This window comes from Rhinopithecus roxellana, chromosome 10, assembly GCF_007565055.1.
Source record: "Rhinopithecus roxellana isolate Shanxi Qingling chromosome 10, ASM756505v1, whole genome shotgun sequence".
Lineage (NCBI taxonomy): Eukaryota > Metazoa > Chordata > Mammalia > Primates > Cercopithecidae > Rhinopithecus > Rhinopithecus roxellana.
In genome coordinates, this window is record NC_044558.1 from 85,566,143 (window position 1) to 85,796,951 (window position 230,809).

The 230,809-nt window shown below is 46.0% G+C and overlaps 2 protein-coding genes, 1 non-coding gene and 1 pseudogene across 5 annotated transcripts; 1 reads left to right on the top strand and 3 right to left on the bottom strand.

Moving 5' to 3' along the window:
- Positions 1-347: 347 nt before the first annotated feature.
- RAB35 (RAB35, member RAS oncogene family) lies at positions 348-23,419 on the top strand. Of its 2 annotated transcripts, XM_030938855.1 has the most exons (6): positions 348-591; positions 9,420-9,470; positions 13,936-14,059; positions 19,366-19,490; positions 19,587-19,711; positions 21,133-23,419. In XM_030938855.1, the coding sequence occupies exons 1-6, from the start codon at positions 540-542 to the stop codon at positions 21,259-21,261; spliced, it is 606 nt and encodes a 201-aa protein (XP_030794715.1). In that variant the 5' UTR covers positions 348-539; the 3' UTR covers positions 21,262-23,419. The 2 variants fall into 2 exon arrangements, with proteins under 2 accessions (XP_030794715.1, XP_030794716.1); XM_030938856.1 differs by lacking the exon at positions 19,587-19,711 and having other exon boundaries at positions 21,133-21,236.
- A 592-nt stretch (positions 23,420-24,011) lies between these two features.
- BICDL1 (BICD family like cargo adaptor 1) lies at positions 24,012-135,614 on the bottom strand. 2 transcript variants are annotated; one of them, XM_010368278.2, is made up of 10 exons: positions 134,512-135,614; positions 126,089-126,304; positions 58,257-58,373; positions 54,888-55,034; positions 47,554-47,733; positions 46,635-46,853; positions 45,103-45,246; positions 38,013-38,143; positions 28,730-28,850; positions 24,012-25,489 (listed from the first exon to the last, which is right to left on the bottom strand). In XM_010368278.2, exons 1-10 carry the CDS (start codon positions 134,941-134,943, stop codon positions 25,328-25,330), a joined length of 1,869 nt encoding a protein of 622 aa, XP_010366580.1. In that variant the 5' UTR covers positions 134,944-135,614; the 3' UTR covers positions 24,012-25,327. The 2 variants fall into 2 exon arrangements, with proteins under 2 accessions (XP_010366580.1, XP_010366581.1); XM_010368279.2 differs by lacking the exon at positions 45,103-45,246 and having other exon boundaries at positions 134,512-135,061.
- Positions 71,540-71,641, bottom strand: LOC115900218. The gene has a single exon (XR_004059885.1). It is a non-coding gene; the product is annotated as a small nucleolar RNA U13 (small nucleolar RNA).
- Positions 135,615-165,531: 29,917 nt separating the features above from the next.
- Positions 165,532-173,817, bottom strand: LOC115900051 (annotated as a pseudogene).
- Positions 173,818-230,809: the final 56,992 nt, after the last annotated feature.

A 230,809-nucleotide genomic window follows, 5' to 3' on the forward strand; every position in this document is an offset into this window, starting at 1 on the left:
CGCGCGAGCACCGCCCCACGGTCACGGCGTGCCTGTCATTTCCTCTTCGTAGGGCGTGCGGGTCTCGAAGATGAGGGAGCGAGAACGTCCACGACCGGGCTTCTCCGGCACCTTGGGCTTCTTTCAGCTGGGACTCGACAACAGCACGGCTCCGCAAGCTCTCAGCGCCGAGGGCAGCGGCGGCGAAGCTCCCGGAGGAGACGCGAGGAAGACGGGCCCGCGCTCGCCAAGACTCCGTCAGGGCGCGTGCGCGGGGCGCGTGCGCGGCGAGGGCGCGGCTGGCTCGGGCTGCGGCTGCGCAAGGCGGTGCCAGACGCTGCGCCTGCGCAGTGGTGGGGCGGGGCGGGAAGGAGGGAGGTGGTGGTAGCAGCGGCGGCTGCTGAGGAGGAGGAGGAGGGGGAGCGGAGGGAGGTGTTTCTGTCAGTTCCGGCTGTTTGTTCGGGAAGTGGATCCACCGCTGCCGGAGCAGCCCGGAGGGAGCTGCGGATCGCGAGGCCAGTACCGACCCCGCCCGCCCTCGCGCACCACCCCCGCCCGCCATGGCCCGGGACTACGACCACCTCTTCAAGCTGCTCATCATCGGCGACAGCGGTGAGGGCCGCAGCGGCCGGAGGCGGCGCGGGCCCTGCCGGGCGCGGCCCGCGGGGGCCTCGGGGTGGCGGGCGGGCGGGGAGGTGCCGGCCCGCGCGGGGTGGGCGGGCGGGGCAGCCCGGCGGTCTGGGCCCCAGGGGTGCGCCGAGGGGCTCCGGGCAGCGCCGAGGGGAGGTTGGGGCGGAGGGGCGGAGGGGCCGAGCGCGCCGGGTCCAGTCATCGCGCCTGCCCGTGCCTCACGTGTGACCTTGGTCAAGTCGCGCGATCGCTGGAGTTGGAGAGACGTGGGTTCGAGTCTCAGCACTACCACCTGCCGCGCGCTGACCTTGGGCAAGTTGCTTCGGCGTCCTGAGCCTCAGTTCTCTCATCTGAGAAGTGGGGACGTGCCTTGCTGGGTGGTGTGAGGATTCGATGGGATAAAGTAGGAAAAGTGCTTAGCGCCCTACTCGGTCAAGTAAGCTCTAAGTAAATGTTCACAATTGTCATTATCATCAGTATCCTTTGTAAGCGTCAGTTTCTTCCCGTCTAAAATGAGGACGTTCTCAGAACCTGCCTCATGGGATTGTCGTGAGTTTTAAATGAGGTAAGTCGGATAAAGGGCTTTGCACAGGGCCTGGCACATTCCCGCTGAATTATTATATCTCTGCATGGTTCAGTTTCCTCATCTGCAAAATGGAATGATAGTTGGATCTGCCTTATGGAGTTGAGGTATTAAGTGAGATTGTGCAGTGTGGCGCACAGCTCCTGGCACATAGTGAGTTGTCTCTGTTTGCTGTTACACTACTATATACAGAGGGGTCCTGGGGATGGAACAGCCAAAATTATAAAAGTGCTTTGGACACACACACACACTCACACACTGCTTGAGGGCTCCTAGCCCTGATCACTGCTCTAGCTCCAGTGCCTAGAACAGTGCCTGGCACCCAGTAAGTGCTTAAGACATATTTGCAGAATGAATGAATGAATATTAAGTGTGCTTCGAAAAGGTAGACTGGTTTCTGGGAAAATATGGAGGGTTTTAGAGCTGTTTGGAGTGTGGCAGGTGAGCAGGTTTATGGAGTGACCAAGAGGTCAGGGAGGCAGGCCCCAGAAGGTTTATGGGAGCGAAGCTGAGATGCTGGGGTTATATGATGTTCATGAAAGAGTCTTGGGAGCATGCTCAGTTTGTAGACCAGACCTGAGCTGAGTGTGGGGAGGATGTCTTGTGATTGGAAGCAGAGGCCAGGCTCATGGTAGAGCCCATGGACTGTTAAGGAAAGGGGATCAAATCAAGTGAGCGGTGAGACTTGGGATGTAGGAGTGTTGGATAGCAATGTCAGAGCAGGGTCAGGGAAGTGGGTGGTTTTGGCCTCACTTGCAAAGCTGGATGGAGATGTGGTTGGTGGTTTGGATCAGGTGAAGGATGACTGAGGTTTCCGTGGTTGCTGGAGGAGGGGAGAGGTAAGGGGGAAAGTTGGGGGCTAACCAGGGAGATAGAAGATTAACTGAGGTTGGGGAAAGAGGTAGAAAGGTGGAGGACTGATTGGTTATGGTTTGAATGAAAGGAAATCAGGCAAACTGTGGAATGTTCTCTTGGAGATGGCCTTTGGCATTCTTCAGGGTCTTGAGGCTTCTTCCTTTACATGATTTCCTTACAGCGCTGGCCTGGGTTCTGAGGGACTGGCACTGGGGCCATTTCTGTCTTTTTGGAGTGACAGTCAGCCTGCCGTGGTCAGGAGCCTTTATCCCTCTGCAAGACGTCTTGGACCTCTGCGTTGATACCCAACTGTGAAAAGCCTAAACTCAGCAGGAAGATGCAGCTTTTTGGCTCTTCTCCTCTATAAAGCCCAGGGGATGGGTCTGGCCCGCTTTCTCACAGTACTTTTTTTGTGAGGAATGGATTTTTCTCTCCAAAGTCAGGTGTGGGAGAAGACTCATTGGGTCGAGACTGATGTGGTCTAGCTCCTAGGTCAGCCATGTAGTGTAGGTTGTGCAGTGGAGATAGACACTGTGCTCTTTGATTTCTCCCGACATTGAGATACTCAAAGCTGGGAGATGGTAGCCATGGAAGTCCAGACTAAGGTTTGGCAGCTGAGCACAGAGACTGACATCACACACTCCTGAACTGGGCTCCTTCTGTGAATGCCTCCTTAAGATATATCGAACGATTTCACAGACGCTTATTCTCACCCGCGGCCTGTGTGGTTTGTCAAATAAGGAAACTAAGGCTTAAGGCCCGGCATGGTGGTTCACTCCTGTAATCCCAGCACTTTGGGAGGCTGAGGCCGGCGGATCACCTGAAGTCAGGAGTTTGAGAACAACTTGGGCAACATGATGAAACCTCGTCTCTACCAAAAATACAAAAGTAGTGGGGCATGGTGGAATGTGCCTGTAATCCCAGCTACTTGGGAGACTGAGGTGGGAGAATCACTTGAACCTGGTAGGCAGAAGTTGCAGTGAACCAAGATCGCACCATTGTACTCCAGCCTGGGCGACAAAAATGAAACTCTCTCTTTAAAAAAAGGAAACTGAGGCTCAGAGGAGGTGACTTACTTGCCCCAAATCACACAACTCAGCAGGGGCAAAGCTGGGAGCTACTGCACCTCAGTGCTAATACATGTGCGAGCAGCTTGTTTCAGGGCTGGCAAACAATAGGCCCTCCATGAATGCTGGTTTCTTCATAAATCTAGAGTTCTGCCCACTCTGCACATTGTGGGTGCTTCTGCAATGGATTCCCTCGACCTCTGCATCCCTTCGTTATGCCGGAGGTTCTGTATTTTCTTTACTTTTCTCTTTTTTTTTTTGAGATGGAGTCTCGCTTTGTCACCCAGGCTAGAGTAGAGACCGGGTTTCACCGTGTTAGTCAGGATAGTCTCGATCTCCTGACCTCGTGATCCGCCCGCCTCAGCCTCCCAAAGTGCTGGGATTACAGACGTGAGCCACCGCGCCCGGCCAGTTCTGTATTTTCTATACTTTGCCTTACACTCTATGACACTGGCTTTGATTTGTAACAGCATTTCGTCTGCATCCCTCAGGCCAGCCATCCTCATTAGGAGATGGAGTTAGCCCTTCACTTGACAGATGAGTAAACTGAGACTCAGAGAGAGGGTGTGACTTGCGTGAGGTTATACAGTGAGGTAGTTGCTGAGGCAGGATTAAAATTGAGAACATGGCTGGGGACAGTAGCTCATCCCAGTGCTTTGGGAGGATGAGGTGGGAGGAACTCTTGAACTCAAGACCATAGTGAGAACAACATAGCGATAGTGAGACCCCATGTCTTTTTTTTTTTTTTTTTTTTTTTTTTTTGAGACGGAGTCTCGCTCTGTGGCCCAGGCTGGAGTGCAGTGGCCGGATCTCAGCTCCCTACAAGCTCTGCCTCCTGGGTTTACGCCATTCTCCTGCCTCAGCCTCCCAAGTAGCTGGGACAACAGGTGCCCGCCACCTCGCCCGGCTAGTTTTTTTGTATTTTTTAGTAGAGACGGGGTTTCACCGTGTTAGCCAGGATGGTCTCGATCTCCTGACCTCGTGATCCGCCCGTCTCGGCCTCCCAAAGTGCTGGGATTACAGGCTTGAGCCACCGCACCTGGCATGAGACCCCATCTCTTAAAAAAAAAAAAAAAATCAGTTGGGCATGGTGGTGCATGTCTATAGTCCCAGCTACATGGGAGGCTGAGACAGGAAGATTGTTTTAACCCAGGAGTTCAAAGTTACAGGGAGTTAGGATCACACAGCTGCACTCCAGCCTGGGTGACAGAGTGAGACACTGTCTCAAAAAAAAAAAAAAAAAAAAAAAAGTCCAGGCATGGTGGTTCACACCTGTAATCCCAGCACTTTTTTTTTTTTCTTTTTTTGATTCGGAGTCTCGCTCTGTGGCCCAAGCTGGAGTGCAGTGGCCGGATCTCAGCTCACTGCAAGCTCCACCTCCTGGGTTTACGCCATTCTCCTGCCTCAGCCTACCGAGTAGCTGGGACTACAGGCGCCCGCCCCCTCGCCCGGCTAGTTTTTTGTATTTTTTAGCAGAGACGGGGTTTCACCGGGTTAGCCAGGATGGTCTCAATCTCCTGACCTTGTGATCCGCCCGTCTCGGCCTCCCAAAGTGCTGGGATTACAGGCTTGAGCCACCGCGCCCGGCCTATCCCAGCACATTGGGAGGCCAACGTGGAGGATCGCTTGAGGCCAGGAGTCTGAGACCATCCTGGGCAACACGGGGAGGCCTTATCTCAACAAAAAATAAGAAAATTAGCAGGGCATGGTGATGCACGCCTGTGATCTCAGCTACTTGGGAGGCTGAGGTGGGAGGATCTCTTGAGTCTGGGAGGTTGAGACTGCAGTGAGCTGTGATCATGCTGCTGCACTTTAGCCTGAGCAACAGAGCAAGTCCCTGTTTCAAAAAAAATAAAGAACACTTCACTGAAAGGTCTAGGGCTCTTCAAGAGGTGGAACTGAAGCCGGCAGGAGTGAGGGGCCAGAACCCATGCAGGAGCAGGGGGAAGGGAAGACGTGTGTGTGGCTTGCGTGGTGGGGACCAGACAGCAGCCAGGGGTAAAAGACTGGGCGCAGTGGCTCGCTTCTATAATCCCAGCACTTTGGGAGGCCGAGGCAGGCAGATTACTTGAGGTCAGGAGCTCGAGACCAGCTTGGCCAATGTGGTGAAACCCTGTCTCTACTAACAATACAAAAAATTAGCTGGGCGTGATGGCGGGCGCGTGGAATCCCAGCTACTCGGGAGGCTGAGGCAGGAGAATCGCTTGAATCTGGGAGGTAGAGGTTGCAGCCAAGATCGTGCCACTGTACTCCAGCCTGGGCGACAGAGTGAGACTCCATCTCAAAAAAAAAAAGAAAAAGAATGACAGGCCGGACTGGTTGGGGTCACACTGATGTGGCCCTTGGGCAGCCTCATGATGGCTATGGTGAAGGTTGACAGGTGCCCTCTGCCTCTGCCCTGACACTGGTGGTGTGGGGTAATGGCTGCAGCTTGTATTTCCGAGAAAGCCTCTTTCAGGAATATTTAGGAGGTAGCATTTCTTGGGATGGGTTTCTGTTCCTCTCAAAGGGAGAGCAGTGTGAGAGGTTGATGTCAGGTCCAAAGCAGCAGATAATGTGGTGATGGTTGTGGTCTTTCTGCAGCCTAGTGGCTTTTTTTTTTTTGAGATGGAGTCTGGCTCTGTTGCCCATACTGGAGTGCAGTGGCTGGATCTCAGTTCACTGACACCTCCGCCTCCTGGGTTCAAGCAGTTCTCCTGCGTCAGCCTCCTGAGTAGCTGGGATTACAGGCGTGCGCCACCACACCTGGCTAATTTTTGTATTTTTAGTAGTGATGGAGTTTCATCATATTAGTCAGGCTGGTCTGGAACTCCTGACCTCGTGATCTGCCTGCCTCGGCCTCCCAATTTTTTTTCCTTTTTTTTTTGAGACAGAGTCTCACTCTGACACCAGTCTGGAGTGCAGTGGCGCTATCTCGGCTCACTGCAACCTCCGCCTCCTGGGTTCAAGCAATTCTCCTGCCTCAGCCTCCCGAGTAGCTGGGACTACAGGTGCATGCCACCACCCCCGGCTAATTTTTGTATTTTTAGTAGAGATGGGGTGTTCACCATGTTGGCCAGGATGGTCTCGATCTCTTGACCTCGTGATCGGCCAACCTCGGCCTCCCAAAGTGCTGGGATTACAGGCGTGAGCCACTGCACCTGGCCAACCTGGTGGCTTTTAACTGCCCTGCTGAGACACCTGGGGACAGTGTGTGGGGACCTGGAGAGGCCAAGCTGGAGGGGATACTGCTGTGTCGTTGCAGAGAGAGCTGTTTTAGACATGGGATTTGGGTAAAGCTTGGATGAAGAAAAGGATTCTGCTGCCCTGCAGAAGTTTGGAAACCCCTGCTTAGGCGCCTGCTGTGTTGCAGTGGTAGCGCTAGATAGCAGAGCTATCAGTGTGGCGGGCGTTTGTTTAGGCAGAAATTCATTAAGCAGTGTTTGGTTGGCACCTACTAAGTGCTGGGCCTGGCTCACAGCACTGTGAATGCACAGGGTGGGTGAGGAGAGGGCTCTGTCCTAGAGAAACTCTCAGATTCAAGCTTTTAGCTGAGTAAGCTGGACCCAGAAGGCTCCAGGAGGAAGCAGAGGAGGCGGTGAGGCCAGTGGGGTGCTGGTGTTGGGCACAGTGCCGTGAAGGACCCAGCCGGGGACTCGGGCTCTCCTTGGGCTCAGCAGGAAGCCTCACTGCGGAGCAAGGAGGAAGTGGCCCTGAGCATGAGTGCTGCAGGCCCGGGGCTGAGCAGCATCTGCCTGCCCAGGAGAGCCTCACCCTGGCCTGTCTTTAGGAAAGTAAGACTCAGGCTTACTCAGTGAAACAAGTTCTTCTGGGCATCCCGGGGCAGCTCCCTCACCAGGAGAAGCTCCCAGAAAGGGATCTTTAGAGGATTTCCCAGAGAGGACGCTGGGGTTAGACTTAGGGAAATATAGCTGCAACAGTGGTTTGCCACTTTGATTACTTGGCAGAGTGGGGGTGGAGGCAGTGCCCTTCTTGAGAATCTATTAAAAGTTGTGGGGCCAAATGCAGTGGCTCAGGCCTGTTGGCCCAGCACCTTGGGAGGCGGAAGCAGGCAGATTGCTTGAGGCCAGGAGTTTGAGACCAGCCTGGGCAACGTAGTGAGAGACCATCTCTACAAAAAATGTGTAAAAAGTTTGCTGCGTGTGGCGGCGCGCGCCTGTAGTCCTAGGTACTTGGAGATGTCAAGGTTAGAGTGAATTACGATCACACAACTGCACTCCAGCCTGAGAAACAGAGTAAGACCCTGCCTCTCAAAAAAAAAAAAAAAATGCTGTGGGTTTCTCCCACGAATATACACCTTGGCTCAAATCTGCACTTTGTGTCAGGGGGTTTCATAGCTGTTATGGCATTTTCATTAAAAATCTAACAGGAGTGAGATGTAGGAGCCCCCGCAGGTCATTTTTCCCCCTCCTGAACCAGATGCAAGGCTCCCAGCAGTGTGTGCTGGGAGGAGTGTTACTACTCTGGAGGATTCTGGCCTGGATGCGGATCTCAGCTTTCTGGCTGCTTGCAGAGGCACTTAGGCCGGCCACTCTGGGCCTGGGCTTCCTCATCTCAAGAGATGTGGCCAGAATTATCACCAAAGAGGCATCCAAGGGCTCACCACACACATAGCCCGATGCCTGTGAATTCTTTGTGGTCAGTTAACCTGGCTGGCCTCAGGGGTACTGAAGATTGGGGACAGGATAGGAGGACACGGAACAGGTGCACTTGGCAGGCTGAAAGCACTGTGAGTTGAAGTCAAGGGGAGAGGTCCGGGCACCATGGCTCATGCCTGTAATCCCAGCACTTCAGGAGGCCCAGGCGAGAGGGTTGCTTGAGGCCAGAAGTTTGAGACCAACTTGGGCAACATAGCAAGACCTCGTCTCTACAAAAGTTAAAAAAAAAATAAGCCTGGGCAACATAGCAAGACTCTGCCCCTACTAAAAATAAAAAAAATTAGCTGGGCATGGTGGTGTGCATATGTGGTCCCAGCTACTCAGGAGGCTGAGGCTGGAGGATCACTTGAGCCTAGGAGTTGGAGGCTGCAGGGAGACATGATTGCACCATCGCACTCCAGCCTGAGTGACTGAATGAAACCCCATTTCTTTACCAAAAAAAGTGGGGGAGGCCAGATGTGTATCTGTTTGTGCTCTAAGTAGCCAGGAGCTGCTGTGGCTGGTGCATGGTCTGAGCACATGTGGGCTGCTGTGCTGATGGATATAAGACAGACCCTCCACTCCACCAGCCCTCACCCCAGCCCTGGCGGTGGGGACATCAGCCAGAAAGATGGTGGCCATTAAGTTCTAGCTATGTGGGCCTTGGTTTCCTCACCTGCAAGCTAGCACTGATGATCTCAAGGGTGCTTTCATGCTCCACAGCTCTGCATTTTGGGCGGCTCCCTAACTGATGTGCCCTAACATGCTGTGCACTTTTCTAGGGACTGTGTTGTAGACGGACTTGGGGGCTGTTTCGTGTGGTTGACCTTCATTCTGCTTTGTCGTCTAGCATCTCCCTTTGGGCCAGCCCTCAGCCCAGGACCTGGGCACCAGTCCCTTTCTCATTTTTCCCTCAGGGGATTTGGGAACAGCTTGTCTTACACAAGGACGAAGGAAAAGGTCAGGGATCCAGTGGAAGAGATGTTCTTGGTGTGCGGCCGCTCAGGGAGGTGGAAAGAGCATTGAGAAGTGAGCTGGGTCCCACTAAGCTTCTTAAGAATTGGTACTGAGGTCTCTACTAAAAAATACAAAAAACTAGCCGGGCGAGGTGGCGGGCGCCTGTAGTCCCAGCTACTCAGGAGGCTGAGGCAGGAGAATGACGTATACCCGGGAGGCGGAGCTTGCAGTGAGCTGAGATCCGGCCACTGCACTCCAGCCTGGGCGAGAGAGCAAGACTCTATCTCAAAAAAAAAAAAAAAAGGACGGGCGCGGTGGCTCAAGCCTGTAATCGCAGCACGTTGGGAGGCCGAGACGGGCGGATCACGAGGTCAGGAGATTGAGACCATCCTGGCTAACACGGTGAAACCCCGTCTCTACTAAAAATACAAAAAAACTAGCCGGGCGAGGTGGCGGGCGCCTGTAGTCCCAGCTACTCCGGAGGCTGAGGCAGGAGAATGGCGTAAACCCAGGAGGCGGAGCTTGCAGTGAGCTGAGATCCGGCCACTGCACTCCAGCCCGGGCGACGGAGCAAGACTCCGTCTCAAAAAAAAAAAAAAAAAAGAAAAAAAAAAAGAATTGGTACTGAGGCATCCTCTCCCGGAAGAAGGGCCGGGGCTGGAGGGAGGGGACCCACCTGCCCCCCTCATCACAGTGCTTTCTCTCTTGCAGGTGTGGGCAAGAGTAGTTTACTGTTGCGTTTTGCAGACAACACTTTCTCAGGTGAGTCCTCCCCTGCAGTGCTGCTGGGGTGTCGTTTTTGTTTGTTTGTTGACATCCCCTCCCTGGCACTGGAACACAGTTGCCTCTGCCTGATGTTGGGAACTGTCTCATTCTGGTTGCCAGAGGAGGGAAGAAGATGGAGGGGGGCTTAGGACCTTGTGGCACTTCTGTCAGAAGCCTCTGTGGTCTGTCGAATGCACCTGCTCACCAAAACCCTTTGGCTGGGCCATGATTTTCCCACCCAGGGTCCAAACAGGAAGATTCCCATAACAGCATCTATGGTGCCACCCAGGATACAGTCTCTTCTCCTGCCCCCTGTGCCTCCCTGGCAGCCTGTGGTCAGCGTGTGTCTTTCCGATTTCTGTCTGCGCTCCACATGTAGCCTTTGTGGCTCATTTGAGTGTGGTGGGGCTTTCTGTGCTTCGATGCACCACATGGTGCACTGACGCTGCTCTTACTTCGTGCCTGGCTTCTGGTTGTGTTTTCAGTGATGGTTAGCTACTTGGGATATAGGCGATACTTATTCTTTTTTTTTTTTTTTTTTTTTTTTCTGAGATGGAGTCACGCTCTGTCACCCAGGCTGGAGTGCAATGGTGCGATTTCAGCTCACTGCAACCTCCACCTCCTGGGTTCAAACAATTCTCCTGTCTCAGCCTCCCGAGTAGTTGGGACTACAGGTGCCCGCCACCACACCTGGCTAATTTTTGTATTTTTAATAGAGATGGGATTTCACCATGTTGGTCAGGCTGGTCTCGAATGCCTGACCTCAGGTGATCCACCCACCTCGGCCTCCCAAAGTGCTGGGCTTACAGGCGTGAGCCACTGCGCCCGGCTGATATTTATTGTGCACTTCTGTAGAAGTGGGGTTACTGGCTTACAGGGTGTATGCACTGAGAATTTTCACAGGTACTGCCAAACTGCTTTTCAAAGAAGCTGAAGTCATTTAATCCACAGTCCCACCGAAGGGTGGAAAGTGCCCCTTGTCAACCCTGATCAATGCTGGATCTTAGTAGCTGTCTTCATTCTTGCTGAGCTGATAGGCAAAAAGGGCTAACTTGTTTATATTTGTATTTCCCTAATCACTGGTAAGATTGAACACATTTTTGTTTGTGAAATACATCGGTTCAGCTGGGCGTGGTGGCTCACGCCTGTAATCCCAGCACTTTGGGAGGCCGAGGCGGGTGGATCATGAGGTCAGGAGTTCGAGACCAGCCTGACCAACATGGTGAAACCCCATCTCTACTAAAAATACAAAAATTAGCTGGGCGTGGTGGTACACGCCTGTAATCATAGCGACTCGGGAGGCTGAGGCAGGAGAGTTGCTTGAACCTGGGAGGGGGGGGTTGCAGTGAGCTGAGATTGTGCCACTGCACTCCAAGCTGAGTGACAGAGCGAGACTCCATCTCAAAAAACAAACAAAAAAATCAGGTTCATTACAGATGAACCTTTGGGTGGAGTTGGCATCTCTGATTATCTTGTGGAGAATTCCCTCTGACATGGCTGGGCTGCCTTTAGAAAGTGATTCCATTGGCCGGGTGCGGTGGCTCACGCCTATAATCCCAGCACTTTGGGAGCCTGAGCCGGGTGGATCACGAGGTCAGGAGATTGAGACCATCCTGGCCAATATGGTGAAACTCTGTCTTTACTAAAAATTAAAAAAAAGAAATTAGCCAGGCGTGGTGGTGCGTGCCTGTAGTCCCAGCTGCTCAGGAGGCTGAGGCAGGAGAATCTCTTGAACCAGGGAGTCGGAGGTTTCAGTGAGCCGAGATCGTGCCACAGCATTCCAGCCTGGCGACAGAGCGAGACTCCGTATAAAAAATAAAAAAAAAAAAAAAAAAAAGAAAGTGATTCCATAGCTGATGTCTGTCTTGGTGGAGAAGTGGGTTTTGCCCCCTTTGTTTCCTTGATACTGGCCCTGCAGTCTCACTGTCGGTGTGGTGTTGGAAGGAGATGGCTTCTCTGTGTGACCTTGAGCCAGTTCATGTGTAAAGTAGAAATCATAATGGGCCTTTCCCCATGGGGTTGTTATAGGATTACCTGAGATAGTACAGGTTGCAGTGCCTTGTACTAAGTGTTCAATAAATACCAGCTATTTGTTGCGACTGGCTGTTAACCTTCTGTTCAAGAATGATAGCTGATTAACAGCCTCTAATTGTGTTGAAAAATGTTCATTTTCCTCCGTAATGGCCCCCTCCCTTCCCATCCCAATCAGTGTTCAATGCTTGGACTACTCATTGTTGTAATCTCTTCCCACCTTTCCATTTCTACTACCAGCATCTCAGTTTACTGTTGGTTCTACCTGGAAGCATTACGGCAACCCCTACCCACCCTGAACAGCTCATGTGTGTGTCTGGCAGGGTCTTTTCTCTGTTTAAAAACTTCAGTGGCCCCTCTTACCTGCACAGAGTTTACAGTAAAATTTCTTCACTTGGACAGTGTTGACTCTTTGGGCACTGTGATTTTTTTTTTTGAGACGGAGTCTCGCTCTGTCGCCCAGGCTAGAGTACAGTGGCGTGATCTCGGCTCACTGCAAGCTCCGCCTCCCAGGTTCACGCCATTCTCCTGCCTCAGCCTCCCGAGTAGCTGGGACTATAGGCGCCCACCACCTCGCCCGGCTAGTTTTTTGTATTTTTAATAGAGACGGAGTTTCACCGTGTTAGCCAGGATGGTCTCGATCTCCTGACCTCGTGATCCGCCCGCCTCGGCCTCCCGAAGTGCTCGGATTACAGGCGTGAGCCACCGCACCCGGCCTGGGCCCTGTGATTTTTGTTGTGGGGCTATCCTGCGTGTTGAAGGATATTGAGCAGCATCCTTGGCCTCCACCCACTAAATGCCAGCAACACTTCCCCTCCTCCTGCTATGACAACTAAAAATGCCTCCAGACATTGCTGAGTGTCCTTTGGAGGGACAGTCATTCCGGCTGAGGACCACTGAGGACCACTGTGCTCGTAGTCTGTTTTCAGTTCACCTTTCTGGCTTCCTCCTACCCCCTGGTCATTCTTTTGTTCTTTGGCTTGCTGGTTCGTTAGCCACCAGCTGTTTCTGGAGAGCCTAACTGTGCTAGGCGGTGGGCCGCACTCCTTGGCATTCCCCTGGCTGGAAGAGCCTGGGTGCCAGCTGGTTTTCTGAATGTGTTCTGGTTGCATGTTGTCCTCAGCTATTTGCTTTTGAGTGGGATGTTGTTCCCCCACCTAATCTCAGCCTTTGAAGTCTTACCTGTTCTTCAGCTAGGCCCAGATGTGACGTCCTCCCTGAAGCCTGCCTTGTTCCCCACCCCACCTTGGAATTTGACCTTTCCTACGCCCTTGCCACATTTCACATAATTGTGTGTGTGTGTGTGTGTGTGTGTGTGTGTGTGTGTGTCTCCTGCACTGTTACAGTGTAAGCCCCAAATGGAGTGATAAGCTGTGTTCTTCCTAGTGTCAGGCTTTGGAAGACTGGACTGGACAATTACACCAGCTAGAAATTCTCCTCAAATCCATCTTTCAGACCAGGCGCAGTGGCTTGTGCCTGTAATCCCAGCACTTTGAGAGGCTGAGACAGGTGGATCACTTGAGGTCAGGAGTTCGAGACCAGCCTGGGCAACATGGTGAAACCCCACCTCTACTAAAAATACAAAAATTAGCTGGGCGTGGTGGCGTGTGCCTGTAACCCCAGCTACTCGGCAGGCTGAGGTGGGAGGATCATCAGACCCTGGGGAGGGCTAAGGGTGCAATCCCACTTCACTCCAGCCTGGGTGACAGAATGAGATGCTGTCCCCACCCCCCAAAAAAAACCATGTTTCCCACAGATGCTGCAAGAGAGCCATTTAAAATGCAGGAGCTCATGCCCCTGATCAAAACCGTTTGGTGCCTCCCCAGCACACATGAGAGAAAGTCCATGTTCTTGGAAGTGGCACACGGGTCCAAGATCTGGCCTCACCACATTCTGCCTGCCTTGGGCCGTGGGCTTGCGCTCACGTGACCACCCCCCACCCACGGCTGTTTTTGCTACTATCTCCCCTGCCTAGAGCAGTGGTTTTCGGACTGCAGCTCATGACTTATTTGTGTGTTTTGAAGTGAATTTTGAGGGCCCTAAAATTTTTTTGAATTGAAAAGAAAAACCCAGAGTGCCCGTAGTTCTACCATTCTCAGACACAGCTGGTGTGTCCCCACCTAGCCACTCTAAAGGAGCCTGTCCTGCTCCCACCAGTCCCATCCCATGTTATTTCCTATGTGTCACTATTCACTCTTGGAAATTGTCCCTTTTGTTTGTTTCCTTGCATCCTGTCTCCCTCCTTCACTTGTGTGTGGAGGGACCTTGTGAACAAGGATGTTCAGGGCTGTGTCCCTGGGACCTAGAATGTGCCAGGCACATGTAATGAGTTGGGAGAGTGGGGGAGCCTGGGGGTGCGTTGTGTGCAGTGTGGGGCTCGGGGCCTGGGAGGATACCTCGTCGGGCCTGGTTAACTGCCCTGTGTGTGCAGGCAGCTACATCACCACGATCGGAGTGGATTTCAAGATCCGGACCGTGGAGATCAATGGGGAGAAGGTGAAGCTGCAGATCTGGGACACAGCGGGGCAGGAGCGCTTCCGCACCATCACCTCCACGTGAGTCCGCCCGCCCAGTCCCACCCAACCCGCGCCACTGACGTGTGCCCACCCCCTCCCACCCAACACCTATCACTGACCTATGCCCGCCCACTCCCACCCAACCCGCGCCACTGACGTGTGCCCGCCCCCTCCCACCCAACACCTATCACTGACCTATGCCCGCCCACTCCCACCCAACCTGCATCACTGACCTGTGCCTGCCCACTCCCACCCCACCCGCGCCACTGACCTGTGCCCGCCCACTCCCACCCCACCCGCGCCACTGACCTGTGCCCGCCCACTCCCACCCAACCCGCATCACTGACCAGTGCCCGCCCCCTCCCACCCAACCCACGCCACTGACCTGTGCCCGCCCCCTCCCACCGAACCCGCGCCACTCCCACCCAACCCACGCCACTGACCTGTGCCCGCCCACTCCCACCCCACCCACGCCACTGACCTGTGCCCGCCCACTCCCACCCCACCCGCGCCACTGACCTGTGCCCGCCCACTCCCACCCAACCCGCATCACTGACCAGTGCCCGCCCCCTCCCACCCAACCCATGCCACTGACCTGTGCCCGCCCCCTCCCACCGAACCCACGCCACTCCCACCCAACCCACGCCACTGACCTGTGCCTGCCCACTCCCACCCAACCTGCACCACTGACCTGTGGCCGCCCACTCCCACCCAACCCAGATCACTGACCTGTGGACACGGTTGAGTGACTGGTGCCTGCATGGTGGAAATGTCACTGAGGGTCCCTGAGGCTGTCGGGAAGTGAGCCTGTTGTTGGCTGTAGTAGATGGCGTTTGGTTGCACCCTTCCCGGTCCTGAAGGTGTGAGGGGAATGCTGTAGGGGGAGTCGCTGAGCACCCTGGCTGGAGTCTGGCCGGATGGCCGGACAGTGGCCATGTTCTGTTTCCTTGGAGAGTCAGCTGACCCTCCAGCCCACTGCGCCGTCACCTTACAGAGGGAGCAGAATAGCGTTTGCCTCACTAGGGGGTTGCAAAGTGCCCTGCCCGCCCAGGACTTAGTCACTGACAGTTCCTCTTGGTAGGTGTCAGTTATGGCAGCTGGAGTTGTCCTGTGCAGGCTCCTGTCACCCACCCTGATACCTTGGAGGTGATGCTGTCCAGAGAGGAACACTGGTGCATGTCAGCAGGCCCTCCCTCCCCTTAAAGCTGTTCCTGGGAAATCCGGCCACCCACCAGTTGCCCGCCGTTGTGGCTAAGCTACAGGCCAGGGGAAAGCTGGGCTCCAGCGCAGACAGGCAGTGTCCTTCGGAGCAGCTCCTGGTTACTGGGTTGTTAGTGGAGCAGGTTTTGGGAAAGCGGGGTCTGAAGGGACCGATTTGGAGCTGTTGGACTGTGTGTCCTTAGGCAAGTTGCCGAAGCTCTCTGCGCTCGTTTCCTGGAGGGACTGCCTCTGGGACTGGCTTCCATGTGGAGGGTGCCGGGTGCCCTGCCGCAGCCGTCAGCGTGTGTGGCCGGGGTTTGGTGTCTGGCAGCTCCGTGTGCTCGGTGCTGCTGTCATCCCATTTGACAGAGGGTGCCCTGGAGGGGTCCCTCCCAGCGGCCGAGCCTGTGCTCCACACAGTAGCCTGTGAAGAGTGAGGGGCGGCTGTCTGGCTCCACAGACACCTCCTCGGCTCTCTCGAGCAGCTCTTCTGGAAGTGACCTCAGGAAGGCGAATGAGGAAGTCCCGGCCAGCGGTCCCCTCCCTCCCCACAGCATGAAAGCTGGGTACTCCCCAGGCTGGCTGCCCACCCTGTACCCCTCGGCATCTCCCGAGGGTGGGAAGTGTGGGGTGCAGCACCCCATGGGTGGCTGGGAGTGTGGGGGAGAGCAGGGCTGCTGGAGAAGGGACAGGTGCACTGGGCAAGCAGCTCCTGGGGCTGGAGTCGAGGCGGAGGGCTTGTCACTGGGGTCACCCTATGCTGAGCGCATTTGTGCTGCGGCCCGTGATGCCCCGAATCCCTGGGACCTCCCAGTCCTGGGGTCGCCCGGGTGTGGTGCTGTGTGTTGACTATTGATGAGTCCGGTGAGCGAGGGCTCTGTGGCCTGCCTGTCTTGGCAGCTGCCAGTGAGAACCTGCAGAGGACGCTGGGGCAGGGCTGGCATCCGTGCTTTGGGCAGCGCAGACCCAGGCGAGACAAGCCCTCATGCTCTGGCCAGGGCTGGTCTGGGTGCCGACCTCTCGCATCCTTGCTCTGGGTTGGGCCTGTCGCTAGGATTTCAGCTGCTTCATTTCGGTTAATCCCGGTACAGATACCTGTGACTATCTCCATTTTATGGACAGGAAAACAGGCCCAGGGAGGAAGAAGCCTCCTAACTCAGGGGCGGGGGTTGGTGGCACTCAGGGTTGGCCCTGAGGCTGCCGAGGCTCTGCACCAGCTGGGCAGGTGGTACCCCTGCTTTCCCGCCCCATCCTGTGCCTTCAAACCAGGTGGAGGTCAGGGCAGCAGAGGTTTGGAGGCCCGTGGCCATGAGGAATGAAACCCTGGGCAGGGCAGGGGGGCCGGGGGGGTCCGAGGCTCTTTCAGCAGGAGGAGCCACAGCCCCTCCCTGCCCTACGCAGTCAGCTGCTTTCCAGGCTGGGCAGGGCGCGAAGAGGGTGAACTGGTTCCTCCATCTGTGGGGAGGCGGGGAGGAGTCACTCGGCTTCTTGGGAGCAACATGGGTTTTTCCCAGGGGTCTTGGGAAGGGGCAGCCTGTGGGCAGCTGCTGGGCCCCAGATGAAGTCCCACCTGTCTGGGGAAGCAGAGAGGTAGCTCTATCTTGGAGTCCCGCTCGGGCCCTCATGAGGCAGGAGGCCCAGCAGGGCGCACTGAGGGGCCCGTGGAAGTCTCGACGCCCTTTAATGGTCACTGGCAAAGAAGGAAGGAGTTTTGGGGAGATGAGGAGTTTTCAGGAATGGGGCAGTCAGGATGCAGTAGCGTGACTTTTTCCAATGCAGGGCATTCAAAGAGAAACCGAAACCGCATCCTGTTAGCCTGGCGAGAAAGAGCCCTGTGGTCACCCCCTCTTGAGTTCTTGCTCTCAGAAGCTGAGGTTTGCCGGCCCTGAGAGGTGCGGGTGGGGTGGAGGGGAGGGGAGAAGTGGCAAGGCAGGCAAGGCCCTGGCATTGGGCCTGGGAGTCAGCCCTGAGCGCCAGGACTTCCAGCTGGCCGCCGCACTCAGCCTTACGTCCTCGCTGGTCACATGGCCAACCTGAGGTCTGCTGGATCAGGTGGCTGCGGAGATTAATAAGGTCATGGATCCCAAGCCCCCAGCTCTGTGCCTGGCCTAGAGCAGAGTCCCCATGAGTGAAGGCGATTCCTGGTGGCCATGGGAAGCCTCGGTGCTCTGGTTCCTCCTCACCAGAGCTCTGAGCCCCTGACTTCATCCCCAAATTCTCTGCTTTTACATAAAGCCCCTGTCCTGGGCCCCAGATGAAGTGGAGGCATCCAGGGAGCCGCGGGAACTCTGTGCCGGGGCCATGGTTGTAGGCGTTTCTTGGCATCTCTGATCATCTTCAGCAAAGGAGAGTGCAGAGCCATCCACTCCTTGGGCTTCAGTCGCCTGTTCCTGTGGCTCTGGCGCGCCCTCACTCTGGAAGGCGTCTGACACGCCGTGCTGTGTGCTGACCCGGCGCTCTCAGCAGCAGCTGCCAAGGCCAGAGCTAGTTCTTGGGCTCAGTGCCAAGACAGCTACCCCAAAGCCAAGGAGCGATGCTGCCCTGGAAGCAAAACTGTGGGCACAATGAAGCCCTGGGAAGAGATCCCAGCGGTCGTGTTGAGGGTGGAGCAAGGATGGGGCAGGGGCAGGGGCAGGGGCAGGTTGGGCTTTGCCCCAGGCCTGGGCAGGAGCTCCTCCAGCTCCACAGCCTCAGGGAAGATGCTCAGGGCTGCCCCCAAGCTGCCTCTGGGTTTCCTTCCACCACCTCTGTCTGGGACCACAGATTGTCCTTGAAGGCATATTGATGATGCTGAAGAACTGATACCGACTGTTTACTGCTCCCCGCCCCTGGGGGAATGCTTAGCTCCTTTCTCCCTCGTGACCGCCCCAGCTAAGGACCAGCCACCTGCGCGCCGTAATTGTTGAAGCTGCGAAGTGTGGCAGGGTGAATGCAGGCGCCCTCCGTAATTGTTGAAGCTGCGAGGTGTGGCAGGGTGAATGCAGGCGCCCTCTAGCCTTTCAGAGATGGAGCCAGGGGTGGGCTTTTGTCCTTGGATCAGGCCTCAGATGTGAAGCATTGGCCGGAGAGCTGCTGGGCAGGTGGACAGGAACGGAGCCGCAGCCACCAGCCTGGCCACCTCATTCTTGCTCAGCCTGTGCTGACTTGGGCTGTTCCTGAACTGGGGCTTGGGCTGTCCCCATGAACCTCATGGGGGTGGAGGTAATTAGGGCTGGGGCAGGTGGCAGCCAGAAGACCTGGAGGAAGCAGCCTGTCCACTCATGGTTTGTCTGTGTGGTGTCCTGAGGAGCCCTGGGGTGGAGGTCCCTGTGGCTTTGGGGAGAGGGGACAGAGGGACAGCTCTGGCTGATTGCACAGTGTGGGGTGGGGCTGCTGCCTGGCCTCTGGCTCTGTGACAGCTCTCGGGGAAGTGGAGAGGCGGAGGCTGTGGTCCCCTCCTCCCCCGGGGATTGATGTCCTCCTGTGCCATTGGGATGAATGGGGCCCTGGGGTCTGGAGAGGAGAATTGGGCGTCCCCTTCCTTCTGGTCTTCCTGGCTAACCCTGGGCTCTGCATGTTTGGGTGATGGCTTTGCTGGACACCTCTCCCTAGCCATCCCTGGATGCTTGTGTGGCTTCCACACTTTTCCTGCCACCTGCACAGATAAGCCAAGAGTAGCAGGAAGGGAGGGGCCTACCTGCCCCGGGGGAGGGACACAGACTTCGCCAGGGCATCATGATGGTGTGGCTTCTTGGAAAGGCGTTCCTCTAAAACAGGTTTGAGGAGAAAAGATTTTTTTTGAATGTTCAAAGACAGTGATAACATGATGTCAAATACAAAAACTGCCTGAGTTCCCAAAATAAAGCAAGAACTTCAAAGATGTTTCAAGCCCGTAGCAGACTCTCAGCAGCACGAGGGGACTCCTCAGACCTGCTCTGCTGCCCAGGGGCTGGTCCTCCCGCCCTCCTGGTGCTCCAGGGAGGCAGGGGGAGCTAGTGCTGCCGCAGTGGCCTCTCCTGCTGGCCTGGCGTGGCTCGGGCGTCTGCCGAGGCCAAGTGAGAGTCCCTCACCTTTTCCAGTCACTGCCCTAATGGGGGCAGGCGGGTTCTGGCAAGGGGGCGACTCCTGCCGGGGTTGACATGCTGCTGCACACTCTGGCCCTGCAGGTATTATCGGGGGACCCACGGGGTCATTGTGGTTTACGACGTTACCAGTGCCGAGTCATTCGTCAACGTCAAGCGGTGGCTTCACGAAATCAACCAGAACTGTGATGATGTGTGCCGAATATTAGGTGAGGCTGCACCCAGGGCTGGGGTGAGGGTGGGGTGGGGGAGGGGGCAGCCGGCTCCGCCCCTCAGGGCGGCACTGACTCTGCCTTGCTTTGAAGTGGGTAATAAGAATGACGACCCTGAGCGGAAGGTGGTGGAGACAGAAGATGCCTACAAATTTGCCGGGCAGATGGGCATCCAGTTGTTTGAGACCAGCGCCAAGGAGAATGTCAACGTGGAAGAGGTGAGGCCCTGGGCCACTGGCTCTGCCACACACCTGTGACCGTCTTCTCCCTGCTGCTGACCTGCTTGAGGCATCTAAATGACCGAAAGAAAATGTCATAGAAACTGCCATTTATTGAGTGCCTACTGTGTGCCAGGCCCTTTAACGATCTTAGTTGATAGCACAACAGTCCTCTGAGGTAGGTACAATTATTCCCACATTTCAAATAGGGAAACTGAGGCTCCAAGTGTTGAAGTCACTCAAGGACCACCACCCAGCTAGTCAGAGACTGAGTGAGCCTCTGTCCCACAGCAGAGGCAAGCATAGCCTCCACTCCAGTCCTCTGCCTCGTTGGCCACCATGTGGTGTGTGGAGCCCAGAGGCCTGTGGGAAGTTGAGGATCCCACTGCTTCAGGGCAAATGGACCACACAGTGGCAGGGAGCACAGGCTCCTTTGTAAGTCAGGCTGGTGTCCTGATGCTGGCCTATCCACCTGGCCCTGTGGGCAAGGCTGGTATGACCTTGGGCGGTGACTTCACTCATGCCATGAGGTGGCGTGGAGCGGGCAGACCGCGGGTCACCTATGTCCATGAACAGCAGGGGCACTTTCATCTGTCGTGTCATGAGACTCCAGCTGGGCCAGGCGTGGTGGCGCACGCCTGTAATCCCAGCACTTTGGGAGGCCTAAGTGGGTGGATCACGAGGTCAGGAGATCGAGGCCATCCTGGCTAACACAGTGAAACCCCATGTCTACTAAAAATACAAAATAATTAGCCGGGCATCTGTAGTCCCAGCTACTTGGGAGGCTGAGGCAGAAGAATGCTGTGAACCAGGGAGGCGGAGTTTGCAGTGAGCCAAGATTGCGCTATTGCACTCCAGCCTGGGCGACAGAGCGAGACTCTGTCTCAAAAAAAAAAAAAAAGATTCCAGCTGAAGGAAAGGGGTTGGTCTCTCTATATAAAAGAAGGACTGGAAAACCCCTGTGAGTTTGACTTCCCCAAGTCCACACAGCTCACGGGCCTCTGATGGTGTTCCTTTTTTCAGACTTACTTATTTGTTGAGTCAGTGTCCTAACTGCCATCCAGGTTGGGGTACAGTGGTGTGTTCACAGCCCACTGTAGTCTTGATCTCCTGGGCTCAAGTGATCTTCCACCTCAGCCTCTCAAGTAGCTGGGACTACAGTGTGCACCACCACTCCTGGCTAATTTTTGTATTTTTTTGTAGAGGTGGGGTTTTAGCAATGCTGTTCCTTTTTGATCTTTAAATAAAATAATTCACCACCTCCTTCTGGAATAGGCTTTGGAGACATACATGCCAAAAATTCCAGGTAGAAAGACCCAGGTAGAAACAGCTGGCCCCGGAAGGCGGGGAGGCGGCCATGCAGGCCAGCAGGGGCCTCCTGGCCAGGTCTGAGGCTGGCCCTTCCCCTCTCCTCTCCACAGATGTTCAACTGCATCACGGAGCTGGTCCTCCGAGCAAAGAAAGACAACCTGGCAAAACAGCAGCAGCAACAACAGAACGATGTGGTGAAGCTCACGAAGAATAGTAAACGAAAGAAACGCTGCTGCTAATGGCGCCCAGTCCACTGCAGAGACTGCACTGCGCTCCCTCCCCCAGCCCGAGGCCCGTGGAGGTTCCTCGGGGGACAGTCTCAGTTTCGTGCCGTTATTTAAAGAATTCTCTCCATGTTTTTGTATCGGGAGGTGCCATCGGCACTTCCTCCCCCGCCCTCGAGTGCCAAGAAGGTGTTGGACCAGCCCACCCTTCCCTATTGGTGCCCCCTTCTCCCCGGCCAAGGCACCTGGACCTGGCGAGGACGCTGCCCGCCGAGCGGACTGATTCGCAGAGTCTGTACATAGTGTATATTGCTCTATCCGGCCGCACACCACGTCCTGCTCTGGCTTTTGCCTCCTTGGTGCCAGCCTGCTGCAACGGACTCTTCCCCGCGCCCCTCCCCAGCCCATCTTACTGCAAGCACCGTCCTGTGGAGACGGTGTCACGTTCTAGCTGCGTCTTCGGCCAGCCTGTGCCAGTGGAGTGGGCTCCACGTTGCTCATTCTCTCCGACAGGCTGTCAGCTTCTGTCCCCGGCACGCAGGGTCTTGGCCCCTTCTCCGGGGCCTGCGCCAGCTCCCTTCCCTCCCTGTTCTGTGCCCACAGCCATTCTGGGAGCTGGGGAACCCGGTCTCGACGCAGGCCCTGCAGTTCCACAGAGGTGGCCAGTCTTGCCCTTTGGCCAGCAGATTTCTTGTCCTGCCTTTTAGATGCCTCTGAGCTCCAAACCCAGGGGAGCCATGGCTTCTCATTTCTATCAACAGTTTTCAGTTCCAACAGAAAGGTCGGGGTAGGTTCGTGCAGAGATGGGGCTGGCAGGGGGGCTATGGGAGCATTATTTTAACAGATCAAGAAAATGAAGCCAAATCAAGTGAATTAAATTCCTCACAATTACTTTCTTTCCCTGAGGTTTGATTGGCACAGCAGCAAAAGTTGAGGCCAGCCCACTTTGTGTCCACTGTTTTTAGAAAAAAATGAATGGCTTCCTGCCATTGTGGGGCTGGGCTCTTTGGCTTTTCTTGGTGGGAACGGAGAAGGGGCCTCCCACCCTTGTCCGAGTTGCCTCCCACTGGAGGTCAGGAGTCTATGCTGCAGCCTCAGGCACCTGTGGGGAGTGCATGCCTGGGGCCTCTGGGCTGGGACCGTGGACAGGCCTTGGTCACTGTCCTAACCTTTGTCAGGACAAAGGTAGCAAGAGGATTTCCTGGTGGGTGGGAAGGAATGGCTGGGGCGGCCAGTTTTGACACGCCTCAGTCCCCTGGAGAAAAACCAGGGTCGATCATCTGCGCTTGATGACTGCTCCCCTGCCCCCAGCCCGGACACCTCATTCCCCTCCCCCTACAGGGATCAAGTGACCTGGGAAGAACTGAGTTCAACACCAGGATGTGTTTCCTTAGATTTCCTTTCCTAGGCGATTTCCAGGGAGAGCCCTGATTGGACAATCACATCACAGATCACACTGCAGTTTCTGTGTTAGCACTGTGGATGGATTTTTAATCAATAAAAACGGGGTTTCTTCTCACCCGTCTCTCCACTTGCCCAAACTGCCAAAGGCCGGTGGTTCTGGGACAGGCCTTCCCTTTGGAGCCACAGGATGGGGTGGGGGAGCCCCGTGGGCCTGGGAAGGAAGGTGCTGTGGAGGGGGCTGCAGGGCTGACCAGCAGGCAGCCTCATCTGGTCGGTGGGGGCAGCAGGAGCAGAAGCAGGGTCTCTGTCCTTGGGACTGTCCTGGTTGGCCATGGGCCCTGTGAGGATGCACGGTGCTTGGGGCTCCTGTGCCGTTGGGTGGGGGGCATGCTGGCCTCTGAGCGATCAGGTGAGGCCAGCAAGGGTGTGCTTGCAAATTCAAGCAATAAGGGGGGGGGGGAGCTCCCTGGGAGCTTCCAGCCCAGGCTAGAAGCCCCCATGGCTTCTGGCAGCTGGACATCAGCCCCAGGTGTTGGGGTGATTTTGGTCATGACAGTGTGCCTGTCCCACTGTTACACGCATGAATGGGGGGTTATGGGGTGGGGGTGGGGACTCAGGGCTGGACCGATGTCCTAGTGGACCTGATGTGAAATTCCTGTCAAACAAACACCACTTTTAAATGGTTTGCTAGGAGTATTTCTGTATTGAAAGTTTCTAATTATGCTTTTTAAAAAAATACTAAAAATAAAGGTTCAAGCTGCCAAATTTTCTTCCAGGATCTGTTTGCTCTCCCTCCTGCGATGTGCTGAGTGGGCTTGGCTTCTTCCCACTCACTGTGTCCAGCTCGTCCCTGTTCTTGGCCTAAGCCTTGCACAGGAGCCTGTCGAGGCCCTGGGACACTTCCAGAAGCCAGGTCCATTTTCTCCATGAACAGGTGGTCCAGGGTTGAGTTCCCCCCTAGTTGGACTGGGAGCACATGTGGTAAGATGCCAGGGGAAGCTCCATGTTTATCCTCCACATGCCCGGAAGGATGCAGTGGAAGCCTCTGCCTGGAGTGGTTTCTTTCTGGCTTGAAGTTTCTGCGAAGCTTTAGGCCCTGCTGACCTGGGAAGCAGCGCTGGCAGGCCTGCCTTGCGGATGGCACGCTGCAGCACTGGCAGGGGGCAGTGCCAGGCGGGAGGGGCAGGGCAGGATGCCCTTCCTGGCCAAATCCCTTGGTTAAGTACCAGCATCTGCGGTGGCCCAGGTGCAGGAGAACCACTATTGCTACCTCTCCAGCAGCAGCCAGTGGTGAGTCTGATATGTCAGTGGCATTCAGACCAAACCCGCCCCCGCAAAGACCCAGAGACCGAGGCAGGAAGCTCTGTAGAAATTCATTTTATTCTTATTCGGACTATTTTCAAAAGAAGCAGTGGTGTGCTGTTTTTCTAAAAATATGCCTTTATAATTTTTATATATGTATATTATAAAATCCATACATGTATTTACATGATTGCTACATACAAAATTACAGCACTGTGGTATGTACACATCTACAGGTACATTCTTGCCGCGCATCCCTGCTGTGCTTTCCCCATGTGAGGGAGACTGAATCAGTTGTGAGCAGCTGAGGGCTGGCCCGCCGCGGAGCCTCTGAGTTGGGGCCTGGGTGGAGGAGGTGGGGCGGCTGCAGAGGCAGGAGCAGCAGCTGCTACAGGTTTCTCCTGCAGGCCAGCAGGCATCTGGAGGCTTCCAGCAGCTTCCGCGTCTCCTCCACCCTGTGGTGCCTGTGCTGCCCTCAAGGTGGGGTGGCTGACCAGACCCCTCTGGTGCCATTCTGTGGCCTGGGCTTGTTTGGCTGGGCCAAAAAGATACGTATGTGAGGAGTGGAGGAGGGAACTGTGGGAGGAGGAGACCCCATCCAGCCCCAGCCCTGAGCCAGGGGAAAGGGCTGGATGGCTAAAGCCTGCAGATGACTGGTGACAACATTCCGCCTGGCCTGGCCCTGCTAAGGGGCAGAGACTGGAGGCTGGGAGGGACAGCAGTGGCGACCGGGGGACAGGGCCTTCTTCCTCCCTGGGGCTCGGGTGGCCTCAGCTGAGCTTGGGTAAGCGCCGGCTCTTAGACCTTGCGGCCAGAGGCTTGGCCTCCTGCCAGCCGAGGTGCATGCACGCAGGGGAGGGGCTGCCATCTCCCCTTCGACCCTGGGCCAGGGGCTGGGGAAGGAATGGAGGCTTAGGCCTGGCCCACTGCCCCAACAGGACTAGGTCCCCGGGGCTCGGGCCTCCTGAGGCATGCAGAGAAGGGCCTCCATTCCTTCTGTTCCCTATTTGCTAAAATCGAGGAGGCAGCAGTGCCTGGGGGTGGGCTGCGATCTGTTAGGAGTGAGCTGCAAAGCCCAACACCAAGGGGCCCCTCTGGGAGGTGGCCTAACCCTGCTCAAGCAGGGGATCCTGGAGAAGCCCAGGCGTGGGCTTGGCCAGGTGGTGGGCCGAGGGAAGCCTTCAGTGGCTCAGGCAGGCCCCCACCTCTAGGTCTCCATTCTCACCAGTGAAAGGGAGCAGGCCCTCCCAGACCCATGGGCCCCAGCATGAGGGGTAGGGCAGCTGCTGAGGTGCGAGCCGCAGGAGGCCTCGCCAGCACTGCCTTTCCAGCTGCCTCCAGTCCACCCATCTTTGGTGGCCTCACTCCTCCCAACTTAAATTTTCCTGAAGAATGAGAAGAGTCGTTTGCCTTCAGCGGTGCTGGGCTCATCCCCCCGCCCAGCGCTGTGGCCCCTGCAGAGGGCAGCAGCCGGCTGGCTCCGTTCCTTCAGGTGGGTGTCCATCAGCTGCCGGTCAATGACCCTGTGCATGTCATCCTGCAGAGGGGAGGGGACAGTGGCCAGGACTGAGTAGCTGCTCTCACCTAGCCCTGGGGGTGGACAGGGAGGTGGCAACGTCAGACAGATGAGAGATGAGGATGTGATGAGAGGCTGCAGCTAGGACTGCCCTGACCAAGAAAGCAGTGAGCGTGGGCAAGACACCAGGCGCACGCAGGAGCCGCATGGCACCTCCAGCCTCCTCAGGCTCGGGCTGGGGTCTCCTCAACAGTGTTACCCTGCTGGCCTGCCTCGGTCCTCAGCTGATGGCTTGGGTGGTCTGTCCCTGCCGTCTTCACACTAGCACTCCACCTGCTCTGACCAGGCCTCACAGCTCTTGCCTCCCATGTCCTGTGGGCCTGGCTGGTGCCTCCGGTATGGCTTGCCACCCCCAGCCCCAGCAGGCCCTAGGGCCACCTCGGCTTACCAGCTGCCCAGCCAGTGGCCTGGCCTCGGGGGTTCCTCCTGCCTTCTCCAATCATTCCAGCCTGAGTTGCTGATGCCCGGGCACCAACAGCAGCCCCACGTGAAAAGGATGCTCTGGGTGCTGCCCTAGACCCCACTGCTGAGGCTCCCATCTGCGCCAGAGGCCAGGGGCCGCACAGTCTTCAGGGGCTGTCCCGCACCAAATCAGGCCCATTTCTTCAGCCTCCTCACTGGGGCGGGGCCGTCCCCAACTCGAATTCGTTCATGTGGCCCAGAAAATGGCCCCCCACAGCCCGCCCCGCCATGTTTTACAGAGCAGCAGCCTCTCCCATAGAGGAGCCTGCAGACAGGGCAGCTTCACTCTGGTGGCCAGACTCTGACCCTGGGTAAGACTCCATTTGACGAAAGAGTTCTGCCACTAAAAAAGTTTGAAAACTCCTGCTTTAGAAATATGAGCAGCTGGCCGGGCGCAGTGACTCACGCCTGTAATCCCAGCACTTTGAGAGGCCGAGGCGGGTGGATCACGAGGTCAGGAGATTGAGACCATCCTGGCTAACACGGTGAAACCCCATCTCTACTAAAAATACAAAAAATTGGCCGGGCGTGGTGGCGGGTGCCTGTAATCCCAGCTACTCAGAAGGCTGAGGCAGGAGAATGGCGTAAACCCGGGAGGCGGAGCTTGCAGTGAGCCGAGATCGCACCACTGCACTCCAGCCTGGGCAACAGAGCGAGACTCTGTTTCAAAAAGAAAAAAAAAAAAAGAAATATGAGCAGCCTGTGTAATCACTATCATCCGTAAACATAACACACGTCTGCTCAATTCCTCCATGACTTGAACCTGGCAGCCTCTGCGGCATCCTGGTAAGACCCCAAGCTTTTCTGGCTAAACCCTAGAGTGAGTCAACCTGTGGTGTCCAAGCACAGGACAGGTGAGGTCTGCGTTCAGGGCAGGCTCCCTGTGGCTGGGGCAGATGACCTCTTTGGTTCCAAGCAGCCACTCATGAGACGAGGGCATGAAGCTGGGCTGGCCAGGCCCCTCCACCTGAGCAGCTTGTCCACTCCGCCTCCCTCCCACCCGTGGGTGTCATTCTAGTATCTCTGCAAGTTTCAGCCTGAAACGAAGGGGCCTGAAACGAAGGGGCCTGAAATGAAGGGGCCTTCCTGAGTCATTATGGCGTTGCAGTGAGTGTGGACCCCTCAGGCTCTCCGGCTCAGGGCCGCTCTCCAGCCTCCCCATCCTCTCAACCCTGCCCTTCAGACTCAGCTTGTTCCTGGTCTTCTCCTTGCCCTTGTCTTCTTCTATTCTCTTCCAACCCCTTTCCTGCTTGCCCCTCAGAGCTGACACCATGCCAGGTATTTGCCAACACACGGTCCCTACTTATCAGGTTCCAGCGTATGGTCCTTAGCACGGTGCCCTGCAGTCACGATGCGCTTGGTAAAATCTACGTTAAATCCAACGTGGGAATGCTAAAGGGCCTTTCAAAAACCAACCTTTCAAAGCTGCCAGTGTTTTGTTTGGCACACTGAAAACTGCATTATTTCACTTTAAACAATCAGGTCTATCCAGGTCGCCCTTTAGAGTTTCCCAGACACATGCTGCTCATCATTCCATGCCTGCTGGTCCCTCAGTGGACGGAACAGCCATCTATGAGAAGATGGCACCAGCCGTCAACACTGGGCCCCACGCTGCCGAGGAGCTCACTGGACGCGCCTGTGATGGAGGAGGGAGCTGGGACTCGAGGGCATGTCACACTGCACAGAGATGACGCCAGGCTCCAGCACACAGAACACAGTAGGCCATGAGGGGAGGCGGTGGGGCGGCACAGCGATGGCAGGGCGAGAGGGTGGATGGGGTGCAGGGCTCAGGCTCACCTCAAAGGCAGGAGGGGTGTACAACTAAAGCTGTTGATACGGGAACTGAGAAAGGCCACTAGATCAGAAACCAAAGGAGCCAGATAGTAAAAAGCCCTGAGGAAGCAAACTGTAGCCGGGAGAGAAGAGAGAGAACGGCGGTCAGCCAGGGCGCGGCCAGCTGGCTGCTGTGCAGGAGCTGAGGAGCCAGGGACGGGCACCCTGCGGTGGGGCCAGTGCTCTGGCTGCCAGCCCCATGGGGCCCTGGGAGGAATGGTCACCAAGAACCTGCCCTCCACGGGGGGCTTACCTTGTAAAGCCACAGACGGCTTTTCATCTGTCTGGATGAGAATTCTTGGGGAGAAATATTAATGTTTATACCCATATCCTAAAACTGTGCTACCTAAACCTCACCAACAAAACCCAGCCAGCCACAGCCCGGCCCAGTGAGGAGCCATGCTGGACCGTGCAAACAGTGGGCCTAGAGAGGGGCCACTGATCCCTCTTCCCCAGGGCCTGCACCAGCACAGTGCTCTTTGGAAAAAGGAGGCTGCCCCTTGAGAAGGGGAAGGGCGGCAGCTGCTGGCTGCAGGAGGGTTGCTGAGCCGCATCCAGCTGTGAATTTTCATGCAATTATATTGAGCTTCCTGGGCTCCCATGTTAACCAGCTGTTTCTTTCCAGCTTAAAGCCCAGACAACCAGCTGAAAGGGGAGCCCCACTCCAAGTCTGGAGATCACTACATCTCCAGACAGCAGCAGCCTGGGCACTGTCGCTCAAGAGCATCCTTAAGTGTTCTTCCCCAAGGACTCAGGGACATGAGCTCTGGATCTTGCCAGGTGAAGACTGGGATGCGCTGCTCACCCAGTCACATGGGACCCTGCAGTGACAAACTCCTTACTCTGCCTGGCTCAGAGATGCCTCTCGGAGTCTCCTCTCGCCCTGGATCTCAGTCTCTGGTTTACCTGCCAAGCTTCCAGCTGCTGCGAGAGGTTCAGTTTCTGTTGAATAGCATCCAGCAACTGGCTGTTCAGAGACATCATATCCATCCTGCACTTGGCGAGTTCCAGCTCCACAGCGTTCTTCCTGAGAAGAGACAAGCCAGGGTGAACATGCACACCTTGTGCCAGAGGCATCTGGGTCTTTACTTGGGGCACCTGGAGTCCACAGGATGAGGAAACAGGCTCTGATCCTGAACTCACAACAAACAGCAGCTGCAACAATAACTATGATGCTGCCTGTAGAGGGCTAGTTTGCAACATGTTTTCACATATATTCTCTCAGTTTTCATAACCAACCTGTAGGTAAAAGGAGTATTTGTCATCCCCACCTCACAGATAAAGAAACAGAAGTTGAGGGTGGGCGTGGTGGCTCACGCCTGTAATCCCAGCACTTTGGGAGGCCGAGGTGGGTGGATCACCTGAGGTCGAGGGTTTGAGACCAGCCTGACCAATATGGAGAAACCCTGTCTCTACTAAAAATACAAAATTAGCCGGGCATGGTGGCACATGTCTGCACTCCCAGGTACTCAGGCTGAGGCAGGAGAATTGCTTGAACCCAGGAGGAGGAGGTTGCAGTGAGCCGAGATCGCGCCATTGCACTCCAGCCTGGGCAAAAAGAGCAAAGCTCCGTCACATACACACACACAAAAGCACACACACAAGTACACACACAAATAGAAGTTGAAAAAGCACAATACTAAAATGAGGACTGGAACCCAGAGGGATCAAAGGCCTCACCCAGCATAAAGGAGCTACTCATCCTTCCCCAAAATGGCCCATTCCCCACTGGAAGACAGGAACCTTGTCCTGCTGGTATAGAAGGGATTCCTTGTAGTTAGCAACCTCCCTTAGGGGAACTGTCCTGAAGATACAGAGGTGTGCGAAGGTAGCCACACAGTGGTGATCATCACAGCTTAGCTAATCAGAGTAGCCAAGCGGTCATAAATGATATAATGGAATACAGTCACCAGTAAAAACCATAATGTGTGGCCGGGCGTGGTGGCTCACGCCTGTAATCCCAGCACTTTGGGAGGCCGAGGTGGAAGGATTACCTGAGATAAAGAGTTCGAGATCAGCCTGGCCAGCATGGCAAAACCCCATCTCTGCTAAAAATACAAAAATTAGCTGGGTGTGGTGGCAGGTGCCTGTAATCCCAGCTACTCAGGAGGCTGAGGCAGGAGAATCGCTTGAACCTGGGAGGCGGAGGTTGCAGTGAGCCAAGATCACGCCACTGCACGCCAGCCTGGGCAACAGAGCAAGACTCTGTCTCAAAAAAAATAAAAACAACAAAAGCCCACAAAAAAACCATGAGGTAGAATATTGACAGTTCATAACATATTGCTGAGTGGAAAAGCACCAGAAAACGGGATCTAGTATTACACTAGTTTTGTAAAACAAAAACTGCCTGTGTCCACTGGGTGCAGTGGCTCACGTCTCTAATCCCAGCACTTTGGGAGACCAAGGTGGGCGGATCACTTGAGGTCGGGAGTTTGAGACCAGCCTGATCAACATGGAGAAACCCTGCCTCTACTAAAAATGCAAAAATTAGCCGGGTGTGGTGACTCATGCCTGTAATCCCAGCTACTCCGGAGGCTGAGGCAGGAGAATCACTTGAATCCGGGAGGCGGAGGTTGCAGTGAGCTGAGATAGTGCCATTGCACTATCTTGTTGCCAGCTTGGGCAACAAGAGCGAAACTCTGTCTCAAAACAAAACAAAACAAAAAACTGCCGGTGCGTTTAATGGATATGCACAAAAATGTCTAGCTGGTTATCGCTGGGTGATTACTGATGGGTAACTCCTCTGACATAATTTTGCATTTTTTATTATCACATTTGTGTTTCACGTATTACTTTGTTCACCTTTCCCAACATTCCTAAATCACAGCTGTTCAATGCAAAAGAAAATTAATTTTTTTCGAGGGCAGGGGAACGGGAATAAAGGCAGAAGGACCTCTGCAGAGGCAGCCCTGGTTGCCCAACTGCAGAAACGTGTATTATTTAGCCCTTGCCTTCATTAATCGCTCCCTCAAGGACTCGAAACAGCAAAGCTAACAAAAGCGTGCTCCTTGTACAGGGCCAGCGACTAATGTGCAGGGCTCAAGGGCAGCTAGAGGATCCGCCTGCAGGGGCCGCCTAGTTCGAGCTTCACAACACCGACTGCACTAACCGAAGTGCGGCCGGAAAAAGGAACAGGTGGATCCCACTCGCAAAGTGCTCAGGCCACTGCTGGGACCAGCACTTCTTCTTTGGCTTCAGGTCTACCGAGCAATTAGTCACCTGTGCCGACACCGCAAAGGGCGCCCCGCCCGCCTGCCCGCCTTCCCTAGAGAAACCGCTCCAGACAGCTCAGCCACCGCGTCAGCCCCGCCCACTGCGACAGCGATAGGACCCGAGCCCCGTCCAATGGATGCTAAGGACTCAGATGCCAAAGGCTGCCTCCGTCACACCCACTGCTATTGGCTGGCAGCAAGCAGCGGAACTCCTCACGCGGCGTCGGTTGCCATGGACACCCGTCCAGCAACGTCAGAACCCCTGGTGCCGCACGGCAGCCGCTGCCTCCTGAGCTTTCGGCGTCCCCCGGCAGGTGGCGCCCAGAGCAGCGGGAGCCCCAGGAATGTGCTGACTAACGCTGCCGCCGAGGGGCAGAGGGGCCCAGGGCTACAGCGGCGGCGCAGCGCCGGGCATGGTGGGGTTCCCTTCCTTCCCAAAAAGGCCCTGAGGCAGGGTCTGTCTGGACGACCTCCAATCCTGGCCACACGCTGCACCCTTGGGACATTTGCTCACCAAGGAATAAGTGCTCGTCATTCATGGGAAACCCCAGACCAGGATCAACACATTAATCGCATTTTAAAAATAGGAATATTTCCAAGGGCTCGAATAATTCCTTTTTCTAAATGAAGCCACCAGTAGCTGAGCTGTTTTGTAAAGCAGATCGCTAGCGCAAGATTTGTTTGGGTTTTAGTGAAGGCCTTTCACCTGCAAGGAGATAAAAAAATTGCTACTTAATTTTCCTGAAACTCATTTATTGTACAGGAGAAGGTGCACCTTAAGGTTTCTGCAGCCCAGTGACGAGAAGGAAGTTATTTTTCTTAGGGATTCTCACCCCTCACTACACATTAAAATCAACGGGGAAAGAAGTGGGCCCCAACTGACCCCACCCAGTGATTTCAACTGTATTTTTCTGGTGAGGTTCCTGGTGTCTCAGAGCTTACCAGATGATTGTAATGTGTGGCCAGGATGGAGAATCAGAGATAATGTATATGGAAGAAGTATCTGGTAAAACTAAGGTCCTATACAAATGGGGGGTGTGGTTTCCTCTTTAAATGATTCCTTAGGCTTGTTGTCTCAATTCTTGTGTAACACAAATTCATTTCTAAGGTACAGGAAAAGAACTGTCCTCCCTGAGTAACCTAACTGCCCAGCCAGCCCTGTTCTATAGGAGTCCAGGAAGGACAGGACCCTTGCTCTAGAGTTCTCCCTACTGGTGGAATCTTTCCAGAGGGGAGGATTTGCAAGTCTAATCAGACTCCTGGATAGTAACTGGGCCTCCTTTGAAAGCAGGCAAGGGCATACATTTCAAGGTTTCATGTAGATTTGCTCACCCAGGTGGCAGAGCTAGGTTTTACTTTTTTTTTTAAAGGGAGGAAGACTGGACAACTTGCTGCTTCTCTCCTGCACCCTGACACTTTGTTTGTATCCCCCACCTTCCATCCCACCTTCCATGCTGATGACAGAATATGATCTTAATGTTCAGCTTCTTGTCTGAGAGAAGGTAACCAACCTATGTGTACTTCTATCTTCATTCTGCCTTTTGTTTTGTTTTGTTTTGAGGCAGGATCTTGCTCTGTCATCCATGCTGGAGTGCAGTGGCATGATCACAGCTCACTGCAGCCTCAACCTTCTGGGCTCAAGTGATCCTCCCACCTCAGCCTCTTGAGTATGTGGGACTCCAAGAGTATACCACCACACTCAGCTAATTTTTTTATTTGTATTTTTGGTAGAGACAGGGTCTCGCTATGCTGCTCAGGCTGGTCTTGAACCCCTAGGCTCAAGCAATCCTCCCATCTTGGCCTCCCAAAGTGCTAGGATTACAGGCGCCTTGCCTGGCCTCCTTCTGCTTTTGATTTCTAATGGACTTCCACGATTAGCATCTTCATTTTACCATTTTATTCCATCACATAATTTCACTGTTATTCATAAAGGTATGCTGCCTTCTCTATCACAGTTACTTTTTTTTTGAGGCAGTGCCTCACCACTCTGTCACCCAAGCTGGAGGGCAGTGGCAATCTTGGCTCACTGCAACCTCCGTCTCCTGAATTTGTGATCCTCCAACCTCCAACCTGGCTTTTTTTTTTTTTTTTTTGGTAGAGATGGGGTTTCACCATGTTGGCCAGGTTGGTCTCGGACGCCTGACCTCAAGTGATCCACCTGCCTCAGCCTCCCAAAGTGCTGGGATTGCAGGCCTGAGCTGCCGCACCCCAGCCTTATCACAGTTTACTTAAGTATCCATTAACTAAATATAGTGGAAATCCAAGCAGCAAAGATATATCCTTATGTGGCCTTCACCAAGAACAATTTCTAAAATGAACTACAAACTGACAAACACCACGACATGAGGTTCTGACCAGAAAGAAAAGGGGACCCAAAAGTAAAACAGAAATGGAGATAATGAAAATGATGAAAGATAACAGAAGGGAGGGGAAAGTGTGTGTGGAAATGAGAAGGTTAGAGTATGAGTAATTTTTTTTTTTGAGACAGAGCCCCATTCTGTTGCCCAGGCTGGAGTGCAATGGCGTGATCTTGGCTCACTACAACCTCCGCCTCCGGGTTCAAGTGATTCTCCTGCCTCAGCCTCCCAAGTAGCTGGGATTACAGGCGCCCGCCACCATGCTCGGCTAATTGTTGTAGTTTTAGTAGAGACGGGGTATCATTATGTTGGCCAGGCTGGCCTCAAACTCCTGACCTTTGGTGATCTGCCTGCCTCGGCCTCCCATAGTGCTGGGATTTCAGGTGTGAGCCACTGCAACCGGCCTGAGTATGAGGAATTTTAAAGTCAGAAGTGAAAATGTGTGTCATACTATATTTTTACAAAGGCATATAGTATCTTATTTACAAATTGTTTCCAAGGAGCTCATTTTAGCTTCCCAACAAGTAGCAGTGTAGCAGAGGGAAAAGGGTGTCAGGAAGATGGGAATCAGAAGACCTGAGGTGGAGGCTCATGAGTCACTGCTGGCTATGGCCCTGGCAAAGTATTTCTTAGTTTCCTCATCTGTAAAATTGGGATTAAAAATTTTTACTTCTTACTGTGGCTGGGAGGATTAAAGAATATAAGTGTTGGCCGGGCGCGGTGGCTCAAGCCTGTAATCCCAGCACTTTGGGAGGCCGAGACGGGCGGATCACGAGGTCAGGAGATCGAGACCATCCTGGCTAACACTGTGAAACCCCGTCTCTACTAAAAAAAATACAAAAAAACTAGCCGGGTGAGGTGGCGGGCGCCTGTAGTCCCAGCTACTCGGGAGGCTGAGGCAGGAGAATGGCGTAAACCCAGGAGGCGGAGCTTGCAGTGAGCTGAGATCCGGCCACTGCACTCCAGCCCGGGCGACAGAGCGAGACTCCGTCTCAAAAAAAAAAAAAAAAGAAAAAAAAAAAAAAAAGAATATAAGTGTTGGCCGGGTGCTGTGGCTCATGCCTGTAATCCCAGCACTTTGGGAGGCCAGGGCGGGTGGTTCACAAGGTCAGGAGATCGAGACCATCCTGGCTAACATGGTGAAACCCCATCTCTACTAAAAATACAAAAAATTAGCTGGGCATGGTGGCACATGCCTGTAGTCCCAGCTACTCGGGAGGCTGAGGCAGGAGAATCGCTTGAACCTGGGAGGCAGAGTTTGCAGTGAGCCGAGATTATGCCATTGCCCTCCAGCCTGGGTGACTGAGTGAGACTCCATCTCAAAAAAAAAAATAAATAAATAAATAAAATAAAAATTCTTTGTAAACTATAAAGTGATGTATAAATATTACTATTGGCTGGGCACAGTGGCTCACGCCTGTAATCCCAGCACTTTGGGAGGCTGAGGCAGGTGGATCACTTGAGGTCAGGAGTTTGAGACCAGCCTGACCAACATAGTGAAACCCTGTCTCTACTATTACAAAAATTAGCCAAGCATGGCGGCGGGCGCATGTAATCCCAGCTACTTGGGAGGCTGAGGCAGGAGAATCACTCGAACCTGGGAGGTGGAGGTTGCAGTGAGCTGAGGTCGTGCCACTGCTCTTCAGCCTAGGCGACAGAGCAAGACTCCATCTCAAAAAAAATAAACAAAATAAAGAAATATTACTATTAATATGTTGTAAATGAGCCCAAAGTAGATACATTTTTGGTAACTATCTCCTCACACTCCTTGAACAGGGTGGGGCTTGGCACGCTGACTCATGCTTATAATCTCAGCACTTTGGGCAGATCCCTGGAGTCCATGAGTTCAAGACTAGCCTAAGCAACAGGGTAAAACTTCGTCTCTACAAAAAACAAAAACAAAAACTAGCCAGGTGTGGTGGTGTGCACCTGTAGTCCCAGCTACTCGGGAGACTAAGAGATGACAGCATTGCTCCAGCCCAGGAGGTCAAGGATGCAGTGAGCTGTGACTGGGCCACTATACTCTAGCCTGGGTGGCAGAGTAAGACCCTGTCTCAAAAAAATAAATACATAAAAAGTAATTCACAGGGGGATGGGAGATATGTAAATATGTTTGTTTGCAAAGATTCTGAATGTAAGAGAATGCATTTATGAAGAAAATGTGGCCAGGCCGGGCGTGGTGGCTCATGTCTATAATCCTAACACTTTGAGAGGCCAAGGTGGGCAGATCACTTGAGGCCAGGAGTTCGAGAGTAGCCTGGCCAACATGGTGAAACCCCATCTCTACTAAAAATACAAAAATTAGCCAGGCATGGTGGTGTGTGCCTGTAATCCCAGCTACTTGGGAGGCTGAGGCACGAGAATAGCTTGAACCCAAGAGGCGGAGGTTGCAGTGAGCTGTGAGCATGGGTGACAGAGTGAGACTTTCTCTCAAAAAAATAAAGTAAAATAAAAGAAATGCAGCTGGGCACAGTAGCTCACACCTATAATCTCAGCATTTTGGGAGGCTAAGGTGGGTGGATCACTTGAACCTGGGAGTTCAAGACCAGCCTGGGTAACATGGTAAAAACCCGTATCTACAAAAAAATACAAAAATTAGCCCAGCATGGTGACACAGCTACTTGGGAGGCTGAGGAGGGAAGATCACTTGAGCCCAGGAGGTGGAAGCTGCAGTGAGTTATGATGGTGTCACTGCACTCCAGCCTGGGTGACAGAGACCCTGTCTCAAACAAACAAAAAAACACAAAACATTTTTAAAAAGGCCTAGTTGGCTGGGCACAGTGGCTCACGCCTGTAATCCCAGGACTTTGGGAGCCTGAGGTAGAAGGATTGCTTGAGCCCAGGAGTTCAAGACCAGCCCCCGGCAACATGGCAAAGCCCTGTCTCTAACAAAAATACAAAAAATTAGCCAAGCGTGGTAGTGTGTACCTGAGGTCCCAGCTACTCGGGAGGCTGAGGTAGGAGGATCGCTTGAGACCAGGATGGGGAGGCTGCAGTGAGCCAAGATCATGCCACTACACTCCAGCCTGGGTGACAGAGTGAGACCCTGTCTCAAAAAAAAAAAAAAAAAGACCTAGTTTATTGGAAATATGAGGGACAGAGGAAAATGCTAAATGATGCTATGGTATGCAATCAAACCCAGAATGCAGCAAATCTATGGGACAAATGATCCAGTTTCTTTTTTTTTCTTTTTTTTTCTTTTTTTGAGACGGAGTCTCGCTCTGTCACCCAGGCTGGAGTGCTGTGGCCGGATCTCAGCTCACTGCAAGCTCCGCCTCCCGGGTTCACGCCATTCTCCTGCCTCAGCCTCCCGGGTAGCTGGGACTACAGGCGCCGCCACCTCGCCCAGCTAGTTTTTTGTAGTTTTTAGTAGAGACGGGGTTTCACTAGCCAGGATGGTTTCGATCTCCTGACCTCGTGATCCGCCCGTCTTGGCCTCCCAAAGTGCTGGGATTACAGGCTTGAGCCACCGCGCCCGGCAAATGATCCAGTTTCTTCAACAAATAAATATAATATGAAAAAGAAAAAAGAGGAGATGTTACAGACTTCTGGGACACATCAGTTAAATGGAATATGTAAGGCTTTGGACTCTGACTCTAAATCAGTTATAAAAAGATATTTATGGGCCAACTGGGGAAATTCCAACATCAACTGGATACTGATGTTATTAAGAATTATTTTTTTCAAGTGTGATCACTGTATTGTGGTTTTTTTTTTTTTTTAAGTCTTTGTGGTAGAGATGTATACTGAAGTGTTTATGGAGGAGATGACACTATGTCTTGTGATTTAACATAATCCAACAGGGAGGTGGAGGAAAGTGGGTGAAAATATAGATGAAATAACACTGACCATATGCTGATTAGTATTGAGGCTGAGAGATGAAGTCGTCTTACATCTTCTATTTTTGTGTTTGCTTAAAAATGTCCATAATAAAAAAATAGAAACAAAAAACAAAAAAACTAAAAAAAACAAAGGTGAGGTAGACATATACATACGATAAAACTGGAGGCCAGGCGTGGTGGCTCACGCCTGTAATCCCAGCACTTTGGGAGGCCAAGGTGGGTGATCACCTGAGGTCAGGAGTTTGAGACCAGCCTGGCCAATATGGTGAAACCCTGTCTCTACTAAAAATACAAAAATTAGCTGGGCATGGTGACAGGCACCTGTAATCCCAGCTACTTAGGAGGCTGACAGGAGAACTGCTTGAACCCAGAGGCAGAGGTTGCAGTGAGCCAAGATGGTGCCATTGCACTCCAGCCTGGACAAGAAGGGCGAAACTCCTTCTCAAAAAAAAAAAAAAAGGAAAGTTCTTTAAGATATAAGTGCAAAAGAAGGCAAGACATGTTGAGTATCATCCTATTGATGTCTAAAAACACCTAACAACTACATTGCCTATATACCTACATATGCATAAGAAAAAGAAGTGCAAAAAATGCACACCTAACTTTCAATACTAGCATGTGTCTGGGCAGGAGAATGGGAATGGGGGTGGGGGTGGGTAGTGGGGAAACTCTAACTTTTACTTTTGTATTCTTTTGTATAATTTAAAAAATTGAGCCTTTGCTCAATTCTATATACTCAACTTTATCTTAAGAATAAAGTGAAGCCATCCCTACTCACTTTGCAATGGCCTCGTCACGGTCCTTGATGGCCTTCTGAAGCTGCTCCTTTGGCTCCTTGTCCTCAGATGTGACTCTGAGTCGGTCTCTCTCCTCTTTTAGGGCAGTCATCTCCACACTCAGCAGTGTCACCTAACAGGAGAATGAACATGGTATCACTGCTGCTATCCTGGGTGGTTTTCCCTCCAAGAGGGAAAAAGGAACAAAGAGACCCCAGGCAGACCCAGGGTACATGTGTGGGGGTGCAGCTGGTAGCATTCCACTGCCATCCTGCTCCAAGGAAGGGCCTGTCTCTCTTGAAGAAAGGGTACCACATCACATGCTAGGTTTCAGCTCCGCAGCAAGGGAGCTGTGGGAGTTCAGCCCTGGGCCTGCAGCTGTAGGCCAGATCCCCTTTGCACTCAGCACAGCATACGACCTCCTCCATCTCCAGGCACTCCAGGTAACAAGTGAACGAAGACCATAAGTCATCATGACACACATTTTTTAGGGTAGGGAATCCCGTTTCCTTTCCCACCATCTCTCACTCAACATGGATGCTGCTATCAACAGAGCCCTGGATGGTTCCAAAGCTGGAGACCCTGCTCCCCCGTGACAGCCCTTGGCACAGCCCAACTCTCTTTTGTTCTTCCTCATTCAGCTCTCCAGGTGAAAGCCACAGGGAACTTAGACACCTAAGTGACATTATCATCTTTCACCTCAAACCTGTTACCTTTTCTGTGGCTCATGCTTCAGCAAAGGGCACCACCGCCTTCTCAGGTCCTCGTGCCCCAGCTGGGAGTCAACCTTTGACAGTGAGACACCCCTCCAGTGGCTCTGTCAGGGACCACAGCTTACCCTGCTCCACAGTATGGTAACCCTGTGTACACCATGATCTATGTGATGGCAGGAAGCATGTCACATTCATCTGTGCATCCCAGAGCCTGGCTGTGTAGGGTGCTTAATCCCAAAGCAGTAGACAATTGTCATTTTTTGGCTAGTCATCATCCAAAATCTCTTCCCATTTTGGGGGCACTCCTGGTTGTGTGAGACTCTGGTGTGACACAAGGCTCGACCTCCAACTAAAGAAGCCAACAGGTGATAGACATTTCCTTTCCCAGGCAGCCTGGGCACAGGCCTGTGACCAAACTTGCCAGTTACAACCCCTTCCAGGGACTGCAGCTCTGAGCACACCAAAGCCCCAGGCGAGTGGGGAATTAGTGACAAAGGTGGCAGTTTGTTTCTATTGTCCCTTTTCTCATGGCCCTTTCTTGTTTTGGAGCCGAGTTCTCCCACTTTCCTGTTGATTCTCTAAGCTATCAGGTCTAATACATTCTCTTTCGGCTAACATTAAGCGGAGTACATCTTTTGCTGTTTGCAACTAGAAACCCTGCCTGGTAGAGCTTTCAATAAATATTTATTGGAAAATTGAATAATGAAAGGGTGGGAGCCCCTTCTTCTCAGTTGGTAAGATCAGACGTGAGTCAGGATGCCTAACCCTGCCTTCATGTTAAATATGACACATACTTTGACATTTTTCCAAGGGAGGATCCATCCATACAGGTCTGCCTCCCTCCCACAAGGGGACAGATGCCACCTTTCAGTATACTCCTCTGTTCTTTAAGTCCCAGGTCTAATGCTCTTCAGCTAGAATGAAACTGAGCAAAGGCCCCAGGTGTAAGGCTGAAGATCAAGCTTCCCTTGATCTTGAAGTGTCTGAAAATCAATACACTTCAGACATTCCCCAGAATGAGACGGCAGAGCTGCCAGCCCCTGGGGTAGCAGCCACTCTGGAGGAATTCAGAGGACACTCAACAGTGAAGAGGGATAGAAGGACAATTTGTTGCCACCATTAAGCAATGGGTTTTATACTCTGCACAGTCTGGCAGGAAACATCAGGGCCAGATGCTCCGTACTGAGAACAGCCCAAAGCAGCAGCTTTCCTGGTAGGGACAGCTGGGTGAGGAGGGCGGAATTCACGGGGAAGAACAGGCTGGAGCACCTGCGGCTACCCAGCACACATATGCATCCAGCCCTGAGGCAGACAAGGCACCAGGGCAGAGCCCAGCCTCCCCCTATTTAGCAGCAGGCTCTGCAGCCTGGTAGGCCAGGACTCAATACCCACAAAGCACCTAGTAGAGACAGCCAGACTTCCTCTTAGACCAAATGAGCCCTCACATGGCTTTGGGCCAGCTGTGGGCCAGTCAGACGTTCTTACCTGTAAGGGACAGGTTAAAACTACATGCTAGGCAGGAAAAGCCAACATTTAATATGCTCCAAATAAAACTCCAGAAGAACTTTTTACTTTGGCCCAAAAAACCTGGTCGAGTTACAGCCTACCAGACATGTGCCTTAGGAGAGGTGACAAGGCACTTGGCGTCTTTGAGCTATACATACTTTTCATAAAAAGCAGGAATAAAAACAGCTATTTCTCACCACTAAGTTGTCGTTGAGGATTATGAGATAAATGATATCAAGGGCTCAATGCAGTGCCTGGTGTATGGTTGTAAGCTCTACTCTCTCCTCCCTCCTGCAAGATGGGACCTAATCACTGCTGTTGTGATAATTGATCTGGCTTGTTTATACAAATACTTAGGTTACATCCACCCCCAAATCCACTTTTCCCAAATAAGGTGGGTGTCCCCGCAATTAAATAGCAAAGAAAACATTCAAATGTCAGATATTGAGGGCTTAATTTGCTCTTTTGTTCAACAACATCTGAGTGCTTATTCTCAGCAAGGCACTGTGCTAGATGCTTTAGGAGAGGACACAGCTAGATCAGACATTGAGCTCATCCTCCTGGGGTCTAGGGTTTGACTGAGAAGATGAGATGTGAGCAGGGTAACTGTGACAAGACAGAGCCAGGGGTGCTCCATGAGGAAGGAAATCAAGAGGGTTTCAGGAGGAAGTGACGCTAGATTGGGAACTTGAAGGCTGAATAGCATGGAGATATGAGTAGGTGGGAGGGAAGGCCTTCTGGGCACAGAGAAAGCTGGGGAGAAGGCCCAGATGTGGGTAGCATGGGGTGCGTGTGCCACCTCCCTTTATATCCTATGTGCAGTTCTGCTAAAGCAAAGGGGGCAAGAGGGAAACCAGAGGGACGGAGGCTGTGCAATAGGAATGCAGCCAGACTGCACAGCCACAAGGGGTCAAGGCTTCCTGCCATTTGATAATGGGAACCCACCCAGAACTTGTAAGGGGCGTCCCACTTTCAAGTCACGCTTCAGGAAGATCAATCCAAAGCATGTGAAGGTGGGCGGGCTGGGGGGAGGCAGATAAATTGGGAAGTGGTGGCCACAGCCAGGGTGTGAAAGGATGCAGGTCTTGAAATAGGGCAGAGCCTAAGAGGATGGAGGATGGAGGAGAGGGCCATGCTGAGATTTCCGAGGAGAGGCACCCAGATTTGGCGAGTGAAGCCCACAGGCTCCCGGCACTCTCTGAATGAATGTTCATGCCCTTTCTGGAGTAACAAGTGTGCACTCGAGTCAAGCATGAAGGATCCAATCAACAGAAATGGGATGCTTCTGACTGAGCCTCCTGCCACCTAGGTGACAGGCCTGAGAACTGGCTGAGGGCCTCACCGATAATGTGTTCATATTCTACAGACTAATCGCAGAAGACCCCCCTGCATCCTAGCAGCTGCTCCACGCATACCAGAGGTGAGGGCTGGGCCACATGGGGAACAGAGAAGGAGGCAGCTCCTTGCCACTGATGCGGGCAGGGTAGGAGGGGGCACAACACCATATGAAGGACTTTGTTCCTTAAGAACAGTAACAGGTGCCAGCAAGTCTTCAGGTCTGGCTATGGATTTTGCTTCTAAAAAATAATTACCAGTCAAATTAAACCACTTTCCTTTATTTAAAAGTTTGGGGGCCGGGCGCGGTGGCTCAAGCCTGTAATCCCAGCACTTTGGGAGGCCGAGACGGGCGGATCACGAGGTTAGGAGATCGAGACCATCCTGGCTAACACGGTGAAACCCCGTCTCTACTAAAAATACAAAAAAACTAGCCGGGCGAGGTGGCGGGCGCCTGTAGTCCCAGCTACTCCGGAGGCTGAGGCAGGAGAATGGCGTAAACCCGGGAGGCGGAGCTTGCAGTGAGCTGAGATCCAGCCACTGCACTCCAGCCTGGGTGACAGAGCAAGACTCCGTCTCAAAAAAAAAAAAAAAAAAAAAAAAAAGTTTGGGTAGGCTTCCAGCCCCCACACCTTTGACCTTTGGCCTAGTTTTCAAGAGAGAAAAGAACACTCTCAGGTAACAGGCTCAGAGACTGGGTCAGCCATCAGATGAGGTTTGAGCCCAGTCCAGGAGCTGAGTGCTAGAACCTCGGTCCCACCTAACTACATCTGGGTCCTGCCCCCAAAAGGGCTCAGAGATGGCTCTGACTGTCCTCATGGCACTGTGGGGTCCTGGAGAGCAGGGGCCCTGCACATCCATCTGTTGCCTCTCAGTATCTAGTGCAGCACTAGGCGTATAGTGGGTGTCAGTGGATGCTGAACCCACCTTGCATGCAGAACGCCATGCCTGCTGTGATGGCTGCAATTTCTGCAGTCATTCTGGGACTCAGTCTGCACCCTACCCCTGCCCTGGGAGGCCAGTGTTACTTCCCATGAGGTGGCTTTGCTAGGTTCAGTGCGGCTGAGAGGTTTTCTGCTTTGACTGAGCATTTGGGAGGAGACGGCCTACAGGAGAAGCCCAATTCTATACCCCGTGTGGGATGTGAGTACAACCTTCCACTTGGTGAACCATTTGAAAGAGAATCCATAGGAACTGGCCTAAACCATTATCAGCTGAACTTCTAAAAAATTTCCACGTGGAAATGGGTTCCTAAATATTCTACAATAGAATCTTGGCAACCTACAATTTGCTTATGTTTCTGAATAAAATAACGCCCCCCCGCATCCACCGTGGAGTTCTAGTTTTACATTTCTGAGAAACAAAACAACAAAACAGTTAGTATTAAAGAACTCATAAACAGAAGCACCCTATGGAAATTTAAATAGGCTTTAAAATAAACAAAACTTTTATTAATCCAAAGACCTTACAGATCCAACGTTCTCCTGCATTTTATTTTTCCAGTTTAGAAGATCTGTCTCTGAGGCCGGGCGCGGTGGCTCAAGCCTGTAATCCCAGCACTTTGGGAGGCCAAGGCGGGCGGATCACAAGGTCAGGAGATCGAGACCATCCTGGCTAACACGGTGAAACCCCGTCTCTACTAAAAAATACAAAAAACTAGCCGGGCGAGGTGGCGGGCGCCTGTAGTCCTAGCTACTCGGGAGGCTGAGGCAGGAGAATGGCGTGAACCCGGGAGGCGGAGCTTGCAGTGAGCTGAGATCTGGCCAGTGCACTCCAGCGTGGGTGACAGAGCGAGACTCCGTCTCAAAAAAAAAAAAAAAAAAAAAAAAAGGAAGATCTGTCTCTGAGTCTGAAGCACTCTCTGGCCAAATTACCTGCTGAAGAACTTAGGTTTCAGGCGGGCGAATGTCTGTGGCTGCCTAACCCAAGTCTCCAGCGTTTGGCTGCAAGCAAGCCACAGCTTTACGAGACAGAGTCTCACTCTCTCATCCAGGCTTGAGCACGATCTCGGCTCATTGCAACCTCTGCCTCCTGGGTTCAAGCAATTCTCCTGCCTCAGCCTCCCGAGTAGCTGGGATTATAGGCGTGTGCCATCACACTGGGCTACTTTTCCTATTTTTAGTAGAGACAGGGTTTCGCCATGTCGGCCAGGCTGGTCTCGAACTCCCGATCTCAAGTGATCAACCTGCCTTGGCCTCCCAAAGTGCTGGGATGACAGGTGTGAGCCACCGTGCCTGGCCAAGCCACAGACTGAAATGGCATCTTTGTGTCCTTGTTATCTGGTCACTCACAGAAGGAAGAGGACAGTAGATGGCTGGAGGTGGGTCTCCCGATATTTTTCAAGAAAATATTAGGAAGACTAATGGGATGACCCCCAAAAAAGGGGAGTTTCTTTCTATAAAGATATTTCAAATGTAGGAAATACTGACTGGGGCCGCATGTGGTGGCTCACACCTGTAATCCCAGCACTTGGAGAGTCCAAGATGAGTGGTTCTCTTCAGCCCAGGAGTTCGAGACCAGCCTAGGCAACACGGCGTACCCTCATCTCTACAAAAAAATGAGTTGGGCATGGTGGCATACACCTGTAGTCCCAGCTACTTGGGCAGCTGAGGTGGAAGGATTGCTTGAGCCTAGAAGTCAAGGCTGCAATGAGCTGTGACTGCGCCACTCCAGCCTGGGCGACAGAATGAAACCCTGTCCCAAAAAGAAAAAAAAAAAAAAAAAAAAAAAAAGAGGAAATACTGACTGAAGTGAAAGGCAGACTTAAATTCCATCTCAAAGAAACCTCATACAGCAGCAAGGAATGAACAGCTTTGAGCCAGGGAAGGAGAGGGGCAGGAGCAAGGTTTAGATGCTACTTGTTTGGTGCGACCCCAGCCCCTACTCCCAAGCAGTACAGAACCTCTACACATGACCACAGTCAACAGGAAGAGTCTTCATTTATCTCCTAGGATAGATTTTAGAAGCTCCGTTTTGAGTGGAGCTGCCTATAAGTCCTTTAAAGTTTCTCAGATCAGAATATAAATGTCTTTCTTCAGCGTTCTCTAGAAAGATGAAATCATGATCAAATGAGAAAGGAACAGCAAGGGTAGCAGTAAGTTCTTCTAAAGCTGAAGAACAGGCTGAGAGAAGTGATGGCACTTACAAAAGGGAACTGGACGGTAAAGATCAATTGTTCCTTGGTTTGCAAACTTCCCTGCCCAGCAGCTGCTGGAAAAGCACCCATAAGTAGCCTAGGGGCTGTCAGCATCTACCAGTCAGATTAACTTTGGCTCTGTATAAGGCAGAGTGTCACTGAAGGAAATGGAGGACCAGCTGTTCTTATCCTTGCCAATTTTACTTCGGGCTAAACTAAAGGACTGGGTTCTTCTCTTGAAGACACTCAGTTTACCTCAACTTCAGGTCACCATTCCCTGATGATTTGACGAAGGGGAGCCACTTCTCATACAGAAATGGGAGAGAGAAACTCACAAGGGTCCCAAGAGAGCCAGGGGCAGGTGCACATGCCCTGCACTGGACTGAAGGTGGGGGTGCTCACCTGACTGTGGAGTCGCTGCAGCTCTTCTAGGCTTTGCCTCAGTTTACCCCTCTCTCCCTCCATGAGCTCCCTTAGGGCTCTCGAGTCCTCACTGGTCTGCCTTATCTGTTCTTCTAAGGAGTCATCATCAAGTCTCCGGGAGCTCTGACAGCAAAAGAAAGACAGCCACAGATATGGTAAGGGTACAGAAGAGATGGGGAGGCAGGAGAGAGATGGTTAGTCGGGGGAGAGAAGGAGAGGAGAAACGGGGGAGAGTGGAGGAATGATGTGGTGAAAGATAGTGGGGAAGATGGAGGGAAGGAGAAAAAGGAGGAGAGAAGAGACAAAAGGTGCAAGGAAGAAGGGGTCAAGAAGAGAGATTGCTCAATTTCAACCTGCAAGCAGATGTTCCCTTTTGTTTCAGGCTTGAGGGAAAGGAAGCAGTGTGGCGGGAATAGCACACCACATTCTGACAGCTCTCTTCTCCCACAATGACCTGGCCTCATATTACAATACCGCCCACAAATCAATACAGCATGGTCAGACAGAACAGCTGCCCTTCATATTACTTTACCCAATACAGGTAGAAAGACACAACTTTTCTGTAGGAGGATGAAACGTGAGGAGAAATAATAGCCCAAAAGCTGGGAGTGTGAGCGGAGGGGAAGTCAGGGAGAAATGTGTCATGAAGCTGGAAGAAATGCCAGACTGCCCAGGATGCCCATGGGAACAGTCCTCTCCTCCACAGGTGGCCACATTTGGGATTTTAAAAGGCCCTTAGAGCTGATCTTCCCAACTTCCTGTGCTCACTTACATTCTTTTGGCGGAAGTTTCAGATCTTTTACTTTTGCCAATTCACAGCTAACCCTACCACTAGGACCAAAGGGCTACAGAATAGCAACTTACAGTTCTAACTTAGATACAAACTTCATATGCAAAGTTTCCAAAGAAAGCCCTTAAACTGGAAGCCGCCATTGTCTGTACATCACTACCTGGAGAAAAAGGCTCCATGTGTACCTGGTGTGTGTGCAGGAAGCTGACTTTGGAGTCCTGGCATTTGGCCCCTCTGCCTCATCACGGCTGTAGTTGGTGTTCTCAAATAAGGGTTCATGGCCAGGCGCGGTGACTCATGCCTGCAATCCCAGCACTTTAGGAGGCTGAGATGGGTGTATCACTTGAGGTCAAGAGTCAAAACTAGCCTGGCCAACATGGTAAAACCCTGTCTCTACTAAAACTACAAAAATTAGCTGGGTGTGGTTGATGGTGCATGCCTGTAATCCCAGTTACTCAGGAAGCTGAGGCACGAGAATCACTTGAACCTGGGAGGCAGAGGTTGCAATGAGCCGAGATTGTGCCACTGCACTCCAGCCGGGGTATCAGAGCGAGACTGTCTCAAAAACAAAATCCAAAAAAATCAATAAGGGCTCAGAAGAATTCTTGCGGATATTTTATAGGGTTCCAGTTCCAGGGCTGACCTCACCCTATGCACTGGGTTCTAACCCCGCACTAGCCAGCTCCTGTGGGGTAAGGACCATCTCAGACTGGCCTCTTACCGTGGGCTCCATGCCATCCACAATGCTCTGTATCAGTCTCTTGAGCTCATTGAGGGCAGTGCGCAAGCTGCCGGCTGGCACATCCTTGGCGGATGAGGTTTCTGAAGACTCGTCCATGGAGGAGTCCGTGGAGACAGCTGAGTCAGCACTGTCATTGCCTCGAAGGTGTGAGCACAGGTAGCGAACCTGGCAGTAGGCTTCCCAGAGCTGCAGTCTCAGCTGTTCCACAGAGAATTACTATTCATTACAGACTCTAGAGAAGACTGCTACCCGGCCATCTTTTTCTAGCATCTAAACCCAAAATACTGATACCCAAGACACCAGTTCTAGAGAAAGGGTTTTTTGTTTTTTTTTTGTTTTTTTTTTTTTAAACTCATTGGTCCCAAGAAATAATACTTATTCTGAACCAAGTACATCTATACAGACTCCAAATTCTTATTCTCCCTGTTCTCTAGCTTCTTCCATTTGCAATATAAAGCACTTCTTTATGTAATCAGTTACGGAGTCAGAAACCAATCAGGGGACTGAATGGTTCTGGGTATTATGAAAAGTGCGAAAAGAAACCAATTAGATGGAGAAGATGGATCATGACTGCTCTGGAACTCTGTCAATATAACAGGTATGGAGCTGATGGCACAAGCATTTCCTAAGAGGAACTGGGGTGACAATGAGTGGGAATTGGCTGTGCCTATGATACTCTGTCCTCTAGCATTTCTGCTCAATGCCTTAATGGATAAGGTGGGTGGAAAATGGAGGGCCAGGGACATGCTCCATCAGGGCCTGCTTCACGATACTCTAGCCAGCAGGCCAAGGCACAGGGGCACAGCCTTGCCAGGATGGCAGCTGAGTGGTAGGGAGGAGGACCGGCCCTGAGCAACCCCAGGTAGCCTCGCCTGTGGGGTGACAGGCAGGTCAGCACCTGCTCTCGCTCTTGCTCCAGCTCCTCAGCCTCCATGCTCTGCTCGATCTCTGACAGGAGGGATGTGCTGGTGGCGGCAGAGCTCTGCAGACTCCTCTCCTCAGTGAGTTCTTCCACCTTCACCTGCAGCTGTCGGCAGGAGAGACGCACCTCCTGAAGCTCCAGGTGGCTTTGGTGCAGCTTTCAAAGAAAGAGCAAATGGTTTGAGGTTTATGAAACACAAAACCAAGGCAAACTGACCCCTCAACCTGATCATGCTCTGGGTCCAACCACCAATTTACAGAAAAATAAAAAGGAGAGAGGAACATGTTAAACTACATCATGAGACACACTCAGCAAAATACAGATCTAGAAAATTCTGACCGGGCACAGTGGCTCACGCCTGTAATCCTAGCACTTTGGGAGGCCAAGGCGGGCAGATCACCTATGATCAGGAGTATGAGACCAGCCTGGCCAACATGAGGAAACCCTGCCTCTACTAAAAATACAAAAATTAACTGGGTGTGGTGGCGGGCGCCTGAAATCCCAGCTACTTGGGGAATGAGGCAGGAGAATCACTTGAACCCAGGAGGCGGAGGTTGCAATGAGCCGAGATCACGCCACTGCACTCCAGCCTGGGTGACAGTGTGAGACTCTATCTCCAAAAAAAAAAAACAAAGAAGAAAAAGAAAAAAGAAAATTCTATAGGACAAACAACTCCATTTCGTTAAGAAAAACATTGCAAGGGGAAAAAAAGATAGAGGAGGAACACAGAAATAAAAAAAGACTTGAGTTATACCAACCAGGCCGGGCGTGGTGGCTCACGCCTGTAACACCAGCAGTTTGGAAGGCCAAAGCGGGCAGATCATCTGAGATCAGGAGTTCAAGACCAGCCTGGCCAACATGGTGAAATCTGTCTCTATTAAAATACAAAAATTAGCTGGGCATGGCGGCGGGCGCCTGTAATCCCAGCTACTCAGGAGGCTGAGGCAGGAGAATCACTTGAACCCAGGAGGCAGAGGTTACAGTGAGCCGAGATCACCCCATTGCACTCCAGCCTGGGCGACAAGAATGAAACTCCGTCTCAAAAAAAAAAAGAGTTATACCAACCAATCGCACTGTGTAGGCCCATTTTAATTTGTATCTTGATTCAAACAAAAATGTGAAAAAATTATGACATTTATAAGACAAGTGAAAATCTGAACACTCACTGGGCATTTTATGATATTAAGAAAATATGCGATTTTTTTGGTATAATAGTACTGGAGTTACATTTTTTAAAGTTCTTTTAGAGGTTAGTACTTTTTATTTCCAGATGAACTTATTAAAATCTGAGATTTACTTCAAAATAATGTGAGAGAAAAGGAAATGGATGTTATGAAGATGGGGCAGCACTGGGCAGGGACTGGTGGTTTTCAGAGCTGGGCTTCATTACACTGTGCCACTGTGGAATGTTTGAAATCCTTTGCAATAAAAAATCAAACACACACAGGCACACAAAGTGAGATACCATTAGAGTCTCACCAAGATGGTTAACATAAATAATACAAATAATATCAAGTGTTGATGAAGATGTGGGGCAATGCTGGTGGGAGTAGAAAATGTACGAATACTTTGGAAAATTGGCAGTTTCTAATAAAATTAAATATAATCTATATTCTATGATCCAGCAATTCCACTTTCAGCTGTAGATACAACAAAAACGAAATGTGCACAACAGACACACACAGGATGTTCAAATAACCACAAATGGGAAACAATCCAAATGCCAATAAAAATAGAAAAAGTAAATTGTGGTATGTTCACATGTTGGAATACTACACAGCAATGAAAGAATATACTACTACCATATGCCACAACATGGTTAAATTTCATAGACATAATGTTAAACAAAAGCCAGACATAAAAAGTATACATGAGTCTATTTATAAAATGTTCCCAAACTTCACTGAGGTAGAAAAAAGTTGGAGTAGAGGTTTGCTTTTGAGGAAGTGGCAAGTATTCTTTTTAGGGTGCTGATCGTGGTCTGTATCTTGATCTCCATGGTGGTTACACAGGTATGTATTTGTAAAAATTAATTGGGCTGTCCCCTTAAGATTTGTGTGCTTTACTATATATATATTTTTTCATTAAAAAAAAATTAAGGGGAAAAAGAGTAGCTTGGAAAGGAGCCGGAGGTGGAAACAGGAGTAGCATCTGGATAGTAATACCAAGAGTTTCTACCCCAACCCCACCATTAGAGGCAAGGCCCTAGGCTGGCCCCTCGCTTCCACATCAGGTAGTTGAGCCACAGGTGAAAAGTGACTTTCCTAAAACCCTCGTGAAGCAGAACTGGTCTGATGACTCCCAGTCCAGGGGTCTTTCCGGTTTCCACATACCTCATTTGTTCCAGAGAGACATTAACAGATGAGATAGTAACTTATTTTGAAGATTTCTAAGGGAGGAAGTCCCACAGCTTCAGTTCTAACTCTCATGGGCAGAAATGTCCACAGTTTTGCCATGTCTAACATCAGTCCTTCATCCTGCACGTTCACCTGTTTGTTCTCTCTCAGTCCTTTTCTGAAGACTGAAAAGAGCTAATTACTTGGGAGACATTCCTCTTCAATAGCTTTCCAAATAGCTCTATTCTGCAAGCCAAATATTATATATATTATATGTCCTTTAGACTTTTCCCAGCCTCTCTCTCTTGATTTTTAAATGATCTCAGAGATTTTCACATAAGCCTCTATTTTTAGAGCTAGCAGAGCCACAGAGATCAATGAGTCCAACTACGTCAGGATAAAACTGAAGCTTAGAAAAGGGGAATGGTGCCAGTGGTAGAGAGGAGATAGCAGCACAGGGGTCAGGAATTGTGGGCAGTACTCTTTCCTTCTCTCTCCATGCTGCGACTTCACTCCTTCCACCCCACTGCATTCTCCATGGCCCCTTTCTGTGTGGAGTTCACAACAGGGCACAACTCTCTGGGGAGGTCACTACTGCTGAATATAAGGGGACGACCCGACCACAACTGCTAAATGCTATTTTTTGAGTCTCTGTCGCCCAGGCTGGAGTGCAGTGGCGTGATCTTGGCTCACTGCAACCTCTGCGCCCTGGGTTCAAGCAATTCTCCTGCCTCAGCCTCCCTAGTGCGCTGGGACCACAGGCATGCGCCACCACATCCAGCTAAATTTTGTATTTTTAGTAGAGATGGGGTTTCACTATATTGGCCAGGCTAGTCTCGAACTCCTGACCTCAAGTGATCTGCCCATCTTGGCTTCCCAAAGTGCTGGGATTATAGGCGTGAACCACCACGCTCGGCCTAAATGCTATCTTCTCATCTGTGCACTCCATCACTAACCTGCTTTTAATACAGCAGACCCTAATTGCGGAATTGTCATCAGTTTGCTAGCAGCTAGGAACATGGCCACATGCCACATGCCACATCTGCCCAGAAGCAATGTTTCCCACTCTTCATATCTGTGGACTGCAATGCCCCACTCCAGGTCCTTAGAAGACTTTCAGGAAGTGGTGGTGGGAGGGGAGAACTTCCTGGGATTTAAATTAAGCTAATTTATTCTGTTATAAAACAGCATTTCTGGGGTCACCTCTGTTCCATTAAAAAGAAAGCAGACACTGCACTGGTCTTTTCCAGACTTGTGGCTGAGTTGGCTTGTGGCTCCTGCAGAAGTGCAGACTGGGGTGGCTAGCAGCCACTTAGAGCTCTACAGTTCTCATGAAGGGAGAAAGCTGCCTTGCAGAGCCTTTGGCCAATCACTTAGGCGCCCCGGGAGCCTCACCTCCACCATCAGCACTTGGAAATGATTGACTAACGGCACCAGTGATCTGGAATAGCCCTAACGAGGAAGGGTTTGGAGCCTGGCTGCCCAGAGAATGAAGAAAGGATTGGCAAGCCTGCTCTGCATAGTTCTGGCGGATCAGCAATACCTGCTGGTCCAGTGGGAACTTCTCCAACCCGTTTTGAGGAGACTCAGAAAGAAAAACATCAGGGTTACAGGAAAAAATGAGACATTCCTAGGAAGCATTTGGCACAATTACAAATGGCATATTAAATTGGCAAAGTGCTTCATAATAATTATTATTATTATTTTTTTTTTTTGAGACGGAGTCTCGCTGTGTCACCCAGGCTGGAGTACAGTGGCCAGATCTCAGCTCACTGCAAGCTCCGTCTCCCGGGTTGACGCCATTCTCCTGCCTCAGCCTCCCAAGTAGCTGGGACTACAGGCGCCGCCAACTCACCCGGCTAGTTTTTTTTTTTTTGTATTTTCTAGTAGAGACGGGGTTTCGCCGTGTTAGCTAGGTTGGTCTCGATCTCCTGACCTCGCGATCCACCCGTCTCGGCCTCCCAAAGTGCTGGGATTACAGGCTTGAGCCACTGCGCCCGGCCCATAATTATTTTTTTAGACAACTCCACACACATCACAGCAGGAGGAAGTTAGGCATAGACAAGTACAAGTTCTTACGTACTGGACAAAATTAGTTCAATTACTCATGCACACTCAAAGGTGCTTAATTAATGATAACAGCAAGGGAACAAAAGACCAGGAGAGGTATGCACTCTCCAGTCAACAACTGATTCACCAATTGGATAGACACAAGAAGAAAAACCAAACCAAACAAGGGAAGAGTCTATTACATTTAAGAGGCCTTTAAAATAAGAAACATCATTCTTTATATGACAAAGGTGACACTAAGTATACTTGTATGTATGAATGAGAATGACACCAAGTGCTTTGTGTTTGTATAGTACACTATATTTACGCTCATCTGAGGGAACTGGGATGCTGTGATGTTACGTGATTTGCCTAATGGTACACAATCAGCATTAGAGCAAGGTCTAGGCTCCAGGTCACCTGCTTCCTGGGTTGCCCCACAGTGAGCAGGGCCTGTGCTCTGCTGACGGAATCCACCCAGTCGCTGGGACTAGGCCCTGCACACATCTGCAAGATGCCCAGCTCAGTATAAGAAGTAAGGGCAGTGAAGTGGCCCTTAGTAAGATGCCCAGCTCAGTATAAGAAGTAAGGGCAGTGAAGTGGCCCTTAGAGGGACAAACAGATTTCCTTTACTGGATAGTAAGAGTTTGGCAAAATACTTGATATATACTCAGTGCTCAATGAGTAATAATTTTTATGCTTATTCTCAGGTCTGAAAAAACTCAGAGTTGGATTTGATCAGTTGTTTAAAAATCTGTTTTTGACAGCAGGACCCCAATTACATGGTGAAAGAGATCAAAAGGGGGCTCCTCTGATTGTGACAGGCCTGTTGCCTTGCCTGCTCAGCCATCCCTCACCCTTGTCTGAGGATTTAAAATCAAGGGATTAAGTACATTCCAAGGCCACTAGCTTTACATTTTACAAGTATGGTTTAGGGTCATTCAGCTGCTACCTGAGTAAGCTGGATTTTTTATTTCTGTATCAGTACAGGCCATTTTAGCAACAAAAAGGACTTTCTGGAGGACACTAGTAATTAGTGGCAACTTGAGAGTTTCACATGAACTGAAGGACTATAATGATAAATTGTTAGGGAAGATGAGAATTCAGCCCGTAAATGCAGATTTTCCAAATCAACTGAGTACTGCCTGACTTGCTGCAGGTCCTTAGGTGAATGACACCTTCTCAGTTTTGAAGTTCAACAGGAAGACAGTGGATGTGCACATGGTGAGCAAGTGCATGTGGCATGATGGGATTCTCGCTGCTAGAGAATGTACAGCCCACAGTGCTGGTCAGGCCTCTGATGGCCTACTAGTCCTTCCTCTTTCCCCCTACCTAGGGCCCTAATTTTTGATTTGAAATAAGGACTTTTCACTGTAAATTCATGCTGAACTGAAAGTTTCTTTTAGGCAAGGGCCATTTTTCTCTTTCTCCATACTTATATTCCTTCTCCTCCCATACTGTATCTCAGCAACCCTCAGGAAAGCAGCCTGATACAGTAATAAATGCTGGTCAGGAACTGACTTTCGGAGGCGAGTGATACCAGGAAGTTATTACTGAGCTACAGGTAAAGCAGATGAGAGGGTTCCAGTCTTGATTCTACCAAAGACTCACTACATGACTTTGGATAAACGATTCAGTTTTTCTCAATTTCAGCTTTATGATGTATGCTAAAAGCACCCTGTATGCCAAAGAGGCACACAAATGTTCACTGCTATTATCATCATCAACCTTGAAAAATCATCAACCTTGAAAAATCAGCAAACTCTTTTCCATCTTGAAAACTTCTGTAAGGCTTTAGCCAGCACCATTTTCTACTCAACATTTACTGAGGCACTACTATCAATATATGAAAAGTTACTAGCTGAAGATACTAAAAACATGGAGAGAGAAAAGCCATTCATTTTCTCTCAAAGAGGTTCATCACTCAGGTGTCAGCTTAGCTGATGGTGTCAGGGACAAGTAATCTTAGCCCAAGACACTATATTTCCTTATCCCATACCCCAAGGCTTTCAAACAGCCTACCTATGAGCCCAGTGGGACCTTCTGTGGCCTAGCCTTTGGGCGGAGACCCATCTGGTGCTTGAGCACACCTGGATGACCACCTCTGCACAAACATCAGTGTTGCAATGTAGTGCACTCCCTGGCATTAACAGAGAATGCCAAAGGGAAGCAACGCACTCCGAGTTTCTGACCCCAGTCCTCCTAGGCCAGCCCAGCAAAGCATCTTGGTAGCAGATGCTGTACTCTATTTCTGGGAAGACTGGAGTGATGATATCTTTTTGTTTTGGGAGTTGTTTCTTGTCAAGCGTGAGCTTGGGGATTCAGCTGAGGCCCGGTAGCAGTTCCCAAATAAGAACAAATATGGCCATGAAGCAATTTCCTTCAGGAAGGAAAAAAAGAAACTGATTAGGTTCACAAAGGGTTCAGTCTATGCCTTTTCTGGCAACCGGCAGAAGCAGAATATAAATCTTGCTGTGTTCAGTGGGCAGCTTTGGGTTTCTGCTCCATGCCAACCAACTAAACCCATGAGCTTGGGAAGACAGCAGCAGAGAGCATTATGAGCTGAGTTAGAGAGTCACAGGCTCCCTCTGAAACCTTTTAGCAGATTTCACAAATGCTAGGAGGCCAGAATAGCACTCCTGGTGTTCCAGCCAATGTTAACCCAGAGAGAACTCTGTGAAACTGCTCCATGGGCCAGTGGCTCAGAACACATTGGAGAAATGATCTGTGGGTAGCGGTGCACTTCCTTTAGGCAGAGTCAGAAGAGTCAAGTTGGTGAATGCCCCAGGCCCCACAGTGAGACCTAGGCATCATCCACTCCTGGCTTACCCCAGCAGTAATGCTGGCCTCCCAGCCTTTTCTTTTTGGCTAAGTGCTCCTTTTATCTGGCTCTAGTCCTGCAGGACAGCTTCTCTACCCCAGTACCTGTAGGTCCTTGTCATGGCCCTGCCTCTCCAGGATTAGCACCCGGTCCTGTAGCTCCTCCACGGTCCCTTGGAGCAGGTCATTTTCCTCTAAAGTAGCGCTGAGACGATGCTCCAGCTCCCGTTTCCGATCTGACAGCATCTTGATCTGAAAGGGTTGGAGAGCCACAGGGGTGGTGTGGAGTTACACCCAGGCTGACAAGTAGGAACTAGGGACTAGCCCCAAAACATGAAGGCAAGTATCTTTCAGTGTTCTGCCCAATGTCACAGTACCCCCATCTCTGAGAGAATAACTATGAAACCCTAAGCTGAAGAGAAAACCCCTCCCCTCTAGAAACCTGTCTGGGAAGGGGTGGGAGTTGATCTCTGGGGAAGCTAGAATGTGGGATGCCAGGCAGAGGAAGGGAAGGCTAGCGCTCTGGAAATTCCAGAGATAAGATAAAAAAGGGCTCCACCTTGCCTGCTCTCAACTTTACCCCATCCTTACAACTGGCAGGAGGAGTGGAACCTAACCTGCTGCACTGCTTCTCCTCCTCAAGTCATGAGCACAAGAAAATGCCCAGGAAATCCTCTGGAGCGCCATGTTTTCACACCCCAGGATTCCTCTCTGTCTTCCTTTCCCCGCTCCTGGCTCCACTGGCACTAGAGGTCAGACCCAGTGCCTTGAGTTAAGGGAAGAGCTCCCAGGGTACAAAAAGCAAAGTAGTGCCTGCATCAGCCTATGTCCTGGGACGGAGCAGGACACAGATACAAGTGAATGCTGACTTTACTCAGAGTAACTTTTACCTGAGGGAGTCATTCGTGAAGAGGTGCAAATTCTTTTCATGAAACAGGTTGATATGTTTGTATACACTGAATACCTAGTCAGTCTCCACATACGTAAATCTTTTAGGAAGGTCTGTCTAATCTCTTCAGTGTCAGTGAGAAAACAGAGGCAAAGAGGAAAGAAATGCCAAGTCTCCTCTGGCCTCATGGTTTGTAGGGTGAGAAGCTGAGCCAGTGCTCCCAAGGCCAGGGATTCTTCACTCAAAAAACCACCACCCTGGCTCAGGGGCTCCAGAAAACCTTGCCAATTGGATCTGACTCTCAGGGGACCTTCTGAAATCCTGGAGGTCCTCGTGGATCCTCCCATTTATTTAGCAGTGCCCTGCTGGACTGATTCTCAGCCAGCTTCTTGCTTGTAAATATTTTCTTGACATGGTTAAAATATTCTCCAGGCTCTCCATTCCAGCTTTGATAATAATTCCTTAAGGCTTTTGGTTGGGCAAGTTTTGGGGACCAATCTTAGAACTTTTCCAGGGGAAATCCTGAAATGAATGTCTAGCTTGTTTCAAGTCCTATGAGATACAATTTTCCCTTTACTTTTTAGCTGTTCTCACTCTCCGAACTAGAATTCTGCTCGCAGGGCACAGATCTTCTCTGGCCACCAATCCAATTAGATAGGATGTTGTCCTGGAGAAACAAAGTATGTGGCCTTTGTCCAGAGAGATCAGGTATCTGGCCAAACAAAGAAATATTGTCTCTCAAGTGTGCACCTGGGTAGGGGACCAAAAGGAGCAAGCCCCTTTTGTGAATGGGTCCACTATTTCCTACACTGAAGCAAAGTCACCCATGTGAAGAGAATTCTTACTCTAGTTGATTTTCATTTAAATGCCCTCTGACCTTTAAATTTTCCTTCCCATGAATCATCTTTGTTTCCCAAGTTTCAGTCAGTGAAGTGATGGGGTAATAAGATTCGGATACACAACTGACCCTAAAAAACCTTAGTTCGGAGTGGCCGGGCGTGGTGGCTCATGCCTGTAATCCCAACACTTTGGGAGGCCGAGGCGGGAGGATCACAAGGTCAGGAGACCAAGACCATCCTGGCTAACACCGTGAAACCCCGTCTCTACCAAACATACAAAAAAAAAAAAATTAACCGGGCGTGGTGGCAGGCGCCTGTAGTCCCAGTTATTCGGGAGGCTGAGGCAGGAGAATGGCATGAACCTGGGAGGCGGAGCTTGCAGTGAGCCAAGATCTTGCCACTGCACTTCAGCCTGGGAGACAAAGCAAGACTCCATCTCAAAAAAAAAAAAACAACAACAAAAAAAAAAACAAACAAAACATACGCACTTAGTTTGGAGCTACACAAAGTAACTTACTTAAAACAAACAATTTTCATAGCTTGCCTTTTAAAGGTAGCAGTATTCACGGACAAAGCAGGGAATCAGCATTAGGCCACCAACTCCCCTATACACCCTGAAACTTGTGAACAAATCTGGCAATAAACATTCCTGGGGATGACCCGGTTCATGAGGGTCTAGAAAAAGTGAACGCATCGGGGAAAGAGGAAGACAGAAAACTTGAAGGAGTCAGAGGCTGGCAGAGGCAGGTGAATGGCAAGTCATGCACACAAATGGTCACATACAGGCATGCCAAACCCCACTGGAACAAACTCTACTTACTTCAAGGACCTGCTGCTCAATACCAGTAGGCATTCCATGGGAAAGGGGGAAGGAAGGGAATGGGAGGCAGGAGAAAAGAGAAGATATTGACAGACTTTAGGAAAAACATCCTCAGGTCATTTACCAAGCAGGGGAGCAGGCTATCTGGGTTTCTCTGGCCTGACCATGATGGCTGATCGCTTCATCACAGTGGAAAGTTACTTGTTCAACCTAGCTCTAGACTGTCCTTCAAACTCTGACTTAGCAAAGGGGCTGCTGTCCAGATACTTGGCTAAAGGGTCCTCAAAAGCAGACCAGGTGGAAGCCTCCCCGGGGGGCAGGCCTGGTTTGGGCTGGTGATAAGATCTTTACCCTCTCTTCACCTTCCACAACCAGATTCTCACAGTATTGTTCCCCTGCCGATACTTTCTTTTTCCCCTCATCCTGGCCCTCACGTTCTGGCCTCTCCTATGGTTTCAATAACATCACTGTCTTCCAGGTATCATACAAAGTGCCTTGTATACATTAACCCATAATATCCTTGCAAAAACCTGTCAAGTAGAAACTTCTATTTCTCTCATTTTGCAGATGAGAATAACAGCAGACCTTAGTAAGACGGACTGAACTGGGCCTAAATGGAATAGAGAAAGGCGAGATGTCCTTTCCCACCTTCTATTTGGGATTGGCAAGGATATTTTTAGAGAGATCAACATATTCAGTAAAATGTAGGTCATCTGTGATTTCAATACACCCGACAGTAACTCTGAGCAACTTCATTTTTCCAGACAACAGCCTACCCAGAGAAACACAGATCAAATGTTCCCCATTTAGGTTCGCACAGAAATGTCTTTCTGTAGAGATTTTAGTCCCTTTTACATAGAGCAGTTTTTTGTCTCCCAGTGAGAAAAGCATTCCACCTTCCAGCACTGCTGTGTGGGGAGGCTCACCTCAGCCTGAAGACTCTCCAGCCGGATGATGTGCTGGTTGGTTGACGAGTTTTTCTCCCGAAAGTCTTCTCTGAGGGCGTGGACCTGCATGGAGAGTTGTCTCTCAACTTCTGATGCCTGAAACAGAGGAGACCTGCAGAGCTGATTCAGAGGTTATGCAAAGAAGTCTGTTAAGATGTCTGTCTTTCATTTATCAAGCATCTCTTTGCACTTTCCATTCTATAAGGAGCACTAGATGAGATGCTGGTTTCCCACGCACCATTCATTTGTTCTCTAGTGCTAAAACAGGACAAACTCCCACCCCCACCTCCACCATTAATGACTCTGTCTAGGTCCAAGACCACTTGACTGATCAGAAGAAACAGCCCTAGGAAATAGTATGCTCTCAAATGTTAGTTATCATTATTACTCTACATATAGAAGAAACTCAGCAAATATCTACTAAATTGAAAGTCTGAATATTTTACATGAAAGAATAAGATGGTTATACCTACTGCCTTAGAAATTCCTTCATTTCTCCCATCAATTTCCTCAAGTGGGCTCAGTCAAATCACACGCATCTGCATTTCTCTCCTCTACTTAACATGGGCACTATTTGAAATTGCTTGTCATACCTGTTAAGATTTTTGCCACTCATTCCTCAAGGACATTTTTGCAACTTTCAATTCTTTGGGGAGTGCCAGCAGAGGTGCCTATTTCCCACCTCAATCCATTTATGATCTAATGCTAAAATATATTAGATCATAATCATAACATAACACCAAAATACCATTTGGTGTTGTAGGAGGCTAACTTGGTAACAAAAATTCCAGCCCTCCTCCTGAGGGTCCCAGCCCAGACCCTGCTGAGGGAGCCCTGCTTACTGCCCTGTGGAGAGGAGAGCCATGGGACAAATTAAGTAACTGCCTCAATGCTTTTTTGAGGCCAAATGGGGTCAGTAAGCTTTATGGGTTCTTGGGAGAGATCACCATGTGCTGGAACGGCCAGGAAAGACTTTCCAAGGAGGTGGGACGGTAATAATGTTGAAATGGTAGACTAGCTGTTCAATGAGGCTCTCATAGTAATGGTTACATGTTCAATAGTTCTTTTTATCTTCAAGTACTCTATAGTCAATTGTCCATCTTTTTTATTTTTGGTTCCACATATTCAACAAATGTTACCTCACTGGACTACAGAGCCACAGAAGATTCTTAACCTACTCACTATTTTTAAAACAATTACAAAACACAGAACAAAATAAAATAAAACCATACTTTAGCTGATTTTCATTTAAATACCCTCTAACCTTTAAATTTTCCTTCCTATGAATCATCTTTGTTTCCCAAGTTTCAGTCAGTGAAGTAATGAGCTAATAAGATTCTGATATACAACTGACTCCTTAAAAAACTTAGAAGTTCAGAGCTGCATGAAGTAACTTACTTGAAATGAACAATTTCATAGCTTGGCTTTATGATGCAAGGAATCAGCATTAGGCCGCCAACTCCCTCACCCCACCCTACACACCCTGAAACCTGTGAACAATTCTGGCAATAAACATTCCTGGGAATGTTTCCCCTATATTATTTCTCCTTCATATTCTAAATTTAACTTCAGATACCCACTAGGCTGTTTTAGACTTCTCAATCACTCAGAAACACAATGAGTCATTCACTCTTGCCGAAGAATCACATTAGTAATATTTACTGAGTACATGCTATGTGTCAAGAACTGTGCTAAATGCTTTCAATGCATTATCTTGATTGTTACCCCTAATTTACTAACAAGGAAATTGGCTCAGGAAAGTGAAGGAACTTGCCCAATGTCTCAGTGACAGAATCAGGATGGTAAAAACCTTGGGCTGGGCTGGGTACGCTGGCTCATGCGTGTAATCCCAGCACTTTGGGAGGCTGAGGTGGGCGGACTGCTTGAGCCCAGGAGCTTGAGACCAGCCTAGCCAACATGGTGAAACCCAGTCTCTAGAAAAAAATACAAAAATTAGCCAGGCATGGTGGCATGTGCCTGTAGTCCCAGCTACTTGGGAGGCTGAGGTGGGAGGATCACCTGAGCCCAGGGAAGTCGAGGCTACAGTGAGCCATGATTGTGCCACCACTGCACTACAGCCTGGGCAACAGAGTTTGAAAGCCTGTCTCAAAAACAAATAAATAGGCTGGACAGGGTGGCTCATATCTATACTCCTAGCACTTTGGGAGCCTGAGGCGCCCGGATCACCTGAGGGCAGGAGTTCGAGACCAGCCAGGCCAATGTGGCAAAACCCCATCTCTACTAAAAATACAAAAATTAGGCCGGGCATGGTGGCTCATACCTATAATCCCAACACTTTAGGAGGCCAAGGTGGGCGGATCACAAGGTCAGGAGTTCAAGACCAGCTTGGCCAACATGGTGAAACCCCGTGTCTACCAAAAGTACAAAAATCAGCTGGGCATCGTGGTGTGTGCCTGTAATCCCAGCTACTCGGGAGGCTAAGGCAGGAGAATTGCTTGAACTGGGACACGGGAGGTGGAGGTTGCAGTGAGTTGAGATTGTACCACTTACACTCCAGTCCGGGCTACAGAGCGAGACTCAATCTCAAAAAACAAACAAACAAACAAAAAAATTAACCAGGTATGGTGGTGCGTGCCTATAGTCCCAGCTATTGGGAGGCTGAGGCAGGAGAATCGCTTGAACTTTGGAGGCAGAAGTTGCAGTGAGCCAAGATCACACCACTGCACTCCAGCCTGGGCGACAGAGTGAGACTGTATCTCAGAAAGAAAAAAACTTAAAAAAAAATTAAATAAAAAACCAACTTTGGCTGTCTTACCCTCAAATTAGTACTGTAATACTATCTTCTTGTATTTTGAAATAGTTTTTCATATTTATTCTCACTACTAAAACCAAACTTTACACAAGTCCAATTTAGCAAGGCTTTTCTTCTTTCCTTTTTTTTTTTTTTTTTTTTTTAATGCTAGGCATTTCATTTCAGACTCTTAAAATTTCTTCTAAGGCCAGCTGCAGTGGCTCACGCCTGTAATCCTGGCACTTTGGGAGGCCGAGGCGGGTGGATCACCTGAGGTCAGGAGTTTGAGACCAGCCTGTCCAACACGGTGAAACCCCACCTCTACTAAAAATACAAAAAACTAGCCAGGTGAGGTGGCGGGCGCCTGTAGTGCCAACTACTGGGGAGGCTGAGGCAGGAGAATGGCGTAAACCCGGGAGGCAGAGCTTGCAGGGAGCAGAGATCCGGCCACTGCACTCCAGCCTGGGCAACAGAGCGAGACTCCGTCTCAAACAACAACAACAACAAAAATTAGCCGGGCGTGCTGGTGGGTGCCAGTGGTCCCAGCTACTTGTTAGGCTGAGGTAGGAGAATTGCTTAAACCCAGGAGGGGGAGATTGCAGTGAGCCGAGATCACGCCACTGCACTCCAGCCTGGGCGACAGGGCAAGACTCTTGTCTCAAAAATAAAATAAAATAAAATACAATAAGGTAAGATAAAATAAATAAAATCTTCTAACAGAAGGTAGGGCCCATCAGGAAACCATATGCTGTAGTTTGAGTGCCTGTACTGAATTCAGTTGACTGTTGAGATTTCAAACATACTTAGATTTGCAGAGCACTGGGTAATTCAGGTAGCTGATCTTATTCTTAGCATCACCACTTTGACATGAATCACTCAACAATGAAGTTACAGAGATGCACCGAGGGCTGCAAATCTAGTCCAGCTGGTATGAAATGCTCCTGCAGACTATCTCCTCTCAAAGCGATCTTCTTAGAAATAGAAATTTGTCTCTTCCTACCAGAAAGTTAAACTCTAGAGCCTGAGCTGTTAAGCACTAAGCTATAACATTCCCTTTAAATGTCTGACTCCTCAACTATGCCTAGGGATATGCACAGCAAAAGCTTTTAACCTCCATTTCTCATCTGAATTTACAATAACCTTAAGGCTATTGTAGAAGCAGGAATCACTGGCCTCCCTTTGCAGGCAGGGAGATAGAGGCTCCAAGGGTGTGTATTGCACTGGCCTTTGGCCACCACACCACAGCCACCTCCCAGCCAGGGGGGCGCCAATCAATTGCCTGTGATGGTAATGGAGGGGATGGATCAATCTGAGTTATAAACCCACCCTTTGCAAGGGGCTAATGCACCTTCCAAAGTAAATTATTTTCTTCTTTTTCAGAGACAGAATCTGGTTCACACCTTGGACTTGACTAACACAATGAATATTAGCTATTTCTGCACATAAATGAAATAATAACCCTTTAAGTTTATATGTAACTCTTATGTTCTAAATGCTTTCTGGAAGTTAAATGCTAAATAAGGAAGCCTTAGCTCTGGAATGAATTTCAGAGGTTCTTTGAAGAACCTTTGAAGAAGTGGGAGAGTTAGCTAGGGTAACTAACAGCAGTCTCTCTGAAGGGATACACTGTGCTCCTGAGAGGAGGGATATTGTGGAAAGATAAAAAATTGAGTCAAATGGGCCAGGCGCTGTGTAATCCCAGCACTTGAGAGGCCAAGGTGGGAGGATCGCTTGAGCTCAAGAGTTCGAGACCATCCTGGAGAATATGGTGAAACCCTGTCTCTACAAACTTCAAACTCCTAGTAGTACTTGTCCATGAAACTTCTCTGTAATAATTGGGAACCTGTCATCCATGATAATGTCCTCTAAATACACAACCACAGCATCAAATTCTGCGTCAGAGGTGGAGGAGGAGAGCCCGAAGCTCTCTTCCTCTAAGGCATCCATTGCTGTTACCGTTTCCACCTGTGTGGGTGAGAGGACCACTGGGCTCCTATCCAAGCCAGGGCTTGGCGCAGGGCCCAGCCTCCCCTCTGCTCTGTAGAGCCCTAACCTGCATTAAGGGCAGGCGGTTGGCTGGGAGGAGGCATTGCTGCTCAGGCCACAGACTGCTCACTCACTGCCCAGCAAGGTCACTGCTTATGCTCGAGGCCTGGCTGCAGGCTCCCCAGCTGCAACCACTCGCCTGTCAGGTCCCCACATCTATCTAGGACACTCTGCCCAAATCTTTCTTTCTCTCGCTCTCTCTCTTTCTTTTTTTTTCTTTGAGACGGAGTCTCACTCTGTCACCCAGGCTGGAGTGCAGTAGTGTGATCTCGGCTAACAGCAACCTCCACCTCCCAGGTTCAAGCGATTCTCCTGTCTCAGCCTCCTGAGTAGCTGGGATTACAAGCGCACTACCACGCCCAGCTAATTTTTGTATTTTCAGTAGAGATGGGGTTTCACCATGTTGGTCAGGCTGGTCTCAAACTTCTGACCTCGTGATCCGCCCGCCTTGGCCTCCCAAAGTGCTAGGCTTACAGGTGTGAGCCACTGCTCCCGGCCTCAATTCATTCTTATAGCAGAAAATGGCAGACACAAGTCTTACAGTTCACTTATCAAAATGATGAGTTTTGGCTACCATGCCTAACTAAGCAGCCAGTAATTAGTTGTGGCAAAAAACATTTGAAATCAGGTGAATATAAACTAGATGGCAAGACTTCAGTTGAAGCATTTTTCTTTCCATAGAAAAACTCAGGTTTTTTTCTATGATAAAAGTTACAAATGTTCAGAGTAAAAACAAAAAAAAAGTAAAGAAAACTGAAGAATTAAAATGATAAAATCTCTACTTACTCCTAGTATTACTGCCACCCACCAGAGGTAATCACTATTAGATCTTTCTTGGGAGTCCTTCTAGAAATTTTCTATTCATATATATGTATCTATGTAGATCTACCTTATTCTTTTTAATGGTTATCTAGTATTTATATCATAACTTAACTAGTCCCTACTGATGAGCATTTTGAGTGTCCCAATTTTTTTTGGCTATTATAAACATTGCTCCAAAAAATATCTTTGTTCACCCATCTTTGTGCTTGTGGGTAATTTTCCATAAGTGGAATCACTGGGTAAAATAATATGCACATTCACTCTGAACAAGGTATTGCAAAACAGTCATCTAAAAAGGTTGCATCAATTTATATCTCTATCAACAGTACAAATACACCTGATGCCTGTTTCTCAATACTCTGCCACCTTTGGGTATTATGAAATGTTTTAATCTTTAGATACTTCTTTTTTGTTTGTAGATACTTATTTCTAATATCCTCAAAAACTTAAGTCTCTTTTACCTTCACTGAATACAGATTGCATGATGAAACAAGACATTTGAAAAATATCTCTAGTTCTGTTACAGAATACTAAAAATTTTAACGCACATTCCCCAAACTATCTGAAATAAACTCTTTATAATTTGCTTGGGCTACTATTATTTAATGAATCCTCAAGTTGGCAAAACAAAGTAACAGTGTGTTCCTTTCCCTGTTGGTCAGAGTACCATCTAGGAAGATTACTTCCTCCCCACTGAGCAAAGCTGTTCCATCATTACTTTGGTTATGGACATGATTAATAACATATGAACATTTCCCCAAACTAGAACTTTTAGATTAAGCTTGTTTAAACTTGCCAAAGCAGAACTGTTCACTATACACTTTCTTGTTAAATGGAGGGAAAGAAATTGCACTAGTTACACATGAGTATCCATTTTACTTATTTGTTGAAAGGAAACAAATGAACTAATAAACTTAGAAATTATCATAGGAAAGATCTACTATTTTCATATTCTGCCTGAATAATTGAGTTTTACCTTAAGAGAGAAATTCTCAAACTTTCTTCTGCCAGGGCATGATGGATAATGAGCACCTTTTGGGGTGGCAGTGACAGTGACAATAAGGATGATGACATTTATTTTAAAATTTAAATGTAACAAAATCCCACGGCAGAATATGGGTATTTTTAAAATGCTGCTAGCATTTTATTTTTTCCCCAATCTTTCTACATATGTGTGTGTGTACAATTACTTACAATCCTACTGTTATAATTTTTTACTTAGCATTATATCAACAGCATTTCTACATTATTATTATTATTTGAGATGAAGTCTTGCTCTGCTGCCAAGACTGGAGAGTAGTAGTGCGATCTTGGCTCACTGCAACCTCTGCCTCCTGTGTTCAAGTGATTCTCCTGCCTCAGCCTTCCGAGTAGCTGGGACCACAGGTGTGCACTACCATGCCTGGCTAATTTTTTTGCATTTTTAGTAGAGAAGGAGTTTCGCCATGTTGGCCAGGCTGGTCTCGAACACCTGATCTCAAGTGATCCACCCGCCTCAGCCTCCCAAAGTGTTGGAATTAGGCATGAGCCACCATGCCCAGCCTATTATTATTAATCCTCATTTTATGTGGCTGTAATATTCCATCAAGTATTTCCTTTACCATTCCCTTTATTATTAGGCACATGGGATTTCTCCATATTTTGCAATTATAATGCATCAATGAAGACATGTCACTAGCATAGTGGTAGAAGAACTTACCTGAGTAGAAGTAGACTGGATAAGCTTACTATGTCAGCAAGGTAGATTAATACTCTTCAGAAAAGAAAACCTGGCCAGGTGGCTCATGCCTGTAATCCCAGCACCAATGTGGGAGGCTGAGGTGGGCGGATCACTTGAGGTCAGGAGTTCCAGACCACCCTGGCCAACATGGCAAAACTCTATCTCTACTAAAAATGCAATAAAATCAGCCAGGGGTGGTGGTGCACACCTGTGGTCCCAGCTCAGCTACTCGGGAGGCTGAGGCAGGAGAATCGCTTGAACCTGGAAGGTGGAGGTTGCAGTGAGTTGAGATCATACCACTGCACTCCAGCCTGGGCGACAGAGCAAGACTCTGTCTCAAAAAAAAAAAAAAAAAACGAAAGTTACGATTTTTTTGGGATTATAGGTGCCCACCACCAAGCCTGGCTAATTTTTTTTTGTATTTTTAGTAGAGACAGGGTTTCACCATGTTAATCAGGCTGGTTTCAAACTCCTGACCTCAGATGATCCGCCCACCTCGGCCTCCCAAAGTGCTGGGATTACAGAGGTGAGCCACTGTGCCTGGCCTTACAATGTTTTATATACACAAATGAGGAGTCTGATAAACATACATGCGTTTATGAGCATACATATACTTATTCCCTAGCTCTGTCCTCTGAGAGCACCTAAATACAATGACACTCTATTAGCAATACACACATAGCGCTCAAATCTTGCTTTCCAAATACCATTCTCTAATAAATGAATGAAGGCTCCTTGGAGAAAAGGCTAGTTTCAGGGTTGGGGCAGGAAAAATACAGGATGAGCCTAGAACATCTCATGGTACTGGAAAGTAAGAAAGTGCTCAAAAAATGATGGTGGCACATGAAAAAATGATGGTTGACATAGTAGTCAATCTGAAGGAGCTCCTAATGGCTAAGGCAAGGACCATTTAATCAATAAACAAATAATGACAGTAATGGACTATAACACATAGGATAAATATTCATGAGTCTACACTGATAAACAATTCAATCAACAAACGGGGGGAAAGGGCTCTTCTCCCTTACAGAATAAAGAAGAAATGATGAAAACAGAAGGCGCAGTAGCTCACGCTCTAATCCCAGCACTTTGGGAGGCCGAGGCGGGTGGATCACCTGAGGTCAGGAGTTCGAGACCAGCCTGACCAATATGGAGAAACCCTGTCTCCACTAAAAATACAAAATTAGCTGGGCGTGGTGGTGCATGCATGTAATCCCAGCTACTCGGGAGGCTGAGGCAGGAGAATCGCTTCGCTTGAACCCAGGAGGCAGAGGTTGAGGTTAGCCGAGATTGCACCATTGCGCTCTAGCCTGGGCAACAAGAGCGAAACTCCACCTTAAAAAAAAGAAATGAAAATCAGGTTGGCTGCGGTAGCTCATGCCTGTAATCCCAGCACTTTGGGAGGCCAAGGTGGGTGGATCATTTGAGGTCAGGAGTTTGAGACTAGCCTGTCCAACATGGTGAAACCCCACCTCTACTAAAAACAGAAAAATTAGCCAGGCATGGTGGCGGGCACCTGTAGTCTGTAGTGCCCAGCTACTCAGGAGGCTGAAGCAGGAAAATCACTTGAACCTAGGAGATGGAGGTTGCAGTGAGCCAAGATTGTGCCCTGCACTCCAGCCTGGGTGACAGAGCGAGACTGTCTCAAAAAAAAAGAAAATCATTAGGCAAGCATCACAGTAATTGCTGCAGGCAAGACTAGAGAATGAATGCTAAAATTTGTGGGCAAAAGTTTCACGAGAAGCAGGATATTTTCATATCCTCAAAGTATCTCTCCATAAGATTGATTTACTAATTACAAAGGGAAAAATCATTTATCGTGGGGAGCCTGGCAAACACTACCTTAACGAAGCAGTCAACATCACATGTCCTCCACATGATGTACTGAGAAGGGCCCAACTGTACTCCTGTGCTATTCTCGGCAAGACTGAAAAACCTCAATCTAATTATGACAAAACATTAGACAAACCCAAATGAATGACTTTGTACCAAATAATTGATCAGTAGTCTTCAAAAGTACCAATTTCAAGAGAAACAAAGACTATTCAGAATGAACTCTCATCGATTAAAACGAAAGAGAGAGAGAGAAAGAGAGAAAGAAAGAAAAAGAAAGAAAGAAAAAGGAAGGAAGGAAGGGAGAGAGAGAGAAAGAAAAAAAAAGTAAAGAAAGCGAGAAAAAGCAAGAAAGAGAGAGAAGGGAAGGGGAGGGGAGGGGAAAGAAAAACAAGGTATGCCTGTAATCCCAGCACTTTGGGAGGCCAAGGTGGGCAGATCACAAGCTCAGGAGTTCAAGACCAGCCTGGCCAACATAGTGAAACCCCGTCTCTACTAAAAATACAAAAAAAATTAGCTGGGTGTGGTGGCAGGCTACTGTAGTCCCAGCTACTTGGGAGGCTGAGGCAGGAGAATCGCATGAACCCAGGAGGTAGAGGTTGCAGTGAGCCGAGATCGTGCCACTGCACTCCAGCCTGGGCAACACAGTGAGACTCTGTCTCAACAACAACAACAACAACAAAAAACCCAACAACAACAAAGACTGAGAAACTGGCAGAGATTGGAGGAGAAAAAAGAAACATGACAACTAAGTGCAACATGGAAGCCTGAACTGGATTCTAGAGCAGAAAAAGAACATTTGTGGGAAAACTGACAAAATTCCAATAGGTATGTAGATTAGTTAATAGTAGTGTCTCAATATTAATTTCCTGGTTTTGATAACTGCATTATGATTACAAAAGATGTTAACATTAGGGGGAGCTGGATAAAGGGTATTTGAGAATCCGTATGATTTTTGTAGCTTCTTTTTAAGTCTAACTTTTTAAAATCCCAGACTAGTTGTGCCCTCAAGACACTTAACAGAAGAAAACGCAAATCCTCTTTGGAGGATGGTACCTTCAATTTAAAGATCAAATAATCTCCATAAATAGTTTTCTAATAAAAACAAGATTACAGTAAAAAAAATAAAAACATGTACCCATGGAAACAAGGACTCATTAGGAAGTACTGGTAGAAACAGATTCATAAAAACTTCAGATCCTGATATTATCAGATACAGATTTTAAGACAATGCTGCTATGTTTAGAGAAATAAAATATTAAAAATATCTCCAGGGGGCTGGGCTCAGTGGCTCACGCCTGTAATCCCAGCACTTTGGGAGGCTGAGGCAGGCAGATCACGAGTCAGGAGTTCGAGACCAGCCTTGCCAACATGGTGAAACCCTGTCTCTACTAAAAATACAAAAATTAGCTGGGTGCAGTGGTGCACGTCTGCAATCCCAACTACTTGGGAAGCTGAGGCAGGAGAACTGCTTGAACCTGGGAGGTGGAGGTTGCAGTGAGCTGAGATCACGCCATTGAACTCCAGCTCTGGGCAACAGAGCAAGACTCTGTCTCAGGGGAAAAGAAAAAAAATCTCCAGGGAAGAGGAAAATGTAAAATACAATCTTCTCAGATTTGGAAAAGATCCAAGATATCTAGAAATACAAAATACTAACTTAAAATTAAAAACCCAGGCCAGGTGCAGTGGCTCATGCCTGTAATCCCAGCACTTTGGGAGGCCAAGGTGGGAAGATCACTTGAGGCCAGGAGTTCAAGACTAGCCTAGGCAACATTGAAAAACTCTGTCTCTAATAAAAATAAAAAAATTAGCTGCACGTGGTAGCACACAACTGTTAATCCCAGCTACTTGGGAGGCTGAAGCACGAGAATTGCTTGAATCTGGGAGGCAGAGGTTGCAGTGAGCCAAAATCATGCCACTGCACTCCAGCCTGGGCAACAGAGTAAGACTGTCTCAAGCAAAAACAAAAACAAAAAACGTCACAAAACCCAATGGGTAGTATCAAAATTAAAGACTTCTAAGCATTAGAAGACATCATTAAGAAAATAGATCTAGGCCAGGCGAGGTGGCTCACACCTGTAATTCTAGCACTTTGGGAGGCCGAGGCAGGTGGATCATGAGGTCAGGAGATCGAGACCATCCTGGCTAACACAGTGAAACCCTGTCTCTACTAAAAAACACAAAAAAATTAGCCAGGCGTGGGAGCGGGCGCCTGTAGTCCCAGCTATTCAGGAGGCTGAGGCAGGAGAATGGCGTGAACCCGGGAAGTGGAGCGTGCAGTGAGCTGTGATCACGCCACTGCACTCCAGCCTGGGCGACAGAGAGAGACTCCGTCTCAAAAAACAAAAGAAAAGAAAAGAAAATAGATCTCTAAAGCTCAGACTGGGAGAAAATGTTTATAACACATATATCTGACTTGTATTCAGAATATATAAAAACCTCTAACTCAATAAAAAGACAATTTTTTAAACGAGCAAAACATTTGAACAGATACGCCAAAGACAAAAATAAATGAATGGCCAACAGGCAAATGAAGAAGTGCTCCACATCACTAGCGACCAGGGAAATGGAAATTAAAACCGCAATGAGATACTACATACTCACAAGAAGGCTACAATTAAAAAGAACAACAACACAAAAGACTGGGAATGTCAACAACTGGAATTCCCACACACTGTTGGTGGGAGTGTAAAATGGCATAACCTACTTTGGAGGAATAAAAAGCTTTGCAGTTTCTTCTTAACCTAATGGACAGAGTTTAAGAACACATGTGACAACTGAAGAGAAAATTACCAAATTAGAAGACCAAATTAGAAGGAACTATCTACACTACAATACAGAGACAAAGATGGAAAAGAGAAGCACTATGTTAGTATAGTCCCCGTAAGTTTAAACTGCAGTTCCAGAAAGGACAGAGTGAATGTGACTGAGGCAATACTTGATGAGGTAATGGCTGATAATCTCCTAACAATGAAAGACACCAATTGACAAACTCAAGATGCCCAATGAACCCAAAGCAGAAGAAATAAAAAGAAGTCCACACCTAGATGCATCATAAAGAAACTGCAGAATGCCAAAGACTAAGTAAGATGATCTTAGAAGATAAAAGATGACCTTTCCAGAGAAAACACTTGGTTCCCCTAATGACCACGAAAAGGGCCCATATTAGCAGATCGCTTTAAAATAAAAAGACACACATAAAAATGTAATATGAAAAGATATTTTCTCGGTGAAATCTTTTAGTAGTTCCCTATCACAAACAGGCACAAAAAGCCTTCCAAGCACAGTCCCCTGCCAACCTTCTATCTCCTGTAACTCTGTTCCCTTCATCCTTGTTCTTTCCCTAGGCATGCTTCTTCCCTATTTTTCACAGGACTAACTCTGTCTTTCTAGACTTAGCTATAGCATCATTTCTTCCCAGAAGCTTTCTGTGCTCCTAGGCATTCCAGAGTGACCCTCCTTTGCGTTCTCATAGCACCCCAGGCAAACTCTAGCAGAGGACATATTACATTTTATGAGTTATCTTCTTATGAGTCCTTCACCTCATTTGAAGCTTTTTAAGGATAGTGACAGTGTCTAATTCATTTTTGCACTCCCAGTAGCTAGTCCAGTGCCTGGCCAAGAAATGCCTGAACTGAACTGAACGAAGGATCTTTCAAGGCTGAAACAAACTGTCCTTAAGAAATAAAAGTTTAAATGTACAGTAGGTAGCTACAGAATGAAAATAAGAAAAAAAAATCCAAGAAACTAGAGTAGACACACAGACCCCAAATTTAAAATAAATGTCAACAAAAGTTTAATAAGCCTTTCGGTGTGGCTGGATTTATCCTAGGTACTGGGGATGAAACAGAGAAGACAGATCTGGTACCATCTTAGATTTCAAGAATGTCAGAGCTGGACCTAAATAAAAGAAAATTAGTTATCTGAACTCCTTCATTATACAGATGAAGAAACTGAGGCCCAGAGGAGATGCCTTGGTCACAGAGCGAGTGAGGGATAGGTAACCAAATGAGATACCAACTTAGGGAGAAAGGGAAAAAATGGAAAAGCAAATCACAGGAAACAAGAACCTGTAATTTTTTCTTCCCACATCAGACAGGTAATGTGCTGACATTATAATAAGGTTTGAAGAAGGCACACCTCAAACAAGTGTGAAAGCCCAATCATTATGTTTATGAACTACAAAAATATCAAGGACCTGTAATTCTAACAGCAATGCACTTGACAGTGAAAGGCTAAAGAAGGAGAAGAAACTACAACAAAACTTAGGCTGAGCAGAATCCAGATGTTTGCAAATACGTATTTACAGGAAAACATTTTCTTTTCCTGTTCTCTCATCCTAGGCTTCAATTAGTTTGAAACTTATTTTATTATTTTAATTTCTCACCTGCTAGACTTTGAGCTCAAGCATCCAGGACATTTACTTAGCACATCATTGGTACTCAATGCATATTTGGAGAGTAAATGATTAACTTTTTTTTATTAGAATAAGTCCATTTTCCTTTTGAGTTCTATCTTCATTTAAAAAAAACAGGTCATCTTCTTTAGACTGTTCACAGTACTACTTTGCTACCAAACACATAAACAACAATTTGCTCAGCTGAAAAATTTGAGATTTTAACAAAACAATGCTTTGCATTGTTCAAGCTTATGTTATTTTTGTGTTTAACAAGTATCTGTTTTCTGAACAACCCAAAATTTGAAGCCCGAGAAGGCAGACATTTGCCATGTAGCCCACACTGAGTTCCTGGGTTCCTGCACCTTTATGCTGCTATGTGAGAATGGCTGTGACTGTGGGCATCTGCTGTGCTACCTTACTAATACTACCTTAGTCCAGACATGAGATGCAGGCACATGAAACCCACCCTGTGCCCAAGATGTGTGTACACGTATGTTCACTGAAGCAATGCTTCTGACTGAAAAACTGGAGGCAATCTAAATGTTCACTGTTAGCAGACTGGATTACAAACATTATGGTGTATCAGTGCAATGAAAATGCTATACACATTTACCCCAACATGGAAGGACTTCAACAATGTAATGTTAAGTAAAAAAAAAAAGCACATTTGCTCCCACTTACATGCTATTACGTGCTTATATTTATTTAGGTGTATACATGCATAGAAGAATGCTTATAAGGCTATTCATCAAAATGTAATCAGTAATATCACCTCTGGGGGATAAGATTCCTAGGAATTTTTACTTTGGATAAGTTACTTTTAAAATAATAGTTATTATTATAAATAATATTTTAAAATTACTGTTTAAATAATGTTTGAGGCCAGGTGCTCACGCCTATAATCCCAGCACTTTGGGAGGCCGAGGTGGGAGGATTGCCTGAGGTCAGGAGTTCAAGATCAGCCTGGCCAACATGGTGAAACCCCATCTCTGCCAAAAACACAAAAATTAGCCAGGCATGGTGACACATGCCTATAATCCCAGCTACTCAGGAGGCTGAGGCAGGAGAATCACCTGAACCATGCAGTGGAGGTTGCAGTGAGCCGAGATCACACCACTGCACTCCAGCCTGGGTGACAGAGCAAGACCCTGTCTCAAAAAAAGAAAGAAAATAAAGAAAAGAAAGAAAGAAAGAAAAGGAAGAAAAGAAAGAAAAACATCCCCAAAAAACTAAAAAACAAACAAACAAACAAAAATAATGTTTGAATATTCTACTGAAGTACGTATTATCTTTTTTTTTTTTTTTTCTTTCTGAGATAGGGTTGCACCCTGTCACCAGGCTGGACTGTGCAGTGGCGTGATCATGGCTCACTGCAGTCTTGATCTCCCAGGTCTCAGGTGGTCCTCCCCTCTCAGGCCCACAAGCAGCTGGGACTACAGGCACATGCCACCACACTTGGCTAATTTTTGTTTTTTGGTTTTTTTTTGGTAGAGACGGGCTGGTCTCAAACTCCTGGGCTCAAGCAATCTGCCACCTCAGCCTCCCAAAGTGTTGGGATTATAGGCATGAGCCACCACGCGCAGCCTATCTCATTTTTTGATGCAAAATATTTCTTTATTTTTCCATCAGACTACTGATTCATTTGGTATGCTTTTGAAAAGCTGGAGGTTGTATTATCTTAATAATTAGAAGAAATAGAGCCTAAGAGTTCAAGGCTATGGCAAGCTATTATCGTGCCTGCAAATAGCTACCGTACTCCAGCCTGGGTGACACAGTGAGACCTCCGCCTCTTCAAAAAAGGCAAATTCATAAGACATCAACATCTAGGGAGAAAGGCGAAAGAAAAAAAATTGTGTTGGTAACATCAAACAAAGATCAGGAATTTCGGTAATAATGAGGCTGGAGAGAGTGATATAATAATCATAACAAATTTCAGAAAGTGTAAGCTTAGAAAGATTGAGGGAGGAAAGGAGTCATTTGCTTTTTTTTTTTTTTTTAAAGGCCTTCAATTTTGAAAATGTACAAAGTTTCATGTCCCTGTGAGAGAGATAAAGCATAAGACAAAATCTTCATTTTTTTTTTTGAGACAGAGTCTCGCTCTGTCGCCCAGGATGGAGTGCAGTGGTGCAATCTCGGCTCACTGCAAGCTCCGCTTTCCGGATTCACACCATTCTCCTGCCTCAGCCTCCCCAGTAGCTGGGACTACAGGTGCCCGCCTCTGTGCCCAGCTAATTTTTTGTATTTTTAGTAGAGACAGGGTTTCACTGTGGTCTCGATCTCCTGATCTCATGATCCGCCCGCCTCGGCCTCCCAAAGTGTTGGGATTACAGGCGTGAGCCACCGCACCTGGCCCGAGAGTGATAGAATAATCAAAACAAATTTCACAAAGTGTAAGCTTAGAAAGATTGGGGGAGGAAAGGAGTCATTTGCTTTTTAAAAAAATTTTTAAAAGACCTTCAATTTTGAACATGTACAGTTTCATGTCCCTGTGAGAGATATAAAACATGAGACACAATCTTCATTCTTAAGTAGCTGAAGATGAGATGAACCCTTATGAAGCAGCCAATATAAAGCACAGAATAAATATTTGTATAAACTGGTAGGTGATTTGAGAAGTACACAAATAAGGCAAAAATATAGTAATTATTTTAAGGGAAGAATAAACAAAGCACATAGCTGTACGACCTTCAAAAAATTACCTAACCACTCTATACCTCAGTTTCCTCATCTGAAAGATGGTGATTTAAAAAAACTACCTTTCAAGTTATGCTAGCATTAAAATGCAATAATATATATGAAATGTTTAGCACAGGTTAACTATGTAATACACTACAGCTAATAATTATTTATGATAAAGTGAAAATTCCAAATAGAATATTGGCTTTAGCTCAAAGGAAAACATGCAATTTGAGAGTTGAAACTTCAGAGATAATCTGGTTCAAAGCCCTAACTTTGCAGGTGATGAAACTGAGGCATGGGTCAACAAAGTTCGACCTGTAAAGATACAATTTGCATGAAGGTCCCTGCCCAAGATCACAGAACTTGTTAGCTCCTGACTCCCATTTCAGTTTCTTTCTTTTTTTTTTTTTTTTTTTGAGAAGGAGTCTCGCTCTGTCACCCAGGCTGGAGTGCAGTGGCCAGATCTCAGCTCACTGCAAACTCCGCCTCCCGGGTTTACGCCATTCTCCTGCCTCAGCCTCCCGAGTAGCTGGGACTACAGGCGCCCGCCACCTCGCCCGGCTAGTTTTTTGTATTTTTTTTAGTAGAGATGGGGTTTCACCGGGTTAGCCAGGATGGTCTTGATCTCCTGACCTCGTGATCCGCCCGCCTCGGCCTCCCAAAGTGCTGGGATTACAGGCTTGAGCCACCGCGCCCGGCCCCATTTCAGTTTCATTTCATTTCATTATCCCTTTTTAAGTCAAAAACAAATGGTCACATATTGGATGATTTCCAGGGATGACAAAAACTCATCCCCTGGAATGAGGAAGGTCTGATGCCCTAACAATGTCATTAATCATGTGAGGGAATGCCTGATAAAGTCAATGTTTTCCTGGTCATACTGTTTACAGGAGGCATGTATACAAGCTACTATGTGACATTTAGATGGTATACACCCACTAGATAGGGCCATGTTTAACTGTGTTTTATTTGAACTAATGTCTAAATTAGAGCACAATGAAAGTTTTGTTATGATCCTTTCGGTCACTATCAGAAACGTAATCCCCCAGCATCAAAGACCAGCAACTCCAGCAGCAACAACTTTAATTGAAAAAGAAAAAAGGACAAATGTTAATACTGCTTTTGTTTCTGGAAGAGGACTGTTATTCAATGTCAGATCCCCACTGCTGGTTAATAAAAACATTTCAGAAGTCAGAATAGATCTTCTAATTTTCTTTTTAAATGTTCTATGAGGACTCATAATAAAACAGGTCCCAGATAGTCCCAATACACTACACTGTACTCGCAATTGGAGCTTTTCATTCAGTCTTTATTTTTTCTTTTCTTTTTTTTTTTGAGATGGAGTCTCACTCTGCCGCCCAGGCTGGAGTGCAGTGGCCGGATCTCAGCTCACTGCAAGCTCCGCCTCCCGGGTTTACGCCTTTCTCCTGCCTCAGCCTCCCGAGTAGCTGGGACTACAGGCGTCCACCACCTCGCCCGGCTAGTTTTTTGTATTTTTTAGTAAAGACAGGGTTTCACTGTGTTAGCCAGGATGGTCTCGATCTCCTGACCTCGTGATCCGCCTGTCTTGGCTTCCCAAAGTGCTGGGATTACAGGCTTGAGCCACCACACCTGGCCCAGTCTCTCTTTTTCTTAACCAAAATGACACTATTCCCTGCGTTAACTTGATGGTCTGGCACTTTGCACTAATTCCAACATGGATGGAACACTACTATGCTTTGAACTGGGGATACAGAAACAAAGAAGGCATAGTTCTTGTGGAAAACTCAAGGTCTAAAAAGAACATAGTCTCTTCTCTATCAGTTACTGTACTGTGTGACCACAGGCAACCTGCTTAATTCTCTGTGTCTTAGGTTCTTCCCTTACATTTAGGAGAAAGTAGTACCTACCTCCCAAGGTTGTATGACTGAAATAAATATATATAAAGTGCTTGGAACAGTGCCTGGTACACAGTAGGCAGTACATGTGTTAGCTGTTGCCATTACTGTATTCACCTTCATCATTATTGTAAGCCAGCTCTAATAACCTGAAAGATCAACTCTGACTTTAGAGCTGATGTTTAAGTCACTGGCACAGAAAAGTCTAACAGATTAAATGTAAATAAGAGCAGACCTTGAAGAGCCTGAAGACAGAGCTTAAGAAAATCTGGCACAGGGACTGATGGAGGATGGAGAGAAGGACACCCCCAACAGAGGCAGAGCTGTAGGGAATTTAGGCACTTGCTTTCATCCATGAATGGTAGTTAGTAACAGAGAGGACTTAAAAGGTCTTGCAGCTAAATGGGGAGAGTGGATATGAAAATGCAGCCAAGCTAAAATAATTACCACCCAGCTAAACTGAGGCACTGCATAGTTCCTAAGAACATGTCCACCTTGGAAGAGGCTTCGGTTTCTTCAAGGGTGGAAATACTATGACTATCTTGGGCTTCCTGGAATGTGAAATGTTTATACTTTCAAAAGGAGATTTCATGAAAATGTTTGGAAAAGAAATTGAGAACCTTCTTGTAATAAACAGGAAGGCTAGGGGAAGATGGGCAGTTGGAATGACATTCTACTCAACAAACTTTAACTTAGAACAGGGATAGAAATAGATGGGGTGTACCCTGAGGAGCCCTTCACTGGAGACAAGTGATGACACAGGGACATATTCAGCATTCTCTCAGGAAAGAGCAGTCATGTCTAATCCTAATAAAGAAAGAAAACTCTAGTTTTTTTTTTTTTTTTTTTTTTTTTTTTGAGGCGGAGTCTCGCTCTGTCGCCTGGACTGGAGTGCAGTGGCCAGATCTCAGCTCACTGCAAGCTCCGCCTCCCGGGTTTACGCCATTCTCCTGCCTCAGCCTCCCGAGTAGCTGGGACTACAGGCGCCCGCCACCTCGCCCGGCTAGTTTTTGTATTTTTAGTAGAGACGGGGTTTCACTGTGTTAGCCAGGATGGTCTCGATCTCCTGACCTCGTGATCCGCCCGTCTCGGCCTCCCAAAGTGCTGGGATTACAGGCTTGAGCCACTGCGCCCGGCCTCTAGTATTTTTAATACTTCCCCGCTACACCCCCCGCCATCACCCGTTTTGGTCACATGGCTCACCAGGAGACTTCTTAGACCTAAAAAGAAGGTTACAAAGTTAAAATGTTCTTGTTTGGAACTGGAGAGGGTTAGAGAAAAACTGTTTTCCAAACTGGTGGTCACTTTCTTCTTCCCACTACCATAAAAACAAGACTATTAATCAAACTATGGCTTTTTCTTCCCTGAACATGCCTCTTTGACTTTGTTCATGATATATCCCCTTTTGGAATGACTTTCCTCAAATTTTCACCTGATAAATTCTTAACCTTAACAGCCCAGTTCAGACATAACTTCTATATCGCCATTGTAAGATCCCAGAGTAAAATGACTACATTATTTGCAGTGCTGCAATACTCTTATTAGAGAACTTATCATACACTCTGTTTAGTTGTCTGTTTTCTCTTAGACTGGAAAGGATTTAAGGGCAGAAATTATATCTCCTATTTATCTTTGTTTCCCTAATAAAGTACATGGCACATGGCAGGTATTCAAATGCATACTGTATGAGACAAAATCTGAACACCTTAAGTGAGGGCTTCTTGCAAAAGTCAAGCTATGACTGTAGAAAATAGAAGTGGGATTAACTTTAAGCCCACAAGTGCCTCTTTAGCAAGGTTCCACCAGGATCACCAGAGAATTAATGAGATAATTCCCTTTGATTTACATAGCCCATCCCTAGGAAAGGGCACTATTTCCTCCTATAGGTCATCTCCATGGCTCAAGTAGATTTACTTAGCCTGTGATGTAAATTACACATGACTGATCCATGGATTTGCTGCTCGGTGTTTCTACCTATACCTCACCCTGCTTTTGCATGTGGAATCTTTTAATACTCAGAACCCAGGACTATTTTCTCTGTTCCCTTTATAAACCTCACTAAAGTCTTTTCTTTTATAAAGTCATTCCCATTTGATAAAGAGATGGATTTGAAATTCTTTTTTTTTGGAGCTTATCATTAAATAGGCACGCCCCAAAAAACGTGTACATGGGAGTAGGCTATAAATTTAGACTTCTTTCATCCCGGAAGAGAAGCTTTTCTTCTGTTAGTCTGGGTTGAATTCAACAAACTAAACCCAAGGAAAAGGAAGATGAGTATTTTTTAGCATTTTCTAGGTCCAAGCACTGCTCTAGGTAACATACATATGCTACTTAATTTTATCCTAACAATGCTGCAGGATAAAGAAACTGAAGCTAGGCCGGGCGCAGTGGCTCAAGCCTGTAATCCCAGCACTTTGGGAGGCCGAGACGGACGGATCACGAGGTCAGGAGATCGAGACCACCCTGGCTAACACGGTGAAACCCCGTCTCTACTAAAAAATACAAAAAACTAGCCGGGCGAGGTGGCAGGCGCCTGTAGTCCCAGCTACTCGGGAGGCTGAGGCAGGAGAATGGCGTGAACCCGGGAGGCGGAGCTTGCAGTGAGCTGAGATCAGGCCACTGCACTCCAGCCTGGGCGACAGAGCGAGACTCCGTCTCAAAAAAAAGTAAAAAAGAAACTGAAGCTAGCCCATAATTGAGGTCACTTAGCTAGTAAATGATGGAGCTAGAATTCAAATGTAGGTCTGATCCCAAAGCCAATGAGAGTGCTACTATACCACCACACCCAAGAGAAAACACAGCTCTTTTGTCCACTTCTGGTTAGGTTTAGCAGAAAAATAGACACCAGGTTGGTACTTCTTCCTGAATGCTTTGAGATCTCGTTTGTAATTTATCTCCAGCCCTCAGCCCTGACCACTCTTCTGACTTAGGTTCTTCGTCTTTTTTTTTTTTTTTTTTTTTAGGTGGAGTCTCGCTCTGTCGCACAGGCTGGAGTGCAGTGGCATAATCTCGGCTCACTGCAACTTCTGCCTTCCGGGTTCAAACAATTCTCCTTCCTCAGCATCCTGAGTAGCTGGGGTTACAGGAACCCGCCACTAAACGCAGCTAATTTTTGTATTTTTAGTAGAGACAGGGTTTCATCATGTTGGCCAGACTGGTCTCAAACTCCTGACCTCAGATGACCTGCCTGCCTTGGCCTCCCAAAGTCCTGGGATTACAGACGTGAGAGACCGCGCCTGGCCTGACTTAGGTTCTTAGTATCTAACTGCCTACTTACCACATCCACTTGAAACACTAATGTGCGTCACACTCACCATGTCCAAACCTGAACTCCTGATTCGAGGGCCTCCACCCAAACATGCTCCTCCTTGACTCTTCCCTTCTCAGGAGATGGCAACTTCATTCTTAGGAGTTTTGGTCCCCAAACAGGAATCATCTTTGATTTTCCCCTCACAACCCACACCCAACCCAGCCACATATCCTGTGGACTCTACTGCTGAAATATACCTCAGAGGACTATTATGAGTATGAGATGAGCTGATATTTATAAAGCCACTGGAACAGTGCCCGGCATATAATAGATGCTATATGATATTTATTAAAATTAATATCCAGGATGTTAGCATTTCCCCCCACCTCCACTCTCCCACCCCAGTCCCAGCCAGCATCGCCACCCACGAAGACTACTGACTGTGCAGCCACCTACTTGGTCTCCCTGCTCCTACCCTTGCCCTCCTACAGCCTACTTTTTGCAGCAGAGCAATCCTCAGAAACCCAAGTCAGACTGTGTCATTGCTACCCTCTAGAAGCTTTCTTACTCAGAATAAAATATAATAAAGTCCTTACCATGACTTCTAAGATTCTACAGGATTCCTCCCTGCATCCCAATCTTATCTCAGATCTCCTCTTTTCTCTGCTGCATTCTCTTTGTTCCACTCACACTGGCCTCCTTGCTGCCCTCAGACCTGCTGAGCAGCCTCTTATTTCAAAATCTGTGCATATGATTCCCCTCTGCCTGGAACATGGTTTCCTCAGGCATTCATGAGGCCTGTTCCTGCACTCCACTTGGGTCTCTTCTCAAATGTCATCTTATCAGAGAGGCCTCCTTTGTTCGCCCTAACACTGCCTGTGCCGACCTCCATTCCTTTCCCCTGTTTAATTTTTCTCTGTAGCACTTATTACACCTGACAGATAGTTCTTTGTTAATCCAGCTATTGCCCCTCCCTCTGCCCTTGATGTAAGTTCCAAAAGGTCTGGGCCTTTGTTTTGTTTGTTGCCATAACCCCAGTACTCGGAAGTGGGCCAGGCACATAGCAGACAAATTTGAATACAGGGAAAACATGTCTATATTAACTCATTTTTGGCCTAAGGTTGTCTGTAACAGGGAACAAAACAAAGTCTGTAAAACCCCCATATTACATAATGAGTTCAGGTTTCAGTGGTAAAATTTAAATATTCAGAATTTTATCTTTCAATCTTCCCTTTAGAGTAAAACTGACAGAAGAGGAATCATGTTGATTTTTGGCCCTTGTCTCTAACTATTACCAACAGTTACAAATTCTACATAATTAGACATAAAACCTTTCTCCTCTCTCTCAGTTTTACCTCATTTGTTATGTCCACTTTATACAAACTACTCAACAAGAATTCAAGCATAATGCTATTTCCTTACAGAAAAAATTCATGGCAAGATTTTTTCTTAAAAGTATTTCCTGCTGGCTGGGAGCGGTGGCTCACACCTGTAATCTCAGCACTTTAGGAGGGTGAGGCAGGTGGATGACTTGAGGTCAGGAGTTTGAGACCAGCCTGCCCAACATGGCAAAACCCCGCCTCTACTAAAAATACAAAAATTAGGCCAGGCGCGGTGGCTCAAGCCTGTAATCCCAGCACGTTGGGAGGCCGAGATGGGCGGATCACGAGGTCAGGAGATGGAGACCATCCTGGCTAACACGGTGAAACCCCATCTCTACTAAAAAATACAAAAAACTAGCCGGGCGAGGTGGCGGGCGCCTGTAGTCCCAGCTACTTGGGAGGCTGAGGCAGGAAAATGGCATAAACCCGGGAGGCGGAGCTTGCAGTGAGCTGAGATCCGGTCACTGCACTCCAGCCTGGGTGACAGAGCGAGACTCCGTCTCAAAAAAAAAAAAAAATACAAAAATTAGCCAAGTGTGGTGCACATGCCTGTAATCTAAGCTACTTGTGAGGCTGCAGCACAAGAACTGCTTGAAACTGCGAGAGAGGTTGAAGTGAGCCGGGACCATGCCACTGCACTCCAGCCTGAGCGACAGAGTGAGACTGTCTCAAAAAAAAAAAAAAAAAAAAAGCATTTCCTATTAAATGTTACAACATGGAAATATGGGGCCAGGTGTGGTGGCTCACACCTGTAATCCCAGCACTTTGAGAGGCTGAGGCAGGCAGATGGCTTGAGCTCAGGAGTTCAAGACCAGCCTTGGCAACATGGTAAAACTCTGTCTCTACAAGAAATACAAAAAAATTAGCTGGGTGTAGTAGTATATGCCTGTAGTCTCAGCTACTCAGGAGGCTGAGGTAGGAGGACGGCTTGAGCCTGGGAGGTGAAGGTTGCAGTGAGCCAAGATGACACCACTGCACTGCAGCCTGGGCGATAGAGCCAGATCCTGTCTCAAAAAAAAAAAAAAAAAAAAAGGAAAAGAAAAAGGCCAGGCCCGGTGGCTCACACTTGTTAATCCCAGCACTTTGGGAGGCCAAGGTGGGGGGATCACCTGATGTCAGGAGTTCAAGACCAGCCTGACCAACATGGTGAAACCCTGTCTCTACAAAATACAAAAATTAGCCGGGCGTGGTGGTGCCTATAATCCCAGCTATTCGAGAGGCTGAGGCAGGAGAATGGCTTGAACCCAGGAGGCGGAGGCTGCAGTGAGCAGAGATTACACCACGGCACTCCAGTGTGGGTGACAGAGCGAGACTCTGTCTCAGAAGAAAAAAAAAAGAAAAGAAAAGAAAGAAAAAGAAATATGGAATAGCAGAGTTTAGATTTTGGATATAGCAGCTAGGTAGTCTGGTAATGTCCCAGTGGGACATTCTACCAGTAAAATTGGGTATTTGTTGATGAAAATGCTTCTTACATTCTGCGTTACTATAAGGTTCTGGATTGGCTGATGGTTGCCATGGAAAGAGTTGTAATGCTAATATGGATTAGCCCCATAGGGTTTTACCACTGGTTACAGAATTATTTTTTGTGAAGTCACTGAAAAGGTAACTGGTATGTGGGGCTAAAAAATTGGTGACACTCCCTGAAAGTGGGGGAGGATAGAAGAGCCCAAACTCCTCCTCCAGGCCAGAATCTGTCCATTCCTTATCCTTATAATACCTACAGTTAGATAAACTAAGTTCTAGAGCCTCTTTAAATCTTACATCCTCCATGAAGCCTTTTTTTTTTTTTGGAAACTCGCTCTGTCACCCAGGCTGGAGTGCAGTGGCACGATCTTGGCTCATTGCAACCTCCGCCTCCTGGGTTCAAGCAATTCTCCTGCTTCAGCCTCCTGAGTAGCTGGGATTACAGGCATGCACCACCACACTGGCTAATTTTTGTATTTTTAGTAGAGACAGGGTTTCACCATGTTGGTCAGGCTGGACTTGAACTCCTGACCTCATGATCCACCCACCTTGGCGTCCGAAAGTGCTGGGATTACAGGCGTGAGCCACTGCGCTCAGCCCATGAAGCCTTTTCTAATAAACTCCAGCTCTCAGTTCTTGTTTTCTTTTTTCTTTTTTTTTTGAGATGGAGTCTCACTCTGTTGCCCAGACGGGAGTGCAGTGGCACTATCTTGGCTCATTGCAACCTCCTCCTCCCAAGTTCAAGCGATTCTCCTGCCTTAGCCTCACGAGTAGCTGGGACTATAGGCGTGTGCCACCATGCCTGGCTAATTTTTGTATTTTTAGTAGAGCCAGGGTTTCACCGTGTTGGCCAGGTTGCTCTCAAACTCCCGACCTTAGGTGATCCGCCCACCTCTGCCTCCCAAAGTGCTGGGTTTACAGGCATGAGCCACCGCGCCCAGCCTTGTTTTCATCTTCTAATTCATATTTTCTAAAAGTAGCCTTCATATATTTTAAGAATCTAATGACAGTCTCTTGCATGGTTCTCTAGATGCAAGTGGAATTAACAACTGTACTGAGTACCCACCCTGAGCCAGGCACCAATGCCAATTGGTGTCACATGAACTATTTCATTCAATCCTCAAAACAATCCCTGTTGGACAGGTATTATTAACCTACTCTTTAGATGAGGAAACTGAACTTCAAAGAGGTTGTGACTTTCCCAATACAGTAAGTTATCTCCCTAAAATAAACCTTAATGCTAGCATTAAACTGCAGACTCCTCAAAGGAAAGGGTCGCTCAACTTCTACAACCTCTCCAGCATTCAGAAAAGTCTTGGCTCACAACAGTCAATCAACCAAAACATGATTTAAAGAAAAAAAATCAACATAATGATTTAAAGAAAACCAACAATGAAAAAAAATTCACTACATTTAATGTGAGCAGGTGGGATAGGAGAGACTTTTTAAAAAGGAAATCAAATGTATTAAGAAACTTCTAACAATGCTCACGTACTGTTTTGAAAAAAAAATTACAAACACTTATATAAAGCTCTAACTATGAACACACGTTTGGTCACAATCAACTGTGAGATGTGTTATAAGTCATTTCTTATTACTGATAAAGTAATACAATAAATCCTTTACTTCAAAAAATATCACTAAGAACAAATTCAAAATGCTCATTATGTTTTCTCAGGCGGAAGGGAAAAGGTGTAGTTATGGCTAGCCCTTTGGGCAAACTGAAAGCAACAGAAGCATTTGAGCATGTGTCTTGATGGAAAATAGGTTAGGAACCACTGATTTAGGAGTAAGTAGTGGGACAGAGATCACCTATTTTTGGACTCCATTCCCAACTGCTGCTGGCTCATTGGATGGACATGAGCAATGCATGAAGAAATCTGGCCTCTGTCTACTCAGGGCTTCAAAAGCATGGGACAAACCACCCACTGCCAGGTCGCCTTTCCGGGGCAATTAGACACTGCTTAATGTTCTGAGCAGGCATCTGTTTTCTTGTTTCTCCAGGATAGTGAGGGAGCAAGAGTAGTTTGCTACTTCTGGAAACTGCCAAGTGAATTGGCTTGTGGAAATGAAACCAGCAGACTTTGAAGCTGATTAACTCAGTTGCCTACTTCTGAGAAGGAAGGAAGGTCAAAGGACGAGTCTGTTAAAACAAACTCTTATTTTTAAAAAGTAGGAAATGTATTATGTAGACAAGGTTACAAAGAGTGTCTTTACGATTTTAAACAAATATAGTTGCTTCTAAGTGATCATCAACGTCTCAGGAAGAGTTAGGAGATTAAAAGTATATTCCATTTGCTCAGCTATTAAATACATAAAAAAATCTATTTCCTACTTCTCCAAGGTGTTGGAAATCGATTAATGTCTGTGGAAGCTTTCAAGTATAAAGTTCTCCCTCACTGCTGAGCACTATTCTATTTAAACTCCTCTCTGCTTGCTTACTGTCAGTCAACTTCTTATGTCTATCTGGGATGCCAGGATGGAGAATATTAATGAACTGTACTCAATCTTACAAGCCTGAAAATTCTCAGGAGCAGGAAAGCTTAAAAAGACAGAAATGAAAATGTGAAACCTCCAGACCAAGGTTTATTTAAATGCCAGAAAAATCATTTCAAGCTAAAAAGAACCAGTTCCAAATAACCTGTCTCCTCAGATCCCTAGGTGAGAGAGAAGGTGCTTTAGAAATCAAAATGAACATTTATTAATAAACCTAACATACCAGAGAAGAGCACAAACACAACAAAGGCAATAATTCCAAATAATGCTGTACCCATTTCATTCAACATATGATTACTGAACACCTACCACAGGCAAGACAACATGTTAGGCACTGAGTAACTTGTAGCACTGCATTCAAGCAGGACATGAAACCCAAGTGAAACAAATTAGGCGTCACACTTGCTAATGTAAAAGCAACAACACAGAAACACATATATTAAAACACTCAACTGATAGAACTTAAGTTCTGGAAAGTGAATCCTCAAAGCATACTGAATTAATTCCTTCATTATAGATTTGATTTTGGTAAACTTTGATATATGTCTGTGCAATAAGATTCATCAATAGTTGTTTGTTTGTTCTGTTTTTTGAGACAGAGTCTTGCTCTGTCACCCAGGCTGGAGTGCAGTGGCATGATCTCGGCTCACTGCAACCTCCGCCTCCTGGATTCAAGTGATTCTTCTGTCTCAGCCTCCTGAGTAGCTGAGACTACAGGCACACACCACCACACCCGGCCACTTTTTGTATTTTTAGTAGAGATGGGGTTTCACCATGTTGTCCAGGATGGTCTTAAAATCCTGACCTCAGGTGATCCCCCCATCTCAGTCTTCCAGAGTGCTGGGATTACAGGCATGAGCCACTGTGCCTGGCCTAAGATTCACCAATAGGTTTAAGCTTTCCAGCCAATCAGCCATAATCACTACCTAAACCCAAAAGAACAGGCTTTAGACCAGATGAAAGAAATACAATTTCAGAAAAAATTTAAAGAAGTCTAAACAAGTCTAACACTCCCAGTACAAGGAAATGGCTTACTGATTCTATAGCTTGTTTCCACAGACTGAACAAAGTATAGCTGGTTTACACTGCAGCAGAAAGAATTAAACTAGAATAAAGGCTATCCCATGGATAACTGAGTAAATTCATAGAAGTCTTGAAATCACCTTCCATGGTTACACCTTCTGATCCATTAATTTTATTGCTAGGAATCTATCCTTAGAAAATAATTGGAGAAGCTGTCAGAGATATATGTACCCAACAATTCCCTAGGTGTATATCCCATAGTAATGTGTGCTTATTTGCACCAGACTGTATGTCCAAGACTGTTTATAGCAGCATTATTTGTTAATAGCTAAAACCTATACACCATCACCAGTGAAACAATCTGTTAATATTCATAGAATGAAATATCATACACCAAAGCAAAAGAATTTACTAAGCTACATGCATAAACATAAATTGTAAAAACTAAATGTTAAGTGAAAGAAGACACAAAATAATTCACAATATATGATTCCATTTATATAAAATTCCAGAAAGGCAAAACAAAATGGTATTATTTATGAACATATACTTAGCAGGTAAAACTCACTATAAAGCAAAGGAAAGGAATGATTACTATAAAAGTCAGGTTAGTGGGGGGGAAGAAGAGGTTGTGCTTACGGAGGGGAAATAAGAGTTGTGCTGGCAACACTATTTCTTAACCTGGGTGGTGGTTACACAGGTTTTTCTTTTATTATAACATTTCATTAATATGTATGTTTATGTTTTATACTCCTCTGTATAGAGCATGATTTTTTGAAAAAAATTTCTTAAAAAAAGATTTTGACACAAGGGCATTTCTCAGAGCTCCATTTACAGTAAGTAGTTTAGCAGGGGGTTTAAGAGCAGGGTTTTAGAGTCAGCTGCCTTTGATGTGAATCCCAGTTCAGCCACTTGTTCACTATACGTGGTGACCTTAGGTGATAAATTTAGCATCTCTGAGCTTCATTTTTCTCATTTCAAAGAAATAAGATAAGGCTACATATCACATACGGTTAACATGCGATCGAATGACAGAAAGTGGTGTCTTGCACAATGCTTGGTACACAATAAGTAGTCAATACTTTTTCTCTATTTATTTATTTATTGAGATAGAGTCTCACTCTGTTACCTAGGCTGGAGTGCGGTGGCACAATCTCGGCTCACTGCAACCTCCACCTCCCGGGTTCCAGCAATTCTCCTGCCTCAGCCTCCCGAGTAGCTGGAATTACAGGCACGTACCACCACACCCGGCTAATTTTTGTATTTTTAGTAGAGACGGGGTTTTGCCATGTCGGCCAGGCTGGTCTTGAACTCCTGACCTCAAGTGATCCACCTGCTTTGGCCTTCCAAAGTGCTGGGATTACAGGCCTGAGCCACCATGCCCAGCTTCTCCTTTTATTCTTACTCTGGAGCAACAATTACAGAAACAATCTAACTTTTAAGTATCTTTTTGTGCATAACACAGTTATACTAAGAGCTATGGGGGAAAAATACACAGCAAGTGGAGCTAAGACAGACAATCATAAAAAATAAAAATTTAAAGGTTATATAAAACAGAGACTGGAAGTGGCAGGGGTGCACTGCTGCTGGCCTTGAGGAGGCAATCAGCTGTGTTGTGAACTGCCTATGGACAGGGTCAATGTCTAGGCGCCACAGGCCTCAGTCCCATAGCAACAAGAAATGGGATTTGGCCAACACCCTGAATGAGCTTACAAGAGGACACTAAGCTCCAGATGAGAACCTGTCCTGGCCAATACCTTGAATGCAGAATTGTGAGACCCTGAGCAAAGAACTCAGTTAAGCCATGCTAACTCCTGATCCTTGGCAGTGGTGAGATAATAATTAGCTGACCCCTGCATCCCTCGAAAGAAACCGGCACGTGAAGCCAAATCCCAGTAAGGGAATTTCTGGGATGATCTTACATCCCAAACAGGGTCATAAAGTCACATGTCCATAAAATCCCTCTCCAGGGATTAACTGCTCAAGACCAGATGCCTCTGTTCAAGCTCAGTGCCCCACTCCAAGGAAGGAGACCCACTTGCTAGACAGCCGCTCTCAAACCCCTCTGTGTTAATTTTGGTATCATAATTTTAGTTATAAAAATAGTCCAGTTACGCCTTCTTGAGTTACACTCAAGTAACCTTGATTGTATTTTGCATGTTCCTAAATCTGTACTCATTAAAAGACAATTCTTAGTTTGTTACTTCTACAGATAGCAGATCTGATCCATATTTGCAGCCTTCCTAATTTCATTCGTAGGGATAAAGTATCTTTTTTTTTTTTTTTTTTTTTTTTTCTTTTGAGACGGAGTCTCGCTCAGTCGCCCAGGCTAGAGTGCAGTGGCCGCTCTTGGCTCACTGCAAGCTGCGCTTCCCGGGTTCACGCCATTCTCCTGCCTCAGGCTCCCAAGTAGCTGGGACTACAGGTGCCCGCTGTCACGCCCGGCTAATTTTTTGCATTTTTAGTAGAGACGGGGTTTCACCGTGTTAGCCAGGATGGTCTCGATCTCCTGACCTCGTGATCCTCCCACCTCGGCCTCCCAAAGTGCTGGGATTACAGGCGTGAGCCACCGCGCCCAGCTGGGATAAAGTATCATTTCTTTTTTTTTTTTTTTTTTTTTTTTTTTTTTTTTTTTTTTTTTTTGAGGCAGAGTCTCGCTCTGTCGCCCGGACTGGAGTGCAGTGGCCAGATCTCAGCTCACTGCAAGCTCCGCCTCCCGGGTTTACGCCATTCTCCTGCCTCAGCCTCCCGAGTAGCTGGGACTACAGGCGCCAGCCACCTCGCCCGGCTAGTTTTTGTATTTTTAGTAGAGACGGGGTTTCACCGTGTTAGCCAGGATGGCCTCGATCTCCTGACCTCGAGATCCGCCTGTCTCGGCCTCCCAAAGTGCTGGGATTACAGGCTTGAGCCACCGCGCCCGGCCTAAAGTATCATTTCTATTAGTCTATAACTAATACTAGTCCATGTTCCAAAATGAGAACGGCAAGTTTATGAACCAAAAACCATGTTGTAAAGTTACTTGTGAAAACCTTCATCAAAATGCTCAATGACTATAAAAGATGAGAAATTACATGCCTGTATCTGGCTGTGTTGAAATAAGTATCTTTCAAAAGCCAATGCCTGAACACTCCATAGATCACTTTTCTTGTCAACGGGGAGAAAAAACTGAGTAAGGAGGATCTCACATCACCACCACAGTCCAGGGGTCTCAGCACTGGTGACAGAGGGATGCCAGCTATGTGTCATCTGATGTAATACATCAGAAGTGCACATCTTCTAGCCAAAAATGTTTGACCTAAATCTATCAAGCTTTTATATGTATAGTCTCCAGTTAATAGGAAATATCAGGGAATAGAAGAAGGAGCTAAACGTCATTATGAGGAAGCAACCAGGTAAATTTAAAAGCAAGAACTCTCGGCCAGCTGCGGTGGCTCACGCCTGTAATCCCTGCACTTTGGGAGGCCGAGGTGAGCGGATCATGAGGTCAGAAGCAGGAGATGGAGACCATCCTGGCTAACACAGTGAAACCCCGTTTCTACTAAAAATATAAAAACAAAATTAGCCGGGAGTGGAGGCGGGTACCTGTAGTCCCAGCTACTTGGCAGGCTGAGGCGGGAGAATGGCGTGAACCCGGGAGGTGGAGTTTGCAGTGAGCCAAGATTGCCAGTGCACTCCAGCCTGGGCGACAGAGCAAGACTCCGTCTCCCCCACCCCCACCAAAACAAGCAAGAACTCTCCACAGGAAAACTGGCCCAGTTTCTTCAACATGTCATTGGCATAAAAAAGGAAAAGGATTATAATAAAATAAATAACACTTAAAGGACCAGGCATAATGCACCAGACATAGAACACAGTCCTGGTTTGGGTCTTGATATGTGAACCAGCTGTAAAGGACATCTTTTGAGGTTCACTGGGGAAATTTCAATTTGACTTGGAATTACAATAACGAAAAATTACTGAAGCGGAAAGGTGTAGATCACTGATCTAAAAAGCAGGTTACAAAGTAATACATGCAGCATATTATATGATTTTGGCTTAAAAAAATTATAGGCCAGGCGTGGTGGCTCACGCCTGTAATCTCAGCACTTTGGGAGGCCAAGGCCAGTGAATCACGAGGTCAGGAGATCAAGACCATCCTGGCTAACACGGTGAAACCCTATCTCTACTAAAAATACAAAAAATTAGCTGGCATGGTGGCGCCCACCTATAGTCCCAGCTACTTGGGAGGCTGAGGCAGGAGAATCACTTGAACCTGGTGGGCGGTGGTTGCAGTAAGGCAAGATCGCACCACTGACTCCAGTCCGGGCGACAGAGCGAGACTCTGCCTCAAAAAAAAAAAAAAAAAAAAAAAAAAAAATTATAGACATATTTAGGTATACCTAGAAGAAGGTCCCTAAAGATTTGTACTAGGCTATTTTCAGTAGCAATCTCTGGAAGGTGGAAATACGGTGTTTTAAAATTATTTGGCTTGCCTCTATTTTTAATTTTTCTTCAGTGCACATGTACCGCTTTTGTAATAAAAGGTTAAAAATAAGTTAAATAAAACAAAATCTCCCAAGGCAGTGCCATATAAATGATAGTGACTTCAGAAAGTGAAAGAATGGTGAGGAAAGCCTCCATAGAATTAATTCATCAGATGGTCTTAGAAAATGGGACAGGCAGAAACTGTCAATTCTTTAACCCACCAGTCAGCCTAAAAGTGACAGGGCTGTGACAACTTGGCTAGGCCATAAGATACTTAGGCCAAAAACCAAAAATTAAAAAAAAAAATCTCCCTTTACATCCTAGCTAGCTGCTCCTTGTTTCTATCATTCTTCAGGACCCCAAAGCTACCCAATTCATCACCACCAGGAGAGGAGCACCAACTTATTCTGGACTCATTTTCTCAAAAACATTCTTTCTTTCTGACTTCTGAGAATGGAATGTTCTAACACAGGTATGTGTGAGGTCCTGTATACACATAATGGGGTGAAGGGAAGATACAGTAGGAAGTATATTCTTTTTGAAATAGGGTCTCACTCTATCGCCTAGGCTGGAGTGCAGTAGTGTGATCATAGCTCACTGCAGCCTCAGACTCCTGGGCTCAAGCAATCTTCCCACACCTAAGCCTCCCAAGTAGCTGGGACTACAGGCACACGCCACCATGCCTGGCTAATTTTTTTTGTTTGTAGAGACAGGGTCTCATTATATTGCCCAAGCTGGTCTCAAACTCCTGGGCCTAACTGATCCTCCTGCCTCGACCTTCTGAAGGCTGGGATTACAGGTGTGAGCCAATACAGCCAGCCAGGAATTTTCTTTTGAGATTGTCAAGACAGCAGACATAAAAATGGCCTTTTCGAATTACACAGGGATGTACCACTCTCATGAATATGCAGACTCTAGTCCTGATCTTGTTTTTTGATCTGATTAAGCCATTTATGCATTCAACAGACATTTGCTAAGTACCTATCAAGTGCTTGGTGCACAAAGAGCAACACACACAAAAAGGAAACTGAAGTATGTAGGAATAAAGTACACTGACTGATACCTTCAACTTACTTTGAAACAATTAAAAAATAAGATGAAGTGATTGAAGAATACAGATGGATAGATGTGTGATAAAAATAATAAAGTAACATGTTAATTATAAAATACAGGTGATAGGTATATGGTGCTCCTTGAATGGTTCTTTCAACTTTTCCATAGGCTTGAAAAATGTTTTAATAAAGTGTTGGGGAAAAATATGTATACCTTGGTGCTTTCCTATAGCTGGTGGTCAGTTCTCAATAAATGTTGGTTGAATTTATGAAAACCAAAACAGGTTAAACACAGTAGGTTCTAAACTCATATCTGGAAACATGTTCTATAAGAGAAATTTTAAATTTGGTCAAATCCAAGGTTTTTGATCCTCTGAGGCCAAAACTCATGCCTTGAGGCAAACTTGTTATTTGTCATGCCCAGGCTGTGCTCTTCACTCAGTTACTGTTGAAAGTAGCAAAGACAAAAATAGCCCAGGGGTAGAAAAGTAACTTGAAGTATTATAAGGAAGAAAAATAAAGTGAATATGAGATGTGCATATTTCTATAAAAGAAACACTCATTAGCATATAGCTCTAGGCAACTACTTTAGTGATGTGGGTCATCCTGCACTTGCAATCTGAAGCCCAGGGTTCCAGACAACACCAGTCTTGCTACCTATCAATCATGTCATGTGACCTTGGACAAGTCATTTAGAGGTTCCTCTTTTGTAAAGCAGGAGACAATATAAGCCTTTCTACTTCCCGGGGTTCTAATCAAGGAAATGCACATTTTGTAAATCTTAAAGCACAATACAAATGTTAGGTATCTTCATCAACCTGTTAGCTTCAAGTGATGCAAGCCTGTCTCACTTTCCAAAATACACCCATCTCTTCAGGAAAATAGAGCAGATAGTCATTATTAGGCTCTTTCTTGGGTTGAATGAAGGGTTGACCTTTCCTCTAAATAATGGGGCTACATTAATAATCTACACCTCTCCTCATTTCCAGATCAATCCACTTGTCATATAGCTATTATTTCCAGGAGTATGTTCTGCCCCAACAGTTGTTTACTAAATATAGTTACTAATACAGTATTGTTTACTTGAAATTTGCTTACAGACGATTTTAAGTGTCCTCACCACTCACTCACAAAAATGGTAACTAAGTGTGGTGATAGATGTGTTAATTAGATTGTGGTAATCATTTTGCAATGCATACATCTATCAGCTCACCACGTTGTGCACTGAATTATTCAATTTTTGCCAGTTATCCTTCAATAAAACTGAAAGAAAAAATACTACTTTAAAAGAAGGTTGATGGGTATTAGCAACAAAAAACAAAATTCTGGGCCAGGCAAGGTGGCTCACTCCTGTAATTCCAGCACATTGGGAGGCCAAGGCGGGCAGATCACCTGAGGTCAGGAGTTTAAGGCCTGCCTGGCCAATGTGGCGAAACCCCATCTATACTAAAAACACAAAAATTAGCCAGGTATGGTGACGGATGCCTGTAATCCCAGCTACTTGGGAGGCTGAGGCAGGATAATTACTTGAACTGGCAGGTGGAGGTTGCAGTGAGATCGCAAAACTGTACTCCAGCCTGGGCCACAAAGCAAGACTCTGTCTCAAAAATAATAATAATAATTCTGGGGTCAAAAAAATTTGGGAAACACTGGGTTAAACAGATTTCCTTACTACTAAAACTTACAAAAGCTTTCCATGTACTAATATATACTGCAAATCTTCAAGAGATCAATTTATTTGACCATAAGACATTTTTAATTCTGAGATATACTTCTTGACATTGATACTATTAAAGAAAACTGCTGTAAATACTTTGGAAAATTCTAAATAGATCTACATTTCAATTCAGGGTCCATGAATGGCAACCAAGTTAAAAATAAAAAAGAACACTAAGTTATAATAATCAGGAAGTCACAGACTGTGTTCTATAGAATGAAGCTGAAGGGTCTTTGTCCTATTGAGGGGGAAAAAATGGTGTTAACCTTTCGGTAAAATTATAGCCCTACAATTCAGGGCACAGAGCACAATACCACCCTGGGGTTGCATAGTACATTCTGTTCATACCTGTGGAGATCTCAACACGTCTTCCCTTGTATTACTTAGAACAGGGTACACTTTGGGCCTCTAGCCACATGCGTTAGAAGCCATGAGTCTAAAGGCCCTGCACCTTCAAGCTCAGGGCCTGCTTTTGCTCAGCAGGCAACGTTAGAGGCTTCTCACTGACTTCTTGGATCACCACCACCTCAATGATCATTGTTACCTGCCTGCTTTTTTCTAAGTTAGCTGCCCTCCAATCTGACTCCTTGCTTACCTATAACTTAAGGGATCTGTAGATTCTGCCTAAATAGCTAGCTTTCTGGCCAGTCTTAACTCTTTGTGGCCTATTTCATAAAATAATACATTTTCTTGGTTTTTTCTTTTTTGTTTAGAGACAGGGTCTCACTATGTTGTCCAAGCTAGACTTGAACTCCTGGGGTCCAGTCAGAAGCTCCTGTAGCCTCAGCCTTACAAGTAGCTGGGACTACAAGTGTACAACACCACACTCAGCTATTTTCTCGCTAATTTTCAATATCTCTTATTTTATTTATTATTATTATTATTATTGAGTCTAAGTCTCACTCTGTTGGCCAGGCTGGAGTGTGCAGTGGGCGATGTTGTCTCACTGCAACCTCCACCTCCCAGGTTCAAGTGATTCTCCTGCCTCAGCCTCCAGAGTGGCTGGGATTACAGGCACCTGCCACCACGCCTGGCTAATATTTTGTATTTTTAGTAGATACAAGGTTTCAGCATGTTGGCCAGGCTGGTCTCACACTCCTGACCTCAAGTGATCTGCCTGCCTTGGCCTCCTAAGGTGCTGGGATTACAGGCGTGAGCCACCGTGCCCAGCCAATATCTATCTTTTTTTTGGAAACCAGTTCTTGGATACGTGATTGACAATGGGCCTTTGTAAAGCCCAATGAAAGAGAAAAGCCTAAGAAGTAGAGAACAAAACAAAATTAGAGATACTTTCTTACGAATTAAAACTCGAGTGAAAATGAAACTTGAAGATCTACCAAACCAGTGTTTCTAATAAAGTGTGTAGTCCCAGATCATGACAGAGCTACATTCCAATTCTAGATCCCTGATTAAATTGGTAGTCATAACCCTGATGATCAGACATTGTGAGAAAAACAAAGGCATTTAATAGTTAGCTTTCAAAATAGCCAATTTCCCAATGAATTCTGAATCATTAACGGCATAAGGGTATGGTAATGCAGAGTGAGATTAATACCCACCATTACCTCAATTAAAACTCTGCCTTAAAAAACCCATTTAGGACCATGACAGTCAACGTTGTGGTGCCTCTGGACTGAATCTTCTTATTGTTGGCCTATCTTGTACTGCACCATCATTGCAAATTAAGAGTAAACAGACCTGTTAATTAGGAATGATGGTGTTAAGTGATGTTAGCCTCTGTCTTAAGATGAAAATAGCTAACCTAGTTCTGTGGGGACCAAACATACTTTGGATGCTTACTACACTATACCCAAGAGAAAATTCTAGTACATAAATTGTTCTACAAGAAAAGTCATATTTTCATCATCACCTGCAGAGTGCAAATGGGATTTTTAAAGATCTCAAAGAAATGTGAGGAAAAACAGACATGATAGAACACAAGAAAGTGACAACAGTATGAGTTTGCACAGGACCTGGATGATCAACTTTGGGCAAATCACAGCCTCTCTGGGTCTCGGTTTCCTAACCTGTAAAACTGGGATAACAACACCTAATTCAATCTCCTTACCTGTAAAAGGGTAATAATATCTAATACCAACATTGTCAGTCTCAAATGAGATTAAATATATGAAAATAAAAATGTTATTATTCCTAACCATTTTCAAGGTAAAGTGGTACCTCAAGAGGAATAGGGTGAGATTCAACTTTATTTCACAAAGGGATGTGAAATTACACCATTATTCCCGGCTGGGCGTGGTGGCTCACATCTGTAATCCCAGCACTTTGGGAGGCCAAGGCAGGCAGATCACGAGGTCAGGAGTTCAAGACCAGCCTTGCCAACAAAGTGAAACCCAATCTCTACTAAAAATACAAAAAATTTGCCGGGTGTGGTAGTGTGTGCCTGTAATCCTAGTTACTCGGGAGGCTGAGGCAGGAGAATCACATGAACCCAGGAGGCAGAGGTTGCAGTGAGCCGAGATTGCGCCATTGCACTCCAGTCTGGGTGACAGTGCAAGAACCCACCTCAAAAAAAAAAAAAAAAAAAAAGAAAGAAAGAAAAGAAAATAAATTACATCATTATTCTCGTTCTCATTTCAGGTACTGGAATACCCAATAATTCATATTCTTTCTATGATCCCAGTTTTCCCATGAAATTCCCACTTCAGTTTAATACCAACTCTAATTCAGTTGAATGTGGTGGTGGGGTAAACCAACTTCCTATACTGCCAAGTCTTTGTCATGCCACAGCACCGAGTCCTCACAGTAATGCTGAGCAGATTAGTGGAACACATCCACAGACGCAGTAAAGACAGCAAAAAAGATGGCTGACAAGCTAAAGCCTATTACACTGCAGCAGAAAACTCCTGCTCACAACCCATGCCAATAAGTGCTGGGAAGCTGCATCAGGCAATGGTCCTTCCTGCCACAGAAAACCCATAGAACCCTCCGAGCTGAAGCAGTCCTTCGCCTCCATTATTAGTGTATTTCCTTGTTATAGGTGCTTTAAATAAATCTTCTGTAGTTTTTATCCTTTTCCCTCAATAGTGATTAGCTTCTGTTGGTCTAGACTTGGCAAAGCCTTCTGTTTCATTTTACCTTCCATGTTCTTATCTACCCAGCTTCTCATCCACTGCTCTAAATGACAATATTATTTTTTTAGAACTTCACTTAAAAACTTTTGTTAGGAAGAAAACTTAAGCCTACAGGAAAGTAAATATTATACTATACAAAAGACTGTATGTCCATCACCTAAAAGTGTTAATGTTAACATTTTCCTCCATTTGCTTTGTAAATTTTTTCTAAAGTATTTTAAAATAAATCACAGACATTAGGATAATCTTCTCTATAAATGCATACTTATATGTATTTCCATGTAAATCATAATAAATTGAAGAACTGCACCTGTTGATTTCTACAAAAAATACTTCAATATGAAACTCTAAATAAATAAATGTGGGCTGGGCACCGTGGCTCACATCTGTAATTCCAGCACTTTGGGAGGCCAAGGTGGGTGGATTGCTTGAGGTCAGGAGTTCGAGACCAGCGTGGCCAACATGGCGAAACCCCATCTCTAATAAAAATACAAAAATTAGCTGAGCGTACTGGTGCACACCTGTAATCCCAGCTACTCAGGATGCTGAGGCAAGAGAATCGCTTGAACCCTGGAGGTGGAGGTTGCAGTGAGCTGAGGCTGAGCCACTGCACTCTAGCCTAGGTGACAGAGTAAAACTCTGTCTCAAAAAAAAAAAAAAGTGGTAAAAGGGCTGTGGTATATATAGAAATACATACCACAATACTATTAATATTTCACATACAAAAATGAAAAATAATTCCTTAATATCTGATACCCCAGTGAAGATTAAAATTCCAACTATACTATACCTCATTTTGAAAATAGCTTTACTGATGTATAATTGATACATGGTAACCTGTACATATTTAAAGTATACAGTCTGGAGTGAAGGTGATCGGCAGTCAATGCTATGCAGTAGGGAGTCTGAGTGCCAGTGAGAAAAGGAAGCCTTCAGAGTATAGGGTCATGTGGAAGCCCCGCGGGACAGGTTGAGCGAGCTGACGAGAGAACAAGGGTACAAACACTGCATAGGGACCATGTTCTGGGGCAGGCTCCATGGGGTGTCCTCATACCCACAACTCTGACCCCCTGGTCTACACCAGAAACAAGAGCTTCTGTCTCCTACATTGTCCCTCCAGTTCCCTGTACTAAGAAAGTATAATATCACACACGCTTTAAAGAAGGACTCGGCTAGGTGCGGTGGCTCACGCCTGTAATCCCAGCATTTTGGGAGGCTGAGGTGGCAAGATCATTTGAGGTCAGGAGTTCAAGAGCAGTCTGGTCAACGTGGTGAAAACCCATTTTTACAAAAAAAAAAAAAGGCCAGGCGTGGTATACATGCCTGTCAATTGCTTGAACCTGGGAGGCAGAGGTTGCAGTGAGCCAAGTTCGTGCCACTGCACTCCACCCTGGCCAATGGAGTGAGACTCTGTTAAAAAAAGAGGACTTACTGTATTTGAGAGTGCATACTGAAGGGTACACTGGACGGTGAGAAGCAGTAAACTTAGATAAATCACACAGTGTAGTTTTCTTCATGTTTCTTGTGTTTGGCATTCAATGAACTTGGATCTGTGGGTTTACACATATCTTTGTATAATTTTCAGCCATTATTTGTTCAAAAGTTGTTTCACAGCTCATTGCTAGATGTTTTTTTCTTTTCTGTGTTTCACTGTGGATAATTTCTATCACTATGTCCTCAAATTCATGAAATCTTTTCTCTTGTAATGTCTAATCTGCTATTAATGACATTTAGTGTATTTTTCATCTCAGACATTGTCATTTTCATTTCTAGAAGTTCGATTTAGGTCTGTGTTTTTTGTTTTGTTTTGTTTTGAGATGGAGTCTCGCTCTGTTGCCCCGGCTGGAGTGCAGTGGTGCAATCTCAGCTCACTGCAACCTTTCCATCCCAGGTTCAAGTGATTATCCTGTCTTAGTCTCCTGATTAGCTGGGATTACAGGCATGCACCACCATGCCCAGCTAATTTTTGTATTTTTAAGCAGAGATAGGGTTTCACCATGTTGTCCAGGCTTATCTCGAATGCCTGACCTCAGGTGATCCGCCTGCCTTGGCCACCCAAAGTGCTGGGATTACAGATGTGAGCCACCGCGCCTGGCCTTAGGTCTGTGTTTTATATCTTCCGTGTTTCTACTTAAGTTTTGAACACACAAAGTACAGTTATAAGAACTCTCCTGATGTTCTTCTATGCTAAGTCTAACGTGTGTCAGCTCTGCATCAATTTCAACAGATTGATTATTCTCTTTATTACAGACCATATTTTCCTGCCTCTTTGCATACCTGGGAATCTTTGTTTTTTTTGTTTGTTTGTTTTTCTATATGGAATTTCACTCTGTCACCCAGGCTGGAGTGCAGTGGTACGATCTCAGCTCACTGCAACCTCTGCCTCCCAGACTCAAGTGATTCTCCTACCTCAGCCTCCCGAGTAGCTGGGATTACAAGTGCCTGCTCAGCACGCTAATTTTTTGTATTTTTAGTAGAGACGGGGTTCACCATGTTGGCCAGGCTGGTCTTGAACTCCTGACCTCAAGTTATCCACCCAGCTTGGACTCCCAAAGTGCTGGGATTACAGACATAAGCCACTGTGTTGGGCCCATACTTGAGAATCTTTGATTGGACGTCAGACATTGTGAATTTTACCTCGTTAGGTGCTAAATATTTTTGTGTTCCCATAGCCCTTTTTGATCTTTTTTATGGGATACAATTAAATTACCTGGATATAGTTTGATCCTTTGGAATCCTGATTTTAAGATTTGTTAGGTAGGCCCAGAGAAGTATTGTTTAGACTCAAGCTTGCCCAACCCGTGGCCCACAGGCTTTGTACAGCCCAGGATGGCTTTGAAAGTGGTCCAACACAAATTCATAAACTTTCTTAAAACATTTTGAGGCCGGGCGCGGTGGCTCAAGCCTGTAATCCCAGCACTCTGGGAGGCCGAGACGGGCGGATCACAAGGTCAGGAGATCGAGACCATCCTGGCTAACCCGGTGAAACCCCGTCTCTACTAAAAAAATATAAAAAACTAGCCGGGCGAGGTGGCGGGCGCTTGTAGTCCCAGCTACTCGGGAGGCTGAGGCAGGAGAATGGCGTAAACCTGGGAGGCGGAGCTTGCAGTGAGCTGAGATCCGGCCACTGGACTCCAGCCTGGGCGACAGAGCGAGACTCCGTCTCAAAAAAAAAAAAAAAAAAAAAAAAAAAAAAAAAAAAAAAACATTTTGAGATGGCCGGGCGTGGTGGCTCAAGCATGTAATCCCAGCACTTTGGGAGGCCGAGACGGGCGGATCATGAGGTCAGGAGATCAAGACCATCCTGGCTAACACAGTGAAACCCTGTCTACTAAAAAAATACAAAAAACTAGCCGGGCGAAGTGGCGGGTGCCTGTAGTCCCAGCTACTCGGGGGGCTGAGGCAGGAGAACGGCATAAACCCGGGAGGCGGAGCTTGCAGTGAGCTGAGATCCGGCCACTGCACTCCAGCCTGGGCGACAGAGCAAGACTCTGTCTCAAAAAAAAAAAAACAAAAAACAACAAAAAAAAACTTTTGAGATTTTTTTGCAATTTATTTTTTAGTTTTTATTTTTACTTTTTTAGCTCATCAGCTGTTAAGTGTATTTTATATGTGGTCCTAGACAATTCTTCTTTTGATGTGGCCCAGGGAAGTCAAAAGATTGGATACCCCTGGTCCTGAGCTAATTATTCACTACTACTAAGGCAACACCTTCCCAAGTACTGGCCGGTAGTAACAAGCACTGTTCCAACTACTGTCTGAGCAGGGGACCCATTCCTTCAAATCCCCAATCCCACACACTTTTATGTTGATGGGTCTCTGATGAATACTCAAGAGACCTGCAGATCTCCGGGGTTCTTTCTGTATATCCCTCTTCTTTCTGCTACTCCCTCCTATGAACTGTAGCTTCACTGGTCTCACTGGATTCACAGTACCATGTCAACGTAGAGAGTTCACCAGGCTCTGCTTCACTTTCTGCTTCTGGTGCTATAGCTTTGAAAGTAAAGGCAGTCTCGGGGCAATTGTAGGCCTCACCTCTTTTGTTTCCCCATTTCTCAGGGATCACTGTCCTGCATTACCTGATATCCAGCGTCTTGAAAACACTGTTTCATATAGTTTGTGTATGTTTTTGTAAGTGGGAAAGTGAACCTGGTCTCTGTTATTCCAGCTTCACTGGAAGCAGAAGGCACCAATATACCTTCTAAAGCTAATTTGTTTAAACTAAGATCCACACATTGCATTTGCTTTTTATGCCTCTTAAGTCTCCTTTAATATATATATAATATATATATATAAATATATGCAATACATATATATAATATATAAAATATATACATATATATATTTTTTTTTTTAAGAGACAAGGTCTCACTATGTTGCCTAGGGTGGTCTTGAACTCCTGAGCTCAAGCAATCCTCCTGCTTCAGCATCCCAAAGTGCAGAGATTACAGGCATGAGCCACTGTGCCCAGGCTCTTTTAATCTTTAACAAATTTCCATCCCATATATTTCTGCTTTTCTACGAAGCTGAATAGACCTAGCTAGTTTTCCTACAGGTTGTCCACCTTCTGGATTTATCTGATGTGGCTTCCTCATTAAGTCAATTAACTTGTTCCTCCAACCCAGAGGCTGACAAACTTTCTGTAAAGAGCCAGAAAGCAAAACTGTGGTTTTTGTGAGCCACATACTACCTCTATCATATACTCTTCTTTGGTTTTTGGCTTTTTGTTTTTTGTAAAAGTCCTTTATTTTATTTTATTTTAATTTTTTTGAGACAGAGTCTCGCTCTGTCGCCCAGGCTGGAGTGCAGTGGTGCAATCTCGGTTCACTGCAACCTCTACCTCCCGGGCTCAAGCAAATCTCCTGCCTCAGCCTCCCAAGTAGCTGGGATTACAGGCATGCGCCACCATGCCTAGTTAATTTTAGTATTTTCAGTGGGGACAGGGTTTTACCACATTAGCTAGGTTGGTCTCCAATTGGAGACCTGACCTCAGGTGATCTGCCCACCTCAGCCTCCCAAAGTGCTGGGGCTACAGGCATGAGCCACCACGCCCAGCCGATTCTCTCCTTTTTTTTTTTTGAGACCGAGTCTCATTCTGTTGCCTAGGCTGGAGTGCAGTGGTGCAATCTTGGCTCACTGCAACCTCTGCCTTCTGGGTTCAAGCAATTCTCCTGCCTCAGCCTCCCTAGCAGCTGGGACTACAGGTGTGTGCCACCACACCCGGCTAATTTTTGTATTTTTAGTAGAGATGGGGTTTCACCATGTTACCCAGGCTGGTCTCCAACTCCTGACCTCAGGCAATCCACCCCCCTTGGCCTCCCAAAGTGCTGGGATTACAGGTGTGAGCCACCGTGCCCCGCCTATTCTTTTTTTTTTTTTTTTTTTTTGAGATGGAGTCTTTCTCTGTCGCCCAGGCTGGAGTGCTCTGGTGCCATCTCTGCTCACTGCAACCTCTGACTTCTGGGTTCAAGCAATTCTTATGCTTCACCCTCCCAAGTAGCTGGGACTACAGGCTCACGCCACCACACCTGGCTAATATTTTGTATTTTTAGTAGAGACAGGATTTTGCCATATTGACCTGGCTGGTTTCAAACTCCTGACCTCAGGTGATCCGCCTGCCTTGGCCTCCCAAAGTGTTGGGATTACAGGTGTGAGACACCATGAGACCAGTGGGTTTTTTTGTAAAAGTCCTTTAGAAATGTAAAAACCATTCTTGGCTCAAGGGCCAAAGATGGCCAAATCCAGCACAAGGCCTATCTAAAGCCTTTAATAGATCCAGGTGAAATAATTTTCACAAGAACACAGCATAGATGAGTTGTTTACTTCATACTGCCTGGTTGTCCCCACCATTCATGATGCCAAGATGGAGCACTACGTTAAGGTAAACCCCTCCCATTGTAAAGCTGTGTCTCTCCTTGTAATCATCGAATGATCTGTGGGATATGTCCAGTTCTCCATCTACTCTTCACCTAATAGTTTTACCATCTGTAGATGATTTTTGCCTGAATCAGTTATTTTATTAGGAGTTGAAATGGTTATTCTCCAATTGTATCATTACTTCTATAAATATGAGCAGGCATTCTTATGTAAAGAAGATCATACCCTCATCACCCAGAGTTATTTGGTTACCTTAAAAAAAAAGGTTGCTCCTGGAAAAATGCTTAATTTTTTCTTTTTATCAATATTTAGAGTAAGGAGTTAATGTTTAAGTAATTTTTAGTGCTGACAACTGTGGGGGAAGCTTTCTCCTTTCTGAGTATTATTATAATATAGCAGACTCTGGAGTTTTATATATTCATGTGTTTAAACCAATTGCAGCCAATTCTCCAACTGTCCCACCTTTGGCCAATTAAGAGTCCCTTCCAACTGGCTTCTCTGTCCTTTTGACACAACTCCATTAGTTCGTCTGTTTTAAACTGCGGTATAATTATTCCATTAGATTTTAATAGTGTTCCTATTTCTGGCACAAGACAATGTGTCAGGCTCGCCCTATCAAGTTCCTGTTTCAGACCTGGAATTAGTCATTTCTCCAGGGAGTCCTGGTTATTTAGAAATTAAAATATGGGCACTGGGGGTGCTCATTACTACTAGTATTTCATTGCTTCTAAGTCCTTTGAGAAATGAACTAAGAAACAAAAGATACATGAACAGCACTTCTTTTTTTTTTTTTTTTTTTTTTTTTTTTTTTTTTTTTTTTTTTTTGAGGCGGAGTCTCGCTCTGTCGCCCAGACTGGAGTGCAGTGGCGCAATCTCGGCTCACTGCAAGCTCCGCCTCCCGGGTTCACGCCATTCTCCTGCCTCAGCCTCCTGAGTAGCTGGGACTACAGGCGCCCGCCACCTCGCCCGGCTAGTTTTTTCTATTTTTAGTAGAGACGGGGTTTCACCATGTTAGCCAGGATGGTCTCGATCTCCTGACCTCGTGATCCGCCCGTCTCGGCCTCCCAAAGTGCTGGGATTACAGGCTTGAGCCACCGCGCCCGGCCTAAACAGCACTTCTATATTCTGATACTGGTTTGCCTATACATCCTAACCTCTTTTGATCTCTCTCTCATTGCTTGCCTGGTTCTTCTTCTGGTTTGAGGAGGAGCTGCTCCTCAAACCCATTCCCTTGCTTACATCATACTTGCTATAATTACTGAAGCCTCTCTTGCTAAACACTAAGGTGCTACTATTTTTGTTCTTGGGTTGTATGATATTGCATGACTTTGACCATGAATTTCAGTAGACAAAAATGAATGGATCTCGCCATTAAAATAATGTGTCTGCCAGTTGCAGTGGTGGACACCTGTAGTTCCAACTACTTGGGAGGCTGAGGCAGGGGCATCTGTTGAGCCCAGGAGTGCCAAGTCAGCCTGGGCAACACAGAGAAACTCCCAGACTCCATCTCAAAAAAAACAAACTAACAAAAAACAATGTGTAGCAAGATTTACTTGCTGAGCACTAATGATATAATGCCACATCTCTGTTATTTACCTATGAAATCAGCAAAATTTTTAAAAAATATTAAATTTTCTGTTTTCTGAATCATCAAACTTTATAACCTTCTGCACACAGGGCACTATTATAGGCACTAGAGATATAAATGACTCTAAAACACAATCTCTAACTTCATAGTCCTTTCAGCTTTAATGCCCAGGTGATGAGACACAATATGAGTTACAGTAGAGTCAGAGGATAAAAAGAAATATAAAGATAAATAAATGAGTAACAGTACAAATGCAGTTGCAATTCACTAAGCCAGATAAAGACTTTTTTTTTTTTTTTTTTTTTTTTTAAGAGACAGAGTCTCACTATGTTGCCCAGGTTGGAGTGCAGTGGTTTTACATAGGCACAATCACACTACTAATCAGCACGCAAGTTTTGAGCTGCTCTGTTTCCAACCTGGGCTGGTTCACTACACCTTAAGCAAGCTGGTGGTCCCCCACTCCCGAGAGGTCACTATATTAAGGCCATGGACACAAGACATAAGACTTTTTTATTTTTTATTTTTATTTTTTTTTTCTGAGACAAAGTCTTGCTCTGTCGCCAGGCTGGAGTGCAATGGTGCAATCTCAGTTCACTGCAACCTCTGCCTCCCGGGTTCAAGCAATTCCCCTGCCTCAGCCTCCCAAGTAGCTGGGATTACAGGCATGTGCCACCATGCCCAGCTAATTTTTTGTATTTTTAGTAGAGAAGGGGTTTCACTATGTTGGCCAAGAAGGTCTCGATCTCCTGACCTCGTGATCCGCCTGCCTCAGCCTCCCAAAGTGCTGGGATTACACGCATGAGCCACCGCGCCCGGCCAACACAAGACTTCATATGTAGTCTACAACCCTAACAACCCTGTAAGGTGTATAGTATGATTTTTTTTTTTTTTTAACAATGCCTATTTTCCAGATGAGGAAAATGTGCCACTGCAAACTTTCTGAACCACAACCAACACAACCAGTAATCAACAGAGCCAAAATAAACCCAGGTTCATCTAGTGTCAAAACCTGCATCCATTTTACTATAGCATGCAGCCTCCTAGAAAGAGTGATGGATGAAATATAGCCTGACTTCAAGATTTAAAGTTTTTGCTTTCATTCCATACAATCTCTTTCTCAGACAGTGACTGTGCTACTTAGGTGGAAGACAGGCTTACCAGAAAGGTTCCTCCAGTGCCTTGCAACTCTCAGATTTTAATAGGGAATCTGAGAGAGTCTATTTTGTTCAATTTCCTTACCGATGAAGGAATTAACTTGTTAACATTGGCTACTAATACTAAATTAGGCAAGAAGAGCTGTCTCCAATCCTGGTTTCACATTAGAATGGTAATTCTCATCTTTGCCTACACATTATAATCACCTGTTTTTAAAAATCTCAATGCCCAGATCACATCCCAGAGCAGTTAAGTCAAATCTCTGAGGGTGGGACCCAGACATCAGTATCCAGAGCAAAAGCTGCCCAGGTGATTCTAATATGCAATCAGGGATGAGAATTACAGCTTTAGAATACAGGATTAGCATTTACTAAATGACTGTGACAGATTGCTGGTGGGGAGGAGAAGGTTCCTATCCAAAAAGATGAAACCAAAGGAAAGGAGTAGATATAAACAGCAATCTGAAGTCAGCAAGAATCAAGCATGGAAACAGGTGTTTGCAAGTATCCATACAGTCCCCATTTCAAAAAAGTTTGCAAAAAGCAGACTACTATTAATTTCACCTAATTTAGGTTAAGTTAGAATTCTCAGCTGTTGGTTCCACGGCCTATACTCTATTAAATCACAGAGCTTTCTACTAATACTAGCTGCCACTAAATGAGCAACTACTATGGGGTCAAATCTTGACATATTTTCTTTTTCTTTTTTTTTCAGGCAGGGTCTCACTCTGTCACCCAGGCTGGAGTACAGCAGTGGCGTAATCATAGCCTACTGCAACCTTGAACTCCTGGGCTCAAGTGATCCTCTTGCCTCAGTCACCCAAGTAGCTACAACTACAGGCCTGTGCCACCATGCCCAGCTTATTTTTTAAAAAATTTTTGTAGAGACAGGTCTTGCTATGTTGCCCAGGCTGTTCTCAGACTCCTGGGCTCAAGCAGTCTTCCTGCCTTGGGATATATTTTCATTTAGTCTTCAAACAACTTTACGAGGCAGGTCTCCTTTTTACAGATGATGCATAAAAAGACACAAAATAACTTATATTTATTTCTAAACAAGTCATCTGGACCAGTGGCTCCCAACTTATAAACCATGAATCCTTTGGGGACACTGAGTTGCTTTAACAGCATTGCCTGTATCCTGAACATATCATGTTAATACATGGTGTTGTGATTCTAGAATATAAATCCTTTTAGAAGTATTACTCAATCCCTGTGACATTTTATTAATCTGCTGATATTAAAACATCTAGGCCGGGCACGGTGGCTCACACCTGTAATCCCAGCACTTTGGGAGGCCGAGGCGGGCAGATCACAAGGTCAGGAGATCTAGACCATCCTGGCTAGCATAGAGAAACCCCGTCTCTACTAAAAATACAAAAAATTAGCCAGGTGAGGTGGCATGTGCCTGTAGTCCCAGCTACTTGGGAGGCTGAGGCAGGAGAATGGCGTGAACCCGGGAGGCAGAGCTTGCACTGAGCCGAGATTGCGCCACTGCACTCCAGACTGGGAGAGAGAGCAAGAGTCCGTCTCAAAAAAAAAATTTTTTTTTTAAATCTATGACCACGTGAAGGTCTACAATTTTTTTTTTTAAACATAATAAAAAGGAGTCCTCTTGTGGAGAAACTGGAACCCTCATGCATTATTGGTAGGAATATAAACTGGTACAAGATTATTTGAAAATGTTTGGCAGTTTCTTAAGAAGTTACAGAGAGGCCAGGTGTGGTGGTTCATACCTGTAATCCCAGCACTTTGGGAGGCTAAGATGGGCAAATTGCTTGAGCCCAGGAGTTCAAGGCCAGCCTGGGCAACAGGGCAAAACTGTTTCTACAAAAAATACAAAAATGAGCTGGGCATGGTGGTGCATGCCTGTAGTCCCAGCTACTTGGGAGGCTATGGTGGGAGAATCACCAGAGCAGTGAGTCATGATCACACCACTGTACTTCAGCATGGGCGACAGAGTGAGACCCTGTCTCAAAAAACAAAAAACAAAACAAACAAAAAAAAGTTACAGACATACCACATAGCAATTCCACTCCTAAATATCTACCCAAAAGAAATGAAAGTGTAAGTCCAAAGACTTGTACGTGAATGTTCCTAACAGCACTATTCATAATAGTTGAAAATTAGAAATAATCCAAATCTCCATTAACTGGTTATGGATAAACAAAATGCAGTACATTCACACAATGGAATACTAAAAAAGGAACTATGATGTGCTATAACATAAGTGAACCTCACAAACGTGATGCTAAGTGAAAGAAGCCAGACACAAAAATTATACGTTGCCTATCTACATGAAATATCCAGAAAAGGAAAATCAAAAGAAAGAAAAAACAGACAAAGCAGATCAGTGTTTTCCTGGGGCTGCAGGTGGGGACAGGAGTTAAGACTGAATGCAGAAAGATACGAGGGAAATTTTTGGGGTAGCAAAAATGTTCTAAAATTGGGTTATGGTGATGGTTGCACAACTCCATACATATGCTAAAAATTGAATTATACATTTACAGTGGGTGAATTGATAACCTGTAAATTATACTTCAATAAGGCTGTTTCAAAATATTGTAGAAGGTCATTGGATTAGGTTTTTAAAAGGGGGTTCCTTACACTAAAAGACTGGGAACCAGTGATCTGGACAATGGAAAAGGAATTCAGCAAGAGCAAGTATATATTAAGAGAAGTGAAATAATTCTCTGGGTGAGTTAAACCTTTTAGTAAATGGTTAAGTTTGCTATACATTTGAATCACAGAACTAAGTAACACATGCTTAGCTGGCTTGTGAATCTAGTTCTAACACATACGAAGTTTCCAGATAAGGTGCTCAGCCCTGTGGGGGAGGTACCCTGAGTGCATAGTCCTTGACTCAACGGAGTCAAATACGTGAATTAACTCTAGGAGATGACAGAATGTAAATGACAAGAAGACAGGTACTAAAGCACTCTAGTTGGTAAATAGGAGAGATCAAAGTTGGTGGGAGAAGAACTGCAAAGTTCTCATGAAGGAAGTGGCAACTGAGCCTGGCCTTCAGGACTGGGGGAAATTCCAACAGGTGGTACAAGTAGAAAGCAAGAGAGACAGGGCTGGAAATGTGTGCTAGGTCCAGAAGGTACAGGGCTTTGAATGCCATACCCTTTCTTCACTATTTCTTATGCCAAGGGGGTCCCCTAAAGGCAGTAAGTAAGAGCTCTTTAGAGCTTCCAAGGAGGAAGGCATCTGACAATGGGAAAAAATGGAGGAGCAGAGCTTAAAGGCGGGGAGATGTTTCAGGTTATTGCATAAAGTTAAGAAAGCAACAAGGCAAGTAGCAGTGAGAAGGGAAAGGAAGGGGCAGACTCTTCAATTCTCCGGTCCTGGGGCAAGGGAGGGAAGATGCATCTTGAATTACCTGTTCTCTCCTGAGGGCTTCAGCTTTGTCACTTTCCCTGACTCTCACGAGACTTGTCTGTCTCTCCCACTGACAGTTAAAAGTCCAAAACCTATAACTTTAGCAGGCTGTATTTTCAGAAGACATGTTTTCACTCATTTTTTTTTTTTTCAAACAAAGGATTCTTTTTGGTAAATAAATTCCTTTCATTTTAGGGAAGTACCATGACATACAAATAATGTATTTTATTTTTAATTATTTTTTAGAGATGGGGTTCTCACCATGTTGCCCAGGGTGGTCTCGAACTTCTGGGATCAATCCTCCCACCTTGGCCTCCCAAGTGTTGAGATTACAGGTGTAAGCCACCACGCCCAGCCAAGAATGGTTTGCTCTTTTTTTTTTTTTTTTGAGATGGAGTCTCACTCTGTGGCAGGCTGTAGTGCAGTGACGCAATCTCAGCTCACTGCAACCTCTGCCTCCGAGATTCAAGCCATTCTCTTGCCTCAGCCTCCCGAGTAGCTGGGATTAAAGGCACGCGCCACCACACCTGGCTAATTTTCGTATTTTCAGTAAAGATAGGGTTTCACCACGTTGGCCAGGATGGTCTTGATCTCTTGACTTTGTGATCCACCTGGCTTAGCCTCCCAAAGTGCTGGGATCACAGGCGTGAGCCACTGCACTGGTGCAAAAATGGTTTTTTAATTCAAATTCTGCTAGTTTTCAAAACGGATGTTACTTTTGAAAGATGCCTCAATCCAAGGCACATTAAATTTTAATTTGGTTTTTGAGGAGTAATTCAAATACTAAGTAGAATGCAAGGCTTCGAGTTTAACTGGTAGGTAGGCTCTATGTAGGGCTCCTTTTAAATACTGAAGTTCCTCTTTAATAATAGCTGTCTGTCTGCTAGGTTTTTAAGTAAACAGACTGCATAAAACAAAACACAATTGTTTAAGTAAGCAGAATCACTTTGCAAAGATTTTTACACCTTGTTTTTCACAAAGTTTTTTATAACACGCTTTTACCTAAACCACAGTTTTACTGGCTGTGACTTTAGATGAGTCACATCCTCTTACAGCCTTAGTGCTTTCTTCAACTGTGAGATCAAAGGGTCACACTAGACAACAGCTAAATAAATAACATGGGTTAACCTTGCCCTTCAACAACTGTAATATGCAGGGGTTTGCACCATCTTAAAACACTATGCTAGAAATCTAAAGTCTAATTAGTTATTACCTACATTTCAGTCTACAGAACAAATCAATGAGACTTCTCTGGATCCCTGCCATGTGATGGCACTAAGTGTTCTTGGGGATAAAAACTGGTTCAAGGCTGGATACAGTGGCTCCATCCCAACACTATAATCCCAGCACTTTGGGAGGCCAAGGCAGGTGGATCACTTGAGGCCAGGGGTTCGAGACCAGCCTGACCAACATGGCAAAACCCTGTCTCTACTAAAAATACAAAAATTAGCTGGGTGTGATGGCGTGTGCCTATAATCCCAGCTACTCGGGAGGCTGAGGCAGAAGAATCACCTGAACCTGGAAGGCGGAGGTTGCAGTGAGCCGAGACGTGCCACCACACTCCAGCCTGGGCGACAGAGTGAGAATCTGTCTCAAAACACACACACACACACACAACTGGTTAAAGACACAGTCCCTGCAATTCATGGTGTCTAAAACCTAGCAGAAAAAGAAATATAATCATGTGACATTAAATGACAATAAAATTTAGACCACAGGCTTTATAATTTTTTTTTTCTTTTTTTTTTAAATGGAGTCTTGCTCTATCCCCCAGGCTGGAGTGCAGTGGCGTGATCTTGGCTCACTGCAACCTCTGCCTCCCAGATTCAAACGATTCTCCTGCCTCAGCCTCCTGAGTAGCTGGGACTACAGGCATCTGCCACCAGACCCACCTAATTTTGTTTGTACTTTTAGTAGAGACGGGGTTTTGCCATGTTGGCCAGGCTGGTCTTGAACTCCTGACCTTAGGTGATCCACCCGCCTCGGCCTCCCAAAGTGCTGGGATTACAGGCGTGAGCCACCGTGACCGGCCCACAGGCTTTATAATTTAGATAAATTAAGAGTTTGACAAAAAGCATTCCCAAATGTTCCTACCATTGAAGGCAATGTCAAGGATAATGATATTCCATGTATAGCCTACCCTATAGGAGGTGGGATGCTGGTCTGTGTAGGGAATGAGCTGGACACAGTATAGCAGGTCTTATATTCATATTTTATAACCTGTTAGTTCCATTTCTGCAGAATAACAATGGAATAACGGCTTTCCCCTTCCCTTCCCTTCCCTTCCCTTTAAAAAAGAAAAATACATAATGGAATAAAGGTTCTGAGTGGGGGACTGTTTGAGGGATTCACCTCATGTCCTTAACTGACACATGAGAACACATAGAATACATAGAATTGGTATCTAGTACTTAGATCTTATCATCAATGTAAAGAGAAAGACATATGCCAAAACATCTCTGACATCATAGTTACATCTTGCCTGCCCTCCGAGCCTGACCAGAACAGTGTCATAGGAGGAGGAATAACTGGGTATCCATGGCAACATCATTAGACTGGGACAATGTGAAAAGCTGTAACCTAGCAATTGATAACGAGAGGTGTGTATAGGGGGAATTCTTACAGTTCTGCAAATGACAAACATGCAGCACTGAATGCAAATAATCACACGAGGGCAATGCGGAAAATCTGACTTATTCGTGGAGAATTACAAAATGTCAACCTCATAAAACCTTAGTACTATGATGTATAACTTTAAACAGGAAAAGCACATAAACACCTCCTCACTCCCCACACCGTCAGTCGTGTGCAGGGAAAGTACCTTATGTGTCATGACTGGAATGGAAAATACATTTTGTTGTGGCACCAATCATCTCAACCTCTATTTCTCATTACACAGAGGAGTAAATTTGGGTGAGAGGAGAAGCCGCCCCCAGTCCCAGAGAAGGATGAATATGTTCTGCATGCAAAGAAGGCAGCATTACAAAACTACCAGACATGATATACCACATCATGTGAGAATATCTCCCTAATAATTTTCTTTCCAACAGAGATCGCATATGTACATGTGGACATTTAGAGAGTGAAGGAATCATCTCGTTCAGTCTCCGTGTTTTACTGATAAACTGAAACCCAGAGTGAGGATTTATTCAAGGTCAGAATAATGACCTTGTGACAGAATAGTGACAGAACATGGGCTAGAACCTAGGTCTTCTGTTTTCCAGGCCAATTTGTTCCATTAAAACACAATGCTATTTTTCCTCATGTTTAAACAGAAATGCTGATTGGACTTTATGGGAATGAGAAAAAAACCTCTATTATGTAAAGCCATTGAGAGCTTAGGGTTTATGTATTATAACAGTTAATGTTATTCTACCTAATATAACCATGAAAGGGTCTATCCCACCCTAAGGCAATCCCTGAAAAAGATACCAACTTTCTTTATTTTGGGGATTCTGGATCAAGTTATAACTTCAAAGGAATTTACCCAACTCTGTGATTATCAAAGATATTACTTGAGTACAAAAAGACCAAACAGCCTCTCTATTTGGGATAGAATGGTGAATGTGTACCAAAAAAAGGTGATACTGTTACTTATAACTGCCTTGGAATTCTACCTAGTTAGAATTGGAAGGATCTTAAAATCAGCCACTCTGATCGCTTCAGAAAATTGAAGCTCAGAAAAGGAGAGTCCAGGACTCTTTCTACTGACTCCATTATGGCTGACACTGGCTAGTTGTTCACCAACCCATTTCTTCTCCTCCCTGGGCACAAAGCTGGTCTACATTTCCCAGGTTTTCTTGTAACTGAGTATGGCCATGTGACTGAGCTCTGACCAGAAAATCAGCAGAAAAAACAGGCACCATTTCCAGGCATGGCCCACAGAAATCTTCCAGGTTCTTTTCTTTCTGCTAGGACCTTAGAAATCACCTGTTGAAAACAGTCGAGTCACAAGATGGAAGATGGCTGGAGGAGAACTGAATCACTGCCTGAATTGCGAGCCACTGACCATTCATGAATACCAGCTTTTAACTCTGGTTAGGCTATTTGGTGATTGATCTGTCACAACAACTTCAGTATTAATGAATAAAACTGTAACTAGGGTTAGTCTTCCACAAATAATGAATACCACACCCTTTTTTCTTAATCAGTATAATACCATTTATCACCAAAGGGATGGCTTATTTTACTTGTTGAGTCAGTAACAGCCCCACTGGAAGCAGCAGAGGACTGGGACCGCAGACCTGGGCAAATCACTTAACTTCCCTGGGGCTCAGCTTCCTTAACTAGTTGTAGATTAATGACTGCATATCATTTTTCCATAAACACAGATTAAAAAACCACTTTTTCCCTCAAATAAAATATTAAACAGAACTTCAATACATAAAACATTAAAATGCTCAGGTTGAAGTGAAAATGGGGAAGGGGACAGGAATCCACCAGATTAACCATTCCTTCAGCTCTTCCTTGCATCTATTCCCTGAGGCACCTCTTAGAGACCTATGGCTCCTCAGAATATAGTTTGAGAAAAGCTGATTTACACCAATGGTTTTCCAAATTATATGGGATTTTTCTGTTGGCACCCACAGCCCTTTTCCATATGAAATCTTATATGAAGCCTCAATAAACAGAACAGATAAACAGAACAGATAATCTTTTATTAAGTATTTTATAAATGTAAATGTATAAAATTCATAAACTCAAGAACAATTAGACCTTTTCAAAATAATTTGAAATTGGAGGACAAGGATGATGGTGGCAATCTTACTCAGTATTGATGTATTTATGAATTTAGTTGATTTTAAATATTGAAAACAAATTGTTTTATTCACCCAGTGAAGCAGTTACAAATGCAACCAGTTTTACTCAGTCCACCTTACAACTGCATAATACTCTTTAGTTAATAGAAGTGGCATGGGGGCTGCAGGCTGGCATCTCCACACATTCAGGTAAAGCTGGCAGCACAGGCTGAGGCACTGGTGGTCTTGCGTGTGTTCTATATAACCTCTATCTCAAGAGGGTCCATGATGACTCTTTTGGTAATGGTTGTTTGGAGTGTTACAAATTTTAGAAACACATTTAAATTTGCAGAATCCCTGAAGAGCAAACATTTCACAAACCACTGGTCCAGATAAACCAGAAGTTCTCTTTTAGCTCTAAAACACATATAATAGCACTGGACTATTGGCCCAGACGCCAATGAAGAGAAATGGAGAAGATGCTATCAGTGTCAAAACATTACTTGCTTTTCTGTTGACGGTTCATTCACTGGATACAGATATTTTGTTTTTCAAAGCAACAATACTTAGGAACCAGAACTATGGGCTAACCAGCGTAAGGAACAAAAGAGTGTAGAGTATGCTGCCAACTTTTTGTCTGCCTGTCAACTCCAACCTTCCTACCATCTGCAACCTTCCTACCATTTGCCAAGGACAAAATTTGGGGGCCCCACCTCACATCAGGCAAGGATAGCTCATTAAACTCTGTTTTTATCTCTCCTACACAATATACCAGGCTGTCTACAGGGATTAAGTGAATCCAGATTTCAAGGTAAAAAGAAAGAATGACTGCCACATTAAGCCAAATCTAGAAGCATTAAAAAGATCTACCCCTACAGTAATTAATCCGAATCTTGGGCCTTACAACCTCCAAAATTTAGGCCCAATATACTAGAACTTTAGGCGTTCCTCTTTTGAAAAAGAAAACCAGAACTAGATACTTGTAGCCCACACAACCAACCTGAAGACTCTTGAATAAGGCATGGCTCTTGGTAAATAACTAAGAACAGGCTCAGCCGGGCACAGTGGCTCATGCCTATAATCCCAGCACTTTGGGAGGCCGAGGAGGGTGGATCACGAAGTCAGAAGATCGAGACCATCCTGGCCAACATGGTGAAACCCCATCTCTACTAAAAATACAAAAATTAGGCCGGGCGCGGTGGCTCAAGCCTGTAATTCCAGCACTTTGGGAGGCTGAGACGGGTGGATCACGAGGTCAGGAGATCGAGGCTAACACGGTGAAACCCCGTCTCTACTAAAAAAAAAAATACAAAAAGCTAGCCGGGCGAGGTGGCGGGCGCCTGTAGTCCCAGCTACTCGGGAGGCTGAGGCAGGAGAATGGCGTGAACCCGGGAGGCGGAGCTTGCAGTGAGCTGAGATCCAGCCACTGCACTCCAGCCTGGGCGATAGAGCGAGACTTCGTCTCAAAAAAAAAAAAAAAAAAAAAAAAAAAAAAAAAAAAAAAATACAAAAATTAGCTGGGTATGATGGCGTGTGCCTGTAATTCCAGCTACTCAGGAGGCTGAGGCACGAGAATTACTTGGACCCAGGAGGTGGAGGTTTCAGTGAGCCGAGATTGCACCACTGCACTCCAGCCTGGCAACAGAGGAGCAAGACTCCATCTCAAAAAAAAAAAAAAAAAAAAAAGAACAAGCTCAACTAATCAATACCAAGAATCTACCAAAAAAAGAACCCCTATGCTAGAAGAATAAGCAATTACCACCCTAATGTGTTTAACCTACTAATTAGCAACAGTACAATCTGGAAATGCTGAAAAATCTGTCTTCACAGAAGAGAGTTCCTATGTAAAAGGCCCTTTTCTGTTTTAGCTGAAGTGGTCCTCTCAACATACCATTTTTAATCCTACTAGTACATCCTGAATACAACAAACATTGCTAAAACTGAATTCCAAACCTTTGGATTCATTTTACCTAGTGATGTAAAAGGCATCCAAAACAATACCACCCAGCAAATATCAACCAAAAAATCAACCAAATCAATGAGATAGAAATACATACAAAGTGGTTTTTATATCTGATTGACTACCCATCCTGGAAAATGTACAAAAAGCCAATCCTCACGCCAGTGGTTAACAGGTAACCTTTGCAAGGCCTTGAGCAAGTGTCACCAAACTTCTGTCTGACCCTCAGTTTCCTTATCTGCCAAATAAAGAGTAATTATTGGCTGGGCACAGTGGCTCACACCTATAATCCCAGCCTTTTGGGAGGTCGAGGCAGGCGGATCACTTGAGCCCAGGAGTTCAAGACCAGCCCGGGCAGCATGGTGAAAGTCATCTCTACAAAAAGTATAAAAAATTAGCCAAGCTAATTGTGTGTGTGTGTGTGTGTGTGTGTGTGTGTGGTGGCGTACAGCCGTAGTCCCAGCCACCTGGGAGGCTGAGGTGGGAGAATCACCTGAGCCCAGGAGGTCAAGGCTACAGTGAGCCACGACGGTGCTGCTGCACTCCAGCCTGGACAACAGTGTGAGACCCTGTCTCAAAAAAAAGAAAGAAAGAAAGAAAAGAAAGAAAAGAAAGAAAAGAAAGAAAAGAAAAGAAAAGAAAAGAAAGAAAGAAAGAAAGAAAGAAAGAAAGAAAGAAAGAAAGAAAGAAAGAAAGAAAGAAAGAAAGAAAGAAGAAAGAGTAATTATCTTGACTTCCATCATAGGCGGGAATGGGATCAGAAGAGGTCACATATGAGAACATCCTTTGGAAATTTAAATTGCTGTTATTTGGTTGAGATATTATCTTGTTTTCATAACCTCTTTCAAGAATAGGATGACTAAAAATTGCCAGCTTCTGTAAACGAAGCAGACTTTTTAAGAAAAAAACAAACAATACAGCCCCCACCTCAAAAGAAACAAAAGCCCATTCAGCAATTAAAACTTCTGATGCACAGCTGTTGCTCACCGTAAAGTGTCCTAGAAACAAAAATGGTTCTGCATCACTCAACAGAGGCAGAGTGGCGGTGACACTTATGGACACTGTCTTTAACTTCAAGAAAGGAACCTGGGAGAAATTTGCTTCAAGAAGTGTACCAGACGCAGAGTTGCTAATCCAAAATGAGCTGTTTAAAGAACAAAGATCTGTTTACCCTTCAGAGGAAAATTAGTCTTTTCAGAGAAGATTAGTTTCAGCTAGTATGCAAACTGTATTCTTTGTGTGTGGATAAGGCATTAGAGGCTGACTGAGGACAACAGCTCCAAACAGGCAGGAAACAGAAAAAGCACCTGTTTGCATTAACTTCCTCCTACACATCTCACCTCACAGACATGAACTCAGAAGGTGGTTCTTCTAGGAGCTGAGTGTGTGTACGTGGGGTGGGTGGGGGACACTCCTGTCTGAATTAAGCTTCTGTCACTATGAATGAGGAAATTCTTGGTGACAACCTCACAAAAGGTACTAGAACAGAGTCTCAGGTCCTGAGAGACCTCAGAAGGCTGCAGAAATTTAACTCAGTATTTCACCTCAATACAACAGAATTCTCATTTGTTCTACTTATGTGAAACTAATATGGATATGTAAAGGGCATCTCAACCTTAATCATCCACACAGTCTAAGATGAATTATTTGACTTTAAATTCCAACCTATCCCTCTTTCCTTCCTCTAGCCTTTGGTCTCTCAAGTTAATGATGCCACTATTCCTCCAGCAGCTCAAGACAAAAACCTAGGAGTCACGTTTGATTATTTTTTCTTTAACCTTCCTTCCCACAACCATTTATTCCATTAGTAAGTCTTGTTGGTTCTACCTTCAAAACATATATCCAACCTAACCTGTTTCAACACTTCCATAATCAAAACTACTATCAATTCTACCTGGGGAGTCACTTCTTCATCTATCTGTATCCCTCCACCCTCAGTCCAATAATCCATCCTCCTAGAGTAACTAGAGTAACCTTTTAAAAGTTGTTATCAATCAGGTCATGATGCTCCCCTGCCAAAAACATATCACTGGCTTCCCAGCACACTGAATAAAACCCCTGGTAGCTGGCAAGGTCCTATGGAAATCTGGCTGCTGATTACCTCTCTGATCTCATCTCCTAACCCCTCCCAAGCTGACCACACCCCAGTCATAGCAGCCTTCTTTCCACTGTTCCTAGGCTTTTACATGTTTTTTTTGCCGGGAATACTCTTTTGCTCCTTTTTATTCTGCTCAAACTTCACCTCCCCAAAGGTTCCTTCCTGAGAATCCTATCAAATATTGAGTTGTCTCTACAGCTACCACTTTCTTCTCCTTTCCTGGTTTTATTTTATTCATAGTACTATCACTAGCTGATTTGTCTGTTTACATATTTCCTTCTTCACTGTCAACCTCCTGCATTATTTTCAGACAGGGAATTCACCTTGTTCACTGTAGTATCACTGTTACTCAGAACAGTGACTTCACATATAGTAGGTGCACATTATAAGTATTTGTTGAAATGAATTAATGATTTTTAAAATTGTGAAATATAACATATATAAAGATAAATACATAAAACAAATATATCTTGCTTAACAAATAATTATAAAGCAAACACCCACATAATTCCCACCAAGGTCAAGAAACAGAACACTGCCAGCTTTCCAGAAGCCTCCTCTCCAGGCACCATTCCATGATGACAGGTATCCTCCCTCTCAAACACACACATTCCCCAGGTAACCATTATCTTGACTTTTGTGATGATAATTACCTCAGTTTTCTTTATAGTTGTACTACATATGCATACAGAATGACAGGTTTTGCACTCTTGATGAAGGTAGATATGAGGAGAGTATAGACTATAAAAACATTCTCAGAGCGATGATAGTATCTAATAAAACTTTAAATGTACATACCCTTTGACCTAGCCATCCTGTTTGTAGCAATCTATCCTAGAAAAATGTTAAGAGTGCAAAAATATATGAACAAGGATGTTCACTGCAGCAGTGTTTCTAACACTAAATCACTATAACCAACACATATGCCCATCAATAACACAGCTGTTACATTAGCCATGGTACCTCCATATGTGCTATATGGAATACTATATACAACCATTTTAAATGCTTAAAAAAAAAAGTCCAAGATATAGTAAGTGAAAAAAAAATTTTAAAAACCATTTTGTTTAAAATGAAAGCAAAAACAGCTGGACGTGGTGGCTCACACCTGTAATGCCAGTACTTTGGGAGGCCAAGGCGGGAGGATTACCTCTTGAAGCCAGGAGTTTGAGACCAGTCTGCCAACATGGCAAAATCCCATCTCTACTAAAAACACAGAAATCAGCCAGGCATGGTGACACTCGCCTATAATCCCAGCTACTTGGGAGGCTGAGACACAAGAATCATTTAAACCCAGGAGGCGGAGGTTGCAGTGAGCCGAGATTGTGCCACTACACCCCAGCTACTGCACTCTGGAAGACAGAGCAAGACTCTGTCTCAAAAACAAACAAAAAGAAAGCAAAATAAGTAGAAAAGTTATGTACAACGTGTGTGTGTGTATCACATATGAAAAAATACAAAAAAAAAAAACTAACACCAAACCGTGGCTAGTATTTTATTCGGAAGAGGATCATGGGAGATTTTCACTGTTTACACTGAACATTTCGCTATTGTCTCAATATTATTTCCCAGTGAACATGAATTCTTTTTGCCATCAGAAAACATAATAAACATTTTTTAAATTTAAAACTCTATAGGCCGGGTATGGTGGCTCATGCTTGTAATCCCAGCACTTTTTGAGGCCAAGGTGGGCAGATCACCTGAGGTCAGGAGTTTGAGACTAGCCTGGCCAACATGGTGAAATCTCATCTCTACTAAAAATACCAAAAGTTAGCTGGATGTAGTGGCGGGCGCCTGTAATGCCAGCTACTCAGGAGGCTGAGACAGGAGAATCCCTTGAACCTGGGAGGCTGAGGCTGCAGTGAGCTGAGATCGTGCCGTTGCACTCCAGCCTGGGCAACAAGAGTGAAAATCCGTCTCGAAAACAAACAAACAAACAAATCTATAAAACTTAAACTTAGGATAGAGGCAAAACTAGAATTTCTGAATATCTGCTAAGGAATATTCAGTAAAGCTAAGTTCCTTAAGAAGCCGACCCTATCCTAGCCAGATAAATCAAAGTTCATAAAAAGAACACCCCATTGGGAACCAATCTTTCATAAACATAGATTTCAAACTTCCTGGCTTCACCTAACTATAATCGATCTTTGTTTCTTTATTTCAGTCTCTCCTTCATCAATCTTTAGACCATTTCTCCAGGTATCTCTTGGTCTAATCCCTTCTAGTTTAAAGTACAGGCTTTGGATTCTCCTGGCCTTGGACCTAGGCCTAACTTCCTGTTGAATGCTCTTTATCACCCTCCCTATCTCAGTGACTCTATAGTAGAAACCCATCTTGGTTTCATTCAGCCTTTGAAACAGCCCCTTTTATACACTGCTACCAATACAGCTTCTCCTTTTGGGTATTAGGTAGTAATACCCAAAGCCATAGTGACAAGGCACATGACCCCAATTCTGGATGTGAGAAATTGGGGAGAGGTTTGTTAGAGACACTTGTAGCACTGTGATGAGAGGAAAGGGATAAATGGAGGGGGCTCTGGGAAAACAAATGCAAAAAGGATATAACACAATACCTAAATAAATAATAAAAGAAAAAAATAATTATTTCAAGGTGAATTCTCAAGAGTTTCACTCTTGAAGAAGCCATCAGGGCTGCACAGCGAGCAATCATATATCCTACATGAGGCTCTGCTCAGAAGCAATCACCATTCAGCTTTCCAAAAGAGAACCTCTGGCTCCCTCCTTCTCCATACTACAGACCATTTGGAGCATGAGAACAGATGAGATGACACAGAGTTGGAGACAGGGAGTTCTTTTGTCCAGTGTACGCTCCCAGGAAGGACAGGAAAGCCATAGTGACACCTAAACACAAATAATGGCCACGAGACAAGAATTTTTTGTAAAAGCTGAAAGGCTCATTTCCATACCCATCAGCAGAGTCAGAGAACTACAGAACCAGTCTCTCTGTAACTGACCAACCTGCAGACCATGGAGAAGCACAGTGCAATGCAAAAGGACCTGCAGACTTGAAATCAATGCACAAAAGCTCTGTCCATTCTCATATGTAGTCACACTTCTCAATTCATTGAAGACTGGCTTTTTATGCAATTCCAGGAGTATCTATGATAATAATATTAGGTCTCTAGGCAACTGAGTCACCATTAGCTATGGGTTGCCTGTCAAAGCACTGACATCCATGGCATCTTTGACAACTGGTTTTCAAACAGCATACACACAGCCTAAGACTGAGTGTGAAAGTCAGGAGTGCACTTCTACAGGCTGAAGTGGAGGGGTAGTGTATTCTTGACGGTTCCTTATTGGGTATTTTACATAATCATTTAACAACAACCACAAAACCCAACCATCTTTTTTTGAATGCCCACTCTGCTAGATACCTGTTTATAACAATAAACAAGACAGATGGAGTCCCTGTTCTCATAGAGTTTTACAATCTAACAATATTCATCAAAGAATGCTGTTCCCTTGGCTCTTCCACAGCTGGCTCCTCACCCGTGGGGTCTCATCTCAGATACTGTCTCCCCACAGAAGCCTTCCCTACCGACTTTTTTTTTTTTTTTTTTTTTAAGATGTGGTCTTGCTCTGTTGCCCAGGCTGAAGTGCGGAGGAGCAATCTCGGCTCACTGCAGCCTTGGCCTCCCAGGTTCCAGCGATTCTCCTGCCTCAGACTCCCGGGTAGCTGGGGATTACAGGCTCACGATACCATGCCCGACTAATTTGTGTATTTTTAATAGAGACAGGATTTTACCATGTTGGCCAGGCTGGTCTCGAATGCCTGACTTCAGGTGATCCGCCCACCTTGGCCTCTCAAAGTGCTAGGATTACAGGCGTGAGCCACCATGCCCTGCCCCCTACCGACTCTTTCTAAGGTAGAAAAAGCTCCCTGCTTTCTAGTCAGTCTCCATCAAATCACCCTTCATACTACCTAATGCAATCTGCATCTTGTGGATTGTTCAGTTATTTATACATCTTCTCCTACTAGCTTCGTAAAACAGAGGACTTGTGTTCTCCACTGTATTCCCAATGCCTTGACCAATAAATATTTGCTGAATGTTGAATTAAAGAAGATCTAAAAGAATAATAAAGGCTTTCATATTTTACTCTAAGGAATAGAATGCAGGTTAGTCATTAGAGGAGGGTAATGAGAGAGGTGGATTGGGACTTTCTTAAAGAATAAAATTAAGGGTTCTAAGTATCTTCCCATGAACCATGGCAGCTCTTAGTCATATGGCCAAAGGCTTATGTATCTTTGGTATATAAATATGTTATTAAGTGTATGGAATCCCCAAGAAAATTGACACTACTGTGAACACCTCCCACAGACAGCACTGATTAAGATCCAAGAGTTGTATCTGTTGGTAAGAAAACCCCAACACGGCCGGGCGCGGTGGCTCAAGCCTGTAATCCCAGCACTTTGGGAGGCCGAGACGGGCGGATCATGAGGTCAGGAGATCGAGACCATCCTGGCTAATACGGTGAAACCCCGTCTCTACTAAAAAATACAAAAAAAAACTAGCCGGGCGACGAGGTGGGCGCCTGTAGTCCCAGCTACTCGGGAGGCTGAGACAGGAGAATGGCGTGAACCCGGGAGGCGGAGCTTGCAGTGAGCTGAGATCCGGCCACTGCACTCCAGCCTGGGCGGCAGAGCAAGACTCCGTCTCAAAAAAAAAAAAAAAAAAAAAGAAAACCCCAACACATTTCTTATGGGTTGAATTATGTTCCCCTTCTCCTATCCATATACTGAAGTTCAAACCCCAGTACCTCAGAATGTGACCTTATTTAGAGACAGGGTCTTTACATAGGTAATCAAATTAAAATGAGGTCATTAGGGTGGGTCTAATGCAATATGGCTGGCGTCCTTATAAGGTTAGGAGAAATGAGTGACTGCTATGGGTACAGGGTTTCTTTTGGGGAGGGTGACATGTGCTCTAATTAGATAATGGTGATGGTGGTACAGCTCTGTAAATAACTAAAAACTATGTAATTATATGCTTTTAAAAGTTTTTTTTTAAGAGACAAGGTCTCACTCTGTCACTCAGGCTGCAGTGCAGTGTGGTGTGATCATAGCTCATTGCAGCTGCAAATTCCCAAGCTCAGGCAATCAGCTAGGACTACAGACAGGCACGCACCACTACACATGGAGAATTAAACATTTTTTTTTGTAGAGACAGGGTCTTACTGTATAGTTCGGGCTAGTCTCAAGCTCCTGGCCTCAAGTGATCCTCCTGCCTCAACCTCCTGAAGTGCTGGGATTATAGACATGAGCCACTGTGCTAAGTCCCAAATTGTACCCTTTTAAAGGGTAAACTCTATGGTATGTGAATTATATCTCAATAAAGCTGTTTTTTTTTTTTTTTTTTTTTTTTTTTTTTTTTTTTTTTGAGACGGAGTCTAGCTGTCGCCCAGGCTGGAGTGCAGTGGCGCGATCTCGGCTCACTGCAAGCTCCGCCTCCTGGGTTTACGCCATTCTTCTGCCTCAGCCTCCCGAGTAGCTGGGACTACAGGCGCCCGCCATCTCGCCCAGCTAGTTTTTTTTGTTTTTTTAGTAGAGACGGGGGTTTCACCATGTAGACCAGGATGGTCTCGATCTCCTGACCTCGTGATCCACCCATCTCGGCCTCCCAAAGTGCTGGGATTACAGGCTTGAGCCACCGCGCCCGGCCAATAAAGCTGTTATTAATAAAGAGAAGAGCAGCCTTGGAGGCCAACGAAGCCAATGAGATGTATGTAAACTCTGGATGAAGGTATCAAAGAAATACTGTACTACATTTTAGACATTATACATTTCATATTTATAAAAACACACTATAAACACTACAAGAAAAGTATAGCCTTCTACTACCTCTGTTGATTATGTTGTCCTAGGAGAATCTTAATTCACTTCAAAATATTTAACTCCTCTAGTTCCTGGATACTCAGTTAATAAAACGCTATCTAAACTTGCTGCTGATGGAAACCCCAGGGGCTGGTCCTGCTTGAAAAAAGGGAAAAAGCTGTAAAACTCAACAAGGGCCCATATTCAAGGCCAGAGAGAATAACAAAAATCTAGATTTAGTAGAAATGTGATCCTCCTACATTCTTTTAGGAGCAGCTTATCAGGATTTTCTAAAAAACATTAGGCAAAGTGAACAAATTATAAAGACACTGCTTTAGTAAAATAACCAACAACACTGAAACAAATCCTTACCTTCATACGCTGTTTAACATAAACACATTATCTCATTTTTCATTTCAACAGTACTTGTATTAGGCATAAATTTTTACACCCATTTTAAAGAAAAGGAAACTGAGGCACAAAGTCACCCCGTTAATGAGTACCAGAGTCAGATTCAAAGCTCTATGAGCTTTTGCTATGTCACACTGAGATCTGCTTTTTCCCTTCATCTCTCTTGGTCACCTGTCTTTCACAGCACTGAGTCTGCTTTAGCTCATGTTATTTTGTAACATGAACTTAGCCCCCAAGAAATCTTAAATTCCCATTTAATTTTTCTGGTTTGTGGCATTCATTCTATAAGTCTCCATAAGAAACACTCAAAGTATGTATTAAATGTTTTTGAACAAATAAATCAGTCTAGCCAGGCCTCTCTGGTTGAATCTTTTATGAATAATGAAAGAAAATAGTCAAAAACATAAACATTTTTACAAGGAGAGAGATTCCGTTCCCAGTTGCTGAAAAAAGGTTTTAGAACTGAATCAGAAATCCTGTTACTGAGCTGGCTCTGTGAAGTGACTTCCTGAACTATCCAACTCCTACTTCTCAGACAAGTAAACAGTGACTGGATTCTCCAGATGGGAAACCTGCAGGCAAGATCTTTAGCTCTATCTATTGCCTGAATCCTCACCTCTCACAAACATTCTGGTATTTCCCTGCAACTATTTTCCTAATTACTAAGCATCATTTTCCGTCTTTCTCCCTCTCCTCTACCTTTCCTTCTTCTCCTCCCTTCCCTACTGGTGGAATTTACTTCCCATATTCTTGTGAGACATGCTTTTTCACTGGCCTCAGAATAACTACAGGAAGCAACTACAACACAAACTAGTGAAATAACTTCATATAGCATCACCCATCGAATTAGTGGAAGATCCAGGAATTTATGAAATGCTGCCCTATTTACACTTTTCCCTAAGACCAAAGCACCAAACACTAACCATGCAGACACGGCACTGCTCCCATGAGAACATCAGCGCTGAGGGATGATATCAGAGAAGTTCTTTTTTCTCTGGTAACTGAAGAGTTGGTTGTTTTATTTTCAATATACAAGAAGGGCTGACGTACAATAGTAAATCCAAGTCTTAATTTTCTAAAATAGGTGGATTTATAGACCAAGGTATTAATAACATTCCTGCATTTGTTTAAAAGGTATGTTCTATATTTAAATTAGATTTCCATCTATTTTGCCTCAACCTCCTTCCTTGAAATTATTTTACAGCCTTGACTTTGGTTAATACTTTCATGACACCACCTTAGAAAGGTACAAATAAAGAATGTTTACTAAATGTGGAAATAAAACAAATTTTCAATACAGATACACATTTCTTTTCATATTTAAACAATACAAAAAATGTACATTCACAAATGCAACATCAATAAAACTCAATTGCTCTAGAAATTTTCCCTAAGCTTAAAAAGTTTAAAGACAGTACCTTTTAATATTTTAACTAAACATAATTTTGCCAGTGATAGACTTTCTGTAGGTAAAGTAATCATGAACTTTCAGAGCTATAAAAATGTCAGAAGTCATTAAGCACAACCCCTTCATTTTAAAAATGAGAAAACTCCCAAGTTAAGTGATTGTTGAAGCGTGTTAACCACAAGCATGCATCTTGGCTCCTGACCCTTAGTTCAGTAACACCAAAGTTCTTGTAGACAGAAATACTGAACTTTGTTAAAAACAAAGGCATACGGCCGGGCGCGGTGGCTCAAGCCTGTAATCCCAGCACTTTGGGAGGCCGAGGCGGGTGGATCACGAGGTCAGGAGATCGAGACCCTCCTGGCTAACATGGTGAAACCCCGTCTCTACTAAAAATACAAAAAACTAGCCGGGCGAGGTGGCGGGCGCCTGTAGTCCCAGCTACTCGGAGGCTGAGGCGGGAGAATGGCGGGAACCCGGGAGGCGGAGCTTGCAGTGAGCCGAGATCGCGCCACTGCACTCCAGCCTGGACGACACAGCGAAACTCCGTCTCAAAAAAAAAAAAAAAAAAAAAAAAAAACAAAGGCATACAAAATTAGAATTGCTCTTATCATCTATATGACTGACATTACACAGAAGCTCTATTTCAACTTTTTGTTTTTTTCCAGACAGGCTCTCACTCTGTCGCCCAGGCTGGAGGGCAGTGGCATGACTGACCACAGCTCACTGCAGCCTTGACCTCCTGGGCTCAAGCGATCCCCCCACCTCAGCTTCCCAAGTAGCTGGGACCACAGGCAGGTGCCACCATGCCTGGCTAATTTTTAAAAAACTTTTGTAGAGATGAGGTCTCCTTATGTTGCCCAAATTGGTCTAAAGTGCTTCTCCCGCCTCGGCCTCCCAAAGCGCTGGGGTCACGGGCATGAGCCTTCATGCCCGACCTATTTCAACTTTTAGTATTTTACATCTTAAATTCTTTTTTTTTTTTTTTGAGGCGGAGTCTCGCTCTGTCGCCCGGACTGGAGTGCAGTGGCCAGATCTCAGCTCACTGCAAACTCCGCCTCCTGGGTTTACGCCATTCTCCTGCCTCAGCCTCCCGAGTAGCTGGGACCACAGGCGCCCGCCACCTCGCCCGGCTAGTTTTTGTATTTTTAGTAGAGACGGGGTTTCACCGTGTTAGCCAGGATGGTCTCGATCTCCTGACCTCGTGATCCGCCCGTCTCGGCCTCCCAAAGTGCTGGGATTACAGGCTTGAGCCACCGCGCCCGGCCGACATCTTAAATTCTTAATTTGTGACTCACCCTGCTGAGCTGATCCAATAGCCTTTGGTTCTGTTCCGACAGTTCCTGGACAGCCCGTGTTTTTTCTCGATCTGCTTCCCGCAGATGAACCTGCTGCCTCTCCAACTCATCCTGCAGCTGCTTCACATCGCTCTCCAGCTCTGACACTCGGCCTTCCCACTCCCCTTCTCGGTTCTCAAATCGTCTTCTCAATTCATGTTTCTCTTGTTCTAAGTGCTGGGTGAAAAGTAAAGAGGATTTAAACACTGATAAAAATTCCACAGCCTTTTATTTTTTCTCTCCACGCTCTCCTAACTTCTTTTTCCGAGTAAGTCAACACAATAAAACACCCTACCACGTAGGACAAGTTGCCCAATTCACAGCTACAAAAATATTCCTTCTTCCACATCAGGGAAGAAGCTGGCTTCACAAAGAGAACGCCATTCTTACTGAAAATACTTAGAGTTATTATGTTTATTCTTATCCTCAGGCATGAGGTTCTAGACTAGGGAGTTCACTTGAAATTTGCCAGTCATCTAATCAATTGGTGAACTATACATTTAAACAACTAAAAATGAGTCCCATAACTAAAATCCTTTTTGATTTTTTTGAGGTGGAGTCTTGCTCTGTCCTCCAGGCTGGAGTGCAATGGTGAGATCTTGGCTCGCTGCAACCTCTGCCTCTCAGGTTCAAGCAATTCTCCTGCCTCAGCCTATTAAGCAGATGGAATTACAGGAACGCACCATGACACCAGGATACTTTTTGTATTTTTAGTAGAAATGGGGTTTTACAATGTTGCTCAGGTTGGTCTCCATTTCTTGACCTGGTGATCCCCCCGGCCCGGCCTCCCAAAGTGCTGGGATTACAGGTGTGAGCCACCGCGCCCCGCACCTTCCCTACTTTTTATAAGGAGGCTTTCTATTATCCATGGCACAATACCAGGCTCTTACTATCACAGAATTTTTCAGAGATGGAAAGAACTCCAGGTATCTTTTCAATTAACCATCTCTTCTTACAAATGAAGCAACAGAAGAGGTTAAGTGACAATCTCAAGGTCAGTACTAGTAAATGGCAAAGCAGCGATTGTCTGTCAGTTGACTCTGGTTCTCCAAGTCACAGCTCAATAAATATGTGCTGCTATATAAAGTAATGTAATTCAAAATCATTAGGGCAAGTTCAGGTTCAGGGCTACCTTAAATCATGGCCCATTAAGCCTTGCATATTTATTTCTGGTACATTCATTCATTCTTGAGCACCTACTATGGGCCAAGCACTGTCCTAGGGACATTTTTTTTTTTTTTTTTTGAGACGGAGTCTCGCTCTGTAGCCCAGGCTGGAGTGCAGTGGTGCGATCTCCGTTCACTGCAAGCTCCGCCGCCTCCCAGGTTCATGCCATTCTCCTGCCTCAACCTCCCTAGAAGCTGGGATTACAGGTGCCCACCACCACGCCCGGCTAAATTTTTTGTATTTTTAGTAGAGACGGGGTTTCACCGTATTCGCCAGGATGGTCTCGATCTCCTGACCTCGTGATCCGCCCGCCTCGGCCTCCCAAAGTGCTGGGATTACAGGCGTGAGCCACCATGCCCGGCCCCTAGGGACATTCTAATAAGCAAAACAGACATGATCCTTGCCTGTATACAGTTTTCATTCTAGTGGGAGAGACTGATAAAACAAATTGCATATGAAAGATGGTATGCAGGAAAAGTACATATGGTCTAATGTAGCAGCTCAATAAAACAAGTTTCCTTTGGATTGAGGGAAATAAAAACATCTTTTTGTGGCCAGGCGCAGTGGCTCACGCCTGTAGTCCCAGCACTTTGGGAGGCTGAGGCGGGCGGATCATGAGGTCACAGGATCGAGACCATCCTCGCTAACACGGTGAAACCTCATCTCCACTAAAAATACAAAAACCGAAATTAGCCAGGCTTGGTGGCAGGCACCTGTAGTCCCAGCAACTCAGGAGGCTGAGGCGGGAGAATGGCATGAACCTGGGAAGCAGAGCTTGCAGTGAGCCGAGATCGCACCACTGCACTCTAGCCTGGGCAACAGAGCGAGACTCTATCTCAAAAAAAACAAAAAAACAAAAAAAACTTTTTGTTTCTGAGATAAATATGCATGCCTCTGAAAAGAGTATGTTCTCCTACTTAAAAAGCACAGTACGTACAACAGCCAAATCTATACTTCAAAGACTCTAGGAAATCTAAGTGAAAGTAATGGTCCTGAACTTCTGGTGCTCTCAGAAACATTCTCGTGTAACTATTCAAAATACACCCTGGACCCCAATTCCTGAGATTGTGATTCAATAAATAATAGACTGAAGTCTAAGGCATCTATGCATGTGTGTGTGTGTATATCTGTATATGTATATATACTGAGTTCTACAGGAAATTCTGACACACTGAAGGTTGACATCAAGCACTGAGATTGTTTGAATGAGCTAAAATGCACATATGAATCTTCTCTTTCAGACTACTCAGTCATCTCCTTATCTTGAGAGGCTATACTCTCACTCTACTGAAGTTCTCACCATTCAAAATATCTTTCAGAATGCTTCTTTTGGAAAGCCGTAAGGGACAGCTTATAGTCATGCAAGAAAATAAGTTCCATTACTTCACATCTGGGGTGTGTCTAAAAAATGATATTAGCCTCCTTCATCCTGCCATTTTATTCTCCTTACTTTGTTGAGTAACTTTTGAATCATTCTGAAAGTCATTAACCCCAAAAAGATGAAAATTTACCATGACTGAGAGCAGTCAAAAGACTGTGCCAAAAGATAAAAACAGCAATGGAAAAGTAACATTCTGAGCACACTGGCAAAGGCAGTTTTCACCGAAAACTCCCAAGTTGACAACTTTAAGGGGACAACTCATTTGGAAATAGCCACTCGAATGTACCTGTTGAAAAAGACACATTATATTTTATACAGTCTGTTTGGAGCAATGTGGGAAAAGAAATGACAAGGGAGGGCCTTCTCATCAGTATGAGAATTTTTTGCTCTATGCATCCCTTGTAGTGCTTAACTTCCAAAAATGAGAATGTTTTAGTCACTGTAGAAACTTCAGCAAGATGGAATGCAGGAACAAATGCTAATTGCAATCCTAAAATTGTGATACTTGGTTTTATTCAATTTTTTCAAAATGAAAAAGATTGAGCAGAAGGCAATGGCAAGAACTCAGTAATCACAGTGTTACTGAGAGGCCAGATAAATTAGGCTTGTGTTCTAAAAGAACAGAGTGATTTAAAAATATTCAGCAAACAGCTGTTAGTGAAGAGCCCAACCAAGCAACTAAAACAATCCAATCCACTTGGGGGCAGGGCTGAGGACAGGTGGTGCTGATCAGTCTATTCAGTCCTTGTATTTCTTTGGACATGAGACAAACTTCCTATTTCGTGTTTCCCAATCCTGTGAAAATTCCAGGCTTTCCTATTAACAAACATACAGAATTTACCACTTTATACAGAATTTAGCATCTGCCCCGAGAAAAGTTTCTCCTAGAATTATATTTTCAATTAAGTGCTAAATTAACCAGAAAACTCTAGGGAGACTGTCAGGAAGTGTGAAGGTCAAGTTCTGCTTATGCTCTCCTTCGTTTCTCAGGGTTATATAGTATTTTAGAAAGTTCATATCAAAATTGTCAAGGTTATCAAAAATAAGGTTAGGAAACTTCCAGTTACAGCTAAGAGGAGCCTAAAGTGACACAAAAACTAAATGTAATATGGTATCCTGGAACAGAAAAAGGTATTAGATAAATGCTAAGATAATCTGAATAAATTGAAGACTTTAGTTAGTAGTCACATGAGTACTGGTTCAATAATCATGGCAAATGTACCATACTATTGTAAGATGTTAATAAGAGGAGGCTGGGTGCAGGGTATATGCAAACTCTCTGTACTATCTCTCCAGCTCTTCTGGAAACCTAAAACCATTTTAAAAAATAGTCTATGGCTGGGCGCAGTGGCTCATGCCTGTAATCCCAGCACTTTGGGAGGCCCAGGTGGGCGGATCATGAGCTCAGGAGTTTAAGACCAGTCTGACCAATATGGTGAAACCCTGTCTCTACCAAAAATACAACAATTAGCCAGGCATGGTGCACACCTATAGTCCCAGCTACTCGGGAGGCTGAGGCAGAAGAATCGCTTGAACCCGGGAGGCAGAGGTTGCAGTGAGCCAAGATGGTGCCACTGCACTCCAGCCTGGGCAACAGAGTGAGACTCTGTCTCAAAAAAAAAAAAAAAAAAAGTCTATTTAAAACTAAAATAATCCCACCACCCAAAATTAAGATCATTAGTCTACATAAAACAGGTCTTTACAGAAATGGATTTCTGCAAAAAAAAAAAAAAAGTGACAATATGCTCAGAAGTCCAGTGCATGGTTCTGAAAAGTACTGTTCTTTAAAGGTCCAAGTACTGAATGCAAATCAGAACCCCTGGGTTTTCTTCCCTAAAACTAGTGACTCCCATTATGTATTCATTTTCATCTTTTGTTTTTCCTTTAAAAAAAAATAGTACTGGACTAATGAGAATTGGCCTGGCTTAGGGAAGGAGGAGGAAAATATAACTGAGGGAAGAGGACAATCTCTGCAGTAAAGGGATAATCCACTCAGCCATGATGGAAAAAAGGAAGATCCTGTACATTAACAACAAATATTTAATTCCTGAAGAAAAAAAGTATATAAATACAAGTTACTGTCTTACTTCATATTCTAGGGAAAAAGCTAAGGACATGACTGGATATATAAGTTTTAAAAGCAAAAGAGCTAATTATAGATGAAAAGAAAAGAAATTTTTAAAAATGCCTTCAGAATGTTAAGCATCTGGGCTGTGTGCAGTGGCTCCCGCCTGTAATCCCAGCACTTTGGGAGGCTGAGGTGGGAGGATCACTTGAGGTCGGAGGATCACCTGAGGTCAGGAGTTCAAGAGCAGCCTGGCAAACATGGTGAAACCCCATCTCTAAAAATTACAAAAATTAGCCATGCCTGATTGTGGGTGGGTGTAATCCCAGCTACTTGGGAGCCTGAGGTGGGAGAATCGCTTGAATCCGGGAGGCAGAGGTTGCAGTGAGCTGAGATCATGCTATTGCACTCCAGCATGGACAACAGAGCAAGACTCTGTCTCAAAGGAAAAAAAAAAAGAACTTTAAGCATCTGATTCAGTGAATGAGTAATAAAATACAGTCAACTCAAGAGCGGAAAAAAGTGCCCAAACCTTACAGATTTTCCAATTAACCTGAATTTTCATTTAAACCCCAAGAGGCATATAACTAAAAAACTTCTATGTTAACCTTTAAACCACTGAAGACTTTAAATATTAATAGTATGGCTTTAATGACACAAAAGTGTAACATCAAGTACTTTAACGTTTGAAACGAAAAAAAACAAAATCTTGGGCTTAGCACACAGAACCAGAGAGGTATTTAATCTTAACTAATGAATAGGTAGAAAAGATCTTGAAAATGCCTTGTTTGTCCCAAAATTAGAAACGTGCCAGCCGGGCAGGGTGGCTCACGCCTGTAATCCCAGCACTCTGGGAAGCCGAGGCAGGCAGATCACGAGGTCAGGAGATCGAGACCATCTTGGCTAACACAGTGAAACCCCGTCTCTACTAAAAATACAAAAAAAAAAAAAATTGCCAGGCGTGGTAGTGGGCGCCTGTAGTCCCAGCTGCATGGGAGGCTGAAGCAGGAGAATGGCATGAACCTGGGAGGCGTAGCTTGCAGTGAGCCAAGATGGCGCCATTGCATTCCAGTCTGGGCATCAAAGCGAGACTCCATCTCAAAAAAAAAAAAGAGAAAGGTGCCGATTTTGTAGTAGTGGAGAAGATGGGACTAAAATAAAACCAGTCTCATTTTCAATAGTGAAAGTGGCATTCTCTCAGTCCACTCACATGTTTCTCTTTCAAACCACCCTGTAAGAAAAAGTGTTTTGAGTCCAAATGTCTGACAGTTCGTGGAATATTATAAACGCTTTTTTCTGGTCAAGTTCTCTCATGAATAAATGTGTCTTAAAGTATTGGTTTTATACTCCCAAGTGTTTGATTTAATTGAAAATACACTCCAGGCTCAATGGTTCAATCCTGTAATCCCACCATTTTGGAAGGCCAGGGTAAGAGGACTGCTTGAGCCCTCTAGTTTGAGACCAGCCTGGGCAACATAGTGAGGCCCCATCTCTAGGAAACATTTTTACAAAATTAGCCAGGCGTGTAGTATGCGCCTGTAGTCCCAGCTACTTAGGAGGCTGAGTGGGAGGGTCACTTGAGGGTGCAGTAAGCCATGACCAGCCTGGGGGATACAGTGAGATCTTGTCTAAAACAAAAAAAAAAGAAAGAGAAAGCAAAAGGTACAAAGTACAGTAGTTTGCACTAAATGTTAGAAAGTACTTTGTCTAAACAGACATTCTAAAACTTAGGTTGTTCACAAAATGTACTGTGGGGAAAACTAAACTGGAGGTGTCAAATAAAACAGTACTCTGTAAACCAGGTCTGTCACTCACATTAATACTAGAAGAATTAACAAGCAACTAAAGGTACTCTCTTAGTATCTTTAAGGTACATTTTTAAAACTTAAAAATTTTTTGTAATTGTCAAACATACCTAGAAGAAAGAATATAACTGACTCCCCTCATCACTGAGTTTTAACAATGATCAATATTTAGCCTTTAAGTATACGTTAAGTATATGTTAGTGACATTCACATTGTTGTGTGACTATCTCCAGAACTTAAAATTGAACTTTTAAAACTAGAGTTCATATGCTGACCTGCAGAGGAATGAAGATTTTAAAAAATAGTTTGAGTTTTAAACTAGTGTTGTCCATTAAGTAAATAATAAAATGTCAAAGACAATTTATTCTTTTACGATACAATTTTTTTTTGGTTACAATTCTGAAATCTTTGCCCTTGTTGAAGAAAGGTATAAAGGGTCCACATGGAACCCAGGATGTATGTAATTGTACACTCAGGATTACTATGAGATCTGGCACTAATCAAACTGATATGGTGTTCCTTTCAAGTTAGCTGTCCCTTCAATCAAGTCCTTCCCAGAAGAAATTTCAAATCGCAAGTATAAATCTCTGTAGTTGCGCTTCTTTACAAAGTCATATAATTGAATCTCTTTATAAAAAAAAAAAAGAAGGCTTTTTATTTCTAGACCTCTACTTCAAGTGAAAATTAAACAATTCAATTCATTAGGCTGCTTTTTGGCAGTCTAAATATAGGTTTCACAAACGACTTTTCAGAGACGTATCTCAGGAGTTCATCGACTGGCAGACCTAGTTAACAGGCCAACCAAACTACAGGGCACTCACAGGTTTCCTTTTTATATCCTGGATTTACTTTTATGTCTCTGGACTACAGGCATACTTAAATCTTATTATAGAATATTTCTGAATTTACATTCTGACTGTTCAACCAGTAGCAGTGATATGGAACCTGATTAGGGTCAATTTCAAACCTCATTCAGGTCTGTAGTATTCTCTTGCTGTAATAAGAATGAAAAGAGCTGGTTGCAACTAAACTAGGTAACAATAATAGTAAATGCACAGGCAGAAAAGGTAAGTCACAGGTGACTCCCTCTCCCCACCCCCTGCCCCTTTTTTGGCAATCTAATTTTTAGAAATGCTGGCATTCTGTACTGCATTCAAGGCCCTTTTCTAGTTAAGGGCAAGAAAACAAACAACTCTGAAAGACTGGCCCAGGGAATTGGCAGAAATATTACAGATACCTTAAGAGGTATTTTATAACAGAAGTTAAAGTAATATGGTTCTCATAGGTTGCATTTAGTCATTCAACTGCAAGCCTGAGACCCAGAACACAGAAAAGTACTGTTCAAATACACATAAATACTGAGGCCCAAATTAAATCCACTACCAGCGGTCACATGTTGAGCCCTGGCTCGCCTGATTTCTGCAATGGAACCACAATTCCTAATCCCTGAGCATCTGAAGGCTATATAAAGCTCCTTTAGGGGCACTTGTTTCCCACAACTCTGAGCTGCCAGGAAGTTAAGACAAGGGCATCTAGAAGCCTTAACGCCCAAACTGGAAAGCTTTAGGCTAACACCCTGATTAGAGATTAACTACTCTGAAAACCTGGAGCATATTTTAAATGCTTCCCGACTTTCTCATTTCTCTGTATGCAGACACCACCTCAGTGCTGTATAAATTAGTCATACTGTAAGCTCTATTTTAGATGCTGGATACAGTACGTATATAGAACGGCCCACAGCGGCTGAAGCCATGCATGGACCCATTTGCTGTGAGCAGGGTGGGGAAGTCAACTGGGTTCAATGAAATCTGATAATCCTCCATCCTCCCTCCCCCATTCATTCCAGATTTTCTGCGAGGTAGGATGAGCAACGAAGTGGGGGTGAGTGGCTCCCAAAACTGCCCAGGGCCGGGCGCGTGCCTGGGCGTCCCCTGCTCCCCACCCATCCCGGGCGGGAGGTCCTCACCTCAAGCTTGTCTGTCAGCTCCTTATGCATCTGCTCGTACTGCCGGCTCATGTCCTGGTTCCTCTCGAGCAGCGCCTTGCCCAGCCGGGCCGCCAACACCAGATCCTTCTCCTTCTGCCGGATCACCGACAGCAGCTCGGGGTCCTGGGAGGGCGGCGGCTGCGGTCCGGCCCCTTCGGCCAGAGACCCAGGCTCGGCCTGAGGGTGTTCCCCAGGGTCGGACGGCCGCTCCTCGGCCGCCAGCAGCGCCAGCTCCTCCTCTAACGCCAGTTCTAGCTCCCCGGAGCCCCCGGGGAAGGAGATGAGGGCGGCGGCGGCAGCGGGACTCTGGACTTCGTCCCGGGCCGCGGCGGGCAGCTCCATGCAGCAGGCGCTGTCCGGCTCGGCGGGTGCTGAAGCGCGGCCGGCCAAGCCCAGGCAGAAGGCGGACATGGCCCGCGCGCGCGGAGCCCGCAGCGGTGCGGCCCGGCCGGCGCGCGCCAGGCTGCAGGGGGGAGGGGCCCCGCCGCACCGCCCCGCGCCCCGCGCCTCGCCTCGCGCCGCGGCACGCGCCCCCCGGGTCCCCGCGAGCCCTGGGCGCGGCGCGCGCCGGCCCAACCCTCCCCCGCGCCGGCGGCACGCGCCCCCTCCCCCGCCCCCGGGCTCAGCTGCTCACGCGCGCGCGGGAGGAGGGGATGGGGATGGGGGTGGAGGTGGAGGTGGTGATGGGAACGGGAAGGCTGGGGAAGGGAAGACTCAGGAACGGAGGCTGAGGGGCGGCGAAGCGGGGCGGGGAAGGAAGCGAGGAGGAACGCCGCCGCCGGGTTCTCAGCCGCCCTGTTGCCGCTGCCGCTGCCGCTGCTGCTGCTGCCGCCGCCGGCCGGGCAGCGCCTCACGGGGCGGGCTGCGCTCCGCAGTCGCCGCGACGCTCGCTGCTACTGCTGCTGCTGTTGCCGGCGGCCGCTCTCTGCAGCCGCGCTCCATGACCCTCGGCTCGGCGGCAGCCCCAGCAGCAGCGGCGGCGACGGCGGCTGCTGCTGCAGGGGCCGAGGCGGCGGCTCCACATCGCGCGCCGTGCAACCCGGCGAGCTCTTTCCTGCCTTCCCCGGCTCCTCCCGGCTCACCGGGCCGGCAGCGCCCCGCCCCGGGCTTCCGGCCGCGTCCCCTCGCCCCGCCCCTTGCCGCCGCCTGACGCGCTAGGGCACCTGTTCGCCCCGCCCGCGCGGGATTCGCCGGCTCGCGGGTCTCCTCAGCGACGCCCAGGTGACGCCGGCGGCCTTAACCCCTGCGCTGCCTCACGCCCTGCGGGTGGCTGCGCGCGCCGCCTACGGGGCGGCTGGCGCATCTCTAACGGTCCTGGCCGCCTCACCGGCGCGGGCACGCCCCCAGCCTGGTACCCACTTCGGGACGCGGTTCCGCCCTCAGCCTTGCTCACAACACGGGTGTGGCCACGCCCCCAGCTCTTATACCTCGGGGTGTGGCCTCGCGCCCGGCCTCGCTCCCACCTCAGAAGGAGCGCGGCCCCGCCCACCGCCTGCTGCTCACCTCCGGGCGTGGCCCCATCTCCAGCTACTTGGAAGACAGGGCGCGCCTCGGAGTCCTGTCGCCACCTGTCTGGTGGTCTCTGGGTCAAAGGGGACTGAGGACATTCCTCCAAGACTGGTGGCCCGGCCGCGAGAAAGACATGCCGTCACGAAATTTAGGTCTGGGCCCCCAGGAGAACTAAGCAGTCAGGAGAGGGAGCCCTAGAGAGCAGTAGGAGGAGGGAGGACTTCGGAAACCCGGCATCTTCATGCTGATGACTCAGGGATATGAAGGACCAGATGCTTCGCAGATCAGCAGCCCGGAGAGAAAGGGTTTCTACGGAGAAATAACGGAAAAAAACTGCTCACAGATGGGAATACGAAGCAAAGAATCTCCCTAATAATAACTGCCGTTTATTCGGCACTCATTGTGTGCCATGTCCTGTGTTAAGTGTTTGATAGTCATTATTTTAGATAATCCTCATAAGAACCTTATAAAATCAGTACTGCCGCTTGTCATTTTAACAGAGAAGGAAATTAAAACCTGAGAGATGGCATCGTCTGCCCAGGTCATTACAATTGGTAGAGTCAGGATTGAGATCTAGCCAGGCCGACTTCAGGGATCACGTGAATCATTATTCTTTATTTTCTTCACATAGAAGCAGTCTTGAGGAAGCTAAATGGTCTTTTGTGACCAAGATGGATTGGGTGGATGTGGAAGGAACGCTTTCTCAATGATTAAAGGAAGGTTTGGAGAGCCTATTGGGTGACTTCCACTCATTCCTTGGCGTTGACCTCGTTGGTGGTGCTTCGTGTCGCCTATTTCCAGAAACAATCCCATCTAAAGCTAGAATTCGTCCCTACTGCTTCCTTTTCCTGTTGGACAGACAACCCATTTTTTACTTGGATCATGCCTTTCTTCTTTTCATCCCGGTGAGATGGAAATTTCAGGCCATCAAAAGGCTGAAATGGGTCAAATAGTTTCTCACGGTTTTTATTGCTTATTAAATTCAGAGCCTAAACAATATTGAAGTTTTAACATCGTTACCCTTAGACAGAAGGCCAGAATCTGAAAAGCTCCTGGGCCTCAGGGCTGGCATTGTTCACTTGTTGACTGGGAAGGAGACAGACAGTTGAGGGGTTCCCACATCAATCTCAGAGCTAAATTTCTGCAGTTGACCATGGTATCATTCCAGTAAGGAAATGTTCTAACACTTTTTATTATGACCTCCCACCTTGAGCTGGAATTGTGGGCCGGAGGTGAGATCCAATTGCCATTCCCTTTTGTCTTATTTGAATCACAGAAGGACAAATTTCTCCCTCATCTGTCTGGAGACACATCAGGAACAAACAGGGCCAGGCTCTGTGACTCATGCCTGTAATCTCAGCACTTTGGGAGGCTGAGGCAGGAGGATTGCTTGAGCCCAGGAGTTCAAGACCAGCTTGGGCAATGTAGAAAGTAAAAAGTTTCCTCCTCAAAGTTTCCCTTCTTGTTAAAGAATAAATAATAAGTGTTTGAAATAACAGTTTCTTTTAAAGACTAACTTCCTTCAAGCCACCTTACTTCATGCTAATAACTCTTTGTTTAGCCCTTTCCTATGTAGCTGTTAGATCTAAGGGAATGAGTACATTCTATGTCCGTGTACTTTAACCAAGATGTATGTGCTGGACGTGCTCACAGGCATGTCCCAGCTTGCAGCTTATGCCCCTTCCTTATTTGGGAATGTTACTACTTTTCTAAGCCTTTTCATAAATAATTTTCTCTTTTCCTTTGTTCTCCATTGCTTTTACCTATTTAGAAAAGTTTTAAGTTGTTAGCCTATCAGGTTCAGTTTAAATCGTAAGGTCTGGCTGCAGCCAATGGAGAGAAGACATAGTAACAGGGTCAAACTGTGTAAGGGATAAAAATTGCTTCCTTCCTTTATTCAGGTGTGCTCTCGCCGTTGTTCCATCTGTGAGGAGCACCCTTTCTGCAGAAAGTAAAATTGTCTTGCGGAGAAAACTTTTTGTCTAAATGCTGATTTTTCCATGCAGTACGGAGGAACAAGCATTCTGTTTCTAAATAAACATTTTACTTATAACAGGCAACATGGCAAGATCCTGTCTCTCCACTGGCTGGGTGGCTCATGCCTATAACCCCAGCACTTTGGGAGGCCAAAGTGGGAGGATTGTGTAAGCCCAGGAGTTTGAGACCAGCCTGGACAACATGGCCAAAACCCCATCTCTACAAAAAATACAAAAAAATTAGCCAGGCCTGGTGGTGTATGCCTATAGTCCCAGCTACGCAGGAGGCTGAGATGGGAGGATCGGTTGAGCCTGGGAGATCAAGGGTGCAGTGAGCCCTGATCACACTATTACACTCCAGCCTGGGTGACAGAGCAATAACTTGTCAAAAAAAAAAAAAAAAAAAGCAATGTTTCAGTTCTTTTTCCTTAATGTAGACATGCAGCCTATCTTTCAAAAAAGGACTCTGTTTGCCTTCTTGAGCCCAGTGGTCCTGATCTATTCCACTTATCTGTTACTGTGAAAATGAACTGTTACAATATTAACTCCAGCTTCTGAGTTTCCTCCCTAACAATGTTCCATTACTGAACCTTACTAGGAAATGATCACTTCTTACAGTAGGTTTGGCTCTAAGTACTATTTTCCTGGGAGAACCAGCCCAACTTTGCAGAACTATTTAAAATAGTGGTTCTTAAACTGTTTGGTCTCAGAATCTCATTACACTCTTGGGCCAGGCACGGTGGCTCATGCTTGTAATCCCAGCACTTTGGGAGGCTGAGGCAGGCAGATCACTTGAGATCAGGAGTTCAAGACCAGCCTGGCCAACATGGCAAAACCCTGTCTCTACTACAAATACAAAAATTAGCCGGGCATGGTGGCATGTGCCTGTAGTCCCAGCTACTCAGGAGACTGAGGCAGGAGAATGGCGTGAACCCGGGAGGCAGAGCTTACAGTGAACCAGGATCGCACCACTGCACTCCAGCCTGGGTGACAGAGTGAGACTCCATCTCCAAAAAAATTTTTTTTAAATAATTCATTTTAAATATTTATAATAAACCTATTATATGTAACTATAATGAATTTTTATGAACAGTAACTATATGGTCCTAAATGTAAAAAAAACTAGTGAGAAGAATGGCATTATTCTTCATTTTTGTAAACCTCTATAATGTGTGGCTTAACAGTAGAAAAGTGAATTCTTATATTTGGATATATCTATAATGTATGATATTTTGAAATATATGAAGAAAATTTGGACTCACAAAGATATATGGTTGGGAAAAGGAGGAATATTTTAGTAGCCTTTTCATATCATTTTGGATATTTTTCTTTGATATTACACCAAAACTTGACAAGTTATACTTTCCCCTTTCCCTCCCTTCCTTCCTTTCTCTCTCTCTCTCTCTCTCTCTCTCTCTCTCTCTTTCTTTCTTTCTGACAGAGTCTTACTCTGTTGCCCAGGCAGGAGTGACTGCAATGGCATGATCTTGGCTCACTGCAACCTTCACCTCCCAGGTCCAAGTGATTCTCCTGCCTCAGCCTCCCGAGTAGCTGGGACTATAGGCATGCACCCCCACACTTGGCTAATTTTTGTATTTTTAGTAGAGACGGGGTTTCACTATGTTGGCCAGGCTGGTCTTGAACTCCTGACCTCAGGTGGTCCACTCACCTCAGCCTCCCAAAGTGCTGGGATTACAGGCGTGAGCCACCGTGCCCGGCCAACAAGTTGCAGTTTCTTAAAGGTTAGTTGCAATGTAAAATCTAAAACCATGTCAAGGAAATCCCATTGATCTATTTTTCACTTTGAATGGATTTTTTACATATGTATGATTGATTGTATTTTCATTTGGAAAATGTCTGAGTTATTCAGATCTTACAAATATTGTCACATGTCATTACACAATATCAGCCTAATCACATTCATTAATATCACCACCATTGATCTCATCATGAAAGTCTTTTAAGTATTGAGAAGCTATAAAGCTTGAGTTTTTTCATTAGTAACAAATATTTTCCGTTGTTTTCCTTGAAGTAACAGACATCATTAATTCTTGAGAAAATGTCTGCCAAATACCCAAATCTGAATACTACAGTTTGTGTCATTCATTCAAGTAAAAACAGTGTTCTGTGAAAAATGTGGCTAGTTAATTCCCAACTCAAACGGAGGAATAAGTGCTTCACCTCAAGATAACTGTCATACTTCAGTACACAGCAGAAGTGCTTAATGGGTACTTCCCATTTCATCACACGAAATATTAAAAAGAGGTATACTCAAGGGTCTGGACTTAATAGAAGTACTGCTTCGTCAGGGACATTGGTTAATGAAACTAGCTTCTGTTTTTTCTATGAACACATGAAAGTGAAGACTACTGTGTGTGCCAGCACAGCTGGGTAACACTGCCCTGACTCATGCTAAGGTATCAGTGGTGTTACCTACCATTGCTTTTGCACTATCAGTGCAAATGTCAACATAATTGCAAACGAAAATAGTATTAGACAATTAGCATTATTATGAAATTCGTTTGTTATTGTTAATAACATTAGAATAGCCGGGCACGGTGGCTCAAGCCTGTAATCCCAGCACTTTGGGAGGCCGAGACGGGCGGATCACAAGGTCAGGAGATCGAGACCATCCTGGCTAATACAGTGAAACCCCGTCTCTACTAAAGAATACAAAAAACTAGCCGGGCGACGAGGCGGGCGCCTGTAGTCCCAGCTACTTGGGAGGCTGAGGCAGGAGAATGGCGTGAACCCGGGAGGCGGAGCTTGCAGTGAGCTGAGATCCGGCCACTGCACTCCAGCCCGGGCGACAGAGCCAGACTCCGTCTCAAAAAAAAAAAAAAAAAACAAAAAAAAAAAAAAAAAAAAAAACAAACAAAAAAAAAAACATTAGAATATAATCGTTACACTTATTATAAAAATAGTTATTTTCTCGGTAGCCCTCTGAAAGACTCTAGGACCTTTAGGCACTGGGGCACCACACTCTGGGAACTGCTGATTCAACTCCATTAGGTCAGCCTTGAGGTAACAGAATGAATATATACCTGCCTACATGGAAATTAGCGCCAGGATTTAAAACTCATTAAAGCCAAGTTAGGAAAACAGACTTCTAAGAAGGTTATTAAATTTATTATTATTCATGCTAGGACAATAGCAGCTAAAATACATTTAGCACTGTGCTCCTTAAATCCGTTATGTAACACTATCTCATTTAATCCTCACAAGAACTCTGTAATGGTAATGTGTTACACCAATATATACTAATACATGATACTATGATGCTGGTGTTTTAGACCTATCTGTCTGTAACGGACTTGCTCTTAGTTACTCTGCTGCACTTCACATTTTATCACTTACGTATTCCTTTAAAATATATTTTCATTATTGTTAGTTTTAGTACCTGGATAGTCCTGGTAAAGTTGAGGATGACCACAGTTTACATACTTAACATACTATGGGTGAATTTCCACATAAGTGCTATTACATCACTAAGGGCAAAACATGACATTTTTCCTTCTTAGAGATCCTGATATTTACAAATATGATAACACTCATCTGATTTACCCAAGTTGTTTACTTTTATTAACATCTTGGTCTGTGAAAACTGGAAAGTGTAAAAGACAAAACATGTCCCGAAAATTTGTTTTTGTAAAGCCAAGTGTTGAAGAAACATGAGGAGCTGGCAAAATGTGTGGTAAAGCAGTTCTATGCTTGGTATTTTCATTTAGCTATGATGTGTATGTGTGTGTGTGTTTGTGCACTAGGAGATCACGTGTGTTTTAAGTTGTATATTTTGTCTATGAACTAGTCATGGAAACATACAAGTCTTGAAAATTCATAAAATGTTACCCAAAGCACTTTATATTTTTCAGAGAGGAGTGATCTCAACATTTTGCAAAATGTGGTGTGTATACCCCTAGTGGTTCTGCAGTTGGTTTTTAGGGGAAAATATTAACATCAGTGGCTGGTGCTCACTGGTATCAGTCTTCAGCAGAGACCCTGCCCTGCCTGGTGTCGGGAAGTTCCTTCTCTGCTACTCAGAAGGTCAATAGAAGCCTCATCTTGTCCCTACATGGATACACTCTGTGAGTTCCCAACTTCCTCTCCTCCAACTTCTATCCTTTCCTACCAACATCCCTGCCCAACTTTTCCCTTCCAGGTGAGAACTCCCCTCTCCCAAGGATTTGCCTAATACCCCAGGTCTAGCTGCCCTGTTACCTCAGCCAGTTATTCTCTAATAACTGTCATTTCCAGCCCCTGACCCATTTTTCCTCCCTTCTGATTCAGCATCTTCAGTCTTTCCCCTTAATGATCATGAAGCAGACTTCCTGGGCTGCATCTAGTTCTGCTGCTTAGGAGTTAGATGACTTTGGACCTCTATGCCTCAGTTTCTTCATTTATAAAGTGGGGATAAAGGTAGTACTTACCTGATAAGGTTGGTCTTAAGACAGAAAGATTTCAGATACGTACAGCTCTTAAAAATGAAGCCTGACAGGCCAGGTGTGGTGGCTCACTCCTGTAATCCCAACACTTTGAGAGGCCGAGGTGAGCGAATTGCTTGAGCCCAGGAGTTCAAGACCAGCCTGGGTAACATGACAAAACTCTGTCTCTACAAAAAAATAAAAATAAAATTAGCCAGGCATGGTGGTGTGTGCCTTTCATCTCAGCTACTGGAGAGCCTGAGGTGGGAGGATCACCTGAGCCCAGGAGGTTGAGGCTTTAGTGAGCTGTGCGCCACTGCACTCCAGCCTGGGTGACAGAGCAAGACCCTGTCTCGAAGAAGAAGAAGAAGGAGAAGAAGGAGAAGAGGAAGAGGAAGAGGAAAGAAGAAGAAGTAATACTTACCTAGTAAGGTCAGTCTTAAGACAAAAAGATTTCAGATATGTAAAGCTTTTACAATGGAGCCTGGCAGGCCAGGTGCAGTGGCTCACTCCTGTAATTTCAGGAAAGTGTAAAAACAAAACAAAACAAAACAAAACATTAGAATATAATCGTTACACTTATTATAAAAATAGTTATTTTCTCGGTAGCCCTCTGAAAGACTCTAGGACCTTTAGGCACTGGGGCACCACACTCTGGGAACTGCTGATTCAACTCCATTAGGTCAGCCTTGAGGTAACAGAATGAATATATACCTGCCTACATGGAAATTAGCGCCAGGATTTAAAACTCATTAAAGCCAAGTTAGGAAAACAGACTTCTAAGAAGGTTATTAAATTTATTATTATTTGGGATATTATTATTTGGGAGGCTGAGGCTGGAAGATCACTTGAGGCCAGGAGTTTGAGACCATCTTGGGCAACACAGAGAGATCCTCTGTCTCCCACCTGTAGTCTTAGCTACTCCTGAGGCTGAGGCATGGAGTTTGAGGATGCAGCGAGGCAGTGAGCTACAATCGTGCCTCTGCACTCCAGCCTGGGTCACAGACTGAGACCCTGTCTCTAAAACAAACAAAGAAACAAACAATCTGGACTTTCTGAATTAGATCTGTCATTAACCAGCTGTGCAGCTATGTACAATTGAACAAGGCATTTAATGTGCCTAGCCTTTGACTTCCTTATCTGTATGGTACAAAGTTGGCCTGGTAATCACCCCACTATGCTCTAAACCAGTAGTTCTCAATTGGGGGTGATTTTTTTTTTTTTTTTTAAGATGGCATCTCGGCCGGGCACGGTGGCTCAAGCCTGTAATCCCAGCACTTTGGGAGGCCGAGACGGGTGGATCACGAGGTCAGGAGATCGAGACCATCCTGGCTAACACGGTGAAACCCCGTCTCTACTAAAAAAAAACTACAAAAAACTAGCCGGGCGAGGTGGCGGCGCCTGTAGTCCCAGCTACCCGGGAGGCTGAGGCAGGAGAATGGCGTGAACCCGGGAGGCGGAGCTTGCAGTGAGCTGAGATCCGGCCACAGCACTCCAGCCTGGGTGACAGAGCGAGACTCCTTCTCAAAAAAAAAAAAAAAAAAAAAAAAAAAGATGGCATCTCACTCTGTCACCCAGGCTGGAGTGCAGTGGCATGATCTCAGCTCACTGCAACCTCCAGCTCCTGGGTTCAAGCGATTCTCCTGCCTCAGCCTCTCGAGTAGCTGGGATTACAGGTACGTGCCACCATGCCCAGCTCATTTTTGTATTTTTAGTAGAGACAAGGTTTCACCATGTTGGCTAAGCTGTTCTCGAACTCCTGACCTCACGTGATCAGCCTGCCTCGACTTCCCAGAGTGCTGGGATTACAAACATGAGCCACTGTGCATGGTCTGAGGGTGATTTTGACCTCCTCCTAATACCCTAGAGATATTGGGCAATGTCTGGAGACTTTTGGGGTTGTCATAACTGGGAGGAAGGAGGTGTTATTGGCATCTAATGGATGGAGACTAGAGATGCTGCCAAACATCTTTTAATGTCCAGGACAGCCTGTGTGGCCCCAAATGTCAATAGTGCAGAGTTGAGAAACCCTAGTTTAAAATGACAGGCTTTGGGACAGGCGCAGTGACTTATGCTTGTAATCCCAGCACTTTGGGAGGCTGAGGTGGGCAGATCACTTAAGGTCAGGAGTTTGAGACCAGCCTGGCCAACATGAAGAAACCTCATCTCTACTAAAAATACAGAAATTAGCCGGCATGGTGTGTGCACCTGCAGTCTTAGCTACTTGGGAGGCCGAGGCAGGAGAATCATCTGAACCCGGTAGGCAGAAGTTGGCAGTGAGCCACAATTGGGCCACTGCACTCCAACTTCAGTGACAGAGACTCTGTCTCAAAATAAAAAAAGAAAAAGAAAAAGAAAGACAGAATGACAGGCTTCGGCTGGGCATGGTGGCTCACGCCTGTAATCCTAGCACTTTGGGAGGTCGAGGTGGGTGGATCACTTAAGCCCAGGAGTTTAAGACCAGCCTGGGCAACGTGGCAAAACCTCGTCTCTACAGAAAATCCAAAAATTAGTCTAGCACAGTGGCTCGTGCCTATAGTCTCAGCTACTAGGGAGGCTGAGGTAGGAGGATCACATGAGTACGGGGAGGTTGATGCTGAAGTGAGCTGTGATGACGCTACTGCACTTTAGCCTGGATGACAGAGCAAGACCCTGTCTCAAACAAACAAACAAATAAATAAATAAAATAAAATGACAGGCTTTTACAACTTAACCATGAGGTTTGTTGCCTGAGAAAGATATAAATGGGCTACACACATGATGGGCTATGATGTGAGTCCAAGGGTGCTTTGGCTGCTTTTAGGGATTCTCTTCTGGAAAACCAGACCATAACACAGCCATACCACTTAGGCAAATCAATAACCAAAAAGTTCCTCTGCTTTGAGGCGATTGCTCCCAACATTGACTAAATTGCTTTCTACTCTCCCCTGCCCTCTTATAATGAATTGGCTGTCGCCGTTGCCCAAACTCATCAGAAAATGACTGCTTTATGCTCAGGTTGGCTATTTTTGGTTCTTCCAGTGCCCACATCTAGAAAGATTTGTGGTTTCATTTTCTATGTGCTCATATTTTCCTGCTTCTTTTCAATGATCTTGGCTTTAGAACACATTGTTGATGTGTTTTGCTACATGTATCATTCATCTCGAGCTATTTTAAAACATTTCCTAGTTTTATTTCATCTCAAGAATTTGCCAAACATTTGTTATATCTTGCTCCTTCCACATTACATTCTGGTTTAATCTGTTGGCAGGCAAGTTATTTATACCTATTGATACTGCTCATACTAACACTGTTTCTTAAGTGAATTTCCTCCCATTAGTGTTCTTTGTCAATTTCAGAGTAAACTGATTATGGACATTGTATCTCATCCAGTTTCCAAGATAACTAAACACTTTTGCTGGTGGGTAGGTAAAATGTCCTGTGAATCTGTTTTTCCATGGTTTTGTTAGCATTGCTACTGCTACCCTTCTAACTTTATGTAAAAAGCCTCTATGGGTGTCTTGGTGCCTTCCTATAATCAGAGGAATTGTCATCTTCTAAAGGGTCAAAATTTAATTGCATGTCCTAGAAAATGTAGCTATGTTTGTGTGGGAGGCACATGTGTAGGTGTGGGATATATATGCATATTAAGTGTTCTGTAAAGATAGTTGGTGTAATGGAACTATCTTAATAGTTAATTTTCCCATTAAGTAATGTATATATATATATACATTTTTTTTTTTCCTTTTTTCTTTTTTTTTGAGATGGAGTCTCGCTCTTATTGCCCAGGCTGGAGGGCAGTGGCACGATCTCGGCTCGCTGCAACCTCTGCCTCCTGGGTTCAAGCGATTCTCCTGCCTCAGCCTCACAAGTAGCTGGGACTACAGGTGTGCGCCACCACGCCTGGCTAATTTTTTGTATTTTTAATAGAGACAAGGTTTCACCATGTTGGCCAGGATGGTCTTGATCTCCTGACCTCTTGATCTGCCTGCCTCAGCCTCCCAAAGTGCTGGGATTACAGGTGTGAGCCACTGTGCGTGGCCTATACTTGTATTTTTTAGAGACAGGGTCTTGCTTGTTGCCCAGGCTGGAGTGTAGTGGCATAATCATAGCTCACTGCAGCTGTGAACTCCTCAGCTCAACCAGTCCTCCTGCCTTAGCCTTCCAAGTAACTGAAACTGCAGGCATGTGCCACCATGCCCAATTAATTTTAAAATATTTTTTGTAGAGATAGGGTCTCGCTATGTTGACCAGGCAGGTCCCAAACGACTGGCTTCAAGCAATCTTCCCACTTTGGCCTCCCAAAGTGCTGGGATTATAGGCATGAGCTGCCACACCCAGCCAGCAAAATAATTATTTAAAGTTTCTAAACTATAAAGAAATATATTGAATTATATAGTTACCAAGGCAGTTGACCAGTATTTATTGAGACACCATTGAAGGTTGGTGGGTTTGGTGTTATTATATCATTATATGAGAATTTCAAGATTTTAGAAAATTTTAGAAAACATGCTGGGCATGGTGGCTCATGCCTATAATCCCAGCACTTTGGGAGGCCAAGGTGGGCAGATCACCTGAGGTCAGGAGCTCAAGACCAGCCTGGTCAATGTGGTGAAACCTGTCTTTACAAAAAAACACAAAAATTAGCCAAGTGTGGTGGCTCAGGACTGTAGTCCCAGCTACTCGGGAGACTGAGGCAGGAGAATCACTTGAGCCTGGGAGGCAGAGGTTGCATTGATCCGAGATCGCACCACTGCACTCCTGCCTGGGTGACAGAGCGAGTCTCTATCAAAAAAAAAAAAAATTTAGAAAATACTATTTCTCATCCTCAAGGAGTATTCCATCAGTGTTTGTGTAAGAGTGTGGGCCGAGTGCAGTGGCTCACGCCTGAGCGTGACTCTGTCTCAAAAAAAAAAAAAAAAAAAAAAAGAGTATGGGCAAAATGGACATGGCCTCACCAAGGCATATCCATAATTCACACAATAGGAAATTTAATATAGTGGTTAAGAACATGGTTTCTAGAGTAAGCTCTGGTTTCAAGTCAAGGCTCCTTCAGTTACTAGCCAAAATAACCCTAGGAAAGTTAGTTAACCTTTCTATGCACTATGTAAGTAAATAATTTTTTCGCTAGTGAGTCTTAAGGCCCAGCACAGTTCCTAACATATAATAGGAACTTGATACTTTTTTTTGAGATAGAGTCTTACTCTGACATCCAGGCTGGAGTGCAATGGCGCAATCATTGTTTACTGCAACCTCTGCCTACCAGGCTCAAGCCATGCTCCCACCTCAGCCCTCCTGAGTAGCTGGTACTAGAGGCAGGCACCATCACACCCAGCTAGTTTTTGTATTTTTTGTAGAGGTGGGGTTCACCATGTTGTCCAGGCTGGTAGGAACTTGATACATTTTTATGATGAATTAATAATGTGTCTAAAGCACTTAGTACATTGCTAAGACACAGTCAGAGGTTACTCAATAAGATGTTAAAGACAAAAAACCAACAATGGTTTTTTTATTACAATGATTTGTATTAACCTCTATACTCATACAGAACATTTATCACATAGAGGCTATTATGTGATAAGTTGGACATTGTATGGGGGAAACAAATATGTGTACACTGTGATCCTTACCCTCAAAATGTTTATGATTTAGTAAAGAATAGAAAACATAAACCAGAATTAGCTGGCCATGGTGGTACACACCTGTAGTTCTAGCTACTTGGAGGCTGAGGCAGGAGGATCACTTGAGCCTGGGAGGCAAAGGCTGCAATGAGCCGAGATCACACCACTGCACTCCAGAATGAGACCCTGTCTCAAAAAGAAAAAAGAACAATAAAAAACAAACAAACAAACAAACAAAAACATAAACAGGGCCGGGGGCAATGGTTCATGCTTGAAATCCCAGCACTTTGGGAGACTGAGGCAGGAGGATTGCTTGAGCCCAGGAGTTCAAGACCAGTGTGGGCAAGATGGCAAAATCGCGTATCTTATTTATTTATTTATCTGTTTGTTTATTTTTTGAGAGAGTCTTACTCTGTCACCCAGGCTGCAGTGCAATGGTGCAATCTTGGCTCACTTCAAACTCTATTTCCCACGTTCAAGCTATTCTCTTGCCTCAACCTCCTAAGTAGCTTGGATTACAGGTGCATGCCACTACGCCTGACTAATTTTTGTATCTTTAGTAGAGATGGGGTTTCACTATGTTGGCCAGGCTTGTCTTGAACTCCTGACCTCAAGTAATCCACCCGCCTTGGCCTTCCAAAGTGCTGGGATTACAGGCATGAGCCGCCACACCCAGCCTGTGAAACCCTGTCTCTCCAAAAATACAAAATTAGTTGGGCATGGTGGCATGTACCTGTAGTCTCAGCTATACAGGAGGCTGAGATGAGAGGACTGCTTGAGCCCAGGAGATGGAGGCTGCTGTGAGCTGAGATCTTGCCACTGCATTTCAGCCTGGAAGACAGAGTGAGACCCTTCCTCTAAATAAATAAATAAATTAATTAATTAATTCAGAGAAGGGAGATAGTGCTAGATACAATGGGGAGCCACTGGACATGCTGAAACTGTGAGGAAATCTGAATAAATCTGTACTTCAGGAAGACTAACCTGGCACTGGTGTGAAAGATAGATTCAAGGTGAGAGTCAGGAGTCAGGGAGAACAATCACAACACTGCTGGAAGAATCTAGATGGAAATTCTGATGAAAATGGAAAAAAGAGGTCAGTGATGTTATAAACAAGAGAAATAATTGCAAAATTTGGAGTCTGATTGGTCATTACACAGTGAGAGTGAAGAAAAAGGAGGATTCAGAGATGCCTCTGAGGTTACGAATGTGGACAACAAACAGAATGATGATGTTTTGCCAGAAACAGGAAAACTGGAAAAATAGCGAGAATTAGATAATTAGGAACTTTGATTTGGCTATGGCCAAGGACCTCTCACCTATATAGGGAAATAAGGCAAGCGTGAAATCAATATACACAGCAATGATGAGAGTGAGCTGTTCAGATAGACGCGGTGGCTCATGCCTGTAATCCCAGTACTTTGAGAAGCTGAGGTGGGAGGATCATTTGAGCCCAGGAGGTTGAGGCTGCAGTGAGCAGAGATTGTACCACTGCACTCCTGCCTGGGTGACAGAATGAGACCCTGCCTCAACAAAACAAAACAAAACAAAACAAAACAAACAAAAAAAGAGTGAGTTGATGTCAAATGTATCAGTGGGATTGAAAATGTAAAGTTCTTCCTCATCTAGCAGAAAGCATCCTAGAGAAAGCTACAGTTGACACAAGAGAAGAAATGAGAATACTTGACAGGAGGAGGAAGATCGTCCCCTGTGTTTGGAAAACCACTGGGGTAGGTCTGGCAGTGGAACAGGGAAATAAACAGGGTTCCGTGCCTGTGGGTCAAGTGACCATTTCCCCATTTTCCTCAACCCCCATCTACAGCAAAGTACATAGGACTCCTCTTCCTGACAGCCAATTTCTCCCACCCACTCCCTATCTAATAAAGGAAGGGATTATGGAAAGAAGCAGGCCTTCCTGATGGGTTTAGAAAATAATTGCATAGAACAAAGCTATATGCGTGTTTTATTATGCATTTGCATTTACAGAAAATCAAAACTTTGAGAAGGCTTATATTCAAGAAGGCATATGAAATCACCCAATTAAAAGAAAGATGGCAAAGACTCAAAAACTGATTATAGAATTTAATTTAAGAAAAATCAGGAAATACATCAAAGGTATAAATCTGCATTTCCCTGGGGTCTCAATTTAGTGATTCAGCTTCTTTTTAGTAAGTGGGTCAGAAAACTGCTAATCCTGTAATGATTTTGTTCAACTGCACCCAGCTGGTAGATGTATTTCTTGCAAATCTAAAAAAAAACCAAGTACATTAAAATGGTCAAAGTTAATATCAACCCAATATCCGATTGCTTTGTTTATCAACCATGAAACTTGATTGAAAGTCTGTTCTTTTAATTGGCAAATAGTAACAATGTTGTTTGTAGAGTATTTTTGAGATGCTATGTTCCATGTTGCAGATTTCTATGGTATAGGTGATACAATGACACCATATAATAGGAAGTCTCAGGCAGGGCGTGGTGGCTGATGCCTGTAATCCCAGCACTTTGAGAGGTCGAGGCTGGTAGATCACAAGGTCAGGAGTTTGAGACTGGCCTGGCCAATATGGTGAAACCCCATCTCTACTAAAAATACAAAAATTAGCTGAGCGTGGTGGCGCACACCTGTAGTCCCTAGTCCCAGCTGCTTGGGAGACTGAGGAAGGAGAATCGCTTGAACCCAGGAGGCAGAGGTTGCAGTGAGCCGAGATCACGCCACTGCACTCCAGCCTGGGTGACAGAGCAAACTCTGCCTCAAAAAAAAAAAAAAAAAAAAAAAAGGGGAGTCTCAGATTGGATGAAATTCAACAGGACAAACCAGTTGCACTACAATATGAGGGCAAATATAGGAGCTGATGTATTGGCCTTGCGAAAACAGCTCAGGATTAAAAACAAAAAACAAAAGGCATAAGTCAACATAGAGAAGCTTTTTTTTTTTCTTTTCCGGAGATGGGTCTTGCTCCAGGCTGGAGTGCAGTGGCCTGAACTCGGCTCACTGCAGCCTCTGCCTCCCAGGTTCAGGGATTCTCCTGTCTCAGACTCCCGAGTAGCTGGGATTACAGGCACGCACCACTATGCCCTGCTAATTTTTTTGTATTTTTGGTAGAGATGGGGTTTCACCACGTTGGCCAGGCTGGTCTCGAATTCCTGACCTCGTGATCTGCCTGCCTCAAACTCCCAAAGTACTGGAATTACAGGTGTGAGCCACCGTACCCAGCCTTTTTTTTTTTTTCCCCGTTCTTTCTTTCTCTTCCTTCCTTCTGACCTTTTTTTACCCCTTCCCTTCCCTCCCTCCCTCCCTTCCTTCCCTCCCTCCTTCCCTCTCTCCCTTCCTCCCTTCCTTCCTTCCTTCCTGTTTTTTTGTTTTGTTTTGTTTTGTTTTTTTGAAATGGAGTCTCACTCTGTTGCCCAGGCTGGAGTGCAATGGCACGATCTCGGCTCACTACAACCTCTGCCTCCCGAGTTCAAGCAATTCTCCTGCCTCAGCCTCCTGAGTAGCTGGGATTACAGGTGCCTGCCACCATGCCCGGCTAATTTTTTTTGTATTTTTAGTAGAGACAGGGTTTCACCAGGTTGATCAGGCTGGTCTCGAACACCTGACCTCGTGATCCGCCTGCCTTGGCCTTCCAAAGTGTTGGGATTACAGGCGTGAGCCACTGTGCCTGGCCCCTGTTTTTGTTTTTGAGATGAAGTCTCATTGTGTCACCCAGGCTGGAGTGCAGTGGCACAATCTCGACTGACTGAAGCCTCTGCCTCCTGGGTTCAAGCGATTCTCCTGCCTCAGCCTCCCGGGTAGCTGGGACTATAGGCATGCGCCACCATACCCAGCTAATTTTTGCATTTAAAATTACCCCAGTGATGGGGTTTCACCATGCTGGCCAGGCTTGGTCTTGAACTCCTGAACTCAAGTGATCCACCTGCCTCAGCCTCCCAAAGTGTTGGGATTACAGGCATTAGCCACCGCACCTGGCCCCATCTTTTTTTTGTTTGTTTGTTTGTTTGTTTGAGACGGAGTCTGGCTCTGTCGCCGGGGCTGGAGTGCAGTGGCCGGATCTCAGCTCACTGCAAGCTCCGCCTCCCGGGTTCCCACCATTCTCCTGCCTCAGCCTCCGGAGTAGCTGGGACTACAGGCGCCCGCCACCTCGCCCGGCTAGATTTTTGTATTTTTTTAGTAGAGACAGGGTTTCACCGTGTTAGTCAGGATGGTGTCGATCTCCTGACCTTGTGATCCGCCCGTCTCGGCCTCCCAAAGTGCTGGGATTACAGGCTTGAGCCACCGCGCCCGGCCACCTGGCCCCATCTTAACCATTTTTAAGTGTAGTTAATTAGTTAGGAATATTCACATTGTTGTGCTACTGTCACCAAAATTCATACACAGAACTCTTTTCATACTGCAAAACTGAAATTCTGGCCGGGCGCAGTGACTCACGCCTGTAAACCCAGCACTTTGGGAGGCTGAGGCGGTCGGATCATCTGAGGTCAGGAGTTCGTGACCAGCCTGGTCAACGTGGTGAAACCCAGTTTCCACTAAAAGTACAAAAATTAGCCGGGCATGGTGGTGTGTGCCTATAGTCTCAGCTACTTGGGAGTCTGAGGCAGGAGAAGCACCTGAACCTGGGAGGCAGAGGTTACATTGAGCTGAGATCCCTCCATTGCACTTCTGCCTGGGTGACAAGAGTGAAACTCCATCAAGAAAGAAAGGAAGGAAGGAAGGGAGGGAGGGAGGGAGGGAGGGAGGGAAAGGAAGAAAGAAAGAAACCTGAAATTCTGTCCCCATTAAACAATAACTCCCCTTTTCCCTTTCCCTCCAGCCCTGACAACTGTCATTCTACTTTCTGTCTCTAGGAATTTGACTCTAGGTACTTCATGTAAGTGGAATTATACAGTATTTGCCCTTTTGTGACTGGCTTATTTCAATTAGCATAATGTCCTAGAGGTTCAACTGTATTGCAGCATATGTCAGAATTTCCTTCTTTTTTAAGACTGAATAGTATTCCATTGTATGTATGTGTCATAGTGTATCAGTTTGTCTGTGGATGATCACTTGGGTTGCTTCTACATTTTTTTTTTTTTTTTTTTTTGAGACGAAGTCTCACTCTGTCTCCCAGGCTGGAGTGCAATGGCACAATCTTGGCTCACTGCAACCTCTACCTCCTGGGTTCAAGCAATTCTCCTGCCTCAGCCTCCTGAGTAGCTGGGATTACAGGTGCCCTGTCTAATTTTTTTGTATTTTTATAGAGACGGGGTTTCACTATGTTGGGCAGGCTGGTCTCAAACTCCTGACCTCGTGATCCACCTTCCTCAGCCTCCCAAAGTGCTGGGATTGCAAGCGTGAGCCACCGCGCCGAGCCCCAAAATCAGATTTTTAAGACTTTCAGACCATGGCCAGGCACATAACAAGTACTATATAAATGTTGAATGTTGTTATTGATGAAAAATTCTCCAAGGTACGATTACCTTATGAAATCTCTTAATAGGCAAAGTCTAACCTCATAGAGCACATAGGCAAGCTTCTTTTCTGTTGAAATCTGCATAATTCTTGTGTGTGTGTGTGTGTGTGTGTGTGTGTGTGTGTGTGTGTGTGTGTGTGTGGAGGGGGACTGACAGGGGCTCATTATGTAGCACAGGGTGGCCTCAAACTCCTGGACTCAAGCAGTCCTCCTACCTCAGGCTCCCAAGTATCTGGGAGTATGGGCACACCATCATGCCCAGCTTGCACAACTTTTTTTTTTCTTCTTTCAGGCAAGGTCTCACTCTGTTGCCCAGGCTGAAGTGCAGTGGCACAAACACGGCTCACTGCAGCCTCAACCTCCTGGACTCAAGCAATTCTCCTGTCTTGGCCTCCCAAATTGCTGGGATTTATAGGCATAAGCCACTGTGCCCAGCCCCAGCGTGCATAACTCTTATTCTCAAAGTATAAATAAAATTGTGAAGGATTCATCTGGGCATGGTGGCTCATGCCTGTAATCCCAACACTTTGGGAGGCTGAGGCAGGTGGATCACCTGAGGTTAGGAGTTCGAGACCAGCCTGGCCAACATGGCGAAACCCCATCTCTACTAAAAATACAAAAATTAGCTGGGTGTGGTGGTGCGCACCTGTAGTCCCAGCTACAAGATTGCAGTGAGCCGAGATCGTGTCAACGTACTCCAGCCTGGGTGACAGAGCTAGACTCTGTCTCAAAAAAAAAACAAAAAAAATTATGAGCGATTTATTTTGGTTGTCTTCTCACCTCTTCTTTTGCTGCCTCTTTCCCTGCTTCCAAGCACCCCACACCCTCCAGATTTTCTACTATGGTGAGATAAATCACCCCCAATCCCAGGCAGTACCTTAAGATCCGGGCTTCCCACAACCCAGTAGAGTTACTGTTTGAGAAATGTATGATGTCAGTAAAGATATTTATGATGTCAATATGAGAAATTTATTGATGTCAATGCAGTCATTACTGATGATGGCTGTGGATTACATATGCGTATGTTTTGACCTTCCTGGAAATTTATTGTCAACATCCAAAGCAAAGCTCTCAAGTTGTAGAATTTAATTGAGAGAAGCCAATAGGGACAAAACTTTTAGGTCATACGAGGCCTGTTTGTTGTCACTTTGTCTATTGTTTTCTCTACTGTCCCTTTTAAGAATTCTGGGCCGCTGGGCGCGGTGGCTCACACCTGTAATCCCAGCACATTGGGAGGCCGAGGCAGGTGGATCACCTGAGGTTGGGAGTTCGAGACCAGCCTGATCAACATGGAGAAACTCCATCTCTACTAAAAATACAAAATTAGCTGGGCGTGGTGACGCATGCCTGTAATTCTAGCTACTCAGGAGGCTGAGGCAGGAGAATTGCTTGAACCTGGGAGGCGGAGGTTGAGGTGAGCCAAGATCGCACCATTGCACTCCAGCCTGGGGGACAAGAGCAGAACTCCGTTTCCCCTCCAGCCCCCCCCAAAAAAGAATTCTGGGCCAAGGCTGAGCATGGTGGCTCACGCCTATAACCCCAACACTTTGGGAGGCCAAGGAGAGTGGATCACCTGAGGTCAGGAGTTCAAGACCAGCCTGGCCAACATGGTGAAACCCCCTCTCTACTAAAAATACAAAAATCAGCTGGGCATGGTGGTGTACGCCTGTAATCCCAACTACTCAGGAGGCTGAGGCAGGAGAATCACTTGAACCCAGCAGGCAGAGGTTGCAGTGAGCTGAGATCTCGCCACTGCACTCCAACCTGGTAGACAGAGGGAGACTCCAGCTCAAAAAAAAAAAAAAAAATTATAAGCCCATGACAGAGAATTTTATGCCATTTTCAGGAGTTTGGGTGAGACTGGGGAAATTCTGGGGCTAAATTAGGGGCTCAGGCATGGGTGATAACCACTATATAAGGTATTTCAGGGCTTAGGGGGGCAGAAATAATAACGTGAAATAAAACTGATCAAAGCCTGGGACAGGCACTGAGTGTTTCTTCTGGAGCAAAATTCGGCTTAGCCCAGGGGAACTGAAGCAGGGAGCTGGACTAGTTGCCATTTAGTTTGTTACTTTCTAATTATGTGTTAATACATACACCAAAACTAGCCAATGGTTCAGAGACTCAAAATATGGCTAAAAATTGCTAAATGGAATTTACAAAGAAAATGTGAGTGAATAGGATTATCTAACCTGAGAGAAGTAATAACATACTCTGCTATTTTACAGAAGGTGGTGATCAATTACTCTTTTTTTTTTTTTTTTTTTTTGAGATGAAGTCTCACTCTGTCGCCCAAGCTGGAATGCAGTGGCCCAAGCTCGGCTCACTGCAACCACCACCTCCTGGCTTCAAGCAATTTCTAGCTAATTTTTTGTATTTTTAGTAGAGACAGGGTTTCACCATGTTGACCAGGCTGGTCTTGAACTACTGGGTTCAAGCGATCCACCTACTTTGGCATCCCAGAGTGCTGGGATTACAGACATGAGCCACTGTGGCCAGCCCAGGCACCAGAATTATTTACTGACTTTACAGGCTCTGGGCTGCTTTTAAAAATTGGGGTGGTAGGCTAGAATGTGGTTTAAATACGATGGTTTGGGTGTGGTTCTGATGAACATCCAGATTTGAATGAATGATACACAAATGAGCTTATCATTCTATTATAATTAACCATAAAAGCAGAATTTAATCTGTGATAACTTAAGCTCATCTGCTATATTGGTAATTTATGTCAACCTGTACTAACAATATTTACAGAAAGTTCTTGCCTTTAATTTAACACTTAGGTTATTATGGTAACTGGGCTTCTTTGAGATGTCTAAAAATAAATCTGGATGGTTTGTTTCAGTGAGAGGAAGTTTTGAAAGTGAAAAGTGAAGGATACAATTTTATATCAAAGACAGCTGCAACTTCCATGATAAAAATTACTTTTCTTTTTATACAAATGGAATTTGACTTAAAGGCTAAGATTAAGTCTCCAGGACTCAAGCTAGGTTGTGGAATCTCATTAGACTCTTGTGTTCCAAATTTGGTATGACCACAAACTGTTACTATAGGAAACCAACCTTTGACAATTTCCTAAGGAAGGAAGGAGTTTTTGTTTTGTTTTTTGTTTGTTTGTTTGTTTTGAGACAGGGTCTCACTCTGTCGCCCAACCTGTAGTACAGTGGTGAGGTCAAAGTCCACTGCGGCCTCAACCTCCCGGGCTCAAGTGATCCTCCCACCTCAGCTTCCTGAGTAGCTGGGGCTACAGGTGCGAGGGGAAGCCTTTCTGTTTTGAAGCTACCTGGAGAAGAGTGAAGAGTACATGACTTGTATAGGCCCGGGCTGCCAACCTCACTTGCTTTTCGTTCACTTTTCCCCTGAAGTTCTCCATGACTGGCACCCACTTTTGGGTGGTTGCAAATACAGGAATCAAAGGAGAAAGAGCAGAAAGATTCAATGAGGAAATTGTTTGAGTAGGATGTCAAATCAGCAGCAACCGTCTCTGTAAGCTAGGAAGCTTTTACAAGATCAGAAACTCAGAAACCTAAATTTTTCAACCTGGCTTTTTTTTTTTTTTCCTTGCTTTCGGTTATTTCATTTGTTTACTGGAATAGCTTCTTTTGAAAACGACAGATGATCTCATTTTTGCTAAAGGGAATGTTTTATGTTGTCCATGTTTAGGCCAATGTTGAAAGGGAGAACTGTGGAGAAAGTCAGAGATGAACTGGGTTTGTTTCTGTTTTATTATTATTTGCCAATTTCTTTTTCTTATTGAATTGAACCTCAGGCAAATCATCTAAGGTATAGAACCCTGATACAATACAGAACAGGTACAGCAGCACACACAATTGCTCTCACAAAATTGGATGTCCCAAGAAGATAACTTTACCAAAGTTGGTATCCTACAGCTCACTAAAAATTGAAACCTAACAATGTAACCTTTAGGGTTGACTGATCTTTTCAGAACACATTCTTGAGAGGTCCAGCATAGTCATCTAGTATCATTACAAATGCTGGTTAAAAATTAATCTTTTACCAGCCTCAGTAACATGGCAAAACTGTCTCTACAAAAAAATAGAAAAAATTAGCCAGGCATGCTAGTATGTGCCTGTAGTTCCAGCTACTTTGGGTACTGAGGTGGGAGGACTGCTTGAGCCCAGGAGGTTGAGGCTGCAGTGAGCTGTGTTCGTGCCACTGCACTGTAGCCTGGGTGGCAAAGTGAGACCCTGTCTCACAAAACAAATTTATTTTTTAGCTGGCTGGCTAAAAAAGCTGGTGGTTCGTTGTTGTAATCCCAGCTACTCGGGAGGCTGGGGCAGGAGGATCACTTGAGGCCAGGAGTTTGAGACCATCCTGGGCAACATAATTAGACTCCTCATCTAAAAAAAAAACCAAAAAAAAGGGTGAAAAATAATTATCCCAGAGAACTGCCATGCGCCTGAGGCTGAGGCAGGAGGATTGCACCACCGCACCCTAGCCTGGATGATAGAGTGAGACCCTGTCTTTAAAAAAAAAAAAAAAGAGTCTTTTGCGGTATGAAGATCTTTCTGTTATTTATTTTTTAGGCTTCTTCCCAACTACCCATGGTACAATTCTGCAATTTTAGGAAGCATGAAGACGATTTTGCCATTAATGTATTCAGTATCAATTATCCACTCGCACACAGCTCTGTGTGGGTGAATTTCCGAGTTAAGAATTTCCTTAAGAAAGTGAATTCTAAGGTTTTAAGTTTACTTTGATCACTTTCCCATTACAGCTGGCTACCTGCAGTGAAGTAAAGCTCAAAAGACCTGATGCCTCTTTCAACTTTTGGTTTGAGTCATGCCGATTAGGTTTAACTTTAACAAAAAAGAGAAGAAATAAACCCTGACGTGTATGTGTTCTTCCAAATTTAAAGATCCTAGACCAGAAGCCTGAGTTATTTTTTAAAAATTCATAAGGAGCACACTTTTCATTTTTTTGCTATTTGAAATCTGAGGCTGGCTGGGTGCAGTGGCTCATGCCTGTAATCCCAACACTTTGGGAGGCCAAGGCAAGTGGATTGCTTGAGGTCAGGAGTTCAAAACCAGCCTGGCCAACATGGCAAAACCCCATCTCTACTAAAAATACAAAAATTAGCCAGCTGTGGTGGCATGGGCCTGTAGTCCCGGCTACTTGGCAGGTTGAGGCAGGAGAATCACTTGAAGCCGGGAGGCGGAGGTTGCAGTGACTGGAGATCACGCCACTGCACTCCAGCCTGGGCAACAGAGCAAGACTCTGTCTCAAAATAATAATAATCATAATAATAATAATAATAAAGAAAAGAAAAGAAAAAATCTAAGGCATTGCTTAGCCTAAGTCTACAACCAGGCAACAAAATGATGTACTATTAGATTCTTGGCAAAATGTTCTTAACTCTGCCCAACCTCCCCACCCAGTGTTTTTCTCTCCTTTGCAAGCTCCTGCTTTTCCCTCATCACTCCAAAGATACCCTCATTGGCTTCAGTATGATTTAGTGAGCTAGTCTGTCTCTTTTAATATCTGTTTTTTTTTTTTTTTTTGAGATGGAGTCTCACTCTGTCACCAGGCTGGAGTGCAGTGGGACGATCTCGGCTCATTGTAACCTCCAACTCCCAGGTTCAAGTGATTCTCTTGCCTCAGCCTCCCAAGTAACTGAGATTACAGGCATGCGCCACCATGCCAGGCTAATTTTTGTATTTTTAGTAGAGATGTGGTTTCACCATATTGACCACAATGATCTCGACCTCCTGACCTCGTGATCTGCCCGCCTCGGCCTCCCACAGTGCTGGGATTGCAGGCATGAGCCACCAAGGCAGGCCTTTATTTATTTGTTTGTTTATTTTGAGACAGGGTCTTGCTGTGTTGCCTAGGTTGGAGTGCAGTGGTGCAATCTCAGCTTATTGCAGCTTGAACCTCCTGTGCTCAAGCAATCCTCCCACTTCAGACTTTCAAGTAGCTGAGACTACAGGCTTATGCCAAAACACCCAGCTATTTTTTGTATTTTTTTGTAGAGATGGGGTTTCACTGTGTTGCCCAGACCCACCTTGAACTTCTGGGCTGAAGTGATACACCAGTCTTGGCCTCCCAAAGTGCTGGGATTACAGGTGTGAGCCACTGTACCCGGCCTAATGTCTCATTTAATGAGCCTGTCTCTTAGCCTTATTTTCTTTCATCATAAAGGCTGTTTCTCAAAGTTCTGTTTGTGATTAACTAACCTTGGGAGTTGGGATAACAAAAGGTGAAGCAGGTTGCAGCAGCATGTGGAAAATTTCCTTTACGGGTGGTTTCTTTTTCTTTGGTGGATAAAACAGAAACTATTGGATGGCATATGTTGGCTCAAAATTAATCATGAACCAGGTTTTATATTGATCAACCTGACCCAACCAGAGTGTTCGCTTTTTTTGTAGAGACACAGTCTTGTTATATTGTCCAGGCTGGCTTCGAACTCCTGGCCTTAAGTGATCCTATTGCCTCAGCCTCCCAAATTGCTGGGATTACAGGTGTGAGCCACTGCGCCTGGCCCAGAGTGTTCTGATTTATCAGACTTGCCTCTCTATGGAAACAGTAGACAGTTCATCCTCACCTCTATCTGGGCCTAAAATAAATTAAGCCAATGAGAGATAAACCCATCTTGGATAGAAACATTGTCGAAACAGGAATATCCAAAGGAGTTGAAAGCAGGAACTCGAAGAGATATGTATTCATGTTCATAGCAGCATTATTCACAGTAGCTGAAAGGTGGAAAATTTTAACAAGCTATAATATGGATGAAACTTCATGTCGTTATGGTGAGGAAATAAGCCATTCTCAAAAATATTACTACAGTAGGATTCCACTTACATGAGGTATGAAGAGTGGTCAAAATCATAGAGACAGAAAGTAGAATGGCAGTTGCCAGACTCTGGGGGAAGGGAGATTGGGGGGTTCTTGTTAATGGGCGTGGAGTTTCAGATTTGCAAGATGAAAGCACTCTGAAGGCTTGTTTCATAGCAATGTGAATTCACATAATACCACTGAACCGTACACTTACGAATGGCTAAGATGGGCTGGGCATGGTGGCTCACATCTGTAATCCTAGCACTTTGGGAGGTCAAGGTGGAAGGATTGCTTGAGCCCAGGAGTTCAGGACCAGCCTGAGCAACATAGTGAGACCCTATCTCTACAAAACATACAAAAATTACCCGGGCGTGGTGGCTTGTGCCTGTAGTCCCAGCTACTTGGGAGGCTGAAGTGGGAGAACTGCTTGAGCCCAGGCGATTGAGGCTGCAGTGAGCTGTGATTGTACCACTTCACTGCAGCCTGGGCAATAGGGGGAGACCCTGTCTCAAAAAAGTAAATAAGGCTGGGTGCTGTGGCTCACGCCTATAATCCCAGCACTTTGGAAGGCCAAGGCAGTTGGATCACTTGAGGTCAGGAGTTTGAGACCAGCCTGGCCAACATGGTGAAACTCCGTTTGGTGAAATCCCAGCTACTTGGGAGGCTGAGGCAGGAGAATCACTTGAACCTGGGAGGCAGAGATTGCAGTGAACTGAGATCATGCCACTGCACCCCAGCCTGGGTGACAGAGCAAGACCCTATCTCAAAAAAAAGTAAATACATTTTTAAAAAATGACTAAGATGGTACATTCTATGTTATGTGTATTTTACCACAATAAAAAAGAAATCTGGAAAGAGGAGTTAGTGAGGGACAACTGCGATAAGGAGCTGGAGAGGCAAAGAAAGACAAGAATTGAGTCGTGGACGTGGACGGAATTTATTGTGGTTGGCGCCACTCCAATCTCCCCTTTAGGACTGAAGGACTTTTGCCCTAGCCTCTGGGAATGCTGCTGGCAGATGCCACAGTTGCCAGTCTCAGCTGTCAGCTCTTTCTGGAAATTGCCCTTGGCTGAAGAAAGGTATCACACCTAGCATCACATTCAATCTCCCATGGCAGCCTGTATTCGAGGAGAGGCTGAGGCAGAGATAATCAAAGCCTGGTCCTCTTGTCCCAGCGGAGACAACTCTGACAGATGAGCACAGCTTCAAAGCTCCCTGTGGTGTCAGCTGAAATCTAGTTGTGATATATCCCAACTTCTCTTTCTGTCCAATCCTGCTTCCTTCACTTCCCCCACAGATGTTGATGCTGAGAATGCTCCCTAAAAAGTGTCCTGCTTGTTAAGTTGTGGAGATGAGAGTTTGAATCATGTCACCAGCTAAGACACTAAATCCAGCAAAGGTAGTAGCTGAGGCTTGGGGAGGCATCTAGAATGGGTAGTAGAGGAAAGAGAGAATAAATGTGAATTGCAACCGTGAGACCAATCGCAGTGGCAAAGGCTGTGGTTCATCCCAGTAATCTTTGTCTGAGTTCTTCCTTAGGAAGAGGGGCCCATAGCTGGGCGTGGTGGCTCACATCTGTAATCCCAGCACTTAGGGAGGCTGAGGCAGGTGGATCACTTGAGATCAGGAGTTCAAGACCAGCCTGGCCAACATGGTGAAACCCCATCTCTACTAAAAACACAAAAATTAGCCAGGCATGGTGGCACACACCTATAGTCTCAGCTACTCAGGAGGCTGAGGCAGGAGAATCGCTTGAACCCGGGAGGCAGAGGTTGCAGTGAGCTGAGATTGTGCTACTGCACTCCAGCCCAGGTGACACAGCGAGACTCCATCTCAAAAAAAAAAAAAAAAAAAAAAGAGGAAGAAGGGCCCACCAGACCCATGGAAGGGAGGGGCTGGTCCCTGAAAGTATATGGAGGCCTGGATCTGTGCATAGCAAGAGGTGGACTCTGGTAGACACAGACATATGCTACTCAAATCCTTTAAGGAAGAACTTGCCACCCAGCTGTGGGGAGTGTGGTCAGGAGATGGCCTCCAGCTGGCAGTTCCTTTAGGGTCAGCTTCATTTAAGGTTAGGCCCTTCCTAGGGCAGCCTGCATCTGGGCTGAAGGATAAGGGCATATAAAGAGATGGCTAGGCTGTGCGCAGTGGCTCATGCCTGTAATCCCAGCATTTTGGGAGGCCAAGGTGGGAAGATTGCTTGAGCCCAGGAGTTCAGAACCAGCCTTGGCAACATAATGATATCCTGTCACTACAAAAAATTTTAAAAATTAGCCAAGCGTGGAGGTGCACGCCTTAGTCCTAGCTACTCAAGAGGCTGAGATGGGAGGATTGCTTGAACCCCAGAGTTCAAGGCTGCAGTGATCTGTGATTGTGCCACTGCACGCCAGCCTAGGCAACAGAGTGAAACCTTGTCTCAGGGAAAAAAAAAAAAAATGTTTAAAAAAATAAAAAGAGAGAGATGGCTATCTTGCCCCAGGAGTTTCCTGCTGGGTTGACCAATACTCTGTTAGGCTTGCATTGCAGACTGACTTCTGCCTTTTTCCAGTCTTTAAACACCTTGTCCCCTAAACTCCTTCTCAGTGTCTGTGTCCAGAGACCCCAACCTGCAACACAGGACAGATACTTTTGTTGGTATATATATATTTTTGATTTTGTTTTATTTTGTTTTGCATTAACATCTGAGCAAACCAAGTTGGTATTCTTTTTTTTTTTTTTTTTTTTTTTTTTTTGAGGTGGAGTCTCGCTCTGTCGCCCGGACTGGAGTGCAGTGGCCAGATCTCAGCTCACTGCAAACTCCGCCTCCCGGGTTTACGCCATTCTCCTGCCTCAGCCTCCCGAGTAGCTGGGACTACAGGCGCCCGCCACCTCGCCCGGCTAGTTTTTGTATTTTTAGTAGAGACGGGGTTTCACCGTGTTAGCCAGGATGGTCTCGATCTCCTGACCTCGTGATCCGCCCGTCTCGGCCTCCCAAAGTGCTGGGATTACAGGCTTGAGCCACCGCGCCCGGCCGGTATTCTTTTTTCTTTCTTTCTTTTTTTTTTTTTTTTGAGATGGAGTCTCACTCTGTCGCCCAAGCTGGAGTGCAGTGGTGTGCTCTTGGCTCACTGCAATCTCTGCCTCCCGGGTTCTAGCAATTCTCCTGCCTCAGCCTCCCGAGTAGCTGGGATTACAGGCACACGCCGCCACGCCTGGCTAATTTTTTGTATTTTAGTAGAGATGGGGTTTCACCATGTTGCCTAGGCTGGTCTCAAACTCCTGAACTCAGGCGATCCATCCGCCTTGGCCTCCCAAAGCAAGTTGGTATTCTTAACCTATCTCATTGTCTATCACATTGTAGGAGTTCAATAAATGTTGAATAAATAAATCAAATTCAAAAATATTTATTGAGTAACCACTACGTAAAAGGTCATATGCTGGTTAAACAAAAAGAGTAAGACATTCACACACACTGGGGTCTGTTGTGGGGTGGGGTGAGCGGGGAGGGGTAGCATTAGGAGAAATACCTAATGTAAATGATGAGTCAGTGGGTCCAGCACACCAACATGGCACATGTATACATATGTAACAAACCTGCATGTTGTGCATATGTACCCTAGAACTTAAAGTATAATAATAATAAAAAAAAGAATTAGACATTCTATCTCCAATGGATCTGACTGTCTGACACCCTCACAGCTTGCAATGTGGGCCCATGAACAAAGTGGCCATGATGGGAGGGATGGAGACCATGTGTGGATCCAACAACATGGGTTCACCAAGGATGCTTCAGGTTTGCCGTTGCTAAGTATCCAACTGTTGGCAGGAGGGATCAATATGGCACCAATCTTCAGAGAGATCAGCATGGCCACCAGGTGGTAGGTCCAGGACATCTGTCTGCTCCTCTCACTTTGGAGAATTAGAAATTTATCCTTTTAAGCTTTAAACTGATCCCTTAAGCAGGTTTGCCTCCCCTTTCCAAGTGTCTCTACTGGCACCAGCATCTGGTGGTCTGCAGATGTCATATAGTGGCATACTATCTATATTAGTCTGTTCTCACACTGCTAATAAAACCATACCCAAGACTGGGTAATTTATAAAGGAAAGAGGTTTAATGGACTCACAGTTCCATATGGCTGGGAAGGCCTCACAATCATGATGGAAGGCAAAGGAGGAGCAAAGTCACGTCTTACATGGTGGCAGGCAACAGAGAAAATGTGCAGGGGAACTTCCATTTATAAAACTATCAGATCAGCCAGGCGCAGTGGCTCATGCCTGTAATCACAGCACTTTGGGAGGCTGAGGTGGACAGATCACCTGACGTCAGGAGATCCAGACTATCCTGACCAACATGGAGAAACCCTTAGCCGGGTGTGGTCGTGTGTGCCTGTAATCCCAGCTACTCTGGAGACTGAGGCAGGAGAATCACTTGAACCTGGGAGGCAGAGGTTGCAGTGAGCTGAGATCTTGCTGCTGCACTCCAGACTGGATGACACAGCAAGATTCTGTCTCAAAAAAAAAAAAAAAAAAAAAAGAAAAGAAAAGAAAAAGAAAAAAATCTGGGCACAGTGGCTCATGCCTGGAATCCCAGCACTTTGGGAGGCTGAAGCAGGCGGATCACCTGAGGTCAGGAGTTCGAGACCAGCCTGACCAATATGGAGAAACCCTGTCTCTACAAAAAATACCAAAAAACAAAAAAAATTAGCCGGGCGTGGTGGCACATACCTATAATCCCAGCTACTTGGGAGGCTGAGGCAGGAGAATCACTTGAACCCAGGAGGCAGAGGTTGCAGTGAGCCGAGATCGCACCATCGCACTCCATCCTTGGCAACAAGAGTGAAACTCTGTCTCAAAAATAAAAATGAAAATAAAAACAAACAAAACCATCATATCTCATGAGACTTATTCACTACTATGAGAACAGTATGTGGGAAACTGCCCTCATGATTCAATTATTTCCACCTGCCCCTGCCCTTGACACTTGGGGATTATTACAATTCAAAGTGAGATCTGGGTGGGGACACAGCCAAACCATATCACTATCATACACAATCTTGGGAACCAAGAGACTCCTTTTACAGCAAAGAAAGTGTGGTGTGACATGATAATGGGCCTATGGCCATGGGCTTCACTGATCTTACCATGTACCTATCATTCAGAAATAACTGGTCTGATAGAAGAATGGGATGGCCTGTTATATTAACTGTATGTTTCCATTTTTTTTTTTTTACAAGAGCACAAATCCACTTTTATTTATTTAATTTTCATTAGTTTAAATACTTGAAGGGTACAGCATCACATGGACTCCGTGTCCAGTGGCCTTAGCAGGAAGATTGCTTTGGAATTTGGCACGAACCATGCCACTGTTTCCAAAGGTCTGAGTTATCTTTCCCCAGATTACTCTGGTTTGGTTAGTTTGCCACCAGGAGTCACTGTGTTATTCTTTGCTTTGTATAAATAAGCAGATCTCTTGCCCAAACAGAATTCAGTTTCATCTTGGGCGTAAACATCTTCAGTTTTAAGGAGAGCTGTGTGCTCCCTTTGGTTCCGGAGACCCCGCTTATAGCCAGCAAAAAGGGCCTTAGGACCACAGCCTTCTTAGACATATTTGCCTTTTAGAAGTCCTGTTCCCAGGCAGGGCACAGTGGCTTATGCCTGTAACCCCAGCACTTTGGGAGGCTGAGGTGGGCAGATCACTTGAGGTCAGGAGTTTGAGACCAGCCTGACCAATATGGAGAAACCCCATGTCTACTAAAAATACAAAAATTAGCTGAGCGTGGTGGTGCACGCCTGTAGTCCCAGCTACTCGGGAGGCGGAGGCAGGAGAATCGCTTGAACCTGGGGAGGCGAAGGTTGCAGTGAGCCGAGATTGTGCCACTGCACTCCAGCCTGGGCGACAGAGTGAGACTGTCTCAAAAAAAAAAAAAAAAAAGATTGAGTCACTTTGGTTCAAATGCCTCTGACACTGGTGCTTCCCCTATGTGGCCATGCATGGCCTGGTGTGCCCCCTCCTCTTGGGCATAGTGAGACACTATCTTTTCAATGTCAACTGCCTCCTATATTGGCCTCACTGTATCTGCATAATAATAAAATGTACATTTAATAGCATCTGTTGAAGGCCCAGTTAATGTGCTGGAAAAGTATATCCTGCAGGATAGGTGCTTTTTTTTTTTTTTTTTTTTTTTTTTTTGACACAGAGTCTCACTCTGCCACCCAGGCTAGAGTACAGTGGTGGGATCTTGGCTTACTGCAACCGCCACCTCCGGGCTCAAACGATTCTCATGCCTCAGCCTCCCGAGTAGCTGGGATTACAGGCATGTGCCACCACGCCCGGCTGATTTTTGTATTTTTAGTAAAGATGGGGTTTTGCCACTTTGGCCAAGTTGGTCTCAAACTCCTGTCCTCAAGTGATCTCCCTGCTTCGGCCTCCCATTGTGTTGGGATTACAGGTGTGAACCAATGCACCCAGCTATGGGCTATCTTGAAGGATGTGGCTTATTCCTTGAGCTAAGAAGTGATATACTGTACTATGCCTCTCCAGTTAGTATACTGGGGTTGGGAAACGGGCTGACCTTTCTCACAACTGCACGCAGTGACCCACTTGTAGATTTTGCGCTTCTCATCCCTGTAACCTTGGGCTCTGTAGGATGAGTTTCTAATTTCTGGAAGAACTCTTAGGCCTGGGGACACAGTAAGCATTCCACTGAATTGGATGCTGTGACTATATAGTGCTCAGTTTGAGTTCCTTGTATTATTGAAGTGACAAGCAGAGAAGGGAGTTACTGCACTGCCTGGGATAATCATTTCTGATTGTTCTGGGGAATTAAGGTAGCTGCTTCTCAACAGGCGCAGCAAACAAAATGTCTGGAACCCAGAAGATTCATTGTGTGTCATTTGATACTTTCATGCTTGGGATGACTATTAATGGGCAGTTACAACAACTGTGACCTGGCAAGGGTCCCTAAACACCTATACTCCTTGGGGATGAATGTCTAGGTAATCCCAGTTGGGTCATGAAAGAGAGGGATGGGCCGGGCGCGGTGGCTCAAGCCTGTAATCCCAGCACTTTGGGAGGCCGAGACGGGCGGATCACGAGGTCAGGAGATCGAGACCATCCTGGCTAACACAGTGAAACCCCGTCTCTACTAAAAAATACAAAAAACTAGCCGGGTGAGGTGGCGGGCGCCTGTAGTCCCAGATACTCAGGAGGCTGAGGCAGGAGAATGGCGTGAACCCGGGAGGGGGAGCTTGTAGTGAGCTGAGATCCGGCCACTGCACTCCAGCCTGGGTGGCAGAGCGAGACTCCGTCTCACAAAAAAAAAAAAAAAAAAAAAAAAAGAAAGAGAGGGTTGATAAATTTCGATTGTGAAACACCTTTGCAAAAATTATAGCAGTGGGAAAATTATGACAGTGAAAGAGATCTGATATAACCAACCCCCATCTTGCCTTTAGCCTCCGAACTGCCCTTAATCATTCCTGGGATTGAGTCAAGCTAACTTTGGGAGACATTTAGTTTATTGTTTAAATGGCAATTGCCCTTCTCCCAGACTGAACCACTTTGTAAAGCTAATGAAAGACCACTAGAATAGGAGCATGAGGGGAGCCTGAATTCTGCTAAGATTTAGGTGTAAATGATTGCTGGCCATTATTCCAGAGGTCACAAGATTTGCCACTTCCCCAATGACTCCTGCAGATAACATCACTATTGTTGAACCTAAGATTGGCCTTTTGAGATGTATTTTCAGGTTTTTGGATTTTCGGTAACGAATAGTTCCACCTAGACCTGCCAAACAGTCCTGTGGCCCCACCCAGAAGTGGACTCGGTGCACAAAGACCATTTTCCACACCCCTATGTTTGCATCCCCAACTAATCAGTAGCACCCATTCCCTGGCCAACCAAACTATCCTTGAAAAACCTAAACCTCCAAATCTTTGGAGAGATTGATTTGAGTAATAAAACTCTAGTCTTATTCAACTGGCTCTGTGTGAATTAAACTTTCTCTATTGCAATTCCCCTGTATTGCTAAATTGGCTCTATTTGGGCAGAGGGTAAAATGAATCCACTGAGTGGTTACGACTGTGGCCCTAGAACTAGCTATAGTGGTAGTGACTGTGTATCAATTTCCTCTTGGTGCTATAACAAATTATCATAACTTAATGACTTAAAACAATGCACATTAATTTTCTTCTAGTTCTATAGTCCAGAAGTTCAACATAGATTTCACTGGACTAAAATCAAGGTGCCATCAGGGCTGTATTTCTTTCTGGAGGCTCTAGTGGAGAATCTGTTTCCTTGCCTTTTCCAGCTTCTAAAGGCTGCCCCCATCCTTTGGCTAGTGGCCCCTTCTCCTTCTGCAAAGCCAGCAATGAAGTATCACTCTGGCCCTTCTGTTGTCATGTCTGTCTCTGAACACAGCTGAGAAAGGTTCTCTGATTTTAGGGACCAATGTGATTAGATTGGGCCCACCTGGATAATTCAGACTCTTCCTCCCTTGGTACAGTGGCTCATGCCTATAATCCCAGCACTTTGGGAGGCCGAGGCAGTCAAATCACCTGAGGTCAGGAGTTTGAGACCAACCTGCCCAACATGGAGAAACCCTGTCTCTACTAAAAATACAAAATTAGCCAGGCGTGGTGGCACATGCCTGCAATCCCAGCTACTCAGGAGGCTGAGGTTGCAGTGAGCTGAGATCACGCCAGTGCACTCCAGCCTGGCCAACAAGAGCGAAACTCTGTCAAAAAAAAAAAAAAAAAAAAAAGAAGAATAAAAAGAAAGAAATCTTCCCAGATTCCTTTGATTATCTTCTTTCTTCTCTACTAGTCAGCACCCTAATTCAGCATACTGAATTACCTCTCTACTTCTCTATTTGTAATGCCATGCCATTGGAATTTGCCAGCCTGGATGGCTGCAAGGTGCTAGGTTACACAACCAAAGAGTATAGGGGAGTTAGTTTCCCCAGGGATGAATCTTCACCACTGAGAAATGGAAGATGGGAGAGAACTAAGCAAATACATTCCTTCTGCTTTCTCACTTTTGAGGACCTGTTCCTAGATGTGGCTCCTCCTCGTGGTCTCCCTGGAAAAGACTATGCACCAAGCAAACAAGGCTGGTGAGCAACCTGCTGTGCAGGATTGGGATTGGTGGCCAGTATGGCAACATTATACGACCAACAGGCTCATGTGCCTGATGTACAGTAACACACCAATTACACTGAGACAGCAGGGCTTGTAGCAGAGAAAGAGTGTAATGGTTGCAGGGCAGCCAAGGAAGGAGATGAAAGGAGACACTCAAATCCATCTCCTCAAGGAGTTCTGGGCTGAAGTTTTTAAGGGGATCATGGAAATTGGGGTCATTGATCAGGGTAAGGGGGATAAAATCATCAGGACATAGAAACTGAATTCTTTTGTGACTCAGCTTCAAAGGGGTCCTTCAATACAGCTGATGTCAGTAATTTCACTGGTATGCAGGACCTGAAAGAATATCTCAAAGGCAGAACTTAACATTTCACCATGTTCAAGTTGTTACAGCAGTTAAGGGGAACTATACACATACACACACACACACATATATGTATATATATAAAACCTCTGCCTCCTGGGCGCAAGCAATTCTCTTGACTCAGCCTCCTGAGTAGCTGAGATTACAGGTATGCACCACCACTCCTGGCTAATTTTTGTATTTTTAGTAGAGACAGGATTTCACCATATTGGCCAGGCTGGTCTCGAACTCCTGACCTCAGGTAATCCACCCACCTCGGCCTCCCAAAGTGCTGGGATTACAGGCGTGAGTCACCATGCCCAGCTGGGAACTATAATCTTTTAACTGGGTATATATGATTCTAGGACAATAGGAGACAAACAGCTATGAGGAAGCAGGTCAGAGACAAAGCTACCTAATGATTAGTGCTGAGTGTGCTGCAAGCTTGGTTTATTTTCATCTTTCCTTCTCTCTTCCTGACTAAATTTTTTTTTTTTTTTTTGAGACGGAGTCTTGCTCTGTCGCCCAGGCTGGAGTGCAGTGGCGCGGTCTCGGCTCACCGCAAGCTCTGCCTCCTGAGTTCATGCCATTCTCCTGCCTCAGCCTCCCACATAGCTGGGACTACAGGCACCTGCCACCGCGCCTGGCTATTTTTTTTTTTTTTGTATTTTTATTAGAGATGGGGTTTCACCATGTTAGTCAGTATGGTCTCGATCTCCTGACCTTGGGATTTGTCTGCCTCAGCCTCCCAAAGTGTTGGGATTACAGGAGTGAGCCACTGCACCCGGCCTGATTAAATCTTTTTTTTGGAACAGGGTCCCCCTCTGTTACCCAGGCTGTAGTGCAGTGGCACCATCATGGCTTACTGCAGCCTTGACCTCCCAGGCTCAAGTGATCCTCCCACGTCAGCTTCCCAAGTAGCTGGGACTACAGATGTGAGCCACCATGCTCAACTAATTTTTTAATTTGTTGTAGAGATGGAGTCTCCCTATGTTGCCCAGGCTGGTTTTGAACTCTCGGGTTCAAGCAATTCTGTCTTACCTCCCAAAAGTGCTGGGATTATAGGTGTGAGCCACTCCATCTGGTTCCTTGATTAATTTTATAACGTTCACAGGGAAAGTTTTGGAAACACAACACTTTTTTTTTTTTTTTTTTGAGGCAGAGTCTACCTCTGTCTCCCAGGCTGGAGTGCAATGATGCAATCTCGGCTCACTGCAACCTTCGCCTTCCGGGTTCAAGCAATTCTCCTGCCTCAGACTCCTGAGTAGCTGGGATTACAGGCACATGCCACCACACCCGCCTAATTTTTGTGTTATTAGTAGAGACAGGGTTTTTTTCTTTTTTTTTTTTTTTGAGACGGAGTCTCGCTCTGTCCCCCTGGCTGGAGTGCAGTGGCACGATCTTGGCTCACTGCAAGCTCCGCCTACCGGGTTCACGCCATTCTCCTGCCTCAGCCTCCCGAGTAGCTGGGACTACAGGCGCCCGCCACCGCACCCGGCTAATTTTTTTTTGGATTTTTAGTAGAGACGGGGTTTCACCGTGGTCTCAATCTCCTGACCTTGTGATCCGCCCACCTCGGCCTCCCAAAGTGCTGGGATTACAGGCGTGAGCCACCGCGCCCGGCCTAGAGACAGGGTTTCACCATGTTGGTCAGATTGGTTTCAAACTCCTGACCTAAAGTGATCCCTCTGGCTTGGCCTCCCAAAGTGCTGGGACTATAGGCATGAACCACCGTGCCTGGCCAACACATCACGTTGATTTGTATTTCACCTCACATCTTTCCTCTTTTCTTCCTCATTCTCACCTCTATAGGCTTTCAACTCCTAAATAAAGTGTTAGCACTTTAATCTGTCTCAGGCTCTGTTTTCTAATCAGGCTAGCAAAGTAGGTCCGAGAAAAATAATTATTTGAGTATGATAAAGGAAAGGTGTATAATATTAGGCTTCTAGATGCTTAGAAAGAGGGTTGTAAGATTGTAGAGACCACTAACAAGCAAGGTCCTAAAGACATACCCCTGTAACCTAACACTTCTGTTGAGGTATGCCTCTAGAGTGGAGGTGAAAATAGGGAGGTGGCTCGGTCATATGTGACAGTGACACAGAGAAAGTCAGGATAGTAGGAATTCAGAGCCTGGAGAGAGAAGTTCCATGAAGCCTTCCCTCCTATAAGCTACAACTAGTTTTATTATTTTCTTTTTTTCCATCTATTCATCCATCCACTCATCCTTCCCTCCCTCCCTCCATCCATCCCCTATTTGTTGGGATACCTTCTATGTGTTGGGCACCACACTAGGTTCTAAAGACACAGCGTGGAAAGATAAATGATCCTTTTCTTCCTGGAGCTCACTGTTTAGCAGCGAAGACAGAAAGGATGCAACTAAATGAGAAGTGCAGGATGTAAGGGGAGAGTTTGTTTTAGGAGTTTTTGGTGCCAAGAAACAGATGGTCTCTTATTACTGTAAGGATATTAATGGAAATAAGGAAGGCAGGGATTTCAAAAGGCTGCCAGGCCTCATGGGAACTCAGGTAAAAGTGTGCAATTCAGCCTCCCTCAGTGTATCAAACCTGAATCCTGCTGGGTTTCTGAATGACTACATCCTGGGCAGGAACCATACAGCCCTTCAGATCCAACACAGCAATCCCAGCTCTATTATTTCATAGATAAGCTACTGCAACAGACTCCAAAATACAGGGGCTTAAACAGGTTAGAAATTTCTTTCTTTTTTATGTGCTAGTCCATAGACAGCGGATGGTTGAAGGAGATTAGGCTGCTTTTATGGTTTGAATATTTGTTCTCTTCAAAACTCAGGTTGAAATTGAATCCCCAAAGTGGCAGTATTGAGAGGTGAGGTCTTTAAGAGATTCTTAGGTCCGATTAATCCTTTCACGGATTAATAAATTAATGGGTTAACGGGTTATCATGGGAGTGGAACTGATGACTTTATTTATTTTATTATTATTATTATTGAGACAGACTCTCCCAGGCTAGAGTGCAGTGGCATGATCTCGGCTCACTGCAAACTCTGCCTCTTGGGTTTAAGTGATTCTCCTGCCTCAGCCTCCTGAGTAGCTGGGATTACAGGCATACGCCACCATGCCTGGCTAATTTTTGTATTTTTACAAAATACAACATTTCACCATGTTGGTCAGGCTGGTCTCGAACTCCTGACCTTGTGATCCGCCGACCTCAGCCTCCCAAAGTGCTGGGATTACAGGTGTGAGCCACTGCACCCGGCCTATTTATGTTATTATTATTATTATTATTTTTTGAGGTGGAGTTTCACTCTGTCATCCAGGCTGGAGTGCAGTGGGATGATCTCTGCTCACCGCAACCCCTGCCTCCCAGGTTCAACAGATTCTCCTGCCTCAGCCTTCCAAGTAGCTGGGATTACAGGCACCTGCCACCACGCCTGTCTAATTTTTTTTTTTTTTTTTTTGAGACAGAGTCTCGCTCTGTCACCCAGGCTGGAATGCAGTGGTGCGATCTCGGCTCACTGTAACCTCTGCCTCCTGGGTTCAAGTGATTCTCCTGCCTCAGTCTCCTGAATAGCTGGGATTACAAGTGTGTGCTACCATGCCTGGCTAATTTTTGTATTTTTAGTAGACCCGGGGCTTCACCGTGTTGGCCAGGATGGTCTCGAACTCCTGACCTCAGGTGATCTGCCCACCTCGGCCTCCCAAAATGCTAGGGTTACAGGTATGAGCCACCATGCCTGGCCTAGTTTCTTCCTTTTCTAGGAAAGTTTAGTTGTCCAACTCTTCCTTTGCTTCCATAAAATGCCTCCAATATCCTTTCATTAACTTCCTCCTTCCTTCCCTCCCTTCTTCCCTCCCCTCCCCTCTCCCCTTTCCCTTCCCCTCCTCTGTCTTCCCTTCCCTTCCCTTTCTTTCCTTATGCTAGCCATAGGGCATTTCCATTACTTGCAATCAAAAACTTGCAAACAAAATATTGCACACACCCAAGTTTAACCTTGAAACAGGCATAAATGACAGCAACTGTTTTGGGAATATGTGTCATTTCTTTTGAGGCATCTATAAAAGCCATCACTTTCATCAGCAACAGGATTGAATGTGCTACCATGGTTTGTATTTTATTGTTGTTCTTGTTTTTAAAGAAACTACCCAAGGCCTATGTTATGAATAAGTAAGAGAGGTATAGATTTATGCTGATAGCTGTCACCTCAATATTGGAAAGGCAGAATTTTTTTTTTTTTTTTTTTTTTTTTTTTTTTTTTTGAGACATTGTCTCACTCTATCACTCAGGCTGGAGTGCAGTGGTGCAGTCTTGACTCATTGCAACCTCGGCCTCCCAGGTTCAAGCGATTATAGGCATGTGCCACCACACCCACCTAATTTTTATATTTTTTAGTAAAGATGGGGTTTTGCCATGTTGCCCAGGCTGATGTTGAACTCCTGAGCTCATGCAATTCGCCCTCCTCGTCCTCCCAAAGTGCTAGGATTACAGGCGTGAGCCACCGCTCCCGACCAGAAAGGCATAATTTGAGTACATTTCTACTATTGGGCTGGCCAAGAAAAAAGTGGCCAATGGAAATTTTATTTTACTCTTCTCTCCGATCTGATACAAGGAGAGAGCCCGGCAGAGAGGCCAAGGTGTGTGGAACACCTGAGGCCAGGAGTTCGGGACCAGCCTGGCCAACATGTTGAAACCCTGTCTCTACTAAAAATACAAAAATTAGCTGGGCACGGTGGCGGGCGCCTGTAATCCCAGCTACTCAGGAGGCTGAGGCAGGAGAATCACTTGAACCCCGGAGGCAGAGGTTGCAGTGAGCCAAAATTGCACCACTGCACTCCAGCCTGGGCGACAGAGTGAGACTCCATCTCAAGAATAAAAATAAAAATCACAAAGGAGAGAGGGGAAAAAATGTAAAGGGCAAGCAAGAAAGACAAACGAGGAAAAATAACCAGGCAATTTACAAATTGGATAATTATTATTATTTTTTCTTTGAGATAGAGTTTTGCTCTTGTTGCCCAGGCTGAAATGCAATGGTATGATCTCAGCTCACCGCAACCTCCGCCACCTGGGTCCAAGCGGTTCACCTGCCTCAGCCTCCTGAGTAGCTGGGATTACAGGCACCTACCACCATGCCCAACTAATTTTTGTAGTTTTAGTAAAGATGGGGTTTCTCCATGTTGGTCAGGCTGGTCTCGAACTCCCGACCTCAGATGATCCGCCTGCCTCCTTGGCCTCCCCAAGTGCTGGGATTACAGGTATGAACCATGATGCCCGGCCACAAATTGGAAAATTATATTGAGATGCAGAAGCATCAAGAATGAGAAAATACTAAAGAGTTATTTCCAGGTAAAAGGCCCTGACATTCAGGGAGCAGCCATCATTAAATGATATCTGACTTAGCAGAGAGGTTTGAAAGATCAACTAATAAGAGAGATTTGGATAAGACTTAAGAGAAACACTTCTTGACACCTGAGAGGTAGGATTCAGTGCAATGAGAAAACAAGGGCTGTTGTGGATCGTTATCTCTTGGGAGTTGAAAGAAAAGGGCAAATTGCTTTTATTCATCCGGGATGGACCAAGCGAGCTCATCAGATACTTCAGAGTCTAATGAACTATCCTTGGGGTTCTTAAGGTTTGACGTCCCTAATCATTTTAACTGCTCTTTTTATATGTCTTACTACCAGCACGGTCCCTCTGTGTGAACTCATTCCTCTTCTATTCTGCAGCTCTCTAGAGGCGAGGGCTTCAGGGAAACATGATACGTCGCTTCTTGAGAGACAGACCACTGGCTGCTGCTGCTTTTTTTTTTTTTTTTGTAGAGACGGGGTCTCATCATGTTGCCCAGGCTGGTCTCAACCTCCTGGGCCCAAGCGATTCTCCCACCTCAGCCTCCTGAGTAGCTGGGACTACAGGCGTGTACCACCACGCCTGACTAATTTTTTTGGCGAGATGGGGGGGGGGTCTCCCTATGTTGCCCAGGCTGGTCTTGAACCCCTGGGCTCCAGTGATCCTTCCACCTTGGCCTTCCAAAGTGCTGGGATTATAGGCGTGAGCCACTGCACCCGGCCCAGGCCAGTAGCTTCTTCATGCTTCATGCCCTTCAGAAAAAACGATTACAGAATCACAACCTGCTCAGAAATGTGGCAAACCCAACAGTCTGTCACTCCAAACGTGCTAATCATGTGGAACAGTAGCAATCAGATTCATGGCTAGCTCTTGTGAAACAGAAACGTGATACTTCGGTGGCTGCCAGGTGGTGCTTAAAAAAACTGGGACACTTCACCTTGAAAGCTTTTGGCAAATGCTGGGAAGTCAAAACAGAAATAAATGATTTAAAAAGCTATACACGTTGCATAGGAATAGTCAAGTCACGTGTCCTGTAATACCATAGCCTAGTGCTATTGAGCACGTGGACTGGGGCTACATTGTGACTGAGAAACTGAGGTTGGAATTTTATTTAAATTTTATTAATTTTAATTTTACATATATATATATTTTGAGACAGAGTCTCACTTTGTTACCCAGGCTGGAGTGCAGTAGCGTGATCTCTGCTCACTGCAACCTCTGCCTCCCGGGTTCAAGCGATTCTCCTGCCTCAACCTACTGAGTAGCTGGGATTACAGGTGCCTGCCACCACGCCCAGCTAATTTTTGTATTTTTCGTAGAGATGGGGTTTCAACATATTGGCCAGGCTGGTCTCAAACTCCTGGCCTCAGGTGATCTGCCCACCTTGGCCTCCCAAAGTGCTGGGATTATAGGCATAAGCCACCGAGCCACTACGTCTGGCCTATTTTTTATATTTTTTTAGAGACAGGGTCTCACCCTGTCACCCAGGCTGGACTGCAGTGGTGGATCAAGGCTCACTACAGCCTTGACGTCCCAGGTTCAAGTGATCCTCTGGCCTCAGCCTCCTGAGTAGCTGAGACTACAGGCATGTGCTATCACGCCAGGCTAATTTTGGAATTTCTTTGTAGAGATAGGGTCTCACTAAGTTGCCCAGGCTGGTCTTGAACTCCTAGGCTCCAGAGATCTTCCCACCTCAGGCTTCCAAAGTGCTGGGATTACAGGCCTGAGGCACATGCCTGGCCCAGAACAAACTTTTATATTATGCTATGCTATGTTATGTTATGTTATGTTATGTTTTTTGTTTGTTTTTTTTTTTTTTGAGACGGAGTCTCACTCTGCCGCCCAGGCTGGAGCGCAGTGGCCGGATCTTGGCTCACTGCAAGCTCCGCCTCCCGGGTTCCTGCCATTCTCCTGCCTCAGCCTCCCGAGTAGCTGGGACTACAGGCGCCCGCCACCTCGCCCGGCTAGTTTTTTTGTATTTTTTAGTAGAGACGGGGTTTCACCGTGTTAGCCAGGATGGTCTCGATCTCCTGACCTTGTGATCCGCCCACCTCAGCCTCCTGAGTAGCTGGGACTACAGGCGTGTACCACCACGCCTGACTAATTTTTTCGGCATCCCAAAGTGCTGGGATTACAGGCTTGAGCCACCATGCCCGGCCATGTTATGTTATTTTTTAACTTTTTTGAGACACAGTCTTGCTCTGTCACCCAGGCTGGAGTGCAGTAGTGCAATCATGGTTCACCGCAACCTCTGTCTCCCGGGTTCAAGCAATGCTTGTGCCTCAGCCTCCCAAGTAGGTGGGATTACAGGCATGTGCCACCATACCCGGCTAATTTTTGTATTTTTAGTAGAGAAGGGGTTTTGCCATGTTGGCCAGGCTGTTCTCAAACTCCTGACCTCAAGTGATCTGCCCTCCTTGGCCTCCCATAATGTTGGGATTACAGGCATGAGCCACTACACCTGGCCATAAAATGAATCATTTAAAAATGAACAACTTAGGCCGGGCGCGGTGGCTCACACCTGTAATCCCAGCACTTTGGGAGGCCAAGACGGGCGGATCACGAGGTCAGGAGATAGAGACCATCCTGGCTAACACACTGAAACCCCATCTCTACTAAAAATACAAAAAAAAAAAAAAAAAAAAATTAGCCGGGCATGGTGGCAGGCACCTGTAGTCCCAGCTACACGGGAGGCTGAGACAGGAGAACAGAGTGAACCCAGGGGGCGGAGCTTGCGCCACTGCACTCCAGCCTGGGCGACAGAGCAAGACTCCGTCTCAAAAAAAAAATAAATAAATAAAAAATAAAATAAATAAATAAAATAAAATGAACAACTTTATGACATTTAGTACATTCACAATGTCATGTAACCACTGCCTTTGTCTAGTTCCAAAACATTTTTATCACCCCAAAAGAAAAACCCCATACTTATTAAACAGTTGCTCCCCATTCTCCTCTCCTCCCAGCCCCTGGCAACCACCAATCTGTATCTTGTCTCTATGGATTTACCAATTCTGGATATTTCATATAAATGAAATCATACGATATGTGGTATTTTGTATCTGGCATCTTAGGCTTAGCATATTGTAATTAATTTCCATTTTAAATTACAAAACCTAGGCTGGGCACGATGGCTGACGACTGAGGTCAGGCGTTCAAGACCAGCCTGCCAACATGATGAAACCCTGTCTCTACTAAAAATACAAAAATTAGCTGGGTGTGGTGGTGTGTGCCTACAGTTCCAGCTACTTGGGAAGCTGAGGCAAGAGAATGGCTCGAACCCAGGAGACAGAGATCAGATCTCAGTGAGCGGAGATCATGCCATTGCACTCCATCCTGGGCAACAGAAGGAGACCTCGTCTCAAAAACAAACAAAAACAAACAAACAAACCAAAAAAACCACCAAGACTTATTTGGCTAAGTTTGAATGAATGATGTTTGAGGACAGTGGGGTAGCTATCACTCAGATTAATTATCAGGACCATTCCTTATTGCCTAACCCATGCTTGAGTTTTATGTGATTATGGCTATAAGTAAAAACTACAGGAATTTTAGGGGTTATTTAATGAAAACAGGATTGCTTAATGAAGACCACATTTTGGCCCCCAAGCAATGTTGTTCTGGCATCTTGTCCAAACGGCAGAACACGGTATGGGTACCCTCTACTGAACATCACCATCAAACGTCATATAGCTTTGGCATCTTGGGCCAGTCAGTACCCAATAAAAGCCAACAGTGCCTGATAGCAAAGAAGGTACCCAATGGCACGAGGTGGAGATGTTCTTTTGATAAAGTGGAAGTCAACCAAGATAGTCAAAACCAGCAGAAATAGGCCAGGCATGGTGGCTCATGCCTGTAATCCCAGCACCTTGGGAGGCTGAAGTGGGCAGATCACTTGAGGTCAGGAGCTCGAGACCAGCCTGGCCAACATGGTTAAACATTGTCTCTACTAAAAGTACAAAATTATAAAAATTAGCAGTGCGTGGTGGTGGATGCCTGTAATCCCAGCTACTTTGGAAGCTGAGGCAGGAGAATCACTTGAACCTGGGAAGTGGAGGTTGCAGTGAACTGAGATTGCACCACATCACTCCAGCCTGGGTGACAGAGTGAGACTCTGTCTCAAAAAGAAACACAAAAAACAAAAGAAAACAAACAGACAAAAACACCCAGCAAAAATAGCAGCATGCCTAGTTAATGTTGGTGTATCCAGAACAGGAAGAAAGGAGGAAAAACCCACAAACCTGCAGCTGACGAGACTCGTTTCTATGTGTGATCCTGTCCTGTGCATTCCTGGAAATTCTGACAGCGAACAAGCTGCAGGAGCCTGGAGTGCTCCATTAAACAGCAGATGAGGGCATAGTGCATTGTCTTGGGTGGGGTTCCCCAGGAATCCTTGCCAAGACAATAATTCAATTACAGGTTGTTTATTTGGGAGGTGATCCCAGGAAACAACAGTGTGGGGACGGAGAAATGGAGACAGAGAAAGGAAGACAGCCAACAAAACGTGTGTTACCAAGCAGGGTACCACTGTGGGCAGCAGGAGCTCATGGGGGAGCCCTGGAAGACTGTATAGAACATGCCTGAGGGTTATCTCAATGGAGGATAAAAACAGAGCTGTTTTGTTTTTTTCCTTTTTTCTTTTTTGAGATTGAGTCTGGCTCTGTCGCCCAGGCTGGAGTGCAATGGCACGATCTCAGCTCACTGCAACCTCCGCCTCCTGGGTTCAAGCAATTCTCCTGCCTCAGCCTCCTGCGTAGCTGGGATTAAAGGCACCCACCACCACACCTGGCTAATTTTTGTAATTTTAGTAGAGACGGGTTTCACCATGTTGATCAGGCTGGTCTCAAACTCCTAACCTCCAAGTAATCCACCCACCTTGGCCTCCCAAAGTGCTGGGATTATAGGCATGAGCCACCGCACCTGGCCAGGAGCTGGGGTATTCATCTAACAACTCCCATCCCTCACTGGGTAGGGTTATTTCCAGGGACTTGAACTTTCTGGGACTTCTAGGCTAGCCTGCTTGCAGACCAGGTATGTGTCCATAATCAGAACAAAGCCTTCATTCAGAGAGTCACAAGGAACATCCTTTGACATTTAGAAATGAGTATTTTGAGCTCTGGGCAGGGCCTTAATAGCATCCTCCATACCCGTGATTGCACCAGGCTATGAACACAGAGGAACTGATCATATTTATCCCTGTGTTAGTCTCATCTCTGGCCCCATTTCAATCCTCACTCTTGTTTTGTTTTTCTGCTTCCTTCTCTCTTATGTATAATTTATGCTGTCTAGCTATGTTTTATGTATCCCTGTAAGCTGCCTTAAATTTTTTCTGGAACACAGCAGGGTATAAATAAATAAATACTAGTGAGGAGTAACATTTTTCCTTTATTTTTGACCATTTCCCCCCATTAAGTGTCTTCTTGGAACAGACCCTTATTCATCTATGCCTAGCATTGTGTTAAGCACATTGAAAGCATTTGATACTGTTCCGTAAAATAACAGGTAGCACAAAGATACACAGAATGGTTTATAAGCTGACCTATGACCAGACGCAAATACAGAGGCACAGTCCTCTCTGCCTCTGACTTCTTAAACCCAGTGCCTAGAACAGTGTTTGCCACATAGAATACATGTCCAGAAAATACGTGCTGAATGAATTAATGAGACTTATAGGACCTACATTGTATTAGTCCATTTTCATACTGCTGTGAAGAAATGCCCAAGACTGGGTAATTTGTAAAGAAAAAGAGGTTTAATGGATTCACAATTCCACATGGTTGGGGAGGCCTCACAATCATGGCAGAAGGTGAAGGAGGAGCAAAGGCATGTCTTACATGGCAGCCGGCAAGACAGTGTGTGCAGGGGAACTGCCTTTTATAAATCCATCAAATTGGCCAGGTGCATTGGCTCACACCTGTAATCCTAGCACTTTGGGAGGCCAAGGTGTGCAGATTGCCTGAGCTCAGGAGTTTGAGACCAGCCTGGGCAACATGGTGAAACCCCATCTCTACTAAAAATACAAAAAATTTGCCAGGTATGGTGGCGCATACCTGTAATCCCAGCTACTCAGGAGGTTGAGGCACAAGAATTGCTTGAGCCTGGGAGGTGGAGGTTGCAGCAAGCCAAGATTGCACTATGGCACTCCAGTCTGGGCGATAGAGTGAGACCCTGTATCAATCAATAAATAATGTATTTATTTATATTATTATATTTATTATACATAAAAATAATACAACTATCAGATCTCATGAGACTTATTCACTATCATGAGAACAGCATGGGAAAAACTCGGCCCCATTATTTAATTACTTCTCACTGGGTCCCTGTCACATCACATGGGGATTGTAGGAGCTACAATTCAAGATGAGATGTGGGTGGGGACACAGCCAGACCATATCATATACATAGTAAGGCCTCTCTTAGACCACCAATTAGAAATCCATCAACATACTGGAATTGTGTTGCGTTTTTGTTTGTTTGATACAGTGTCTCACTCTGTCACCCAGTCTGAAGTACAGTGGCATGATCACAGCTCACTGCAGCCTTAACCTCCTGGGTTCAAGTGATCCTCCCACCTCAGCCTCCTGAGTAGCTGGGACAACAGGCATGTGCCACCACATCTAATTTTTTTTTTTTTTTGGTCGAGACAAGATCTCACTATGTTGCCCAGGCTGGTCTCAAACTCCTTAGCTCAGATGATTCACCTGCCTTGGCCTCCCAAAGTGCTGGGACTACAGGCATGAGCCACTGTGCCTGGCCGGAATTGCATTTTTTGCAAGGTCAAGGTTGCCCTTGAAATTACTATCATGTGGATGTACTTAATTTCATGAGCGCAAGCTGAGGGGTAAGGACTAAAGATAGATCTAGAGATGGTGCTTTAAAATGTATACCCAGCAGGCTATGTGCATCTAAGAACACCCAATGGCAATTCAGAGGCAGTCTGTTTATGAGCCTAATCTTTGCTTGTAGATGTCTTGGCAAATTGTTCTTAATAACACCCCTATTGAGCAAAGAATTACCAGCAATGCTGGAAAGTGAGCTCCCCAGGAATCTCATATGCTAGAAATTGAGGGATTGCTTTACATCCCATGAATCTCTGAGGAACATGTTCTATTTAACTCCCTGTTTCCCCACAGGCATGGTTTGGGGCTAGGTCCTCTAGAAGCAGATGCTTACATGGAGTTTGGGGTACAAAATGCTCATTAGGAATCAATCAGGCCAGGTGCGGAGGCTCACGCCTGTCATCCCAGCACTTAGGGAGTCTGAAGGGGAAGGATCTTTTTTTTTTTTTTTTTTTTGAGACGGAGTTTCGCTCTTGTCGCCCAGGCTGGAGTGCAATGGTACAATCTTGGCTCACCGCAACCTCCACCTCCTGGGTTCAAGCAATTATCCTGTCTCAGCCTCCCGAGTAGCTGGGATTAAAGGCATGTGTCACCACGCCCAGCTAATTTTGTATTTTTAGTAGAGACGGGGTACCATGTTGGGGGTGGATTTCTTGAGTCCAGGAGTTCAAGAGCAGTCTGGGCAACATGATGAGACTCTGCAAAAAACACAAAAATTAGCCAGGCATGGTGGTGTGCGTGTGTAATCCCAGCTACTTGGGAGGCAGGAGTGGGAGGATCACTTGAGCCTGGCTGGCAGATCAAGGCTGCAGTGAGTTGAGATACCACCGCTCACTCTAGCCTGGGCAACAGAGCAGGACCCGATCTCAAAAATAAATAATAAAGGAATCAGTCCCTATGAAAAAAATGAGAAGAAGCAGGATTGGGCAGAGAGAAATATCCAGCTACAGTGGAGGCTTGACCAAGGTTTGGCTAACCCAGAGGGGAGCTTCAGAGCAAGGACTGCCTGTCAAAGTGTTCCAAGTCAGGTGAAATGGGTGACCTTTATAAATGACTTTCCTGGCCAGGTGTGGTGGCTCACACCTGTAATCCCAGCACTTTGGAAGGCCAAGGTGGTCGGATCACTTGAGGTCAGGAGTTTGAGACCAGCCTGGCCAACATGGGCGAAACCCCGTCTCTACTAAAAACACAAAATTAACTGCATGTGGTGGTGAGTGCCTGTAAGCCCAGCTACTCGGGAGGCTGAGACAGCAGAATCGCTTGAATCTGGGAGGTGGAGGTTGCAGTGAGCCGAGATCACGCCACTGCACTTCAGCCTGGGTGACAGAGCGAGACTCCATCTCAAAAAACAAAACAAAACAGACTCTCCTTGCTCAGTCAACAGATGCAGACTACCCCAGGAAGGGCATGGCCTTGGGCTGGACAGGGTTCTGCAGCTGAGGCTGACCTTGAAGGAGGTGACAGCTGCAGTCTGTCTGCTGACTGCAGTCCCTGCAGTCCCTGGACAGCAAGTCCTCCCTTGAGGGGGCATGTGGGTAGGCCAGCTCTGTGGCCAGCACAGGGATCATGTGGTGGTTGCCCATAGTAACAGCTAGCTTGATAACACTCTTTTTTTTTTTTTGAGACAGAGTTTCACTCTTGTTGCCCAGGCTGGAACACAATGGCATGATCTCAGCTCACCACAACCTCTGCCTCCCAGGTTCAAGCGATTCTCCTGCCTTAGCCTCCCAAGTAGCTGGGATTACAGGCACGTGCCACCACACCTGGCTAATCTTTTTATTTTTAGTAGAGACGGGGTTTCTCCATGTTGGTCAGGCTGGTCTCGAACTCCCGACCTCAGGTGATCTGCTGCCTCGACCTCCCAAAGTGCTGGGACTACAGGCGTGAGCCACACTCTTATTGGCTGCCTTTCTTTCCTTATCTTACTTTCCTACTCCCCTACAAGGTGCTTCCTTCACTTCCCAAATAAACTAACCCAAATCCTTGTCTCAGGATCTGCTTCTGGGGGAGCTGAAACCAAGACATATCCAACTTGCCTTCAGAATCATATTCCTGGCCGGGCGCGGTGGCTCAAGCCTGTAATCCCAGCACTTTGGGAGGCCGAGACGGGCGGATCACAAGGTCAGGAGATTGAGACCATCCTGGCGAACACAGTGAAACCCCGTCTCTACTAAAAATACAAAAAACTAGCCGGGCGAGGTGGCGGGCGCCTGTAGTCCCAGCTACTTGGGAGGCTGAGGCAGGAGAATGGCGGGAACCCGGGAGGCGGAGCTTGTAGTGAGCTGAGATCCGGCCACTGCACTCCAGCCTGGGCGACAGAGCAAGACTCCGCCTCAAAAAAAAAAAAAAAAAACAGAATCATGTTCCTAGGGGCAGGGCTGTCAGTTTCTGGTTTTGTAAATTTACTTTTCTTGAGTTGCACAGACTTAGGGTAACTTAAGTACTGTTTTACTCAACACAATTCCTGTTTAATATGTGGCCTTGGTGTTCCACTCCCTAGATGTTCCCTTTTGCCTTAAGAGTATCCTGGTTTGGCTGGGCATGGTGGCTCATGCCTGTCATCCTATCACTTTGGGAGGCTGAGGCGGGCGGATCACTTGAGCTCAGGAGTTCAAGACTAGCATGGGGAACGTGGTAAAACCTTGTCTCTAGCCAGGCATGGTGGTGAATGCCTATGGTCCCAGCTACTTGGGAGGCTGAAACAGGAGGATTACTTGACCCCAGGGGATCAAGGCTGCAGTAAGCTGAGATCATACCACTGCACTCCAGCCTGGGCAACATAGCAAGATGCTGTCTCAAAAAAAAAAAGTATCTTGATCTAGATGACACATTTTCCTCCCTTTCTTTCCACAGGTGTTGATGGATGATACTTTCTTTTTTTTTTTTAGACGGAGTTTTCTCTCTTGTTGTCCAGGCTGGAGTGCAGTGGGGCGATCTAGGCCCATGGCAACCTCCACTTCCTGGGTTCAAGCAATTCTCCTGCCTCAGCCTCCCGAGTACTTGTCATTGCAGGGGCCTACCACCACTCCCAGCTAATTTTTGTATTTTCAGTAGAGGCGGGGTTTCACCATGTTGGCCAGACTGGTCTTGAACTCCTGACCTCAGGTGATCCATCTGCCTCAGCTTCCCAAAGTGGTGGGATTGCAGGCATGAGCCACTGAGCCTGGCCCCGATGACACATTTTATAATCATCCTACAACTGTTTGAAGTGAGTGATCCTTGGTCAGATACATGGACAGGGAAAAGTGGTTAGTTTTGATTTGAATGCCATCAACTCATTGTTTGCTTTGGGTGAATCATCCCATTTTAGAGCTGGAAGCGGTTTTCGGAACTGGCTATTCCATGGACTCTCCACTTTTTTTTCTGTTGCGCTGCATATGGTCAGGCATTCATATGCATAACCCTCCCGGGGGAAGTCTCAATATGCCAGCTGTAACTCTGCTCCTTTTTCTCCCAGGAGGGAAAGCATATTAAATGGTGGCAAGAATTAGGTTGTTATAGGGATGATGTATTATTTAAAAATATAAGAATCGTCCTCCAGCTCATGGTACTTTAACCGTTAGCCTCAGATCACTCATGGCACAGGTCATGACCGATCGAATTTGAGAACGGCTGATCTCTTCCCAAATCCTTGAATTACATAAAAAAATCATCTACCCTCATGGTGTCCTCATTTTCTCACCTGGAAATGGGGATGGTAAAATCTCCTTCTCTGTCTGGTTGGGATGTGGTGGAAGGCAAATGAGATAATGACCGTGAAAGCCTGGGGAAGTACAAAACCTTAAAGGAGTGGAGGCGGTGTGGTGGCTGTCTGGATATGCTACAAGGCAACTGTATCTACTGAGTTTGCAAGCGTCACACCGGGATTTACACAGTAGGCTCTCAGGGGAATTGGATCCATCTAGTTTGCACAGGGATTCTTTCCTCAAGACACTTACAACTCAAAAACAAATTTTTTTTTTTTTTGAGACGGAGTCTTGCTCTCTCGCCCAGGCTGGAGTGCAGTGGCCGGATCTCAGCTCACTGCAAGCTCCGCCTCCCGGGTTTACGCCATTCTCGCGCCTCAGCTTCCCGAGTAGCTGGGACTACAGGTGCCCGCCACCTCGCCCGACTAGTTTTTGTATTTTTTTTTAGTACAGACGGGGTTTCACCGGGTTAGCCAGGATGGTCTCAATCTCCTGACCTCGTGATCCACCCGTCTCGGCCTCCCAAAGTGCTGGGATTACAGGCTTGAGCCACCGCGCCCGGCCACAAGTCAAAATTTTATCAGTGCTCCTAGTCATTACATAAATTATCTACATCTTTGTCAAGATGTGTTAGTCAGTGGCCGGGCGCGGTGGCTCATGCCTATAATCCCAGCACTTTGGGAGGCCGAGGCAGGTGGATCACGAGGTCAAGAGATGGAGACCATCCTGGCCAACATGGTGAAACCCTGTCTCTACTAAAAATACAAAAATTAGCTGGGCGTGGTGGTGCATGCCTGTAGTCCCAGCTACTCTGGAGGTTGAGGCGGGAGGCAGAGATTGCAGTGAGCCAAGATTGCGCCACTGTACTCCAGCCTGGCAGCAGAGCGAGACTCCGTCTCAAAAAAAAAAAAAAAAAAAAAAAAAAGTGTTAGTCAGAACCCAACTGTTGCAAGATACAGAAATCCAATATAAATTAGCTTGAATAAAAAGTGAGAATTGGGGCCGGGAGCAGTGGCTTGTGCCTGTGATCCCAGCACTTTGGGAGGCTGAGGGGGAGGATTGCTTGAGGAGTTTGAGACCAACCTGGGCAACATAGCAAGACCCCATCTCTACAAAAAAATTTTTTTAATTAGCTGGGCTTGGTGGCATGCACCTGCAGTCCTAGCCACTAAGGAAGCTAAGCTGGGGGATCGCTTGAGCCCATGAGCTTGAGGCTGCAGTGAGCCATGATTGTGCCACTTCACTCCATCCTGGGTGACAAAGTAAGACCCTGTCTATTAACAAAAAGAGGAGGTGGGGTTATTTATTGGCTTGCACAAGGAAACTATGGGAATGTCCCGGTTGGAGCTAGCCACAGATGGCCAAACTCCAGACTTGAACATCGCAAGGATTTTCTGTGCCGCTTACCCATCTTGCTGTCTGTATACTGGTTTCATTTTTCTTAGAACAACTTCTTTCTTAGGGAGGGTCACGGCTCTTGGACGCTGGGCTTCCATCTTTACAGCCTTGTGACCAGGGAGAAAAGATACCCTTTTCTCTGACCCTAAACCCTCAGGTTAAACTAGAAGAACTCTAGGGAAGCACTCTGATTGGCTCATCCTTGGACCAATCACTGCAGTCTGAGCCAGTTGAGCCTGATGCCAACACCTCAAATGAATTATCCAGTTTCTCACGTATGAAGCTACTTCGAGGACTGTCGGGAGCTGGCAGCTATCACATCTGTGTCTATCACTTGGGGAAACTACAGTCTTATACATCATCAAACCTTTATTCCTAAAGAATCTATTACACTTCCAGGGCTATAAATAATAAATTCTCTCCCATTCCTCCAATGCAAATATTTTGAATATTTTAATGATTGCTTTCCAAAGCCTACTTTCAAAATCACCCCTCTAAGATCTGTGCCAATATATACTCCCACAAACAGATGGTGGTGGGCATCCTTGAATTATAAGCTGTCATTGATCTATACTAGTGGTTCTCAACTGAGGATTTTGCCTCCCCAGGGCACAGTGGCATTGACTGCAGACTTTTTTTTTTTTTTTTTTTTTTTTTTTTTTGAGGCAGTTTCTCTCCGTCGCCCAGGCTGGAGTGCAATGGCACGATCTCGGCTCACTGCAACCTCCGCCTCCTGGGTGGTTCAAGCAATTCTCGTGCCTCAGCCTCCCAAGTAGCTGGGATTACAGGCCTGCACCACCATGCCCAGCTCTTTTTTTTTTTTTTTTTTTTTTTTTTTGAGACAGAGTCTCACTCTGTCATCCAGGCTGGAGTGCAGTGGTGCGATCTCGCCTCACTGCAACCTCCGCCTCCCAGGTTTAAGTGATTCTTCTGTCTCAGCCTCCTGAGTAACTGGGATTGTATGAATGCACCATTATGCCCATCTAATTTTTGTATTTTTAGTAGAAACGGGGTTTTGCCATGTTAGCCAGGCTTGTCTTGAACTCCTGGCCTCAAGTGATCCACCTGCATCAGTCTCCCAAAGTGTTGGGATTACAGGTGTAATCCCAGTTACTCGGGAGGCTGCGACAGGGGAATCCTTGAATCCAGGAGGTGAAGGTTGCAGTGAGCCAAGATTCGACCACTGCATTGCAGCCTGGATGACAGAGCGAGACTCCGTCTCAAAAAAAGAAAATGCCTCATTGTTGGTAAAGGAATATAAAAATGTAAGAAATTATTTACAGGTTGCCTGGTACAGAACCTTGAACACAGTAGGTGCCACATAACTGTTGGATAGAAATTTTTCCGGTGAGAACTGCTCCAATAACAGCCACCAGATGGCAGCAAAGAGTAAGTTTCCCCTCAGAAGTTCCCGCTGGTTAGCCCATGGGGTTTGAAAGGGGGAAGAAAATGGTTGATTTCTTTCTTTGCATTTTATTGTTGTTGTTGTTGTTTGTTTTTGAGATAGAGTGTCGCTCTGTCGCCCAGGCTGGAGTACAGTGGCACAATCTGGGTTCACTGCAACCTCCGCCTCCCAGGTTCAAGCAATTCTCCTGCCTCAGCCTCCCGAGTAGCTGAGATTATAGGTCACCATGCCCAGCTATTTCATATCTTTAGTAGAGACGGGGTTTCACTATGTTGGCCAGGATAGTCTCGAACTCCTGACCTCAAGAGATCCACCCGCCTCCGCCTCCCAAAGTGCTGGGATTACAGGCGTAAACCATAGCGCTCGGCCATAAATTTTTTGTAGAAAGGTGGTCTTCCTATGTTGCTCAGGCTGGTCACAAACTCTTGGGCTCAAGTGATCTTGCCTCGGCCTCCCAAAGGGCTGGGATTACAGGCGTGAGCCACCATGCCTGGCCCCTCCCTGATGCTATCAAATTGATTCTCCACCGCTCTCTCCTCCCCTCCTCCTCAATACTTCCCTACCTCAAGCCCACTCGTGTGTGTGTGTGTGTGTGTGCGTGTGTGTGTGTTTCTTTCTTTCTCCCAATTTCTACCATGAGAATGGTCTATTTAAAATGCACTGAGGGGCAAATTCAAAGTGACAACAATCTTTGTGTTCAGAGCCTGACGTTAATGTGGTCTGGCAATAGGGATTAAACCTGGGGAATTCACAAAACATGTTTCAGGCAAAATGAGTGAAAATGGATGAAGCGATGGGAAAGAATGAAAATATTTAAACAGATTACTTATGCTCTAAGTGCCTGTCCCAGGTGGGCCTTCCATCCACCCATCATCCATTCTGCAAATATTTATTCCTGACTTGGGAATACAGATACAGTCTTAATCCTCATGGAGAAAGAGAAGACAAATATTAGAGAAGTAATTAATTACACATGTGATGTAGGCTAGGCTGGGGAGGGGACCGGGACCATGGTGACATGTAATAGGGTGACCTAATTTTTGGACAGAGTCAAGACAGGCCTCCCTGGGAAAGTGATGTTTAAGGTGAGACTCCAGCATGAGTAAGAGTTGGCAAAGAAGGAGGGGGAGGGGGAGGCTGAGCCCTCTCGGCTGAGGGAACAGGGCACTTGAAGGTCCAATGATTTCCACGTTAATTTTAGAGCACTCTGGTTGAGAAAATACATGACTAAAAGCTACCATGATTTAAGGACTCTTCAGATTCCTGTTTTATGTATTATAACATCATTTACACATTTTGAAAAACTCTTGGCTGGGTGCAGTGGCTCAAGCATGTAATCACACTTTGGGAGGCCAAGGCTAGAGGACTGCTTGAGCCTAGGAGTTCGAGACCAGCCTGGGCAACATAGCAAGGCCTTGCCTCTACTAAAAATAAAAAATTAGCCAGGTGTGATGATGTGCTCCTGTAGTCCCAAATACTCAGGAGGCTGAGGTGGGAAGATCACTTAAGCCCAGGAGTTTGAGGTTGCAGTGAGCTGTGATCATGCTGCTGTACTCCAGCCTGGGCAACAGAGTGAGATCCATTCTCACACAAAAAAAGAAAAAGAAAAAAGAAAAAGTCTTATGTGGGTGTGCAGGAGGCAACATTGATTCAGTCTATGAATAAATGTGATGGGTTGCATTGATTTCACAGGGTCCTTTTGACTCTACAACCCCAGTCCGTGGAATACACAGGACACAATCCCTGTCCTTAAGGGGGCTGACAGTTTAGTTGGGACAATAGTTGCCCCTCTATGCACTCCCTTTGTCTTAACACTTCAGGGCATCTCTTATGAAACATTTGCATATTTGGTCACGTTTTTCTTGGATCTGTCCCTATTCCTCTGATCACTCTCTGTCACCTCATCTCCAACACTCATTAAACTAGAAGTTCCTAATTCAGATCTATGAACCCCCAACAGGGGACAGTGGATAGGATTCAGACATCCAGGGCCGGGCACGGGGGCTCAGGCTTGTAATCCCAGCACTTTTGGAGGCCGAGGCGGGCGGATCACGAGGTCAGGAGATCGAGACCATCCGGAGCTTGCAGTCAGCCAAGATCGTGCCACTGCACTCCAGCCTGGGTGACAGAGTGAGACTCAAAAAAAAAAAAAAAAAAAAAAAAAATTAAGACATCCAAGAACGTGGGAAAATCACTTCTCTATTTTCACCAAGTTCTAACTGAAAGACAGCATTTCTCTTCCACTGTGAATGCAGACAGCAAACCACGCCTATGATTTTTTTTTTTTTTTTTTTTTGGACACGGTCTTTCTCTGTTGCCCAGGCTGAAGCACAGTGGTGTGATCACAGCTCACTGCAGCCTCCACCTCCTGGGCTCAAGTGATCCTCCCACCTCGGCCTCCCGAGTAGCTCGGATCACAAGCACACACTACCACACCCAGCTAAACTTTTAATGTGTTGTAGAGACAGGGGTCTCACTATGTTTCCAGGGCTGGTCTGGAACTCCTGGCAGTGCCTGTGATTTTGTCACCAGTAGAAGTCACAGATATTTGTACACTACATGTACAGCTGCTGCTGATGTCTCAAAATTAATGCTCATAGCTACTTTAAAATCATGGCAGTTTTTAGACTTGCTGCTAGATCTTGTTATTTCATTCGTTAATAGAGACACATATTGCTATAAAATGTGTTTATAGCAATATAAAAACCACGTTGCTATATCCCAAATTGGTTTTGTAAGTATTTTGGTAACTTGTATTTCAATATAATTGGTTCCTTTGTAACCCTGTGTGTTTTCTTTTGGGCATTTAAAGCTTTTATTCTGACCAGGAGTGGGTGAGGTGGCTCACACCTGTACTCCCAGCACTTTGGGAGGCCGAGGTGGGCTGATCATCTGAGGTTAAGAGTTTAAGACCAGCCTGGCCAATATGGTGAAACCCCATCTCTACTAAAAACACAAAAAATTAGCTGGGCCTCATGGCAGGCACCTGGAATCCCAGCTACTCGGACGCTGAGGCAGGAGAATCGCTTGAACCCGGAGTGGAGTGTGTTAGTCTGTTTTCATGCTGCTAATAAAGACATACCCGGAAGTGGGAAGAAAAAGAGATTTAATAGGACTTACAGTTCCCCGTGGCTGGGGAGGCCTCAGAATCATGGCGGGAGGCAAAAGGCACTTCCTACATGGCAGCGACAAGTGAAAAATGAGGAAGAAGCACAAGCGGAAACCCCCGATAAACACATCGGATCTCGCGAGACTTATTCACCATCACGAGAATGGCAAGAGAAAGACCAGCCCCCATGATTCAGTTATCTCCCACGTGGAAATTCTGGGAGCTATAATTCAGTTGAGATTTGGGTGAGGACACAGCCAAACCATATCACGGAGGTTGCAGTGAGCTGAGATCGCACCACCGCACTCCAGCCTGGGTGGAAGACTGAGACTCCGTCTCAAAAAAACAAAACCAAACAAAAACCAACAAACACACGAAAAACCCATTATTCTGAGAAGAGTCCTTCAGCTTCACAGGGTTGCCAAAGGGAATTCACACATAGAAAATGCAAGAAAACCCTGTGAAACTCAGGAGTTCTTTGAGCTACGTTTTGATTCTTCTGTCTTTGGGTGGACTCAAGGTTCCATTATGACTTTTGTGGGCCTGAAGCACTTTTGTTGCCTCTGTGAACCCATCTTCTGTAAAAGATACTAAAAATTATATTTTGGCCAGACAAGGTGACTCATGCCTGTAATCCCAGCACTTTGAGAGGCCAAGGCAGGAGGATCACTTGATCCCAGGAGTTCAAGACCAGCCTGGGCAATGTAGTGAGACCCTATCTCTATTGTTTAAATAAAAATAAAAATAAATAAACCCGGTGGGGTGGCTTATCCCTATAATCCCAGCACTTTGGGAGGCCGAGACGGGCAGACCACTTGAGACCAGGAGTTTGAGAGCAACCTGGCCAACATGGTGAAGCCCCGTCTCTACTAAAAATACAAAAATTAGCCAGGTGTAGTGGCGGGTGCCTGTAATCCCAGCTACTCAGGAGGCTGAGGCAGGAGAATCACTTGAACCCAGAAGGCAGAGGCTTCAGCGAGCCAAGATCACGCCCCTGCACTCTAGCCTGGGCAACGCAAGACTCCATCTCAAAAAAACATTAAAAAAAAATGTATGACTGCATTGTAATCTGGACTGGATTCGTTCTTCTTCTATTTATTTGTTTTCTTCTGCTTTCAAAAGCAAAACATTTTTGTGCCAGGCACGGTGGCTCACGCCTGTAATCCCAGCACTCAAGGTGGGTGGGTCACTTGAGCCTAGGAATTTGAGACTAGTCTGGGCAACATAATGAGATCCTGTCTCTACAAAAAATACAAACATTAGCCAGGCGTTGTGGTGTGCACCTGTAGTCCCAGCTCCTTGGGAGGCCAAGGTGGGAGGATTTCTTGAGCCTGGGAGGTTGAGGCTGCAGTGAGCCGTGATCTTGCCACTGCACTCCAGCCTAAGCAACAGAGTGAGACCTTGTCTCAAAAAAAAAAAAAGTACAGATTTCTGGGTCCCACCGCAGAGATGGGTTTTTCTCATTTACTATCAGATGGAGAGATCTGCAATCCAGGCTAGAGTGCCATGGTACAATCATGGCTTAATGTAACCTTGAACTCCTGGGCTCAAGCAATCCTCCTGAGTGGCTGGAATCACAGGTAGGCACCACCACTCCTGGCTAATTTTTTATTTTTAGTAGAGATGAGGTTGCCCAGGTTGGTCTCGAACTCCTGGGCTCAAGTGATTCTCCCACCTTGGCCTCCCAAAGTGCTGGAGTTACATATGTGAGCCACTAGGCCCAGCCTGGAATCTGCCTTTTAAGCCAGCACTCAGGTAATTCTTTGTTAGGTCATTCTTGGACCATACGTTGAGAAACAGTGTAATACTGGCTAAATATAACATGACATTCAATTTTCTTTCTTTTTTTTTTTTTTTTGAGACAGAGTCTCGCTCTGTCGCCCGAGCTGGAGTGCAGTGGCCAGATCTCAGCTCACTGTAAGCTCCGCCTCCCGGGTTTACGCCATTCTCCTGCCTCAGCCTCCCGAGTAGCTGGGACTACAGGCGCCAGCCACCTCGCCCGGCTAGCTTTTCGTATTTTTTAGTAGAGACGGGGTTTCACCGTGTTAGCCAGGATGGTCTCGAACTCCTGACCTCGTGATCCGCCCGTCTCGGCCTCCCAAAGTGCTGGGATTACAGGCTTGAGCCACCGCGCCCGGCCGACATTCAATTTTCTTGCAGACCTGGCTGCAATCCACCTTTTAGACCTTTTTCTTGTCCCACACTGTGATGACATCATAGTACCTACCCCCTTGTCCCTACTGTTTACCCGTCTCTATCTTTGCTCATTCTCCATGTCTAAAATGCCTTTATTTTCCTTACCTAGTCAGAACCTCTTATCTTTTGGGGTTTACTTTAAGGCTACTTACTTTTCAAATCCTTCTTTGACCCCTCCAGGTAGAAATAATCATTCTCTTCTCTATATTTTCACACTGCTGTGTGCAAACATCCAGCATGAAAAATTTGTTACAGAGAGCAATGGGTGGGTTATATTTTCTTTCTTTTTTTTTTTTTTGAGATGAACTCTCACTCTGTCACCCAGGCTGGAGTGCAGTGGCACAATCATGACTCATTGAAGCCTCAAACTCCTGGGTTCAAGAGATCCTCCTGCCTCAGCCTCCTGAGTAGCTGAGACTACAGGTATGTGCCAGCACTCCCAGCAAATTAAAAAATATATTTTTTTTGTACAGACAGGGTCTCACTATGTTGTTCAGGCTGGTCTTCAAATCCTGGGATCCAGCTATCCTCCCACCTCAGCCTCCCTAAGTACTAGAATTGCAGGTATGAGCCACCACGCCCGGCCAAGGGAAATTTATTTATTTGTTGGGAGATGGAGTCTCGCTCTGTCACCAAGGCTGGAGTGCAGTGAGCTTGGGTCACTGCAACCTCCACCTCCTGGTGTCAAGCAATTCTCGTGCCTCAGCCTCCCAAATAGCTGGAACTATAGGCACAAGCCACCACACCTGGCTAATTTTTGTATTTTTTTAGTAGAGGCAGGGTTTCTCCAAGTTGGCCAGGCTGGTCTCAAATTCCTGGCCTCAAATGACCAGCCTGCTTCACCCTCCCAAAGTGCTGGGATTAAAGGCACGAGACACTGCGCCCAGCCTCAAGGGCCATATAAAATATTTAGCAACAGTATGGCTCAATGACCAGACCCATGAGAACTTAGAAGATTGAGATGCTCTTGTGCCTGGTTTGTGGGGAGAGTCCTTCCACGGAAGGACTGAGTAGTCCTGGCATGGAAGTGGATAGGGAGGAATAAGGTCTTGAAAGTAGCAGCTATTGACTGGGTGTGGTGGCTTACACCTGTAATCCCAGCACTTTGGGAGGCCGAGGCGGCCAGATCAGAGGCCGGGAGTTTGAGACCAGCCTGACCAACATGGAGAAACCTCGTCTCTACTAAAAATACAAAATTAGTCTGTCGTGGTGGCACATGCCTGTAATCCCAGCTACTCAGGAGGCTGAGGCAGGAGAATCGCTTGAATCCGGGAGGCGGAGGTTGCAGTGAGCTGAGATCGTGCCATTGCACTCCAGCCTGGGCAAACAACAGCAAAACTCTGTCTCAAAAAAAAAAAAAAAAAGAAAGTAGCAGCTATTTATTAGTTGGTATGGACGTATTTCTGCATTTTAACAGTCATCAGTACGAACATACTGGGTGAATGTAGCCACTCATGTAGAAGCATGTGTGCGTGTCCATTTGTGTCCTGCTAGGTTGAGAGCATGGATAAGTGCAATCGTCCCAAACCTCTTCACAGTCAATAGCTTCACCTAGCTCCCTCAATGTGTTTTGGCATGTCTGCAAAACTAATGGATTCAAATGTCAACTCCTTTTCCTCTCTGTTGCAACTATGACTCGGTACGTTAAAACAAACAAACAAACAAACAAACAATCACCTTAAAGTAACAGAAGAAGAGGGCGTTAGAATATTTGGACCGGTCGTTTAAAATGCGTATTCCAGGGCTCCTACACCAAACCCACCAAATTTGATTCTCTGGGTGGGAACCAGAGCCTCACATTAAAATTCCTCCAAATGATTTGAACTCTCATTAAAGTTTTCAGGCTTTGTTGCACATTAGAACTACCTAGAGAGTTAAAAAAAATACAGATTAGTAGACCCCATTCAAACCACTTAAAGTAGAATTCTGTGAGTGCGGCTTAGGCATTTGCAATTTTTTTTTTTTTTTTTTTTTTTTTTTTTAGACACGGTCTCAGTCTGTCACCCAGGTTGGAGTGCAGTGGCATGATCTTGGCTCACTGCAACCTCCCACTGCAACCTCTGCCTCCCAGCCTCAAGTGATCCTCCCACCTCAGCCTCCATAGTAGCTGGGACCACAGGTGTGCGCCTGTGTTGTATTTTTGGTAGAGATGGAGTTTCACCATGTTGCCCAGGCTGGTCTCAAACTCCTGAGCTCAGGCAATACACCTCACTCGGCCTCCCAAAGGGCTGGGATCATAGGTGAGAGCCACCGCACCCAGCCGGCATGTACATATTTTTTGTTTGTTTGTTTGTTTGAGACGGAGATTTGCTCTCGTTGCTCAGGCTGGATTGCAATGGCGTGATTTCGGCTCACTGCAACCTCCGCCTCCCAGGTTCAAGCGATTCTCATGCCTCAGCTTCCCGAATAGCTGGGATTACACGTATGCGCCACCACGTCCGGCTAACTTTTGTGTTTTTAGTAGAGATGGGGTTTCACCATGTTGGTCAGGCTAGTCTCGAACTCCTGAACTTTGGTGATACACCCACCTCGACCTCTCAAAATGCTGGGATCATAGGCGGGAGCCACTGCTCCCAGCCGGCATCTACATTTTTAAAAACTTCCCTAGGTGATTCTAGTTTGCATTCAGGTTTGAGAACTACCGGTTTAGGAAATTCTTACACTGGTTAAACAGTCCCTGAACAATGGAGTAGAATGTTTACTGGAGTTAATAGGCAGTTTTCTCTCTGGAACCTGATCTCATATGTTGCTTTTTTACTGGGAAGGAGGAGAACTCATTCTTATTTTTCCTGCTGTCAGTAGGAAACTGCATAGGCAGTCACATCACGCATTTCTATTCTATGCTAGGCACGATGATTATTAAGGTCTTGAGATTGTCTTGAGTGTTGGCAGAGCTGGAGTCTGCGACTTAACATTCAGTGACTTCTTGTTAATCAGGAGGGCAGATGGCTCTGAGCCTTTCTGCAGGGCCTGGTGTGCATGGACTGCTTTGCACAGCCCCTTGTGAAGTAATATACCTCTTCTCCTGCCCAGTTCATGAAAGTAAAACAAGGCACAGAAATTTAAGGGAGCTGCTCAAGGCTGCAAGCGCCATAGTGAAGGATAGTGTCTGACATTAGGTTATACAACAGGAAATGGTGTGCTGATAAAATTCGAGGCAGCTGGGCATTCAGGATAGTATTTTGGGTGACATAGTCTCTTGCTTTCACCTGTTATCCTTGCTCCCTTTCGACATTTTTATTATACAAGTTGAACTCATAGGCAAATTTATGACTCATTTGTTGCCCACTTTGTTAACATAGACCAAATTTAATGAGAATAGGTTAAGTTCTCACCATCAGATGTAGAACTTGGAGGCTGGACATGGTGGCTCATGCTTGTAATCCCAGCACTTTGGGAGGCCAAGGTGGGAGGATTACTTGAGGTCAGGAGTTCGAAACCAGCCTGACTAACACAGTGAAATCCCATCTCTTCTAAAATTACAAAAATTAAATGGGTGTGGTGGCAGGTGCCTGTAATCCCAGCTACTCGGGAGGCTGAGGCAGGAGAATTGCTTGAACCCAGGAGGCGGAGCTTGCAGTGAGCTGAGAACGTGCCATTGCATTGCAGCCTGGGCGACAGAGACTCCGTCTCCAAAAAGTAAAAATAAAATAAAAACATAATCTAACTCACTAATGATTAGAGAGATGCAGGCTGGGGCAATGGCTCAAAAAACAAAAACAAACAAAAAAAAACAATGAGGGAGATACCATGGAATATAACTTTTCACCTTTTAGATTAATTAATATTTTTAAAAATTTATACTACCCAGTGTTGACAAAACAGTAGAGAAATAGGCACTGTCACACTCTTGGTGAAAGTGAAAGCTGGCACCTACTTTTGGAGGGCAATTTGGCAGTATCTAACAAAATTTAAAAAATATTATTAAATTTGTATTTTATCAACTTATTAATTTTGTACCTAAAAATTTACAGATTTGCAAAGTATTCATAATTAAGTCAAAGGAAATATGCAATTTAAATTTTGGTAGATATTGCCAGTTTTTTTGTTTGTTTGTTTTTTGTTTTTGAGATGGAGTCTCACTCTGTCACCGAGGCTGGACTGCAGTGGTGCAATCTCGGCTCACTGCAACCTCCATCTCCTGGGTTCAAGTGATTCTCCTGCCTCAGCCTCCCGAGTAGCTGGCACTACAGTTGTGCACCACCAGTCCTGGCTAATTTTTGTATTTTTAGTAGAGACGGAGTTTCGTCATGTTGGCCAGGCTGGTCTCGAACTCCTGTCCTCAACTGATCTGCCTGCCTCAGCCTCCCAAAGTGCTGGGATTACAGGCATGAGCCACCGCGCCCAGCCGATATTGCCAAATTTATCATCTCCATATATATATTACCTATAAATACATATGAAGAAGCACACACACACAGAACGTTACTATATGTGAGCACTGTTCTAAGCATTTTACAAGTTATACATATATATGTATGTTTAATATATGTGTGTATAGAGAGAGACAGAGTGAGAGCGCAAACATTGCATAACTGTATGTAATATCAAAGAATTAAGAAATATGAATTTTTCATCAAGTTTCCAGGCATGGTGGTTCATATCCTGTAATTCCAGCACTTTGGAAGCCTGAGGCAGGAGAATCACTTGAGCTCAGGAGTTCAGGTCCAGATTGGCAACAAAGCAAGAGCCTGTCTATTTATAAAAATAATAATAATAAAAAAAATACATTGCATACTTACATAACAGAACACCATACAGTCATAGATATTTACAATGTGTTATTACATTAAATAATTAGTCGAACAATAATATTGTGTGATTCCCTTTGTGTGTATAAAAGCCTAGAATATTCTGGAAAGATGTACAATGCAAGAAACCTTTAGTGATAGAAGTGTTATGAAGTTTATTTTTCCTTCCTGCTCTTCTGTTATGTAATATTTTTTACCATGATGTTTTTATATAATTTAAAAGTGTTTAACTAGATTATAATATATAAACATTTTATAGAACAATATTAAATAAATGATATCCATCATATGCCACTAAGTGAAAAATTCTACTCCGAAACATTTTATATGATACAAATTCATTTTTAAGGCATTCATAGAAATAGACTAGAAAGTACCTGCATCACAATATTTCGCTGTTTGGAAGATTGGTGTTTCCTTTTGTGCTTGTCTTTATTTTCCAAATTTTCTGCAATGAGCTTGTGATTCTTCTGAAATTAGAAATTCTAAAAACCTACAATAAATGTTATTTTCTTCCTGAAAGCACTTCTACACATGACTACAAGGACATTGTGCATAGTTCTAGTGTAGTAATGTGCAAAAATAATGTGGCCGTTTGTACAATATTTTGCTAGGCAACTGCAGTGAGGTTGCAAAGCATATCAGCTGAAACAGTGACCCTGTAAGTCCTTTGTTAAAAATGGCACTTCCTCGCCACATGGTTGCCAGATACACTTCATTTCTGGATCTACTGATTTCATGTGGAAAATGTGGCTGCTGCAGAAATTGTTATCTTTAGTTTATAAAGAAGGTGTTTTCCTCCCATAGAGCACAGTGTCAATATCTCAAAAGAGAAGCAGAGCCCCAAGCCCTTCATTCCACATACACTTATAGGGTGCAGATGTATACTTTGGGCATTGTTCTAGGGCATTAGGTTCCAGGGATAAAGGAGACATATAAGGTCCCTCCTCTTAGGAAGATGATGTTCTGTAGGTGGTGAACAAGACTTCCTGGTTCATAGACAGCCATCTTCTCACTGCATCCTCACATGGTGGAAGGGGCAAGAGAGCTCTGTGGGGTTTATTTTCTCTTCCCTCTCTTCACCTCTCCTCTCCCCTTCGCTCCCCTCCCCTCCCCTCTTCTCTTCTTTTCTTTTCTCTCTTTTTTTTTGATGAAGTCTCGCTCTTGTCCCCAGGCCGGAGTGCCATGGTGCTGTCTTGGCTCACTGCAACCTCCGCCTCCCAGATTCAAGTGATTCTTCTGCCTCAGCCTCCCAAGTAGCTGGGATTACAGGGTCACGCCACCCCTCCCCACCCCCACACCAGGCTAATTTTTGTATTTTTAGTAGAGACGGGGTTTCACCAAGTTGGCCAGGCTGGTCTGAAACTCCTGACTTCAAGTGATCCTCCTGCCTGGGCCTCCCAAAGTCCTGGGATTATAGACCAGAGCCACTGCACCCGGCCAGGGAGTTTCTTTTCTAAGAGCACTAATCCTAGGCTGGGCACAGTGGCTCACGCCTGTAATCTCAGCACTTTGGTAGGCTGAGATGGATGGATCACTTGAGGTGTTGGAGACCAGCGTGGTCAATATGGTGAAACCCCATCTCTACTAAAAATACAACAACAAAAAAATTAGCTGGATGTGGTGGTGGGCGCCTGTAGTCCCAGCTACTTGGGAGGCTGAGGAGGGAGAATCGCTTGAACTGGGGAGGCTGAGGCTGCAGGGAGCCAAGATTGTGCCACTGTACTCCAGCGTCGGGCGACAGAGGTAGACTTTGTCTCAAAAAAAAAAAAAAAAAAAAAAAGCCTCTTCATGAGAGCTCCATCCTGTGACCGTGTCACCTCCAGAGACCCCACTTCCACATACCATCACATTGGGGATTAGGTTTCAACATATGGATTGGGGGAACGCAGACCTTCAGCCTATAGCACAGAGAATGTTGAACCCCTTCTCTACAATTCCTGATTCAGCAGGTTTGGGATGGAGTCCAATAAATTGTATTTCTAGCAAGTTCCTGGGTGCTGCTACTGCTGCTGCTCGTATCAGTATATCACTTTGGGAATCACGACCTATCCCACCCTTACCAATTCGGTATTATTTCAAGGGAATCAAAGCTTATGCAAAGCTTGTTCCTTCCTTCATGTGCTCGGGGAATATTTATTTATTTATCATTTTTTAGACGGAGTCCTGCCCTGTCACCCAGGCTGGAGTGCAGTGGTGTAATCTCGCCTCACTGCAACCTCTACTTCCTGGGCTGAAGTGATTCTTATGCCTCAGCTTCCCAAGTAGCTGGGACTACAGGTGCGTGCCATCACGCCGGCTAATTTTAGTAATTTTAGTAGAGACAGGGTTTTGCCATGTTGACCAGGTTGGTCTTGAACTCTTGAGCTCAAGTGATCCACCCGCCTTGGCCTCCCAAAGTGCTAGGATTACAGATGTGAGCCACTGTACCCAGCCAGGGGAATCTTTATTTAAAGTCTGCTTTGTGCAAGGAACTATCCTAGGTGCTCCATAATCAGTGATAAAACCAAGTTCTTTCCCCCATTCTTAGAGACTAGTGATTTGCTTGAGGTAGCACTAGCACTTGAATTTGTGGCTTCTTACTCAAAATCCGGTACTCATTCCATTATGCAACGAGCAGCATTAACAAACACCTTGGTTGCTATTAATTACTCCCTTTGGAATCGCTTGAACTTGGGAGGCGGAGGTTGCAGTGAGGCGAGATTGCGCCGCTGCACTCCAGCCTGGTCGAGAGAGCAAGATTCTGTCTCTAAATAAATAAATACTCCCTTTGCTATCTTCTAAGGGGATGTCCTTGGAGGTGACCTCAGAGATGGCGTGCAGGCATTTTCTTTGTAGATAGGTTTGCATTTTTAAGTGTGGAGAAAAAAGCTTCAATGGGAGCAAGGAATATGAGGATCCCTTAGCACTCTGAAGAGGCAAGAGAAAAAGGGAACACTCTCCCTTCTGACAACTGTGGGAGAGAAATGACTAAGAAAAGCAATGACTAAGGAGGTGCTGAAGACACCATGATGTCCTACCCAGATCACCCTTCAAGGATACAGGACTTATTCTGCCAGATACCGGGAGTGTTGCAGGCTGGCAGCCTCCTCTGGGGACTGCCTTTACTAAATAAATAGAGTGGTTTCACTCAAGTTCACACTCCCTTCCTGGGAGGCCCACAGCCAGTAATCAATGGGGGACATACATCTCTTAGGTTCAAGCAATCCCCCTGCGTCAGCCCCCCAAGTAGCTAGGACTACAGGCGTGCACCACCAAGCCCAGCTAATTTTTGTACTTATTTTTTGTAGAGATGTGGGTCTTTCCATGTTGTCCAGGCTGGTGTTGAACTCCTGGACTCAAGTGATCCACCCACCTTAGCCTCCCAAAGTGCTAGGATTACAGGCGTGGGCCACCATACCCAGCCTTCCAGAGCTTTTTGAGGGGTCATCATCTAAGACCTTTGGTGCGGCTGCATCACAGCTCAACTTTCCCCTGTAAGTCCTGCCTCCTTCCTCAACCTTCCCAAGGACTGGGATTCCACAGTACTCCCTAATAAACATCCTGCATGCTAATCTCCATCTCAGAGTCAGCTTCCCAGGAACCCAACCCACAACAGGGATTTCAAGGTGTCTAGGGTGGGTTGAGTAACCTCAACCTTCTCTTCCTTCCTTTCAAAAACATCCATGAAATTGACGTTGCTCACTCATGTTTTGTGACACAGTATTTGTAGTGGATTAAATAGTGTCCACCTGGAACTCCGAAATACGGCCTTGTTTGGAAATAGGGTCTTGGTAGACGAAACAACTTAAGGATCTCAAGGTGAAATTATGACAGGGTCTCACTCTTTCACCCAAGCTGGAGGGCAGGGGCATGATCATGGCTCACTGTAGCTTCAAACTCCCATGCTCGAGCAATCCACCTGCCTCAGCCTCCTAAGCAGCTGGGACTACAGGCATGCACCACCATGCCTGGCTATTTTTTTTTTTTTTCCCTTTGTAGAGACAGGGTCTCAATATGTTGCCCAGACTGGTTTTGAACTCCTGGCCTCAAGTGGTCCTCCTGCCTCAGTCTCCCAAAGTGCTGGGATTACAGATATGAGCCACCATGCCCAGCCCAGTATCTCATAAGGAGTAGAGAGACATACACAGATGATGATCATGTGAAGACATAAGGAGAGATCGTTGAAGTGATGCAGACACAAGTTAAGGAACAGCTAGTACCATCAGAAGCTGGAAGAGCCAAGTAACGATCCTCCCCTAGAGCCTTCAGAGGAAGCCTCCCCTGGTGACACCTTGATTTGGGACTTCCAGCCTCCAGAACTGTGAGAGAATAAAATTCCATTATTTAAGCCACCCAGCTTGTGCTACTTTGTTATGGCAGCCTTAGGAAATGAATACAGTATTTTATTTGGAAGCGCTTAAAGGGGAAAATGAGGTGACAGCTGACCATCATGCAAATGGAAATGCAATGCCCAGTGCACGTCATGTAGCAAGCATTCAGAAAGTGCTTGTTGAACTCAACTGAACTGAATGCTAATAAAGGGAAAAGCAAAGTTTATTGGAAGTCATCTTAGGATAGCTGCTTGATTTATTTTCTTTAGACCCTGGGCCTGTGGGCACCTGCTAATTTGCATACTTACTCATGGTATTTGATTCTATGCATGGAACTGTGGAGGGAACAGTCTTCATTTCTGGACAATTTTAGTACCTCTTTAGAAGTCAGTCACTAATGAGGTCCCTGCACTGTATCACTATAATCCATGTCCTGATCATTTAAACTAGATTTATAATTTTAAAATGCTCCTGGCCTTTTTTCCTCTGTTTTGGGCTGCTCCTCTTGGCTTCTGAGGAGCCCCCAGTTCTATTTTTAGGTGTCTAGGTAGGTAAATAATACGTGATTTACAAAAGTGATTTAAGAGCTCAGCAGAGCATCAGATGTGAGTGTCCTCGCTAGCTCTTTGCTTTTTCTTTTTTATAATCAAAACGTTTAAATTTTCTTTTCTCTTAAAGACAGGGTCTTGCTATATCACCAAGGCTGGAGTGCAATGGTGTGCTTATAGTTCACTGCAGCCTCAAACTCCTGGGCTCAGTTGATCCTCCCACCTCAGTCTCCCAAGTAACTGGAACTACAGGCGTGCACCATCATTCTTGGCTGATATGTTTATTTTTTGTAGAGACAGGGGTCTCACCATGTTCCCCAGGCTGGTCTCGAACTCCTGGCCTCAAGTGATCCTCCTGCCTCACCCTCCCAAAGTGCTGGGATTACAGGTGTGAGCCACCACCTTTGCTAGTTCTTGTCACTGTAGCTGATAAATCACCACCATAAGCCTCAATTTGTCTTATCTATAAGATGGAGCTCTCATTGCTTTTTTTTAAGTTACCGACAGCAGGAGGTGTTCCTCGGATCACATTTGAGGTCCAAAATCACTTTTGAATCCTTCAGGTTGAGCCTTTGGATCAACATTGTGCAGAGGAGAGTTGCGTCTTTTTTTTTTTTTTTTTTTTTTTTTTTGAGACGGAGTCTCGCTCTGTCACCCAGGCTGGAGTGCAGTGGCCAGATCTCAGCTCACTGCAAGCTCCTCCTCCTGGGTTCACGCCATTCTCCTGCCTCAGCCTCCCGAGTAGCTGGGACTACAGGCGCCGCCACCTCGCCTGGCTAGTTTTTTTTTTTGTATTTTTAGTAGAGACGGGGTTTCACCGTGTTAGCCAGGATGGTCTCGATCTCCTGACCTTGTGATCCGCCCGTCTCAGCCTCCCAAAGTGCTGGGATTACAGGCTTGAGCCACCGCGCCCGGCTTTTTTTTTTTTTTTTTTTGAGACGGAGTCTTGCTCTGTCACCAGGCTAGAGTGCAGTGGCACACTCTCGGCTCCCTGCAAGCTCTGCCTCCCGGGTTTAAGTGATTCTTTTGCCTCAGCCTCCTGAGTAGCTGGGATTACAGGTGCCTGCCACCACACCTGGCTAATTTTTGTATTTTTACTGGAGATGGGGTTTCACCAAGTTGGCCAGGATGGTCTCGATCTCCTGACCTCGTGATCCGCCTGCCTTGGCCTCCCAAAGTGCTGGGATTACAGGCGTGAGCCACTGCACCCGGCCGAGAGTTGTGTCTATCAATGGCCAGGGGTACAAAAAAATGAGCTCTGAGCTTTATATATTGTTTTTTTTTCAATTTTTTTTTGAGACAGGGTCTCACTCAGTCTGTCACCCAGGCTGGAGTGCAGTGGCATGATCATGGTTCACTGCAACCTCTGCCTCCTGGTCTCAAGTGATTCTCATGCCTCAGCCTCCCAAGTAGCTGGGACTACAGGCGTGTGCCGCCACGTCCAGCTAATTTTTTGTATTTTTAGTAGAGATGGGATTTTGATATGTTGGCCAAGCTGGTCTTGAATTCCTGGTCTCAAGTGATCCGCCCACCTTAGCCTCCCCAAATGGTGGGATTACAAGTGTGAGTCACCAAGCCCAGCTCTGGCCTCTCCATTCTAACTCCCATACTGTTGGCATCATCTTCAGAGTCCACCCAGTGGTCTTACGGCTGCTCCAGATTTTACTTTTTTTTTTTTTTTTTTTTTTGAGATGGAGTCTCACTCTGTCACCCACGCCGGAGTGCAGTGATGCAATCTCGGCTCACTTCAACCTCCGCCTCCTGGGTTCAAGAGATTCTGGTGTCTCGGCCTCCCGAGTAGCTGGGACTACAGGTGCGCACCACCACACCCAGGTAAGCTTTTGTATTTTTTGTACAGATGGGGTTTCACCATGTTGGCCCAGCTGGTCTCCAACTCCTAACCTCAGGTGACCCACTCACCTCTACCAGACTATCCAGGGGAAGAAATAATGTATTTTCTGGTATCTCTTATGTTAGTCCTAGGATTCAGTCTCTCTTGTTGACCTGAATGCAGCCATTTGCTGATTCCTGAACCAATTGCTGTGGCCAGGAGACAAGAACTAGGGATCAGAAAGCTCTCAGGAGTAAACATCTCTCAGGCTTCCTTTTTTATTTTATTTTATTATTATTATTTTGAGACAGAGTCTTGCTCTGTCACCTAGGCTGGAGTGCACTGGTGCCATGTCGGCTCACTGCAACCTCTACCCCCAAGGTTCAAGCGATTCTCCTGCCTCAGCCTCCTGAGTAGCTGGGATTACAGGCATGCACCACCACACTCGGCTAATTTTTTGTTTTTTTTGTTTTTTTTTTTTTTGTTTTTTTTTTTTTTGAGACGGAGTCTCGCTCTGTCGCCGGGGCTGGAGTGCAGTGGCCGGATCTCAGCTCACTGCAAGCTCCACCTCCCGGGTTCACGCCATTCTCCTGCCTCAGCCTCCCGAGTAGCTGGGACTACAGGCGCCCGCCACCTTGCCCGGCTAGTTTTTTGTATTTTTTTAGTAGAGACGGGGTTTCACTGGGTTAGCCAGGATGGTCTCGATCTCCTGACCTCATGATCCGCCCGCCTCGGCCTCCCAAAGTGCTGGGATTACAGGCTTGAGCCACCGCGCCTGGCCATTTTTTGTATTTTTAATAGAGACGGGTTTTCACCATGTTGACCAGGCTGGTCTCAAACTCCTAACCTCAAATGATCTGCCTGCCTCAGCCTCCCAAAGTGCTGGGATTACAGAGGTGAGCCACTGCGCCTGGCCAGCTTCTTTTCTTAGATGCCACACCATCTCTCATCTCTATTCTCTCAGCATCTCTGCTCCTTCCTTCTGCATATCAACCATCTCTATTTTTCTCTGCATAGGGTGGAAAGTGACCATCCTCAGTCTCTGAATTTATGTGGCCTCATTCAAGGGATAGTATAGTCTGACAGATTCTCATGTTCTGATTTTAAATCCTGGGGGAAGTAATCTGATTGGACTTAATAGGATTAGTTTCTTTTTTCTTTTTTTGAGACAGAGTCTCACTCTGTCATCCAGGCTGGAGTGCCAGTGGCATGATATCAGCTCACTGCAACTTCCACCTTCCAAGTTCAAGCAATTCTCCTGCCTCAGCCTCCCTAGTAGCTGGGGTTACAGAAGTGCACCACCACACCTGGATAATTTTTTGTATTTTTTGTAGAGACGGGGTTTCACCATGTTAGCCAGGCTGGTCTTGAACTCCTGACCTCTGGTGATCTGCCTGCTTCAGCCCCCCGAAGTGCTGGGATTACAGGCGTTCGCCACCAGGCCCGGCCAGTAGGATTAGTTTCAACTCTGGTCCCAACAAGTATGGTCAAGGAGTTGGGATTACATTGTCCAGACATGGCCAAAAGGAGCCACCATTGGAGTTGGGAATGGGGACAAGACAGGTCTCAGGGACTTGGTGTTGGTCTCTTATCTCCAATGAGAAGAAGTAAATGTATACCCTGATATGCCAAAACCTGAGAAAGGCCTTCCACTCGATAGACCTGATACGTGTATCAGTTATTTTGGTTGTAAGTGACACAGAAATCAACTCTGGCCAACTCAAATCAAATATGTATACATATATGTATATATATACACAGGAACACTCTTACACACATGTATGTATCTGGAATCAATCCCAACAGACAGTGTCTAATTGGAGTGGCCTGGGTCACATGATGTGCCAGATCATTATAATAATGGCTCTCTGCAGTGTTTTTTTTTTTACTTCTCTTGGGTAAAGTAATCTCAGCCCGTAATCTCAGCACTTTGGGAGGCCGAGGCAGGAGGATTGCTTGAACCCAGGAGTTCAAGACCAGCCTGGGCAACATGGTGTAACTCATTTCTACAAAAAATGCAAAAGTTGGCCAAGTGTGGTGGTGTGCACTTTGCAGTGCTAGATACTTGGGAGGCCGAGGTGGGAGGATCACGAGCCTGGGAGGTTGAGGCTACAGTGAGCTTATGATTGCATCACTGCACTGCAGTCTGAGAGACAGAGTGAGACCCTGCTCAAAAAGAAAAGTAAACAAATAATGGCCCTTTACCCACCCCTCTTTGCAATGTGATGTTGCTGTTCCTCCCTTCAAGAGGTGGACTCTATTTTTCTGCTCCCTTGAATTGATAGTGGCCTCATGGCTCATGTTGACCAACAGAATGTGGCAGACTTGATGCTGTTTGAGCGTCAGAGCTCAGGTTTTAAGAAACTTTGCAGCTTCTGCCTGGCCTCCTGGGGGACGAGCGGTCACATGGAGGAAAACTGAGGCTCCTCAGGGCACAGTCAGCACCCACTGCCAGATACTGAGGGAGGCGGTCTTGAATCTTCTAGCCCAGCCAAACTTCCAGTTGAATGTAGCTGTGTGGACAAGCCCAGGCAAGACCAGCAAATTTGCCCAAATGGCCAACATTAGAATCATAAGAAATTAACAATGATCGTTTTAAGCCTCTGAGTTTGATGTTGTTTGTTACACAGCATCAATAATTGGAACACACGCCCATCCCCCCTGGGCCTGGAGAGAAAGGATCTGCTAGGAGAAGCCTCTAGAAACCTTTTTGGCTTCCACAGTGTGAGGGTTGCATACTTAGACTCCCTGCCCTGTGAATTTCCCACAGCCAGGGAGAAGCAGTTCTTCAAAATGCAAGCAGGGTGCTGTTTGGAAGAGAAAAATATATATACCTGGCAGCTCAAAAACAACAAATATCCACTCTATTTTGCTTTGAGCTTCTTGTAAGCACAGCTGTATAAACACTCCAAATACCTATTACATGTTGTCTTAAACTCATACTTTTGAAAATAAATACCACCAGGATGGGCTGATCTGAATTAAATAGACAAGAGACTACAGTTTGTACCATCTGCAGTCCCCCACTTCTCTTGGCCCAATTTGAGAACAAACACATACACACCGAACCACAAGAGAACGACTGATTTAGAACAAATTAAATAAAGTAACATGTAGGATGTCAACGCCACACGCTCCAAGACAGGACCCAGCACACCTACTCTGAGCGTGGAAGACGGGCCAAGCCATATGCTAAACCACCAGATACCCCCAGGTCAGAAGCAGGATTGGCACCGCTTCCACTTACTGAGCGAATTCAAAGTCTGTGATTCGCATCCAGGGGTGACTTTGCTCCCGAGGGGACATTTGACAATGTCTGAAGACATTTTTTTAAAAAAAGTTTTTTAGAGGCAGAGTCTTGTTCTGTCGCCAAGGCTGGAGTGCAATGGCATGATCTTGGCTCACTGCAACCTCCACCTCCAGGGTTCAAGTGATTCTCCTGCCTCAGCCTCCCCAGTAGCTGGGACTACAGGTGCCCGCCACCACACCCAGCTAATTTTTGTATTTTTAGTAGAGATGGGGTTTCACTGTGTTGGCCAGGCTGGTCTTGAACTCCTGACCTCAGGTGATCCGCCCCCTTCAGGTGATCGGCCCGCCTCAGCCTCCCAAAGTGCTGGGATTGCCGGCGTGAGCCACGGCGCCCGGCCTTGAGACAGTTTTGGTTGTCACAACTAGGCAGCGGGTGGGAGTGCTACTGGCATCTAGTGGGCTAAGGCCAGGGAGGCTCCTCAATGCCCAGGGCATCTGCCCACAACGAGGAATTATCTGACTTAAAATAGCAATGGTACTGAGGTTGAGAAACCCTGATTTAATAGAAATGGAATTTCCAGAGGGAACAAGAGTCATAACCACATTCCTGGATGTCAGAATAATCATGGATGAATACAAGGCCTGTTATTCAACCCAGCATTGTGTATAACACCCTACAAGCCTCTAGAATCTTGCTGCCCACCAGCAATCCCACTCCTAGGTATTTACCCAAGAGAAGTGAAAACATACCTCCATACAAAGCTTTGCGTGTGAATGTTCATAGCAACATTATTCATAAAAGCCCATATGTGGAAGCAACTCAAAATGTTTACTGTGTAAACAAAATGTGGTCTCTCCTTACTACTCAGCTATAAAAAGAAATGAAGTACTGATATACACTATGTCGTGCCTGGGCCTCAAAAACGTTATGCTCAGTGAAAGAAGCCAGATGCAAACGACCACATATTATATGATTGCTTTTATATGACATGCCCAGAAAAAGCAAATTATAAAGACAGAAAGTAGAGTCGTGGTTGCCTGGAGCTAGTGGCGGAAATGGGGATTAATTGTAAATGGGCATGAGAGACCTTATTGGGGTGATAAAAATATTCTGGCCGGGTGCAGTGGCTCATGCCTGTAATCCCAGCACTTGGGAGGCTGAGGTGAGCAGATCACTTGAGGTCGGGAGTTTGAGACCAGCCTGGCCAATATGGTGAAACCTTGTCTGTACTAAAAATAGAAAAAATTAGCCAGGCATGGTGGTGCGCACCTGTAGTCCCAGCTGCTTGGGAGGCTGAGGCACGAGAATCGCTTGAACCTGGGAGGCGGAAGCTGCAGTGAGTGGAGATTGCACTGCAAAAAAAAAAATTCTAAACCTAGGTTTCGGTGATGATTGCATAAACAAACTTCCCAAAATATATTAAACTGTATACTCAGGATGGGTCAATTAATCTCTTGGTATTCTTTGTTGCATTATCTATAAAATGGAACTGACATATAGTACTTACCTCACAAAACTGTTTTAAGAAATAAAATTTATTTTCCAGGTATAAACATAATGGCCAACCCTTCTTCTTCTTCTTTTTTTTTTTTTCCCCTAGAGGCAGGGTCTTGCTATGTTGCCCGGGCTGGTCTTGAATTCCTGAGCTCAAGTAATCTGCCCGTCTTGGCCTCCCAAAATGCTGGGATTACAGGTGTTAGCTACTGTACCTGGCCTGGCCAACCCTTCTTGAATCTAAGTTTAAGTTGCATCAGAGATGCTCTCCTTCTACATTTTCCTGGGATCAGCAGGCAATACTCCTGGGTCCTATTATGATACGGATAGGAGTCATTTTTGCTCAAAGTTATGATTGGAATGGATTTGCCCCCACATAATTCAGCCAAAACAGAATTGGAAAAAAAAAAAAAAAAAAAAAGCAGTTTTTGGGAGGTTATGTTCTATAACAAAAACCCTCTCTCTAAACAGACCCAACTGGTTTAGGTGACATTCCAGGACTTGATTCCTTCCTATAAGTGCCCCCTTGCACTTAAAGAATCTCTGCCATGTTCTACTGAGTATGGTACGAAAGTTCTCTCAACTCTGTGTTGACAGAATTATTTGAATACAATAATACACGCTCATTATTAAATAAATCAGGCGGGGCATGGTGGCTCACTCCTGTACTCCCAGCACTTTGGGAAGCCGAGGTGGAAAGATTGCTTGAGTCAAGACGTTTGAGACAAGGCTGGGCAACATAGTGAGACCTTGTTTTTACAAAAATTAAGATGTTAGCCAGGTATGGTGGCACATGCTTGTGGTCCCAGCTACTGGGGAGGCTGAGATGGGAGGATTGCTGGAGCCCAGGAGTTTGAGGCTGCAGGGAACTATGGTTGTGCCACTGCATTCCAGCCTGGGTAACAGTATCTCTAAAAATAATTAATTAATTAATTAATTAATTAATTAAAAAAATCAAACATGACTAAAATACATATAACCTAAATGCAGCAAGGCTCCCAGCATAGCCATAGCTCTTTTCTTGGGTCCACTTTGAGGCTACATTCAGGACTTAATTGCAAATCCGAGGAAACCAGGTCCCAGTTCCCTAGACATCACTAAGGATTATGGCTTTTGCTGAAGATTTTTTGAGAAAGTAGGGAGGAAAGTTTACAATGCATACAACATGAAAAACTTTAGAGTAATTCCCTGTAAACATCTTTTTTTTTTTTTTTTTTTGAGAAGGAGTCTCGCTCTGTCACCCAGGCTGGAGTGCAGTGGCCAGATCTCAGCTCACTGCAAACTCCGCCTCCCGGGTTTACGCCACTCCGCCTCCCGGGTTTACGCCATTCTCCTGCCTCAGCCTCCCGAGTAGCTGGTGTTTGGATGAACGGAGGCAAGATGGCGCACTTCCGGGTTCTTCATCCCCCCCCCCCAACTTTTCCCGCGCGCGCGAAAATCCAGCCGGCGACCCGGGAAGGTGCAGATCAACTAGGCATGCGCCAGGTGACGTCAATCTGAAGAGACCAAGATTTACCTGGTCGCACCTGTGGAACGCCCCCTGACACGCCCGTGCCCCGCCTATTGCCCTCCCACTCCTAGAAAAGCCGCTCCGGAGGCACGCCACGCGCGGCCTTCCTCAGTCCTCCACTCCTGTCGGGATGTCAGGACTGTGGGAACTCCGTCCGAGAGCTGTACGGGTGACTCTGGGGGCCCCTTTTGTCGGGGGGCCAACAGACCTCTCCCAACCCACCTTCTTCCCTTGAAGCTAGGTGACCAAAATAAACTTGCAGTTTTGCTCCTACCCTTGCCTAGTCGCTGGTTCTTTTGTACCCGCTCTGGTGGTCTTAGAAAAACAAAACAGCGGTACCCCTATTATTAACAAAAACCAAATACTCAAACTACTAGATGCACTGTCGGCACCTTCCAAGGTAGCCATTATACATTGTAAAGGGCACCAAACTTCATCTAACCTGGTAGCAGCTGGCAACAATTTCGCTGATGTCACTGCCAAGTCAGCCGCCGGATTTTCCACTCCTAAGCCTCTTTCTGCCTGTTTTCTCTCCCCCTAGTATGCCCCTAATTACACTCAGGAAGAAAAGGCTAAGCTATTACAAAATCCAACAGCCAAACTAGCTACAGGTGACTGGATCTATATTGATAACTAGTTATTCCTGAAACACAACTCCATACCATTCTAACAGACATACATAATTCTTTACATATAGGACCCAAAGCCTTATATGATTTCCTAAATCCCCTCCTCCACTGTCCAACACTACAAAAACACTTACTTACAATCAACCAGCAGTGCTCTACCTGTCTAAAGGCAAATCCTCAAGGTGCATTGCGTAATCCCCATCCCAGCCATCAACTCAGAGGACACCAACCAGGTGAAGATTGGCAAATTGATTTCACACATATGCCAAGACATAAAAAATTCAAATACCTCTTAACCCTTGTGGACACCTTTTCCGGGTGGATCGAGGCCTATCCTACCACAGGAGAAACCGCTAACATTGTTGCCTCTATACTCACTGAACATATTATTCCTAGGTTTGGCCTCCCGGTCACTCTTCAATCTGACAATGGTCCAGCATTCATCTCTAAGGTAGTCCAACAGGTGGCAGCCCTCCTACACATCACCTGGAAACTCCACATCCCTTATAGGCCTCAGTCTTCTGGTAAGGTAGAAAAGGCTAACGGACTCATCAAACAGCAGCTCACCAAACTCTCAATCGAAACCCGGCAGTCGTGGGTAACTCTCCTTCCCTTAGCCCTGACCCGGCTGCGGGCAGCACCTCGAAGCCCAACAGGCCTCAGTCCGTTCGAATTAGTCTACGGACGGCCCCTAACCCTCCAACAAATACCTTCCCTGCCAGCCCCTTTGGCGAACTACCTCCCATATCTCACTCTTCTCAGACAACTCCTAAGACAACACGCTGAGTTAGCACACCCTCCTCCAACAGATGCCTACAACCCACATCTCTCCCTCAGTCCTGGGGACCAAGTATACATAAAAGATATCCAAGCCAAAGACTTACAGCCCAAGTGGAAAGGCCCATACATTGTCCTCCTGTCTACACATACGGCAGCAAAACTCCTAGGACACACGCATTGGATTCATATTTCCCAGCTAAAAAGGGCCCCCACTGGGAACAATCAGTGGACATCAGTTCAACTTTCCCCCACTCGCCTCAAACTTACAAAACTTTCTTAACTAGTTCATGCTCCCTGACCCCTGGCGCTTAGCTCGCTTTCTCACCATCCTCTACATAAACCTATCAGACTTTCAATACATAACCCCAGACCCATATCTACCTCCAGACAATAGTCCAGAGCAGTGGTTCTCCCGTCTCCTAACCTTCATCGAACATCTCCACTGCCCAATCCTTCCTTTCCTTTATTCAACTCCAAATTCATCCTGAGGTAATCATACTCAGGCACCCAATGGAGGCCAAAACAGCCCCCATTGAAGGCTATTTCTCGTGCAACTGATCTCTCTCTAAAACTCTTAACCATACAGCCACTAACTGATCCCTCTATGTCCCCGTGTCCTTGGTCCCCAGTCTAACTCTATACAGCCAGGCAGAAGTAGCAGAGCTTTTCCAGCAACTTTCCATGCCACTACGCCACTCCCGTCAAAACGGGCTCTTTTTCCTCCCTCTAGTTATTGGAATCAGCTGAAAGCCTGGCCTCCCTGCAGCGCCGAACTACCTCAATAGCCTAAGTAGCTGCCCAAAACAGGCAAGCCCTAGGCTTGTTTACAGCTGAAAAAGGAGGCACTTGTCTCTTCCTTAGAGAAGAGTGCTGCTATTATGTTAGCAAGTCAGGCCTAGCAGACACTAACATTCAAACCCTCAAATGCTTCCATACCTCGTTCCTATACTAATACTGTGCTTTATTTTATTCTTCATCCGTACGTCCAAATGCCAACCATGGGCCCCGACCTTAACAGCACCCCTTAACAGCAGGAAGTAGCCAGACAGACCACTGCGCCCCTTATCACTATTATCAATAAAAGGTTGGACTGTTTGGATGAACGGAGGCAAGATGGCGCACTTCCGGGTTCTTCATCCCCCCCCAACTTTTCCCGCGCGCGCGAAAATCCAGCCGGCGACCCGGGAAGGTGCAGATCAACTAGGCATGCGCCAGGTGACGTCAATCTGAAGAGACCAAGATTTACCTGGTCGCACCTGTGGAACGCCCCCCTGACACGCCCGTGCCCCGCCTATTGCCCTCCCACTCCTAGAAAAGCCGCTCCGGAGGCACGCCACGCGCGGCCTTCCTCAGTCCTCCACTCCTGTCGTGATGTCAGGACTGTGGGAACTCCGTCCGAGAGCTGTACGGGTGACTCTGGGGGCCCCTTTTGTCGGGGGGCCAACAGACCTCTCCCTACCCACCTTCTTCCCTTGAAGCTAGGTGACCAAAATAAACTTGCAGTTTTGCTCCTACCCTTGCCTAGTCGCTGGTTCTTTTGTACCCGCTCTGGTGGTCTTAGAAAAACAAAACAGCTGGGACTACAGGCGCCCGCCACCTCGCCCGGCTAGTTTTTTGTATTTTTTTAGTAGAGACGGGGTTTCACCGTGTTAGCCAGGATGGTCTCGATCTCCTGACCTCGTGATCCGCCCGCCTCGGCCTCCCAAAGTGCTGGGATTACAGGCTTGAGCCACCACGCCCGGCCCCCTTTAAACATCTTTGTTCTGCTAAAATTTCCCCTCTAAATGTCAGCCTTCTCTCCCGCCTCGGCTCCCTTCTTCCCTGTCTCTGACTTTGTTGCCCCATCACAACCTCAATTCTCCTCAATTCTCTGGAACAACTCAGTTCTGGCTCTCAACTTGCCTATTCCACTCAAAAAGATAAAAGCTCAGTAGACGACTGATCTTACTCTGACCTTTTTAAAATGGAAAGCTCAATATCAATCAATTATTTGTCAGAATGGCTGAAAAGGCTGGGCACAGTGGCTCACGACTGTAATCCAAGCACTTTGGGAGGCTGGGGCGGGCGGATCACTTGAGGTCAGGAGTTCAAGACCAGCCTGGCCAACATGGTGAAACCCCATCCGTACTGAAAATACAAAAAGTAGCTGGGTGTGGTGGCATGTGCCTGTAATCCCAGCTACTCGGGAGGCTGAGGCAGGAAAATCACTTGAAACTGGGAGGTTGTGGCGAGCCAAGATCTCACCACTGCACTCCAGCCTGGGTGACAGAGCAGGACTCTGTCTCCGAAAAAAAAAAATGTCTGGAGATGGGCGTGGAAACTGGCTCCTCAGGCTTAGGAGACCTAATTGGGTGCATCTTTCCAGTTCCACATTCAGTGAAATCATGCCGATAGCTTGAAATTGGCTGTGATTGGAATATTTACACCCCAGGAATTGGTAAGCACTACAAATTAGGTCTTTAAAAAAAAAAGACAGTGAGTTATTATTATTATTTTTCTTTTGAGACTGAGTCTCACTCTGTTGCCCAGGCTAGAGTGCAGTGGCACGATCTCAGCTCACTGCAAGCTCTGCCTCCCGGGTTCATGCCATTCTCCCGCCTCAGCCTCCCGACTAGCTGGGACTACGGGCACCCACCATCACACCTGGCTAATTTTTTGTATTTTTTAGTAGAGACGGGGTTTCACCGTGTTAGCCAGGGTGGTCTCAATCTCCTGACCTCGTGATCTGCCCGCCTCGGCCTCCCAAAGTGCTGGGATTACAGGCATGGGCCACCGCACCCGGCCTGAGTTACTTCTTAAACAATTACCAGCATACAACTGACTCACTCTGCAAGATGTACACCAAAGTCTTTTTTTTCATTTCTGTGGAGAATGGGGTTTTGCTATGTTGTCCAGGCTGGACTCAAACTCCTGGGCTCAAGCTCTCCTTTTGCATCTGCCTCTCTAAGTGTTGGGATGCAAGTGTGAGCCAATGCACCCCACCCAAAGTTTTTACCGAACAAATAGGTCCTGTTCTGCATAAGGATCGGTGCCAGGGGCTTGGGTGGGGAATAATTTTTGATGACAAGCTTAAACCAGGCTGGAGTGCAGTGGCCGGATCTCAGCTCACTGCAACCTCCGCTTCCCGGTTCTCGCCATTCTCCCGCCTCAGCCTCCTGAGTAGCTGGGACCACAGGCACCCACCACCTCGCCCGGCTAATTTTATTAGAGACAGGGTTTCACCGTGTTAGCCAGGATGGTCTTGATCTCCTGACCTCGTGATCCGCCCATCTCGGCCTCCCAAAGTGCTGGGATTACAGGCTTGAGCCACCGCGCCCGGCCCAGAATCTAGTCTTAAAGAGTTTATTCAAGTGAAGAGCTGGGAACAGCCATCTGGGAGACAAAGACTCCAGAGAAATGAGATGAGAGTTCTGAAGTCAAAAGTTAAGTTCTTGCTTATAAGCAGAAAACAGAGTCTAGTAGAATGGCAACATTTTCTACACAAGCCTGGTTTATGAGTTACAACAATTTAATTAGTTACAGTTTGTTTTCTTTTCCTTAAGGCTTGTTTTCTTTTCTTTACAGCTGGCTTGCATTTCCTTTCCAATTTAAAAGAGTGTATTTAGCATTCCATCTTAAGACAATGTGATAGCTATGAAGTCTTTGTGTGAGAAAGGTAAGCAGGAAGCTAATCTATAATGAAAATCAACAGTAAAGAGGCAAAGAGTCTTCTCTGGTGCCCTTTAGTTATTTGCAACATTTTACAAACAACATAGGTTAGGAAGATGGCTAATCTGGCTGGGCACTGGGGAGCAGTGGCTCATGCCTGTAATCCCAGCACTTTGGGAGGCCGAGGAGGGCAGATCACAAGGTCAAGAGATCAAGACCATCCTGGCCAACACGGCAAAACCCCATCTTTACAAAAGTTAGCTGGATGTGGTGGTGTGTGCCTGTAATCCCAGCTACTCGGGAGGCTGAGGCAGGAGAATCACTTGAACCCATGAGGCAGAGGTTGCAGTGAGCTGAGATTGCATCACTGCACTCCAGCCTGGTGACAGAGTGAGATTCCGTCTCAAAAACAAAACAAAAAGGCCTGGCGCGGTGGCTTATGCCTGTAATCCTAGCACTTTGGGAGGCCGAGGAGGGCGGATCACAAGGTTAGGAGATCGAGACCATCCTGGCTAACACGGTGAAACTTGGTCTCTACTAAAAATACAAAAAATTAGCCGGGCGTGGTGGCGGGTGCCTGTAGTCCCAACTACTCAGGAGGCTGAGGCAGGAGAATGGCATGAACCCAGAAGGCAGAGCTTGCAGTGAGCTGAGATCGTGCCACTGCACTCCAGCCTGGGTGACAGGGCGAGACTCCATCTCAAAAAGAAAAAAACTAAAAAACAAAAACAAAAAAAGAAGATGGCTAATCTATAATCGCAAAAACAAAGGTTACAGCTGTCTAGGTTACAGCTGCCTATCACATGACTCAGGCTCCATAATCACATTCCTTTAAGGCTCAAAATAGAGTTTCAATGGCTTAGATTTTGAATTACTTATTTTTACATTTTGTACATAACGGATAGAGTGTAATCCTCATTTCTTTCCCATACCACAGTACGCATTTCACCCAAGATAACCACTGATACATTTTATATATATTTCCCTAATTTTTCCCAAGCATATATCAATAGATCTTTATCTTATTTGTATGGGATGACATGTACATACCATAAGATACCTTGGTGTATGTATCTTAAGATATTTTTCTTTGTACACACAGAGTCATTATTTATTTATTTATTTATTTATTTATTGAGATGGAGTCTTGCTCTGTTGCCCAGGCTGGGGTACCGTGGCATGATCTTGACCCAGTTATTATTATGATGTTAGGAAAAGTTTTTTACTGTAAAGCAAATTTCTAGAGGAAGAATTGTTGGGACAAAAGGTTAAAATATTTCTTACTTTCATAGATGTTGCCAAATTGCTCTCCAAAAAGGTTTGTGCCAATTTTGGTTTCTACCAACAGTGTATGATAAGAATTTAAAAATATATATATTTTTTAGGCCAGGTATAGTGGCTCAGCCTGTGACCCCAGCCTTTTGGGAGGCTAAAGCAGAAGGATTAAGGCCAGGAGTTTGAGACAAGCCTGGACAACGAAGTGAGACCCCATCTCTAAAAAAAATTTTAAAAAATGATTTTCTAGATAAGATTTAATGCTCTAATTGTTGTTGGCAACCATAGCTGAGACTTAGTAGTGACGATGATTGATTTCCTCACGAGCCTTTTGTTCTCTTTCCCTGGTACCTTTATTCATATAATTATCTCTACTCAAAATTCCTTTCCCACATCAGTACATCCCACCAAGTCTTGCAGATTTATTACAAATACCACCTCTAACACAGTGGCTTTCAACTGGGGACATCTGGAAATATTTGAAGACCCCTTTGGTTGTCAGAACCAGAGGTAGAAGGTGTTGCTGGCATCTAGTGGGTAGAGGCCAGGGATGTTGCTAAGCATCCCACAACGTGCAGGACAGCCCCACCAGAATTATGCAGCCCAAAATGTCGAAAGTGCTGAGGTTGAGAAACCCTGCTACAATTTTTTTTTTTAAATAGGGTCTCGCTATGTTGCCCAGGCTAGTCTCAAGTTGATTTATCCTTTCTCTGCACACTTGATGCTTACTGTCCATTCTTCAGTTTTGGCACATAATAAATTGCTTTATATTATTGATTACTCTCTGTGTGAGTTCAGATTCTTTTGTCGGAAGTGATAGGACTACATTTAAACAGTGACAGGATACATTTAAACAGTGAATTGAGCTTACTGGCTCACATAACTGAGTTTCTGAGGTCATGCCGATTTCAAGTGCAGCTTGACCCAGTGACTCCAATGATGTCAGTGAGGACCCAGTTCTTTTTTTCCCATTAGTTGTGGTCAGTTTCATCCTAAAGTCCTCCTTTTCCACCTACTTGTGCTATGGGTAAAGAAGATCAAGTTTCATATTCTTATGTTTTACTGTCCAGGGCTTCACAGTAGCCACTAGTCACATGTGGTTCTTGAGAAATCTGTTTAGGTCTGATTTGAGATGTGCTGTAGGTATAAAATACACATGTCAGATTTCAAAGACTCACTATGACAAAAAAGAATGTAAAATATTGACTTTTTTCTACTATTGACACACTGAAATGATAATATTTTGGTTATAATGGTTTAAATAAAATATATTATTAAAATTAATTTCACCTTTTCCTTTTTAAAATGCAGCCAATAGAAAATTGAAATCTGCATATGAGGCTCACATTATATTTCTATTGGATAGCACTGGTATAAGAGATCTTACTGAGATAGAGTCTCACTCTGAAATCTTCCTCAAAAGAGAGGAGACGTTTTTTTCCCCAAAGACCACAGCAAGCATCTCTTTACCTATCGTTGGCTTTGGTTGGGTTTCTGCTTCAATTGCGAACCAATCACCATAGGGAAAATGTATGGGATAAGTTGATTGGCTGATGCTGGATACAGGCCCACCCCTGGAGGAGGAGTTGGATCAGTATCACCTAAAGTTTATGGTTGAGAAGATGAAGGAGGGAGGGAGGGGGTTTCACACAGGATTTTTTTTTTTTTTTTTTTTGAGATGGAGTCTCCATCTGTTGCCCAGGCGATCTTGGCTCACTGCAACCTTCACCTCCCGGGTTCAAGTGATTCTCTTGCCTCAGCCTCCTGAGTAGCTGGGCTTACAGACGTGCGCCACCATGCCCGGCTAATTTTTGTATTTTTAGTAGAGATGGGGTTTCACCGTGTTGGCCAGGCTGGTCTGGAACTCCTGACCTCAGGCGATCTGCCCACCTCCGCCTCCCAAAGTGCTGGGATTACAGGCGTGAGCCACCGCGCCCGGCCCACACAGGATATTTTTGATTCTGTTTCAGAAGGTAGGATAAAGGACGTCGACTCTCAGCTCCTAGCTTATGCTCTCAGTTGCAAGCAATTTATATAAAAAAAGTTTTTGTTATTATACAAATGATGTATGTGGATTATTTATAACTTCAAGAGCTGTCCACTGTGCCCTTTAGGTTCACAGTTCTCCCTTGAGTAAGACTCTAAAACAGTTTTCATCTGATTGTATACGTCTTGAGTACCATGTCTCATTATTCTTTGTGTCACTGTTCATGTCTGACACTGTGCTTTGGCCCCGTGGAGCCAATGAGCAGTAATGGTGATGACCCTGGCGATGGTGGGGACCTCCACGTGCATAGTTAACATTTCTAGAGTTGGGTGCACCCCCACGGGGAAGCATCCAAGCAATGCTCAGGGAGCTGTGCCCACCAGAGCAGCAGTGTGGATTCCTGGTATTTGGAGGGGAGGTAGACAGGGGAAAGAGAAAGAGGGAGCAGATAAGAAAATACAATCATCCAAGATCGTCCTCAATTTGGGGTAAATGCTATATGGGAATTAAAGGATTCATGGCAGAGGATGGTATATCTGTCAGCCATGGGATGGAGATCTTGGCATTTATGCTAAAGTGATGTTGGCAACCAGTTTGGACAGTGTAGAGGACGGGTTGTAAGGTGGCCAAGGTTGTCCCCATGATCCTCATCTCCTGGTGTTCATATCCTGTGTGATCCCTTCCCCTTGAGTGTGGGCAGGACCTGTGACTTGCTTCTAACCAGGTGACTATGGCAAAGGTGATGGGTTATCACGTTACATAAGATTATCATGTGTGTCTTGCTGAGAGATTCTGTCCCTTGCAAGCTGCCATCTTGTGAGATGCTCTCCGGACAGGGCCACAGGGCAAAGAGAACTGGGAGTGGCCTTCACTGACAGTGAGCAAGAAGCTACAGCTACAGCCTTCCAGGAACTGAATGTTGCCGGCAATCACGTGGGCTTAAAAGCAGATTCTTCCCCAGTCAGACCTTGATATGAGACCCCACTGCCCTGGATGGAACTTGGATTGCAGCTTTGCAGAGCACATACCTAGGCCATGCCTGGACTCCAGACTCACAGAAGCTACCAGATGATAAATGCAGGTCGTTTTATGCTGCTAAGTTTTGGCAATATTGTTACATAGCAATAGATAACGAATACAGATAGATCTGACTGGGAGTGGCGGCTCATGCCTGTAATCCCAGCACTTTGGAGGGGGTGAGGTGAGAGGAGTGTTTGATCTCAGGAGTTCAAGCCCAGCCGGGACAACACAGCAAGATCCCATCTCTTAAAAAAATTTAAAAATTAGCTGGGCATGGTGGTGTGCACCTGTAGTCCCAGCTACTCAAGAGGCTGAGGTGGGAGGATGACTTGAGCCCAGGAGCTCAAGATTACAGTTAGCTATGATCATGCCACTGCACTCCAGCCTGGGAAACAGGATGAGGGCCTGTCTAAAAACAACACCAAACAGAGCTGAGTGATATGTCCATTTAATTTTCAGCAGGCGTTCAGAGCACCTTATAGGGTTGTTCTCATTTTATTGACTAGTATCAGTGAATAGAGAGACACTCTAGTAGCTTAGAAAACACAAGACTCTCTCCATACGTTATTTTATGATGGATAGACCCCAATATCTGTCATTGATTGGCTGCCATAAATATTTCCAAAAGATGTTCAATCTTAATGATTTCTTGTTCCTTGAAGAATCTTAGTTACACAGAGTGAAAAACTGGTGGAGAATCTTAGGTGAATACCCTTTTGTTAGTGATAGAATCAGTTTTTACTTGGCAAAGGAAAGGGAGCTGGAAATTGTGCTCTTGAAGGCACACAACCTGAATTTTCAAAGGCTGTTTTTTCAGATCCTGCTAATGGGGAACAGAGAGAAAACTGCCTTGGAAGGGCAATCAGCTTCAAACCACACCACCCCTGAAGGAGAAATTTCAATTCTAAAAATATACTACCAAGCACGCCAATTGAAAGAGAAATGCCTAATGGCTGTGGAAAATCTTTATGCCCAGAGAAACTGGTCACATTAAGGTTCTGTCTTGCTTTTATCTGCTGTGAACACAATGTATGTTGATGCATCAACCCATTGTTCTCCCTTTTCAGGAGTTTCATCTTAGATAACATCAAACCGTGGGAGTTCACAAAATCAATGCATTGCTGTTCTCTTATTTCCTATTTAGTATGTGCTAGAATCTGCCCTACCATCTAAGGTTCGCACATTTCTGCTTTTAAATTTTTAGAATTTATTTTGCTTTTTTCATTTTTTTGAGACAGGATCTCACCCTGTTGCCCAGGCTGGAATGCAATGGTGCGATCTCGGCTCACTGCAACCTCCCCCTCCAAGGTTCAAGTGATTCTCCTGCCTCAGCTCCCCGAGTAGCTGGGATTACAGACACCCACCACCACACCCAGCTAATTTTTGCATTTTTGGTAGAGATGGGGTTTCACCATGTTTGCCAGGCTGGTCTCGAACTCCTGACCTCAGCTGATTCATCTGCCTTGGCCTCCCAAAGTGCTGGGATCACAGGCGTGAACCACCATACCTGGCCTATTTAACTTTGTTTTTGTTTTACAGACAAGGTCTCGCTGTGTCACCCAGGCTGGAATGCAGTGGCACGATCATAGCTCGCTGCAGCCTTAAACTCCCGGGTTCATGCGATCCTCCCTCCTCAGCCTCATGAGTACCTGAGACTACAGATGTGTACCACTAGGCCTAGCTAATTAAAAAAAATTTTTTTTTTTGTAGAGATAGGGTCTTGCTATGTTGCTCAAGCTGGTCTCAAACTCCCTGACTCAAATGATCCTCCCGCCTGGGCCTCCCAAAGCACTGGGATTACAGGTGTGAGCCACTGCAGCCGGTCCATGTTTTTATGCCATGAAATAATATATTCTTGAAGACCTCCATGATATAAGGTGCATGCCAAAGGATTTTGATCCTTTTTCTTTTTTTTTTTTTTTTTTTTTTTTTGAGACGGAGTCTCGCTCTGTCGCCCAGGCTGGAGTGCAGTGGCCGGATCTCAGCTCACGGCAAGCTCCGCCTCCCGGGTTTACGCCATTCTCCTGCCTCAGCCTCCCGAGTAGCTGGGACTACAGGCGCCGCCACCTCGCCTGGCTAGCTTTTTTTGTATTTTTTAGTAAAGACGGGGTTTCACCGTGTTAGCCAGGATGGTCTCGATCTCCTGACCTCGTGATCCGCCCGTCTCGGCCTCCCAAAGTGCTAGGATTACAGGCTTGAGCCACCGCGCCCGGCCTTGATCCTTTTTCTTGCCTTTTGTGACATAACAACTCTGGAGGAGGCAGCCAGGGCTCAAAAGCTGATAAAAAAGCTTCATGGACTCCATGTTGCAAAAAAGAAGAAAATAACTGGAGTCCCCTCTTCTATTAAGAAGTAATCAAATAGGCCAGGCATGATGGCTCATGCCTATAATCCTAGCACTTTGGGAGGCCAAGGTGGGCAGATCACTTGAGGTCAGGAATTCAAGACCAGCCTGGCCAACATGGAGAAACCCCGTCTCTACTAAAAATACAAAAAAGTTAGCTGAGTGTGATGGCATGCACCTGTAATCCCAGCTCCTCAAGAGGCTGAGGCAGGAGAATTGCTTGAACCCAGGAGGCAGAGGTTACAGTGAGCCAAGATTGCGCCACTGCACACCAGCCTGGGCTACAGAGTGAGACTCAGTCTCAAAAAAAAAAAAAAAAAAAAGTAACCAAACTACTTTGTTATCCACAGCCTCACTCTATCCCATCCTGCACCTCAGCCTGTGTACTGGGGGAGGGAAGGTGTTATCAAACTGAATTGAGTTCTGCTCGCCTGGCACAGTAAGGCCGGATATCCACATAGAGGTTTGCAGCAGGAGAAGGGAAGGCATTTATATGCAGGGTGCCAAGCAAGAAGAATTGAGCAGCTAATGCTTACATCCTGACCTCCCTGATGGCTTGCAGGTAAGGGTTTTTAAAAGCAGGGGTAAATTTTAAGAAAGAAGTTGTGGGCCAAATCGTAAATCAATACATGGAGGGTACACCTTGGTGTTTGGCCTAAAAAGGCAGGATACCTTGAAGTGGGGGCCCGTAGGTTATAGGCAGATTCAAAGATTTTCTGATTTGCAATTGGTTAATGAAGAGAAGCTTTGTTTCAAAACTTGGGGTCAGCAGAAAAGAACGTTAGCTTCTGGCTTCCTCCAGGCCCTTCAGGAAGAAATTTGGAACAAAGAGTGGTGGTCAGAGGTTGGTCATCAGTCTCCCCTCATCTGAGGTCTGTGTGCCTCTGGATTCATTTGGTAGGGGTCTGGGTTTTTGAAAAACAACTCTGGGATGTATGTTTTTTATTTATTTATTTTTTTTGTTTTGTTTTTGTTTTTTTGAGATAGGGTCTCACTCTGTCGCCAGGCTGGAGTGCAGTGGCGTGATCTTGGTTCACTGCACCTCCGCCTCCTGGGTTCAAGTGATCCTCCTGCCTCAGCCTCCCAAGTAGCTGGGATTACAGGCATGAGCCACCGGGCCTGACCTTTTTGTTTTTTTTTTCAATTGAGATAGAGTCTCACTCTGTTGTCCAGACTGGAGTGCAATGGTGCAGTCTCAGCTCACTGCAACCTCCACCTCCCAGGTTCAAGCGATTCTCATGACTCCACCTCCTGAGTAGCTGAGACTACAGGCATGAGCCACCACTCCCAGCTAATTTTTGTATTTTTAGTAGAGATGGGGTTTTACCATGTTGGCCAGGCTGGTCTCGAACTCCTGACCCCAGGTGATCTGCCTGCCTCGGTGTCCCAAAGTACTGGGATGACAGGCATGAGCCACTATGCCCAGCCACATTTCAATTGGAATTACATTTTATTTTTTCCCACTTTATTGAGCCATAATTTACATACAATAAAATGTACCATTTTAGGGCTATATTTAGATGAGTTTTGACAAATGCATACACCATGTCAATTAAGCTATAGAACATTCTTGTTAGACCCCCAGAGATCCTTTTGCAATTAATCGTTACCTTCATCTCCAACTCTAGCTGCTGTCATTTTTTCCCCTCTCTAGAATTGTATATAAATGCAATCATACAGCATGTATTCTTTTGTTGTTTGTTGTTATTGTTGTTGTTTTGAGACAGAGCCTTGCTTTGGCTCCCCAGGCTGGAGTACAGTGGTGTGATCACAGCTTACTGCCATCTCCACCTCCCGGGCCCAAGGGATCCTCCTACCTCACCCTCCTGAGCAGCTGGGACTACAAGTGCATGCCACCATGATCAGCTAATTTTTATTTTATTTTTTGTAGATATGGAGTCTCACAATATTGCCCATGCTAGTCTCAAACTCTCAGGCTCAAGCAATCCTCCTGCCTTGGCCTCCCAAAGTGGTGGGATTATAAGCATCAGCCACTGCCTTCAGTTTCGTGCTCTCTTCTGAATCTGGCTTCTTTCACTGAGCATAATGGTTTTAAGATTCATTTAATTTCACTTATTGTTTGTATCAATAGCACATACCTTCTTTTTTTTTTTTTTTTGAGACAGAGTCTCACCCTCTCACCCAGGCTGGAGTGGAGTGGTGCAATCTCAGCTCACTGCAACTTGCACTTCCAGGGTTTATGTGATTCTTCTGCCTCAGCCTCCTGAGTAGCTGGGATTACAGGTGTACACCACCACGCCTGGCTAATTTTTGTATTTTTAGTAGGGATAGGGCTTCACCATGTTGGCCAGGCTGGTTTCGAACTCCTAATCTCGGGTGATCCGCCTGCCTTGGCCTCCCAAAGTGCTAGGATTATAGGCGTGAGCCACCATGCCCGGCCGCACATACCTTCTTATTGTTGAGTAGAACTCCACTGTATGGATAGACCACCATTTATTTATTCTGCTTTTCCTTTTTATGTTAAATTGGGAAGAAAAGAAATTCTTACAGCACTGGTACTCATTATTTGGGAACAGGTCATCCCTGTCTTTTCTTACTCAGGCCTTATTTTTAAGTCTGCAGTCAAGCTCTTTACAGTTTTCTTTATGAGCCCCCTTGCTCTTTTCTTATTGTGTTGATTTCTAGGAACTTGATAGTTTGTTACTGGAAGAGAATAATTTCTCTTTAACATTAGCTTAATGGTTGCTGCTAGTATAATGGGAAGCTATTGATTTTGTGCGTATGTGCATTCATCTTATATTGGGCTATAATTTGGAATGCTTGGTGGTTCTAATACCTTTTTTAGTTGAGTCTCTTGGATTTTGGGGGGTTTACAGTCTCATCACCTGTAAATAATGACGTGACCTCTTTTCTATTTTTTTTTTTTTTTTTTGAGATGGAGTCTCACTCTGTCACCCAGGCTGGAGTGCAATGGTGTGATCTCAGCTGACTGTCACCCAGGCTGGAGTGCAATGGTGTGATCTCAGCTGACTGCAACCTCTGCCTCCCAGGTTCAAGTCATTCTCCTGCCTCAGCTTCCCGAGTAGCTGGGAATACAGGCGCATGCCACCACGCCCGACTAATTTTTGTATTTTTTAGTAGAGATGGGGTTTCACCATGTTGGGCAGGCTGGTCTTGAACGCCTAACCTCAGGTGATCCACCTGCCTCAATCTCCCAAAGTGCTGGGATTACAGGTGTGAACCACCGTGCCTGGCCTTCTTTTCTTTTCTTTTTTTTTTTTTTGACACACTATCTCACTCTGTCATCTAAGCTGGAGTGCAGTGGTATGATCATGGCCACTGCAAACTCAACCTCCCAGGCTGAAGTGACTCTTCTATAGCAGCCTCCCGAGTACCCAAGTAGCTAGGACTACAATCGCATGCCACCACATCTGGCTCATTTTTAATTTTTTTTTTGTAGAGGTGGGGGATGGGGGGTGGTCTTACTTTGTTGCACAGGCTGGTCTCGAACTCCTGGACTCAAGCAGTCCTCCTGCTTCAGCTTCCCCGGGCTGTGATCTCCTTTTCTAAGAGTGACACTCCTTTTTCTTACATGTGTAATCTCTGAGGAAAGGGAGAAAAATGGGGGGGGAGATGGTTGGGGTACAGTTGTAGAGAGACAAAGAGAGGAGGCAAAATGAAGCAGCTTGAACTCCTGATGTTGGGTGGGACAAGAATGAATTAAGTGGACTCCCTGGAGCTTAGTTGACAGAAGGGTAGTTGGAAAAGTCCAAGCAAGAGTCCATTTCCTATGTCAGTAAATTGTATAAGGTGTGGCCCTTTTCCTTTATTTCTAGTCTCTGCCCCAAGCATCAGAGGAGCTTTGAACAAAGGAGGGAGGGCGCAGCATGTAAGAGCAGCCCACTCCCCACAGATCAATCTTTCTCCCCACTCCAAAGCTGGTCCTATCCGGGAGTAGGAGATGATGCATGAGACGGCACTATCAGGGACTTTGGGACCGGGCGCAGTGGCTCATGCCTGTAATCTCAGCACTTTGGGAGGCTGAGGCAGAGGATCGTTTGAGCCCAGGAGTTCCAGATCAGCCTGGGTAACAAAGTGAGATCCCATCTCTACAAAAAATATTAAAAAATTAGCTGGGAGTGGTGGCGTGTGCCTGTAGTCCCATCTACTCGGGAGGCTGAGAGGAGAGAATTATCTGAGCCTTAGGAGGTTGAGGCTGCAGTGAGCTGTGATCACACCACTGCATTCCAACTTGAGCAACAGAGCAATATCCTGTCTCAAATAAAGGGGGTGGGGTGGAGGGACTTTGGGAAAACTGAGGACATGAAAGCCACGGGGTTTGCTAGGGATGTCTCTTAATGGTGGAAAAGGAAGGTTCAATAGAGAGTGGTCGAAGGAAGAGACTGGAAAAATAATCGGGTTTTTTTTTTTTTTGGACATAATGTTTAACCAGTTGCTTTTACAATGTCAACTGTATTTCTATCATCCCTGTTTTAGGAAGGGTGCAGTTAAGACTAGAGAAGACATTGTCATTTGGGGCAAAAGCCCATCTATCTCATCTTTGTAGAGACATCCCTCTCTGAGTCAGACTTGGATTTTGACTTTCATGGCACTATCAGGTGGGCAGCACCAGATAGAGCAGCATATCAAGGACCTTGTTACTAAGGCAGGCACTAGTGAAAATGGGGGCTGCCCCTGCAGCTACTCTATTGGGCCACTAGATAGCGCTTCTGCTTCGAGGAGGTAAAATGCTAAACCAAGCAATGGTGCTTTAGATGGTTTAAAGATAAGGAAGAAACTAAGGGAAGTAATTTCCGGGGCAGGACTCTAAAAAGCCTATTTGGAAGAGAAGTATAGGTGCTCATTAGGCAGTGTGGAATGAGTATGGTCTAGAAAATTGCTTGTATTCCATATTAAAAATTTATATTGCTAAACAAGGAAATTAAAGACACAATGAGATACCACTTCATCCCTATTAGGATGGATATTGTATATAATATAGATATTAAGTGGAAATGATATATATTATTTATTTATAATATATAATATATATAATTTATAATACATTTATTATTATATAATACAATGTATTTATCATATTTTTTATATATATAAAGTGGAAAATAATGTAAATGTTGGTTAGAATGTGGAGAATATGGAGCCCTGATTCATTGCTGGTGGGAATTTCAAATGGTGCAGCTACTTTGAGAAACAGTTTGGTGGTTCTTCAAAAAGTGAAACAGAATTGATGTATGATTCACTCCTATGTATATAAATATACCCAAAAGAATGGAAATCAGGGACTCAGACATTTGTACACCAACATTCTTTCAAAAAACAGAAGCAACCCACGTGTCTATCAACAGATGAATGGATAAACAACATGTGGCATATACATGCAATGAAATATTATTCAGTCATACATGGAATGAAGTTCTAATACATGCTACAACATGGATGAACCTTGAAAACATACTAAGTGAAATATGCCAGGCACAAAAGGCTGCTGTATGATATCATTCCACTTATATGAGGTACCTAAAATGGGCACATTCATAGAGACAGAAAGTAGAATAGAGGTTAATAAAGCAGAGGCCGGGTGCAGTGGCTCACAACTGTAATCTCAGCACTTTGGGAGGCCAAGACAAGCAGATCACTTGAGGTCAGGAGTTCGAGACCAGCCTGGCCAACATGGTGAAACCCCATCTCTACTACTACTAAAAATACAAAAATTAGCTGGGGGTGCTGGTGCATGCCTGGAATCCCAGCTACTTGGGGGGCTGAGGCAGGAGAATCACTTGAACCCACGAGGCGGAGGTTGCAGTGAGCCAAGATTGTGACACTGCACTCCAGCCTGGGTGACAGAGTGAGAGCGAGACTCCATTTCAAAAAACAAACCAACCAACCAAAAAACGGAAAGCAGAACAGATGTTGCCAAGGGAAAATGAAAAGATGTAGTTTAATAGGTACAGAGTTTGTTTGGGATGATGACAAAGTTCTGAAAATGGGCAGTGGTCATGATTCATTGCACAACATTATGAATGTACTTAATGTTACTGAGCTGTATGCTAAAGAATAGTTAAATAGGCCAGGCGCAGTGGCTCACGCCTGTAATCTCAGCACTTTGGTAGGCTGAGGCGGGCGAATCATCTGAGGTCAGAGTTCTAGACCAGCCTGGTGAAACCACGTCTATACAAAAAAAAATACAAAAATTAGCTGGGCATGGTGGCATGTGCCTGTAATCCCAGCTACTCAGGAGGCTGAGGCAGGGGAATTGCTTGAACCCGGGAGGTGGAGCTTGCAGTGAGCCTCGATCGCTCCACTGCACTCCAGCCTGGGCAACACAGCAAGACTCTGTCTCAAAAATAAAAAATAAAAAAATAAAGAATAGTTAAATGGAAAAAATTATGCTGTGTATATTTTACCACAATAAAAATAAATAAATAGCTGGCCAACATGGTGAAATCCTGTCTCTACTGAAAATAAAAAATACAGGCCAGGTGTGGTGGCTCTCGCCTGTAATCCCAGCAATTTGGGAGGCCAAGGCGGGCAGATCACGAGGTCAGGAGATGGAGACCATCCTGGCTAACACAGTGAAACCCCGTCTCTACTAAAAATACAAAAAATTAGCCGGGTGTGGTGGCGGGCACCTGTAGTCCCAGCTACTCAGAAGGCTGAGGCAGGAGAATGGCGTGAACCCAGGAGGTGGAGCTTGCAGTGAGCCGAGATGGGCCACTGCACTCCAACCTGGGTGGCAAAGCAAGACTGCATCTCAACAACAAAATTAGTCAGGTGTGGTGCCACATGCCTGTAATCCCAGCTACTTGGGAGGCTGAGGCAGGAGAATCACTTGAACCTGGGTGGTGGAGGTTGCAGTGAGCCGAGATTGCACTGCTGCACTCCAGCCTGGACAACAAGTGAAAATCCATTTAAAAAAAAAAAGAAAAATATTTATTAAAGCTATGCCCTCTGATATTTGTTTTTGGCCAAGAAAGCTGCTCCTGGCCGGGCGTGGTGGCTCAAGCCTGTAATCCCAGCACTTTGGGAGGCTGAGATGGGCGGATCACGAGGTCAGGAGATCGAGACCATCCTGGCTAACACTGTGAAACCCCGTCTCTACCAAAAAAAATACAAAAAACTAGCCGGGCGAGGTGGCGGGCGCCTGTAGTCCCAGCTACTTGGGAGGCTGAGGCAGGAGAATGGCGTAAACCCGGGAGCCGGAGCTTGCAGTGAGCTGAGATCCGGCCACTGCACTCCAGCCTGGGCGACAGAGCGAGACTCCGTCTCAAAAAAAAAAAAAAAAAAAAGAAAGCTGCTCCTAACATTTTATTAGCTAACTTGCAGTTGGATGTAAAGGCCTATAATCAAAATACACCAAGGTGGGCAGATCACTTGAGCCAGGAGTTCGAGACCAGCCTGGGCAATATGGTGAAACCTCATCTCTACAAAAAGTACAAAATTTAGCCGGCCCTGGTTGTGTGTGCCTGTAGTTCAAGCTACTCGGGAGGCTGAGGCATGAGGATCACCTGAGCATGGGAAGTCGAGGCTGCAGTAAACTGAGATCACGCCACTGCATTCCTGCCTGGGTGACAGACTGAGACCCTGTCTTAAAAAACAAATAATCAAAACAATAAAAAACAGAGAGAAAAGAAATACAGATGGCTTTTAAATACATGAAAAGATGTTCAACTAAAACTATACTGAGACAGCATTTTTTTTCATCTATCACATAGCATAGACAACACATTTAAATAACATGCTGCATCAGTAAAGGCG

Excerpts from the sequence above, each read along its gene's own strand:
- RAB35 (XM_030938855.1), top strand. The coding sequence starts at position 540 with ATGGCCCGGGACTACGACCACCTCTTCAAGCTGCTCATCATCGGCGAC. Across the intron at positions 9,471-13,935 it reads TGCAGACAACACTTTCTCAG|GCAGCTACATCACCACGATC; the intron begins GTGAGTCCTCCC and ends CTGTGTGTGCAG. Across the intron at positions 19,491-19,586 it reads TGATGTGTGCCGAATATTAG|TGGGTAATAAGAATGACGAC; the intron begins GTGAGGCTGCAC and ends CTTGCTTTGAAG.
- BICDL1 (XM_010368278.2), bottom strand. The coding sequence starts at position 134,943 with ATGTCCGCCTTCTGCCTGGGCTTGGCCGGCCGCGCTTCAGCACCCGCC. Across the intron at positions 45,247-46,634 it reads TGGATGGCATGGAGCCCACG|AGCTCCCGGAGACTTGATGA; the intron begins GTAAGAGGCCAG and ends TTTTGCTGTCAG. Across the intron at positions 25,490-28,729 it reads AGCAGCTGGAAGCTTGGCAG|GATGACATGCACAGGGTCAT; the intron begins GTAAACCAGAGA and ends TCCCCTCTGCAG.